Source organism: Amaranthus tricolor, chromosome 14 (assembly GCF_026212465.1).
Source record: "Amaranthus tricolor cultivar Red isolate AtriRed21 chromosome 14, ASM2621246v1, whole genome shotgun sequence".
Classification (NCBI taxonomy): Eukaryota; Viridiplantae; Streptophyta; class Magnoliopsida; order Caryophyllales; family Amaranthaceae; genus Amaranthus; species Amaranthus tricolor.
This window is the reverse complement of record NC_080060.1, coordinates 1,100,459-1,354,129: the sequence shown is the minus strand read 5'-3', so window position 1 is coordinate 1,354,129 and position 253,671 is coordinate 1,100,459. Positions and strand designations below refer to the sequence as shown.

At 31.6% G+C, this 253,671-nt stretch overlaps 20 protein-coding genes, 1 long non-coding RNA gene and 1 other non-coding gene across 34 annotated transcripts; 11 read left to right on the top strand and 11 right to left on the bottom strand.

The window, feature by feature from the left end:
* The first annotated feature begins 4,847 nt into the window (after window positions 1-4,847).
* On the top strand, window positions 4,848-9,575 carry LOC130800249 (2-methyl-6-phytyl-1,4-hydroquinone methyltransferase, chloroplastic). Its single transcript, XM_057663705.1, has 3 exons — window positions 4,848-5,840; window positions 7,754-8,060; window positions 9,112-9,575. The coding sequence occupies exons 1-3, from the start codon at window positions 5,278-5,280 to the stop codon at window positions 9,265-9,267; spliced, it is 1,026 nt and encodes a 341-aa protein (XP_057519688.1). The 5' UTR covers window positions 4,848-5,277; the 3' UTR covers window positions 9,268-9,575.
* A 369-nt stretch (window positions 9,576-9,944) lies between these two features.
* Window positions 9,945-10,676, bottom strand: LOC130800123 (uncharacterized). The gene has a single exon (XM_057663478.1). The coding sequence runs from the start codon at window positions 10,674-10,676 to the stop codon at window positions 9,945-9,947; it is 732 nt and encodes a 243-aa protein (XP_057519461.1).
* A 5,074-nt stretch (window positions 10,677-15,750) lies between these two features.
* Window positions 15,751-19,236, top strand: LOC130800248 (calcium-transporting ATPase 12, plasma membrane-type-like). Its single transcript, XM_057663704.1, has one exon. The coding sequence runs from the start codon at window positions 15,940-15,942 to the stop codon at window positions 18,964-18,966; it is 3,027 nt and encodes a 1,008-aa protein (XP_057519687.1). The 5' UTR covers window positions 15,751-15,939; the 3' UTR covers window positions 18,967-19,236.
* A 29,737-nt stretch (window positions 19,237-48,973) lies between these two features.
* Window positions 48,974-55,081, top strand: LOC130800247 (uncharacterized). Its single transcript, XR_009039390.1, has 3 exons — window positions 48,974-49,134; window positions 49,226-49,303; window positions 54,770-55,081. It is a non-coding gene; the product is annotated as an uncharacterized LOC130800247 (long non-coding RNA).
* LOC130800246 (protein indeterminate-domain 12-like) lies at window positions 50,911-57,973 on the bottom strand. Its single transcript, XM_057663702.1, has 3 exons — window positions 56,392-57,973; window positions 55,339-55,738; window positions 50,911-52,227 (listed from the first exon to the last, which is right to left on the bottom strand). The coding sequence occupies exons 1-3, from the start codon at window positions 56,549-56,551 to the stop codon at window positions 51,297-51,299; spliced, it is 1,491 nt and encodes a 496-aa protein (XP_057519685.1). The 5' UTR covers window positions 56,552-57,973; the 3' UTR covers window positions 50,911-51,296.
* An 18,433-nt stretch (window positions 57,974-76,406) lies between these two features.
* Window positions 76,407-81,252, bottom strand: LOC130800244 (heat stress transcription factor A-2c-like). Of its 2 annotated transcripts, XM_057663701.1 has the most exons (5): window positions 80,075-81,252; window positions 78,232-79,107; window positions 77,797-78,028; window positions 77,531-77,610; window positions 76,407-76,963 (listed from the first exon to the last, which is right to left on the bottom strand). In XM_057663701.1, exons 1-2 carry the CDS (start codon window positions 80,354-80,356, stop codon window positions 78,268-78,270), a joined length of 1,122 nt encoding a protein of 373 aa, XP_057519684.1. In that variant the 5' UTR covers window positions 80,357-81,252; the 3' UTR covers window positions 76,407-76,963; window positions 77,531-77,610; window positions 77,797-78,028; window positions 78,232-78,267. The 2 variants fall into 2 exon arrangements, with proteins under 2 accessions (XP_057519684.1, XP_057519683.1); XM_057663700.1 differs by having other exon boundaries at window positions 76,407-77,610.
* A 3,663-nt stretch (window positions 81,253-84,915) lies between these two features.
* LOC130800121 (protein LIFEGUARD 2) lies at window positions 84,916-85,671 on the top strand. The gene is given in 4 exon segments (XM_057663476.1): window positions 84,916-85,036; window positions 85,151-85,186; window positions 85,189-85,307; window positions 85,394-85,671. Coding segments are annotated over 4 exon segments (483 nt in total). The 3' UTR covers window positions 85,601-85,671.
* A 716-nt stretch (window positions 85,672-86,387) lies between these two features.
* LOC130800243 (VAN3-binding protein-like) lies at window positions 86,388-100,259 on the bottom strand. Of its 5 annotated transcripts, none has more exons than XM_057663697.1 (8): window positions 98,611-100,259; window positions 98,462-98,519; window positions 93,025-93,177; window positions 88,461-88,905; window positions 87,732-87,950; window positions 87,568-87,617; window positions 87,422-87,479; window positions 86,388-87,139 (listed from the first exon to the last, which is right to left on the bottom strand). In XM_057663697.1, exons 3-8 carry the CDS (start codon window positions 93,163-93,165, stop codon window positions 86,898-86,900), a joined length of 1,155 nt encoding a protein of 384 aa, XP_057519680.1. In that variant the 5' UTR covers window positions 93,166-93,177; window positions 98,462-98,519; window positions 98,611-100,259; the 3' UTR covers window positions 86,388-86,897. The 5 variants fall into 5 exon arrangements, with proteins under 5 accessions (XP_057519680.1, XP_057519681.1, XP_057519679.1 ...); XM_057663698.1 differs by having other exon boundaries at window positions 98,462-98,974; window positions 99,817-100,259; XM_057663696.1 differs by having other exon boundaries at window positions 98,462-100,259.
* Window positions 100,260-102,036: 1,777 nt separating this feature from the next.
* Window positions 102,037-108,949, bottom strand: LOC130800242 (serine/threonine-protein kinase Nek2-like). Of its 2 annotated transcripts, none has more exons than XM_057663693.1 (15): window positions 108,688-108,949; window positions 106,856-106,992; window positions 106,672-106,738; window positions 106,304-106,369; window positions 105,862-105,908; window positions 105,714-105,759; window positions 105,529-105,609; window positions 105,295-105,337; window positions 105,158-105,207; window positions 104,982-105,063; window positions 104,833-104,882; window positions 104,504-104,577; window positions 104,139-104,190; window positions 103,549-104,007; window positions 102,037-102,973 (listed from the first exon to the last, which is right to left on the bottom strand). In XM_057663693.1, exons 2-15 carry the CDS (start codon window positions 106,939-106,941, stop codon window positions 102,359-102,361), a joined length of 1,818 nt encoding a protein of 605 aa, XP_057519676.1. In that variant the 5' UTR covers window positions 106,942-106,992; window positions 108,688-108,949; the 3' UTR covers window positions 102,037-102,358. The 2 variants fall into 2 exon arrangements, with proteins under 2 accessions (XP_057519676.1, XP_057519677.1); XM_057663694.1 differs by having other exon boundaries at window positions 106,856-106,973; window positions 108,688-108,929.
* A 22,052-nt stretch (window positions 108,950-131,001) lies between these two features.
* Window positions 131,002-143,872, top strand: LOC130800241 (sulfate transporter 3.1-like). Its single transcript, XM_057663692.1, has 12 exons — window positions 131,002-131,523; window positions 133,567-133,774; window positions 135,442-135,613; window positions 137,339-137,404; window positions 138,038-138,151; window positions 139,923-140,039; window positions 140,509-140,635; window positions 141,272-141,558; window positions 142,406-142,596; window positions 142,695-142,780; window positions 143,183-143,259; window positions 143,440-143,872. The coding sequence occupies exons 1-12, from the start codon at window positions 131,175-131,177 to the stop codon at window positions 143,623-143,625; spliced, it is 1,980 nt and encodes a 659-aa protein (XP_057519675.1). The 5' UTR covers window positions 131,002-131,174; the 3' UTR covers window positions 143,626-143,872.
* A 2,151-nt stretch (window positions 143,873-146,023) lies between these two features.
* LOC130800240 (protein NETWORKED 1D) lies at window positions 146,024-154,453 on the bottom strand. The gene is made up of 4 exons (XM_057663690.1): window positions 154,238-154,453; window positions 153,576-153,707; window positions 148,183-152,141; window positions 146,024-147,394 (listed from the first exon to the last, which is right to left on the bottom strand). The coding sequence occupies exons 2-4, from the start codon at window positions 153,661-153,663 to the stop codon at window positions 146,171-146,173; spliced, it is 5,271 nt and encodes a 1,756-aa protein (XP_057519673.1). The 5' UTR covers window positions 153,664-153,707; window positions 154,238-154,453; the 3' UTR covers window positions 146,024-146,170.
* Window positions 154,454-160,003: 5,550 nt separating this feature from the next.
* On the top strand, window positions 160,004-169,060 carry LOC130800239 (methylcrotonoyl-CoA carboxylase subunit alpha, mitochondrial). The gene is made up of 16 exons (XM_057663689.1): window positions 160,004-160,599; window positions 162,068-162,189; window positions 162,383-162,530; window positions 163,409-163,546; window positions 163,778-163,873; window positions 163,961-164,020; window positions 164,361-164,453; window positions 164,539-164,650; window positions 165,578-165,682; window positions 165,944-166,080; window positions 166,614-166,848; window positions 166,935-167,104; window positions 167,237-167,353; window positions 167,916-168,161; window positions 168,403-168,498; window positions 168,626-169,060. The coding sequence occupies exons 1-16, from the start codon at window positions 160,249-160,251 to the stop codon at window positions 168,632-168,634; spliced, it is 2,235 nt and encodes a 744-aa protein (XP_057519672.1). The 5' UTR covers window positions 160,004-160,248; the 3' UTR covers window positions 168,635-169,060.
* A 1,977-nt stretch (window positions 169,061-171,037) lies between these two features.
* On the top strand, window positions 171,038-178,597 carry LOC130800237 (FACT complex subunit SSRP1-like). Of its 2 annotated transcripts, XM_057663687.1 has the most exons (16): window positions 171,038-171,311; window positions 172,514-172,699; window positions 175,233-175,338; window positions 175,445-175,581; window positions 175,665-175,748; window positions 175,852-175,940; window positions 176,040-176,148; window positions 176,249-176,335; window positions 176,419-176,511; window positions 176,626-176,823; window positions 176,946-177,091; window positions 177,175-177,316; window positions 177,529-177,627; window positions 177,724-177,900; window positions 177,989-178,067; window positions 178,160-178,595. In XM_057663687.1, exons 1-16 carry the CDS (start codon window positions 171,258-171,260, stop codon window positions 178,285-178,287), a joined length of 1,914 nt encoding a protein of 637 aa, XP_057519670.1. In that variant the 5' UTR covers window positions 171,038-171,257; the 3' UTR covers window positions 178,288-178,595. The 2 variants fall into 2 exon arrangements, with proteins under 2 accessions (XP_057519670.1, XP_057519671.1); XM_057663688.1 differs by lacking the exons at window positions 171,038-171,311; window positions 172,514-172,699 and adding an exon at window positions 172,764-173,001 and having other exon boundaries at window positions 178,160-178,597.
* An 877-nt stretch (window positions 178,598-179,474) lies between these two features.
* On the bottom strand, window positions 179,475-179,590 carry LOC130800552 (U5 spliceosomal RNA). The gene has a single exon (XR_009039433.1). It is a non-coding gene; the product is annotated as a U5 spliceosomal RNA (small nuclear RNA).
* A 1,619-nt stretch (window positions 179,591-181,209) lies between these two features.
* On the bottom strand, window positions 181,210-184,168 carry LOC130800236 (FCS-Like Zinc finger 10-like). Its single transcript, XM_057663686.1, has 2 exons — window positions 183,615-184,168; window positions 181,210-181,808 (listed from the first exon to the last, which is right to left on the bottom strand). The coding sequence occupies exons 1-2, from the start codon at window positions 183,965-183,967 to the stop codon at window positions 181,694-181,696; spliced, it is 468 nt and encodes a 155-aa protein (XP_057519669.1). The 5' UTR covers window positions 183,968-184,168; the 3' UTR covers window positions 181,210-181,693.
* A 1,834-nt stretch (window positions 184,169-186,002) lies between these two features.
* On the top strand, window positions 186,003-187,004 carry LOC130800235 (cysteine-rich repeat secretory protein 38-like). Its single transcript, XM_057663685.1, has one exon. It carries the CDS (start codon window positions 186,003-186,005, stop codon window positions 186,729-186,731), a length of 729 nt encoding a protein of 242 aa, XP_057519668.1. The 3' UTR covers window positions 186,732-187,004.
* LOC130800234 (pentatricopeptide repeat-containing protein At1g03100, mitochondrial) lies at window positions 186,175-196,733 on the bottom strand. 5 transcript variants are annotated; one of them, XM_057663680.1, is made up of 4 exons: window positions 196,171-196,733; window positions 193,236-195,751; window positions 191,867-191,987; window positions 186,175-186,315 (listed from the first exon to the last, which is right to left on the bottom strand). In XM_057663680.1, the coding sequence occupies exon 2, from the start codon at window positions 195,725-195,727 to the stop codon at window positions 193,406-193,408; it is 2,322 nt and encodes a 773-aa protein (XP_057519663.1). In that variant the 5' UTR covers window positions 195,728-195,751; window positions 196,171-196,733; the 3' UTR covers window positions 186,175-186,315; window positions 191,867-191,987; window positions 193,236-193,405. The 5 variants fall into 5 exon arrangements, with proteins under 5 accessions (XP_057519663.1, XP_057519665.1, XP_057519666.1 ...); XM_057663682.1 differs by having other exon boundaries at window positions 186,176-186,315; window positions 191,857-191,987; XM_057663683.1 differs by lacking the exon at window positions 186,175-186,315 and adding an exon at window positions 187,026-187,606 and having other exon boundaries at window positions 191,857-191,987.
* A 2,829-nt stretch (window positions 196,734-199,562) lies between these two features.
* LOC130800233 (uncharacterized) lies at window positions 199,563-201,771 on the bottom strand. The gene is made up of 2 exons (XM_057663679.1): window positions 201,579-201,771; window positions 199,563-199,948 (listed from the first exon to the last, which is right to left on the bottom strand). Exons 1-2 carry the CDS (start codon window positions 201,699-201,701, stop codon window positions 199,727-199,729), a joined length of 345 nt encoding a protein of 114 aa, XP_057519662.1. The 5' UTR covers window positions 201,702-201,771; the 3' UTR covers window positions 199,563-199,726.
* Window positions 201,772-206,577: 4,806 nt separating this feature from the next.
* LOC130800232 (elongation factor Tu, chloroplastic-like) lies at window positions 206,578-208,477 on the top strand. The gene has a single exon (XM_057663677.1). The coding sequence runs from the start codon at window positions 206,701-206,703 to the stop codon at window positions 208,141-208,143; it is 1,443 nt and encodes a 480-aa protein (XP_057519660.1). The 5' UTR covers window positions 206,578-206,700; the 3' UTR covers window positions 208,144-208,477.
* Window positions 208,478-214,067: 5,590 nt separating this feature from the next.
* LOC130800231 (uncharacterized protein C24B11.05-like) lies at window positions 214,068-217,734 on the top strand. Its single transcript, XM_057663676.1, has 9 exons — window positions 214,068-214,218; window positions 214,801-214,865; window positions 214,976-215,041; window positions 215,610-215,707; window positions 215,832-215,869; window positions 216,065-216,152; window positions 216,247-216,567; window positions 216,669-216,734; window positions 217,380-217,734. Exons 2-9 carry the CDS (start codon window positions 214,811-214,813, stop codon window positions 217,527-217,529), a joined length of 882 nt encoding a protein of 293 aa, XP_057519659.1. The 5' UTR covers window positions 214,068-214,218; window positions 214,801-214,810; the 3' UTR covers window positions 217,530-217,734.
* Window positions 217,735-227,194: 9,460 nt separating this feature from the next.
* On the bottom strand, window positions 227,195-232,486 carry LOC130800229 (disease resistance protein RGA2-like). Of its 2 annotated transcripts, none has more exons than XM_057663674.1 (2): window positions 232,204-232,486; window positions 227,195-230,671 (listed from the first exon to the last, which is right to left on the bottom strand). In XM_057663674.1, the coding sequence occupies exons 1-2, from the start codon at window positions 232,265-232,267 to the stop codon at window positions 227,490-227,492; spliced, it is 3,246 nt and encodes a 1,081-aa protein (XP_057519657.1). In that variant the 5' UTR covers window positions 232,268-232,486; the 3' UTR covers window positions 227,195-227,489. The 2 variants fall into 2 exon arrangements, with proteins under 2 accessions (XP_057519657.1, XP_057519658.1); XM_057663675.1 differs by lacking the exon at window positions 232,204-232,486 and adding an exon at window positions 230,961-232,084.
* A 15,285-nt stretch (window positions 232,487-247,771) lies between these two features.
* On the top strand, window positions 247,772-252,932 carry LOC130800228 (vicilin Cor a 11.0101-like). Its single transcript, XM_057663673.1, has 6 exons — window positions 247,772-248,354; window positions 249,057-249,235; window positions 249,525-249,605; window positions 249,987-250,268; window positions 250,916-251,261; window positions 252,517-252,932. The coding sequence occupies exons 1-6, from the start codon at window positions 247,832-247,834 to the stop codon at window positions 252,678-252,680; spliced, it is 1,575 nt and encodes a 524-aa protein (XP_057519656.1). The 5' UTR covers window positions 247,772-247,831; the 3' UTR covers window positions 252,681-252,932.
* Window positions 252,933-253,671: the final 739 nt, after the last annotated feature.

The window sequence follows — 253,671 nt, the reverse complement described above, 5'->3', positions numbered from 1 at the left end:
TAAGGTTAATTATGTTATGTCATCATTCAATCTCTTATAGACTCTAATCATATTTATAATATAAGTTGAAATATATAATTATTAATTACCAGGTATAATGATGTTGAATAAAAATAAAATGCTAGCAAAATTAACCAAAAGAAGAAAAATTAATATATATTATATGTACTAGAAAAATATAATTAATTAAAATCTTATTATATGAATTTTAGCATATAATTTTCAAATATTATTTTTTAAAAATTTTATTATGCATTTCTTAAATTATTAAACACTCAAAGTTTTACATTATTGGATTGCGTGACATCAATAATGATTAGCAATTTAAAAAAAAAGAATATTATATTTATTAAAATAATATTTATAGTACTTTTAAAGTATAAACGGCTAAATAATGCATATAAGTATTCATAAAGGCCCTAGCTAATACTAATACAATAAGCTAATTAAGGTGTAATTATAATGTGTAATTAACCTAGACTAGATATCTATAATTGTTAATTACATGCTTAGACTTAGGATAAAGATTGAGACTCTAATACTCTAATGCATGCAAGAATGCAAGAATATTTGAGTTGTACTAAGAAGATCAAAATAGTGAGCCTAAGGCCTAAATCTATGATTTAATTCCATTATTCCTAAAACCTAGCTTGTTATATATATATATTGAGTTGTACTAAAAAGATCAAAATAGTGAGCCTAAGGCCTAATCTATGATTTAATTCCATTATTCCTACAACCTAGCTTGTTTATATATATATATATATATATATATATATATATATAATATATATATATATATATATATATATATATATATATGACACAAAGATGTCTAATTAATTAAAAATATTAATTACTATTGGTTTTAGTTATAAATCATAGATGGTTATCAAAGTATGTTTTTAATAATTGGCCCCCTATATTATTACTAGATATGTTGTACATTTGTAGGGTTAGTTAACTCATTTGATTAAAAGATGATAGACTATTACATAAAATATTCTATAGGTCAAAAATGTAGTATAATTCGTTTTTGTTATTAATAATTCAAATTTAGATGATTAAGTCTAATTACAATTAAATTATATAATATTATTTTTTTTAAGTAAGGGTTTGAATTCGATTCTCGTTTCTCTTTCTTAGCCCCCGCTTTCCTTAGCTAGCTTTCATGATCCAAATAAAATAAAAAAAAAGTAAAAATATAATTTGTGAACAATATTGATGATAATTATTATAATCCTATTAGCTGTTTTAACAAGCAAATATTTTTACATGTTTTGTAGAGTAATTATTATTCAAGTAAAATTATTAGTAAAATTATTGATACATTCACTATAAAAAGCTCATATAACTACAAAAAAATATCCAATCATCAATATTTTGTTGATAATACCGATTATTTATCACCCAAAAATTTTTCGTATTACTTTATATACTTTATTAGGTGCTATTTGTTTAAACAAAGGGGTATAATCCATGTTAAAGTGCTTTTATTTTCAGGGATAAACCAAAGTTAATTAGCGTGTTAGCATGTAAGTATTTTTTTATACTTATTACCATGTAAGTTTTAATTACTTGATTAATAATAAATAATTGTATGTTAGCAACGAAAATGTTGATTGGATAAAAGTGAATTTGGGAATGGTGCATCAATCATAAACAGAAATAGGATTCTGATTCCTCCCCATTTCTGGATTTTAGCACTTGGACCACCTAGAAGACTGTTTTTTTTGCACAAACTAACAATAAATTACTTCTACTTGCTTGTTAATATTTTGTTGCTCCGAAATAATTTTATATAAAAATTTAAAGATCAATTTGTATTTTTTTTATTAAAAATACAATTATAACAATTAAAAAATGAAAGTAAAAGTTAATTAAGTACATTATATCCTGAATTCACCAATGAAAATATTACTTGGCACAATTTTCCATATTTCAAACAATATTAAAGTCATTATAAGTAAAATTTATATTTTACAAGGTGGTTATTATGAACTTTTAATCATATATATATATATATATATATATATATATATATATATATATATATATATATATATATATATATATATATATATATATATATATATATATATATATATATATATATATATATATATATATATATATATATATATATATATATATATATATATATATATATATATATATATATATATATATATATAACTTTAGTCTATTAGGGATTTTTAAGCTAGTAATAGTATTAAGTTACCAAACCAACTAAAAATAGTTTTCAATAACTTAGCTTAATCGGATAGCTTATTGCAGCAAAATAAGTTGCTAGGACGGAGCAGAGGTTTTGGAGATTCTATTAATTTTTGCGGTGTCTTTTAACATGGAGCCCCTTACTACATTAAAAGATAAAAAAATTTCACTTCAAGATAAAAAATAATTCAAGATAAAATGTACTTTTTTAACATTATAGAAGTATTATATAAAAAAGGTTTACAAACAAATCACTTAAAAAATATTGCTTAAACGAGCCTAAATAACACCATTTAATATTTGAGGCTCCTTTATTCTAAGAGCCATAAACAATCGGCTACCTTGGATATATAGCCTAAGAATCGGCCCTGGTCAGCTGATTTGAACAAGTTGGACAATTCATCATGTTGGGTCAAATACAATAACCCAAAAAAATAAAACAGTTATATCAAAAATTTCAATCAACTACTTACTATCAACTATCAGTCATTTTCAAATCCTATATAAATTTCTAATCTCAATCCAACCTACTTAAGTAAATATAGTGAACAGTGGTGTATGATAGATGTTGGCATGTTTGTCCGGTAATGGTGAAGGCATTATCCAGATTTATTAACGTAATTATAAATAAATAATTATAAGAAGATAAGATTAGATTAGTAAACAGCTAATTAATTATTTTGTCAGTTAATCTAGACATAACTAATTACAATCAGCTAATGTTGCAGAACTTTAGCACATGATAGGTTTACTTATTAAGAGACCTCATCACTCCATCCTTCCAAATGATAGGCACAAATTAGAGTTTCATGATCATTTGTCAGAGAATGGAATATTACATTCACGTAAATTCAGCCCATCTCCTGTACACCGTCTTTTTGAGAGACGTCTCTTAAATTTAGTCCATTAAAATTTAATGCCTACTCTTAATCTACATTTTTTTATGGGCTAATCAATAGAGATGGTCTCTCACAAGAATTTATGATGTAAATGTAATTTGTTTTTCACTAATTAAGAGATTCAGATCCATAATGGATCCACTCGTGTGGACAACCCATGGCCATTCGCCCATTTGTGGTCTTGGACGCACAAAACTACATGTAATGAACGCTAACTTACACACTTAATGAGATTCACTTTTTCCAAATCATATGATAGTACTAGTAGAAGGGTTACCCACCAAGCATTATATTCAAATTAATAGCTATTATTTTAGTGATATATGGTATAGTCTTCCTTACATTTGAAGTATTTAATACTCATCCTCACATGTAAGTCACATCATATTCAAGAACTACATTTGGCTCTCAGATACCATGTTTGGCCATGACGATTGGTCACATAGTCACCCCATGGCTCAATTGTGCGTACAACGGGGGCACTTGTGGTCTCGGGCCCATAAACCCACGAACAATAAGAGTTGACTTGCATACACACTCAATGAGATTCACTCTTTTTTAAAATAACGTGGCAGTATAAGAAATACGCACTAAAAATTGTATGCAAATCTATAACCCAGTATTAAAATGTATTATTTATTATAAAAAATCATGATTCATTCTTATTAAGATTCTGATATGATCTTATTGAAACTTGACACAAAATCTTATTGAAGCCTTTCGAGCTAAGCCCACAAGTAAAGACACTCTTTGAGCCAGTAGATTGTAAGTTAAGTCCACAAATGAGGTCATATGTTTTAGAGTGGTGCATAAAAAATGTTAAGCCCACTAGCCAATGAACTCTTTGCTTCAATGGTTTTATTTATGCTTATACTCCACGTGTTCTACAAAAAATTTAAATTTGTTTGAATTTTTTTTATTAAGAATCTCTTAGCATGAGGCGATTTAATATGAACTGATCAAATTCTAATTTATTGAAAAAAAAAACAGCTCAGATTTAGTTTTAAATTAAATTTTTTAAAATATAAATGATTTGAGCTGCTTGTATGAGCCCGTCTCTCTTTGAGACGGTCTCATACAAGACTTACAGTATGAAAATATAATTAAATATCTAATTTTTAAAATGATATTAAATTTTCTATGAGGAGTGGATTGGCTCAATGTTTCATCGAGGGTGGGTTTCGATTTTCGGTTTTGCTTGTATGTTCTTGTGGGCCTTGTGTGTTTTGGGCGCTTTATTATGGGCTTTGGCCTCATTTTGAGTTTGATCTATTTGTGAAGACAAATTCTTTATTAGTATCGTCTTACCGTGAGGCAGTTTAATATAGCTTGACCCAATATTAAATTTCTTAAATTTTAATGAAAAAGGTTGTTTTTATTTAGTGAACTGCAATGTAAGTTTAACTTTGGGCTATTTGCATGGTCCCGTTTCACGATGAGACGGTTTCATACAAGACTTGTTGGTTTGTGAATTATGCACAATCCGTCTTATATAAGATCGTCTTACGGTGGGACAACCTTAAAATAAAAAGTCTATAAGCTCATACTTTTTATTATTTGGCTATTTAAGCCAAATATGAGACATGCTTCACGATGAGACCGTTTCAGACATGAATTTGTGAATTATTACCAAATGAAAAAATATCAAATTTACTCTATTTTAAAATAAAAAAAAAAATTATTTTCCAAAAATCCAATGAAAAAACCACATCTATTGAGCTAGTATCAAATCTCATTTTTAAGTTTATCAATTTCCATTCTAATTTGCCAAACATGAAACAACCCCTAATTTGAATTATACTAGTATTGTCAAAATACAATTTGTTCGAGAGTTATCACATAATCACATTTGACAAATAGGGGGTGGGTACAAAGTGAAGTCTCTCAGCCATGAAGTGATAGAGAGGGCCACTCTGTATCATTTCAGACCATAGAATAGTATCTATGGTGCTTATTTAGACCTTCTATACAACCCCTTTCCTTCCCTCTCTTCCTCTTATTGGTAAAATTTCTGTCTTTTTCTTCTATTTTGAAGAAAAAGGTCAAACCTTTCTTCTCAGAACACTTCAATCCATTAAAATAGCTTCTGGATATTGTTAATTACCCTCAATCTTCATCTGGGTTTTCATCATTAGGTCCATTCATGGCTTGTTCAATGCTAATTAGTGCTGATAAACTTGCCCTAGTAAGCCAAACTACCCCAAATAGATTGGGATTTTCTGGGTCAGATTTCTATGGGAAATACCAATTTCCCTCATTTAATTTGGGTCATAGCTCTAAGAATTTAAGGGCAAAAACCCTAATCACAAAATGTAGTCTTTCAGCTTCAAGGCCTGCATCACAACCCAGATTTATACAACACAAAAAGGAAGCATTTTGGTTTTATAGGTTTTTGTCAATTATTTATGACCATATTATAAATCCTGGGCATTGGACTGAAGAAATGAGAGACGAAGCTTTGGAACCGGCAGATTTGAATGATAGGAATATGTTAGTGGTTGATGTTGGTGGAGGAACTGGGTTTTGTACTTTGGGTATTGTTAAACATGTTGATGCTAAAAATGTTACCATTTTGGATCAATCACCACATCAACTTGCTAAGGCAAAGAAAAAGGAGCCTTTGAAAGAGTGTAGAATTATTGAAGGTGATGCTGAAGATCTTCCTTTTCCTACTGATTATGCTGATAGATATGTGTCTGCTGGAAGGTATTGTGCAAGAAATTTGAGTGTGCGTTAATTTGTGGTTTTCTTATGTATGTTGTGTGAATAACAAATGTATATCCATCCATCCCCTGAATTTGCTACTTTTGTGATTGACAAAAATCTTTAAGAAATTTTGTGTTTAAGGTGAATTTAAGAGAGTGGTAGGGATTATTTTACCCGAATGAAATATACTCTCGTCTGTTCCTTTAAATTTGCTAATTAAGTAGAACTTAATATCCCTCACAAATTGGGATCTGGGGAGTGAGTAAGGTAGGGGACTTGTTTTTTGAGGTCTGGGGAGTGAGTAAGGTAGGGAACATGTACCCCTCTAAGGAGAGGGCAAAGAATAAGTGGAACATATAAACATGTGAATTGTAGCAAACTTAGGGTAGGGAACAACTCAATTTTTGTTAACTTTTTGTATAATTTGAATTAAGATGGGTGCTTTTTGGGTTCTGTTTATTGGTAATTGTGCCTATAATGTGATGTGATTTATATTTAAGGTTGGTAATGTGATATGTCCTCCTTGTATTGGTGTGCATAGGATTTTGAGTGCTTGCTGATTGAGGTATTGTTTATATGGAGCCGAAAGATTTTTTCGCTATATTCTTCTTTTTGGATATGAGTTTGTTGCCTTTCTTCTCTTTATAGACCCTAATCATAATTTCTTATGGGCTAGATACACTGTCTATAATGATAATGATGTTGATTGATGTATTGTTTATCATCTTTGCAAATAACATGCTAATTTTACTGTTAACCTGTAAAAGTTAGGATTGCACACACCAACAATTGTAGAAAATTAATCCTAATTTATGGTATCCGCCACATTTAATTATGTATGAGAGATTATCTGTTACAAAGGTTATACTTTATTCGGCACAATCTAATACTGATAGTCGGGAAAATCAATTTCAACGATTATCTCTGTGTATTCTATTGTTATATACGTAATGCACTTGCATATCTCAATTTTTCTCGTCATTTTTCACTCGTGTTATCTCTATTCCTCTTCTAGGCTTTTAGAGTTTCAGCCTTATACTTTAGTAGGTGTATTTCGGTCTTCATTGCACACGACTAGACGATCTCTACTACTCATTCTAATATTTAACGACCATGGATAGCCCACATTCTGTTCCTAAGTAAATGATTGCTGAATGAAATATAAGTTGGCTTCGCAATTCAAATAAAACATTGGGATGTATGGCATTGATATACTCCTACAATATTTGGGAAGCATTTCAAATTCTCATTAGATTTGTGTATTTGCTTTCCAAAACCATTTTTCCTTGTTATAACAATGAATATGGAAGTATAAATTACCAAGATTCAAGAGTCAAGGCTTACTGAAATTATTAACTTTTAGGGGGCTTAGAAAGTTGAGGGATTGTATACATGTATTCTAAATGAATTTACCATTGTAATATATCTTTAAAGTGAGTGTTTTTATATGCGTTGTAGCAAATTTAATAGCACAGAGAGAGTACATCACAAGCTTAAGAATTGCCTCTCCCCATTTTCAACCTTGAGGTCTTAAGGATGTACAAGTATTAGGGGTGTTTGACAAATAGCTTATTGGGTAATTTTAGCTTATTTAACACAAATAGAGGGTTGGTTGATCAAATTATCCAATGCTAATGTTTGGTAAATTAGCTGATTCAAACATCTTATTGTTATAAATAAACTGTTTTTGAACAAGTTACTCATAACAACGAACTCAAAATCAGCTGGTCATATCAGTTAATAAAATCAACTAGTCAAATCAGCCAATGAAATCAGTTATCTATCAGCTACCAGCTAATTAGCCGTTTGTTAAACACCCATACTTTAGTTTGAAAATTTTCTTGATTTTTTTTTTCCGGTCGTGGCAATTGGAAAGCATGATTTAATTTGTTGTGTTGCACGATTGATCTCAGTATTGAGTACTGGCCTGATCCACAAAGAGGCATAAAGGAAGCATACAGGGTGCTAAAATTGGGAGGGAAAGCTTGTTTGATTGGCCCGGTTTATCCAACCTTTTGGCTGTCTCGCTTCTTTGCTGATGTCTGGATGCTCTTTCCAAAAGAGGAAGAGTATATTGAATGGTTTACAAAAGCAGGTTTTAAGGACGTTCAAATAAAAAGGATTGGCCCTAAGTGGTACCGTGGAGTTCGTCGTCATGGACTCATCATGGGATGCTCTGTAACCGGTGTTAAACCGGCCTCCGGAGATTCTCCCTTGCAGGTAAAATTTTTTCTATTCCAGTACTTCTTTATGTATAGGAGTCCATTGAATTAGAATAGAGGCTTGCTTTTCACTTTGTAGTTTATTTGAGATTGATCGTCTCATTGGAAATCTAGGCAAGGGTCTGCCTAGGCCATAACCCGGGACCCGCATATTAATATTGAATCACGCGACATATAACAAGTGGAAAGATGATTGTTCGGCCCGCCCTATATTAGTATCTTGAATTCACTTTCGAGTCGAAGAGTTATCCGCGATTAGTTTCCCGGTATTGTTGTGTTATAGGCATAAACAAGTAGTCTATAGAGTGTTCTTGGCCGAGTAACTAGTGCAGATGTGCAGAATTTGTAAGAGGATTACCTATTGGTATTCAATTTCCCATGTATTTTGTACTCCAATGCATATCCTTTTAGGAATCTTCACATATGTACTTTTCTAGTGATATACTCCCTCTATCCTTTCGAGATTGCCCCCGGCCACAAAAAACTTTTAATGGGAAAATCTTAAAGGGAGGAAGGAGGAGTAATTACATGTGTTACTCGGACACATACTACTTTTAGTGATTTCTGTTAACAAAACTTTCTACTTCCAAAGAACCTCAACTTGTGCCTAGGAACATAGGAATCAGGGGTGTATCTAGACTGGGCTGGCATGGCCATGGCTCGGGTCATGAAAATTAAAGTATTATGTTAAACTGATATTTAGTGTTCGAACCCACGACTTTCTATGTGCTTTGACAAAACTGTTTCTAGCTAATTATACCAGAGCAATGAGCAGTCATATAATATTGTTCTAGGTAATAAATTTTTTCTGGGTTCGCCCCTAATAGGAGTCATGGCCGAATCCTAAATAACTGTATAGTGTGGTTCAAAACACTCATCTTTACACGTGTACCAATTCAACTAGACTTTCATTTTTATGTGTTAGATGTTACACAATTCATTATTAATAGGATTTTTAGTCAAATGATCCCGGACATGCCTAGGCAGGCTCAGGTCTAGATTGCAAAGTTTCAATGTCTTGATCCTCGTTTGTAATCTATGTAACGCAGCTCGGTCCTAAAGCTGAGGATGTAGCGAAACCAGTACACCCACTTGTGTTTCTCTATCGGTTCATCCTCGGAGGGCTGGCATCAACATACTACGTACTGGTTCCTATTTACATGTGGATCAAAGACAAAATCGTTCCGGAGGGAATGCCATTATAAGGTACTCATAGTTCACAGCCAAGGATGTTGCAAGGTCGAATATATATGAGTTATTCCACGACGAGATTAATTTCACATTTGAAGCTTTTTACGAGTACGTAGTTCTTTTCGGTACTCATGTAGTTAGAGTTCCTGAAATCGTTCGAGGCTTCGAGCAACTCGCTGCGTTTTGATAGTTAGCTTGGATAAACTTGATACAAACTTTAGTATTGTTTTAAGTGCTTCTGTTAAATAGGAGGGCAACATAAACCTCTGAATGTTGTGTTTACCATTATGGCTTGGCAATGTAAAGTTCTTTCGTTTTCTAAGCTCCTCAACGGAAAATATTAACTTGTTTACTAGCTATAAGTCAGCTGTCACAAAAATACAGAAAATTGAGATATAAAGTGGATCAAAAAGATAAACCAAATAAAAAGAGTAGTTTTTCGTTTTGACTTTAAAATAAGGCAATTAGTGATTGGCTTAAAAGTTATTTGTCAAACACTTTTTTTATAAAAATCAATCTGTGGAATGCACCCTATATCTTATGCCAATATCTATCCACATTTTAATAATTGAGTTTTCCAATGTTACAAATAGAAGCTACTTAGAATAGCTTATGTTTTCTTACTATTATACAACTTTTTTTTTTTTTTTTTGTAAAGGAACCTAATAGTAGTAAGATATTGAAATACAACTTATTCATGACGGCATCCTTTGTTACCTCCACCAAATTTGGGGCACATTTCATCCTCCCAAACATAATAAGAAAGGTTCAAATACCTTTGTTGATCACCTTTATTTGTCCATGGTGACCTACATGTCACACACTTTGTTAATCCTTTCTTTTTTGTCTTCTCCCAAGTCATCAAACACTCCTCATGGACAGGAATCTTACATGTACCACAAGCCACCGCCCTATCCCCCGACTTCCCCATCTCGTCGAGGCATATTGGGCACATGGCACCCTCCTCGACTTCCACACAAGGCATTAAGCTAGCCGCATTGATACCCAACTCCTTATTCAGGAAGAATACTTGGTGGAACCTCTCGCGTAGAGTTTGCCTTGCAAAAGAGACTATGAAGCTAGGTGTGGCTAGAAGCCTATCCAGGTGATTGGGTTTCAGGGTTTTCCTTCTTAGGTGGGGATCATCGAGTGAGACCCCTAGGACCCTGATCAGCACAAAGAAGATGTGCTTGCATGGGTTGGTGCGATCAGGGCACGTGCATGAAGGGTTAGTCGATAAGTTAACAATGTACACATTTCCCGTAGTTCCTAGAACGTAGAAGTTTGGGTCTGATCTATAAAGGAGGCGTAGCTTATGGAGTAATGCGTGTGAGACACGTTTTGCAAAGGGTGTCAAGGAGAGCTTAGACCGGATGCTTGGCTTTCGGTCATGGGCTTGGTGATGTTGATCAAATTGAACCATAAAGAGGTTAATTTATCAAGAATAGGTCGATAATTAGTCTAATTAATTGTTTGAGAAGATAAAAAGGTTTAAATTTCCTTCCAATTATTATTTATAAGAAATCAAGGAAAAGGAACAAGTATAAACAACTATGAGTTGTCTTGTGATTAGCTATAACTTGTAAAAATATGATCATATTTCTAGTTGTTATTTTTCTCATTATAGATTGCTCTACTAAATTTAGAATTGGCTTTACTTTTAATAACTTTTATATTTTCTATTTTTATCGAGATTTATGTTTGGACATTGTTGTTAACTTTGAAATTTAACTTAAATAATATACATAAGTTTGTATATATGAAAAATAAAATTTGTAAAGAAAAATAATATTTTCTTGAGTCCATAAAAGTCATTTTTTAATTAGTTCCTATCAAAATGGACTGCCCTTGATTTAATCTACTTCTATTTCATTTTGATATTTTATGTCTTTTTTGGTTTATCCATAGTTGACTTTTAACTTTGATTGAGTATTGTTTAATGAATTAATAATTTTAATTATTTGTATATTATGAGTAATTTTGATGGGTTTGTTTCAAAGTTTGATTTTATAAAATGAAATATGTGAAAGGTGATGATATATTAAGAAATTTAATCAGGCAAATAGTGTTTTTGGAGATTAAAAAAGAAGTGTGAAATGTATCAATTTATAGCAACAAAAGCTCATTTTATTGAGTAATTAAACTGCCGAATTAACCTTTTAATGTGGGAACTAGAAAACGTATCAACTATGACACAGGTTTGAATTGAAAAATTCTCCCATTCTTACCTTTTCTTGATATTCCATCTACATTATTTTTTTTCAGTTTTACAAGCTACTCGTATGTTATGTGCATAGTTTTTATGTTCCAAATAGACACATAAAGTACTTTTTTCGTTTCAAATTAATTGTAATATTAGAAATATTGCACTATTTGTTTGTCACTCTTAAATTGTGATTGATTTTTAATTTATAAGTCAAAACATAGGCAAGTGAAATCTTGTTTTATTTGTCTCATTGCAAAGATTATTATATTAAATTTTTATAAATTTTTATACATACTTAAATATATTATGAGTTATATTATTGTATTGAACTGCGTAAAAAAATAAATATTGCAAGTATTTTGAAATTGGGGAAGTAATATTTTGATTGATGGATTTGGTTGAGAATTGTTCCTATATTGGTGGATGAAGTGAATTGACCTTTAGGACTGATTCATAGATCTTCACCCATACTTTCCTCCATCTCGATTTTTTATTTTAGTTCGTTTCATTTAATTTGCATCATTTTTATATTTGGATAATGATCTATTATTTTCTTTTAATCTCATTTATACATTTTAACTCTTTTAATTTTATCCACATAATTTATGTTTCTTATTTATTAATTAGCACTTTCTTAAAAGTTACTTTCTCTTTAATGCAAATTTAATGGGACATATAAATAGATTTTTGGTTGTGAAAACCAAAGAGAATAATGACTTTAGGTTATAGCAAGTCTGAAACGAAGTGGAGTCTTAAATTAAATCACATTAAAGCTGCTTTACTATCGTTGAATACTGCTTAGTTTTTTAGCTAATGCGAAACTTCAAGGTAGTTTCTTGCTAATGAATATTCAAAAATTAATTGCTGTGAAATCATTAATATCATACGAGTAGGGAGTCAATGCAAAGTTGCAAGAAATAATAATGGCATATGGGCCGGGCATGAAATAATTGGAAATTATTTCCATTATCGTTTTGAACATATCTAAGAAGTTAAAAATAGAAATATTTGCCGATTATATATATATATATATATATATATATATATATATATATATATATATATAATTAGAAATGGTAAGTTTGTTATTTTAATGGACTAAAGTCTATATAGTTCACTCTGTTGTGGAGTTTTTAGTAGAACAATGAGCCTATTCGGTACAAGTTGCTACTTTTTACCATCTGGATACCTACTCACTTCCTAGTTAGACTGTTAGGACCGGCCCTAAAATTTCAGAAGCTGAAGGTAAAAGTTAAATTATGGACCCTGATTATAAAATACATATTTATAATTATAAAATTTATAATATCAATAAAAGTTACAAATCAATAATAGAGGTCGATGTTATCTGCTTTTTGTTTAATAATCGTGCATTTATAATTCAATAATTAGTGAATAAGATAACAATTATTACTAAATCATTTTGGTTTGGTGGTTAAATGTATGATTTAATCACACAAAATTTCAAATTCAATATATATGAGGTAAAATTTATTTATTTTTTCGTAAGTCCTGAACACATACCCTTCTTATCCTTGTCTACGGCTGGCTTTGTAGACTGTTAAAAATTGTCCAAGTACAAACATCCGCTAGCAAAACCCTACGTACCTGAAATGCTAATTTAATTCACACCTCAACAACCTTCTTGCTACCAAGGTTGGTACCGAAAGACGCTGGAAATTTTGAAAATTTCTGTGGTAACCATATTTCATGTGTCGTGTTCTCATAGGCGGTAACCCTATTCCACGTGTAGTGTTCTCATAGGCGACGAAGCTAGAGTGGCCGGGTCAGGCCGGTCGGATAAGATCTTCCTCACGGCCTTTTGAAAATTCCTTTTTTACAATATAATAACTTCTATGAATTTTGGCCTCACGAATATACTATAGTCTAATCTTTTTAGTTTATACCCACCGTACCCTCATCTTAAGTGTTGCGTTCACCACTAAATATTCCGCGTTATGTGTATTTCAATATAGGACATGAGCTAGCTTGTAGTGGTTTAACTTGAGTTAAACCGCTATCATGAATAGTAATATTCCACGTGCATTGTTCTATTTAGTATACTAAAAGATAATACGTATTATATTTTAAGTAGTATCAATTTTATAAAATCCTACTATAACTTATGTACCTTTCAAAAGCGTATATTAATATTCTTTAACATTTAAATATCATCGAATACTCTTTTTCAAATAAGAACCTGCACGAATTTCACCTCTCTAAAAACCTAACCAGGAATAGAGACAGTTGGTGGCGCCTTATCCAGATCTTAGATTACTAAACTGTTCCTCTTACCCACCGTTTGTTACTGTTCTTTGACTTCACTTATTGCTCTTTACCACCTTTCTTACTTTTATCTTTATTTTTAGTTATTTGTACGTATTCTATTTATTGTGTATATTTAGTTATTTGTTTACTATTCATGGTCAACGTGGGTTGTAAGTTGTAGGCTTCCGAGTACTTGCAAGTTTCACTTTTCATTGAAGACCCTTCTTGAGCCGAGAGACTCTTTGACCGCACTCTCCTCTATGGGTATGAGCTGCCGTCTTTCTTCCCTCATCCTCAAACCCTGATTATAGTTTTCTATGAATGGGATACAAGATATGATGATTCTTTCTCAAATAATGATTTACCTCTAATAATTACTTATAATACATACTACAATTTTTTTACATTTTACTAAAGATGGTGATTTTATTAACCTTCAACCACGTTATGCGGGGACAAGTGATTAATAAAAACCAATGGTTAATAACTTTAATTTATTTTTTTGAGAAATTAAACAATGGTGCATGATATAATTAAAATATTTTTTTGATTTATTTTTACTTTTTTGAGAATGGGGAAATTGGCCAAAAAGGAGTAGTACTCACGTTAAAAAGCTAACAAATTGAGGTAATCACGTTATAGTAGTTAAAGAAATTTTGATGGAAAGTGATAAGCTAATTTAGATAAGCTAATTTATGTGTTAGATGATCGTGCTAACAACAAATATGCTCTTGTCGGCAAAAACTTACACTATCCATACTCAAACCGTGTTTAGGTGTTTGCATCAAAAAGCACATTTAAAGGCAGGGATAATCTAGCTCTAAATCTGTCTAAATTACAAGTCGAGTCATTTGATCAAAAATGCTAATAATATCAAACTATATAACATAAAGTACACAAAAAATAGTTAAGTTGGTTCATTACACGTGCATATGAATAGTATTCGACTTACAATATACTAGTATTATGGATTCACGAAAGACTATTTGTTAGTATTACCTAATTTTTTATGTTTGTCAAATGTTGATAACTTGTGTATAACTACCAATGTATCCCAATATTTGAGAATTTTCTCTATGTTTACATGTTTGGTTGCACACATCATGCATATGTCATTTTTCTGTAAAAATTGTAAAAAAAATATGGGGCGGTCGCACTGTCTGATACACTTCATAGACGTGTTAAACAACCCACCAATGGAAATTCTGAAAATATTAATTTCTGTTTTGAGATCGTCTTACTGAGATACGTATCTTAAAAAATAGCTGAAGCTGTAAATTTGTAATGAAAATATTTTTTTGCACTAATTAATTCAAATCAGTTCTTACGTGATTTTGTCAATGATAAAAATTTAATTAGATAAATCAGGAGTATATCATATGCTTAATATAAATAGTTGTGTTGAGTCAAGTTTATAAATTATAAATCAAAATATTTTATTGAAGTAACGATCCGTGTTCGATTTATTAAATGGATATGAAAACTCAAAGCTATATTTATTTATGGGAAATTTCACATGGTAGCATTGAACTTTCATGAAACGCTAATGGTAGCACTTTTGTTAGATTATTCCACGTGGTAGCATCCAATTTATGCCTTATCTAACTGTCGTAACATTTTGCGTTAAATTCTTGTCAATTTCCGTTTAATTCACCATTTTGACGTTTCTACCCTTATTAAGTGTTGGTTGTTGTCTTTATAATTTGCCCTAAACATTTGAGAGAGTTGATGAATTAAACGGTGACTTAAACGTCAAAATGGTGAATTAAATATTTGAGAGCATAAAAATAGTTTAGACAAATTATATATTCTATAAAAATTATCAAAGTTTCGTCAATCTAAAATATGTTATATATTCTATAAAAAAAAAAAGACACAAGTCCTTGTCGTACCATTTCTGATCACCTCTAAAAATAGTCCTCGTCCCTAAACATATACTCCTATTTAACATAAATCAATCGCACAAGAATCTTCAATTTGATTTTCGAAAAACATTTAGCTATATAATCAAACATGAAAAATGATATCTTTTTCTTACTTAAATATATATTCAAGCTGTACGATACATGCCTGCAAGACGAAATTGTTATGTAAGTTCCTTGGCCTAATGGGGTTATAATAATAATCCATAAACCCTTATACATTCAACATTTCATACAAGAAACTTTAACCCAAAACACGTAAAACCTCTTTTCACATTCCTAACAAAAAAATGGATGGAAGATCATATGATCTTCTTAGCAAAATGAGCGCGAGGAAAAGATGGCAATACGCTTGTGCAGCCATCTATTCGATTCGTGCATTTCTATCACTCGTCAAAAACACTAGCATACGTATTGATTGCCATCATCAACACCCGTATGCACCCCTTGATGCTGAGCCCAACAGTCCACAAACTCTGCCTATCGATGCATTAAAGGTTGATGAAATCGTTAAGGATAAGAACATCGATGCTCTTCAAGCAATGGGTGGTGTTCGAAACATTGCAATTTATTTGCAATCGAATGAAACGAGTGGGATTTCGAGTAGTGAACATGATATTAAGTGGAGAAAAGAGAAATTTGGGTGTAATACTTATAATAGGCCTCCTTCTAAGAGATTCGTTTTCTTTGTTTGGAATGCGTTTAAGGATCTTACCCTTATCATACTTCTTGTATGTGCAGCTATTTCTCTAGTGTTTGGTGTTAAGTTACATGGTATTAAACAAGGGTGGTATGAAGGAGGAAGTATTTTTGTCGCGGTGTTTCTTGTTGTTGTTATTACCGCTGTTAGTAACTTCAAACAAGACCGACAATTTAATAAGCTGTCGACCATTAGCGACAATATTATGATCCGTGTTGTGAGGGATAGTAGACCGCAACACGTTTCTATTTTTGATATTGTCGTTGGGGATGTTGTCGTGTTGAAGATTGGGGATCAGATCCCGGCAGACGGACTGTTTATTGATGGGCAGTCGTTTCTGATCGATGAGTCGAGTATGACAGGGGAAAGCGATCATATTGAAGTCGATTGTATGATCAACCCATTTGTGTATTCGGGCTGTAAAGTTGGTGATGGGTATGGTCGGATGTTGGTGACGTCTGTTGGGAGGAATACTTCTTGGGGGGCGATGATGAGCTCGATTAGTCGAGATGTAACCGAGCAAACTCCACTTCAAGTAAGGCTCGATGGGTTGACATCGGCCATAGGGAAAGTCGGTTTGCTCGTTGCATTTCTCGTTCTTGTAGTGTTGTTTGTAAGGTACTTCACAGGGAACACGAATGAAGAGGACGGAAATAAGGATATTAACACGATACTTAGTTCTGTGGTTCGGATAATCTCTGCTGCAGTCACGATTGTGGTTGTGGCAATCCCTGAGGGAATGCCGTTGGCTGTGACTCTCACACTTGCATACTCGATGAAACGAATGATGGCAGATCAGGCGATGGTGAGGAAACTCTCGGCTTGCGAGACAATGGGGTCTGCCACGGTCATTTGTACTGATAAAACCGGGACTCTAACATTGAATCAAATGCAAGTCACAAAGGCTTGGATTGGTGAACAAGAAGGCTTTCGAGAAACCGTTCCAATGGTTCATGACTTGTTTCGACAAGGAGTTGCTTTGAACACGACTGGTGCGGTATACATACCCTACAATGGAGGGGTGCCCGAGATTTCAGGAAGTCCTACCGAGAAAGCAATCCTTTCGTGGGCAATCAAGGAACTCGGTATGGATATGGAAATGATAAAGAAAAGTTGCTCGATTCTTCAAGTCGAGAGCTTCAACTCGACCAAGAAACGAAGTGGGGTGATGATCAAGAGGGAATTCGAGAGCACTATCCAAGTGCATTGGAAAGGAGCAGCCGAAATCATTCTAGCAATGTGCTCATACTATTATACTTCTGTTGGAATAAAATCCGACATGGATGAAGACACGAGAAGGAGACTCGGGCTAATAATCGAAGGCATGGCAGCGAGCAGCCTACGATGCATTGCATTTGCTCATACAGAAATGTCGGAAACAGAATTGGGCTATGCAGAGGAAAATCCCAAGCCAAAGCTTAAAGATAAAGACTTGACCCTGTTGGGGATTATAGGTCTAAAGGATCCATGTCGTCCAGAGGTTAAGCACGCAGTAGACGTGTGCAAACGAGCAGGCGTAAAACTCAAAATGATCACAGGCGACAATATTTTCACAGCACAAGCCATAGCCGCGGAATGTGGCATACTTGGATCACAACAATCAGAAGGCGAAGTTGTCGAGGGAACAACTTTTCGTAACTACACACACGAAGAACGAATGCAAAAAGTCGACACAATACGTGTAATGGCAAGATCATCTCCGATTGATAAACTCCTGATGGTTCAATGTTTGAAACAAAAGGGTGAAGTTGTCGCAGTCACAGGAGACGGAACCAATGATGCACCGGCCTTAAAAGAAGCAGATATCGGACTTTCGATGGGCATCCAAGGCACCGAGGTAGCAAAAGAGAGTTCCGACATTATAATTCTCGATGATAATATCAGCACAGTCGCAAGCGTTCTAAGCTGGGGACGGTGCGTTTACAACAACATACAAAAATTCATCCAATTCCAACTAACAGTAAATGTGGCAGCCCTAGCGATCAACTTCGTAGCAGCAATATCAGCCGGGGAAGTGCCCTTAACCGCAGTGCAATTACTGTGGGTGAATCTCATAATGGACACACTCGGGGCACTTGCACTTGCGACTGAGCGCCCGACTAATGGGCTTCTCGATAAGTCCCCGGTTGGAAGAACAGAACCGCTTATAACCAACATAATGTGGCGGAATGTTCTGTCACAAGCCCTATATCAGATTACCGTGCTGCTAGTTCTACAATTTAAAGGTAAGTCGATATTTAACGTGCATACGAAGCAAAAGAATATTCTTATATTCAACACTTTCGTTTTGTGTCAAGTTTTCAATGAATTCAACTCGAGAAGGATGGAGAAGAAAAATATATTCGAGCGTATACACAAAACTCCTATTTTTATCGGGATCATTGCAATAACAATCATATTACAGATAGTAATGGTCGAGTTTTTGAAAGATTTTGCTAATACAGTAAGTTTGGATTGGACACAATGGGCTGCTTGTATAGTCATTGCATTCATTACATGGCCTATTGGTTTTGTAGTTAAATTTATACCTGTTTCTGAACAGCCCCTTTTCAGTTCTTTAGCAATATTAGTAGCTAAAGCTAGAAAGTTGATTCGCGGGAAGAAAAGTCTTGTATGAGACGTACGCACAATAATCATCGAGGCTCGAGTATAACACAACAGGAGCACAGCACATAGACCTCAGAACAGATTCATCAACCTTATTTTTCCACATCTTGACTGGCTAGGATAAGATTGTACAATCTTGATTTCCTTATACAAATAGAACACATTCAACATTGGTATATGTTATATTTTCTTTATATGTATGCTTGGTAGACTGTAATAAACTATATGAATCCTATATGATAGGTATTATTTTTCTTGTGTTATGTATGGATATGTTTGGAAAACCGCTGATAGCTGATAATTGATAATCAATAGTTGATAGCTGATTAAACTGACTAATTTATCAATTGATTTTACTAATTGGTTTCTGATTTGACCAACTGATTTTAAACACGTCGGTGAGAGTTACTTGTCGTAAAATTAGTTTATTCATAACATGTAGTTTCAACTAGTTAATTTAGTAAATTATAGAATTAGAAAGGTTTTACCACTCAACCATCTATTTGTACTTAAATAAGCTAAAATTATCCAACAAGCTATTTTGCCAAATACCCTTTTAGTTATACTTAAATAATTTAAAATTTTTCAATAAGCTATTTTACAAACACTTCCGTAGTTTTTGGTTCAAAATATAAGTTTTAAAAATTAAATACCGTGTTTATTTAGGACGTACTTACCCTTCGTACAAGCGAGTTTTAAAAATTTGGTCATTTTTGGTTCGGTAACTTTTAGATCGAGTTATTTTCGATTCGATAGGTCTAGTTTGGATCAACCCAACAAGTCAAAGAATTTTGTTTTCCAAAATTGACCCACTAATTCTTATATAAGCTACTGATGGTGGGTTAACAAGGTATGCAATGTTCTAGTGCTCAACAACTAGATTTTATTTCCTTTTATGAATATCATGGGCAGCAACGTCCGAAAATTTGAAATGTATAAGACAATTTATCAAATAAATAAACAAAATAGTATAAATTTCAATTTTATTTCAAAAGTAAGCGTAAAATTTTCAAATCTGAGGTTTGGGGCTGTTCGTAGTTAAGTGCGAACAGGTCAAAAAAGACAAAATAGCTGTTCGCAGTTACTAACTGCGAACAGCTATTTGACCTGTTTTTGAGGAGCATGCTGTTCGTAATTACTAACTGCGAACAGGTCAAAACAGGTCAAATAACTGTTCGCAATTAATAACTGCGAACAACTATTTTGTCTTTTTTGACATGTTCGCAGTTAGTAACTGCGAACAGCCTCAACCCTCAGGTTTGGGAATTTCACGCTTACTTTTGGAATAAAGTTGAAACTTATACTATTTTGTTCATTTTTTTTATAAATTGTCTTACACATTTCAAATTTTCGCAACAACGTATAGCAAAAGGCCCATTGAAAAAATACATGAATGCAAATGCAGCCCATTGTTTTGGACCGTGGTAATTAGTAGGATAGGTATAACATTCATTCACTCACAAAACACAAATAGTTGTATGAGTATTTCACCGTGAGATGTGTTTAATATATAGATTAATAGCTCAATTAAGACAAAATATGATAATATGAGCTATTGGAGTTTGTTTATGTTTTTGGCATGACTTTCAGTTATGTTATTTTCAAGTTTAAGTTATCTTTAGGTTAAAATATATTGGAGTTTAATGTGTATTTTTCTTTAATACTTTCTATATGGATTTATAGTTGAACTATTCATAGTCTTTCACTTAATAATTATAGATTTTGTTGCTAATTATTATTCCAAGATCACTTATGGAAATTGAAAATTGTCTCTTTGTCTCCTTAGTTAGCTAAATATGTTATTTATAATTTTTCCACTGGTTATGTCATATTTTCTTTTATAGATATAGATTTACATTATCTCTTCAATTCAATTTACAAATTAATCCCTTTTTTTCTTCTCATCCGCAAATTTATTTCAACCACTTTTATATTTGTCATATTCTTCTCCTCCTTTCTTAAACTTTTGAGCATGACTAACGTCTTAAAAGAAGCTGTATAATTTTTTTAAAAATTGAATTTAGATTTCTCATGAAAAAATAATATATATTCCAATTGAAATAAAACATAATTTTGGCTGGAACATGTTACAAAACATTACTAAAGATTTACAACACAAACACTAACACCCTTAAAGAAGCAAATTATTAGGACTAAGAAACTCTCTTCTAGATGGAAACTTTGCAAATATAAAACAAATGAAAGTTGAAATTTTTTTTTAGGTTGCCATCCCAAGGATTACAAAAAACAAATTTATTATTGTTTCTTTTATCACTATCATCTGAAAATTGCATGCACAACATACAAAAGCATTAGCTCTAGCTAATTGGCTTCAAGGACCACTCTACTTCACACCTTGTTGAGCTAACATCATGAGTAACTATTGTTCACTACTTGCTTTTGGGTCCAAAGACAACTATTGCTATTTTTGTCTTTTCTTTGTCAATATTTAATACCTATTAACTATACAGATTATGACCTATTTGTTTGCTTCACCTTTGATAATTAAATACACGTAAACTTTTTTATATGAAATATGTACAATATAATTTTTATTCATATTATAGATATTTACTTTCGCTTACCTTATTAACCTTGGACATTTTATTAATTATCTAATGGTTATATAATCCGGTGTTTAAACCTTGCTAGTTGGCTTAATAATGCTGTCGCCGTCTTATAACTGAATCGGCCAATAACTAACGATCAATTACAAAACAACGCAGTAATAATGTACGTCAAATGGCTATCTACGTACTTTGGTGTTTAAACCTCGCTAGCTGGCTTGACGATGCTGTAGCCACCCTACACTTTGACCTAAACACCAAACGCATAGACAAGCTATGCTCTCGTCTTAACCTACCGAAGTTAAAGTGCCTTGTGTTTTTAAGTGTAATACTGATTGCACAATAGTACTACATTAAAGACTAATAAAACCTTTTCAACTATAGTCCTATACCTACACTTATTACCATAATAAATCTCTAGTTTCCCTTGTCAGCTATACTCTTCGGTCTCTTTGATTTTGCTACTAAAAAAATTATGTGAGAATTGAATCTAATAACTTACCTAAAAAATAATATTTAATTTTTTAATTCAGATAAGACTCAATTTTTAGCAAGATTTCTTCTTAGTCCTTTATAAATGAATGTTGTTATCATGTTATGTACCAAAACCCCTTCAAACTTATTTATAATTTCTCATTTTTATTTCCTCAAATTAACCATATTTTTATAATTTTGATGATAAATATTCCAAATAATTTATCTTTAAATTGATTTTGAATCAGATTTTTTTGGCTTCTTCTACATGGGTTTTCATTGTTATGATTTGAACTAGGCTTTTTCTTTTGCCGTTTGAAATAAAGTTAATGTTTTCTCTTAGAATGCACCATAACGTATGTCTTCTTTTTCTTTTGTTTGTTGTTTGTGTTTGTTTTTTCATTCTAGCTAAACCTACTCAAGTCATTCTAAGGGCATATTTAGATTACGTGTAAATATTTATGGGGTGAAAAAAGTCAAAGTAATAAAATGAAGTTGATAATTGAGAAATTAGTGAAATTTTATTGTTGTAGAGGTGAAAGAATAGTTGCAAAGTGATGAAAAATGAAGAGAACTCTCAATTTTCTGAGGCAAATATTTATCCTGGGGGAGGTGGAGGATTGTATTACCTCCATAATAGAGGAAATCATCTTCTTTTTTCTTCATTATTTTTATTTCATGCTTATTTTACCTTCTTCACAACTATCTCAACTACTTTAATGCATCTCTATTTGTTTTCATTTCATCAATTTGACTTTATTTCCCCCTTAAATATTTACACCCAATCCAAACATGCCCTAAGTAAAAAAAGTCAAAATATTTCATATATATTACTTATAATATTATTTCCATCCTCTCTCTCTATATATTTATAGGAAGAAGTTAAAGTGAAAACCATTCTTATATGAGAACCATGAGAACCATAAAAAGGTGTTACTTTTTATATAAAAAGGTGTTACTTTTCCAGAAAAATGTGTTACTTTGCATTTTTTTTTGAAAGTTACACTTTTTTTGTAAAAAGTACCAGATTTTTTTGAAAAACAAAAGTAACACATTTTTTGTGCAAATGTAACAATTTTTCTGTAAAAAGGTAACACATTTTTTGGTTCTTACGGTTCTCATATATGTTTGATTTTCACTAGAACATGACCCTATATATATATATATATATATATATATATATATATATATATATATATATATATATATATATATATATATATATATATATATATATATATATATATATATATATATATATATATATATATATATATATATATATATATATATATATATACATATATATATATATATATATATATATATATATACATATATATATACATATATATATACATATATATATATATATATATATATATATATATATATATTTATTGATTTGATTAAAATAATACTCATATCATTGAAAAGGTAAAAAAATATATCTTCGAAGATGTATATTTAATCAAATAATTTTTAAAATTTAAATGTTATAATTTTAAATATTTTTATAATTAGAGGGGGAATCCTTAAGGCAAGAGTGAAGGAGAGATAAATCCTTGTTATTGACGATAGAATATGAGAATCAAATCTTTGTTATAAAAGTACAAAGAAAAGTCTTCGACTATTAGGTTAACTTATTATTTTCATAATTTTTAATATTTTTTGATATTGTGTTCTAGTGAATGTGTTTATTCGAGTCATCGGGTCGGTTTTAAGTTAAGTAATTTGGTCGGTTCAAATTCATATCTTGTGTCTATGTTGATTTTTACATGATTGTATATTTATTTTTAAAGTTGGGACAAATAATAACCGATTACAAAGTCAAATAAATATCAGATCATCGAATATGTTTTAAACGCGGCCTCTATCAAGTATCACCCACCAAAATCTTGTACTTTGCAGATGAAAATAAGCTCAAAAGATTGCTCAAGAAGGGAAAAAGTCAAGCTGCCAGCATGATCTATCTGTGGCTAGTTAGCTTGAACCATTTGAATAAGTAAATACACCATGATTGCTAGCTGTGGCTAGGTCATGCTGTCACAGCCTCACTCCTTCCTTGTTTTTGGGTGTAGATAAGCTGGAACATGCTGTTGTGGCTACTTCTTGTTCTTTATCATATCATCACAAGAATATTTCCATCACATGTTACTTATTATGTAAGTACTTCCCTTTGTTCCATTTGATCTTTTCATTTGTTTTTGTACCATTTTTTAAAGTATGTATTTAAGGCTATTTTAGAAAAATTATAAAAAAAAATACATGATAAAGTATTATAAACCACTCTCCTTAATAGAAATTTCCATACTTGTTTTGTTTTGTTTATAACATATTTTGTCTCATTTTAATTGTAATATTTCTGGTAAAATTTTTGTTACGAAAAGAAAAAATAACATTTTAATTGAAATAATATATATATATATATATATATATATATATATATATATATATTTATATATATATATATATATATATATATATATATATATATATTAAATTGTTAGGTAATTATATTTTGTCTAAGATATTCCGTCCGTACACCTTATCAGATTGTTACATTTTATTAAAAAACATCCATTTAAAAATTATAATTCAAGTAAAATATATTTTTAAGAATAGAATATATATAATATATACCTTTATTTATACTTCTAACATAATACGTAACATTATTATCTTTATTTGATTTGGAAGAAATTAAAGAGAATTAAAAAAAGGTAAGGGCATCTCTTGATAACTTTTAAGTAATTTTGCTTTTTGTTTGTCTTTATTTTAATTAAATATGTTTTATTGTTGTTTGCTGTGTAGGTGTTCTAGATGATTAGTGGGCAATAATACATGGAGTTGCCTCCTAACAAATTTTTAGTTTGCTAAACTAGGAGAATAGGGAAGATTTAATTGGGTAAAATATGAAATTGTTTGTACGGATAGAGGCAGTTACTTCCTAATGATGAGCCTAATTACTCCTTAATTATATTAATAATTTTGATAATTATTGTATAATGTGTTTCCTATATATGTCAAATGTCACGTGAAGAGCACTCATCAAATAGAAAAGGGAGCAAGAGCAAGTTCTCGATCATGGGATCATAGCTTTTTGCATAATAAATGGAAATCATAAAAGTTGCATTGTATGTTTAAATATTGTAATGTTTAATTATAGTCTTTTCATAATGACATTCTAAAGCCTAAATCCAAAAAATATAGGATTGATTTTTCATAATTACAACATTTTATATGGATGATATGTATTATGCCAAAATTTGTAATGGAAAGCTTAAAGATTAAAATTTGTAATGGAAAGTTTTTTCAAGGACGTAAGGTAAACTGATAGAAAGAGAAAGATTAGCGAAAATTTAAATCAGATTATTACTCTCGGAAAAAGTGAAACATTCTAATAAAACATGTTGTATGATATTAGTTATTAAAGTGAAGAAAAAACTTTTTAAGGTATCTATCCTCTAATCCACAATCATAACTCAATATTATCACATTAATCCTCCACCAATTAGCTTACAACAACAAGAACACCTAATCCAAAAGTAAAAATAGATGCTAAACAAAGGATCTAATGATAAAAAGAGAGTTAATGTAGATTAAAAGCTTGGGTGACAAGTTAATTAATGCTCTTATATCTATCGGTTTTTTTTATGTTATTCTCGTTTACTATTTTCACAGTTGTAAAACTTAAATCTCTAAATACGTATTATAGAAAATTATAAAAAATACATGATAAAAAATTATACATCGAGGTGAATTTAACGACATCTCACATGAATATGTTTTATCTTCTATATATCTTACAAAAATCTTAGTTAAAATTTCTTTTTCTTTAATGTAGAATATTCCAAATGAGAAAAACATTAAAGAACCGATAGAATAGTAAATAGTGATGAAGAAATGAAAGGGTTTGGAATAAGGAAAGATGCTTGCATTGTTTGGAATTTGGATGCACTCAAAGCCAAAGGTGAATCAATTTTATGATGTGTGCATCCTCCATTTGAAGCTAATAACTTGGAGAACCTTTTTCTTGTCCTAACTCATTATTTTTCTACTTTTTTGATACTTTGATTTTGTGGGGAGAGCTTATGACTATGCATGCATCTATTGGTTCCATCTGCCCAAAACACACCAAAGGGATCAAAACAAAAGGTGAATAAAGTTAAGTGTAGATAAAGCATAAAATTAACTTAACTTTATCACAACTCCCAAACTTATTTATTTATTTAACTGTTTATTTTTTTTATTTTACTATTTAATATGGTATTTATTTATTCAAAAAAGAGAATCAAAATAAACATATGTATTGTAACAATTAAATTGAACTGAATTAATTTGAATTTGCTACATATGCTTAAAAAACTATTGAAAATGTGAGGATATAAGTGATACCTTTATACATAACTTAATAGATGAAGATTTGTTTTTGATATCTTGCATAGTTATATGAAATATTTCTATTTGTATTATTTGGAGGATCAATCATTATAAACAAAAAAGTTTGTTTAGAAAAAAATTATTATCATATCTAATGAATCTAATGAATACTATGTTCGTCCTTTAATTTGCTATAGTATCTATTAATAGTAGTTCTAATGGTTTTGTCATAATTCAATTTATGAGAAAAAAAACTCATACTTTATATCTTAGTTTCTACATAAAATCGATCTCTCTTCTCCACTTATTTTCGAAGTTTTCTCCTACAAAAAATTTATCATCTAGAAAACAACAATCTAACAAATTAAATAACGGTATTTCTAATTTATTTTTAGACAATAAAATTGATAACTAATTAAAATTATATTACAATTAACTTTAAAATATTATTACATTTATCTATTTTAGAAATATATTCTATTAAATTTAAAATAATTACTAAATATATGCAATAGATCGATCCATAGAATAGAAAATCGATTAAATTAAGGGAATAACCTAGCTAATTAGGGTTGTCTAGTGCCCCCACTCCAAGTGTCACTTAACCCATTGTTATTGTTTACTTAATTAAACACCTGCCTTTTTTATGTAAATCTATGCTAACCAATTAGATGCAAAAGAAAGCATGCTTCCGACAATTGGCATTGCATGCTAATAAAGAAAAAAAGACTACAACAACTAGCTCTCATCTAAGACAAAATTTAAATTATAAATATTTTTTGAAAGAGGGAAAGGGAATTTAAAAAAGAAAAAAACAACTAAAAATAAAAAGAAAGAAAAAGAAAGCAACTCTTGCATAGAGATGGATGGAGATCACATGATCATGTTGTTATGTTGAGATACCTTACCCTACTTCAACAACTAACAAAAATTATGTGCAAATATGGTCCCCTAGCTAATAATCAAATTATATTTATTGTTTTCTTTTATAATATGCTTGAAATTTATGGTGATAATGTCTATATTTGTACTCCATGTAGGTGGAATTGAAAGTGATTTTAGTGTTAATATTTGTATGAAATGATGTTGATGATGATGACTTTGAGTAATTATTTTAATTAATTTTTGAGTATGAAGAGACTTATGTTGTATTAATGTCTAAACTTGTCTAAATTATTAATTAGATTAATGGATGTGTCAATGATTGCTATATAATGACTTTGAAATTTTGTAAAATTATAAAATAGTTTTATTAATTTTAAGGTTTAAATTGTTAGGTTTAACTAAATCTTTGTCTAAATTTGAATATAATTTTGATTTACGATGTTCTATTTTCTTTCAGTGATCGATATAATATTATTTAAATACTTCTACTTGATATGACTTGTTTTATAATACATATTATCATTTACACTAGTATAAATTATTAGAACTATATTGAATCTCGAACTTGAACTACTAAAACAAATAATAAAACCAAAAATAAAGGCAAAGAAAAAGGCATTAGCCTTCTTGAGATTGTAAAGAAAGAAGAGGGAATATGCTAAATAAAAGTATAAAGTTGACAAAGCCCTAGATATCTTATAAGTACATGATATGTGCAATTATCAAAAAATATAAATAATTAACTAACTATAATTTTTTTCGTAAAAAGACAATAATTAGTAGCTATACTTGTCTTCGTATAACATAGATGTGGGTTGGGTGTGATTATATTCAATGTGTCTCACTTTAGGCCACATCCATGTGTAATAACATATGGAAATCAATTAATCCCAAGTCTTCTAAACTTAATGCTGAATTCAGAATGTATAGCTAAACACATTAAATATAAATTCGTATAATTTGCTTGTGTGTTGATTTATTTTGATTATCATTTTTCTATTTAATTTTTTTTAATTAAATGAGGCCTACTCTAGACTATCTCAACCTAGATTCCCTTCTACTCCTAATACAATTTATTTAGGTATCAGTTGGATTGTCCAATTGTCTAATCTAAACTAATTAGTAATTAGTCTATCACTGCTTTTTATATATATATATATATATATATATATATATATATATATATATATATATATACACTTTGAGAACCACCTTTTATTTTTTTTATACTACTTATTTTGCAGATTTTTTCTTTTTGTAAAAGGTCTCACTCTTTTTTTTAATTTGATTCACAAATTTATTATCTTTCTTCATCTTCTTAACCACTTATTTTTATCGTCTACTTATTTTTTTGTTTTATTCACCAACACAATTATTCTTTATATTAAAATTCATCCAAAATTTTTCAACGCAATATAAGAGAGACTAAAAAAAATAATTTAATATTTAAAATATAATCAAATGATACCAATTAGGCAAATTATGACCAAGAGAGGTGGGACCTAGATTCCCCTCTCCTTCTAATCATAAGAAATGTGAGATAATTAGTTATAGTACTATGACATTTCCCAATAAATAACCTCTCTTAGGTTGGTCCCTCTATAAATACCATCATACTACTTCACTTCTTTCTAGCTCAACCAGTATCCTTCAATAGTACTATTCCTTAGCTTCTCTCTCTTATTTTTCTCTCTACTGGTTTCTAATCCTGTAGATTGACGTGCACCACTAGCTGATGAAGCTGCCAGCATGATCTCAACTTGCCTTATGATCAATCATTAATCATGATCATCAACTATCTTTAAGGAAAGATCAGATCATGTTGCTAGTTTCATCTGTTGATGGGATCACGATATCAAGATGAGATCAAATCATTCAAATTTTTCCCCATTTTTAAGGTATGTGCGTGAGTTATTATTTATTCGATCTTTTACTACCATTTAAAATATGTTTCAGTTTGATTCGAATTATGAATAAAAGTGTGAAATATATATATATATTTTTGCAATGAAAGGGTATAAGTTTTATCATATGAATAAATTAAATGCATATAATATAATTCTACGCTATTATAATTAATTAATTTGAATGAGTAAAATTTATGAGTTAGATTCTCACACAGTTTTTTTCTTTCCTCAGTCTATAATGTAATTAAGAAAATGAAATATAAATGTTGTTTTGGAGAATTTAATGACTTCTTAGTTACGTCTTAAAAATTTTTTTAATTTAAATTTGTGTAATTGTACATATTTTTTGATAATGTGTAATAGTACATTTATTTTTCAACAAAAATCTTCAAATCTACTATATTTATTTCTTTAAATTTATTAGAATACATATAAAAGGTATTTAATTACATTGATTTTTGAGAGATAGTGAATTCAAATGGAGAAATGAAGTATATTGGGACATTTGTATGCCTTAGTTTGATACGTTCGTTCTTTCACAATTTCATTTTCATCTATAAAATTTGATATTTAATTTAAGCTAGAAATTAGTGAAAGAAATCCACATTTTAATGTATTTTTTGCTTCTTTTTATTTTCTATCATTGTCTCTTATGCTAATTTTATGTTGATTTATGTAATTAATTTTATAACATAAAATTCGGATTTTGATATTATTGTAACTTTCCATAGAATGTATCCGCAATTATATATTCAAAATCCTTGAACATTTAGAAAATGTTCATTGCAGTTTCAATTGTGACTAACTTCCTAATTCCAAGATTCATCAATAATAATTTTCGTTTTTTTTATGACTGAAGAATTTTTATAGTACTAAATTTTGAAAATTTTCTAATTTTGAAGCATTTTTGGGAGGAATTTTGAAAGCTCATTATGATTATTTATGAGCTACTCTGGTAAGAAATCATCTTTTGATAAGAATTTATTATCTTATTATATTTTTGAGTAGCTACATTAATTCAATGTATACTTTTGTAATCAATTATTCTCATAGGAATCTAATTTTCTATGCAATTGAAAAGAAAAACAATAATAAATTTTTAATTTTAAAAGATTCATAACATCTAATACATAAACTAATTAATCATTTTCTGTAGTCATCCACGTAAATTTTTATTATCCACGCTTTTGTATTTTAATTTCTACCATCAAACTTGCAACTAAATCTCATCATGTCCAATTTCACTCCTGCTCTTTAAGTTATTTTCTGTCATTTTTGTTCTTTTTTTAAGTCTCTCGAATTATAATGTTCTATCTTTTTAAATAATACACTAATTCTCTATCTTTACGTATGCCCGAATAATTTTAAATGTATCTCTCTAATGTCTCCTTAATATTTACGACTCCTAAACTCTATCTTTTATTTTATCCCTACATTAGGAATTAAATTTACTTTATTTGTTATATATATATATATATATATAAGTATAAATTAATAACAGAAAAGTAGAAAATAATATTTATTGGCTGCGCAAAAGTGAGTATAAACTTTGTTTGTTGAAGATGGAATCTCGAGTATCTTAATCATATTTGTTTTTATTTTACTAAATATTTTTGGTCAATATCTCAGCTAGAGAATAAAATAAAAGAACAGAAAAAAGTGCAAAAGGAAAAGTGGAATAAGTATAAGCCTTGAATCTTTTTATGTGGACAATTAATATTTAGGAGTAATTATAAATGAGTAATTAATAAATTATAAATTTTATAAAAATAAAAAGATATGCTTGTTTATTTTTACATAGAGAATCATGCAAATGTCGCCTAGTGAGAGACGGATCATGTCTCAGATCACTATGTATATAAATAATTTGCAAATTTAAGATTATATTAGTGAGTATTTAAAGCTAGTACCCATATATAGTCCTATACTACTCGTTTGGAAGTAGGTATTTAATGGTTGGAAAATTAGTGTAATTTAGCATGAAAATCTAATTGACCATGTTATGTGTGTTTTTCTTCAATTATCTCATTTTTTTACCAAAATTCATTTAAATGCATTATTATATTTAAATATGATATTAGATGGTAATAAAAAATTGAAAACAAAAAATCTTTTTTATGATCAAAGTTTCATTACCATGTGAATAACATGATACATTTCATAAAAATTCACATTACAAATTATTCCATTTCACAAAAATTCACATTACAAATTATTCTTATTACCATTATTTAGTGGTTAATACCAACAATCAAACAAGCTGATTGTACTTTCAATTGGAGAGCAACTACCTACGCCACTTTTCAAAAAGGCCTTAATTTCAATTTTCACCTAACTTTTCGACCACTTTTTTTTTTTTTTTTTTTGCCTACTTGTAATTAAAAAAGCTTGTAGCTATAGAAGACACCAACATTTTATTTTATAGTTTTTTTTTTAAAAATTTTTTTTTTTATATGTTTGTTATAGGCCAAGTAATAAAATTTACTTTCTATTATTATGTTATTTTATTGTATATGATTTGAATTTTATTAAAAAATTATTCACTGGTGAAAATTTTCGTGATGTCTCGAAAGCAGCGATTATGTATTTACCGTAATTTTTTTCAGATTCAATTTAAGTTGAAAATCACATTAAAAAAATGTATTATACAACGATATGAAAGGTATGTTGAAGTGTCAAATTTGATCAAATTCACATCAAGGCATTATCTTCTATGATGGGATAAGAAAAAACAAATAGGAATATTTAAAGAATAGAACAACCATAGAATGGATATGTTATTTTGTACAAATTGCATTTTAAGTTTGTTTTAAGACTATTTATTTTTTAGGGCAAGGGATCTAAATAGCGTAGAAATATAATTAAACCTTTTAATAAGATTCCTGTGAATTAATTATCATTGATTTTATTTAGTGACATTTTGTGTATTTTTTATTCCTTGATTTTTCAAATAAATGAGTTTGATTCTCATCTAATCATTTTCTTACCTTAGTCTATCCTGTACACAAAAAGTAGCATAACGTTTAATTAGACATATATTTATGACGTAATATAATGTGATTTTAAGATTACTTATAACAATTGTTAATACTTTGGTTATACAAATCTAATAATTGTTCGATTTTAATTTAGCCTATTTCTTACAATGTTTGATGTTACAATGTTTAGAGGAGATTTTAATTTAGCCTATTTTTTTATTTATATCGAATTTGATGTTACAATGTTTAGAGGAGATTAAAAAGAAAAGAGTCACTAGTAAGAACATAATATGATAAATAATGAAATTACAATGCATTCTAAATTGAAAATATTCATTTCGGAATAATTCTTCTTATAATAATAATATAATCTATAACATAAAAGCTTAATAAGAAAACAGTATTAAAACTCAACTCATAAAGTAATAATATTCCCAAATTAGACATTGTTGAGTCAAGATCCAGTTTTCATGAGGCCAGTGATGGGTTCGATCACTTGATCATGCATGCTCTATCTTGCACTCTTGAGAGTGAAGATAAGAGTGTTATGGGTTATGGACACATATGTTTTGGGTCACTAAATGAAGTGATAAACGATGTTGATTTGGTGTGCCTTGGTGAAGACAAGGCACAAGTGATGAATGCAAGTCAGCAGTAGCAAGTTAGCAGCCCTGGTGGCTCGCTCGACTGGTCGAGCAGCTGCCAGCTCATGAAACAGAACGTAATTAGTTTTATTGGGCTTTTGTGGGTTTGTCCTAAGGCTTCCAACTATGACATGGGGCTATATAAGGGGTCTTAGGAGTTTATTAGGGTTTAAGAGATAGCCTAATACTAAGAGTTAACTAGGGTTTTCGCCAAGAGAGTTCACTCCACATGTATTAGGGTATTTGAGAGAGATTGATATCAAAGGTTCAATTTTTGCTTTGAGAGGTTGTTCTTCAAACTTGTAAGGTGAGTTATTAATGTATTGTTGAGTATATTAATGATACTTGTTTTGAGGGAGAGGTATCCTTAGATACCTCATATTTCTCGTGTTTTTTCTTCTCCATTGTTGTGCTCCGTTTTGGTGTTTTGTTATTGTTTTTTCACCATTGCAATAGTCCATTCATAACATACATAATATATAGAAAATAATGATAGATATTGATAAGGTTTTAGTGTTATTTTAACTTAAAAAATTAAATTTACATATATAATTAAAGTATAAGGTTAAATATGAGTCAAAATATTTGAACTCAAAGCCAAACTAGACCTAAACCCTATTTTTACTATTTAGATCAAATTCTAAACCCTTAGTGGATTCAAATTATACACAAACCTTTAAGTTAAGGTTGAAATCAAATACAAAAATCATGAATTGGTATAGTAATTGAAAGTTTTCTCTTCTACACTCTTGTTAGATTAGTTTAATTCTCACCACTTAAAAAAAAAATTAATTTTTTCTTCCTTTTGCCCGTATAGAATTACCTTTACCATGCCATTCAAGGCTGTATGGCTAGACGAGTTTGTCAAGTAGTAGCATTATGTAGATGATGAAAAATGAACCACTTTTACAAATGTAAAAGAGCAAAAACATTCAACCTGTTGGTCAATCTATATTTCTGATGGTTATTACTTATTTGTGCAATCGTGCCCATCTTTTTCCGGGTCATATAACCCTATTGTGAGGATCTTTTGGGTATGAATAGCTCTGCTATTGGCTGGCTATGGATAGCTTTGATAATTTATAGCAAATTAACCAAACATAATTAGGCAGCATTTTTGGCAAAGAATCATCCTATTCTTTAGCTTTTTGCACCCAAATTAGGGCAGGAATAATTGTGTTCACTTTAATGTTTGATGATTGTATTTTAGTTTCTATGCTTTTTTCGTACTTTTCTGTTTAGTCTGTTTATTTTATTTTGTTATAATTTATAAAAATATTTTTATAACTTTTTCTATTTTTATCGATACATTTCAACTCTTGTTAATATCACTAAAATTTAAATGATCCCATTATTTTTAATTTTTATGCAAAATTTATTTGTTGCCATTTAAAAGGAAGTGAGAGACTAGTGTATTTTCTAGGATTCCATTTGTTCTCAGCACAATGACAACTGATAAATGCTTTGCAAACAGCTGTTTAGGAGATGGTCTCATTAGTATTCTCATTAACTAGGTTTTATTGGTAGATGTTTGTTTGTTTGAAGTGACATGTCCTTGTTTTTCTCTTTTTAGGTAGCCAATTGTCCAACAATCTACAAGAGGATTATTGATACGGGCTCTTTGCCATTTAGTTTTTTACCGACTTTTTTGGTTAAGTTTTGATATCTTACTTTTTAATTGGTTAAGTTGTAAAGAAAATTGTTTATTAAATGACTTTTTAAGTTAGATGAAAAGTTGGTTTTAAAGTAAAAATCATAATATTTTTTCACAAATTCTTGTGAGAGACGGTCTTTTTGAGAGATCATTTCTAATTGGGCCGGTCCAATATATATTTTTCAAAATATTGTAAGTAGACATTAAGAATGATGTAAGTAGACATTTAAAATATCAAAACTAAGAATTAAGGATACGGTAAGTAAGTATTAAGGATAATGTAAGTAAACATTAAGAATACATTAAATAGGTATTAATCTTTAATGAACTAGGCTTGAGATACGTGTCTTAAAGAGATAAGCTGATAGTTTTTTTATTAGCTTTTAGCTTTCTGCATACTTTTCTCTAATAAACAACCAGTAACTCAATAAATAATTTTTACCAAACATCTTCATAATAGTTGGCTTAAACAACAAGCTTTTCAACCAATATCTCCCACTAGTGAAATTAGTTAGCCAATAGCTTTAGCTAACAGTCATATATCAAACATGTTCTTAAACTTTTTCTATTAATTTAGGTTTCACGCACCAAATCAGATATTGTAAGAACAAAAAGGAAAACTCTTATTCCAAAAAAACTAATGTCAAATTCTAATTTTCACAAAAATTTTATAGTGATTCCCATATATTTTGAGAACATGGTTTTATAATTGTTTTTTTAACTTGAAAGATGGTTAATGTTCTTTTTCTCAAACGTGGTTGAATATATATTCACTTGCTTTTGAATAAATATATTATTCACTTGCTTAGAAGTTAAAATTTATTCCACCATAGTTTTAATGAGGGAGAGAAAAAAAAAGTGTGTCATGCTTTTTTTAACACTTGATTTTGCTTTAGTAATTTTTTCTCTAATTTTTGTTGGGTCAAAGAAGACAAACAGATACATTGATAGAGTTTGGAAGAGTGTGTGGATGCTATGAAGGAAAATCGCAATTTTGTGGATGGATGAGATAAAAAAGTGTAAATTTATAAGTGAAATAAATAAACATTTATTAAGCTTATATTTCTATGAGAACTTATAGCTAAGTGCAAATTCAATACATTCACTTAAAATGATTTCAATATTGATCCACTAATGTGGGAAAAAATGTCTCACTTTTTCTATAACTAGTCATTAGTATGACACAAGCCCAAAGATAGTAACGTAACGACATTTTCTCTCCTCATTTCATTCGCAAACTCAGAGTGATTTAGAACTATAATTGCATAAGAAGCTTTCTCGATTCCAAATCTATACATCAATTGAAATGTAAAAATAAAGAAAGATCCACAATCATGCTAATCTTCCTATCATCAAACACATGAATCATGATAAATGATCCACCTTCACACCCATCCTAACCTTCAAAAACAAGGAAGAACGGGAATCGTAAATTCTATACAATTGATTACTCACACAACCCCTAATTCATATATTTACACCCTAACATTTAGTATATTAACAACAGTATAATCCCATATGTTGTGCGACAGCGGAAGCGAAGATCGAAAAACAATAATGAAACAATAAAGATTCAAACAAACAATAAAGAAAATCACACCGAGAAATTAACGTGGTTCACTATCAACGTGATAGCTACATCCACCGGCACCGAGAATAAACTTTTCACTATAAACAGGGAGATTACAAGATGAGCACGAGAAACCACAACAATGGCTCTCCAAGCTTTTTCTCTCTTAGTTTTCTTCACTTTTTGTTTTGCGTTGCATCTCCACTCTAATTCTAATTACATGGGGCCTTTATATATTATACCTCACAATAAAAGAAATTAGGGTTAAGAAAAAACAAGAGAAACCGTCAAAAACTAAGAATAACCGGCCAAAAACGTGCCAAGAAACCGTCATTACGCGAACTGTGAAAAAGGGCAGAGCCAACTACGTGCCCCGCGGAGTTCTACGCGTCCCGCGGAGTCCATTCTGCATCAACTCCGCGCCCTGCGGTCTTCTACGCGGCCCGCGGACCTTCCTTTGCTTGCCAACTGCATTCTTCCTGTTCGAGTCACATTTTTCCAACAATCTCCACCTTGACGAGAACACGTAGTCAACCACTACCTCATCAAACCATAGTGAAACAAAACTATTCTAAAGCCAAACCCGATGCAAAGCTCAAGCATAAGCCATACATCCCGACAAGTCTCCAACCAAGACCCATCCCGATAAGTCTTCAACTAAGACCCATCACATACTCGTTTCCAAGTATAACAACTCATAACGCTCAACTAGCATCACAAGTTCACTCATAATGCTCCACCTGCATCACGAGTACACGAGGCAAGCTCCACCTTGAGGTTGTGCACACCTCCACCTGTGAGCTCCCTCACACCGCCCCTAGGGGCCTATGCTAATGAATCCAGCATAGTAAAGAATCTACTAGGACTGTCAGACCATCCTACCTTCTTTACCTCTATCTTCATGTACGTGCATTCCGAATGAAATCTGACCACACTGTGCTTCTCCCGAACATCAAGTACCTGATCACTAAACACACAATCGTAGTACACAAAATCCAATCAAGGTTGATCACAAAGAACCATCACCGAGATCAAGACATAATCAAACTCAGCGAACACAACCCAAGCTTCAACCGATGTAACAAAGCACTTAATATCATTCCCGTACATAAGAAACACAACAGCTGATCCAAGCAAACCGTAGAGAGAACAAATCTCTAACTGCCAGTGCCCCCACCCAGGTTGAGTCACAAACCTGCAAATGACACTTCTGGCATGCGCAAAACAAGTACACATCACAGCATACTTCAAACACCGAACCATTACTCTAGACATGTAGACCGACTTAGTCTCAAAATGAGGTGATATAATTGAGCTAAGTAACACTACCAGTCCATACAACAGTTCCCACACTCTGCTCATACGTAAAGTCATAGCAAGCCACTGCGCCCGCTCACTATACTCTACAATGTGCTCATAAGTTGGAGGTCCAAGTGACTCCACAAAAATGGCTACCAACCTTGCAAATCCCAAAAGGTTCAATCCATAACCTTCCACACTTATAGCAACCAAAACAACACTCCCTACAGCCAACCTATTAGACTTCTCGATAACACATATAGTCTTTTCTTGAAACCCTTTAGATCGGCGGAATGTTCCCTGTACTGACTCCTTTAAACTATCCACAGAGATAAAGATAGCACCAGAAATCACAGTCAGAGAGATACCTGGGGTAGCATCAACATCATCAATCTGGGGTCGAACAGAGATGGATGAGGAGTTAACCTCATACTCCACCTCAAACTCGGTACCACTATCACCATAACCAGCTGCTGCAAAATACACAACAACACACCAAAGCCCTAACAAGACTCCAAATATGAGATAGCACGATACCCTACTGAGCCACACCACACACATACTGGGCACCTCTAATCCCGTGTGTAAACCTCGATCGAACAAACTAATCCAGTATCTACTCAACAACCAAGTATCAGAGAGCATGCATAAGACTCCCCCTAACAAGGTCCAATTTGCTATTCCTGTAACATCGTTCTTCAATGGTGTTATCCCATAGGTATGATGCCACAAAATACCTAAAACACAGAACATAACAAATCCACAAAACGAACTATCCAAGTGTAGCCAACTAACCATCTTACCATACAAGTGATCATGAGCTTCAATGCTAAGCTCAAACCCGTGTTTAAACCCAAACACACAATGCTTGTCTTCCTCAAGGTAGGCATCCTTGACACATGTAAGACGATTTTCAATGGACAATTCCAGCCCTCTACTTTCACCCATATGACCATGCCTATCATAAATTGTCATCTCCTGGTGACAAGTAGCATCACTAACAGCAGAACTAAGCAGCGTAACACCCTGAAAGACATACAGGGATTTCACCTTGACACCCTTAAGTATCAAATCCGAACCCTTAAAGAAACTCACTTCCCCATTGCTAAACTCACCCTTGAGCCCCAAATCATCTAAGGTCCCAAGTGATATCAAGTTCTTCTCCAATGCAGGAACATGTCTCACCTTAGTCAAAGTAACCCTTCTCCCATCACTAGTCCGAAGTCTCATGGAACCAATACCTACTACTTCACATGGAGTACCGTTAGCAATCGTGACTGAAGCCCCAAAACAAGACTCATAAGTATCAAACCAATCCCGACGATGACTCATATGGAACGAACTACCAGAATCAAGAATCCAGCTATCAACCAAATCACTAAACTCAACACAACTAATCAATGCTAAATCTTCCTCCGAATCATAGCTCTTGTTCTGTTTACTTTCGACTACTGTGGCCTGAGATTTATTCTTTAATTCTGGACATTTAGACCTAAAATGTCCTGGTTCCTGACAGTGATAACATATTATGGTCTTAGTGTTGCTAGACCCATCTCTACTATTACAAGTATCCGACCTAGCACCGTTACTATTGTTAGATCCCTTATCCTTTCTAGAATTTCTACCCGACCTAACAACTAACCCACTGCCATAATTCTCATTATCACCTGTCGCCTTTTGACGCAACTCCCTAGTATAAAGTGCTGCCTTCACTTCTTCTAGGGTCAACGAGTCTTTGCCAACCACAAAAGACTCCACAAAGTTCTCATAACTATTCGGTAGAGAAACAAGCAATATTAAAGCTGCATCCTCATCATCTATCTTAACTTCTAAATTACTCAAATCTAGTAAAATAGAATTAAGATTTTCTAGATGATCCCTTAATGGCGTACCTGACTGCATCCTAAGGCTAAACAACCGCTATTTCAGTAGTAATTTGTTGGTTAAAGATTTTGTCATGTATAGTGACTCCAATTTTAACCATAATTCTGCGGCCGTCTCCTGATCAGCAACCTCCGTGATGATATGATCATCAAGACTTAGTAAGATGGTAGAATGAGCCTTCTCTTCCATCACTACTAATTGTTCATCAGTCCATCCGCTTCCAGATCCCGACGTAGACGCCGCACTCTTTGGGATCAACGGACGCCAAATCTGCAACTGCTTTAATAACGCCTTCATCTTAATCTGCCATAGCCCAAAGCTATTCTTCCCATTAAATTTCTCAATCCTTATTGTAGAATCTCCTACCATTGTTTCCCTCAAAAACTCTTCCCAGGATTAAACCTGAGCTTTGATACCAATTGTTGTGCGACAGCGGAAGCGAAGATCGAAAAACAATAATGAAACAATAAAGATTCAAACAAACAATAAAGAAAATCACACCGAGAAATTAACGTGGTTCACTATCAACGTGATAGCTACATCCACCGGCACCGAGAATAAACTTTTCACTATAAACAGGGAGATTACAAGATGAGCACGAGAAGCCACAACAATGGCTCTCCAAACTTTTTTTTTCTTAGTTTTCTTCACTTTGTGTTTTGCGTTGCATCTCCACTCTAATTCTAATTACATGGGGCCTTTATATATTATACCTCACAATAAAAGAAATTAGGGTTAAGAAAAAACAAGAGAAACCGTCAAAAACTAAGAATAACCGGCCAAAAACGTGCCAAGAAACCGTCATTACGCGAACTGTGAAAAAGGGCAGAGCCAACTCCGCGCCCCGCGGAGTCCATTCTGCATCAACTCCGCGCCCCGTGGTCTTCTACGCGGCCCGCAGACCTTCCTCTGCTTGCCAACTGCATTCTTCCTGTTCGAGTCACATTTTTCCAACACCATAAAACCCGAAAACACCAACATCCACCATGTGATTCGAATCACGTTCACAACCCACGAGAGCCCTGCTGTAATGCTTCTAGGCTCCACTAAACTCTGGCAAAGTTTTGTTGGTGAACCAATCGTAGCCTCAAAACCTATCTAAAGGCCTACAAAACGAATCAAATAAACAAGTTTTCTAAAATTACGCATCATCAACCGAGACTAGATGAACTCCTTTAAGCTCTCTCCTTGCAATGTCCATGATAACAGATGTCCAGCGGAGTCACCACTCAATAATTGCTTCAGATCAGGTGTCAAATGAAGTGCAGTAACTGTAATTGTTGTTAAATTGTGACTCAAACTTGCTAGCACCATTGGAAGAAGAAGAATACGAGTCGAAGAAGACCTCCGTGGGGCGCGTAAAAGTCCGCGGGGCGTGAGTTCACACTGACCAACTACGCGGGGCGCGGAGCTGCTTCTGCCTCCATTTTGCGGCTCGCGTAGTTTTACACGGGTCGCGCAATTGAAGTTTCTTTTCACGGGAAACGTCTTTTGGGATTTGACCTTTTCCTGAATTCCTCTTCACCTTCAAGCGTTTGACAGCCCATTGGTTTGTCAAGTTTGCAAAATGTCTTTTGATTTGACAAATCTAGATCTTCACTCTCATAATCAGCAAAAACCCATGGAAAGACAGGATACTGTGTGAGATCACTGTATCCACGGCCAGCCAAAGTGTTCAGGTGCATGAGATATTGAAAATTGCTAATCTCCCCATTTTGCCTCCTCCTGGAAAAAGATTTAGCCATAAGCTTGAAAAGGCGGCCACCCTCATTGCTTTCTTGTTTTGATACCCCTGAAATGGTTGTATGCAACCTGTTGCAAAATTACTGATGTCTATCAAATATCTAAAATACAAAAGGGACAAAGAACTAATATTGTAATTGCAAAAATCACATAAACGTATAATGAATACAGGGCTATAAGACATTCTGAAAACTAACAGAACTACAATGAAAATAATGAAATAAAAATAAAGAACACAAGATTTTCAGACTATCCTATCAGAAACAAAACTATAAAACTAGAGTTTGAATTCACCATACATGCTGTTTCTTGGTAGATTCATGGCAAAAAGATTTTTGAAAACCTCTTCTCTCTCTATCTTATGGAAAACAAGGAGGTTGTTACATCCATCCATGCAAAAAATCTCAACGGCAACCGGGCGCAGCTGGTAATCACGCTTCAAAAGTTCATGTACACTATTAAGTTTCCACATACGCCATGTATGTGGCAAATTACCACCAGCACAGACTTTCTCCTTTCCCCAGGCGCCTCCGTTGTTAGCCCAAGCCCGCCCCAGCATATGTTTTGACGGTGGCAGCCCATGAAGATGTTGATTTGGACTGAAAATCTATGAACATTGCATCCTTCTTAACTCCTAATGCCTGATCAATAATGGACAGTTCATCTTCAGATTCCTTCTCACAAATACACCCAGAAATGTCAATATCGAAGTTCTCAATGACATACAAGCAGAGTTCTCCAATCAAAAAGATACCATCGTGCTTGTCAAGTACCTGAACCGTATCTTCTCAAGCGGCTATAAGTAAGGTCTAATTATATTCACCATTGACAAGTACCTCTCTCTCTGATTTATCTTCACTCACCCTAACATCCTCAGTTCTCATCAAGGAAGACATTGCTGGAGATTCCAATTCAGATCTTCCATGTATGCTATCAGAAACAGGCCCTGAAGATAATACACTAGATCGTGCACCAAAATCAATAGCAGAATGAAGACTTGCGTCATTGAGGCTACTGGCACGATCATCAGTTGGTGCTGCTCTAGCAGAAGATACTTCTCTAACATCATCCGAATCTTTGACAGAGAACTTATCATACAGCTCACCCTTTAAATTCAATTGCTGGGAACCATCAACTAAAAGTTGAGAGAAAGAACCTGAACCAGAATCAGAAGCATCAAGACCATTCTAATTTTTCTTGTTAAAGCAAGTGCCAATAATCTTAATAATGACGTTAACTTTAAACATTTAATCGAACATGCTTTGTCTTGTACTTTAGAGGGGGTCGATAAAGATGTGTCGAATATGGATGGTTTAAGGTTTGGAACGGTTGATGAGAGTTGTTTGACCAAAGCAACAAGAAGATCAACAGACTACTTTGGATTCTGTTTTGGTCAGAATATGAAGTGACTATGCAATTATGTGGTGCATTACTCTATTGTTTATTGTAATGTTTATTGTCATAGTTAATTAGGATGTTAATTGAGTTGTTAAATGTGAGTTTATGGTGATTTATGAGGGAATACTAAGAGTGATGAATACTTTGCCTATAAATAGGATTCATTACTCATAGTATCAAAACACCACAAACACACATATTGTTGAGAGGGCTATTGCATTGTTAGAAACTTGAGAGTGTTCTTACTTTGCTTTAGTATTTGTGATCTTGAGAGATTGTTCTCAAGATAAGGGAGGTTTATTATATTTATAATTGTTGAATTCATTATAATAAACTATATTTGAGGGGGAGGTATTCAAGATACCTCATAAACACTTGTGTTCATTTTGCATTATATTTTTCATTTGTTTTTCTTTTTTAAACCTCTTTGAGGCTTGCGCTTTCATTTCTCTTTAGAAAACTCGGCCTGACTCACATCAAACTGCCAATCTAACACATTTTGAATGGTATCAACTTTTAGTTTGCAACACTCAAGCTTTTTTCGCATTCTGTATGGACCTTCAATGGGGCAGAGTTGTCATTCAGGTTCTTCGGTCTCAGAAATCTTGCGCAGGGGAAATATGCCTCGCTCATGTACAAGCTGCTGGAGATGTGTCTGCCATTCACTCTTCTCAGCATGAAGAACCCATCCATACTTATCTTGACGCACGACGCGCAATTCTGTTGACATTGCATCTCGAACCAGGTCAAGTGCATAACTGTGTTCCGTTATCTGCTCCCAATGCTTTGCATCTAATCTTGCCAACTCTTTTGATTTCTTAACCATTTCGTTTCCACGATGATTCTCCATAAACTTTATTCTTATTCCTGGAAACATGGAAGATCCTGTTATAGATTGCACCCACATAAGGCCAGCACCTTGCTCTAGAACTTTATTGACCACTTGTTCAGAAATCTGGAGCCATTTAAAAAAACTTGACAAGCTTCCAGTCAAAAGTTTGTCAAAACCTCCACGCAACAAATCCAGACGATTCGACTTTGATACAAGTAAATCTTCAAAAGAAGCCCTACGATGAACTAGTAGAAACTTAAGGATGTCAATAGTCATGTTCCTAGCATTAGGTCTTTTATCACGTAATAGTGATATCAGATTAATGCAAAGACACGAATTCAATTCAGCATCTACATTACTTGGGCAGAAAACAAGTTGTATGTGAGCATCCAACAGTTGTAAAACAGTGCAAATATTGATCCCTGTTTCATCTTGCTAAGAGGTCGTTGTTTGTCCTTTCTCATTTGAGCTTGGTAATCCCAAGGACAAAAGAAGATCATCTTCTCCAATGGTACCCAAAAAGGATGGAAGAAAGCAATACAATATCATCCTATTTGTGTTCTTAAGGATTGCACTTATGTATGCATCAAGTTGCCCATTTCCTCTTCCAATAGATAATAAGCCTTTTGTCACCGGATATGCTTCTTCAATTCGACCATCTTTATTAGCCAATTGCAGCATTGACAACAAGAAATCCAATGTTCTTAAAACCCCACTAGGTCTCGGAAAAGCACCCATGTACACACGATCAACTATCATGCCACATAATACATCCAAATTTGATGACCAGAGATTCTTATCCAACTTTTTAGAATTCTCATCATCACGTAGAAGACGCCTTTCCAAGAAGTTCATATCTCTACTTAGGCAAAGACCCTGAAACACTAACATAGCTTTGGTGTCAGCATACAAAGGGACATTCTCCAGAAGACGTTCCACCATTGGCACAGCTTTTATCAGCTCAGTCAGAACATCAGAAAGAACTTCAGCCAAAAAATCTAAAACAGAAGTAGCAGCTGCGGAACATGGTTCTCCACCGTATCCAGAATCACCACTTTCAAGCAAGAGCTGTGAAGTTATTACAAAACAGGGGTTTTCAACAGATGCTTTTCGAGGGCTAGACTACTTAACTGCAAAAGATTCATTTTCACTTATCACGCTCGAAGATGCCAAGGAAGCATTTGTAGTTATATGTGGTCCGTCTGTGAGTGCAGCAATGCCTGGGGACACCCACTTGAAGCCACATCTCTCAGATAGTATGGGGGAATTAGGCATTGCAAAAGACATGGAACTCTGAGAATCTTCAAGGATGTTAGAATCAAGTGTGGTTCTTATTTTTGAGACATTGACGTTGATAACACTGGATGGAATCGTGGCCGTTTTGTCAATGGCTCCCATCTATGTTCTGATTAGCAGGGGGTTCTTGTGTCACAGACACAGTCACTATATTCACTTTGTGCTCTCTACCTGAGACACTCAGATCTTCTCCCTTGGTATTTATGTCATTTATTGGCATATGTATCTCTTCTAAGCTCATACAGGCCTGTTCTTGAGAAAAACTTCCAACACTTAATAGATGCCTTTCCAGAGTGATCTTGATCCTGAGGCAAACTAGAGAATGTATTCTGAGAACAATTGGTATCTTCAAAGTCATTGATACTCTTCTCTGCTTTAACCAAAAGTTCTCTTGCAAGTTTAACAGCATGGGAAGCCCTGTAGATACAAGCCAAATCATCAAAATAGTGATTGCATCTCTAAAGCTTTAAAAAAGTAATGAATAGGTGCAACCAAAAGCCTAAATCAAGAGTTTTCACAAGTCTCTACAGATGCTACTGCACACACTATATCAATGTATGATTCAGCCAGACAAAAGCATACCTCACACATGAAAAATATAGCTCAACATAGTTTTCAAGAAATTCTGCTCGCCTAAAAACACAAGCAAATGGGGGGCACGTTTTAGCCAAATCAACCATAAACCTCAAGACCGAAGTTGCAGCAGCCGGTGCTGATGCTTCCACAACCATCAATCGTGCGGCATGTTTTTTGCATTAGAGCTTCACCCTTAAGTACCCCAATCATATCAAAAATTTTCTTCTGCAAGCTCGGCAACAAGACTTTAATGGGGAGTTTGGTTGTTAGTATTAAAAGTTAGTAATAGAAATGAGTTAAAGGTTTAATTTTTCATAAAATGTGAAGTGCTAGTCTCAACTATCATGGTAATAAAGATCTAATCCTCAAACATGTATTATTCTTTGTATTTTTTTTATTATCGCTTAATACTGCATTTTCAAGTGCCTTTAATTATCGCTCTTTATATTTTTCTTTACTTTTATCTTTATTTTTAGTTATTTGTACGTATTCTATTTATTTTATTTGTAAGTTGTAGATTTCTCTTTTTTTGAAGACCTTTCTCAAGTCGAAAGACTCTTTGACCGTACTCTCCTCTATGGGTATGAGCTGCCGTCTTTCTTCCTCCAGACCCTGACCATAGTTTTCTATGAGCGGGATACACTGGGTATGATGATGATGACGACGATGAATATATGGGTATAAACTTTGTGAACAAAAAAATGTAGCAAGCATGGTTATAAACCTAGCAAGTAGCTCTCCAAACTAAACATTATAATTTCATTACCAGTCATACCATTTAATACCAACAACTAAATGAATGGGCCGTAACTAATTCATCTTATGGTCTTTAACTACACTCAACCTCAAACTCAACTCCGCCAAACAAAATACCATAAACCCACATCATCATTTATCAAACACAACAATACCCACTTTATATAAGTTCACTGAAAACACAACAAATTTTTTTTTTGATGAAGTAATTGCAATGCCCAAATTTATCCTAACTCAATTTCAGCTGCATTCAACCTCAACTTGAATCCCATCAAAAACAATAAAATTAAGCCACAACATCTTTCATAATGCACAACAACTCCTTGAGGGGAATCGAGGTCTGAGCCATAGTCGAGTCATTTAATTAAAACCTATTAATATTGAATTGTTCAACATATTGATATCAGGTGCTCTCTTGAGAGATCGTATTTTGTAAAGACGGCTCTCAAAAGCCCAGCCTAAATCTAATTTATTTTAATTTTAAAAAAAAAAGTTGCTGCTGAAATCAAAAAACAAACGTGCAAGTGGGAAGTGGATTGCGAAAAGTCACACTTTTTAGTGCTTATGGTAGAAGTGCAGTTTCTAGTTTTTTTATGTTATGTGCAATTTTGCTTGCAGTTGGGTAAAGTAGATATGATAATGACTTATATAAAGTTTTTTATATTCATGAGGAGTTTGGTAATTAAGGTATTCCCATATTTGAAAATAATTGTTGGCCTTGAATCACAAACGGAGAGTATGTATTTTGGCTAAAGTTTGTGCATTTTGTTTGATTTGTTGCAGATTTTTGCAGCTGATGTTCATATTATGACCAACAAATCATCTTTTAAGAAGGTCTTGACACTAGAGTAGAAATTACAACATAATGAAAACAATTCTGCTGGCCTTCAACTTTTGACAGACTTTTAACTTTTAAATTTTGCTCTCTTAAACATCGATGAATATATATGTGTATGTGAATATTGATCAAATTAGGCACCAATGTTGCTTGGACTTTTTTGACCAAGCTACAAAAACTTAAGGTCAAAGCTACATCAACGAATGTATGTGCGTATATGAATATCAAATGCTAATACTTTTGTGGATATGATTGATTTGGTATGATATTCGTTAGTAATTATGTATGTTTGATGAATTTAATATAGTATGGAAAATAAATACATTTTCAACGCATGTAAATGTCTAAAGCATATATCTATATATCAAGGGCTTTAAAGGGTTTATTTTCATTTAGACGTATAAAAGTGTCTAAAATATTAAGCACTATCCACTAAAAAAGCGTCTAAAATATTCAGCATTTCCACACAAAAAAGCGTTGAAAATATTCAGCATATTCCACACTTAAATGCGTCTAAAAACGTGAAATTGTAGTATGGATTTAAGGCGGGAAATCTTTTTTCCCACAGTAAAAAGCGTCGGAAAACAGATATAACATCCACTGTAAAAAGCGTCGAAAATATACTTTTTGACGAATAAAACCGTCGAGAAAACCCTAGTTTTTTCGTCGAAAAGCTCCGTGTTTTTTAGTAGTATAACAACATATATTTGTGGTTATAACATAATATATTTGGGGTTATAACATAATATATTTAAAGTTGTAACAATATATATTTGAGATTATAATCTAATATATATGGGGTTATAAAAACATATATTTGGTGTTATAAAAATACTATACCCCAAAACACATACCATTATATACCCAACTACATAATTTTAAAACCTCCAAATACATAGTACTATAACCCAAAACACATAGCATTATATACCCAAATATATAATGTTATAATTCCAAACACAAACCATTATCTACCCAAACATATAATGTTATAATTCCAAACACAAACCAGTAAAAATCAGTATCACTCAATAAAAATAAATTCTAATCAGTTAAATTATTTCTAATTAGTAAAAATTACTTTCACCGTGCAAAAATCAATTCAATATAAAAATCAATTGCACTAACAAAACATTAACCTTTTGATATAAAAGTAATAATTTTGGTATATGTCTTAAACTCTATTTAATTCACCTTAAAAAAAGTAATACATAATAATAGATTTTACTTGGTAAAAATAAGTTTTTAATAGTAAAATTCAGTCATAGTAAGTATAAATAAGTGTTCTTCAGTAAATTTTAAAAAATGTGTTAATGGATAAAAATAATTTACAATCAGTAAAAATCAGGTTAGTAAAAAAGTTTGATAAAATAAGTTTTAATTAGTGAAAATTAATTTTAAGTAAAAACCAGTTATAATCACGTTAATTCTATTAATTATTTATTTATAAATATCTTGACAAATATTATTCATAATAAAAATTTACCAAATTTACCAAGTGTTTATGATACTTTTTAAATTATTTTAAACCAATCTTTGAAAATATTTGGAAATTTATTTTTTATTGATAATGCTTCAAACTTTGATCATAACTTTTTTACACATTTATATTTTAAAATATATTGTCACGTGGGATATTATTATACATATATATGAATATACCCAACAAAAAAGAGAAATAAAATAATGTCTTTCTCTTATCTGATTATACCAAACAACTAGATACAATAATCCTCATTAATACCTTTTACCTTCTTTAACACTAACATTTCCATTCCCTTTTTGCTCTTTATAATAAACACCCCTTAAAATGATTATTTATAACTTTTTTTTTAAACCATAAATTAATAATTTATAATCTTAAAGTGATAAACTAAAAAAATAACCTAATTATATGAGATCTTCTCACAACATCATCAGACTTGCTGATATATATGACCACATGGGTTAACATAGAAGTACAAGCTCAAACAAAGAAAGTCCATATACTAATTATTATATTTTCTCCGTTCCAAATTAGTTACAACATTAAGAAAAATAGCACTATTCATTCATTAAGCTTAATTTATAATTAATTTTTAATCTATAAGTTAAAACATAGTCGAATGAGATCTTGTTTGATTCATTCCATTGCAAAGATTATTAATATCAAATTTTTATAATTTTTATTATACATAATTAGAGATATTATGAATTAAATTAGTGCATTAGATTGTATAAAAAACAAACATTACAAATAAATTGGGAGTAGTAGTTAGATTATTCGGTTCATGTTCAAAGAATATTTAAAAAGCGTATGACGATAGACCGTCTTACTCAGTGTGAAACAATAGTCTAAATGGGTAAGAAAGCCCCAAATATTCTATTGAAACAAGAGTCCAAGAACCCAAAAAACCCACCAGGCCACGATAATCATTAGGATTCGTCCTTCTCTCCCATTGGTTTCATCCATGGGAGAATTCGAGTTTGAAGTTGAACGTCTAACATTCCCGCTGTAAATTTCTTAAAATACTGATAAATTTTCCATAATTTTAGTTAATAATTATGTATTTAGAAAAATTCGTTTGATTTTGATTATTTGTTAGGTTTTCTAAGGATGTGGGAATGACGGGAAAGCCTGCAGGATTTGGAATTTTACAAATGGCGGTTTTGATTATCTGCAGGTTATTGCTTTTAAATTTCATAAGCAATGCGTTTATTTCTTCCATTCATTTGAATCTCTAGCATTTGTGGTTAGCTTTTCGTTGTATTAAGGTTACATAATTGTATTAAGAAAAAAATTACAAGATCTTGATTAGAAAATAGAGGTTTTGTACGATTAATTTCGAAGGACATGTTCTGGATTTGACCTAGAACCGCTAATTTGTTATCTTACCCAAAAATGACCTGACATTGGAACCCGAAAAAGTGGGCCAACCTTTTAAGTTATCCATGTATGATGATGAGTTGGAGCGTTTAATGGGGTAAAACTATGCAAGTAATAGACCTTATACACCAGAGTTTTAAACGAAGAATCGCAGAGAAAGAGCTTAAAAAAGTCTTCTCGACCTAGCAAAGCAGAGATTTCATTGAGCAGAATGGTCAGCAGAAAGTCGGTAGGTTTGGAAGGTTTTCTCGATTGAGTGGGTGGTGATCGAGTGGTTGTGTTAGAGGTCTCGTTTTTGCTGTTTCCATGCGCAAATCTATTGGGAATTTCTACGCACGACTTCGTTGGCCCTATAGCTTATAAAAAGGTTCCCAAGGTGAGAAGCAATCAATGAGGACGATGAAAAATACATTGGTTTGGTGTTGTTTAACCATTGAGAGAGTGCGAGTGAGTGTTTGTATGTGAGGAAACTCATTATGAATTATGATTGCAATCAAACTTTAAAGGTTGAGTTGTCTTAGGGAGTGTTTAATATCACTTTTTAGAAAATTCATCACCTAATGTTTAATTGGTTGTGTGGGTAATATTTTCATTATTTTGTCATGAATAATTCCTTTATGTTGTTACAATAATGACATTAACAAATTAATAAACAAACTTATTGTTTAGTCGTCTATTATCATTCTTATCCTATTCCTCTCTATGCTAAATAATAAATAATAATAATAATAATAATAATAATAATAATAATAGTAATAATAATTAACAATATCTTTACTTTTTTTTAAACATTTCTATTCTATTTCATTTCCCCTTCTCATGACCAACATCTTCATATTATTAAGATTACGAAATCCCTGATTTGGAAGAGATATTTTTAAGTATTATTAATTAAATGAAGGTGTAAATTATAGGCAAGGGCTTATAGATTATGGAGTATTTTCATTAATTTGTTATAGGTAAGCCTGGTAAGGTAAGGGCATATAAATTATGGAGTATTTTCATTGCCCAAAGTCATTAGCCTACTTGCTAGCTTAGAAAATGGAATGAAGGTGTAAATTTTCCTCAATTTGTTATTTTCCACTTTGATAAAAAAAACATTAGATTTTGAAAATAACTAAATTAGGATAACACCAGAATAAGCACAACATGTCCAACATGAAACTGCATTTTTTTAGTGACATAATTCAATATTCTACTCCTACACAAGAGACATACATAAAAGACAACTTGGAAATACCAAAAAAAACTGGTTGCATGCTAAATTGCTAATGCCATTAATCTGTTAAGGTGATCCTTATAACTGAAAATGATTCTTCATTGTAAATTATATTTTTTTATGAAAATGATAGTTTTTATTCAATATGAAGTTTTTTTTAACAATATGTCAAACTCAAAGAAACAAAAAAATATGACTTTGTCGCTAAGCATTGAATTTAATTTCATTTTGAGTTTATGTGAATATCTATTCTACTCCTATTCAAAATCATACAATAGTAAAATTATAATGAAATTACTACAATGCACAATTTTAAGTACTCTCCAAAGAAGAATTCTAAGAAGCTCTAACTGTAACCAAAAAGGGAAACAAAAACTAACTCTATTGGAACGGTATACAAGTACCTCTGTAAATGGCCGTTGGTTCTAGAGGCATGTCCCCGTCCTAATAGGCTACCTTCTCTTAACTTTATCTCCACAACAACTACATTTCATATAATTTTGCATGGTATAAGGGTAAAGAGATAAATTTCACTTAGGAGTGACAAAAAACTCCCATGCCTATACTAAAATTACCCCCACCTAGAGACTGAGGCAGCTGCAGTTGGAGGTTCAGCAGCAATAAAACCAAAACCATCAACTTCTTGATGATCATGATGATGATGAATAAGATCATGTTGTTGCTGTTCAGGCTTCAACAATATTGATGATGATGATGAGTTGTCATGATCATAAGCAGCTGCCATTTGGTACTGTAACCCACCTGTGAACTTTAGCATATTCCTATCCATTTCATCACTTACATTGGTGTCATAATCCCCTGCAGTGAGTCCTAGGAAATCTCTTGTCAATCCATCAGTGTTCTTTCGCCATGTGGCTAGCATGGCGGAGAATTGATCGCTGCTTTGATGATTGGTGATGGTGGTGGTAGTTGCTGTTGTGGTGTTCGCGTTTAATGATGAAGATAACTGTGGTGGTAAAATCTGCGCCATATTTGTGGTGGTTGTAACGGACCCCACTTGGGGCGATAATGTTCCAAGCTCGTCAAATCCACCTACCATTGTTGACATTGCAGAGTTGTTCCCTATGATACTTAAAGTGCCAGCCTTTTGAAGGAGGGCAGTGGCCGAGAGGAAGTTAGCTGATGACATGGTGGTCATGTCGGATGACGTTAAGGACATGCTGGTTAATAAACTCTTAGAGGGATTACTGAAAAGAGGGGGTGGTTGGAAGAAAGGAGCTGGTGAGACATGGGGATTTTCAGTCTTGATTTGGATAAGAGGGTTAGGATTTTGAGGGGGTGGATCCCATGGAGTAGAGGAGAGAGGGTTTGAAGAGGCAGAAGTGAATGAAAAGAGAGAATCATTAGGGTTTTGGGAGGTTGGAAGAGTGGAGAAAGGTGGTGGTGGAAAGAGGGGGTTTGAAAAAGGGTTTGTTGAGAGTCTTGCATTTTCTTCAGCTAATGCATCACAAAATGCTCTATGAGTTATGAAGCTATCCTTCCTGCATGACAAACAATGATGATATAAGCCAAATCAAATTACATATATATATATATATATATATATATATATATATATATATATATATATATATATATATATATATATATAATGTAAAATTTGGCTACAAAAAGACATAGCAACACTAGTAAATCCAGAAAACTAATATTAAGTGGATCAAACACATCATCTTTTTATGTGTGTGGAGTCATTTTGACTTTTTTTGTTGTCTATTGCACAAAATTTGCCATATTTTTCTTTTTAGTTCGTCTCATTAAATTTAACTTAATTTTTGATAATCTACCACACTTTTTTATTTTCTTATCATCCATAGACTTATTTCACTTCCTTGATTTACTTCCAATTTATATTTGGAGCAAATTTGATAAGATTGATAGAGTATAACATCTAATATTGACAGATTTTAATGTATGATGGAGAATTACCCAAGCCTAAATTGTCCATGAAGATCAATGTGTTTAAGATTAGAGCATAGGAGTGGTTAATAGGAGCACTTCTATTACTTCAGCAACTGATCCAAATAGGGATACTAGCATGCAAATCACAGGCACTACAGATTGTAGGGGAACGAAAAAAAAAATGGCAGACCGTATAGATATCCTTGCAGCCTGCAGAATGCAGGTTGTATCAGATTATAGAGGTCTTTTGCTTTTTTCACTAAAAAGAATTAAAGCGAAAATTTTTAAAAAATGAAATGACATTTTCTATAAGTAAAGAATTTGAAAAAAAATCAATAAAAGGACCAAAATTGGGAAAAAAAAATACAATTTACAGGAAAGTTGAATAAATATATAAATGAGAAAAATAATATTAAATATGTAGATGGTAATTTTAAAAAAAAGTATGGCTCATGATAAAAAAAAAAAATAGAAATATAACAAATGTCATTAGAAAGACTAAAATGAAAAATATAACAAACTTTTGACATGAAAAAGGTAAAATTACTAGAATAGAAATAAAGTATTTTCTTTGTTCCATCTAATTAGGCATTTGGTTAAAAACCAATAAAAAAGAGATAAAAACTATTATAATGGGAAATGTACAGATGAATAAAATGTAAGTCATAGTAAAAATTTAAATAAAACAAAACTTTGATAAGTTCGACTAAAAACGAAGTGGGTAGAATTTGTGTGATAAGTCACAGAGGGAGTATTTTCATTTGTTTACATTACTTTTCCCCATAGACACGAGCATAACAGTGGTGAGTAGTGACCTATCATTGTTTAGTTCTAGCCTTTTGGACTGGCTACTGGCTACTGGCTACTGGCTACTGGCTACTGGCTACATTACAAAATGAAAAACCAAAAGCCTGCCTGTTTTGGTGTGGAAACTATCCAATCATCTAAGACACAAAAAATTCATGCATTCACATTTCACAATTCACATTTCAGACTGCATTGTACCGCTGCTACAGTTTAGAGGTGGTAAAAAGAAAGGATCGATTCAAAGTACATGTTTGAAACTTAATGATCTAGCTTTCTGAGATGCTCGCTACATTTCTATTATTGATACTATTCATCGTTCAAGCTTATTTTATATATTGCACCTAATTTTTAAGAAAAAATATAGTCAAGTAGGATCTTGTTTGAATCGTCTAATCGCATAATTTCATAATATTGATTTTGTGTAATTTTTAGACGTGTATAATTCAATATATAAATAATCAAAATAACGCATTAGATTGCGTAAAAAGTCAAATTTAGCAAGTAGAATAAAATGGAGGAAGTATCTATCAATGTAATTTTAAAAAATTATTAAAAATATATAATAAAGTTCTATTCATTGAGATAAATTTAACAAGATTTCACTTAAATATTAAAAGTTGTACATATCCATGAAAATTTTTATATAAGATTCTCTCACCTTAAATTGAATATTCTTTGATGGAATATTAAATGGGAATAGAGGCAATATTACTCTTCCGTACAAGCCATTTTTCCTCTTTTTTTTTGGGCAGGGGAATATCAAATGGTTGTTAGTTAGAGAGTTGAAGTAGTTTGTTGGTTTGACAAGCTGATGTTATTGGTTGATTTGCTACCATATCAAGTATTTAAGTCAACGTTTGCTAAAAATTAGCTCCGGCTATTAGTTGTTTATTTTGATGTGGTGTCTAGTTTGTGAACTGTAAGAATGATTTGCATATTTGGGTGTGAGGAAAAAAATCATAAAGGAAAAAAAGGGTCATGCACTAATGTCTCATGCTCATCAGCTCATGAATGCATTCAGTAGTGAGAAATTGAGGACAAAAATAGACAGCAATTGAATTACTAGTTGAAACTGGAAAAGGCATTAAATAAAACAAAAGACAGCCTGTTTCTGATTGTTTTTGTTGTAATACAAATTTCAATACATAAAATTCTCTTACCAAATGCATTTAATTTTAAGTATCATGAACCTTGTCATTCTTGTTGATGAAAATCTGAACTTTGTCACAGTTATATGACATAATTTTTTATTTTTATGTGGATTATAAATTAATTCATGCAAAACTCACCATTCTTATGTATCAATTTAATCACCAGAAAACAAAAGTCATATCCATAAAGCAGTACCAGTTATGCTCACAGCTGGAGGTGCAGATTCCAGTCATCGCCGTATGATATTGCTGGTTAGTTTAATTTTAAGATCTTGTGTGTTCGTAATATATTGTCAAATTTAATTGTTATAAGTGGTTATTTAAGAGTTAGATCGAGTAGTACTCGATTTCGATTAATCTAATCATATTTAGACATCTCCGCAATCACAACTCATTTTAATTTAAAATTATCAAATAATCAAACAAGACAAGCAAACAGAAACCATACAACAGCAACAAAACAAGAAAATAATAGATTCTACAAAAAATATTATACTCTTACAAGTTTGATTTAGATCATTAGATGTGTCATAGTAATAGTATTGTTTTAATTAATAACACATCCACATTGAGGTACTATAAACCTATAATAATCAAGCTTTGATATGCTGATAATGAATCATCTCGATTAAAAGAAGCTCGTAATTAAAACTAAAACTCCAAATTAATTAAATATGTTATATGATTTATTTCGAATGTAAAATTATGAAAGTAATAGTAAAAAAAGTGGTGTACCTGGAAAAAAGGGTACCACAATCACATTTATACTCTCTAGTGCCACAAGTTTTGGAATGAGCCTTCCAATCTGATTGAACTGCATAAATTTTTGAGCATTTCTCACACTTAAATTTCTTTTCACCATGTTTTCTACAAAAGTGTTTCTTAATTCCAGTAAGATCTCCAAGAGCCCTTGAAGGATGATGATGAACACAACTAGTTATAGGACAAACATAAGCTTTTTTCTTCACAACTTCATTCTTATTTCTTTGCTTAAGCTTCCATGGAAGATTATGCCCTCTTCTGTGTAACTGAAGATTCTGGTCTCTTTGAAACCCTTTGTTGCAGATCTCACAAATAAACCTATTTTTTGCTAATAGTGTTTTTGGTGATAGTGCAATCACCTCTGCATCTGGGTCTGCAAAACCAAATCATATTTCCACCAATAAACATGTAATCTTTTATTGATCATATAATTATATAATCAAATCTAGGGCATACGAAATCATGTTATTCCGACTCTTATTTTAAGAGTATGAGCATAAATATCACATATGACGCATTAACTGCCCCCTCAAACCTCAACCTCACCTAGCCGGAAACCACGTGACATTACAATAGTGAAACAAACCATCTTGTACGAGACCGTCTCACAGTGAAATGATCTCAAAACAAAAAGCCCGTAAGCTAAAAGTTTCTATTAATAGGCTATTTTTAACTCCAAGTGTAAGATATATCTCATGGTGAGAGCGTCTCATACTAGAATTTGTGATAGTGAAATGTTATTGTATTCCTTTTTTATTGGGGCAAGGTAGAAGAATTAGCTACCGTGTTGATAGTGAAAATCGAACATTCACCAAAAGGATGAAAGGAAATCTTGTAATATCCTTATAATACTTGACTTTGATACACAGTTTCAGTGATAAAGGTTGATCTAGAGGTCGAAGATTTTTTGTATTGCCCTAGTGATAAGGGCATAATTCTATGAGATAATACTTACCCTAGCTAGCTAGAATAATACATATTTTGAGTGAAATAAAGTATAAAGTAGAATAAATGATTGATTGATACCTGGGTTTCCTGGGAGACTTCTCTTTTTCTTGACGTTTTTGGGAGGATGTTCTTGTTTTTGTTGTTGTGTGAGGATATTACTAGTGTTTTGTAGTATCAATGGGTTAAAGCTACAAGCTTCCTCAGACAAAGTCGAATTGGACAGAGCTGCTTGGAACATTGTCTTCAAGAAACCTCCAAGTACAAGGTAAAACAAAAAAACACAGATAAAATTAACTAATCACTATATATATGAAGTATATCTTTTTAGCAAAGTTTTGTTTGTTTGATTCTAATCTAATCTTATATATAAGTCAAAAACCACTCTAAAAATCCCATCTTGGAACCAAAAAAATTTTCATATTTCCTCTTTTTTGGTACCTAGTTTGGAATTGATAATAGAATGAATGAGGGGAAGACTAGAGTCTAGAGGTGAATAACCCAGATGTAGAGAGAGAAATAGCAAAGCAAAGATGGGATTTTTCAATAAAAACAAGTCGACATGTGGCGGTGACATTATATACATCCAAAAATATTGATAAATAGTAGTACTAGCTATTGGAAAATTCAAAAAGTTTTAAGATACACAAAATACCCAATAATTTTTAATTTTTTTAAAAAATAAAATATTATAAGAATAGCTCGTGAAGAATTGATGACATCATGCAAATCGAAATAATAGTTATTTACAAGTAATACATATAAGATATAATGTAGCAAAATCAAAAATAAGTATAATAAATAAAAAGAAAATTCAAAAAGTTTTGAGATATGCAGAAATACCCAAGAAAAAACATTTTTAAAATTAAAATCTTATAAGATTGACCCGTGAAGAAGTGATGATGATGATTAGTGGAGAGTTTTGGAGTATTATATGTGTTTTTTTCGTGAACGAAGTCACTTTCAAAGCTTCCATAATTCTGCTGTAGTATTGCTGGCTAGTTGCACAGTTTCAGACTTCAGAATAATTTCTTTTCTTTTCTCTTTTTTTTGCTTTTCCTCTCTATTAAAAGTTAAAACTCATGGAACAAGTAATGCAACCAAACGTGGAAATAGAGCTAGTTTCCTTATTAGATTACCCTCCTTTTATATGTTTAAAGAGAGAAAAAGTGCACACTTTATAGAAAGATCATGATTATAGTTTTTCTTATAAATTTATTTTTCTATGCAAAAGAAATTTAATTATGTGTATTTTTTTATTTTTGTAAATTCATTGATCGTACTATTAAAAATCAATCGAAGACAACGTTTTCATTGTCACTAATAATGATAAGTTCGCATATATCTGACTTTCTAAACTCTATTCGGGTGAAAGTCTTTTTATGTGGTAGGAGAAACTCAATTTGAAATGTGTGAAAAGCTTATTATAAATTGGAAGAAACCCAAAAGAGAAAAAGTGCATAAATCTATAGAAAAAGTTTTAGGACTTTTAGAGCAAAATGATCTAGCTAAGTTAAGAACTCTATGAGCCATAAGGTGTGTATGTGTATGTGTTTGTGTTGGTGGGGCGGGGGTGGTGGGGTTTGAAGCCACAGCAGGAAAAGTCCAGGAAAAATCCTCTCCCTTATCCTTTATATACTCGTCTTTACCAGTAATAAGAAAATAGTGATAATGATAAAATCCAAATTTATAAAATTATATATTTTAATTTTTTTGTTGCTTAAACAATTTTTTCTAAGTATTATGCTCCTCATGTTTTACTCCCATTGTTGATGTTTTTTTCATTTAAAATATTTTATTTTTGAGAAAGAAATTTAATTAAGATTTTCAAGACATATATAGATCATAAAATATGTTCATATGAGATTTTGTTAGATTCGTCTTGAAGTATACTTTTTTGCTATATATTTTTTATAATTTTTTATAATGCGTATTTAGAGATATTAAGACTTAAAGTTTACTTTGAAAATTGTGCAAAAAATAAACGGGAAGAATATTAGGAACGGAGAAAGTACTAATTTAGCTTGATTTTTCTTTTTAGTTTGTCCAACTAAATATATCTCATTTTTATTGTAAGTCATGACCTACATACACAGCTACACTCTCTTATTAATTCTTATTAACATATTTAACTTAGTTTTTTTATTTCTATACGCATTTTCTCACTTCCCTAATAAATACTTTTTTATATTTTTTCTTAGTTTGTTAACCAATTTTATGGGATGGAGGAAATATTATTTCCTGAATTTGATGTGAGGCATTTTCTTGTCTTTTCCATGTTTACTGTTGCGACATGCCCCAACCAAACCCTATGAGAAGTTTAATGATTTTAATGGAATGATATAAGTAAAATTATACTCATAAGAGTACTTCCTCCGTCCAATGTTGCTGCATTTTGCATTTTTGTTCGTACATGTTGTGTTTTTATTTTTAGTCATTTCGTATTTTTGTTTAATTTGTTATTTTTATTTTTCGATTATAGTCTATACTTTTTTTATTTTCAATCATATATTTAACCTTTTTTTTATCACATTTATACATTTCTTCTAGTTCACTTTTTTATCATTATAGCTGGTATGAATGGTGTGACTTGAATGCACATTTGATGTATACATTCATGTGTGTCTTTTGGGATGGAATCCTATGAGTGTGTTAATGTGGGTGTTTAAGTTGGTAACTTAATGATTGTAGTGTTTAAAATGTGATTTAATACATGAAGTAATCGTGGGAATTATGGATTTTGATGATGTTTAATGAAGAAGTGCAAAAGGATCTTTGAAGATGCTTTACTATGTTTAGTCGAGCAGAAACTGACGGAAGGCATACCGAAGGTCGCTCAACTGAACGAGCCTTTGTTCTGGTCGAGCTGTTCTTCTGACGATTTATAAGTTGTTGTCTTTCATCTCTTTAACTTCTTAGAGTTGTTTCAAAGTATTTAATACTCAGAATTAAAGTTGTATTCTCATTGATTGTACTTAGCACTATAAATAGAGAGCTTTCATGCTCATCCAAGATATATAAAATACATCAAACACAACCCCTAAGTCAAACATAGTCTTTTATTTTATCTCTTACTTAATTGTAATACTTCATTTGTAAGAGTGTTTTACTCTATTGAAATAATATAAACAAGAAACTACACACCACGAAAGACGTAGCCATTATTGGGTGAACCTCCTTAAATTATTGTGTCATTTTGCAAATTTTATTTTATCAAATAATTGTTAGTTCATTCAAATTATTATCGTTCATCAGAGTTCTTAACATCGTATCGATCTTGGTAAGTTATTTTCAATAGCAAATGTTGTGGAATAGAGGAAGTATTATTAAGTAATTGGTTATGGTTTGAAAAGATAAAAAAAAATTGGAGTATACAAAAAGAACCTTGTGAGACCACATTGTTACTTTTTAAAGAAATATTGTCATAGTCAAGAAGCATCATGCATGGGAAAATACTCAATTATCAACTCCTTTGATCAAAGTCTACTACTCAACAGTCTCAACTCATTTCCTGCTTTTCTACAGTCAAAAGTCAAAATTAAGCACATCTAAAAGGAGTACATATTTCAGTTTATGGCAAAAGTATGCATGTTAATTCAAGAGTACTACAAAAACTTTACTCCTATTTGCTATTTAAAATTAACCCTTTTATGGGTTATGGATAGAAAAATACTTCATTAAATATTTTAAAATGATACTTAATCCACTTTTAAGAATTTGTAATGGATTAGTTGTAAATAATGAAATTCTTTTATTTTTAGAATTTCTTGTTTCTAGGCATAGTATTTGATAAAACTTAGTACTTTTCCGTAATTAAAGAAGCATATTGATTGTTATATTTGGGCAAAAGACACTTTTTGTTTTGATCAAAATGTAACAAACATTATAAATAAAGAGATTAGTAGTTTGAATATTGTTCATATCAAATAATCACTCGAGTAGTGATATATCTAACATTTTAGATTTCTGGTAATTTAGTATTAGTCCCAAATTAAAGTTTAAGTAGATAGTCAACTATATTTTATGATCTTCTTCCTTCTAGCATAGGAGGAAAGCACCTAAAGTTGAATTAAACCCCACCAAGGTAGATTTTTGAAAAAGTTGTCTTGCCGTGTTACTTCCTTGCTACCCCACGTGAAAACATTGCCAACCTTCCTTAAAGGAATCTAATATTTTTATCACTTAAGTCATGAATATTACTATATTGAGGAAAAGGGATATGCTCAAGGGTCAAGTGGGTAGAGTATGTGAAAATTTGAAAAAAATAAGGTTATTTAACAACTTAATTTTAAAAATAAGCTTTGTGAAAATTTATTTTTCAAAATAAGCTTCCGTACATCCAAGCCTAGCCTCGGGTAAAATTGCTGTTACTAACAGCGAAAGAGGGAAAAAAAAAATTAAAAGGGCAAAGTCGCTGTTACTAACAGCGACTTTGCGCTTTTAATTTTTTTTTATGAACTAAAGTAGCCGTTGTTAACTAGAAAAATAGCCGTTAGGAACTTCAAAATAGCCGTTGTAATAATGCTCTATGTTTATAAATGTTAATACTTTTTTTGAAAGTTCACTTACGTTACTATATTGTATGTACAAATGTTCAATATATACAAACAGTATTCTAATGCTCCTATGATTCGCCTGCATCGTAAGGACACTAGGGTCGAGAGGGCCTGGAGCTGCTGGATCCATCTCTGCTGCAATTCAACAATAACTAAGCGTTATGTATTGTAAAAATAATTAAGAAGTACTCAAATTGTTTACTTATGTTATTTATTTGTTTGATAATCTCTACGTTTACATACTCAAATACAGTTACTGTTTACCTTGACGTGCAAGTTCTAGTGTTGTGACCGTCACTACCACACCGTCGACAAGCATTGCGTCTCCGCGATCCTTCGTCCATTTCGTTCGTGATCCTTCTGAACTTAGGTCTTCCTAATCCACGAATGTGATCTGGATCGTGTAGCACCTCAACACCGGTGTATTGAGGCCATGACCTCTTATCAATTAACGGCAAGAATATGCATTCATATGTGTTAACATAGCTCTGGGTCGTGTAGCAGGAGTCCACAAAACGCTCGTAGGATAAGTCTCGTTTAATACAAACGGCAAGAACATGAGAACAAGGTAAGTGATATATAGAGGGTTTGTTACAAGTGCATTTCATCTCTCTCATATCTACACTTTGTATTTTACCACCTTGGCGGATCCTCTATTACCACGTCCAGTCTTAACTTGGAAAAGGCCTCGTCTGTAGTCAAAATGCGACGATCTCATGGTAGTTTGCCTTCTCGGTGTTACGGGTTATAATTCTAGTGGCGTGTGAAGTGTAATTATTTTCCCCAATTAGCCACGCGTTCGCATTCTCGCCCTAAGCCTCCAACCACACCCTCTCTTACACTTCAAGACCACCACGGTTTGATTTGAAGTCTCAGTTCGGTACTCAACGTTCCTACGAATATGATACAATCTAACAGCGTCCAACAACGCATCCTTGTTATCAAACATCATACCCTTTTGAAACTCTCCTTCGTCGATGAAGCTTGTATCACAATCCCAAGACCTCCAAAAGTTGTCCTTAATGTGTTCATCTAGAGGGGGAACCAGTGCATAGGGTGTAGGCGCAACGATTGTTGGAATGTTTCCTAAGGTCATGTCATTAGCTAGAGCCTCCTCATCAACACCCACATCGTCTTCAGAAGAAGCTTCAACGAATTCATTACTCTCACTATTAACATCATCCCAAGGCTCATTTGTATCTTCTAAGTTAAAAGTATCATCATTTGATACTTAAAATTGAAGTTGATTGGGTTCATTAGAAGGACAAGAGGAAGATGGCATAAAGGGATTTTGAGTTTCTTGGGTAGGAAAGGGCGTATGAGAAGGAGCAGAAGAAGTTATATTCATAAATGCATTTGTTTCCACAACATTAATATCTTCATTTCCTAGGGGCACCTCTTCTACATATAACTCTAAAGAAGGACTAGGGGTAGACCTTGAATACTCCCACATTGCATCTATAGCCTCCTCATCCTCAACCGGAAAAGCTAACAAATCTCCACTCAGATTGTACTTAAAACTTAAATTAACAGTACTTCTTATAGTGTCAATGTCAATCTTAGAGCATATAAAATGTTTAAATTCATTCAAATCCATGTATGAGTTGCATGCCAACAGTTTACGTCTTCCCCCAATGTACTTAACATTGTTACTAGTTGATCGAATTGAACCATTCCAAAAGCATACAACAGTCACACGAAATGAATCCATTTCTACAACAATAAGCTGTAGATGAACAAGAATTAGTAAATTGAAAAAACCTACATTCATGTGAAAGTTCATTAAAATCAAGTAAACCCTAATTCTTCGAATATGGAAAAAAACACAAAAATTAGTACCTTACGTCAATGTAGGAAGATGAAATAACTAATTACTGGTACAAACTTGAAATTTGATGAGTTTAGTTGAAGGATCGAAGTTGATTTTAATGGTGCAAGGAGAAAGAGAGCTCGTAAGTGTCGAAATGGCAAAGAGAAGGCGTGAACTGAAATGAGAAAGAAGCAACCTGGAAAAATAAAAAGGGCAAAGTCGCTGTTACTAACAGCGACTTAAGGAGTTGACCAGTCAACTCCTTGAGTCGCTATTACTATCAGCGACTTTGCCCTTTTAATTTTTATTTTTTTTTTCCTCTTTCGCTGTTAGTAACAACGATTTTACCCGAGGCTAGGTTTGGATGTACGGAAGCTTATTTTGGAAAATAAGTTTTCACAAAGCTTATTTTTGGAATTAAATTGTTAAATAACCTTATTTTTTTCAAATTTTCAGAGTATGTCCCCCTACTCCCAAAGTTAAGGAGTGTCACCGCTTAAGGCCTAAGGCCTAGCACATATAGAGGGCCTACTTTCAGTGTAGACATTTTTAAAAAAAACTATGTTTGATAGAGGATAAAGAAGATAAATCTTGAAAAAAATAATTTATTTTAATATAAAGGAATTCATCACTATTCTTTTTTCAAGTGCTTATTAAAGATCATAGTCGATTTTCTATAGAGAGGGTCTATATTTATTATTTTTCTTAGAACCTACAAAAATTAATTAGGGATATCAGGGCCTAAAGAAGTAACTTCATTAAAGAAAATATGTTTTTTCTCTTTACTAATAATTTAAAGAGATAAAGTAGACACAAAAGAATAATAACTAAGTCTTTCAGTATCTATAGATCAGATTGTTGTGCAGTTTACTTTATAATTTATACTAATATCTTGAATTCGCCAATTCATAATCGTAGAATGTAGATACTACAAAGATGTGAGTTTCAGCTCAACTACAATTAAAAATGCTTCCAAAATTACCAACAAGGAAGTGAGTGAAACTTCTGGGAAATTTTGGTGGATATGAAAGAAAGTACAACTAGTGAGTAATGACAAGTTAGTCAGTGAGACTTTGAGAGTGAAGGTAACATTTTACTTTTTCTTTTGAAGTTTCATAATTATTGCCTTAAAGTAGAGGACATCATTCAACATTTCAATTTATAGATTATGGATTTTTTTTTTCAAAAATAATACCCTAATAAATTTAAACTCACAAAGTAATATGGTAAAAATTTTTATGTTTTCCAAATAGCATCTATATCAAAACAATCATTTATTATATTTAATTTCTTCATATCATATTTTAAAACTATTATATTATTAGAATAAAAAATAGTTGTAGATAAACTCTTAGAATTCAAATCATTTTGACATATTTTAGACCATATGTTTAGGAACTAAAAGCCAATGAATTTTGAATTCTACATGTAAATTAGTCAATAAACTATTTTGATTTTAACTTTATATTTGTATTATTGTTAGATCGAATCGTGACATAAGCAAGTTTGAATCACATCATATCTTATTTTCCACTTCTAGTTGAATATTATATGAAGTTAAAAATTTATTTTAGATTGCATTTTCGCATCATAATAAATATTCTTTAGCTTAACCTTAATGTATGATGCATCGTGAAAATCATTGGCTACAACAAGAAAGAGCCACCAATGGAAATCCGACCAACTCACTCCTACAATGACAAGATCACGGGTTCAACATTTTCTTTCATTTACCTATCATCAACCTGTCTGTCCGACCTTTTTTCTGTCTTTTTAAATTTGATACACTGTTTGTTAAGGGATTATTGTAACAAGCTCAAATTTCTTAATCTTAATCAAACCTTAATCTAAAACATTTCACTTGTATAAACTAGAAGAAAAATTTGATGAATCAAAATCCTTTCTACATCAATCCATGATGTTCATCACTTACACAAGCTATCACCATTTCCTTACACAAGTTAATCTTCTTCTACACTCCAAACTTACACATTCACTTACACAATCTAAATCACTTACACAAGTTAACTTTCTTCTATACTCCTAACACTCTTTTTCATACAATCTTATGAACTAAAAAGTTGCCCAAAACCCGTTATAAATACCCCTTTAGCCATGAGATTACTTGCACCCCTATCATCAAATCTTTCTACTATTCTTTTTATATCTTCACTTCATTAACATCTTACTAACTTTATACTCTTTTTATTAGTTGAAGAATCAAATAAAGATGGAGCTTGATCTTATCACTTCTTAAGCTAATAATCATCAACTTTTGAAAAATTATCTTTTGGAACTTGGATATCATTTTTTTTGGGTAATTAAAGATCTACTTCTTTAAAGCTTGGAGCTTGGAAGACTTTCTCTTTTAGAGCTTATTTCTTTGAATTTTTATTTTTCTATTATTATTCTCTTACTTGGTTTATGTAACCGCCTCGAATTATGAAGGCAAATACTAACTGGAATCTAGTATTAATCAAGCGGACTTAATTTTGCCAACACAATTAAGGGGTCACTTAAAGGTGAAACCAATGCAATATAACAGAAGTCTTAACTGTCCAAAAAATCGAAATAAGTCCAAAGTTCAAATTACATCCTTAAAATAGTCTAAATCTAAACAACTAAACTAATATTCTCTCAAATAAAATAAAGATATCTAAACAAAAGGGGAGTCATACTCCAACTCAAGTTCATCTTCCGCTCGCATATCAATTCTCCATCGAGGTTCCATGGGGGTTGACTTTAAAAACAAAACCATTGGAAAAGCATACAAAGCATAGTATCAGCAAAAAGGCTGAGTATAAACACACTAGTGTCCGTCAAACAAGTAATTAAAATCTTTTTGATTTGAGTAAATTCATTTTGAAATAGGCTTTTTCATTTGATAAATCATATTATCATTCAAACACAGTTTAATGGTTCTATAGTCATTTCGAATTCTCATTTTTCATCATAAATCATAAGATCTCAATTGATCCAAATCAATTTCAAACTCATATCATAATTTTGCATGGGTACTCTGTAAGTCATCCTGTAACTCGTTTGGTAGTCGGTCTACCGTCCGCGACATGTCCGGCAAGTGTAATACAATGGTATTGTGAACAATACGCGCTCAACATTGGTGAGCCGTTTAATCATGCACACAACATTTGTTGTAGCATATGTACCCGCCATTTAGGCTAAAATATTTTTGTATATAATATATATCTTGTAATTCAATAGCATTTGAAAATCAAAAATATCAACTTTTTCCATATAATAAACATCTTTTATTTGCAACATAGTAAAACATACTTTATTTGCGACTTAGCAAAATCAAATCAAATCATAATATTTCCCATATGGGTAAAACATGCTTAACATAATCATATCATCAAAGATAACATTTGTATTATATTAGGGCATCACTAGCATGTATGGAAATGCATCGTAACAAGAAGTGATTAAAGTTCAATACGATTTTTCAAGGAAACCACTAAAATATTTCGTTTCAATCCTTCTTAAAGTAAATATAACTTAGAAGAGTTTTGAAATTCATTCAAAAAAACTAAAATGTAGTTCATAAGTCTATAAAATCATTATAACTGAAGATTTCATAAAACACTATTTTCTTAGATACGAGATAGTTTTGCCGGTAATAAAATCGATAATTGATTTACAAAATACATATTAATTCTCCAACAAGGCCCAAATTAATCAACTCATTATAATACCTTAATTAAAATGAATTTAAGGTTGTCCCATCAAATGATAATTGGTTATGTCAATTTATAACGATTTTACGATTACTTTCGACAATTTAGGTATTTACCGTTATTTAAATGGTGTCTTAAATTCGTAAAATTTATAAACCATATTAGTTAAACTTACTTTATACTATAAGGCAGTAGGTTATTAATATAATTATAAATTTTTGATATAGGTCTATTTTTACTCAAATTTAATTAACAATATTACACCTTTTACTAAATAAACATTTTCTATTAATTTGATAAATTAGTAAATAATTAATAATTAGCTTAATAAAATTATACCAAATTTCAAGAAGTCATATAACATGTTTATTAGGCCATTCAAACTTATAAAAGTCATGTATGATGTTTTATTATTTTGAATAGACATTTTATCGATAAATAGAATAAAATAGGTTTGAGTCCGAATAAAATATTATAAAAATTCTATAATGTTCCAGAAGCTATTAAGGGTATAAAATTTTAAATAACCATTAAAAATCATGTAAGGTATTTTTAATAATTAATATCGTTATTTTACCGATAAATCGAATAAAATTTATTTAAGTCCATATATGGTCACGAAAATCCATATAAATTTTTGAACATGTATCTACTGTTTATATAAGTGTCTCATAAAATTTTCATGTCCAAAAGACGTCATTTAGTATTTATTTTATATTTTACCATTTTCTAACTTACCGATTATCAATAACCGAGTAAAAATTATTAAAGTCCTTAAACGTCAACAAAATCTTTCCAAACTTTTACCAATTTTAGTTACTGTCCATATGAGTACGTGATAAAAATTTCAAATCCATGTCTTTATTTGGTAATTATTTTATATTTTACTATTTTACAATTTACCGATAAACAATTTAACGATTACTCAAAAATTATGAAAAATTCCAAACTAAATATATTTTGGCCAAATTTTGTTGGAGACGTTATAATATGGTTTTATTAATTAGTTTTAATGATCAAGAGTTTATCTAACACTGTGTTTTATAATAAAAGTATTTACACCTTAAAATCCATTAAAATATCAATTTAAGCATAAATTTCAACAAAGAGATTTTCTTAATATATAGCTATTGGAAATTACTTTTAAAATGAATTTCAAATATTTTTCAAGTCCATATGACCATTTTCATCACAATTACTTTCACAAAGTAGTTTTAATCATGCTTTTAAACATACAATAATTCATAAAATCAACATGCATGATGCCCACAATAATAATACATGTAATAAATCATTCCATCCCAAATTATCATTTTGATATCATTTTTCAAGATTTAAGAACTTCCCTTTGGGAATTTTTATTTTTTTTAAAAAAACATGTTTATAAAAAAATTTCCCAACTTGTTCTTAAATTCTTTAAAAATCACCCCTTGTGACATACCTCGACTTCAAGCCTATATAATTATTCCGTAAGAAATAGTTCCAACTTCAGGTCCTTGCCCTTCAAGTCTCAACTCCAACTCTTCAACTAAAACATATTGCATTCATCCAAAAATCAATAATAATTTTGGATTTCTAACATGCACTTTACTTTTCTTAATTAGAGTTGTTAAACTAATACTTGTGATGATTTTAACATATTACGAGTATACTTATTATGTTGAGCAACATAATTAATCAATTCCCATAATTTTACTTAAATTTTTAAAGTAAGAAAATTTATATATTTGTTGAAATACATCTTTTTATTTTCTATAATGGCTGATTTTATAGATTTATAAGTAATGATTTTCTTAGTTTTAGAGATAAAATACCCATTTAATGATGATGTTAGTTTTAGTTATAGAAGGATTCATGTAAAAAATATATTTTACATGAAAAAGTTCTAGCAAAAAGTAATGGAATAAAGAAATGAACATAACTTACTCTATACTTGATTAATTTCTTCAAGTTTGGTGTCTATGGAAAGCTCTTGAAATGAAAATTATTTTTATGGAAGATTTGAGTTTATAAACATAAATTTTCAGAAGTTTTAGATGGATTTTCGAAGAGGATTTGATGAGAAAAGAAGGTGTTAGTAGTTGAGAAGAGGATTTGTTCATGGATGAACTTGGGAGCAATGTGTTGTGGTTTATGGCTGATTCATTATTCAGAAAATAAAGTGTTTTTGCTTCAAATATTTGCCTCTTGCATGCTTGTAATGATGCCCAAGCTTTGGGTAGAACAAAAGAGGTTTTAGGTAGTGTGATTGGTTTGAGTGTGTAAGTGAACAACGAGCTACTAAGGGGATTGGGGACAACCATATTGGCTGCTGTTTTGGGCTAATTTGGGATGCTTTTTGTCCTCAATTTGGTCTATTATGGTGTAAGAATAGTTTATCTGAGATAGTTTAAAGTTTGGGTAAAAATTATTGTACATGTAAGAATTATGTAACTTTTACTTCATGTTTAAAAATCATTTGTATATATGTATGAAATATTTAATTTACTCCCATCATGGTTAAATAACATGCTCAGGTAAAAATTTTCTCAAATTGTTATGGGTAATTGCTCAACTTTAAGTTTTATCTCTAAAGTTTACGTTATTTGTTATAATTCATAATCACGCTACGAATTAACAAGTTTCTAATCATCGTAGAGATTTTTCAAATTACTACCATCACTAATTAAATTATAATTAGTAACGAACAAATATATAAAAAAATTAGGCGCTAAAAACGACTAATGAAATCTCATAATAATGCGACTGTTTCAGTTTAACACCACCTTTGAAAATGGTACACATTTTCTTAACTCTCTCGTTATGTGATATTTATATATGGTTACTTGATAATATAAAAAGCATGATCAACATGATTTTATTTTAATCTCTTAAACTTTACATGGTTATATTAAAGTCATATCCAATTTAGTGATATTTTCGTCAAAAACAATAATACTTTTGGGACACTCTAAAAAAAAGTTATAAATATGAAAATTTTGATTAATATGATAATGTCGATATATATGAATTTTTTTATGTGAAATATTATTATAAGTTTCATGTATGTTCATGAGTTTTTGCATTGAGAAAATACTTAAAAATAATATCTAGTGATGTTTTTGTGATGAAATCTTGGTAGATAAAATTGATTTGAACTAGAAATTTAAAAAAGAGTATTTTATAAGTGTATTATAAAACTTAAAAGTTAGGATATCATTTTAATATGTTCCTTGAGTTTTGCTTCATTAAAATAACGTTTAATTCAATTTTCGTTTAAAAATATTGTTCTAATAGAAAGAGGTGTTGAATACTTTCTTAATTATTAAAGTAGCTAAGAAAATATATTACTTAAGTTTAAAATAAGTTAAAAGTTTATTGATAATTTGAAAATAAAAAAACTAAAATAAAAAAATTAAAATAAGAAATAAATATTAAATGCACTCTTCTTAACTTGTAACTTTTTGGCATATGCCTATAACATGTTGAATCTCATGATGACCCTAGGAAAAATTGTCGTGGACCATATGGACTTTAATTATTTTTTTTTATCTATATAGATTTATGGTTAAAATGATTGTATTAATTATTTAAAATAATAATTATGAATTTATTAGTCAAATAGACGTATCTCTTTAAAACGATTCTATATCATCTTGGTGTTTTGATAAAATTTTTATTTTGGACTCAAGTAATTATAAAGAATTATTAATCGGTTTATCGGTAAAATGGTCAAACTCATTTGTTGGAATGCTTAGCGTTGTTTTTCTTGAAAACTCATTTCATTTAGATTTTGGACCCTTAATAATTTGTCGGATTATTTTTCACACTTATGATAGATCCTTTTTACTATTTTATTTGGTTATTTGATAAAATACGTTATTAAGTACTTAGAAATATTACGCTTGACTTTTGTGATTATTTATGACATAATAATGACTTACTTTAGCCTTAGAAATCTTAGTATAGCTACGAAAATTTATTATTTAATTAATATTAATTTATTAGATACTAGTAATTTGTTTCTATTAAAAGGGTTGAGTTGTCAAAATTTTAACTAGTGGAAGTTTGACTTATAAGAATATAAACTATTTCGGTTTAGAGTCTTGTTTGATATTGCATGATATTTGATTGTATGACTCTGATAGTAAGGTAACGTCGAACCATGGACCGGCATGTAAAATCTCCGCGTCCGTGTTAGCCGGCACGTAAAATGCGGTGTCAGACAGGAGGTCCGAGAAAAACCCATCATGTGGAGTCTCAAGCATAACAATATTGAGAGGAGTGACGACTCCCACCACAATTAGGGTTTAGGACTACGGTCCTCACCTAACCAGACCATTACATATATCAGTTGTCATTATTGTTGTGATCTTGTGATGTGCTATGATGGTAAAGTTATGAGGCTTAATCGAACTTGATTGAATAAGCATTAAGGTTACCAAGTATTTAGTAGCAGTAATGAACTTCTGCAAGTATTGAGAATGTAATTTAATGGCTTAATAAAGATCAATAATGAGTAATAACCTTCTATATTGTGCTTGATGATTATTTTGTAAGCATGATTTAACTATCGCATCATAAGCTTATTGAGGAAATTGTACTCGGCTTTATAGCTGACCGATTCAATCGGTTGTCATCCATATTATGGATGACAGTATTTTGCAGGAAAATTTAACTCAGGTTTCGATCCAGGCTGCAACTTTAATTATTCTATTGAGGACTTAGCTACATTGATTTTACTTGATGACTTTGATGACTATATATTGTAATTATGTTTTTTTTATCGTATTTAAGCAAACCTTATGTTATATTTTTTCTCAGTCGTAAGATTTTTAATCATGAATAGTTAAAACCCTAAAATATACTTAAATACTTCATCACACTTTTAATCATGAATAGCGATTGAAGACCATATTTTGATATTTGAAAGGCTACCATAGTAAGACTTTAGAATAATGCTTGAATAGACCGTTTAGGTATAATTCCATACAATTTTAAATCCATTAATGTTATAATCCAACAAGGGAAACACATGACATTATGCTGTTTGGATTTTTGTGAAAATTTAAAATAAACAAGTAAAAATATATATAAAAAAAATCACATTATATTCAATTTTTGAAACTATTTTTCAGATAAACAATTTTTTTCCAGACGTGAAATTTGAGACTGTTCGCACTTAGTAACAGTGAACAAAAATAGAGAGTTAAAAAAAATAAAGGGTTTGTTCGCTATTATTAACAGTGAACAAAGCTAAAACATGGTCAAACAGGGTCAAAGACTGAAAGAAAGGGGGAATTTGCTAACGGTAACAGCAAACAAAGACTGTAGGTCAAAAATAGTCAAAGTCTTTGTTACTCTTTGACTTTTTTTGACCTCCAGTCTTTGTTCCTTGTTACTAACAGCTCCAAACCACCGCTTTAAGAAAAAAAATACTTATCTTGAAATTATTTTACAAAATTTGTTATTGTATGAAATTTTTATATTTTGTTACTTATTTCAAATTTTCCGAATTTTGAAACTACAAGGCCCAGCTTATATCTTGGATCCCTCTTTCTTTTTTCCCTTCAGTTATTGATTGGGCCATAACAAACTTATTCATAGAATCATGGACCTTATTCTCTTCATTTTAGAATTTATTTTATATTTAATTTATTTTTATTAAACAAAATATGTAGAAGTATTTATATTCAGTGTCATAAAATTAATTTACATTGGAGTTGTTTTTGATTTGAAATTGAATAATAATCAACATAATTTGTCCCAAATTGACTTAAGACCTCAATTGACTTGATTATTATATCAATTACACTTGCAATTGATCATATCATGAACAATATTATAAAGTAGTATATAAATGGCTTCATTTTAAATTTTAGTCAAATACCCTTAAAATATTAAAAGCGACCTGTGACCCTATACAAGAATATAAATATAATTCAACTTAAAATTTCAAAAATATATAAAATAAGCAAGACTTTAATATCATTGTATGTTCCTGCCGTCCTAAGCTTTATAAAAATATAGAGCTAAATTTCTTACACCAACAAATTAGTGAATGAGGGTGACTATTTTTGTGTCATCAATTTCATCGATTACAATAGAGAAATCCTTGGTTCATTAATAATATCAATCCTGACACTCGAAAGGACATTTTTTTTTTTTTTATTTCCATAAGGTCTCTGTTTCTATTTGAAGCAAAACAAGTGCCTATGATTCATAGGTATTCGTGGGCAAATTCCTCAACGTACTTGTTACTAGTTGTTTTCTCATTATGATTTGGTCACTTATATCATACGAAAGGATGAGTTACATTGGTCTATTTAGTAGGAGTTAGCCTAGTTTTTTAGTACCTTATCAAAGAAACTTAGCTTCATTACAAGGGAAAATGGAGAAAGACTCCCAACAAAATAAGTGAGAAGGTTGAGATTGAGACAACTTGAATGGATAGTTGATTGGTATACTAACTTTATGGGCTCCACTTATGAAACTTAAGTTAATACATCCAACCACCTTCTTCATATTTTCCGATCTCAATCCAATTAGCTATGTGAATGAGACAATCAAATGACTCATTAGTCTTTGTTCCCTAAAAAATCTATTAGAAATAAAGGAACTACTCATTTGCTAATTTTAGGGGGGGGGGGGGGGGGGGGGGGGGTGGGGTTTGGCATGAATAAAAGGAATGAAATGAAAAGGTTTAAGTAAAGAAAATGGTATAAATAAGTGTTAAACTTATTGATTGTTTGACATTAATGTGATAGGAAACACTAAAAATTTCTCCTTTTTCTTGTTACTCTTAGAAAATAAGGGAAATTAAAACAAGGGTATAGTTAACCCAATGAAATAGAAGAGTTTAGATATCTATACTAAACAATAACTAATTGAAAGTCTTAACACATTTTATTATCGAAATTCAAAAAATCTACACCAAATGAGTCCTGAATATTAATTTATTGTACCGTTAGAGTATTATTAGGATTTTTATGATAAAATTTATTCTACCATTTTCCTTTTCTTCTTCCCTGAAAAATAGTCAAACGATTTTATTCATTCCTTAATTCCCTCGTTGAAACCTTAGAGTGTAATATTAAGATTGCTACATACTCTTCAAATAAGAAATAGTTCAAAATTAACCTCATGAGTAAGGATGGTCATGGGGTGGGTCTGGCCAGACTCGGACCTAGACCCTTTTATTTTTTTATAGATCTAGACCCGGATCCGGACCCTAAGGGTCCAAAATTTTCAGACCTAGACTCAGACCCGTCGAATCTGACGGGTCTAGGGTCCTTGATGGGTCCTTAATGGTTCTTAAACAAAGTCTCTTTGATTGTCAAAATTGAACCTTTTTCGAGTCTTTTTGTATTTTTGTAAGCAACTTATTATCGTATTACAAACACTTGTTCGAGTTCATGAAATTCAAATACAAAATAATTACTAAAAAGTAAAAAAATATTTAATTGTATAGGGTCCGAGCTCGGATTTGAGGGGCAGGTCTAGGGTCTGGGTCCGAATCCGGGTCTGCACCTTGAGACCCGGATCCGGACCCGTCAAATATTTTCTGAATCCGGATTCGATAGGTCTCAAAAAATAAGACCTAGACCTTTAATAAAGGAGTGGGTCCGGGACGGATCCAACAGAATCCTGGACCCATGACCATCCTTACTCATCGGTCATGCCCTTCTTATAGGCTCTTATCAGTTATCATTGCTCCACTCTATGGGGCAAAGCCTGTTACCAGGTCCAAAATAGCACTGCCAATATAAGTACACCCAAGGAGCATAATTAAGAATGAGACCATACAAAGAAAATAAGAGCAATAAAGACTTTCAACAAGCTCATGTGAAAAGAATTTCTTATCATTTTCAAATTATGCATAACAACCAACATAATGGGAAACCATAAAGTCAAAGACATTGATGTAACTATTTTTCCATCTTGTTTGGTCTGAGAATTATGTATAGTTAAAACTTTCTTTTACATCTTTGTGCTGAGATTCGATTTTCACCATTTGAAATCATTTTTTTAATTGTTCCTTTAATTTTTTACTTTTTATTTTTTTTGTGATTTTATATTTTTTTTCATAATTTTCCGGAGCAGACTAATTTGTTGTCTTCATCTAAATTATTTATTCCCATCTATTTTTTATACTCTTGTTACGAATTGATATTGTATCAAAATCAAAGGGATTTAGGAAGTACGTATTTTATTTAAATAAGTTTATTCCACAACAAGAAAGTTAAATTTGCCGGGTTTGATAAAATTTCATGCCAGTTGATTTATTGGTTTGATTAACTTGTATATTAGTTCATTATTATAACTAATTGTTTATGTTTATGAACTAAGTATATATTTACACTATGCAAGACCTACATAAACTAAATTGTAAGAAAAAATTATGAATATACTTTAACAATATATTATGAATAACTAATAAAAAAAGAAAAAACAATATAGTATAGAGATTGAAACTCATAATTGACTAATCTTAGAATAAGAAATAAATGATTTTAAAATACTGAAAAAAATAATACATAAAATTGTATTTTAGATGGATGCTAGAACACGTGATATTACTTTAAAAGTTAAAGAAAAAATCTTATCATAATAATAAATCAAATTATTTAATAAGTTTCTGAAAATAAATAAAAATAATCTACGCCATAAATTCTTAAAAACATATGTGTGACATTGTGAGCAACAATACATAATAGTATTGTTATTCAGGTCACAAATGAACTTTAGCTCTTTTCTAGTGGGGACCATTAATAAAAATATTAAAATTGATAGTCATTGCAAAATAAAGTATAGAAAAGGAGTTAAAATCACAAATAAAAATTATGTTACACATAATTATAGCTATATTATTTTATCTTTCTATATTATAATTTTTCAAATAGGAAAATATAAATAATATGATAAATAAGATTGTTAAAGAGCTTGACCAGGAACAATATAAAAAGAAATGAATTTTTAAAGGGACCTTGCTTCTCTATTTTTATCTTTCACGATTTAAAAATTGAAGATCCATGCTATCAAATTAAAAGTTTTTAATTTTCACAAAATATATTCTCATTCATTACTGCTTGAAGAAATGATATAAATGAAATATTTTGAAAAAGAAATTCTATAAAAATAGAGCTTCATCCGCTCACAGATAACCTGCCATCTTTCATTACGAATGTTTACCAGGGGAGTCATAAACATCCACATTAGTTATCAAGAAAATTTATATTAATATAGGTAGTACTTAGAGACCAAGTCCAAAGTCCTAATTTTACAATGTTTGAATTTGCATTATTTTTTATTTTGGTTTGTTCCACTTAATTTGCTATTATTTTTATTTTTGAACAATGGTCTACTACTAATTTTTAATCTCATCCATACATTTTAACTCTCTTTTAATTTCATCCACACAATTCATTTGTCCTCCTTATTTATTACCATTCTTAAAAATATACCAATTCCTCTTTGATACGATTCAAAGAGTACGGAGTAGTACAGTCATACTTCAACCCTATACAACAACCTCAAGAAATTCAAACATGCTTTTTGGTGTTCCTCTTTCCTTTTGAGAGCTACTATGATGCCTTGTATATTTGCTTGCACCACATAATTTTTAAAAAAATAAATGTGAGGCTTTTAAAATTTTATTTTATTTAATAAAAAAAAAGTCTTGGATTTTAGATATACATAAACCATTAGAAATGAAATAAAAAAATTCATTTAAACCTTACTTTTGAATTTCTCTATCTTTTAACGTTAGAAGTTTTCTTTTGAATTACAGAGATAGGCTAAGGAAAATAGAGAATTAGGTAAGAATCAAAGTCAAGACTCAAGACCCTTAGTCGAGAAAACTGATACATGTTGTAACTGAGATAAAACTCGATCTTCTCTAAAGTTTAAATGTGAAATTAGATAAGTATTTTTTATCTGAAATTAATATTAATTATGAAATCGCTTGCCAAAACCGTTACGATGTTAAGAACAATACAAACAACAATGAACAAAACAATGTTTGACAATGCAAACAAAGCAAAAGAGACACAAGGATTTAAGGAGGTTCACCCAATGATGGCTACGTACTCTGTGGTGTGTAGTTTCTGTTTATATTATATCAAAAGAGTATAAACAACACTTCTAAATGAAGAATTACAAATGAGTAAGAGATAAAAACAAAATGCTGTGTTTGGCTTAGGGGTTGTGTTTGATGTGTTTGATGTGTGAGTATGAGAGCTCTATATATAGTACTAGGTACACGAATGTCAATAGCTCACTTGAATATAGTATTAATATAGAGTAATGAATAATATGAAATAACTCCAAGAACTTGAAAGGTCGAAAAACAGCATTCCATACACATCAGAGGATCCGCTCGACCGAAACAGAGAGCTCGCTCGGTCGAGCGAGCATCAGCTGCATTCTGGATCATTCTGTCTGACCGCTCGACCGATCAATAAGGCTCGCTCGGTTGAGCGAGTAGTCAAGCGACCATTCTGCTTCTTCTGTCAGAATTCTGATCGAGCTACCAAAAACAAGTCATTTCTTCTTCTTCATTAATCTTCATTAACACCAATAATTCCCATGAATACTCTCCACATAATTACACCCTTTTGGATTCCACAAATCAAGAGTCACACACATGAATACACACTTCAATTGTGCACTCAAGTCACACATACCATTCATAACAAATTATACTACTACTTACAACTAATGTCCTTTTTAACTATAAATAGCCTATAACTTCTAAATTAACATTGCCAAAACTCTTGATCAAATATGTTTTATAAAAAAACACAAAAAAATGTAAATATATTTTGCATAATTAAGAATTATTCATGATAATTACTTGTCAAGAATTCAAGGATAATTGCTTGCCAAGAACTCCGTCCAAAAGCAAAATAAAACTTCAAATTAGAATTTCGATTATCCCTTCGATTCCTTTATTTTGCTACACTTATCATTTTAAGTAATTCTTTTTATATTGTCACAATTCTAATTTAAATAGTGCTCACTATCTTTCATACTAATACGTTTTCTCTCTTAATTTTATTTTAGTTTTTTCATCCTTTGAATTTTTTAATTTTATATTTCAACTCTTTATTAAAAAATTTAATTCAGATCCTTATAGCAAAATAAAAGGGACGAAAATACAATATAGAAAGTCTTCAAACCAATAATTAAACTTCAATGTTCTCAATCTTGATGACATGTAGCAGCAAACGCTTTTCGATTTGAACTTGAATCAACCAATCTACATTGTGATAAACCAAAACCATATTACTTATAAATTTCTTATAGAATATATATACATATAATTATACACTAACACTATTTTATATATATATATATATATATATATATATATATATATATATATATATATATATATATATATATATTTGATTAGTTAAGGAAATTAATTGAAGAAAGTAGAGACCTTTACACAAAATTTGTGCAAAGAAACTTCATTTTAACTTCTTTATTCTGAAATCTGAACAATGCCTGTATTCCTACAATACGTAATAAATATATATGAGAGCAGACATTCCACAACACAAAAAGACTACAACAAATCAATTTTTTTGGAAAAACAAGGAATTGAAAGACTTTGAAAGTAGATTTAAATCTCCCTTTTAAACAAGTAAGGTGGCTCGACTTTCTTCCCTCTCCTGTGCATATAACAACAAACATATTAAACAAATCATTCAAGCTTACACGTGATAGAGTGTATAAGAGTATATAACATATCGCAGAGTCGTAACCATCAGCTTGAACTAATGGTTAAAAACATTATAGTCGATTTGGAGTTAAATAAACCCCAAAATATATTATATATTTTATCGTACTGATCAGGGTAAAGATAACTTTGTACCATAGAGATGAAGTGAATCCAATTAGGGTCTTCTTTCTAATTGGGGCTTGAACCTGAACCCGAACCCGAACCTGAACCTAAGTAACCCAATCTATCTGCTAGAACATTAACATCTTCTACATTTTCGCAGTTGCCATGATCATTTAAGGCCTTAAACCTTTCATTCAACAACTCCTCCCAAAACTCTTCATCAAGTTCTTTATCATCCCCATCAAATTGGTCTAAACTTCCATCTTGGACCTCCCCTTGCTCGTTCCCAACCTTACCGAACCCTTGCATTTCGAGTGCTAATGCCTCGAGCTCAGAAAACCCTCCATGAGTATGATGATGATCATAGCTATAAGAATCCACAAAGTCTATAGGCTCAACCTTAACATGCCCCATTCCTACAACATTCTCATTACTTGATTCCCCTCTTAATAAGTTACTCTTTTGGCCTTGATCAATAGGCCTTCTTCTCTTCTTGGTTAAGGCTTCTTCTAATTCTTTTCTCCTCTCTTTTTGTTGGACTAATTGTTGTAAAAAAGAAGGGTTTTGCATTGCTCTTGCTAAGAAATTCATCATTTGTTGTTGCTTCATCTCTGTTGCTTGTAATCTTTGTTCCATAGCTTGTAAGTAAGCTCTTGTGTTTTGTTGATGTTGTCTTAACTTCACTAATTCCATCATTAATACTTGCTTATCTCTCTTTAATCTATCAACTTCACCATCAAGACCAAATCTTCCTAATTCTACACAAGGCTCTATAACTCCTTGTTGAGAAGAACAAGAATTTGATAAATGCTTCCTTCTCCTTATGCTCTTTAGAAGTTGCTTTTGCCCTTTCATAAACCCTTCATTAGCAAATTCCCATCTATCTGGATCAATCTTTCTAAAACCCTACAAAATAAATAAAAAAAAAAAACATTTGGTTGGTAATAGTATTAGTGATTGCTCTTTATAAAGTCAGAATAGCTCACTAAAATAGTATCTACTAATCCTAACATATTAATAGTCAAATAAAATATAAAGTGATGAGTAAATTAAAAAATAAAAGATAAAAATTTAAAATTATTGAAGTGAATATGAAAATAAAGGGCAATACACTATAAAATTAATAACTTAAATTATTGATATTAAATTTGAATACCAACTCAACATCATTATTAGTGGTATACCAATTCAAATCCAAAATTTCAAACATCATTTTTCATTAAGAAAAGGAAGCAATAGTGTAGTTAAATTATTAGTAACCACTTTTGAGGCAAATTGCAATATTGTAATGAAAATTAAGGACCCACATATGGAATTAATTTATTTTAATTACTCCAAAGTACATTTAGCTAAATTAAACAAGATAATAAGACAAAGCCCAAAAGAATCATTAAGTAAATTTCACATGATCAAGAAAGGAAAGTTGAATTAAATAAATTCGACAACCATTTACTAAAAGTTAATGACAAGTTGCCAACACATCTCACTAAAAAACACTAAACAAATCTTTTTCTAACCAGAAACACACTCCAGCACATAAACCAAATAGCATCAAATCCAAAAGAAGAGAGACAGGTGTCTTCTAGATATAGGTGACTTTGGTAGCAATATAAATTAGAAAATTGTCAATATTTTGTCCTTAATTTTACTTTAATGAATCAAAAATGACCAATTAAAATTAACAAACTTTTGACCTTTCTATTTATGAATAGATTGTGTCCTTAGTTTTGTTAAATTATTCAAAATAATCAATTAAAATCAACCAACTTATGAACTTTCTAATTAAGCTTAGAATATGTAATTAAGTGACTGAATTAGGAAATTTAGTTAATATCTAGAAAAAAATTAGGGAAAAGAAGAATTATGTACTTACATAAGTATTTAGTTGCCTTACAAAGCTAGAGAAATTATTGTGCTTGAAATTCCTTGGAAGTAAAGATGAAGCAAAAGCATGAGGATCCCAAACTACAAAGCTATGACCTCCTCTGTTCCATGAGACTATATTATCAGTACTTGGATCATCAACCATTTCATATGTTTTGGTTAAAAATGGAGGTGGACCCACTTCATGTAATCCTTCTCTTGGCTGAGGTGTAGGAAAATTGATTAAATCTTCACCCGGGTGCTCTTCTTTTACTTGATAAAAAGGGTTCATGATTGAAGAAATTTACTTAAAATTTATAAATTTGTAGTGGTATGTTTAGTTTTTGCTGATTGATCAAAGACACAACTCAATTTGATCAATGATTTAGTGACAATGTAAGTGAAATTGGACTAAACCCAGATGAGAATTTGATGAAAGATGAGAGTTTGATTGATTTTTTCAAATCTTGGATAATGAAAAATAGGGGATGAACAAAAGGTAATAGAAGAAGAAATGAAAGAAAATGGACTAAACCCAGATAAGAATTTGATGAAATTTATTGAAATATAATCAAATTTTACATAAACCCAGTTGAGAATTTGATCAAACTTATTCAATTAAAGAAATTTGGAACAAACTCAGATGAGATTTTGATTGATTTTAATTGAAAAAGTTCAAATTCTGAATTATAGAGAAGGGGGGAAGAAATGAGAGAAGATTAAGAAAAAAGAAAGAAGCTTTGGATTGCATAAATAATTGAAGAGACTAGAAAAAATCTGGAAAAAGTGTTACCAAAAAGGAATACAAGAAATTAAATTAAGACTAATTTACTTAGAGGACAATATGACATGCTCTGTTTTTCTTCTGTTTCAATGTAGTAAGGTAGGTTTTGGCAGTTATGTTGATGTGTTAGGGAAGAATTGGTGACTAATTAGGATGAGGAGGACTGAGGAAGTGACATTTGGACCCTTAAATAGAACTTGTCAATAGAATTAAATATTTTTTGAGTAGAATGTTCTAGATATTAGAAGGGATGAAAGAAGGATCCTTAATGTAATTTTTTATTTATGGATTTGTGTAGGTGTCTTTTTATATAATTTTATTTACTTGGCTAGATGTTGGATGGTGAGCCTTGGAAACTTCTGGAAATTGTGGAGAAAAAAAGGAAGGATATCAAAAAAAATATTGGATGACCATACCAGAGGAGTGGGTTTTGATTATCCAAATATTGGAAAAAGGAAAAAAGAAATGGAAAATCAATTTGAGCATTTTAATTGGTTGAAATTGGAGAATATGTCCCACTTGTAGCTTAGAAGTATGTAGGTCTACGTCTATATATATAATGATTCCAGTGCCGATTTAAAATTGCTTTTGAAGTCAGTTTAAAATTAAGTTTTGCGTTCATATTAGTTGTTATATAAGTTAAATTCATATTAAAATTAGATTTAGTCATAAAATCGGAACATATCTACTAGGTACCCTCTTGCATTACATGACACAAGGGTTATAGTTGTTTGATCTTATTTGGCTCGAATTTGTTAATATTATAACCCGAGTTATTAACACGAAGAGATGATAGTCGTTTTGGTTCAATAAATATTGCAAAAGTAAGTGTTCAATCGACATTATACTAATATCTAAAATTCACCTCTGTTTTAGTTGACTCTAAAATAAATAAAATAAAAAAGTTAACATATTAATTAATTATATTCAAAATTAAACTAAAAACTATCTAGTTTAGGTCTAACTTCAAAGTATTATAATCGAAACTCAACTAAAGACCTTAAAAAAACACTATATACAATAATACAAAGTTCTAGTAATTGCTATTTTTATTGAAAACATAAGTTTTGGTTAGATTACCTCCAATAAAGGGAACTTGAAAAAGAAAAAAAATATAATAAAGAAGAAAAAGAGGAAGAATAAAAAAATATAGAAGTCCACTTGCAATGAGAGACAAATGCTAATGAAAGCTGAGCTTCAAAATTGTCTCCGTTGGATGGTTATGGGTCAATTCACAATTGCATTGATTATTTTTAGTTATGATTTCCTTTAAGCTGAGGAAATACTCTTCAGATTATGATTTTATGCTTATCGAACATTTTATTTTTGTGGTTTATGGATTTCTACTATTAGATTTTGATTGGTTTATCTGATTGTTTTTATTATTCTAGAAAATTTTGTAAGATAACTTTAAGATTTTGACAGAATTTTATATGGTAGTTTATAGCTTTAAGATTTTACATTGGCACATCTATAAAAAACGTAAGAAAACTGAGAAATGTTCGTCGACTATCCGTTAAAGTTGCTTATTTAAAGATCATTGTTGAATTCGTATTTTATAATGACTATTATTATGTTGAATATATATTTGTCGACGAAAACTTTTAAATCTAAATGAAAATAAATATCGCTAAGCCACCTTTTGAGTCTGTATTTTGAGACAACTTGAATTGTTCTTTTTGGTGTTTTTAGGTTGAGCATGACGTTTTATGTCATATCAAATTGGTTTTGGCATTTTTTGATGGTGAATACAATGCATATTTTTTCATTAACATAGTAAAATTTGAATCTAAGTATATGGATACCGAGTGATATCCAATTTACATAATCTTAGAAGGATCATGAGTTAGATGAGTTGGTTTACTTCTCCAGTTTGATTGTGAAGAGTCTTATGTTCGGTCCTTACCACGTGCATCTCACACCCTTTTCCCTCCCTTTCTCCTTCCCCTAACCCTATGACCAAGATGCACGGTGCGATACCTACTAAAAATTTTTTTTTGTGTTAGTATAGAACGTCGGACACTGGCAGTATAAATTTCTTCATAAAAACATTGGCTTCAAAAACAACATAATTTCTCAAATAGGGTAGAAATTAGTTTTGGCCTGATATCATGTTGAGAAAATTGTTTCTCTTGATTTTATTATTGACAATTAGGTTAAATATATACAAGAATAAATTCTATATTATAGGCTAATTATACAATAGCCCAATAATATACCCTAAACATGATATTAATCTCAGCTCACAATTATTTAAATTTGATATAAAACAAATCCACTAATAAAATTAGTCCTATGTCAACTCCACATAAACCTAGATTGAGAAAATGGTCTTTAAAGTTGAGTGAGTCCAATAACCTGAGGAGAGAAAATCTAGAAGTTTTATAGATTATAGATGAAAGAATATAAAAATCATTGTTATAAAATCTATGTTGTACTGTCATGAATATCTGCAGAGTAATCCGACGTGTATATTGTTATTATTGTACAAGTGCTATAAATATTAGTGTTTGCTTTCATAAACTAAGAATAAGAAATAATAAGACTATTTAAATTTATGATTGATATTTTTGAAAATTTGATATATATAAAAGAAAATAATAAGAATATCTTCATAAAAAAGTAAATTGCGGTAAAAGAAAAAGACCGATTAAAAAGAAAAAGAAAAATAAAATAAAATAAGGACAAAGACGTAATAAATCACGTTCATCTTAAAAGTCACAAAACTCCATATTAAAATACTCTAACAGAGGAAACTGAGCAGCATACACGTTGGATATCGCATATTGGTACACGAATCACTTTAAGTTGGATTATATTAAACAAAACTTATCTTGGATGGATAAAACAACGTAAGAAATTTTTTATAACATAGAATGGATTGAGAGGAGGATTAGGATGAGATATAACAAGAATTGAATTTCCATTACAAGTATTTTTGATTTGAATATATATTTTTTTCAATTATACCTCTTTAATTCGAACAATTCAGGTTATAATTGAAGATGAGAATAAGCAAATGCGATAAATATGTAAAAATCGTGATTAAATAATAATTTGAAGGTATGAAAAATGAAATAGACAATTAGTGTTAGTAAAAAAGATAAAATGTAAAGCAATAAGGAAACCAAAACACTAAATTTATAAAGTTTACCAAAGTGTCTCCATTCTCCTTTGGACTATTATATTTATTTGATACGTGTTTGGAGGATATAAAACTATACTAGCTCAATTCATGTACAAAATGAAGATGTTATATAGAAAAATATTTTATGTGTCCCTCTTATTTTACACAAAGTTGTAAAATAGATGAAAATTAGTAGAAAAAAAAAATTGGGTTAAAAAAATAAGTAGGTAATATAATTAGTTAACATAAAAAGAGAGTATATATTTGTGAACTATGAACGAGATTAAAATAAATAATAAGATAATTTCCAAAACGAAAATTATGCAAAATCAATAAAAACAATTAAACTAAAAAATAATACAAAAAAAAAATATAGAGAATGATACAAAAGTACGGAGTTTTAAGAGGATGTTAAAGCTCAAGTATTAGCTTGATCAACGAATTAGGTGAGACTGAGCTGGAAAATGCCAATAATTAAGAGACAGATTAATGAATACCAGAGCCACGAAAGCAGTGATATGCTAAAGCCAGATAAACAGTAGCTTGTTGATTGTAAGTTCTGGTTTTGTAATCTAAAGTGTAGTACTTTTTGGAAGTTAACTTGACGAATAAGATTTCTAATTAAGAAAGAAGTACCGATTGTTGCATGAAAGAAAGTTTGTTGTAAACAAAAAGTTAGACCATAGAAATCACACGCATTGTCGACTGCCTGATATAAAAATAGTGAATGCTGAAGCCAGTAAAGTAGTAGCATAGTAATGAAGATTTTAACTTTGAATCCTAATTATTTTGATGTTAAAATTTTTGAGATTGTATGCAAGCTAGTTTGGTTATAGCAAAGAACAGTTAGTTTTATACTTTTATTGGATCTGGACTACTGTCTATCGTCTTATGACGGATATGAGGTTTTCATGAGATGCAGAGTTAAGTTAAGCATCAAATGGACTTTTTGTTGCTTGTCGGTTTTGTTACTTTTGCAGTTGGTATAAAATATTTTCGCTTCAAGATATCTTGTTTGGTTGTTTATTCTGTGGCAACTTTTGTTGGCTTTAATGTGAGGTGTTTGGATGGACATATTGTGCGGTTGCTGTATGGAAGCTTATATTTGCATGTGATTGCAAGATAAAAGCTGCATTCGAATTGGAAACATATAAAATGTCATTTTTCCGATACAGGTAAAGTTATTTTAGAGGCTGTGATATTGACGGCTGTGTGGTTGTAAGTCTCACTCTCTACACATTCTGGGCTGCAAAGAGAGGTCACGACTTCAATTTCCTTGGACCGTTCTTGTTCGGTGCCTTGTTTGTGCTGATCATCTTCGCTTTGATTCAGGTATGATATCTTTACTAGTTCTGCTGAGCTGAGCTAATCTTTGTTTCCAAAGATATGTTGTTCAATTGTCAATCTTTAACTTGCAGATATTCTTTCCATTGGGCAAAATCGGTGTAATGATCTACGGCTGTATAGGATCCATCATTTTTTGTGGCTACATCGTTTATGACACGGATAACCTGATTAAACGATACACTTACGATCAGTACATCTGGGCTGCTGTGTCATTGTACCTCGACATTATCAACCTCTTTCTTTCTCTGCTAACAGTGTTCAGAGCTGCCGACAGTTAGGCGAATGTACACAAAAACATTCACAATTGTTTCTTTTAGTCAAACCCATAAATTGTAAAGTAATTTGCGAGTATGTAGTTCGATTTGTACTGCTTTTCTACTTTTAGTACGAGTGATAAAAGGCGTTGTGATGAGCAAAATGTAAAAGAAATCTCTCGGATAAACTTGTATATTTTTTTCATCTTATTTGCTCATTTCTTTCATTTACTTGATTTGTCATATTATTCATTTACGAAGCGTTTAAATTTGATGTATTGTATTCCTAAAAGAAAGTTTTGTATATAAATGTGAGGAAGCCATGTTTTAGGTTATGTTTAGGAATGAATTGTAAGGTGACAGTAAGCTGCAGAAAGATATCAAGTTGACCCAATTTTGTTCAACAAAATTTTAGTATAGCTCCTCCATAAAAAGGATAAGTCATTTTCAAAATTTTAGTATAGGCTGGATCTGGATCCAAATCTGGATCCTGAAAAACAGACCTACGGATTCAAATATAGATATGGATCCTCCTTTTAAAAGTGAATCTGGATTCAGGTCCACTTAAACTCTATCTATATTCGACCAATTGTCATCCCTATCTACAAATATATGTATAATTTCTTTGTTTACATTCCTTAAATAGAAATGTTGAAGTTATACAACATATTTTAAAATAGAAAAGTAGATAAAAAATTCAATAGTAATTATGCAATATAGTCAATGAACAATAGTTAAGCGATCGCTTAATACTAAAAACATCTCAAAATTCGATGAACAATGGTTAAGCGATCGCTTAATACTAAAAACGTCTCAAAATTCAATACGTCATTCTTATAATCAAGAAATCTTACAAGTTTATAAACAACTTATCAAAAACTAACATGCCACATACCATCTCTGAATGGAGGAATTTCAAAAGATTCCAAATAGGCGGCAACATTACCCTTACCTTATAATAACAAGGAAATAAGTAAACAACTTATCAAAAGAAACAAAAAACTATCCTTATCAACTCAACTTATGGTTGCAGAAAGACCTTTACAACAACGCAGTGGTGAGTGGTGACATAGTGTTCTTGATGAGCATTCAAGAGTTTGTTTGATGCTAAAGAACAAAGGAAGCTAAAGATGGGTTTGGATGAGGCACGGCAACAAAATGGTGGTATTCGTTTATGCCTCTAAACGGATTCCCTTTCTTCTTCAAATCAAACACACAGTAATGGTGTCGGATAAATGAATCCGTTTCTAAACACTATTTCACACCAACCAACTACACTCTAAATCTGTATTAGCTCTTATTATACTTGAGCTCCAATCTTCTAATTCCAATACACATTAGCTCTTGGAGATGCACTAGGTTTCTTCTTTTCATTGACCGAGGACAAAAGCTTAGAGACACCTTGAGTCCACATTTCATATTCCTTATGTGTCCTGCACTCGAATTCTATTACTCTATTCGTGGCTGTCTTTAGGCCAAAATAACGTCGTTCCTCTCCTCCAACTTCAATAAACCGCCTCTCCGGCCATACGGGCAAGTCTTTGCACACTTCAATCAAGACCTCTGTTACCAAAAAAAAACATATCTCAGTAGGCGCAAATTTATTTTGACTATATATAATTTTTCCGTTATTCTAATGCCATTAAGTAGCTCCTACCTAGGCAGAGTATAGGATTGTTGTGTATATATATAACCTTATACCTTGTAATAACAAAGAGGTCATTCGCAACTACTCATAAATAACAAATGAGTATCAATTTAATGAGTCATTTTACTAAATTTCATTATAATCTGAAACCAAAGACAAATAAGTCTTTGGTTCTATCAAGAGGATATAGATGATACTTTTTTTCTTCTTGGTGATTGTTCCTGCTATATGTCTGCTCTTCATTTTGAGCACCACCTGCATTAAGATGAGATTATGATTAGCAAAAAAGACTTGCAACTGGAGAGGATAGTGAACATGTTGGGGAAATCTGGAAGAACTCAACCTGGCCTATTTTATCGATGTAAACCGAGACAATTTTCCAGTGAAGATCACCTGAATTGATGGGCAAGTCATAAGAATCAATAAGATTAATTATCTGAGAGACTGAATTACTGAAATTTTTTTTTTGATTAAAGCTAGGCAGAGAAAGAAACTGCCGTCAATTACCTGTACGAGTGCGTTTAAGAAGATCAGATCCCCTAGCTAGAAGTTCTTCATTGCATATACCAAGAAAGTTTTGACCATGAAGATTAGTTTCGCCATTGTAGCTACCATTTGGACTGTGTATATTCTCGCCTTTGATAGTTCTTTCCACAGGTTGAACAGCTGCTATATTACATACTTCTTTCATTGTCCTTGCCTTCAGTGTCGCTGCTCCTCTTAAGGCTGCATATGCAGATAGGACTTAGAAGGCAATGATTTGTAAAGAGCTCTCCGATGTAATCTTAAGAACAATGTAAGCTATAAAATATGTTTCTGCGTGACACCTTAGAAACTTGGAGAACAACTGTAATTGGAGGGTTAGTATAAATGCTCTATATGTTTATGCAAATTTTTTTTACTATAAGGCTGTATTGATCTAATTTATGTTACTTGAATTCGAGGACTCATTCCAGAGACATGCTTGAAGTGTTTAGCTTCCCACGTTGGGTTATCATATAGAGGATATAACATGGATACTTGAGGCTGATGATGAAAGAATAGTCCAATTTGTTATTGATATGTTGTACTTCTATAAGCTATAAAAAGAATTCTACCTTGCAAATGCAATATTACAATATCTAACTTAGGTCGGTATGCACATCAGCACATGAATATAAGCTTTCTAAGCTGCTGTTCAATCAAAAGAATGCACTTATATGATTTACATAGACAAGAGAAGAATAATAATCGAACCTGTTGCAGCAGCAGCGGTGACAGTCATAATATCACCATGAGACTGAACATTGACGGCGGAGCTGAGAACCGAGGCCAAGTGTTCTCTTTCGGCTCCCATTGCCTCAGCGGCTTCCACACACTGTGCAGCTACCAAACTGGCAGCTGAAGCCATTGCCAAGTCGGTGTGCACTGCCTGTTCATCCTTTCCAGATGACTTGGATGCAGTAGCAGTGGCAGCAGCTGTTGCTGCCACTGCTGCAGCCACTGCAGCAACAGAGACAGCTGCATGGAGCTGCGCATTGTGCACTCGCAACTCTTCTTTCTTCTTTTCTCGTCTGTCCTTTAGCCACCTTCCTACTGTCTTGCTCCCAACAGAACCACCGACACAGGGTGTTGTTCCACCACTTGTGGGACCGACGCGTATGGGGGGTAGTAAGGGTTGTGCGTTAATGCTGGTTATATACTGCAAATAACGAAAACCACCAACAAGGTTAGCAAAATTTTCAATTTTTTGGGTGATATTTCTCAGAAACAGAAGCCAATAGTATTGACATTTTTAGTTCTAGAAACTAAAATTTCCGAAAAATGATTTGTGTTTGTGTTTACGGTTGTTTGCATGAGCTCTATATCACTATATTTGTTGAAAGATACATGGTAGGATTGACCGATGATTGTTTGCATCAGCTTTAGACAGAAATTTTAAAGTCCGACACACAATTTTTAGCCTATCCTGTTCTTCGACTGGCCTAGAATCCATTTCCAAGGCCACAACATTTGATCACGGCCTACAAGAAAAATAAATTACAGTGAACTTTAAATAAGGGCTGTACGAGATCTAAAACTCTTGCGCATTATCTTAATAGTACTTGTGTAATAAATAGTAACAAATTCTAAGCAAAACACCAACCTAACAAAATCTTAAGCTATATTCTGTCAAATATTTAGTATATCAGGAACTACAGAGTACTAGAGACAGCATAAGGTGTCTAAGGTGAAGATATGTTCCCACATTTGAAATTTCAGGGAGGGAAGAAAGCAGCACATGCTAGACACATTACTAGTTTTTTCTATGGAGTATAGCATACTTTGGAAAAGGAGGTTTGTAAAAGCTCTTTGGACTGATACTCCCTCTCTCACATGGCTTTTACTACAGGTATAAAACTCTGATAAACTAAAAAAAGGAGAAATTGGGTAAAAAAAAAAAAAAAAGGTGTGATTTACGGGTAAAATGCGAGAAATGTGTATATGAGATGAAAAGATAATTAAATGTGTAGATGAGAAATAATGTGGATCATAGCCAAAAATAAAAATATATCAAAACATAGGACATAGTCCATACTAAAAAGAAAAATGTAGTAAAACTCGTGGGACGAAGGGTCTTGAAAGCAAAAGAAAGATGAGTAAAAACTAAAAATACACCATAAAATAAAGGATTATGCTTCTTTATTTTTACTTTGTTTCTTTTCCTCTTTTACTTTGTTTCTTTTCCTCTTATCATCCTTTAGTTTCTTCTCTTTATTCCAAGAAAAGTGGGTTGAATTTCTCCAACATAAAGAAATACTAAAATGTATAGTATGCTACAAGGGTACTAGAGGATAGAGGCTAGAGCTGTAGAGCATCTCTATAGTCATAGTCATCAGTCTAATATTTCCGTACAAAGTCAAGATTCGAAAGAAATAGCGAACAAATCATACTCGTCCTCTCCAAAGAAAGGACAAAGAAGAATGCATAAAGGCAATAATTATAAATTAAGTTTTTGCTTGTACTAACCTAGCCGGGAGCCAATAATTAAATACTCTTTTATCTCTTTATATTTACTACTGAAAATAATATTTTGTGAGGAAAAATCTCACTCTCAATAATAAATTTAAAGAAACATAAGAAATACTCCATATTATATTTATTAAAAAAGATTATATGTTTCTAAACATTATAATCTGCATAAATAATATCCCTAAAATCTGTCAGAACTAATTTTCTAGGTTGTTTTAAAATACGTAAGAAAACTATTTTTCCTCTGTTGTTTTGGACAAATTATTCAAGCGCTCTGTAATCAACGAGAGCGACCATATTGGAATAGGTAAATGACAGTGACGTTACATGTAGCAAGACAGGCAAGTGTATAAGCTTTGAGATTAGTGGATAATCAATATAGACATAATTAGTTTTGGTTCTAATGATGGTTAAAACCATCTTTATTATTAGGTGTTTGGAGATTAGTGTACAAGCTTTCTCCATTTTCAAGAAGAGGGCACTAAATTAATCACCCACCACCAAACAAAAAGCAGCTGATTGGATAAGCTTGAACTTTTAAATCGAAGAAGGCACAGCTTGGTACCATAATTGTCTTATTATTCTTTCTTTTCTTCCTAAAAATTGAAAAGAAACGGATTAGTCAATAAAGGGAGAATTTCTTTTCCCCACAAATAAAACGAGCCAAACAGGGAAAAATAGTTCAATTCTCTCTTGCTTTTCCTTTTTTCCTTCTATGTCTCCTTTCTTTTTTCTTTTTAGACTCCTTTTTCTTACTACTCACTACTCACAGTTTGAATGGAAAAAAAAATTAAGGAACAAACTTGAAAACTTAGCAGTTAAAATTGTCCTAAAAAAACGCTGATTGCATGTCAGCGGTTGAATATTAGAACCATTATCAGTGGTTCTACCGGTTCCGCTTTTCTCAAAAAATACCTAAATTTATCCTCTATGGACGGTAATGTCTATTATTTCGATTGTATTAATGATTTATAGTTTTTTAGTTTTGAATTATAATGCATCATAATAAAATGACTCATTAAATCATGTACATTTCTAAAAGTTTCACTTTTCTCCCCGAATATATGCTACATGGACGGTTATGTAATAAATTAAAATTATAGTTGGGCTAAAGTGCAAATTTAGAGCATTACTTTGAACGAAGAATCAGCTTTGGGAATGGAATTAATGTGTCAAATTGTCTACAATATAGTGGTGGTTGATCAAGCAATGTCCAATGTTCTTAAAACCATATTTTACTTGCTCTAATAAATAACTAACAATTAATAATTAACTTCACTAAACATTTTCGTTAACAACTATATTATACAAAATAGCTTAACAACCAAAAATAATAAATACTATCAGACACCAGCTAATTAAAAAAGTCAATTAATTAACCTAACAATCAAACGGCCAATTAGCTAACACCTTTATGTATATGGAAAATATAGTAGTGAAAGATACAAAAGTGATCTCCCAAAGCTTACTGTTAATAAAGTGTCAAATAGAAGTATATTAACACAATCATAGGCCATTGAATACTTCTACTTACTTCACAAGACAACCTAAAAAGCAATATCATATCTGGTATGCAGGGCAAAGCTGTCCTCTCTGGACTCATCTTAAAGTAGGAGTATATTAATTGTTAAACAAGCCCACTACTCTTATCTATGGTAAAGATCTACCTTTAGACTGCTTTTCTCTAACATTTAGTGAGCTCTATGCACAAGTGAGGAAATGTTGACAAAATGATCCATCCTAAAAGTTATTTTAGCCAAATTATTTTTTTTTAGGGTAATAATTATAACTATTACTCAATTATCGCACTTATTTTGGATCATTTAGGTGAAAAAAATGATGCAAAATGAGTAGGAAAAAATTATACACTAATAGCTATATTTGTTAACTTTTAATTCATTTTGAAAATTCGATAAAAAGTTATGAGTTACAATAAAAACATAGATCCGTGATTCAAAATTAACCCGATTCAACATATAGCCAAAAAAACGAGTTAAAATTTACAACAAGCCATAATTCAACCAAATCATTTTATCCCGATTTTTAAAATTTGCTAAATTATATAGGTCCACATCGTACTTTCAGTCAATTATTATTGTGTGTTAGATCAATAAATTAATCCTCGTTAAAGCCTTAAATTTATACATTGGTTATCTATAAAAATGCAAATTTTTTTATAAGATAAATATTTGTATTATAAATAGATAACATAAGATAAATTGAGTTATGTTAACTATACTTTTTTCAAGTCCAAGACTGAGTATTTAATACTACAAACGTAATGTGTAGTGTATATATAGAAAATTGAAACTTCAATTAAGATCATAAACATAAACACCTAAATGCTACTTGCTACCATAAGAAATTATCACAGTTGTATATGACATAAAGATAAAGAAATAATGAGACTATTTAAATTGTGTGAATAATATAAATAGACAATTGAAATGTCAATGAGAATAAAAGAAAATAATAGGAACATTTTCATAAATGAAAATTGAAGCAAAGTAAAAAAAAAAAAAACAGATTAAAAAGAAAAATATGACAATCTCTTAGTAGATGAGGGAGTACTAGAGTAGTAATTTAGTTTTAGAAGGCCACACAATGTTGCATGGATTTTAGCTTCTACTTAAACAAGTTAATGACATAATTAAGTAATGTGTATTTCAAGGCAAAAAAAAAAAAAAAAAAGAAAGTTCACATCACAATAATGTTGTACAAAAGCAAAGAGTAACTTAAAAGTTAAAACATGACAAAAGAAAAACACAAGTTAAAAAGAATAGTAAGAGCAATAATGAGGAGTAAAAACCTTATCAAAGTCTAGAGGAGGTGAAACAGGATCAGTAGGAGTTGGACCGTCAAACATTTCAGCTGTTAGAGATGAAACAGAGAAGGTTTGGCCTCCAATTCCATTTGGTGGCTCACTACAAGAAGGTCTTCCTGATGTCATTGGTGACACATCCTGCAAATATATACAAAAAAATTATACTCCCTCTATTCCACTTTGATCTTTCTAATCACTAAAACGAGAAGTTCTAAATTCAATTAATTAACTTGATTAAAGATCAAACTAAAACAGAATAATTATTACCGTCACTTAGTTTATTACAAATTCTATGAACTCATTGCAACAGATTGAGTTAAAAAAATTGTTAGTTGATTTATTTTGCAATTGTAGGCCAAAAATGAATTAGACCCATGAAAAAAGAAAATTATGATGATAATCACAAAAAAAATCACTTTTAGCGTAAATTTTATTAAACATTTTAAGATAAAACTATATAATAATGTCAAAAGTCTTAATCCCAAGAGATCGAAATCGGCTAATTCATGATTAATGAATGATACTAAATTCTATCGAGTAGCCTACCGCTCACCCTACTCCTTTATTCGAGTTTGGGATCAACAATAAGTGACACACTCACAAGACAAAGCACTTACAAGCAGAATTTTAAGACAGAACTATGATCAGAAATAAAGTAATGAGAATCCAGAAAGATTTAAGCTATGAATGAAAATTTAACTTGATAAGTATTCCCATGAGAACTTACAGATTGAGACATGATACGCTCAAGAATAAGCTGGGAAGTTGCAGAAGTAGCAAAAGAGAAAGAATTTCCAGAAATGATCTTTTTATGATCATCAGATTCTCCTTCAAGAATAGGGGGAGTAGTGCATGAATGAACAGTTTTGGGAGCTAAAGAAGGGAGAGACTGAGAAAGAGCTTTTGAGAGTTGAAGAGCTGGTAAGCTCCATGATCTTGAGAGAAATTCCATGGGTAATCTGGGACTTTCAGGAAGCTTATTGTTATTACTGATGCTATAATTTGGTTCTTCACTTATTAACATTGGGTTAGTATCCTCCATTTTTTCAGGGGACTTGCTGATCTCACACAGTCTCACTAGTGTTTTCTTGGTGAGTTGAGTACACAAAGGTCTCCTTACCTTTTTATACTCGCACTTAAGAGTGTCACATTTTATATAATGAGAAAAAGTTTGGGTGGGGTTCACTCTAGTCACCAACTAAGGCATGCCTATGGGGTCAGCGAATCATTCAATTAATACGGCCCTCACATTGATACGGAGTATTGAACTCACAGCTTTCTGACGAGGGTTTACTCTGGTCACCTAACAAGGCATGCCTTCGGGGTGACAGATCACTCAATTAAAACTGTTAGAATATATAACATCTTTTGGTACCTAAACTATAATCTTAAGATTTTAGTTTATTTGGTTCCTTGACATGTATTAGTAGTCAAAGTGACAAAAATATCACAAGTTCGAATCTCAATTACCCCTTGATTCAAGTCAAATATTTCGTGCCATATATGAAAAGAGTCTGTGTTTCATCCATAATGTTAACCTAAAAGGCTCTCGTGCGAAAGGGGTATTGGAGTATATGACATATCTTAGAGCCTTAACCATAATTTTAAGTTTTTGGTTGAAATAATTCGTTAAGAAAAACGACCCTCACATAGACACTGAATATTAAACTCACAACTTTCAGACAATGATCATTTCTTACCAAATAAGCCAACTAGCTAAGTAGTGTTGATCACCTTATTATTATTAATTTGTATATTTTCTCTGTTTATTTTGTGTTGAAGAGTTTTTTATTCTTTACTTATATTTACATTTTGACTTTTATAATAAACTAGTGATCATTAATACTGTAAAATTTGTAGTTTTTTACATTATAAAATCATATTTAAATGCTACATAAGATTGAAATAATAATTAAAATCTATATAAGTTATAACAGAATATAGGCGTAATACCAAAAATAAATGAAAAAAATATATATAATCTAGATGTATCAAACATTTTTTAAGTTAATGATTGTACTAAACCAAATGATAATTTTCTTTCTAACAAGTTTCTTAATACAAGTGTGAGATTAGGTTAATTAAGTTCTTTAGCACTTAAGTAACAATTTTCTTTAAGTTGTATTAAATAAGTTAAAGAAAGAGGAGCATGCAAATTGGGCAAATTTATTAGCTACTACAGGTCTACAGCTACATACAAATTAACAAAAATTGAACTCTTCAACTCCTATATCTTCTAAAGAAATCTTCAACTCCTATATCTTATCAATGGTAAATGGATGCTAAAGGTCTAAATATTACTTGCTCCATTTCTCTGTGTCCCATTTATATTCCATTACTTTCTATTTATCTATCTTAATTTGTATTTTATTTTTAAACTATAAGATAAATATAGTCAAGTAGTATGTTTTTTATTCGTCTCAATGCAAATTTTGGTTAAAATTAGCTTTTAATAATTTTTAATTATGAATAATTAGAGTTTAGAGATATTAAAAATTGAATTAGTATATTGGATATTATGCACAATGAAATGAGACATTAATAGGAAAATGGAGGGAGTATTAGTCTTTTTGCTGAATAAGTGGTTATCTAGATAGTCTTATAAATACTCCTTCCTGCTATCATTTTGCCTCATTTGATTTTGACATGGATACTAAGAAGTTGAGTACTTAAGTATAATGAGATAAAGTAATACATCCTACGTTTCTAGAAATGTCCTATTTGCTTTTTGCAAGTTTGCTAAGCACTAATTTAATTTTTAATATCTGTAATTGTACATAATTAAAAATTATAAATATACATATTAATACACCTTATGTTGAGATAAATTAAACAAGATCTCATTAAACTATGTTTAAATTTATAAATTAAAAATAATATACAAATTAAGAGTAATTAATAAATAGTAATAAAAAGGCAAATGAGATGTTAGAAAAGAAACGAAAAAAATAAAGTATTTAAAGATAAAAGTGAGAATATAGAAATAAAAGTGTAAAACGGAAAATTATGAAAATTGAATAACGCATAGGATTATGTTTTTGGTTTAATAAAAAATAATTAGGACCCTAAACCTGAAGTGCAAGAATAACACACAATATCATGATTGTGATTTAGAATATTTTCAGAGGTAAACAAAATTTTGTCTTGATTTTGATGCACTCTAAAATCATTGCACAGCTTAATGGAATTTCATTTTACTTTTACTGTATCTGCTCTTGCTGCTCTAACCAAGGTCGCATTCGCTCAAGGGCCATGGCTATAATTATAACCTCAAAATGTGCATTCTTTCGTCATTTTTTGATTTCATAAATCACAAAAGGAGGATTAGACCCAAATACTGGCAAGAACTTCGAATAACCTTTATAAAGATGCTCTAAAAACTGGAATTAAGAACATACTCCGTCCCACTCCCATTCTTTATATTTAGCATTGTTTTTTATTTTTAATTATTTCTTCTCATTTTGCATTATTTTTATTTTCGGTATAATTTAACTTTTTTTTTTTAATTTTATTTTACATTCTAACTCTTTTTTTTAACTTTTGAACTTTTGAACCGAGTAAAACTTTCTATTCATCTCTTTTTTTAAGAATACAAATGTACAATTTTAAAAATACCTCACTTTCTATTCCTCTCTGTTTTTTTCTTTCAAAAAACTTATCATTATGCAAAATGAGACTTTTATTAGAAAGTTGTGGGAATGTGGTGTTCAATAAAGAGATAAATTGGATAGTGCAAATGATAATCAAAAGAGTTAAGATATGTGGATAAATTTATAAATAAGATAGAGGTATTTTCAAATAAAAAAATGAAATAAACTGAGTGAAACGATCCAAAATAAAAAATAACTAAAATTGAAATGGACAAAGTATAGCAAGTAATACCATTAAGAATCAGCTGAGCTTAATATGGATTTGTAGTTATTTGGCTACTTGAGGGAGATTATCATTACTCTTTCTACTTATTTATTTCGAATGAAAATTTGATATTTTTAAACAAATCATTCTTCATCCACTCAAAATACACAAATTATCAATCAATCAATTAATTTAAAAAACACTCAATTATGAAACTTATAGCCTAAAATATACCGAATTATTCCTCATCCACTCAAAATACACCCTTACTATTAATGTTAAAAGATACCTTTAGCTTACTCGAAATAATAACTATAATAATTAAGTGTAATTTGATGTATTTTGAGTTGATGAAGGATAGTTAAATTTACTAATACTTCTATTAAATTTTCCAATTTCAAATTCATATGACATTTTAATGATTTAATAGTGTGAATGAATTTGTACAAAGTTAAACATAACAATCTACAGATTACAGTCTACACAAAGATAAGCATAAGAATTCTAGTGCTCTAGCCTCTAGTCTATTAACTGCACTTATTTATAATATTTTTGTAAGGCAGAAAGAATTGATGGAGAGTCATTAGAATATAGTACTACACTTTCTCCCTTTTAAAATACTTCCTATACTAAGAGAAATGTAAAAAAAAAAATAAAACAACAAAAAAATTTTATAACAAATCCTCTTTAAATTACTAATATAAGTGATTTTTTTTTTATATTACTTTTAGTAGCAAACAGAATGCTACAAGTACAACAGAGTGAGTACTCCATTCACTCTTTAGTGAGTAGTAAGAATTGATGGGTGTCGGAAATCTCTACAGGTATTGGCAACATCGTAGGTTTTCAAAAAGGAAAGTAGTCACCCTTTTGTAGGTGAGACAGAATGGTTATCAGCAGTTTCCATCTCTAACTAAAAACCAAGATTTCTGCAGTAAAAGAAAAGGCTGTGAACTGAGATGAGCTTCAGCAAGGAAGCGTGCCCTTTTGATGCCTAGTACGTATCTGTAAGACATCATCATCGCCCATTTCATATAATATCCAAAGCTTCACTTGATAGCAACCAAAGTATTTGGCTAAAATTTGATCCAAAAAAGAATACAAAAAGTGTGTTTTCTTCTAGGATGCAGTGACAGTTATGTTAATAGTACTCTACTATGTCTTTAAATCTAATTAAAAGTGACATATAATAAGAGAAAAATATCACTTTAATAAGCAAATTTAAAGGTATATAAAAGAGTATACTGCAGTCACGATAATTTTTAAAAACCTTTAAAATGTTGTTTCTATGTGCGGTCGATATTCTTTAAAAGCCATAGTTTCTAGCTAGTACTTCTGTGTGTGGCAAATCAAAGTTTACAAGGGGTAATCAGCACCCATATACAATGAATGAGTTTAAAATACTTAATAGGAGCAACTAACTTATTTGCAATTATTACTGCTAAAATCCCTCTTGCAGCTTGTTATTATGTTTCAATTAATTTGCATCATTTCGAAATATAAAATGGAAGCTTTTTTACTCAAATGAAGCAAAATTAGTGGCCAAGCAAGTGGTCCTTTTGTTTACCTTGTTAAAATAAACTGCCACTGCTGCAACAAATCAGAGGGAGAAAACCCTTTATTCCCTGTCTAAAATGAGTAAAAGTTAATCTCATCTTTCGTTTTCTAAGATGGGGTTGAACGCTTCAATAAGAAACCATGCAAACTGCAAGTTACTTGCCTATAATTCCTCTACTTTGCCCCTTCCCGCTATTGTTTTTACTCATATACTTTAATAACTTGGTCCAGGGATGATGCCCACCAGTTGTACAGCAAACATAAAAAATAATATTCATAAAATAAAAATAATCCATCCAAATAATCAAATATAAAAAATACTGTAAATAATCCATCGACTTAAAATACCTATCAGAAGCAATATTTTCTTCAACTAAATAGCATTTGTCAATCCCTTCTGAAATCTGAATCCTGTGGCCCAAGTTGATCGAATGTAGATCATTTTAATAGCAAAGCAAATGAAGAGACACACCTATCCAAGTTTTTCAATGAAACATCGTTCTCTAAACCATGAATCATGATCCTGCACCTTACATTCACTTATAAGTCACAACTGCATAACAGGACACAAAAAACAGATAAAATAGAGGAAAACAGTCTAAAAATTTGATGAGGCACTTTTATGTAAAGGTGGTACAAGGCATGATACTAAACCCATCTCCATTTTCATCAGTATCATCCCTCACTCTAAACTTCAAATTCCTTGCTCTATGACATGCATCTATCATCGTTAGATTGCACAAGATAAAAACAAAAGCAATCCAGAAAAAATCTTCTACTCAAAGTACTCATAGAAGTATAGAACTACAATGAATATAGCATTACACTTTTCACAACCTCAAGAAAAGGGAAAATCAACTGCAATAACCCATATAACAAGTTACAATTGTTAGTGTGCAAACTCGCTCCTTCATTTGCGTAACAGGATCCCCAAATATTAAATTACAGTAGTATAGTATATGTCAATTATTTACATATAAAAATTGTTAGAAAAATATCGGATTTTCAAACAATTTGTCAATTTTTTCAAAATTAAAAAATCTCTGTTCCCCACAGCACTATAGCTTTGGCTTTGCTTGACATCAATTAAATTTTCCAGGTCTATATAAAAAAAAATAGAATAATAGAATGTTTGATTATTTAAAGTTGAAGTTTAGTTCACCCTTAGGGCACCAAAACATAGTTTTCTGCCTTTATTTGATTTAACCATATCACTTGGACAAATAACGATTTCATATGTTGAAATGTGAATTCTAGGCATTTCCAGTGGTGATTAATTAATTAGTTACCAAAAATCAAAGACAAATCACCATTATCTAAGCATAAATTATAAGAATTTAGAGCAAGAATATGGAGATCGGGGACCTTAAGAATACGGTTGCGATCGGAGACTTTAAGAATACGGTTGCAATCGGAAACCTTATTGCTTTCGTAACTGATTCCAAATGCTTCATTTCTTTCATTGATAATAATGATGAAGAAAGGGAGAAGATACCAGAGAAGTGGAGTTCGTAGGGTTTTCTGGTATGTTCTTCCATCCTCCATGGAAATTCCATGAGTCTTTCTCTATGCTATCATCTGCCATTGGAATCAAAGTTGTTCCTGTATTGGTTTTGCAGAACAATTCCATGGAAGCTCTTGATTAGTGTTTGATCAAGAAACCTAATTGCTGGTAGAGGCCTTGTTCTTAATGCCTTTGCCAAGTTATTGCAGAATGATCATTCAAGATGATGATTGTTCCTACAAAAAGCAACAATGGGTTAGCGGGGTTCGGAATGTTTTTTCGGGCACCTACTCCGACGCTCAAGTCAATAACAGTACAAGACAAGCTTGCCTAATAGGTCACCCCAGGAGCACTGTGGCTGCAAGGTGGATTACTACTTAGACTTATTTAGATGTGAGGTCTTTTTAATATCTGACTAATGTTCTTTTGAAGATTGATCGGAATAATTGCAATTACTCTTAGATTAGTAATTATGCTATTGATGTCCTTCTAAAAATCAAAATGGGTCATTGAAATTCAGTTGTAATAACTCCTTAGTAATAAATTACTTTTAGTTCTTTTGTATTTTTCTCTTAATGGTGGAGAATTAAATTACCTCATATGTGCTCCTTTCTCCATATTTATAGCTCATCATTGTGCTTGTAAAACATTCCTCTGATTATTTACTAATCCCCATAACTTTTTACATGCCACTGTGTTTACTTTTGACATGTCAATCCTTCCATTATTCTATTATATTACATTCTTTGCTTCTCCTGTGGACATGTGTCCCACAACCTTATAATGTCTTTCTTTAGTTGACAAGTGTTTCTTAATCGCACGTGAGCTTCCCATGCATTAATATTACTATATACACACAATGTCTTTTTTGACCTTCCCAGATGAATGTTGCTTCTCATGTTTTATCTTTTACACACAAAAGTCAAGATCATATAATAATTGTTTGGTGAAGTTTATACAACTAAGAGATCGAAATTAAGATCAAGTTCATACGCATTTAGAAACCCTTCTATGCCTCCGAATGGCGCAAGAGAAAATCGATACTTCCTCTATTTGTCTACCAATATCATGTTTAATTTGTGCTATATGTAATGCACAGATGCACTGAATCAACATATGAAACACTCTAAGAAATTATTGCTAATTTTATTTCTAACTTATAAATTAAAAATAAAATTTAAATTAAAGTTGATAGATTAATAGAAAAAAAAAATCAAATGAAAGAAATCCATGGAGTACAATTATGCTCTAAAGAATCACAACATATAACTTATATCTTATTTTCAAGGGCACTCTACTCTTGTTAAAATAACAATATATTTCTATTTTAATTAGATTTCTCATTTGGTTTGACTCCAATTTAAAAAGAAAGATATTATCAAATGATGGAGTAAGGGACAAAGTTGTATATATGATAATAATTGTCTAAATTTTAAATTATATTATGATCAACTTTTAACTTAAATTTCAACCAATTTAGAAATCCTCAACGAAATCGACAGAAAAAGACTGGAAAAAGATATGAGAGGTTTGGATTGCAACAAGGGAAGATGGAAGTTGTGGGAATATGTCATGCCTTAAAATAATTTGCCAACCTTTTTACCAATCCACTTTAAAACAGATCACCGTAAGAAATGTTTTTACTCTAGTTTGGTTATATGACCTATAAAAGCTCAACCATTACTAATTACTATTGTTTTATTAGTTGGGGTAGGTGGTTTATAGAGAGTAGGAAAGGAGGGGTTTTTTTTAGGGAATGGGATTGTTACAAGAGGTGGTGTTAAAGGTGGGGGAGGGGTGTTAGAGATGGCTAGCAAAGTTTTTAAATTTAAAATTATTTTTTTATTAAATTTTGGAAAGCACAAAAGAAAAAAATAAATTTTAACTTGACAAGTGTTTAATTTTTTTTTACACTTGATAACCTTCTTCAATAGACAGCATGTCATTTGATTTTCAGAAGAAAATCGATGGCAAATATCAATTTTTAAAAAAACTAAACAATAGGTAGAATTTTAAGAAGAAATCATCCAAACGTGAGATGTTAAAGTAAACTTTCAATTAGAAATAGTAAGACATTTAAATGATAAGATAAGACATTTGATTTGAATAGCGGAAAACGCATTATACAAGTGCCTTCCTAGCACCTTATGCTAGCACTTTCAATGGTTATTGGTCAATGGTTAGCACGCGGATTACACAAGTAAAAGCAACAGCAACTCGAAGTCGAAAAGCTGCTTGAAGCATCATCAAACCGAACATTAGACAGAAACACCAAAATCCCTACCAAGAATTTTGATCCTAACATCTACATTAACCGGTTCACGCCTTATACAAACGATCTAACATAACTAGCCGTAGCCAATATACAAGGGCACTAGTAGTGCAAGAAACTTGGTACCACAGCTAGGCACCAGTCTCTTTAATGCTTTTCGCCAACCAAATCGCCGTTTCTCTTGGAGACACCTTTCCAGGGCCGAAAGGCTTCAAAAGCACATTAAGTTCATCGTATCTCTCCTGCTGCAAGAGCCGGGCACTGAACTCGAGCAAACCTTCCAACGCTTCAGCACGTTGTTGATATGAGGTGGTATCAAACCGTCGCTGCCTGGAATCTGATGACGATTTGCTCGATAACCCACTGACTTGATTCTGCTCTGAATGTTCATTGACCAAATTGGGCTTAGTCGAGGCCCTTTCACGTGTCTGCACGGTACACTTGTCCTTCATCAGTGATCGGTCAGCGACATTTGGGGATGTGGAAGAGCACTGAGCAGAGGTTGATGAAGTTCTATTTACAGGGTAATGGGGACTCTCGGAAGATGCTAATGGGAACTCGGTCATTTTGTCAATGTGTGGTGCATTGACAGATACATCGGGAGATTCAACACTGTGAAGGAAACCGAGATTGGATTTATATCGAGTGTTATGATCTGGCGCCTTGTTGCTTGAGATCGACAGAGGAAGGGAAACTCTACGCGCTGATCGCGAATATTTAGTCGTTGGAGTGTGTGTCACGGGAATCTGCAAAATGAGCGATGCAAGCAAAGTGATTAAGAGTTGAGTGGTGCAATATTGAAACTAGCTCCGAAAAGGGGAGTGGTTCGGGGAGTAGAGAAAAAGATAAGCATTGTCAAGCATGAGTAGCAAGAATGCACACAAGTACTAACAAGACCCATTTCTATTTACCACCGGCCACCAGGGAAAATAATATTCCATGTAGAGCTACTCTTGTGAGAGACAACCTCTCGGTGAGACGACTCAAAACCCATATGGGGGGCGTCTCACGGTGAGACTGTCTCATACATGAATTTGTGTTCCATGTAATCAACCAAAGATGAATCTCCTGGACTGGGGCTTTGTTCATTTCTATATAAAAAAACCCATTATTTGAATGAATTGATCATCGTCAAAACTTACTTCGACCAATATCAAATTTGGTGCCCATTACAAGAGCTTATCTAAACTTATCGGATCATATCTAAACTTATCTTAACTTAGTGGTCTAATGTGAAGTTAATCTTTCCGAAACATGCTTTTTGAAGTGAAACAACAAACGCCGAGTTAAATCTAAATAGACATGGGTTAAAAAAACTTACAGAGGTACGATTGGACGTATTAGACGAGATCTTAGAGGGTGCGGACAACCTCCTAAAAGCAGTAGAGCCTTTTACAGGTGTTGATAACCTAGGGGATTTTGCAATAGTCGAAGCCTTGGAAACTACTGGCTTATCAACACCAATTTCCTTGTGGGTGCTACCAATAGACATCTCGGTGAACTTTTGATAAGTAGAAAATTCCCGATGTGGTTTGATAGAATATGGAGAGTCCAATTCAGCCTCGGATATGCTAGGGTTCTGGGTTCGGTCATTACTATATGACGATCTCCGATTCTCTCTGTCAACAATCTTAGGAGTTTCCTCAGCCTCGAGGAATCTAGTTTTCCTTGGGTTATCGTAATAGGATATTGGTAATGTGTTTCTTCTAGGGCTCCCAAACTTCAGATTAATTTTAAAAACGTGTGGTTGAAGATGAGGATGCCTTAGAAGTTCAGCGGCCTGAAACAACAAAGTCAAAAACATTTCACTATTAAGTAATTAGAACAAATCGTTCAAACGGGCAACAGATATTATCACAGAAAAGCGGCATTCTAGAACTAAACAGGTGAAATAAAAGACAGAACGCATACACTCGGCCGGATATCAGGGTTTTTCCGCAGCATGCTCTTAACAAGACCTCTACTGCAGAATAAACATGCGCAATAGAGTGAGAAAATCCATATTGAAGAGCTACAATAGGTCGTAAATAAGCACACTGAAGTCCAAACAAATAATGGGAAGATAAAGTCCTATGTAGTTCAAAACAGGGGCAAATCCAGAATACTAGTATAGAATGAGCCGAACACTCATCTCGATATATGTACATGATCAACTCCGATGTCATTTTCTGTGTTTTATGTTACGCATTTCAATAGTAAATATTAATAGGATTTTGAATCATATTAACCGGGCCTAGAAATAGAGAAAATTATTGATTCAAACATAAAGCACTTACAATCCACCAGTATACATGGTAGGAAGTGGGGAAACAATCGACTTATTTATTTTGTTGATCAGGGATTGCATGTCCTGCACAACAAGAGGAAAAATAGAATCACGACCATAGAACTGATTGCATTGTAACTAGTTGCAAAGTAGGACCATAGTGTTCAGGGCGGAAGTAGCCTTATTCAATGTTGTCAACTGACAGCATATAACAAGTTAAATCTCTAAATATGCTAATAAGTATTCTGATTAAGTTGTATTATGACAGCATTGTCTCGGGTTCAAGCCTTACTATCAACTTGCAAAAGTAATGTTGACAAGTGAATGTAAGCAACTTACAAAAGCCTTAAAGGCGGGTCTCAAAGCAGCCATTTCGTAAATGCAGCAACCTAAAATATTCACAAGTTAGGTAGCAATACCAAACAACTAGACAGCTGAGAGATCCAAAATATAAAAAAAATTCTACCGACATAACAGATATAACAAACCTAATGACCAAATGTCAGACTTTGAGCCATACGGTATATCAGCGAGAAGTTCAGGGCACATGTAACTAGGAGTTCCAACCACCTAAAATACAAGAAGGTGAACCAAGGGCGACTTCAGATGTCATGTAAAATAAGGATCTAGTAAAAGCTTAGCATCACGTCAACAAACCACTTACAGAAGAAGCAAGATCATCTGAAGTTAATAATTTGGCTAGACCAAAATCACCTGCGTTCATCAATTGAAGAGGAAAGAATAAAATATTAACATAAAAATATGCATAATGCAAGAGTTGATGAGATGATGTTAAATTACCAAGACGAATATCTTGATCCTTAGTCAAAAATATATTTGAGCACTGAAACAAGAATAGACCAAGGGCAACAAACAATCAAACTGACGAAAAGAACGGGAAAATATATATATATATATATATATATATATATATATATATATATATATATATATATATATATATATATATATATATATATATATATATGTATGTATAATACAAGGTTTATCAATATTTTTAGTAGTATGAGTGACCTTGACATCTCGATGCAGAATGTGGTTCATATGTAAGTAATCCAGAGCCATTAGAAGCTGAACAAGCCACTTGCAAAGTTTCTACAAAAAGCTCAATTTATTAAAAACATACCAAGCAGTCGTAACAATTTCAACTCTGAAATTTAGAAGTAATATTCCAGCTAAAAATGTAGCTTATTATGTACCTCTTCGTTGAAGTGAATGCAGTTAGCTCTCTTGATGGCATCCGCCCTACAAGCATGACAAGCAAATTAACAAAGACTACAAATATGAGGATCCAGGCTAACTGTGTATGAGCTAAGGCACATAAACAAGACTATTAGGAAAACATACATGTCACCTCCTTCACAGTAACCAATAATGATGCAGACATAGCAACCCTGCAATCCAACAAAACAAAATCAACGGAATGCTAAAACAATATCGACACCACTAACAATAAATATATCACCACTTGGCATCAATTTAGTTACAAATTTCACTTAAGGGTAAAAGACAATCACACAAAAAATTAGAATAAAATGATAGAGTATATAACATACCTTGTAGCTACAACCATCAGCTTAAGCTTTTGGTCGAGTTGGTTCCTTGACATGGTATCAAAATCTAACCAGACAAAAGGTCATGGGTTTTTAAATTAAGCCGATAGTTAATAGTTGTAGTCTCGAGATATATCACATAGAAACATAAAGATTTTGCCAACACGTCAGCCACAAAACGATGAATTTACAAAGAAAGACCTTTTAAAAGCTAGCAAAAAGAAACATCAACTAACCTTCTCAACCCACGAGTCCTTGTACTCTACTATGAAAGGATTCCTTATTTTAGAAATCAGCTCTTTCTGTAAACCATAGAACAAAGAACACATCTATTATTTCCAGTACTCAATCATGACAGAAAGAACTACATGCAGCATTTTGGTTCGGTAAAAATTCAAGAAAAATTAGAAGTAGCCATTTGTTCTCTTCACCGAGTAAAGTCTTCGTCATTGTTTGTGCTCCATGGTCATACATGTTTATGAGAAAAGATTGAACATAGTGAAGTAAGCATCTTTAGCTAGTTTAGTGAACTTAGTGAAGTAAGTAAGAGAGGTGTGATATTTTTATAACATTTGAGATAAAGAAAGTGATAGATTTAACTGACCTCTTGGTGAGCAGATCTGCGTGTTCTGTCGGTCTGACGAGCAAGTCGGATCTTCTTCAGGACATACCTAAAAGATAAGTTGCTATTCGTTAGACTAAGAAAATAGACCAAAGAAGGCCAAACACTTTGCAGCACAATAAACTAAAGCTGAATGCTCAAAGTAGTGTGTATGAGATGCACATACTTCTTTTTTTCGAGTTTGTGTCGTACAAGAAGTGCTGAACCAAACGCACCCTTGCCGATTTGTTCTAGTATCTCATACTGCTCCATTTTTTACTACCAAGGCCTTTCAATCACGGTGCCTAAGGAACAACTTTACTCCTATCAATGACAACGAAATAAACAAGAAATTACATCAACAAAGAAAATAAGCAGGAAGACGGAGAGAAAAGAGGAAGACAACAGGCATGTAATGCTTGAGACTTCCAATCCATATGAGCCTATAAACCCAATTGGCTATAGCAAGTATTACATACATGACAAGGATGACACTATTGTAAAATCAACAACATTTCATTACCATAATGTCATATAGAGGATCCCATGTGGTCAGAGTTTTAGGGGTTGAATGTATGCTACCTTTTTTTTTCTTCTTATAAAGAAGAGGTTGACTTTTCAGCAACTTCATATGAATAAGAAGTGCACGTGATTTAATCATTCATCACTAGACCTATTTTATTTACACATCGTCTATTTATCAATACCCAAATCTATCTCAAACTAAGTGACTGAAATTCGGAATAATGACATCCAACTTCACAAAAAAATGTGAATATGAAACTTGCTTAGTATCCAAAAACTAGCCACATTCCTATCACAAGGGCACTTAATTAGCAAAGTGCTATAGAAAGGTAAGTCAAATCTTATCACTTCACACAAGTGAAGTAAAAGAGAAACAAGACCTAACTTAAACACCTTTTAACTATTTTCCAATTATCCCAAATGTTTGAGAGAACAAAAAATGAAAATGACTTATCTCCTTAAGCTACTACAGGACTACAGGAGTATAAATTGAATACCTAGCTCTTGAATGGTTTGAAGATGTACTAAAATGAGGATTATAAAACCTCAATTAGTCATAAATATAACCCATAAATAAGCCAAAACCCCAACACAAGAATGGTTTAAATGGCCAAAAAACAGTACATTCAAAAAAAAAAAGATCTCTCCAATACATGCCAAGCAAGTATTATTGAGCTACCTACATCCCATAAAAAAGGGAAAAAAAAACAGTCAGACAATTATTTTTCTACCTACCTAAGAACTTTTAAAACCCAATAATTTAGGGTTCTTCTCAGAAAAAGGATACATGTTCACCTCTAAGTACAAAATTTAATTCCTTCTTAAGAAATTGTACACGAACACAAAATTTAAAAAGTACCCATGAAGCTTACAAATGCAACAAGCAAAACCATAAATCAACATCCCAAATCAACTTAAAAATTTCACTAAAACCCCAAAATCAATCAGAAAACTCTTTTTATACCTACCTAGGCTACCAAAGCAACCTTTAAAAACAAAAATTTTGGATTCTTCTGAGAAAAAAGGTTACATTTTCCCTCCTTAAGTACAATTTTGGGTTATTAGCAATAATTGTACTACAAACACAAAATACAAATGTACCCATTAAACTAACAAATGCAACAAGCAAAACCCATAACCCAAATACCAAATAAACTTAAAAATTTCACCAAAAACCCCAAAATCAGTCAGATAACTCTATCTAACCTACCTAAGCAACTTTAAAAAAACAAAATTTTAGGTTCTTCTGAGAAAAAGGATATAATTTTACCATCTTAAGTACATTGGGTTCTGCTTAACAGAAATTGTACATAAACATAATATACAAAAAGCACCCTTTAAACTCAAAAATGCAACAAGCAAAACCCATAACCTAAAATCCCAGATAAACTTCACTAAAACCCTAAAATTCGACCAGAAACCCACCACATTGCAAGTATTTTAAGCAAAAAAAAAAAACCCATCACTAAAACTCATAGATAAACAATATAGTACCTAAAAATGAAGCATATTGAAGTAAAACAGATCTCTTTGTGCTTCTTTTCCCGCTCTTCAACAAGTATCAATGGCAAAGAAAATAGCAGAAATTGGTAAGAATGAATTAAAAAAAAAAAGATAAAGTGAAAGAAAGTCAAGTTTTAAGCAATTCAAAACTTCAAAAAATGAAGAAAAATGCAGTCTTTTAAGAGTCAAAAGAAAGAGTAGAGTAAGAAGAGGAGGATCCTGAAAAAGACAGGATAGTAAAGCAAAGTAGTGTAAGGAAAGATCCTCGTGGTTTGGACTTTAATAAGTGAAGCTATGCCACGTGAGATTGATTAATGTTTCATTAATTTGCGTCTTTATACGTAAAATATCACACTATTTATTTACTTTCTTATTTTGTTTTAAATTTTAATTAATTTTTAATCTATCTATATGTTAAAAATAGTCAAGTCGGATTTTATTTATTCGTCGCAATATAATGATTATTATAATTAAATTTAAAATTTTTTTGTTTTATATAGTTAGAAATATTAAAGATTGAATCAGTGTATTTGACTGCGTGCAATGTCAAACATTGCAAGCATTTTAGAACAGAGGAAGTATAAAAGATTGTTCGAAAAAATTGCGATTTTACCTTATTTATGTTTCAATAGATGATTATATAGTAAAAATATCTAATGTTAGTGTTTGTAGTTGGTTGAAATAATTTGTTAATGTTATTATTTACTTCATATCAAGTTATCACTTAATCAAATCAGTCATATTAATTATCTATCAGCTATTAGTTATCAGTATTTTTGTTACATGTAAAGTACTTACCTACTTAGTTGTCTAAAATACTTCATAATTTGGTTTATGGCAATAAATAATTAATCAATTATTAACCACTTCCAAGAAAGTTAAGGTATATTAATATAAAAATTAAGATGGAAAATTCCATGGTTTTGTCGGCAGATTAGCTTTTGGTTTGGTGGATAATAAAGGGAGATGATAATTTAATTTTTTATGTTAGAAAAGATAATTTTGTGATTAGAAGGTAGGATAACTGGATGAGGGCATCTAATGTTGTGATTTGTGTGTTGTAAAAAGTATTGTAAACACTTGTTGATACTATTTATTAAATTTATATAAGACTTTTTCATATGTCATATGAGTTACGGTATGAGATTAGAGATGTTTGTTTGGGAAAAATTTATAGGCAAAACTAATAGTGTACAAATTAAGGTTATATGGGTTATGATGTGAGATTTAGTCCACGCTATTGTGTCGATTAGATTCCAACTTTTCATGGGCAACAAGCCAACAACAAATTTGTTGCAAATTATAATTTTCACGGGCAATAACTAATGTCGTTACACAGGAGTATTTGTAACTGCTCAAGAGAATATATAGATGCTTACTTATTGCACAAAATTTTCAATTTTGAGCATTAAGTCGTTTAAAAATCTTTGCAAAAGTTACTGAAAAATATTTTTCTTATAATAGCTATATATAATTGTATAATAATTTTTGATTTATTCAGTGTTTTTGTTAAAAAATATGTATAAGAAACATCAAATTAATAAGATTACAAAAATTAATTACTTCAAAAAGTTGATTTAATGCATTAGTATACTTAATCTAGGTCCCAATTAAGCATCGTCCACATTTATTTGATTTACAAAATATATATAAAAAAAGAAAATAGAGTTTCACATTGATTTTGTCAACCTCATACCAAAACTAGGGCAACTTTTAATAGTGTCCTCAATTCCACAAACATTATAAACCCATGAACAGATTAACAAAATCATTGTAATAAATGTGCAACAAATAGATATCATGAATAATTAAATTTGTAAAATGTTTATAGTACGTACCTAAATTTTTTGATCATTTTCATTTGAATAGGTTTTGATATGCTCCTCTTATTCATTATTATTATCCCATTTATACAATTAAAACGACACTAATATATAGGGATGTTTGGCAATCAACTAGAAATATTAATTGTTTTGTTGGCTTTTTAAGCAAGCTAAAAAGCCAGTTGTTTATGAAAATATTTGGTAAATTTAGGTATTGGCTGTTGCTTGTTTATTTAAGATAAAGTGGGTTAATAAGCCAAAAGCCAACTAAAAAACTAATTGTATTAGTTTTTTTTATTTTAGCTTAAAAGTCAGCTTATCGGCTGACTTAAAAGTCATTAATAAACAAATTTTTTAACTATTTAACCAACCAATAAGCCAAAAACCAAAAATCAACTAAAAACTATAAAAAAAGTCACAAACTAAATACCCCATAATCATTATGAGAATTCTCAGTGTTAAAATCTCTTATAATACATTCAAGTAAGGCCCAAATTACAAAACTTTAGACCAATCACATAAAATATTAAAAGAACTTAAGGAAGAGTATGATACTATTAACACTATCTGCCTCTATTATTTTGGGTTGGTAGCACACGGTTGGCTTGGCTAATTATGATTTTTGAAATTTTTTTAGGGGCGACACTTATTATCATATAATATAGTTGGTCAATTGTCATATTGTGAAAGGAATTTCCTATCTTTTATCAATGATTTTTTTATTCTATATTATGAATATGGATATATCACTCTATTATTTTTTTTATTTATGGGATACATTGCAAGAAGAAAAGGGCTAATTAATTTGGACATGAAAAAATACTAAATCATATGGTGTTGATTTTATTTCATATACTCAAAAATTAAATAAATTGTGCGAGATGTGAAGTGGGGGATTTAGAATTTTTAATTAAGCAACAGTTTTGAAATTGTAATTGTAATCAGCTAAAAAAATAGAGGGTCATGCTCATGCTATTTTTACTTAATATATTCAATGTTTTTTTATAATTTTTCTCTAAATTTCTATATAGTTATTATTATTATTATTATTATTATTATTTATGCAGGTCCAAATGCAGATCCGCCATGGATGTGGCCTTCGGATTAACAAAATGGGATATAGATGACATTTCCTCCTTTATATCTATATTCACGTAAATTCACGTAAAATTTTTATATACTTTTGTTATCTATCAAAAAATATATGTCACTAGAATAAAATTAACTTTTCATAACATAGAATTTAGCGGTGAAGAAATTCATAGTGCGGAATTCGATTTGGGTTTGATTTGGTGAATATTAGATTTGTATTAATTATTCAATGCGAGGAGCACCTCTATTTATACATCATTTGACCATCTAATAAAGAATCTAAATATTACGGAATATTAAGATTAAGGAAACTAAATCAGAAAAATATAAAATCTAAAATAAAATGTTCTACTAATATTCTACTTTTCTACACTCCCCCTCAAGTTTGGTCTTGGGATCACTGAGACCGAACTTGCCAAAAATATTCTGCAATGCTTTTGAGCCAATTGCCTTGATCAGAAAATCCTCCAATTGATCTTTTGATTATACATAGGACATTTTGATAATTTTTCCGACAAATTTGTCATAATTGATTTTCAAATTTTTGAGTTTAGATAGGAAAACAGGTATCTGATTTAAAATGTTTGGATGAACAAGATTGGGATTTAAAATGGGTGAAGTAGTTGGCTTGGAAATGGATCCACCCACACGGATCCTTGGGTGACCCAAATGAGGGCACGCGGATTTGGCTTGGGGTAGGGCTAGGGTTTTGTTTTTTGTTATGTCCATATAAAAAGAGGTATTTTTGGTTTGTTTGATGAAATCGAATTTTGGGGTTCTTGGATTTGTAATACTTGTTTGTCGGTTTTCTTGATGAGGAATGACGAATGTAGTCTTGCCATCGTTCCGGTGATTCACCAGAGCTTTGGAGGCGACTTTTCATTTTTGAACTCATCACTTTGCCGGAATGATGAATTCTCTTATTCTAATCGGCTTTCTTCCCTTTTTTCGCTCCCCCTTTCGTCAGTGATGGGCCAAAGAAAGGTGGAAATCCATGTCCATAATTCATGGGCATTAGTAGTATGGTCAATAATAGCATTGCCAATGGTGGTGTCAAGGGTGTAAAGTATCCATGACATCACTTGTGCATCATTTGTTTCCAATGAGGATCTTTATTTTTTGAAGGGGCGGCAATGATATGATTGAGCAGCCACGGATCTGCTATTTTTTGTTTAATTTCATTACACCACTTAGTGTAATTTGAAAAATTCAAATTTTCAGAAACATTTGGGTAAGTATGGATTTTTTGGTTATATGTTTGGATACTTTGGAACATTTGTTCCAAGGAAATCATCTTTTTTCGAGTTTTTTTTTTTGTAATTTGATTTTGTTCTGGTTTTGGTTTGATTTTGATCTGTTTTTTTTTGAGTTTAGTTTGATTTTGATTTTTCTGGTTAATGATGAATGCCGTGGCTGATCGCCGGTCCTCGGAAAACATCATTGGCTCTGATACCATGAAGAAATTCATAGTGTGGGATTCGGTTTGGGTTTAATTTGGTGAATACTAGATTTGTATTAATTATTCAATGCGAGGAACACCTCTATTTATACATCATTTGACCATCTAATAAGGATTCCAAATATTACGAAATATTAAGATTAAAGAAACTAAATCAGAATAATATAAAATATAAAATAAAAAAATTCTACTAATATTCTACTTTCCTATAAGCGACATTAAAAAAATATCACTGATTTATATTTTAATAATTATTTGTTTTTATTTTAAGTTTCACTATAAAGTGATTTAGTGACACTTTATTTGGCCTTTAATGACATATTTAATTGTTAATATAATCTATAGTAACATTTATGAGAAATGTCACTAAATCCTATGTCGCGAAAAACTTTAATATGACTTTTTATAATGTTATTACAGAGTCTAATAAATGTCAATAAATCCACTATATATATCATAATTACCAATAGAAATTTAAAGTAGTGATATTTAAATTAATTATCATTTCATCAGTAAATATATTAAGTATTTTTATAGTGTATAAATAAATGTCTTATACCTAAGACTATATATATTTGTAGTATACCAGATCAACCTCGTTTCATCTCTATTCAATACCTAAGTATATGCCTCATTCACACAATAAACTCGCTTCATCAATTTAAAAATTTTGGTATTTTTACAGGTGTTTAAACAGATCCTATGACTCAATATTTACTCGATTTTGAAATTGAACCCGACTTCAAAATAAATTTAAAATAATGTATAAGTCAATATGAACACAAGATTCGATTTTGAACCACCGAAACACCTAACCCAAAATCAACCCGATAACCCGAATGAACACCTCTAGTCATTTTCATAAGCTTTCTCAAATATTATTTTTAATAAATGTGTAATTGTATATTGGTGAAAAAATTATAATATTTGATAAAATTGTTTTACATATAATTAAAGTCCTTGATTTAAAGGCTTCTAATTATACTTCACAAACGCATTTAATGTTTCATTTCATACTTAATATTCAACAATAATCCTAGAATTTTAATACCAAAACAAATAAAGCTGACTACTCCTTAATTAATTTATATTGATTTTCATAAATCTAGATTTTGTTTTGCCCAAATCTCACGTATGAGTTGATTTTGATATTCTAGCTAAAATGGGGACTCTCTCCGATTAGTGTAGGGTTGGCTAGCTTAATTATGAAATGATGTAATAATTATCTTGTATATTGTATATACAAATTATATTTAGAGTACCCTTAATATTGCCGCCTTGGTACATTAGTTAAGTTCAATTAATCGTTTCATAATGTTAATGATTTTTTAACATAGTTTTTTAAGTATATTTTGAGCTTTAATGTTTATATAAATACAATTTATAAAAATTATAAAAATTACTACAATTTCAAATGTCGAGATGATGAAATTCCACGTTAATATATATTAAATTTTATGTATATTTATGAATAACCTTGTTTAAATTTCTGTCTTTTTATATTGAATACTCCAAGCATAACCTTCTAAATAAAACAAAGGCTCAGATAAATATGTTCTTATTTGTTCAATGTTTATAAAGATTCTTGTCTCATTTTTCAACTTACAAATCATGAAAATTATGAGTTAATTTAATAGTTGAAGTCTTATTCTTTCATCTTTGTGATGAAAGTTTGATTATCACGTCTATAGAAAAGTTTGTTTTTTCCTGCCTTTGCCTATAAGAAATGATCTTACCCCAAATAAACAAAAAACAACATTCAAATCCTCATCAAAATTTTACGAGAACTTATAGAATTAGCATATTTCTTTAATTGATCACTGTAAAATAATAAATGATCCTTTTATATTTCATGAGTGATCACTATAAGGCAGTAAATGTTTATTTGACCAACCCATTTGAATTGGTCTCACAGTAAGACGGTCTCAAGTGAAAAATTTGTATTTTTTTTAAAAAATAGTACTTCTAAGCCATTGAATTACTAGTCCAACAAGGTTCTGGGCCAATATTTAATGGGTCAATGGTCATACGTGATAGGCCCACGAAAGGTATGAGCCAGAAAAAAAACCTATAGTCACCTTCTTGATATATCGCTTGCAACAATTAAGAAAAATATACTATAATGGATATTATGCCATATGGGCATATAACCACGTATATTGATGTTTTCTAATACAACTTGTATGAGTCTGTTTCGTTATGTGACCAGTTATAAAAGCAGTACAATTAACATTACTCAAGTAAAAAATAAAAGAGAGAAAAAATACAGAAAATGTGTAACCAATAGCATGAACCGTGCAAAATAAAGCAAAAAAAAAACCTATAAGTAACTGATAGCAATCAATTATCTATTTTTACGCATGCTGGAAAAATTACCAAGAATAATACAATTTTTTGTTTATTTTTCTACAATAATTCCAATTTTTTATTAACTATAAATAATACTAACTTAAGAGGTGTTTTCCTAGAATATCACTAACATATTAAAAATCAAAACATAGGAGATTATATGACAAAGCAAAAATTGGTAAATTAGATAATAAACTAAAGTTGGTATTATTCTAGAAAACTTCCCCCCAAGTTGGTGTTATTCATGGTTAATCACAAATTGGTATTATTATAGGGAAATTAACTGAAGATTGTATTATTGTACGGTAATTTTTTATTTTTTTTTTCTCTTTTTATCATGAATAGATTGGCTAAATTATGTCTTTTTTCTCTATATTTTTAATCTCTATATTCTCTTTTTTTTATTTCTGAATTCCCTAAAAGAGAATGTACTTGGACCCAACAATGACAAAAGAAGGTGTAAAAGATAGTAAGAAAACAAAGTATAAACAAGAGCGGTAGCTTTAATGAACAAAGCTCACACAACACATATAAATGGCGTCTTGTGCTGGCTATTGCTTCCTCGAAGCCCCACCATCAATGCACTCAACCCCATTGCATTCTCAATAATTAACATGATGTGTTTTAACTTGAGTTATTGAACCATGAGCTACAGATAAAGGTAGTCTATCTTTTACACTAACATACCCTACTACTTTAACATACTGTATCGAATTTTTAAATTTTCGTGACAAAACAAATTAAATAGTATAAAATGGTTGACATGAAAGAGTATTTGTCATTTAATTTACTGTAGTGAGTGCACTTAACTCTTTACGCACAATGAACAGAAGTTGAAGTACAGCATCCCAGGTTGCATATTCTGTTGCGCTGATAAATATCCATATCACAATATACAGTAATGTATGTCTATGTTTTTTAGGTTGACTATTGCAGATTCTACAATTATATGTTTGCTAGTATTGCTTTATATTTTTCTTCTGCAACCTTAATTTTAGCTTTGCCCCTGCATATATGAAAAAGACTTGTATGTCTTTGTCTGAACTATTATAATGTGTATCAACCTTAAAAGGTATTAAAATAATATAAATATTTTAGCTTAACAAGTACAATCAAGTATAATTATTAGAAAATACTTGCTATTATTAAATTGATGAATACTGAAATAATGTAAACTAAATATATGTAAGACTTTTATTGCCTATACATATGATTTGGAATGTGAATATTATGGGCTCTATATAGTAGTCAGTATCTCACACTTCCACTAGGAATACTTGCGCAATATCATCATGTGTTTGCTCCTTTCTGTATACATAGACTTGCAATTTGCATCACCTCAAACAAAAGATCTGCAATTTGCACGTTAATATTATATACTTCAACCGTTGTCAAGTACTCGTTATATTTTAGATAGTGGTACTATTTATATTTCAAACTTATTTTATATGTATAAGAAAAAATATAGTCAAGTAAAATTTTATTCGAATCATCTAATTATATATTTTTATAATATCAAATTTTTATAACTTTTAGTTATATATATTTATATAATATATATATATATATATATATATATATATATATATATATATATATATATATATATATATATATATATATATATTTATTTATGTATTTATTTATTTATATTATAAAAACTCGTGCGATGTGCGATTTTTTTTATATCGATATATATAATCATATGATATTCAAAAAATAAAATCAAAGATATTATGTAGTAGAAATAATTAATTTTGACAATCATGTATAGTCTCTGTAATTTCGGACATTGTCAACAATATATATGTAGTAAATTATTGTTTCCAATTTATTCATATGCTAGTCAAATATACTTTAATGATAAAGATATTGCTCAAATATCAAATGACTAACATTAAATTTCATGTTATTTTTCTTTAATCAATAAATGAGTTCTATGTAGCAAACTTTATTCAGTTGTGACTTGTGACACTTAAAATTTATCAAGCCTTTTAGTAAAATGTATGATAATATATAATGTCATCATTAATATTAATTTTTATAACATATAACACATAAAGAGGTTTTATCCAAACTCAGCACTATACTAATATCTTGAATCTGACACTCAATTTATTATCCTTAGTTGATGAAGTAGCATTTTCATGGAAGTCAACAAGAATATTATTGAAAAGGTACCTGTATAGTCACTATTGATTGCTATAAAATGCGTTGACATTAGGTATGATTGCTTGTTTTTTATATTTCAGTATAGTTTCGCCCTTTATGAATGATGACGTTTCAAGTCACTAATTAATAATCCTTTCATTTTCATTTGTCTTTTATCATATAAATTCTTTGAAATTTAGTGCCAAACTTCGATTCTAGATTTTCATCGATCTAAATAATTAAAAAATATATTATTTAAATGATATGGATAGATTCATTTTAATATATAATTTTTATTTTATAAATTTTTATATTTTTTATAAATATAGAGTTAAGGTTAATTGTGTTTTAAGTTAACATTAAATCTGCAAAAAAGTTAATGGAAAGAGCAAAAAGAAACGTAGTGAGTATTATATTTGAAGTTTATTTTTTATCATAAAATAATAATATTTTATTAAAAATGATTACTTTTAAAATATTTTTTCTTTACATATAAATGTGTTATATATATATATATATATATATATATATATATATATATATATATATATATATATATATATATATATATATATATATATACATATATATATATATATATATATATATATATATATATATATATATATATATATATATATATATATATAAATATATATATATATATATATATATATATATATATATATATATATATATATATATATATATATATATATATATATCTCATTTATTCACACATTTTTTTCCTACTACTCTACAGTATGTATTTTTTTTTTTTCATTTTTTTAGTTTTTTACAAAATATTTATAGGACAAATTTAGTACGATAAATTGAGAATAAAGTTTAAATAGTAAATATATGTATATATACATGTATATATATATATATATATATATATATATATATATATATATATATATATATATATATATATATATATATATATATATATATATATATATATCTCATTTATTCTTTTTTTTTCCATATTTTTAGTTTTTTACAAAATATTTATAGGACAAATTTAGTACGATAAATTGAGAATAAAGTTTAAATAGTAAAATATACATAATTTTCATAATTTTTAAACCTAACCTTCACTTTTCCTTTTATTCATCACGCCAATAATTCACACCATGTGTGATGTTTTAAGTACCTAAGCCAATTGACAATCTAACACCTAACTAACCACAATCTACCACTTTTAGGGATTTCATGATTCATGATTCATGATTCATGATTCATGATTCATGATTCATGATTTTAAATATGAAGGCACCGAGAATGTCCTTATACCGAGAACGTTTCTTAGTGAGACAAATTGGTGGTCAGTTACATCTATCTATCAAATAGTTTATTTACTTAAAATAGTAATTAATGATTAATTAATAAATAATCATGTATATTTTTAATGGGTAGTTGGTGAATAATAATATAATCTTTAAATTTTCAATATTATCTTAACCGGGTAGTTTCTCCCGCCTAGATAGAATCTATCTATCTCAAAAAGGTAATATGAGGATTTATGTAATCATGGCCATGGTCATCAACCCAACATCTCGCACGGAGTCAAGGTTTAGGGGGAAGAGGTAGCGGATAAATCATATCCGTACCCACTCGAGGAAGAGAGCAAGAGAAATGCACTCAGTCAAAAAAACTTCACGTAGATAAAGATTTAGGTAATCAACTTTGCCAAATAAAACCTTAAATTAATGATTGAGACGTTAAAATATATGCTTTGTCCTACAAAAGTTATTTGAGCTAGTGTAACATCTCTAAATTTTCGACCCCTTGTACGAAACCAAAAGCGTAAAGGATGGGAGGAAATTCGGGTGTTATATAAAATAAAATAAATAAAATAATAATAAACTTTTTAAATGTCAGTGAAAATTTTGGCAACATTTGCCCTAAAATTGTGCAATTTTGTAGAAAAACAAAAGTTATTTAGAATCTAATAAAGTAAAGGAATTAACGGCCTATCAAAACTATATCACGGCGGAATGATTCATCGCCAGCTTCCCATGTCAAACATGGATCGTGGTTCCAATGTAAACGCTTGATTTTCAAATGAAAAAACTTTTAAACTAAAACATACAAAGTTATAAACTACGCAGCGGAAAGAAAAATATACAAAGGAGTACACAAGGCCTCATAACAAAACGTATACAACCAAAGTTTACAAAAGATAAACAAGAGCTACAAAATCGAAAGATTACGATGACACGGGTTATGCTTCACCCTCATCACTCTCCCCCAAAGCAATGCAATGCAAAAGAAGCTCCAATACCTGCCACGCCTGTCTATGATCCTCCTGTTGCTCGACATCAGACCAAAGGCCATTGTGTCATAGCAGGACAATCATAGAAAGTCATCAAACAATCAAACATAAACACAAACACAAACACGTACACACTTCAGTAACTAGCATCAAATATAATAAGGCCAACTACTAGGTGACATTATGTTATACAACAACATACACTAGTGGAAAAAAGCTTATTTGCTACAATTTTATCCCCGTTATATGTTGCGGTTTTGACCCGCAGCACTTGTGATAGCAGTATATTGACACAATATTATATGATGCGGTTCAAAACCGCAACATATAAGTGGACTACATGCTGCGGTTCTAGGAGAACCGTAACATATACTCCACTTTCTTTTTTTTAAAAGAATGTGGACTATATGCTGTTGTTTTCCTAGAACCGCAGCATATAATCCATATATTTTTTTTTATTTTTATCATTTTATACTAATTCGCCACTAAATATTAATAACGATATACATAATGATTATTACACTAATAATCATTCAATATTTTCCCAATCATCACCCATCATCATCCAAAATAAACATCATTTAAATATATATATATATATATATATATATATATATATATATATATATATATATATATATATATATATATATATATATATATATACAATCTACTAATACATTACGCAAAAATTCAGTTCAAAAAGGACGATTTAAATTTTCCTTCATTTCATCGATCGATAACTTAATGCATGTCAAGGAACGCAATTCAAACACAAAACACATAACATAAGAAATTTATTGTGCATACCAAACTTAATATTACAACAAAAATAATATGCCTTAAAATTTAAAATTCATACTTATACAACCTAATACAATTTGCAACCAAATGCAACACAATTTCAATATGCCTTAAACTTTAAAATTCATACTTATACATGCACAATAATATAATTCTTACTTATATCATATATCCATCAAATAGTAAAATTACCAACATTCCAAATGAATTATACACAACAATCCAAGTTATACACAATAATTCAAGTTATACACTACATTTTAAATTATACAATGCCTTAAACGTTCAAATTCATACTTTTACTTCTTCATACTTATATACACAAAAAAAAACGTATATACACAGCATTCCAAGTTATAAACTTATACTTTGAAATTCATACTTTTAATATAAAAAAATAAAACTTATATAACATTCCAAGTTATAAACTTATACTTACATAACTTATACACAATGACATTTTAAGTTATAAATGTATACTTAAAATCGTACTTATACACAACATTCCAAATTATACACAACATTCAAGTTATAAACTTATACTTTGAAATTCATACTTACAATACACAAAAACAAATCTGTATACACAACAATTCAAGTTAAAAACTTATATTTGTATAACTTATAAACAATGACATTTTACATAACATTCAAAGTTACAAACTTATACGTTATAATTCATACTAAAATTACACAAGAATAAACTTTTACACAACATTTCAAGTTATACCCAACATTCAAGTTTTAACTTATACTTTAAAATTCATACTTATACACAAAAACAAACTCGCACACAACATATGTTCAAAAGTTGAAGATTGAATAAACCCTAAAATACCATGAAGCTTGAAAAACTAGAAGGTTGAAGAAATTATAACTTATATTGTTTAAAAAGCCCTCACATATTGTATATATATGCTTATAAGAATAGCTTCACATACCAATCTCCAATCACCAATTTTTTCAAAACCTAAGTGAGATTCACATAACTTGCATCAAAAAACGAAGACAGCAATATGTACCTTAAAAAACGAAGATAACAATAAATACCATTACCATCAAAAACCCTAAGTGAGATCATAACTAGCATACAAAAACCAAGCCCTAAAACACCATGAAGCTTGAAAACCTAAAAAAACGAAGAAGAAGAACAACAATTTTCGTGGGTTTTGAAGAAGTTAAAGGTTGAAGAAGAAAAAAGGAAGAACAACAAATTTTCATGGTTTGAAGAAGGTTGAAGAAGATGAAGAGAAATGAGCAAATTATGTCGAAGTAAGGTGGGTTTTGAAAACAAATAATATATTTTCGTGGGTTTTGAATCTGCTGTATGAATGAATGCGGGATTTTATAAAAAGAAAATAGGGTATATGCAGCGGTTCTCAAGGAACCGCATCATATAACACATTATAATACATTATATGATGCGGTTCTTAAAGGAACCGCAGTATATACCGTATTTTTTTTGCCTAATTTTTCTACGACTTTTATGCTGCATTTTTATAAAACCGCAACATATGTTGCGCAGCATATAAAGTTTTTTGTCCACAAATAGTAACCGTTTATTGTCCACCTATACTTCTTAATCTCATGACGTCCTTTCCAACCCGAACCATGTGTTCTTGGGTAGAATACAGGTCTTCACACTCCTCTTCTCAAAACATAAACTCTTGTAGAACACGCGTAGTATCAACTCAACCAAGGCATTAAAAGACTATCTAACACATGACCTTATAGAGCTTGTCTATCTTAAGGTAAGTGTGATCATAGTCTATCTTTGGGGATTGGTAATACCCTTGAGGTAACTTAACTTATGCATATTTCTCACTAGCATAAACTATTCTATCAATGAGTAAATTTTCTATCAATGAGTAAACTATCTATCAATGTGTCAGCTTTCTATCACTGAATGAACCTTCTATCATTAATGAATAAACTTTCTATCAGTGGATCTTTTCTCTACTTCATGCCATAGTGACACGGCCAAGGGCGTTATCGGCCATCCGGCGCCCATGGCAAAGTATGAGCTCATACCCCCTCCAGCTGACCCTCTCGGGTCCTACCTTTAGGAAAAACTAACACACTGGGGTACTAATCCAGTGAAGAGACCACCATATTGGGGTTTGCAAGGCCCGCATGGTAACACCTCGGTTAAGGGGCGATATCGGCCACCCGACGCTCAATGAAAAAAGTATGCTCATACCCCCCATACGGTGATCCCGTCGGTAGGGCTGAACACGATTTGGTCTAAACCGTAAACCAAACCGGACCAAACCGTAAATTTAATATCTGGTCTGGTCTACGGTCTAAATGGTCTGGTCTGGTTTTTTTTAAAAAAAAATGGTTTACGGTCCGGTCCCGGTTTTAAAATTTTCAGATCAAACCGGACCGAAAAACCGTAATAAAATCAAATTTTAGGGGATTAGGGCAACTAGTCGTGAATTCAAAAGCTCTCCCTCTCCAATCCCCTAGAAATTCTCGATCCCTTCTGTTCTCCAGAGTCCAGACTCCAATTCTCCTCAGTTCTCTCAATCTCCCTCCTTCCTTCTCGTTCTCCCTCAATCCCTTCTCCTTCTCCCTCGATTCCTTCCTTCTCCTTCTACCTCGAATCTCGATTCTTTCCTTCTCCTTCTCCCTCGATTTCTCCCTCGATTAATCTCTGAAGATTCTGAAGCTGTGCTGTGCTTCTGTGCTTCTTCGAGGCTTCGAGTGACGCTCCTCCTTCAACACTTCACCACGGAATCAAGTGTAGAATCTCGTAATGTAAGTATATTGGTTGATTTTTTGATTTTTAGGGTTTTTTTTATCAGTTTTTGTTTATATTCGAAGATGAATGGATTGCTTCTGGTGGTTATGGACGAATGGATTGCTTCTGGTTGTTATGTTAAATGTTAATATGAAACCTGAAAATGTTAATATGTTGAATGTCCTCCTTCTGTTGAATCTCCATTTTTTGTGGGTTGATTGAAATCTGAAATCTGAAAATGTTAATATGAAATCTGAAAATGTTATCAGTTTTTGTGGGTTGATTGAAATCTGAAAAAATGGGTTTGTATTTCCATTGGTGTAAATCAGAATGGGTTTGTATTTCCATGTAAATCTGAAAAAATGGGTTTGTCCTCCTTCTGTTGAATCTTTCATAAATTCACCATGTAATATAAAAAAAATAATGATATAGATTTTGATAAAAAGAGTGATTAATAATTTATTCATTTATTCACCTTTGTGATTTATATTCACCATAACCATACAATTGATCAACACAAAGAGATTACTCTTCTGAATGTTTTCTCCTAGATCTGCTGTAAAATTTCGAAGGTGGAGACGGAGAAAACTCGAATGGTAATGTCGGAAGATCAATTTCCCCTCGTAAAATCTTTAGAATGTCGCCAATATCCGGTCTCAATTAAAAAAATACAAAAAAATAAAAAAAACCGTAGACCAGACCAGACCAGACCGTTCTAGAACAGTCCGATCTGGTCCGGTCTGGTGTCTTGACTGGTCTGGTCTGGTCTGAAAAATTTCCAGACCGAAATTTCTGGTCTGGTCTGATTTTTCTGTCAAACCAGACCAGACCGGACCGTGTGCAGCCCTACCCGTCGGGTCTCACCTAGGGGACTATTAAATCAACCGGACATAACCCAGTTGAGTCACGCCAACTAATTATAATCTAATACTTTATAAAATGCGAATAACTCCCACTTTCGGCTATTAATGAGCGCCCTGGGATAGCAAAACGCCAAAACCCACTGAGCCACTCAACAAAATATGAAATTCACCTATAAAGGAGTCATTCTAACTCCAAATAAGGCATAATCCAATTCTTAAATAAATAACGGGGTGGTACCCGCCTTTTACTAACACTCTCATTCTCTAAACTATTCTAAGTGCAAGGATTTCATAGTCGATAGCTCTTTATATAAAGTGTACTCACTAGTACCTCATAATTTCGATACAATGCATATTATCACGAAAAAAATAATGTCTTAAAGCAAATTGCATATAAGGGTTAGTTACTGCGTGTACGTACCTGTAAGCGTCACTGCACGACCAAAAAGTCACAAAAATCACCCAACTAAAGTTCTACCTTCCTCTTATGAAATGGGCACCTATATAAATTAGGAGTAGAACTAATAAGTCCACTAGTCTACTTTGTCATACCAACTAAATGCCAAATCACTATCATCCATTTAAGATAAGTCTCTATTTACTCTAGCACGCACACATCTCATTCAACATAATCATAATCATCAACTTAACAACGACACAAGTCTTTCCATCACTTTAAGGATAGAAGTATTATGTGAATCGTTCCTTTACATCAACTAAACGTGAGTTATATTGATTCACGTTACTTTAAAAATATAAAAAATCACACTTAAATCTTACAATGTTAATATGACACTAGTATGATGATAATGACAAATCTTAAAGTTATCACATCGCGATATTATTCATTACATTCTCCATAGCTAGAAAATCTACAATCAAAACATAACAACAAGTAACTTTAGCAACCATCAACGACAAATTGACGCTATGCTCATAACCACATTCATAACTTCGATTACATCCTAACAAGAGTACTTGGAATTAAAAACAACAAATTTCTTTTTTACTTCAACAGTGTCAATGAATATTATAATGCCTAACAAAACTCCCATGTCAAACACAATTAAAGTTGTTCATGTAGTAAAACACCATCAAAATTAACGCACAACCAAAATCTTCAATCACACTTTGAATCCTAAATCATAAGTATGTTCAATTTATCAATCAAACTCTTACCCACAAAAGATTCAATGAAAATAACACCAAATCAACATCAATCTCATAACATGATAACATTTCAATTAGAAACTAGAAAAAATTTAATTAGGGAGCAAGAAAAGGGGTGGAGGAGTCAAGTGGTTAGTGAGGTGGTGGAGACCCAGGCGGCCGAAAAAAGCTGGTGGGGAAGGTGGAGGCAGCTGCTGTTGGTGGCTGTTTGAATCGTAGCTCAGCTGCTGTTGGTGGGAGAGAAAAAAGCAGCCTGCTGCTGCTATGGGGAACCAACACAGCCTGCGGCTGCCGGTTGTCCGCGAGGAAAGGTGCAGCGGTGGCTGCTGCCTATTCGTGGGTGGCTCAGCACAATGGCTGGTGGTGGTGGAGGCGCTACACAGTGAAGAGGGGAGGAGAGAAGAAAAGAGGACGGAGCCGTGTGAGGTTTTTGAAATGTGAGTAAAGTGTGATCTCCCTAAAAAAAAAAAAACCTAATTCCTCTTATATTAGAGTGAACTTTCTAGCAAGGCCCAACTAATAAACTCCATTTTATTATGCTCAACAATTTATAATAAGTATAATTTTAATTCGAACCTCTTTATTTTAGTAATATCAAATCTATATTCAATATAAATATGTTGGCATTTAAATTCGTATATTAAAGTGATCCATCAAAACTAACTCAAAATAATTCATATAATTATAAAATCTCCAAAAGTTATTATCATCGTGAATGATGACGTCATAAAATGATGGGGTGTTACAGACTACCCCCATTAAAATAAGTTTCTTCCTTGAAACTAGAGTAACATAGATGCTCATCAAGGAAATTTGTATTTCTAATTACTCAAGAAGTATTCTAAAACTTTGAAACACAACGACTTGACTCCAAGTTTGTGATTTTTATTGACACTATTAACAAAACGATATTCAATTTATCAAAATAGTCATACATATTTCAATTCGAGTATTTATAATCACATAAATTTACTCATAACAACTTATCAAAAGCATGTAAATATCACACAATTTAACTTGAACAACCAATCTAAAGCATGTAAATTTGTAATAAGTTGATGTCATGAAGGAGAAAATGTATGAGAATGCGCAAAATGCTATCGCATTCTATCCCCCTTAAAACTTAGTTACGACCCCTTAACTCAACTAACCTCGAAACATAGGCAAGAATAGTGTGGTTAGACCATGGAACTCTAATTATTTAATATCTCTGATCTCGGTACTACACACCTTAGTATCTAGGTCTCAATTCTTAGTAAGACAACTCTCCTCAATGTTTACAAAAGTAAAGGATCTAGCACATGTGGCTTATAAAAAGTGTATCACTTGAGCTCGTAACAACACGAAATTTCCTGTAATGTAATTCTTCAAACAACTTTTCCACTTCTACGTGACCACCTAAGGTCGTACTTTGTGATAATCTTGTAATGTACGAAAGGTTTAACTATTATAATTTAAACCATAAATGGGGCCAAAATATCAAAACAATAAAGTCCTAAAAGTAAAGTGCACGAAGTTGCTCAACACTTAACTCGTATTACGATTAGACACCCTAGACCTAAGGATACATGAATCTTACAAAACTGGTTCGTTATCAACTTCCAAATCGATTCACCGCTAACTTTACTTATCATAACATAATCCTAACCTTTTACTTAACATGAAATGCTTTTTTCATTAATCATATATGATCAAATCATTTTATAACATATTAAATCATACATCATGACTTGATTAGTAGATTAACAACTCAAATTAATAACTCATAACATAATACATGTTTCAAGTATATAATCCAATTATATATACCACATTTTAGCAAGTTACTGTAGTTAATAATTATACGTTCACAGCCACGATACTAATACACATATCGTAATTGTTCAATAATAACATCCTTTATCCATCATAATATCAAATTCTAATTACGACAATATGAGGATGATTTAGAATCATGAAGGGCAGTGTCAAAGGTCACCAACATTTTTCATCTATTCACTTACCATATGATTAGATCTGTTGAAAGTATAGAATTTATATCAATTAAGATCACGAACTCATATATGACTAAAGTAATGCATCATGTACATATATAACGACAATACTAATGGTATTAATAGGTTAATAACAAAAGTGATGATCAACAAAGATGACATTTTATGCATACATAAAAAAATGCAAGATGAAAAATAACTGATGAACACACCTACATCACCACAATTTCCAATATCAATAGCAAAGCAGTCATGTATCATACAGTTTGATAAAGTTGTGATACCAACACTAATTTCACAATATCCAATCTACACCATAACATTTTCATCACAACACTACCTCAAACTAACTATAACACCGTTATCACAACCATATAACTGTTACATTAACAATCCTAACACTATACTAAAGTACAACAACACAAAGCTAACAAAATAATGCAACACTTGAAATTATGCATCACAATTTTTTCTTCGCAAACAAGTGAGATTCAATGACCCTTCGACCTAAGATGCAAAACTTAGAACTAACAACTGTAACATAAATGTTTGTATCAAAACACGTCATAATTTCAAAACTCTTTTCATCAAATGCTTATTACGATCCAATGATTTAGTAACATCAAATTAAAAATCTTCTTAACACAAGTGCTAATATTATTTAACTCTATTTATCGCATAATAATGATTTTATATAATAATCGTTTAAGACATAATCCATTATCTCGATTAATCTCTCAAATTATAACTATTTGCATACTCATTGTCGTTTCTTCAATGTTTAGATTTTAAAACACCTCTTGACTTTTATCACGTATCACATCAATCATTATTAAAACAGTAACCTATGTAAAGTCAGCTTCATTTGGAATCTCATCTAAGTCTTATCATTTCAATACACTGGCAGGACTATTAAATTGGTGATCAATGAGATACTCTAAAATACTTAAAACATTTAACTATATCTTATGTTCACAAAGATGCTCATTTCACCTCATCATCAGATTATTTTATCCTTATGTCTTGTAACTGCACAGAATGCCATGAGAAAACAAATTATAATATCACTGATTCCTTTTTAATTTCAAATATCATTCTATCTAGCTAACACTTTAAAACCGTCACGATTCTTCTTCACATTATCATCCGATTAAAACATTCATCACTCCATATAAGCATTTAATAAGACAAAATTATCAGTTTTAACTCAATAGTGCTCCCTCGAATCAATCCTTAGGCCCTTAACATGCAAATTTGTTTATGATGATTATTCTTTAACAATCCACTAAAATATAAAGTTACCGACTTATGTATGAATGATATATCATGTCTCAACGAAATACAAAACTCAAAGGACTTGCGAATAATAATTTTCTCCTTTGATACTCAAACTCATGTGTCTTTAAGAAGGAAAAAAAAAATTCACCCATATTTTATCCAAAGAACCACTTTAACTATTTTTTTTTTGACAAGCAAATAGTGATTTAAAGGTCGTTATCACTCAAGAAACATGAAATACTATATTCATTATGATGAGAGTTGGATGCTTACGAAAATCAAAATCAATGACAAGGGACCCTTATATAAAGTGATTAACTCAGGCTAATAGGTTGACTATAGCTTTTACTCTCAACTGATTCTTAAGATCTCACTACAAGCATAAGATGTTAGGCTTATAACTAACAAATATATATATATATATATATATATATATATATATATATATATATATATATATATATATATATATATATATATATATATATATATATATATATATATATATATATATATATAATATATATATATATATATATATATATATATATATATATATATATATATATATATATAGCATTATCTTTAAACACTTAGAGACGTTGAAAACAATCTCATAACTTCAACTCATCATTATATAAAGAAAATATCAATAATACTCTTATAGATCATGGCCCGAAATTGGGGGTTGAATTCTCAAACTATAAACTCTTAACGTGCTCTCGAACTTCTCCTTAATATTTAGGTTTTAACGCATCTATACTTAACCTATGACCACATTATTATCATCAACTGGTGATTAAAACTTTATTTACAAGGTATCGAAAACAAGACCTTTTTCTTTCATTTACAATATATCGAATTCTTATTACACTTTAGCTCTTGTCCTTATTCTGGTTCAAACTACTTACACTCTTCCTTGGATGCTTATTAACCATATTAAGAAGCTTTTGATCACAACTTTTTATGCCATGAAGAACTAATAGGCTTGACTAATTGATAATAACTAAACCAAGAAAGACTTGATCATATACTTAATCCATATCAAAATACTTACTGATTAATGCGACATATTGATGCATAAACTAGAATGCGTGACCATACATAGAAGTCTGGATTTCATATTGGCATCAAAATCAAATATGATCATAAAAGATCATTTGGTTCACGTTTTCTATGTCGTCATAAACTAGTAATCTTTCGATTTTGTAGCTCTTGTTTATCTTTTGTAAACTTTGGTTGTATATATTTTTGTATGAGGCCTTGTGTACTCCTTTGTATATTTTTCTTTCCGCTGCGTAGTTTATAACTTTGTATGTTTTAGTTTAAAAGTTTTGTTATTTGAAACTCAAGCGTTTACATTGGAACCACGATCTATGCTTGACATGAGAAGTTAGCGATGAATCATTAAAAGTTTATTATTATTTATTTATTTATTTTATTTTAATGTAACACCCGAATTTTCTCCCGTCCTTTACGGTTTTGGTTTCGTATAAGGGGTCAGAAATTCACGGGTGTTACAGCTAGAGCATATATGTATAGATGTAATACATACCCTCTTCGGTGCGATTTCCGCATGAAAAGAGACTTGGATGAAATTCGAACTCATAATCTGAAATTCTGATACTATACTTGTTTAGAAGTTAGCTCAACCAAAAAGCTACTTTGGAAGACTGCCGGACGAGTTTACAACCTCTTTATATGAGTAAGGATAAAGTGCGTCAAAATATTTATGTTTATTTTGATTGGATAACTCTGTCAATCTGACTTACTTATCACCTAAAAATATCACATTTTATTTGTAAAATTGAAAATAATTTATCACCACACTTAAATGAAAAATATCTTAACAAAACTAGAACTACCACCCTAAAATGAAATAAACAATATTAACACTAACAATTGTCATACATATATTTGCTACACAATCAATTGCTTGTATACAAAAGCTTGAAAATGACGTATTGTATCCAAATCCATGTTTCCACCCTTTACAATAGTGAAAAATAGCATAATTTTTAGTTAAAAAATAAGCTAGTTAATATATAATGTATAATCATAGAGTTAATAATAAAGGCAAAAAGGTAGGCAATTTGCAAAGTTTCTTGACTTTTTCTCTATGCCAACACACAAAATACAATCTTTCCAAGATCATCGGCCACGTGTCCAACTGACAAAGCATCTATAAGTAGGTCCCACAATCCACTCTCCTTAATCCTTGTAGATGTAAGTTGTAATAGCAAGCCTAATCCCAAAAATCTCCCCTATATAAACCTTCCCATTCACTTCATTTTTTCATCTCAACCAAAACTCCTTAAGACAATCATATAACAACTACATCGCCCACATAAATCTGTTCTCACATCACATATCATATAAATTATAATATATTCTTGTATCATATATTTTTAATAATTATTGTTATTTTCTCGTATTTTTTAAACCTGTAACAACACATTAACAGTGTTATTATGGACACTGTGACTGAAAACCAATATGTATATTCTAACATGAATTCAAAACCTTGTAAAAGTCGAGTGTCGGTGCCACCACCCCGGCCCTTCTTAAAAACCATACAAACATCGTTGAAAGAGACATTTTTTCCTGACGATCCGTTGAGGCAGTTCAAGGGGAAGTCTAGGTCAAGGAAATTTATACTTGGAATGCAATATTTCTTTCCAGTTCTTGAGTGGTCAACCAAGTATAGTTTTGATTTCTTAAAGTCGGATCTCATTGCTGGGATCACTATTGCTAGCCTTGCTATTCCTCAAGGAATTAGCTATGCTAAGCTTGCTAATTTGCCCCCAATTCTTGGCCTATGTAAGTATAAGTCTTTCTTTTTTCGATTTTATTTACTTACTATATTTCATCCTATACGCTAATTTATTCTCTTTTGTTCTAATAATATTGTTACATTTAAAATTTTCAATTTTATAAGGCGTGGTGGTAAAAAAGGGTACAAACAAAAAAAAAAATCAAACTGAAAGAATAATTTGCCTTGAAAATTATTTGTTATTCATTCCATATAAAAGGTATACAAGTTACATGAAAGAAAACAAGCATAATACAATATCGCCTAATATATTTACAACATACTAATCTATTATAAAAGGAATATAACCACAAAAGGAATATACTTAGAATAAATAATATTTGGGAAATATTATTATATTCTATCACAAACGTGAAAAAACAAAGATAAAATTTTTAGTGGATATGAAGAGAAAAATGTCAAAAATTACAGATGTCGTATACTATTTTTATTCATAATATCTTTATTTGCGAGAATTGATTTTGTCTCAATTAAAGTATATACAACTTTCTCAAGTAATCTCGGTAACGATTCTCGTTGACCCTCCCTAGTCTTCCTCCTCCCTCGCCCTACTTTATACTAAAAAATATTTAATTGTATATAAAAAAAGTATTATGAAAATATGTATTAAAATGAATCTAAAATCACTTATTGTATATTTGGGAGGGAATAACTTTCGAAATAACATATTTGATACTTCATTATTTTACCTTAGGGTTTAAAAAATAGTTGATGAACAATGTTAAGGAAACGTGATATTTAATATATTCTTAAATATTATGTTGTATCTGACGCTATATATTATACTTTGGTGAATGATATCAAATCCGTGATATTTTGTTATGTTAGCTTTTGATAGCATGTCAAAAAATCAATAAATAAAAAATTAAGCCGGTACTTCAAGCCTGTGATATATCTTAGTTTATATTCTCTAACACTCAGGACTAGCAATATTATGCTAATCAGTGCCTGCATGACTGATTAGCAGTAAACTGGAATGCACTTAATACTTAATTATAGAATTACTTTTATATTATTTTTAGAAGAACGATACAAGAGCAGGTTGCTAAATTGCTAATGATCCAAAGAAAATTCGGACGTTATCACACTTTTTGCACTGACCTTTTTTGGCATCATATCATTTTATTAATATAACTTTTTGTAATAAATTCTTAATGCACATGTCGAGTTAATTCTATAATTGATAACTTCCAAAATAACTGTGATTTTTTTGAGTATGAAAAAAGTATTAAGTTAAATTTTTTACAATAATAGTGGTTATATTTTATGCTGAAAATTATAAAATTCATCATCGTCATATTTGATGTATCTCGCTCAAAAAAATTATGACCAGAATTTAGAAGGGAAGAAAGACGGAAATCCATGCCCATAATTAAGAAGCTCAAAAACAATCCTTTGAAAGAGAGATTTCTATAACAAAATTTATAATAACATTAATGATGAAATCTTTCATAAATGAGATGTTTTTATCCAACTAAATCATCAAAATGAATCATTTGCAATGAATTATAAAAATAACAAAAAATCAATTTTTAAAGATTTATTTTACTCCATATTCTCGTTAAGCTTGATTATGAGAATGGAGTTAATTAATTCTTCTTTGGAGAAAAATAACCGATTTCATATTCAATTAAAATTTTGTGAATACATTTAAAATGATATCACAAACTAAACATACTTTTGAATGGATTGTGCTAGTAGATAGCAAGTCTATCCTCTCACCATGAGACAAAGAGACCAATATAATTTTTTTGTTTTTTTAATTAATTATTTTATATAAATAATTAGTTTATAATTATAAGTAATTATTTTAAAAATATAATGATCACTTTAAAATTATGTTAATAAGAGTATAAAATAATATGAAGCTCTAATATCATATCAAAGTAACTAGTTCAAAAAAATATAACCTGATTATTAAAACTTTATAATATATTACAAATCTTATCTTATAACATAAGATAGGACATTACTTGTAAAACGCAAATTTTATTTAGTGAATATTGCAATTTTGTGGTATAAATATACAGATTCAAGCTTTGTACCACCGTTGGTGTATGCCATGATGGGAAGCTCTAAAGATTTGGCCGTAGGAACAGTCGCAGTGGGCTCCTTATTGACCGGAACAATGCTATGTAGCGTCGTTAATCCCAACGAAAATCCCAAGCTTTTTCTTCACCTTGCTTTTACTGCCACACTTGTTGCTGGACTTTTGGAAGCTACTTTAGGCTTCTTAAGGTACACCTTCTATCCCTAATAAATTATCATACTTTATTTTTTTAGTTTGTCCTTTATATTTTCCTATAATTTTCTTTATAAAATTATCTCATGTATCATATCAATAGTTTTGCTTTCAAGACCTTTTATTTATTAAAAATCGAATTAAATTGAATTAAACTTAATAAATAGATTAATAATTGCTTAAAATATAGTAGCTTTTCAAAAGAAAGGTCATATTCAATACTTTTTTTATTTTTGAATACTCTACAAATTTATTATTATATTTAATTTATTAGACATAATGTCAAAAATAGGCTGAATGGATGAGACAGAGGAGTATGGACATCATATGGATATGGCCATATGGGTAGTTCAATTCCACGTTCCACATGTTTCTTCTGCACTCTTGTTTTATTGTTGTGTACTAATGTACTAGTGTAATAATACTAGTACTCCACGATTAAGGAAGGTGTTTATCATAATCTTTAATTTGAAAATCAATTGCACAACATATGCAAATTAAGTTAATTAAACAGCCTATCTAAATTATTTTTGAAATTAGTTTATCGGATTAATTTACAATAAATGTGTTTAATAAATTATTATGTGCAACTATCATATGAGATTTGATATTAAAAGTTAATTAAACTATTTTTTTTATTGTAAATTTGACTATCCTAATATATATTCTCCCTTTTCAAACCAAGAATATGATTTGAGTAAATATCTTGTTCTATCAAGTTTTGAATTTGATTTTTATATAGCCCTTTCATCAGCCTATACTCTCTAAAGAAAAACAATAAAAATTTGAGTAACAAGTGTCTACTATTATAATCTTTTAGAAGACATGGGGTTGATATTTTTGTGGTTTATTACTTTTTTATTCAATTAAAATTTATTTGTTCCAATTATTTCTCCATAAAAATTTTGAGTAGGATTGATGAGAAAATAGTGAAAAAAAGGTACATCATTATTTGGTGAAGCATATATATATGGTGGACTATTATTGAGCTACCTTATTGAAGATGTGTAGGGCATGCAATAATTAGGGCATATATATAATCATAGAAATACCACTATATATTCATTTTACATAAGGAATAAAAACAATAATGCATTTCCAAATATGACAAAGGATCACATAGCTAGATTCTTTATGTGAATTTCTTGTTGGAATTTTCTATATCTTTTTTTAATTATTTATAAATTTTTTAGAGGGTTATTTTTGGTCATGAGGGTTTTGAGTCTCTTAAGAAAATAATTAATGAGTTAATATTAAAAAAAATTTCAAAAAAAATCGATCTTAATAGTTAAATGTAAGTTAATTAAATAAAAATTTAAGTAAATATTATATAAATATAAATCATACACACAAATTATTTTGTAATTTTTATGAAAGCTGAAAATCGCAATATAATTCAATTGTGATGCAAAAGGCTTAGTTTATATTTGCTACATGACTTATTTACTCTTTTATCTTTGATCATTTTATTTCCGTTTGTGATTTTTAATAGGAATAAAAATTTAAATATGACTTTTAAATTAAAGTCAATCACAAATTTCTTTCGGTTCGATTCACAATAATAGATTAAAATTTTTCTATTTGCCTCACAATAGTTAATGATTAATAATTGAGGATTAGTAATAATAATTGATTATTAATGATATTAATTATAAGTATGCAGGCTAGGGTTCATAGTAGATTTCTTATCACATGCGACAATAGTGGGGTTCATGGGAGGAGCAGCCACAGTTGTGTGTTTGCAACAACTCAAAGGGATACTTGGATTAACTCATTTCACTCAATCCACTGATCTACTTGATGTTATGCATTCTGTCTTTTCCCAAGAACATCAGGTATATTATATTATATTATATTATACTCCCTCCTATTCATCTTAAGTGTCCCATTTACTTTATGCACTCTATCCAATGCACTTATTCAATTCGTAATATATCGAGTTATGTATAATTAAAAATTATAAAAAGTTGATATTAATAATCTTTACATCAAAACGAATCAAATAAGATCCCACATGACTATGTTTTAACTTATAGATTAATAATAAAATGCAATTTAAGAGTGATAAATGAATAGTGTCTCAAAAGTAAATGGGACACCTAAGGTGAATAGAAGGGAGTATTATATTATACACTATACTATTTCAAAAATTGTTGTATACATGACACCGTATTCAAGTGAGACGAGTCTCATACATTTGTTAAATAGTCCAACAAATTTAACACTACAAGGAAATGTTTATATTGCGACAGGCAAAAGTTCGTCGCCATTTTTTAAAATGGTGAACGAATGGCGATGACATAAGTCCTCATCTCCTAAAATTCAAAATAGCACGCACTAGGCAACAAACCCAAGATATAGTCACAATATTTTCTAAAGGGTATTGGTCAAAGTTACTTTCCTATTAAATGAATGTGGCTGAGGTTTGGTGTAAATTTTATTATAGTATATTATATGTTGATGATTGGTGACTCGAATCGAGTCTTGATCATGGTTGAAGATGAAGTTAAGAAGAATAAGTGAAGATGTGGGTCAGGAGCTAGGCGACAACTCGTCGCCTTTGTAGTTGAGAAAGTGACGAATCATGGATTCTTCTCTGAAATCGCATTTTTGGGTCAGAAACTTTGCCACGAGTTGTGGCTTTTTGGAGACAACTTGTCTCTTTTTGCAACGAGTCGTTGCTCATTGGAGACGACTCGTCGCTTTTGATGGTTATGCGTTTTGTCTTATTTTCACGTGGATTTTTGACGGTTATTTGCTTTTCTTGAAGCCCAAGTATCTTTTAGTTAGGTTTTTATTATATATATCTCCTTCTATTAGTGCTAAGGTTTCACGATTCACAAATTGAGAGAGATCACAAAAGAGCAATTATTATTTGTAAGTGTTATTGGTTGTAATTCATCTTATAAATTCTTTGCGATCATAGTCAAATTATTTGATTTCGGTGCCGGTGAACATAGTTATCACATTGATAGTGAACCACGTTAAATCTCTTGTATCATTTTCTCATTGTTTGCATTGAATTTCTTTATTGTTTCATTATTGTTCAACGATCTTGCTTCCGCTGTCGCACAACATTATATATACTCAACTCTACCGAGTATTTCACAAATGTTAGATGGTATTCATGTGAGACTGGAGCCTTATATATAGTCTAAATAGTCTAACAAATTCAAATTTTATTATAATATGACTTTTTATTTTAAGATTATTTCATTAATAAGAAACAATCTCTCACCAGAGTTACTTTCACTATACTTTGTGTTGCTTTACAATTTAATTATGAATTTTTTAAAAAAATTAATTGCAAAACAGTACTACTGAAATTATTTTTTATACTGATTTTGTAGATCAAATGATTCATGATGAGAAATCTATTGTTTGCTTTTAACTCAATAAAAAGATTAGATTAAATCGATTATAAGTAATTTATTTATATATAAAAAAAATGAGAGTAGATTTATAAGGTATAAATATATAACGCTTTTTATTCTTTCAAGTAATTTTCAGTATTTAATATATTTACTTTATTATTTAATAAATCTTTTGTATGTTTACAGTGGAGATGGGAGAGTGCAGTATTGGGGTGTGGTTTCCTCTTCTTCCTCCTACTCACCAAATACTTCGTAAGTAAACTTACATGTTAAAGATAAACTGTTCTTGATAAATAAATCTTTATTAATATCCCGTGATGAGATTTACTTCTACGATATTGAAATAATAATATTTGACGATTACTTATTGTCCGATTCACTTGACTTATTTGACAACTAATAAGTATGTTTTTTTGTTGCTCTCTCCATATAATTTTTGAATTTGTTATACAAAATTCAAAAGACTCTCAATTTTACATAATATAATAAACTAAAAAAAAATATAATAAAGACACCAATTTCTGGAGATGATTGATTAAATTAATTAGTAATTATTTATTAGAAAAAAACAAGTCAAAGGACAATGAATAAAACTATATATAGTAACTTCTTTCGTATTAAAATCATAATTAAATTAGTTTAAAATTCAGATGTTCAATAATTTAAAACTCATTTATTACCAAATAAGTGTGTTGATTGTTTGACTTAATAGATTAAAAGAATATGATCAACACCCATTAAACTCCGGTTATTATATTTTCTCCATTAGAAAGTAAGTATTATTTTTTTTGAGAGAAAAATTAAAATTTCTCTTTCATTCCCTCATGTATTCTGTAAGACTGTAATCACATATAAATAAATGATTTTTATATATTTATTATGTAGAGCAAGAGGAAGCCAATGTTCTTTTGGATATCAGTTATGTCTCCGTTGATTTCAATTATATTGGGAAGTCTTCTTGTTTATCTAACCCATGCTGAAAGACATGGTGTCCAAGTGGTAAGCTTTAGTAACTTATCAATCTCTTTCTTAATAGCTTATACTTATGTTCATTATGCATTTCTCCCTTCTATATTATATGTTGTTATCAATTCCTAATTAGAGCTACTTTTTTAATTATTATTAATAATATTAATATTATTATTATTATTATTATTATTATTCTTATTATTATTATTATTATTATTATTATTATTATTATTATTATTATTATTATTGGGGTAATGATAAAACAAATAGTAGATAGAGTGGTAGTATATATATATATAAGAAGTACAAAGTAATTAAAAAAATCAATTACATTGTTAGTTTTACAATTTAGCTTGAAATTATAATATTTTATGAAAAATAAGTATTAATTAATAACGATTATCGGTATAATTTGCATAGAAATTATAAAATAATTTTATTTTAGATAATGAATTTAATGTTTATTACAGACTTAAAAGTCACATATATCAAACTTTTAATTAATTTGATTTAAAATATCAAAAATCTTGAATATTAGATTTTATCTTAATTGAAAATCAAGCATTTTAAAAAAAATTCTAAATTCTAAAATAAAAAAAATCTAAAAGATTTACAAAATCCATCCACGAAAATTATGGTTTGTTCCATTGAATCTAAGTCACTATTTGCTGACGTAATATAACCGTAGGGCCCTATCCATTACATTCAAATAATCGTCCAGGAATCTTAGTGTTGGACCCTCAAGACTATTTTTCAACGTGAAGTCTTGGGCTGACCCATGATGTCATAGAAGGTGGGACGGTTCCTACTTCCTACAAATGGAAAATAAAAAAAAAATAGACCGTCTCACCATAAGACGTAAGATGGGTCCATATAATAGCTTATTTTTTCAATTGATTATTTAACGGCCCATTTGCTTAGTAGTATTAAATAGCGGCAATGTAAATGATTTATAGTGTAAAATATCATCAAAAATTTCATATCATTCCCATGGTAATGAAACTTTGATCACAAAAAAGTTTTTTTGTTTATAAATTTCCATTATTACCTAATACCACCTCTTCTAATGGTAATGCATTGAAATGAATTTTATGAAGAAAATTACATGATTGAAGTTGGACAAGCACGGTCATCAAGGTAACCAAGAGATTTTTCAACCAAAATTACACTTGTTTTTCATTCCCATTACAACCGTTTATTACCACTTACCAAACGAGCCGTAAGATTATAAGTAATCATTTTACGTTTATAAGTAATAACTCTAAGACTACAAAAAGTAATTTTATTAAAATTATAAGTGATCACTTTAACGTTATAAATGATCGTTTTAAAACAAAAAGTGTATATTGGGTCAGCCCAATATAGATGATCTTACCGTGAGACTGTCTCATTCTAAAATTAGTGAACAAAATAAGTTATTTTTTTCCATATAAATTATAATGAGTTTCGGAAAAATATCTCTCGCTCTTACTAACAACGGACAATTACTAAAATTGAGTTAAAAAAATAATTTCCTTCCACCTTGTACTAGATGTTCCATCTTCCCTACCTACAACATGATCAATTTCTCCTCCCTTCTTACCCGAAGGAAAATAAATTAAACAAAATTACACTAACAAGAACCAAAGGCCTATACAACAACTAATTAAATTAAAGAGATACAATAATTGAAATAATGTATTGAATTAGAAATTGTAACTGATATTTATTATCAACGGTCAAAATAACTTTTTGTAAATGCTATTATTGTGTCCTAATTATTTTTATTGATAAATAAATTCCATTGTTGATGCATTTTCAGATAGGGGCCTTAAAGAAGGGCATTAATCCACTCTCTTGTGGTGATTTTGTATTGAACTCTCCTTACTTTCCTGTGGCTCTCAAAACTGGCATTATTACTGGTGTCATTGCTATGGCTGTAAGCTTCTACATGTCTACCTTTTATTTCTTTTTTTTAATCAAAATACAACAACAAATTAAAAAAAAATCAATTTCGCAAATTAAAATAAGACGAGTTCATATAATTACCTTACTTTCTAATTGATCACTTTAAAAGTGTAAGTGATCATTTTAACACACTATATATACATGGGCCAACCTAATAGAGATGGTTTCACCATAAGACGGTTTCAGCCTGACAACCTCGTCTTGTATATAAAATTATCCATCATGAGACGGACCCATATAATTAGTCAATTTTTCTAATTGATGGCTTTAAAATCATAAAAGATCACATACTAAGAGTTAGCCCAATAAAAATAATATCACCATGATACTGTCTTATAATAAGAACAATCAAAAATTTTGATATCATCATATTGTATCACAAATTAAATTAACCCAACATATAAAATTATCGACCTAATTAATTGGATAATAAAATCCAGGAAGGAATTGCAGTGGCAAGAAGCTTTGCTATGTTCAAGAACTACAATATTGATGGTAACAAAGAAATGATTGCTTTTGGAATGATGAACATTATTGGCTCATGCACCTCTTGCTATCTTACTTCAGGTAAATTTTATTTAATGTATTATAATTATATATTACTAATTAGCAGAATATAAAAATTCATTGTTTAAAATCTCAACTATAAAATTAAACTTTTTGACTGATAGAGTTTGTGCAAACTTTAAATGATATATATATTTGCATCAGAAGGACTAAAAATCTAGTCTCACGATATAAAAAAACATCTCAACCAAAAGTTTAAATTGAAGTCTCAAATAATTTAATATTTATCATTAATTTACAAGATAAAATTACAGTAATACAACATAAATAAACAGATTGTTTACGATTAACCTTTAATAGAAGACATTATTTAGCATAGCTAATTTTTAGTGGTATGTTGAAAATACGTTGATTCAAACTTCTAACCTCTTCTTTACAAATTATACTTTTAATCATTAAACCATCTCTTTTAATTGAACAAATCAAATAATATTTTTAGTTTTATAAACGACCCATCAATTCTCAATGAGGCCAATCCCTTGTAGGCCTAAAAAAAATTCTCTAACATCACTAAATTATGATTTTAAATAAATAAGAATTACATATCATTTATTTAATAAATTATATTTTAATTTAAAATTATGTACACGATTTTAATATATGAATTACAATTCTAAATGAAAAATTTGTTGGTAGGTCCATTTTCAAGATCAGCAGTGAACTACAATGCAGGATGCAAAACAGCATTTTCTAACATAGTAATGTCAATTGCTGTGATGATAACACTTATATTTCTTACACCATTATTTTACTACACTCCTCTTGTTGTCCTTTCTTCAATTATACTCTCAGCCATGCTTGGGCTCATAGACTATGAGGGTGCAATTCATCTGTGGAAAACTGACAAGTTTGATTTTATTATCTGCATAAGTGCATACATTGGTGTTGTGTTTGGGAATATCGAAATCGGCCTGATGATCGCGGTGAGTATTCGATAAATATCTTGCACTCAGATGTACTTAAAAGTCGGTTTTTCAGCTGATCACTAAAAAGTTAATTTTTTAGTTAACTAATAAAAAATCATTTATAATTTATCAAAAAATTATTTTTTTTATTTGATTAAGCAAAAAGTTAAAAGTAAAAAATAAAAAATAAAAAATAAAAACTAAAATACGCTTTAATACACCTATGTTTTAGGTGCACGTGAGTATTAGAATATATAATGAGGATGTTTGGCAAACGGCTGGTAGCTGATAGCTGATTACAGTGGCTGATTTGACCAGCTGATTTTATTAACTGGCTTGACCACTGCTATAAGCAGCTTGTTCAAAAACAGCTTATTCATAACAATAAGTTGTTTGAACCCGCTAATTAATTTACCAAACATCAACATTAGCTGATTTGATCATCCAACCCTCTAATTGTATCAAAATAAGCTAAAATGGCTCAATAAGCTATTTTGTCAAACACTCCCAATATATTATGGGGCCTCAACCATCAGCGTAAGTTTATGGTTGAGTTGGTTCCTTAACATGGTATCAGAAGCCAGCGTGATAAAAGGTCACGAGTTCGAATCTCCCTCATTTAAAGTGGAAGATTTAGTGCTAGGTATGTATGAAGAGAGCATGTGCTATATCCACACTTCTAGCTCAAAAGGCTTTTATATGAGGGACATATTAAAGTATATAACATGAGACTTCAACCATCAACCTAAATTTTTAGTTGAGTTGGTTCCTTGACAGAGTACGTATATCAACATACGACATATACAAATTTATGAATTTGTTAATCCCTTATTCTATTTTTTTTTGTTTGTTTTTTAAAATGCAGATCATTTTGTCAGTGCTAAGAGTATTATTATTTGTGGCTAGACCAAGAACTAGTGTTCTAGGTAATGTGCCCAATTCTATTTGCTATAGAAGTATTGATCATTATCCAGAAGCTCAAACTGTTCCTGGAATTCTCATTCTTGAGATTGGTGCTCCTATTTATTTTGCTAATGCTACTTACTTAAGAGAAAGGTAACATTAATTTAAAAATAATTAAAATTTAATTAGAATTTATGATGTTTGAATGTATTAATTAATTACTAAGTGTTTTGTTGCTTATTTATTTATAGGATCTTGAGGTGGATTGATGATGAAGAAGACAAATTGAAAACAAATGGAGAGATTGATTTGCATCATGTAATTTTGGACATGAGAGGTGAGCTTTTGAGTTTTTTTTTTATTGTTTCACGAAACTTTTAAACAATATGGTCACATAATTAATATATAGCAAAATAAAATATATTATGGGGAACTTGAGAATATGGATAACATATTTCAATGAGTAAATTAGAAAATAATGTAAATGATAAAGATAAATAGAAACTTACCGTATCATTCTTATTTCTACTTACAATATTTTAAAAATATATGAAGGGTTGGTCCAAATAAGAGATGATCTTTCAAAGAGACCGTCTATCACAAGAATTTGTGAAATGTTTTTTAATCTACTATTTGAAATTGATTTATATAACTAAAGAGAATCCTTATAATTGTAATTTACATGGGAATTTTGAGATAGTATAGTTCCAATGAAGGACTAAAATTGGGTATATTGCAGCTGTTGTATGCATTGACACCAGTGGGATAAATATGTTGGAAGAATTGAAGAAGATCCTTGACAGAAGAGACCTCAAGGTAACCAGTATCATAATATTATATAATATATATTGTGATTTTTCAATTATAAACTTAAATTTTTAGTTAATTAAATATTTTAATAGATAAAATTTTTTAGATTTCTCACCCAATTATGTGAAATTAAAATCAAATAACATAATTTTAAGCTTATTAATTTCCTTAGTTTGATAAATGCAGCTTGTAATAGCAAGCCCCGGAGGAGAAGTGATGAAGAAATTAGACAAGATCAAATTTATTGAGAAGTTAGGACAAGATTGCGTACATCTAACGGTAGGAGAGGCAGTAGGAGCATGCAGATTTATGCTTCACACGTGTAAGTCAAAGTCGACGGGTGAATCAGACACGTGGAGCAATAATGTTTGATTAGATATAGCCTATAAGTATTGCATGTAGTATATGATTGTCCACCTAAATCCATCAATCCAACCCTAATTTGCTATATTCTTTGGCAAAACATATGTTGTGATTGTGGGCTACATTGTATGCTTTCCAAACAATGAACACGTACAACTATTTTGTTCATATAAAGAATTTTGTTTAATGATCTTGATTGATGTGTGTGACATGTTACGTACTCGAACATATTCGATTTAATTGAATCTTTAGGGATAACAAACAATATTACCTCTGAAAAGTGTAATGTATGGTTATCATAATTTTGATTTTTGATATACAATTCAATGATTCTACGATTTGAGACGAGCGATCCAGATCTTAAGTTGGATCTTAATAATTAATGTGGAATCGTACAATACTACCAAGGTCAAGATATAGATGATAGAATGATAACACAATTCTACAATCCAACAATCTGATCTTACAAGGGTAGTCTCAATCATTAAAGAATTCTCATATTCTAGCTTATATATATATATATTCACTATTACAATTATAAAAAGTATTGTACTCACTGATTCGTAGTTCATAGATAAATATTAGATGTATTCTTTTTAATTAATCAAATTAAAAATAAAGTCAAAAAAAATTACTTTGTAACTCAAAACATTAAAAATGAACTAATATGAATATATATATATAACTGATTAATCAATTATTCTATAGCATATCAAAACATATTTGTAGAATCTTATAATTCTACATTTTAATTCTATTAATTTTAATCCTACTCCCTAATTGATCTTAGGTAGGATCCCAATTCTAACAATTTAGGTGTGATATACTAGTAAAGACATGAAATTCATGCATTGTCAATATATATTTTGCACTATGTCTCGTATCCCTCGATTCCTCATTCACCGCGCACAATTACTGGTAAATGTTTTTCTTCAACCCAATTCTTAAAGTTCGCCGCCCTTTTTATTTTGTCATCGCTTTTTTTTATTGTAATTATTAAAATGCCCCTAAATTTATTTTTAATTATAAAATCAACTATTATTATTACTAAACTAAATTTTAGTATAATAATTAAATTAAAATAAAAAATATTAATTTAAAAAAGAAAACAATTTTTTTAAATCGGAAAATAAATCTAATCACACGTTTTGTGTTGAAATTTGATACATTATCACTCTTTTGGCCAAAACTTTTGATAGGACAATCACATTACTGCAATGTTTGCGGCATTAGAACCTAGACTTCAAGATCTTTCCAATGATATATTATTTACCCAATTCCAATAACCGAGCAAAAATGATGATCGTTTAAAATTTACTTGTGCTGAAATTTGATATATGTTCAATATTTTGGGTATAACTTCTTATAGAAAATTCGTGTTAATGCAAGGCTTGAAGCATTAGAATCTAGACTTCAGTAGCTTTCCAACAACATATAATATACCAAATTCTGACAATCGATAGAGAAATGACGACCATTTAAAGTTTGCAGTGATGTCTAACATCCAGTCACACGCGACCGGACCGCGGTGGAGTCGCGCGTTTTGCGCGACCATACCACGGTTCGGTAGTGTGCGACTAGATGTTAAAAATCCCTGCAAACTTTAAATGGTTGTTATTTCTTACTCAATTGTCGGAATTGAGCATATAATATGTCATTGGAAAGCTCTTGAAGTCTAGTTTTTAATGACGTAAACTTTGCATTAATACGATTTTTCTATAAAAAGTTATGTTCAAAAGATTTAACATGTATCAAATTCAGCACAAACAAACTTTTAACGATCGTCATTTCTCACTCGGTTATCGGAATTGGGCATATAATTTATCATTAGAAAGATCTTGAAGTCTAGATTCTAATGCCGTAAACATTACAATTATGTGATTCTTCTATTAAAAGTTATATCAAAAAAAGTGAACATGTATCAAATTTCAATACACTTTTTTTTAAAAAAATTAACGATCGTTATTGATGCTTACAGAATCATTTTGGTGATCATTTTCATTTGCCACTGTTATTTGATTTTTAGTTTTAGCTTGTTTTAGTTCAATGAGTATTCAGAGAGAATTTTTAGAGAGATATTAGAAATTGAAGGTTTGAAAAATATCCAGGGGTAATGTTGGAAATTCAATATATAAGAGGTGGCGACAAAATGAAAAGGGCTGCGAAGTATAGTAATGGCCTTCTTCAATGAATTGTACACTTAAAAGCTTTGAACATGTTGAAAGATGAAGCTTTAGAAAAGCTTACAATGTAAGCATATTCGTCGATGGACTCATTGACCGCGCTTCTTTGTGGGTATAAGTTGTCGCCTTTCTTTCCTCCCAAGAACTTGATCATAATGTTTCCATGGGCGGAATAAACTGGGTATGATGATGATGAATGTAAGCATATTGTACACCAAACTCTCTTTCCCACAAAAATTGAGAATACTAGTAAATATGTTTATCGACAAGTTCTAAAAAAGTTGGGGAAAAAGATCATTACATTACAAATATCAGCTAAAACTGATCAAAGTCCCAAAACTTAAAACAGATTTGACATGACATTACCAACCTCAGTCTCCTCTAGTGTGAGGCTGAACACATCCACAGAAATGACTCTTTTTCCGTCTGCGAGGAGTCCGTGATCCACTCGATAGAAAGTCTCGTAAGAGGACTCGTGTACTACTTACTCGAGTCCCGACTTTGCTTACTTTGCTATTATCGAGTTTCATAAGCGAAAACTGTAATTTCTGCACTTCAAGTTGTAATCTTCCAATCTTCTCCGATATTCTTCGTGCTTGCTCCAAGCATCGCCTCCTCTTGACACTCCCCCCTTCGGATGAATCAGCCGTAACTGACCCATCAAATGATGATGCCGTTGAAGAATTCTCGATGTTCTTCATCAATTTTGCACTGTACTCGAACAATTTTAGAATTGTATTCTCGCTCTCCAAAATCTGATCCTCGACTCCATCACATTCGATACCCTTTCCCTTGTTCAAAAAGCTCTCAGTTTTTAATTTTTCCTTCAAATCTTGCACAGTTATTTGTAGGTTTGTTAGCTTCTGAACGTCTGAAGCGAGCCTTTCGAGAGTCTTTCTTTTGTTATCCTCCAACTCGGGATTCTGAAATCTCTTCGACATTAATTCTTGATCGTCCCTCTCTAGGGTTTTTTTCTTCGTACCCTCAAACTCGGAATTCAAAAATCTCTTGGAATGTAACTGTTGATCATCCACTCTCAATTCCTTCTCAACCATTGATTCTATTGAAGGACGGCCGCTCCTGTTCTCTCTAACGGACTCAAGTTGAGAATACTTGCTCGGAACAATTGGCGGTTGGGTGTTAGACTTCCCGACTGTAAGGTCAATGTTGCCCGCTTGGTCCATGGTTTCCCATAACTCGAGGATCTGATCATCGGACCCTATAATTTTCCTGTTTTTGCCGTAAGATGAACAGTCAGAAACCTGATCAAGCATAATGTCTTTCATCAGAAGCTCCTGTTCGGGTTGTGAACCATCAGGAGTACTTGTTTTCCTAGCCTTGTTTTCCTCTGAATTTGACGAAGCACGCCTACTTGATCTTCCACTCCCACGACGCGAGCTGCTATGAGATTTCAACGCCTCGATTTGTTGTAATGCTAAGTCTAGTTCAGAGCGGACACCCAAATTTTCCTCCTCTGCTTGTTGCTTTAGCTCTATAACTGCTTTTTCCACATCTTGGATCTTGGTCTGGATTTCGGACAAGTTGATGAACACAAGTGGCTGCTCTTCACTCAACTTTTGGTCGTCTTTAATATCCTGAGACATTTCCGAAAAATGTCAATTCAAAAACATAAATCATAGTATATTTCTCGATCATTCCAAAACCGTTCTTAGGTTGGGGGGTTGCGGGTTGGATACACGCTACCTTACCCTTGTAAGAGCAAAGGTTGTTTCTGATTAGTCCTTAATAATAGACATCATCTTCAACTTCAAACAAAACAAGGGGTGCGCATATGATTTAACGAGCTATTTGTACTATAGTTTGTTGTAATAAAAACACAAAGAGCTATAAATCTATGGTTTCATTGAGATTGCTAAATTCCCAAAATAATGAAGATCATTTCGTCATGTTACAATCACCAAAGAACTTTTCTCTTAAAGTGCAAACCAATAGTCCGTTTGGTAATCGGTACTAAATAGTGAGAATGGGAATGATTTATAGTGTGATTTTGATGATATATATCATGTCATTCCCATAGTAATGAAAGTTAAATCATACAAAAGCTTTTTTCTTCATAATTTTCCATTACCATCTATTACCACATGATCAAATGGTAATGCATTGAATGAATTTCGCAAAGAAAATGAGATTGTTGAAGGAATATAATCATGACCATCAAACTTGTCTTGAGATATTTCTACCAAAATTATACTAACTTTTCATCACCATTCCCACCATTTAGTACCGATTACCAAACGGGGAGTAACAAGAATTGGTATACACCAAGTCCAAGCAAAATGCTTAAAGCAACAATATGTGCAAGTTTGAAGTCTATTACTCTAATAAGCAATCAAACAATTACAACACGAGACAGACGTGATACCTCTTTCCCCTCGTTGTCAGTCACGTGAATCTTATTCTTCCAACTTGCATGCTTCTCGAGAGACGCCAAGGAAATCTTTAGACCCATAATAGCCAAGAGATCTGCAGCCAATCGAGCCTTTATTTTGGAATTTTCGCCTTCTAGGGTCCCTACCCGTTCTTTCAACTGAACAATATCCGCACATTTGGAATGACTTTCTTCTTCTAGGATCTCATAAGCTTTCATAAGCTCGGAAAACTTTTCTTTAATCAACGCTTCACGTACACTAGAGCTCTGTAGCTCGGTGAAGAAAGCTCCTGCCACAGTTTCCCATAATCTGATCTCGTCTTTTCCCTTCTGCAGTTCTGAAGTCAGCACTCGTATTCTCGCTTCACTTTCTTCATGTTCCCGCTGCGTTATGAATATCTGTGAATCAAGATTCTGAATAAGGGCATGAAGTTCTTCACATTCTTTCCGTTGCGCTGCATAATTTTCGGATAATTCAAGTACTCGGACCTCTCGATTCTCCTTCATCGACTCCGCTTCTAGAAGCGCCTTCTCTTTCAAGCAAAGACGATAGTTTCCATCAACTATCTCGTCCTTCAACTTACTATTTGCAACTCTCGCTTCGTGCAGTTCATCCTCCGACTTCTTTAACGAGAGCTCAAAATCAATATTTTTACTCCGAGCATCTTCGAGTTTGCACTCTATGATTCTCAATTTCTCGTCAAGGATATTGTTTTCAGTGCAAAGCTTATCTAAATTCCAAGTCAACTCTACGACTTTCTTTGATTTCTCCGAGATGACTTTCTTGAATACAAATGAAAGATTTTCGAGTGCAACAACTTCGTCAACCATACACGAGCACTCACCTTCTAGAATGTGCTTCTCCTCTTCTAAATCTTCAACCGCCTTCATCAACGATCCTTTTTCCTCGACAACCTTACAATTCTCTTTTTGTAGACCCTCAAAAGCCCCTTGCAGATCAAACAGCTCTTTCCGGAGGCCTTCCATTTCATCAAGGAGATCAACTTCTTTTCGGCCTCCTTCTCGGACTTTGAGAATCAACTCTTCGTTACTCTCGAGAAGCTTGTGTGTCTCCTTCTGGAATACGACTACTTCTTCATTCCTACTCTTGACCTGCTGCCTAAGGGTGTCAATAACAGAATTCAAATCGGTAACATCTTGTTTAAGCTCACAAATCATTGCAAGAAAAACCGACTTTTCGATAACAAGCTCGTGATTATCATCCCATGCTCTATACAAGGATGCTTTAATATCATCAACTTTTCCAAGTGTCAGATCGACAACGCTCGAGTCGTTTTGATCTTCACATACTGAACTTGCATCAGCTTCAAGCGCATCTAATAACCGAAACATCCCCATTCTCAACCCTTGTACTTGACTAGACAACACCCTAGCTTCATCCTGCTTATCAAGACACTGCTGCTCCAGTTCCGATACAAGTTTATCCGACAACCTGGACGCCTCCATAAGTTTCTCGGAGTATGCCAGCAAAAAAGCGTTGTTATCTTCCAAATCTTGTATACACGACTTCCTCAAGATAAAGATCTCGAACTGAGCGTTAACAGCTTTATCTAGTATTTCATCGAGCTCGTCTTGCAAGTGATTACCCGTCTCTTGTAGACGATAAATCTGGTTTTCCAAATCAGCCACTCGGGTTTGACTCAATCGATTGGAGTTAGCATGCTCTTGTTTTTCAGTGTCTAAGCATACCCGCAATTCTTGTACCATCTGGAGTGCGAATTTTCTCTCTTCCTCCACGCCCGCAAACCGCTTCTCTAAGTCCATATGTTGTTGCCCCAATTCTTTCAACTTAAGATGCGTTGTTTCCAACTCGGATTCTAGTGTCAGCTTTTCTGCCATAAGGGCGGAATTCTGATCATCAAGCACGGTGCACGAATCTTCAAGGTCCTTAGACTTCACCCTCAACGCTTCAAGCTCAGAACTGGCATCGAAAAGAGAGTTCTCCATTAAAGTGTTATGTTCCGAGAGTTTCTCTAAATTTTCGGTTGCTATCTGCAACTGAGAAATCAGAAAACCCTTCTCGGCAACTAGAGTCGACTTTTCTCCTAGGAGCAACTGGAAGGAACTTTCCAACTCTTTCACCCGCTTTCTTGCAGCTTCTAACTCAGCCGTAAAATTCGACAAATAATTCTCTAGGAGCTCGTTCTTTTCAACAAGTTTTTCCATTAATTTCAGCTTCTCCTTTACAGTCATTAACTCGATCTCGCTGCTCCGGCAACTTTCTTTGAGTTTAGAGTTCTCGTCTCTCAACACTTTCACAGAATGACCGAAAGATTCTGAATCAAACCCGACCGACTCCACCTGCCTCAACACATCTTGGTGTCTCAGGTTCAGACCATCTATTTCCTCCTTCAAACAGTAAATTTCCTGTTGAAGAGCGTTCCGCTGATCAAGTCGCAGCTCCAGCTCTTGCTCGAGCTTACCTTTTCCCTCCTTCAACTCGATGATTTGTTCCTTCATACTTCGGATTGAACCCGCTGAGGCCGAATTAAGGACATTAAGGTTCTTGTTCTCGTCTTCTAAAACAAGCTTCGTATTTTCAAGATCCTTCAAATGTTGAACATTCTTGTGAAGCTCAGCAGCAACAGACATAAGTTCCTCTTTCACTTTCGAGTGCGTATTCTGGAGCGACTGAAAAGTAGCCTCGGCCTCCACAAAACGTATGCGCTCTTCTTGCACACATGTCCAAAGTCTACCCAATTCCTTCTGCTTTTCGGATAGCTCCTGGTTCTGATTACCCACTTTCTGACTTAACATTTCAACGTCAAACTGCAAAGACTTATTCGACCTATCCAACAAACGACACTGTTCTTCACTACCCTTTAGCTTACTATAATTTGCTTCAACCTCGGTTTTAAGTCTTTCAGCCTCGTCCTGGACGAGAATAATTTCGCGTTCCAAAGTCGCAATCTTTGCAAAACACCGCTTGTGTTCAAGAACGGCTGATTCCTTCTCTTCCGTTAATCGGGTCATAGTTTCCCTCAGAGCTTCAACTTCCTTTTCGGCTCTATCAGCTCGCTCGCATGTCTTGCTAGCATAATCCTCCGCTAGCAACAATTTATTCTCCAAACTCGCTATCTTTTCCAAAGCTTCCATGTACTTCAAAAGAAGAGCTTCTTTTTCAGCTTTTACTCGACAAAGCTCTTCGTTTAAACCCTCCGCCTCACTTTCAGCTTTGCATGCTCGTTCATTATGATCCCGAGCATCTGCTTCTCCACGAGATATTCTCTCGAGGCATTGCTGATACTGAAGCAGGCTAGCCTCCTTTTCAGCTTCTACCTTTTCTAGAGCATCCATCAAGATTTGCACTTCAGCTTCAGCATCACTTGCTCGTTCGCTGACTACCCGGTAATCATCCTTGGCTTGTAAGACTTCCGATTCCAATTCCGACAATCTTTCTACAGTCTGCTGATACCGAAGTAAACCCGCTTCCCTCTCAGCTTCTAATTTGGCAATGGCTTCTTTCAAAGCTATAATATCAGTCCCTGATCTTCCTACACTCTCGGATTCAGACAAAGCTCGAGTCTCACCAAGATTTTTCACGGTTTCTTCCTCCTCGACTTCATGAAAATTCAAGCATTTTCTTGCCTTCCCTTTCCCATTCAGCTGCTCGAATAGACCCACTGCTCGAATGGGAATCTGTGTTTCGGGTGTCTGTGGATCAGAATCTTGGGTACCGTTTACAGTCGCATCATCGGTCATAAGGGAAGGCACTTGGTTCGGAAATGCTTCGGCCATTGTTTTATGAGCCTGGCGTATCACCCCCGTAGCATGATCATATCTTTCAGCTAAAGCACGGTAAGCACGATAGAATTCCTCAACTAACTTCATAAGCTCGGGTCGTTTCTTATAATACATTTCTGCTCGTCTTGCAAAAGAATCTTCATCTACTTCAATGAGCTTAATCATAGTTTTCACTTTACTATCCATGTCTGCATGAGAGAAATTAAAGAGATATATATTAATTCAAACATGAAGTCCAAATCTTTCCAAATAAGGAAATTTAGACCAACCATAATGAATATATAACATATACATAAATCTATAGAGGATATTACAATGCTTCCAAGAATAATCAATAAAACAACAATATAACCATTTACACCGCCCACCAAACCTTTGAAGGTGCCTTATATACACGATACAAGCGCTTCAGCTAATAGTCCAAAAACAAGGCCACATTGTATCTTATCGGCTAAATCGAAAAGGTTTGCAAATCTACAAAACCAATACAACCCATATATGCTCATACACAACAAAAAACGCATGAAGATGTTACAAGGGGAAAATCTAGGATACTAGTATAGGGTAAGCCAAACACTACCTCAACAAGTGATAATTCAACATTAATCGTCTTTTTCTATCAAATGACTCGAGGCATGGCTTAAGCAGACCCAAACTTAGATTCCTCTTGCATGATACTAAATTGACCGTTACCACAATCACCACTGAAACCGTAACTTTCCACTATGTTTTACCTTCATAAGCATAATTAATCACTAACTTAATCATGATTCAATAGTTCAACTCATAGTCCAATAACAAGGTCACATCATATCTTATCAGCTGAGTCGTAAAGTTTTCAAATCTACCAAACCAATAATACCCCACATTTGGCAATTGGTGGTAAACAATCGTAAGACATGTTACCACATTAACCGTTACCATTTACCACAATCACAACCTAAATCGTATTTTTTTCTATGCTTCAACATCATAAGCATTATCAATCACTAACATAACTATGCTTCAACTCAAAGTCCAAAAACAAGACCACATCATATCTTATCAACCGAGTCGTAAAAGTTTTCAAATCTACCATACCAATACTACTTGATATTTGGTCACTGACAGTAAACAACCGTATGACAATGATACCACATTAACCATTACCACAATCGCAACATAAATTGTACATCTACTACTATGCTTTAGTTTCATAAGCAATATTAATCACTAACATAACTATGCTTCAATTCAAAGTCCAAAAACAAGGCCACATCATATCTTATCAGCTAAGTCCTAAAAGTTTCCAAATCTCCCAAACCAATACTACCCGTCCCCGATATTTGGCCATTGGCACCAAACAACCATAAGATCATGTTACCACATCAAACGTTACCACAATCGCAATCGTAGTTTTTTTTCAACTTTGTGAACCTTTATTTATCACTAAATCAACAATTTCACATCACCATCATCGTACTCGGTGTATTCCGCCCATAGAAAACTAGGATCAGAGTCTGGGGAGGGAAAGAACACGGCAACCCATACCCATAAAAGAGGATCCGGCCAAAGAGTCCACCAGCTCTAAATCAACAATTCCACATTCTACAAAAACTCACACTGAGGAAAAAACATGTTACCTGTAAGATTTTCTTGCAGCCATTTAGAATTCTTAGGGCTAATGTGACTAACCCACCACCAAGAATACATGTCTTTATTCTTAGCCATTTTGCCCCACCAAAATTATCTCAATTTTACAATTTCATGTATACCTGTAAACCAAAAACAGTAATTATCACATTAATAGCTTAAAATTATCATCAAATCATGTTAATTACACCATAATTCCAACTAAAATTATCTGATAATCTAACAACATATCCAAAATCTCAATTTTTCATAAGAGATCAAATTATCACAAATAGTGAAGAACTCCTAGATCAAAGCATACCAGATAACTAAAGTTTGAAACTTTATTACCTCTAAATTTCACTATGATAAAGAAATTTTCAATCATGTATAAAAAAGAGTAAATTTTTCCGCAATAAATTGCAAAAATACCCAATTTCTTGTCAAAAAATAAACACAAATTTAACTAAAACCCACATTTATTTCGTTAAAAAAAATATTTTGAAGGTTGAATTCCAAGAAAAAAGGACTGAAAAATAAATCCCAAAATTGATGCACATAAACTTCAATGTTAGCTACTTAAACATTTTACAATAAGAAATGATTAACAAAAACTAATATCACAAACAAATTAATATTTATATTTATATTTATAAATAAAAAATGCACTAACCAGAAATTAAATTTTTCTGCAAAATACCCAATTGGATTCTTCAACCCATTACCGTTTGATCTCTCTATCTAACACTTCGATCTTAATTTTTGTTATTCTCTCTCCTCTGCAGTATTTACTTTGTTTTTATTCATTGTTTTTCAGTTTTCTACTATTTAGTGTTTGCAGTAAGCCTTTGGAGGGTTGTCAGTTGTCACGCTAAAAAAGAAACAATAATTGGTGATATTTTTTTTTTTTTTCGCAAATATTGGGATTGTTTTGTAAATTTATTTTGTTGCTCTTAAAAATTGGTTTATTAATTGGTTAAAAATTTTCAATTGAAAAATTAGCACGTAAAGACAAAATGAATAGGTTAATTACGTTAGCTTTTGATAATGATTTGGCTTGTTTATCTATTTTTTTCTAATAATTTTTTTATAACCAATATATAATTTTACTAAATATTTTTTTTGTTGGCGACTTATTAAGTTAATTTAACTGACAGTATTATTAACGATCAAACATGTTAAGGCTAACAATCTCACAATGACCAACAATCAACAGTCATTTCTCAAACACCCCATTACCTTATGTTCGTGCCTAATATTATAATTTGTCGACGGTTGAATATTAATCAAATAAGACTTCATACCCCCACTTACCCTATACTCATAACAGGTAATAGTTTTCATATTCATATTTATCGACTACCTATTAAATTTAAATTTGTATTTTACCCAATTAAATAAATGCGATATAAAATCGGCATAAAAAACTCATTTATCATCCCTACTTTCTTTGGTTTCCACTCTGCAAAAGTTGACATCATTATTATGATGATCAACATTAATTATGAAAGATTGTGCATGTCTCATGAGTCATGAGTTATTATGTATAATAATATATATTTTTATGCACCAGTCCACGCAAATCCAGCCTATGACTATTTGACTAATTAGATTCTTGTAATCAACGAAGATTTTAGTCAATGGTATCAGTGTATCACAAATAATACTTCTATATCGTATCTTTTAATTTGATGTATTCTTAAGTTAGTGATTGTAGTATTAAAATATGCTATACCATTACATGACACCTCTTTGGATTGTAATTTTAAAATATGTTATCCAATATATATTTTATTACGTTCCGTCACATAAAATAAACAATATAAGTTAAAATTATGAATGCAACATATATACATAGATAATTCCACTTAAGAGAAGAGATGAATGAGATTTCTAACTCTTGAGATCTTGACTTACTTTCATGCTGGATTTTAATATCATATCAAGAAATCAATTAAATCAAAAATTTAAGCTAATAATTTTAGCTTTAAAACATATTATATACTAAATCACGTCTTTTATCACACAAGAGCCCTTTTAGTTGTGGTTTTATTGTGTGATACGAATGTATACTCTATTGTGTTCCATCTAAAAAAATAACTATGTAGCAAATTTATAACAAGAAACTTAGATTATAAAATTTGTATAAAAGTAAAAAATCATACTAGCACATCTAAAAAGCTTTCACTATAATTTGCATTATGTAGTAAATTTATAACAACAAACTTATATCATAAGAGTTTAAGAAGACATCAAATGGCAACATGAAAATAATTGAGTATATATCATATCCCGTGGCTACAGTCATAAGCTTAAATTTTTAATAAAGTTGGTTCTTTGATATGGTATCAGAAGTCAACGTAATGGTAGGTCATGGGTTTGAGTTCCAACTACATCTCATTATTTCAAATGAAATATTTAGCATCATGTATGAAAAAGACATTAACATAGAGGTGCAACACATGACCTCCCAATACATATATGATGCGAAGTATGTCCTTGAAATGATCGAGATAAATGAAATTTAAACTTATGATATCTTGTCACTTAGACTTTTAATATATATAATATTGAAAGATCAATTTAACCAAAAAATTAAGCTAAGATAAATCCAAATTATTTATAAGAGAGGTTGGTTGAGCGACTCCAACGATTGTTGCTTGGTAGGGTCACTTGATTAGGAAGCTCGAAGTTTTGGGTGTATCTATTTTTTTTTTCTTACTCGTGATAGAATGATTATGTTATGTGTAATGTTCCTAACTTTTGGTTGTTTTATCTTGTTTTAACGTTTTGGTAAAAACTAAAAAGTCACATTCTTTATATTTGTTTTTTTTATCATTTGCTATATTCGCTTTACTCTTTTTCTCTTTAAGTTATTATTAAAATTAATACTTTAAAGAGAAATATCACTTTTAATAGTAAATTTAAATGGATAAAGAGAATATATTTTATTTTTTAATAAAACCACTCTTATTGGCTTTCATTTATCAATATTAAGACATAAAATTGAAAATTTGATCAGGTCCAAAAGTGCAAATAATACTCTTGATAAATGATTAATTACTACTAATTATGCATTATCACAAATGATTTGTCATTTTTATTTAGCTTTATTATAAGTATTATTTTTGATTTTTAATATTGTGCATTGATATGACACTTGCTAAACTGAAATCATAAATCTTCTAAAAATAGTCAAATATTCTATGATATCTAACACAAAAACCCATTAAACAAATATAGAAAATATATTAAGCGTAAATGATTTAAGCCCTTACTCATGAGTGGTTCTGAGCATGTTCAATATGCTCGACCGCATAAGGTCGCAAATAATTAGGGGCCTCAATTTTAAATTATTTTGTATATGTTAGGTGTTTAAAGATACAAAATTGTTAGAAAAATATCGGCCCTCATAGAATTTGTTAATTTTTGCTCCGCCCCTAGCTGTACATAAAAAAAAACAAATTCTATCTATTATCAATAATATTGGCTTTTCAAGAGAATCTAGTATAAAAATTAAGAATAATAAATATTTTTCTGTAGTTATTTAAAATTTTTTTAAAAAATTAATATTAAAATAATAAAACTAATATTTATCATATAAAAATACAAAATTTTTTCATATATAAACCTTAGAAATGTATATATTATTTTCTATGTATTAATGGTACATTCATAATCATTTAAAGTGCCCTATTCACTTAACTTACCTTGCCTTCTTTAGTTGTTTTATTTCCATTAAGGAACACAAGTAACCATAGAACACCATCTTTTTAGGAAATTTCTCTTTCCATTTTTGTTACGGGACGTAGTGTCACCATTATATACTCCATCCAAACAACAATTAAGACAAAACAAATCCACACCTAGTATTTAGCAATAGTGCATGTCAATATGACATCAACACTTTAGAATTGGACCCATATATCCTTTATGGAAAAAAGACGGGGAATATACTCTTACATATTCATTGACCCTTTTTTCATGTAACTTTGAAGTATATTTTTTTAAAAATAAATAGTCTAACTAATATAAATTAAAAAAAAGATAATATGAGCTCTTTATTTTGAAGATGTTTTACTAAAAGATGAGAGATGAACTCTTATAAGAATAACTACTTTTAAAAATTAAGGCAAGAAATAAATAATTTTATTGGTAATGAAAATTAAAACCTGCTCAAGTAGATAAAAGTCAAAAGCTATGGAACTTTTATTGAGCAAGGACTGAAATTAATATCACAAAAATACGTTTAGTGGGTAAAAGAGGTAAGTGTTTATTGGGATTTTACACATAAATTTGTATAATTTTTAAGCAACATTTCTCATATATAGTACATTGTTACTGTTTATTGAGATTGTGTTGTGACCAATTTTCGCCCATAAATAACTTTGTCATAAAAAAATTCCCACTCCTACCCTAAAATTTATTATTATATTCTTTCATGTCACTATTAATCATGAAAACTAATGCAAATTATAATTTTGGTTTGTTATATGGAAATTAGAAAGTGAAAGAACAAATATCAAAGAAATGATAGGTCGTGAAAAAAAGCTCATTGTCATGTAAAATTTGCCATTATTCTGCTTGCTTCGTTAAAAGTAGTAGCAAACAATTTTGGGCCCACCTCCAACAACTTAATAATAGCCCTTTGGCCCAGCTTTGGCATCGTCGTTTGAGTATGATGAACTATGACTTTTGTTTAACCTAGTTATTTACACTCAAGAAAGATGGATTCATGACTACAGTCTAGTTTAGTTTTGTTGGAGAAAGAATTATTTTTTACTGGCTTGTATTCAGATCCGTTAATTTATATGCATCAAAATTCAATTCAGATCCGATATGTCCAAAAAATAAGATAGATCCTTCAAAATGATTCTAGGTTCATGGTTCTAGGCCAGGTTCAAGATATGTTATCATCCCCATGTATAGAGCGCATCTCACCGAGATCATCGCATACAATAATTTGGGTTTTTTCAAACACAACTTCTTGTATGAGACGGCATCATCGTAAGATGGAATTCATATATGGATTAAATAGTCTTATAATACCAATTATTAGCATATTGACTTTTTGTTTTGAGATCATATCAACTAGGAACGATCTCTCCCATGTGTAACACTTTTTAAAATCCACACCTAATTCTCCAATCTCCATATTTGAAACTGGGCCGTGTGGAAGCCCAATTAAAACCAAGATCAAATACTGTAGATAGAAACGGACAACATAAGAAATGAAATAGTAGTAGCTTTTATTACAACTACAATAGATAATAGAAAATTTTAATTGAATTATTTAGATCACCTTAAAATTATCTCACAATAAAAGTGTTGTAAATAAAAATTAGTGTATTATCAATACAAGATTGTGTATTTTTCAAACAAGGTGTACAAGCTCTCAAAATTAATTCTCATACTCTTCTCAAAGTAAGGGAGTATAATCGTGCCTTATTTTGATTTTTGATAGGCCAACGATTTATCTCTTTAGATTTTGTAGACTCATTAAATCATGTGCGTTTTTATCAATGCAAAGTTATAAATGATGGTTGCTATCTAGGTCAATTAGAAACAATCTCTTGTTTTGTCACAAACAAGAATATATCCGAGATAAAGACGTGTATCATCATCATTATCATTCCCAGTATATCCCGCTCATAGAAAACAATGGTCAAGGTTTGGGGAGGGAAGAACGACGGCAACTCATAACCATAAAGGAGAGTGCGGTCAAAGAGTTCCTCAGCTCGAGAAAGGTCTTCAAAGAGAGAGAAATCTGCAATTTACAAATAGAATAAATAGAATACGTACAAATAACTAAAAATAAAGATAAAAGTAAAGGAGATAAAGAGCGATAATTAAAAGATAATATATATATATATATATATATATATATATATATATATATATATATATATATATATATATATATAATTTCACTTTAGATGTAAATCACTTAATAATACTAAGATGATGTATATATATATAATTTCACTTTAGATGTAAACCACTTAATAATACTAAGATGATCCAATGTTATTGGGATCACATTAAGCTAAGTTGCATATAATCCAAATTTTCACTTTAAATGTAAACTACTTAATATTGATTTTATCTTAAGATGATGCAGTGTTATTGGGATCAGATAAAGCTAAACTGCAAATGATAGTATTGAAAAAAAACACTTTATCTTAGAGAATTAGAATCTTTATACTTAACAAAAAAAAACCTTTTTACTATTGATTTTTAATACTAAAATATAACTAAAATTAGTAATCATAATTCACCATAATTTCAATTGAAAAATAGTTCAAATCAATCAAAACCTCATCCTTTTTAATATTTTTCTTCAAACTCTATATTTTTTCAATTTAACTATTTTTTTCCATAAATATTTATTCTAAATACAATCATATGGTTATTATAGGAGTGTATTTCGCTAATAAAGTACCAAGTGTGGCATTCTTAAATTAAAATCATAAAAAAATAAAGAAAGGGCAGCAAAGTGTTGAAGAACCAGTGATCGATGAGTCATAGTCTAGTCAAAATGCCAGCACTTCATCATCATCCATCAACATGATTCAATGATTCATCAGTTCTATCCATTCCATTACGCGACTAATTTAATCTCCCCCGGATAAAATTTCAGCAATTAATTTCTGAAACTTCATTTTTTTGCGGGCTTTAACAACAATGGTAGCTTTAACTTTTCTCTTCCGCCGCAAAATCCACCAGCAAAACCGTCATGTACTGGCGCGATTCTCACTTTTTCGACGTTTTTCGTCGTCGGAAGGTTCAGGCGAAGGTAAGAAGGAGATGATTGAGAAGATTTTAGTAGCAAATCGAGGAGAAATTGCGTGTAGAATTATGAGAACAGCAAAGAAATTAGGGATAAGAACTGTTGCTGTTTATAGTGACGCTGATCGAGATAGTCTTCATGTTAAGTACGCTGATGAAGCTGTTCGTATTGGTCCTCCGCCGGCGAAATTGAGTTATTTACAAGGAAATTCTATTATTGATGCTGCTAAGATGACTGGTGCTCAGGTAATATTTTATTTTATTGTATGATTTGCATGCATTGCTTTGCAGGTATAGTATACGGTCGCGGTCGGCAAAACGGATGCCGATGGTTTTTCGGTTGTCTTTGCCTTTATTTAGGCTGCGGTAGTTTTGCAAGAAGGTTGCGATTGCTAATGTGACCTTATTTTTTTCACTATGGTTTAAAGTAAAACATTGACATTTGTGATCTTATGCTGAGTATTTAGGTTGTGAGAAAGATGCTATATTATTGGAATTGTTCATGTGAAGATTCTGCAACCTGCTGTGAGTGCTAGAGAGAGGAAGAATATTTGTTGATAACTGTTATTGGTTTGCAAAGCAATATTCTCAAATGAAAACTCTAATTGTGTGGTTGTCCTTGAGGCTTGGTTGAGCAATTAATGCTTCTTCTTGATTGAGCAATTTATCTAATTGTTCATGTGGAAAATCCAATCTTGGACTTGCATATTGCTTCTTCTTGATTGAGCAATCATCATTGCGTCATTTATATCACTAGTGAAAACGATCATTTGCTTCAGCAATTAACTGTTTGAATTAACATTTTCACTATTCATCACATTGTTTGTTGCAGTTTAATATTCATATGATTAAAAAATGGAGTATTAGTGATGACTTGGGTTTTATAGTTGTTCATGAATTGGATTTATAGACTATAGAGTATTTCAAAGAGTTATGAGAGTCAAATTAGATGTACCAAAAAGTTAAGGACTAAGAAGTTTCTTGGGCGATGGGAACCTCCTTAGGAGGAGCGCGCATATCAATTGGCAGTCCATCTGTCTTTTATTTTCCTAATGCCAGGGTTGATGTGCATAATAACATTTTACAGTTGTATAATAGGTGGATCAAAAAACGGAAGTGAATAGCTAGAGAAGGATTAAAGGATAGGTATGCTGGAATTAAGAGATAGAGTTTTTAAGTTGAAAAAAGAATTGTTTATATCATAATACAAGTTCTATTGTTCGACTTGAGGTGTTTGGACTTACCTGGAATTTTTAATAACTATGGTTGGGAATTCTCCCTCTGTCCTTGAAACAAGTTGGCATCTAACTTTTGAGTTTTGAAAATATATTGAATATCATAAAAAAGCAGGGTGAAGATATTGGATGTGGGTGGGTAACATTGGGGAAAAAATTAAGGAAAATTATATTGAGAAGTGAACGCAGACTGTTAAATTTTTTGGGGGCTTGTGTTGGACATCCTAAAATGGCAGTTAGAAGCAGAATTCAATTGAAGAGCTTTCCGAGAGAAGAGTGGGGAGGGGGGAAAACCTTTTTTGTGGTTAATGTGTGTGTGTGTGTTTCTGGTAGGGACACTTCAGTAAAATGTTGTTTTGAAGAGATGGCTATGTACATGATGGCGGCAGCTTTCTGGTGCAAGCGCCATTTAGAATTTTCAGTGTTCTGTTTTAGATGCTTTGATACCGATGCATTCTTGTTGTCTATGTGGCATGCAGGCCATTCATCCAGGATATGGATTTTTGTCCGAAAATGCTGAGTTTGCTCAGCAGTGCAAAGACAAGGGTCTGTCTTTTATAGGACCTCCTGCATCTGCAATACGAGATATGGGTGACAAAAGGTACGAACAAGACAAAGGTCTCTCTGTATCTCTTTTTGTGTGTAGTAAAATTAACATAGTTCACATTTCTTTTGATTTTTTTGGCCCCAATGATTTCAAAATTATCAATTTTGTACTGTTTGCCGTGGTTTGCTCTGCTCATGTTAATGGAAGACTAGTAAATCTGATAATTGACCTTAAATCTGGTTTATAGTGCATCAAAGAGGATAATGGGTAAAGCTGGTGTTCCTCTTGTGCCTGGATATCATGGGAATGATCAAGATATTGACCTAATGATATTAGAAGCTGAAAAAATTGGTTATCCCATTCTAATAAAGCCAACTCATGGAGGTGGAGGAAAGGTGTGCCATTTTTGTATTTATTATTCATTTGATATGGTCAATACTTGTTTGCATGCTACCAAGGGCGAATCCGTGGCCGTCAGGCATCGTTCAACTTATGTATAAAATATACTTATACATGCTAGTGTATGTGCCGGTTAGGTTGATAGGAGCTCTGCTATGTGACAATATTGATCCAGGTTCAAACCTCATCAAGCATATTTTTTTTGAAAATATTATCAGTATCATTTGATTATATTCTAGATAGCTTCTACCAGGGACTTATATTGAGAATGTAAGAACAATGTCTTATTTAGTACCAGTTTACCCTCAATGTGCTGATACTTAATACTTACACCTTGGATCCTTCTCTTCAAAACACAGCCATATTAAACATATTACTGGAGGGTAGGGTTTATTTTCTATGCTGCTACAGATCAGTTAGTGACTTTATGAAAAAATGCCAAATATGGGTGTAGGAAAAATTTTAAACTGTTATTATTTGTAGTTGCCTTATCGAATTTTAATCTAAACATTAGTACATTAATTAGAACCGGCTATTTTCTTTTGCCATTGTACTTGGACTTGTCTTAATGGCAATGGAAGTCTTTGGTTTTTAAAGGGACAGTGCACATTTTTTCACAGAAGAGTATAGAAAGTAAAAAACTGGTAACTGGATTGACATTCTTGAAAAAAGAATCCATCTTGCTCAGCAAGTGGATCTGGATCTGGTGAATGGCATAAAATTATCACTGAGTGATGTAGGATTAAACATACATTGTTGTGGGTGTTCCTCTGAAGAAATGCATACTTGATTTGGTTTGTGTAGTGAGAAAATTTTCTCCTATGTTTTGCCTACGCACATCAATTTTCTTATGTCTCATTTTCCCATTTTCTAGGGCATGAGGATTGTGCAAAAGGCAGATGAATTTTTTGAATCATTCTTGGCTGCTAAAAGGGAGGCGGCTGCTTCTTTTGGAGTTGACGCGATCCTGCTTGAGAAATATATCACAAGACCAAGGCATATAGAAGTGCAGGTCTCTCCCTCTCTTTTTCTGACTTTTTTTTAATGCCAGTATTGACTTCTCACTCTTGTTATTATTACGATTGACTTTTCACTATGCTTGAAAAGGAACTCAGTTTTTCTTTGTGGTTTCACATCCATGTAGGACTGCTGTTTTTCTGTGACATGTGTCCTTGTGAATTTATGTATATTATGGAAAAAGTTTTAGTTAGATTTTTAACTTTTTAGTCTATGGACTTTGTAGGTTTTTGGAGACAAACATGGCAATGTTATATATTTATATGAGAGGGATTGCAGTGTACAGAGAAGACACCAGAAAATAATTGAAGAAGCCCCAGCTGTAATAATGCCTTTCTATTTTTGGTTCAGAACTTCAGAATAAGATTACCGATTAACATAGGTTATAACTTAGATTTTGTCATTGCAGCCTAACGTCAGTAGTGATTTTCGTTTGCAAGTGGGTGAAGCTGCTGTTTCTGCAGCCAAGGTATTCTGCATCACTTGCTTGGATGTTGAATTGATTGTATACCTTAGATAGGTTGACGTTTCTCCTTCCACACTTTTTAATTGGTCCAAAGGTCCTTGTTGATGTCTCTACAACTTGAAATCGAAATAGTATTTTCTGGAATCCTTTTAAGTACATACCCCCCTTTCAATGCTACCTAATTCACTAAAAGTGAATTGCGAAGTGAAGCAAGCAGATTATTTTCCATTTTGGGCTGTTTTGGGTCATTTTGGGCTCCTTTTGGGAGAGTTGTGAATATATGGAGAAAATTAGTTGATGCCACTTCTTTGGCCTGCTAATGTAGAATTTTTTATGGTGAAAGGCAGTTGGTTATTATAATGCTGGAACTGTTGAGTTCATTGTGGATACTCTCTCGGGTCAATTTTATTTCATGGAGATGAACACACGATTACAGGTGCTTTGGTTGCTTCTTGTTGTCTAGAATTTTGTAAATTGAACTTCTTTTGTGTGCCAAAGACTAATACCCATGTTTTTTACAGGTTGAGCATCCTGTCACAGAGATGATTGTTGGCCAAGATCTCGTAGAGTGGCAGATTCGAGTAGCTAATGGCGAGCCTCTTCCTCTTACACAAGCAGAGGTGCCTTTATTAGGTAGAACTTCCACAATCTAACAAAAAGTCTTTACCTGAGTAAAAGTGCAGTGCAGAAATTCTGAGCTAAAAGTGTATGCTGCCATGATGCATTTCATAATCCTTGACTTCGCCTAATAGTGAGATTTAGAGGTGTTGCTAAAACATGGAGTACTTGTTTAATGAATCTTAGGAGAATGGTGTTTGTGTTGTTGAGTTGCAACTGTGATGTTTTGAATTTTGAAAAATTGTTGCAATAAATACAAATTCAAGTTGATGTTTGCTTTTATATGAATAATGACGTCTGAGAACATGTATTGGTCAGATTCGAGGCTTTTGTGTAGAAGTTGATGATAATTTAACCCGATTGCCTGAATAAAGGGAGAATCAGCGAAAGTAAACCTTCTTATTTCTATGTTGGTGCTGTAGAAATTTGTGATATCTTCAATTGTGTTTGAGCCTTGACATATTGATTGATGTTGAGCTGCTTGTTTTATTAGTCTTTTTCTTGTTTCATCATTCTTTTTTTACGAAAACTTGAGCGATGAAGGTTGATTGTTCTATTGCTTCTCCTTTTCATTCTAAAAGTTTAAATGTTACCAAATCATTGGTTCATCACTATTTTTTTGACTGGGGTAAGGCTGGATAATCCCATACGGCAAGGGGACGAGGAAATTTATCCTTCCTATAGTTTGTTAGAATCGAATTCTTGTCTTAAGGGTGACCGATCCATGATTCTTGGTTTATCCCTATTAATATGAAGTTGAGGCAGTGCCTGTCTAGATGACAGCAATTCTGGTTGGACTTAAGATTTGACCTTAGTATTGTAGCTTGGCTGTATGATTTTGTTGAGTATTGTCATATTCCAGAATTTGTTTTCTAGTATATTCTAATTTTAACTTACCCTGTTTTGAAATACTATAATTCGTTTTTATCAATTTCGTGACAGGGCATGCATTTGAAGCCCGTATATATGCTGAAAATGTTCCAAAAGGGTTTCTTCCAGCTACGGGGGTCCTTCATCACTATAGACCTGTTCCAGAGTCAGAAACAGGTTGTGGCACCTATTCAGTTTGTAAATACAGCATATTAACAATTCTCCTTTAATCTTTATCTTACATGTAGTGGTTTGCAAGTGATTCAGATGTGTTGCTTGTATATTGCATGTTAATGTTTGCACCGAACTCATCCAACTTCCTCCATTTTTTTGGAAGGCATTCTTGGATGTTTGGGTTGTTTACTTCGCTTGTTTATGTCCATCTTTCTTGTTTCTATCTCATACTTGCATGTCAATTTAATTATTATCTTTGAACAGTTCGCGTTGAGACGGGAGTTGAACAAGGAGATACTGTTAGTATGCATTATGATCCCATGATAGCGAAGCTTGTTGTTTGGGGAGAAAAGCGTGCTGCAGCATTAGTTAAACTGAAGGATTGCTTATTGAAATTTCAGGCATGGTTCTAAACCTTCATTTTTACATCTTAATCAGCTTTTGCTATAGCCTATAGAGAGTTGTTTTCTTTCGGAGATACTTTTGCTATGCGTTTAAGTTTAGGATTATTCAAAACACGGAAACTCGGATTGATGCAAACATTTTTGCTGCTGCCTCCATTTTCATTTAAAACTTAGAAGAAAGACTTTTTCTTTGAATGAGGAAATATGATTTCCATTTTTGTATCTTGCCATGTTCGGTGGTGTATTGGTGGTTTTCATACTCTAGGCTTATTCGCTCTGAAGTTCTTGAGATGTGCTGAACAGCATAGGTGGTTTTTTCTTTTGTCTTAAATCCTAATGTATGTTTGGTCATATTTCCAGTCTCCATGTTTCTAATAGAAGTGCACTAATGTTCACTAAACATTTACATATTCTTTCTGTTTCATAACTGTATCTATTTTCAATGATTGAGTTATTATTTTTTAGTAGCTTGTAGCTTCCATATCTGCATTGGGCACGATTTTGACATCGTTATAGCTCTTTGCTGACAGGTAGCTGGCTTGCCAACTAACATCAATTTCCTTTATAAACTGGTTGACCATTGGGCCTTTGAGAATGGTCAAGTTGAAACTCATTTTATTGAGCACCACCGAGAAGCACTATTTGCTGATTCAAATAATCTGGAGCGGGCAGAGGAGTTATACAAATCTGCTTCACATAGTGCAATGCTTGTTGCTGCTTGTCTCTGTAAGAAGGAAATTAACACGATGAAGGGTATCTGTCAGGGTAAGCATATGGCTGATCTATTTTCATTTATATTCCTAGCTAGGCCATCAAAGCACTCTGAACTTAGTAGTACCAGCAATTGACAGGAGATAGAAACCCACTTTCAATCTGGTATTCTGACCCCCCATTTAGAGTCAACTATTGTGCCAAGCGGGATATTGAACTCGAGTTGGAGGATGATTATGGTAGTGCTAGTGGTCCAGTGCCCTTGAAATTGATCCTTACATACGAGCAAGATGGGAGTTATCTCGTTGAGGTACCTGTTTTTGCTTAATACTCTTTAAGGGTCTTCTTAGCTTGTTGAGCCATTCATGTAAATTTCCAGTATTTGTTTAATGTTTTTTTTATTTATATTATTTAGCTCAATTTAAAGCTTTTAATTTCACAGGATGGAGAATGCAGTTCCCCTGGTATGCAAGTTAAAGTTGAGCAGCTAGGTGATCAAGATTTTAGGGTAGAAGCTCAAGGACTGAGTGTGCACATAACTTTAGCTGTTTATACTAAGGTTTGTTTCTTAGCAAGAAGTATGATGTGCCTCCTTTTAAATTAATATGATTTCTAGCTACGGTTATTACTTAATATGCTTGCTTCAATTGGGGAGTGGAGACGTTTTGGAAATAAGAAGTTTGCCAGTCACATGTCTATTTCTTTGGAGTTTGGATGTGATCAGATTATTAGTTTGCCATTATCTTGGGTAATTTTTAAATGTTATTCCAACTAGGTTTGCTCGACTTGCTTGAACTGTGAATATTACACTCTGGGCCAAGTTGTACTCCATATTCATGTAATCTTATTACACCATGTCTTGTATGAGACCGTCTCATGATGAGATGACCTCAAAATAAGAAGTTGAAGTTTTTATTATTGGGCTATTCAACCCAAGTATGAGGCATGGCTCACGGTGAGATCGAATGCGAAGCAGGAACTAACTGTATTTCTTTGCATTTCAAATTAATCCCTTGTATAGTGAAGACAAATCCAAGTCAATTTTCTAGGTTGGCTGTGCATTTAATGCATGTATTTCACGTCTTTGAGTCATCTTTTGATTCAAACTTGTTTTATGGCAGGATAATTTTAAGCACATATACATTTGGAATGGCTTGCAATGTCATCACTTTAAGCAAAAAATCGGGCTGGAATTGTCTGGGGAAGATGACACTGAACATCAGCCTGATAGCGCACAGATGTCCTCTCACTCTCCAGGTTCCGTATTGGCACCAATGGCCGGTTTAGTGGTCAAGGTTCTCGGGAAGAACGGGGAGAAAGTAGAGGCTGGACAACCAGTTGTAGTCATGGAAGCCATGAAAATGGAGGTCGGTGTTATGTTCTTTATTTTTGAGAACGATGCTGACACAATGTAACATAATTCACGAGCTAATTCTTTTTTAAATTCACGATCAACACAAAATGATAAAAGAAGCTCAAAACCGACGATTGTTATTTGATTCGTAATTTGCAAGGAGATTAACAAATCATTTGACATTGTGCTGACAACCTGAACTGTCAAGAGTTCTCTCCGCTCATTGTTTTGAAAAGCTTCATTTTCTGTTGCAGCATGTTGTAAAGTCTCCTTCCAACGGTTTCATTCACGGACTTCAAGTGGTTCCAGGGCAGCAAGTATCAGATGGTAGCGTTCTATTCACTGTAAAGGTCAGTCATCGTTTTATTGCGGATCATGTCATTGTGACCAAATATAGTTATGTAATTCAGAAAACAACCGAATTACTGATATTGAATATTTATCTATACTGAATACAAGCTCTTCATATTTTTTCAGGAAGACTAAGAGGATCTGGTTCACCGGGCGATCCCGAAGCTAAAAACAAAACTATGTCCTTATAGCATGTAGATGATTTATAATCTAATGCAAGCCTTTTCTGCTGGTAATTAGAAGCCAAGCTCTTCAAGATGTAACACAAATAGCAGACTGTACAAAATAGTACTGGCAATTCTTGTATAGAACAAAGTGAAGTTACCAAATAATATGCCTCTACTTGGAAACATTTGTGAAATGAAACCTCAAAGAGGTTCAACCAAGAAAAACAATATGAGAATTAAAGCAAACTATGAACACAAGTGTTTATGTGGTTATGTGGTATCTTGGATACCTCTCCCTCAAATGTAGTTTTATTAGATTGAAATTCAACAATTACAATATAATAAACCTCTCTTATATCTTGAGAACAATCTCTCAAGATCACAAATACTAAAGCAAAATAAAAACTCTCTCAAGTTTTTAACAATGTAATAGTCCTTTTAGCAATGTGTGTTTGTGGTGGTCTTTGTTCTATGAATGTACTCCCTTTTATAGTGGAAGGTGAGTATTATTTTTACAACCTCTCAATTACTCACCATAAAGCACAATTAACACTCTAATTAAATATGATGATAAACATTACAATAAACAATATAAATTCTGACCAAAACAAAATCCAATGCTGACTGCTTGACTACCACTCGATCAAGTAACTACCTCGCTCGGTCGAGCAAGCCTCTAGTGAAGCTACTGACTTGTTTTGATCATTCTGCTCGACTCACTCACTCTTCGCTCGACCTGGCTATGAACCGCTCGACCGGTCGAGCGAGCTTCAGCACTACTCTCCACTTGTTGCCTCGATCAAGCAACCCTTATCTATCGTTCCAAACTTCAAACCATTCACGTCTATTTGTGTATTTAAAAATTTTATATCAACATTATCGTAAATTTTAAAATTTTAATGAAAATATATGAAAAATATAAAAAAAAATGTAATTGCATTATTATTATTAATTCTTATTTGCTGCAAAGTTTTTTAAAAATTCGTACATTGCACGAATTTCTATACTAATTAAACTAAAATTATCCAACTTAAACCTAATTTAATTCAAAATAATTCAACCGACCGTTTCAAAACATTTAATCCATATTCAGCGTGAATTAAATGTTGAAAAACTTACTCGATTACCCAAATATTCGAACAATTGGTCTTAGACGAGACGACTTTATAATGAGACCGTCAATTTGGGGCGGCCAAATTCGCATGTGTAACAAGTTGAGAATTTTTGAAAATTTGAAGTATATAAGTAAAATAATATTAAAAAATCTCAAAATAAGCAATGGGGAAACTTATTTCTCAAAATATGCACTTTTAGCCAAATGTTGAGGTTTGGTATCTGCTCGCATTTACTAACAACGACCCATTAATAAGTTGAGTCCAAAAATGTCAATTCGGCAATAGGCCGCTCATACTAACAATGACCGATTGCTGATTTGACTTACTTTGACTCAGCTTATTAATGGGCAGCTGTTAGTAATTACGGTCCATTAATAAGTTGAGTCAAAGAAAAGAGTGACCAATTAATAAGCTGAGTCAGAGAAAGTCAGCTCAGCAATTGGTTGCTCTTACTAACAACAGCCGATTACCGAGTTGACTTCCTTTGACTCAATTTAGTAATGGGCCGTTGTTAGTAGGTGCGAACAAATACCAGACTTCAGTATTGGGCTAAAAGTGCTTATATTGGGAAATAAGGTTCTCCATTGTTTATTTTGAGATTTTTTAATAGGAAAAATTACCGTGAATAATACAACCTTTTGTTAATTTCTCTACAATAATACAAACTTTTGATTAACCATGAATAATACAAACTTAGGGGGTTTTTTTCCTAGAATAAAACTAACTTTTGTTTATTAACTAATTTACCAAAATTTGTTGTAATATAATCTCCTATAGTTTGATTTTTAACATGTTAGCCGTTGGGTGTACTCTAGGGAAATACCTCTTTAAGTTGATATTATTCATGGTTAATCGAATGTTGATATTATTGTAAGGAAATAAATAAAAAGTTGTATTATTCCGAGTAATTTTGCCTTTTTAATATTATTTTACTTATTTACTTTAAAATTTTAGCATTTTTTTATTTTCTGGGCATTTTTCAATTTTAATCTTAATAGTATTAGTTTTGACCTTATAGGTTAATTTTCATTCTACAAAAACTTGGACGAGACAGTCTCATCATGAGACCGTCAATTTGGGCCGGCCCAATTTGTGCGTGTATCAACATTTTATTTTTTTGGGCATTTATCAATTTTAATTTTAAAGAAAATGAAAAAAATGTCCAGATTATTATACACGCAAATTAAACCGACCCTAATTAATGATCTCATTATAAGACGTCTCGTCTAAGACAAGGCCATAACCTTCATTTTTGTTATGTACTCACCAAAAAGCCCAACATACGACAGACACAAAAGTCGGCGAAGACTGACCGGAAGACTGAAGATCTTAAGTATCTAACAAATTGGCGCCAATCTTCTTCGTATTCGATACATATACTTCTATTAAACTTTCTAACCCATTTCCTCTCAGAAAATCTCGAGTGTTTTTGCACCCTCTCTTTCTCTCTCCTGAGGCTCCCGTAACAGTGTAACAATGGCGGACGGCCATCTCTTCAACAACATCTCTCTTGGCGGTCGTGGAGGCACTGTTAGTTTCTCTTTCTTCATTTTCTGTCTTGATTTTGCTTTTTTGTAATTTTGTATGTTCCTCGTAACGCTACTCATTTTAATCGCTGGATATGATTTCTGTGTTTTTTGTTTTGAAAAGTTTTGCTTATAGAAGTGCTTATAGCTTCATTTACTTGATTATGACTTTGCGAAAATGAACTCTTTTGAATTATTGGTTTCTTCTATATCATTGACGATTATTTTTGTATAAACTTAGGGTTTGTGTGATTGAAATTTGAAGTTTAATGAGTTTTGAAATGACTTTTAGCATCATTTCCACAAAACTGGTCTCCGCATTTTCAATCCCTAGAGAATAAACCCTAATTTTACGCAATCTAGCTGGCTGAAGTTCTGATTTGTTATCTTTAAATTATGCACTTGATCAATTTATTTTCTTGTGTGTGATAGTTTCATTTTGTTGAACTAAACTTGAATAATAATGAAGATCATCTGATCATGTTCATTGGATGTATAGGGAACCAGCATGTAATTGGTTCAGAGAAGGAAGAGGAAAAAAGAGTTTTTAAAAAATTCTTTCCTTTTAAATTAACGAGATGGTAATTGTTTAATTGTTATAGAAATTGATAAGCAGTTATGCATATTTAAAACTGACAAGTAAAAGACTAATAGTATATCCATGAATTGAGTGGCAACAAACGTTAAGCAACGAGAAAAGGAAATTAAGAGAATAAATTGCAAGAATTGATTGGTTTCAGATCATGTATACATTCTTCGTCATTGTAATTAGAATTAAAAGAACAGGTTAACAGTTTTAAATTTAAAATAAGAGGAATAATTGGTGGTTATACTTTTTTTGAAAAGAAGTAGGAGTAATTATAAAATTTTCCTCTATCTTTTGTGTTTTCTGGATAAACGTGGAAAAATGACTATCACAGGGGGGGAAACTGAAATTTGTATAAAGAGTGACAAATAATATTTTAGAAGAAAGGTGACATGAAAATATAACCTGTTTTTGTCATTAATATTGTTGAAAGTTCCAGGTTTGGAGGGTGCCGGGACCCTGAATGACTCCCTAAATATCAGTCCTTTTTAGTTGTCACCACTTTTCTCGCAACAGTTTTTTGGTGTATATGCAATATGAATGCTGAAATATTAATCTTTTTATTGAATAATTGTGTTTAGTTAACATTATATTTTTTTTGTGTGTTTGTGAGCTTGCAGAAGCAAGGGCAGATGAGAGTTCATTCAGGTGGCGTTCTTTGGAAAAAGCTTGATGGAGGAAAAGCTGTTGAGGTTGATAAGACTAATATCGCTGGATTATTCTGGATGAAAGTGCAAAGATCAAATCAACTTGGAGTTAGAAGTAAAGAAGGGTTGTATTATAAGTTTACAGGTTTTCGGGATCAGGTCTCTCCTGCTCACTTTGTTTGATTTTCTTACATAAATTAATTGAGAGTTATGTCCAGTTTTGATGGAGCCTAAGGTTTATATGGTTTTGGAATTGGGATGGCTTAGAGTAAATTGACTCATTAAATCAGTTGCACTATTTAGTTTTTATTCACTTGAAGTTGCATATGTTATTTTGTGATCATGGTTCAATTTGAATCAGACGCTTTATTTTTATTTGTGCAAGGACAAGGTAAAGTATTTTCGACGTCCTCTTTCCCGCTTAGACGGTATCCACTTTGAAGATATTGCGGTTTTGTAAGGTTGTATTAGTTAAATTTGGGTGTTTTTCTTAAGCTTGTATGTGTTTCTTGCTCTTGCAAGTATTTCCAAACTTTGGAGTCTTGTGTTCCCTTTAATTGTGATACTTAATTGGATAATCACAGCTGTCATGGAAAATTATTGAGGAAAATATTAGATAATAGATAGCTCTGATTGGAATAAATGCATTTACCATTATAATATTGTAGGTCCTTGGACTTTTCTTCATAAGAGACATTTATGCTGTTTGGTAATCTGATCGGCACTTTTTATTGTAGAGATGTTCTTGAATTACTTTTATGTTTCATTTTTACATTCAATGATCTCTTGTGTATTATAAGTGTTGCTATGACAGCTATATAACTTAACATGATTCTTAGGCATTTTAGAAATCTTTTTCTATGCATAGCATTCCCCCTTATAATTCGTGTAGCTTTATCTTTGGGATTAGAAAGGTTTTTTTTTAGTGGATTTCTGATTCTTTTAAACATGGACAATTGCTTGTTTTTTCATACTAAGGGTCCATTACAGGATGTTTGTAGTAATGGAGTGATGGCTAATAGTTATGGATGGAAGTATCTGGCTGTGAAGCAAATTAGGAGTTACTTTCTGTGGGATAAGGAAACTCTCACGTTCAATAACAGGGTGTTAGTAATTGTTACTTGGAACGACATTCGGTTAGGAAGGGGGAATGGGAACGGCAACAAGGAACACAACGTTGATTGACTCAGGAATGATTGGGTACGAGATACATTATGTATAAAAAAAATATTTGAAAACAAAATAAATGAAAATGATTTTTTTTTGCTTCAAGAAATTGTTTTTAAGTCGATTTTTTTGGTTTTCTTGATTTCATCTCGTTTTTCCTCTTCTTTATTCTTTAGTTTGTAAATGAAGGCCAAAATACTTTTTAAAAAGGTCTTTCACACCGGGACGTCACCATGAGTGATTCGGGTCGTGTTTCGTGGTGATTAGGGATGAATGTTCCCGGACCGCGAAATGTGGCTATGTTTCACATTCCATGTAAATATGGTGTTAGTAGTGAGCTGGAATCCTTCTTAAACTGAATACTATATTTGATAGAGATAAAGAGGGGAAAAAGCATCTACCCTGTGGAGGTTACCCAATGCCCATTGGCCACTCGCCCACTCCTCATTAAATGATAGATTTTGCAAATATTTAATATCCTATCTAGATTAGGTTATTTATCCTCTTGGTATTAGTATTAATCTCCTGAGTACCTGCTTACATCCACATGACATGAATTACTCATTTATCTAGGCAGCTACTTCAAAAGTGAATTGGAGAAGTGAATAAACACTCGATAGTTTTGTGCAAAAAGTTGTGATAGAACATAGTAGGGTATTTTTTTAAATGATTGAAAGGAGGTAGGAATGGCAAGCCCAAATGGTACACAAGAAATATGAAGTAAATGGTGGGCTTAAAAAGGAAATGGGTCAAATGAACTCATTATAGACGGAGGGAAATTTTTTTTGTTTGATGTGAGGAAAATGAAAGAAATTGATGGGAGACGGGATGAGGGATTGTATTTTAGTAAAGTGATAATTTTTTTTCCTCTTTTCTTTTTTATATTTTTTTATTACGACAATGAAAATAAAAGCATTAACCAGACAAATAGCACATTTCTTTTATAAAAGACAACGATAATTATTTCTTAAAAAAAAGAAAAAAGAAAACAATAACTTTTCTAAATTGTCAACATGCAACAAGGTTACTAGTACTTAATTTCATACTACCTCCGTTATTTATCAGTAGCTACACTTCATCCTTTTATGTGAGAGCTTTTTGAGTGAAGTGTAGCTATTAATAAACAACGGAGGTAGTATGTTATTTGTGTTTATGATTTCGAGTATTAACCTAGTTGTCACTGCATCTACATCACTTGACTTTTAGTTTCTTTCACTGCTTCTGCTTGGAAATTTAGTCTGATATTTTTTACTTAGTAGTTGTTAGGACTGTTGCATTTTGAAATCTTTGCACCAGTTTGTTGGGTTTCCTGCTCTGCTAGATTGACTCTTTAGCAACAGCATTTCATTACCTCAATGCCATAAAAGGGCTTCGCAAGGTGGGGTTTGGAGGGGTTGACTCTTAGCAAATGCTTGAATCAGATGCATAGTTCATCATGTTCTACTGCTTTTGAATATTCTAAAATTTGAAGTCCATAGAGGGCTTAATTGACGGAAATTTGTTGTCATTTGATTTTTGTTTGTAGGATGTTGCCACATTGACCAGTTTTTTCAAAAGCAGCTATGTAATTACCCCAGGAGAGAAACAACTGTCTGTTAGTGGGCATAATTGGGGAGATGTTGACTTCAATGGTAATGTGGTTTCTACTTAAATCTTTTATTTATTGTGTTGGAGTAGAGGTATGTTTTGACTCTTGAGGCAACTGGAAGGCTTAGTGATTTTATATGCTCCTCTTAGGTAATATGCTGGCTTTTATGGTTGGCTCAAAACAAGCCTTTGAGGTATCTTTAGCTGATGTCTCACAAACTCAGATGCAAGGAAAAAATGATGTTTTATTGGAGTTCCATGTGGATGATACCACTGGTGCCAACGAGGTCACTTTTTATTTACAGCATGAATCACTTTTGTGTTTGATAATATTGTTGAATGGCATAATTCATGTTATGATTTCATGCAGAAAGATTCTCTTATGGAGATCAGTTTTCACATACCAAATTCCAACACCCATTTTGTTGGTGATGAAAATCGTCCTTCTGCTCAAGTGAGTTTTTTTTTTTTTACTATTGCAAACTTGCTGAATACCAAGAATGCTGCTTTCCGTACACCTAAATGTCTTTCTTTTGCTTTGGGGATTGTCGTATAAGGTTTTCCATGACAAGATCATGTCAATGGCTGATGTAGATGCAGAAGAGGCTGTTGTCACATTTGATGGTATTGCTGTCCTTACTCCTAGGTGTGTAAAACATCCAACAAACCTTTTTGATTGTTAGTTTGTCTTATGTTTGGCCTTTACGATAAAGATTAGCTGTTGCTAACTTTTCTTTCATTTCAGGGGTCGGTATAGTATTGAACTTCATCTTACGTTTTTACGTCTCCAAGGACAAGCAAATGATTTTAAAATCCAGTATAGCAGTGTTGTTCGTCTTTTCTGTCTTCCCAAGGTTTGTTTCTTTTCGAACTCGCATTTTTCTTCCTTGGATTGGAAATGTGTTTTAGTGTCATGCGTTTTGTTACTAATGACATTTTCTTTTGTTGTTGCAGTCAAACCAACCACATACATTTGTTGTTATCACTCTAGATCCTCCAATTCGTAAAGGGCAAACGCTGTACCCACATATCGTGATGCAGGTATTAGTAGTTCCATTTTCTGGATGTTTGTAAATTGTATGTTTTCCTGGTTGATATTGGTCTGATTTCTTCTACCTTTTCAGTTTGAGATCGATTATGTGGTTGAAAGCACCCTCTCCATTAGTGACGAACTCTTAAATACCAAGTACAAAGATAAGTTGGAACCTTCGTACAAGGTATTGTTAACAGATTTTGCATCTGAAAGTAGTTGAAATATTTGTGCAATCCTAATTTGGGTTTTTTGGCTTTTCATTTTCAATGATTTTCAATGTTGGTTTTGTATGACACAGGGTCTCATTCATGATGTTTTTACAAACGTATTGCGTGCCCTGTCTAGTGCCAAGGTCACTAGGCCTGGAAAATTCCGCAGTTGCCAAGATGGCTATGCTGTCAAGTCATCACTTAAAGCTGAAGACGGAATTTTGTACCCGCTTGAAAAGAGTTTCTTCTTCTTACCCAAGCCTCCAACCCTTATTCTTCATGAAGAGGTATATTTTTCCATATAATCTAAATTGTGCATTAATATCTTTCAATATCTTGTGGAGTAATAATTAGAGATGGTATTTGCTATCTGTCAACCTAACAAACATCGTGTTACTCCTGTATCCAGATTGATTATCTGGAGTTCCAAAGGCACGTTGTTGCGGGATCAAATATGCATTATTTTGATCTTCTGGTAAAGCTGAAGACAGATCAAGAACATCTCTTTCGGAATATCCAGAGGAGTGAATACCATAATTTGTTTGATTTCATCAGGTTTTTAACACAATCAAAATTTGATTTATACTAAAAGTAGCAAGCTGCTTTTCTTTTGACACTTTTCATATGGTTGCTTGCAGCTCCAAGGGCTTGAAAATTATGAATATAGGAGATGGTGCCAATCAACCTTCAAGCCCCATTGCAGCTCTTAGCAGTGATGATGATAATGTCGATCCTCATTTGAATCGTATCAGGGATGCACAAGACGAGAGTGATGAAGAGGTGTAGAATTATTTCCTGTTTTCTTTAAGCATTATAGATTAGACCAGTTGAAGTTCGTTTCAAGTTTCTTGCTCAAAAACTTTTTTCTTTGGATTTTTTTTTTCATAATTCAAATTTGGGTGGGAGGCTAAGTTTGGCTTTAGACTTCTAGCTTCGATATACCTACGCTTTTCCTTGAGAAATCTGAACATTTAGCTGCTTCTTTTGGACAGGATGAAGATTTTGTTGCCGACAAGGATGATGGTGGGTCTCCTACCGATGACTCTGAAGAAGATCATTCTGATGCTAGTGCTAGTGGTGATGATGAAGAGGTAACTAACTAACCAAGACAATTGCAGTGTTGGAAGAAGTATCGACTTTATTTTGCCATTTAGTATCAATTTAGTAATATCAATTAGTTGATACAGAGGCCTCCCAAGAAAGAAAAGAAAGAGTTGACATCATCAAAAGCTTCTAGCAAGAAGAAATCTAAGGATGGAGATGAAGAAGGCTCAAGGAAGAGAAAACAGAAGAAGAAAAAAGATCCAAATGCACCGAAGAAAGCAATGTCTGGTTTTATGTTTTTCTCGCAAGCTGAGCGAGAGGTGAGGCTTACAGAGAATTATGGCTCTTAAATGTTTTTGCTATTTTGTCGCAACATATCTAATGAACACTTTTTCTTCTATAATCCAGAATACAAAGAAAGAAAACCCAGGTATAATGTTTACAGATATAGCAAAGGTTCTAGGGGAGAAATGGAGAAACATGTCAGGTATGATTACCTAAATAGAAACATATTAATCAGTCTACCAAATTGCTGAAAGAAAATAATCCTTATAATTGATTGGCTTCCGTGATATGCAGCTGAGGAAAAAGAACCCTATGAAGCAAAAGCTCGTGCTGATAAGAAGCGGTACAATAATCAAATTGGTGACTACAAGAATCCACAATCTGCAAATTTGGACTCAGAAAACGAATCCGACAGTAATTAATTTAATCAAATCTTGCGTTGTATGTTGTATCAAGTATGGACAAAATTCGTACAATGACGTTCTGTAGGTAATCTTTTTGTACAAGGCAAGTAACTGTTTGCCAATTACCAACAAATTTTCGATGAGCCTGAGTACTAGCTTGCATAAGACAGGTGTTTTCTGCATTATGGTGCTTTGGATAGGCCTCTACCAGTAGCTTTTATGGTTTCACCTAGCTGAATTGTAATCTGATCAACCCAAAAGCCTGACTCAGAGCCAGAGGCCTACATATTGGGCTTCTAATTTGAAACGTGGAAACAATAATTGAGTTTTTTTTTTAAAAAAAATTCAAAATAAGTTTCAAAAAAATTTAATTTTCAAATAAGTTTTTATGTTCGAGTCTAAGTTTAAAGTTTGTTCGGTGTTATTAACAATAGATAAAAGAAGAATATTTTAAAGGCAAAAAAAATCACCACAAATTTATTCGTTGTTACTAACAACGAACGAAAGATATAATCATAATTTTTGAAAGAAAAAAAACTACAAATGTTGTTTGTTATGATTAGAGGTGTTCATTCGGTTGATCGGGTCGGTTTCGGACGGGTGTTATTCGGTTCGGTTGCATTTCGGATCGGTTATTTTTCGGCTGTGTGTTACAACGGGTCACACTCGGGTCGAGTCGGTTAGTCACGGTTCGGTTAAAGATCGGTTATTCAAGCTATCGGGTTAACATCAGTTCGGTGTCGGTTGAAGTTCGTGTCGAGTGTCAATCGGTCTCGGGTTGTCATCGATTACTAATTGGTTCGGTTTTTTCGGGTATAGATCGGGTTCGAGCTTTATTTTTCGAGTAGTTATCGGTTACGGATAACTATTGATCGGGTCAAAATCGAAATAAGTTAATAGTCAGGTTTTTAATTGATGTATGCTCATTTACTTACAAAAAATAATAACCGATTGTTTTATCAGATATAGCAGATAGGGGTGTCAAACAGGTCGGGTTGGGTCATTTTCAGGTTCGGATCATATATAAATGGATCAATAAACCCTTAACCTGAACCTGACCCATTTAATTAATGCTGGGTCAAAAATTAAAACCCCGACCTGATCTGTAGCAGATCGGATCAACCTGCTAATGACCCATTTAACCTACTTTTTTTTTAGGTCATTAAATTCATACATTTCAGGTCATTTGACCCATTTGACCCATTTAACCTTAATTAAAGGCTTCCTCTAAAAATAAACGTATGCCACTTAATGCAGCGAGCACACGGTATTCTTTAGTAAAAGGCGAAAGAATAGTTCGCTTTGTGCTCACGGCGTGGCTGCGTAAGTTGGTATGAGATCTGTGGAAGTGATTTAAAGGATTTTTCTTTTATTAGTATCTTTCATAGCCGATGTAGGACAACTTCCTTTGTTATTGAAAGACATCTTCAGCTGACAAATCCCTTAGCCGATGTGGGACAACTTTCTTTCTTATTGAAAGTCATCTTCAGCTGACAAATCCCTCAATACATGGTAATTGGTATTATCTTAGTTTTACGAAGTATTTGGCAAATGTTGATCCGTCTTAAATTTAATAAATGGGTTAAACAGGTTTTTTTCGGGTTTAAATATTCAACCTGAACCTAACCTATTTAATAAACAGATCAGGTCGGGTTGACCCATTTAATTAATTGGGTCAAAAATCTAAACCCAAACCCGCTAATTTCGAGTCGGTTTCAAATCAGGTTAGCAGGTCGGGTCAGCTTTTGCCAGCCCTAATAGGCAGATCAATTTATTTCAATTAGTTTATATATATATATATATATATATATATATATATATATATATATATATATATATATATATATATATTCTGTATGCAATCTCTTCTGTATAGAATTTGTGTTCTTCCTTTTTCCGTATTATTAGAAAACTGAAATTGGACTTAATTTGCTAAAATTAAGTGAAAATTTGATTCGGATTTATAACAGTTCGATTTACAATCGGTTCGGGTTTGTATCAGTTCGAGTTAAAAACAGTTCGATTAATAATCGATCGGGTTTGTATCAGTTCGGGTTAAAAACAGTTCAATCTTAATCGGTTTTAGTCAGGTTACATTCGGTTACGTGCATAATTCGGGTCGGATTTGACTCGGGTCGATCACTGTTCAGTTCGGGTAACATCGGTTAAGGTTTATATGTCGGTTATAAAATTCGGTTGCAGTTCGAGTTCGATTTTGCCCTTTTCGGTTATCAAACGGTTCGAGTGAAGTATCGGTTCGGGTAATTGCGGTTCGGTAAACCTAAAAAACTTACATTTTTTCGGGTCGGATAATTTTCGATTCCGGGTCAGATTTTCGGGTCGGGTTTGTTTTGAACAGCTCTAGTTGTGATGAACAATGAACCAACAATTGATTTATTATTTTTCCTTTTAAAAGTTATGACATTGTTTTTTTTTATTCGTTGTTAGTAGCACTAAAAAAGTTCATGATAAATCTCTTTTGACTTTTTAGTTTTAATATGTTCATATCTTGTTTACTATTACTAATAATGAACATGCCCTAATCTTAAGTTTGAATAATTAATTGAGAATTAAAATATTTCAAAGTTTATTTTGAGATTTTTTTAAAAACTCATTTTATCAATTTTTACCTATAAACCCAATAAACATATATTAACCGAGCGACATGTTAACTTTTTATGTATGTATAACAAGATTAAAGCAATATCCACACTTTTTAAGTATAACAAGATTAAAATAGAAATATTAAATATAAATTAAATTGATTGACATAATTTGATGATCAATTTCAGTACTCTTTAATTATAACAAATGATGACAATTAAATAGTTAATGTATGAAAAAAACACATTCTAAGGATCATATGCTCTTACATGCTAATCAAGTACAACATTTCATTATCTTAATATTATTAAATAGCGTCCACATATCTTTCACCAAAGTAAACTTGAGAAAATCTGACATCCACATAAAGTGATTATTTTCATCAAACAATATCAAGATAATGGAACGTTATTTGTTGTATACCGATATTTTCATGGTTCGGCACAACATAGATGAAACTTGGCAACTTTTCAAAGCACAATAACTAACACCCAAGCAATAAATAGAACCATCATAGTTCATAATATATTATATAAGAAAATCATACCAATCATTCTAAAAAAGAAAACGATCAATTATAAAGTCTTAACTAATCTCTATTGTCTCTCAAATCAATAAAGAACTACAAAAGTATTGAAGAGCTGTACAAAACCTCATAATGGCCGAGAGAAATAAGGTTGTCCGAGCAATAAGGATAATTTAAGCATTCAGCAGACACTACAATGGAATGCGCCAGCTAATCGCAAAAACTTGAAAAGCTTGCTACTTCTAGACATGAGGATTCTAAGGTGACACTAGCTATAAAGTATAAACCTATCCGCTAAAACCTACGCTTTCCATACTTCAACTTCCTTTTTGCAGCCAGTTTCTTCAGATCGTCATCCATATTAATCTGTTTTTTGCGACATTCATAGCTGCAAAAGGCTCGCAGGTTGCTGTATTGGACATTATTTAGCTTTTTATCAGAATTTTGAGTATCAACTAATCATAAAGGACAGTTGTGGAATTGGTCACTCAAAGCAAAGAGGAAGGACCAAATGTTCACAAGTAATGCAAGAAACACAAGTGTTTCCTCTGCGCAATCAAAAGATTTTGTGTTTTTTAATGTAATTTCAACAAGTTACAACATAAATCAAATTTTCTGACTTCTAAGTGTTTGCACTCAACACTTAAGCACTACAATGGTGTTTAAAAACGATGCTATATTAGAGATCAAACGACGTGTTTTAATCTCTAATATCACCAAGATCGAATGTATGAAGTCTTGTGACAAACAAATTACGCTATCAATGATATCGATGTTTGTAGAAGATAATAATGCAATAAAACGACACAAAAATTTAACGAGGTTCACCCAATTAAGGCTACGTCCTTCAGTGTGTACTATCTTTTATATTATCAAAGGATTTCAAAGAACTCTCAAATATGGAGAATTGCAATTGAGAATATATTAGGCTAGTGTTTGGCTTGGGGTGTATTTTATGGATGATTTTGATGAGTATACAAGTTCTCTATTTATAGGCACTAAAAACTAAATGCAATACAATTTTTTAGTCAAAGAATTAAAAGAGCATTAACACACAGCTGAAAAGGAAACGGCACAAACAGCATCCAAGACTTAAACAGGCGAATAAAAGTATCCAAAGTTGGCCACTGACCAACTGCTCGTTCGAGCAGCACCATGCTGCTGCCTTCTGACTTGTGTGGCTGCTGTGCTCGTCCGAGCACGCCTTTCCAGGAACTGCTGATTTGTGTGCTCGATCAAGGCGTGGGTCATGTTTCTTAGATGCCCCGTTCAAAGCATCTACAAACTCTTGCATTCCCTTATTAATCATCATTCATCGTGCCATCTTAATTCTCATATTTAAGAGAATTCAAAACCCACATAACTTCAAGCATTGAATCACATTCTTAAACACACACATTAAGTCACCAAATTAATCCTCTCATGGGATTCCATTTCTATGCTCTCATAATGCATAGTCTTTATTTGGTGAACTCAAGTCACCATTAACATTAACAGTGTTTGTTCACATACAAGCGTTCAATCTCTCTTGATTCAACAACCCTAAAAAATCATTGCTAATAAAGATTATATTTTATTCAATCCTATTCCCAAATAAATCACTTAACAATCTCATCCACATAGATTCTCCTCTATATATTCCTACTTATGATCAAGACAAAAGAATGATAGATCAAAATAAGACTATTATGCTCATGAAAGCGATAACAAGAACAAGCAAAATAGACGAGTCTGTTACTTCAACTTAACCTTCACTAAATTGAAATTTAAAAGATTAAGTTTTCATTGCTATCATTAGAAAGATGGCGTGCCCAGAATATCATTATTGTTTTAAAAATTTTATCGTTCATAACCTATATGATAATTTACAAGGTTTCATTACATAAAAAATTTATCGGTCTATATACCTTTACGTCTTTAATGCTGTTTTTAAGAAGCAATGAATCCAAAAATTTTTCATAAATTAGTCAAAATATCCATCAAATTTCAAAAATTAAACAATATCCTTCATTAAATTCATGAAGGTCCGTGATTAAACAAACGAATTAAACAGAGCATTGGCATATGATTGGAAGATTTTCATATTAATTCAGAAAGTGATCGTTATAACAATTATAGACGCCAAGCATAAACAAAATCTGAACGAATCTGCAAAAATACAAAAGAGCCTAGAAATAAACTTCAAAAAGAGATACGAAAAAGAAAGATCGCTAACCTGTACATGAAAACTTCATCATCTTCACTAATTTTCTTTTTACACAAGAAACATTTCTCAAGAAAGCAACCAAATTGAGCTAATTCGTCCCACTTTCGATCAACAAAAACATGATCAGAATTGCCAATTGAGAAAATCGAAGGCCGATGATCAACAGACGATCTTTTCCGAACAATCTGCGGTTGGTTCATTTCCGGATCCATAATCTGAATCGATTGATTCAATTGTGAATTCTTGCGAGAGGAATCCAGAACCGACCAACGGATTTCGGATTCAAAAATAGAACCACCAGAAAGAATGGAGGTGTCACCGGAGGTCGATGATCGAAGGATAGCTGATCTCTTACCCGCCATTAATGAAAGAAATGGAGATAAGAAGTCGATTGAGGTGATAAGGGTTAGGGTTTATGCGAAAGAATCGAAAGGGAAATGGAGATGAAGGAAAATGTAGTGTGTGTGGAGAGTGAGAAAGTCCACAGAGAATAGGGCGGATTTGAGGTTCCTAATATGAAGGCGCAAATTCGGTCAAGATCATGCTATTTATAGGCTTTTGTGGGCCCCTGGAATTATTGAATTTTTTAAGGTCTATTATATTCTTTTGAAATATGACATGTCATTAACAAAAAAAATTAATCATTCAGGAAATCATAGATAGACATCCATAACTCCATATACTAATAATTTATTATTTAACTTGTATATAAAATACGTTTTTTGATGAAATTATTTTATATAAATTTTTTTGTAAAATGTTATAATAAACACACAAATAAAAGTTGTGTTTTCAATTATCGTTCAAGTAAAGGTTTCATTATATTAATATATTCTTCTTAAGATTTATATCAATCATCTTATAGTAGAACATAAAACTCCTTATTAGGCAACCACAAGCCACATGTAATCATAAACAACTACGTCCTAAGACACAAATTGAGGTTATATGTCCAAACTCTGCTTGATTCAAGGAGTTTATTAACCCATATATCCATTTTCAGAACCATAACGTGTGGAAAATTTAAAATGTATAAGATAATTTATCAAAAAAAAAATGAATAAAATAGTATAAGATTCAACTTTATTCTAAAAGTAAGTGTGAAATTTTCAAACATGAGGTCTGGGGCTATTCGCAGTTAGTTAACTGCAAACAGGTCAAAAAAGACAAAATAGCTATTCGCAGTTAGTTAACTACGAACAGGTCAAAAAAGACAAAATAGCTATTCGCAGTTACTAACTGCGAACAACATACTCCACAAAAATAGGCTAACTGCGAAGAGCTATTTTGTTTTTTTTGACGCAGTTAGTAACTGCGAACAACCCCAAACCTCAGGTTTGGAAATTTCACGCTTACTTTTGGAATAAAGTCGAAACTTATACTATTTTGTTCATTTTTTTGATAAATTGTCTTATACATTTCAAATTTTCTAGCGAGTGTGGGTAGAATTTTGAAAAATAGGCTTTATATGAAAATTTGAAAAAAATAAGAGTATTGAACAACTTTATTCCAAAAATAAGCTCCGTGAAAACTTTATTCCCAAAATAAGCGTCCGTACATCCAAACCTAGACTTGGTATAAGTCGCTATTACTAACAGCGAAAATCAAAAAAAAAATTAATTAAATAAAAGCCTAAGTCGCTGTTACTAACAGCGACTTAAGGAGTTGACTAGTCAACTCCTTAATTTCGTAGGTTGGAATGAGGAAGTAACTGAAATAATGAAGAAGATTTAAGTCGCTGTTAGTAACAGCGACTTAATACCAAACCTAGATTTGAATGTACGGACGCTTATTTTGGAAATAAAGTTTTTACGGAGCTTATTTTAGGAATAAAGTTGTACAATGCTCTTATTTTTTCACATTTTCGGCTTTATATAGTTATGTGGGTACTGAAAATTCCTTTGAAAAATTATAATCACATTTTAAAATAAAACTTCACTCACGTTTTATTTTGGATTGGAGAATTCGATACATATAAGAGAGGCTGAATTAATCCTTTCGATAAGTTGGTGAAAATCAAAACCCTTGAGGTAAACGTAAAAACCTTCATCACCCGCTATATCAATCCATCATTCTCTCGATCCTTTTTGAATCTATTAAAAGTCAACAGAACAATCAAAGCACAAACAATCCATTCACTATAAAAAAATCATTGCCTTTTTAGACCAAGTTTATGCTGAATAGGTCTATAATTTGAAAGCAAGAACCCAAATAATTTTACCATTTACTTGAAAAAAATCAAGTTCTTCCATGTATTAGGTAACCAAACATCCCTTCTATGTAGAAAGAGTCCAATTTCATAAACTACATATATATATATATATATATATATATATACACATCAAATTGTTATCATTATATATCAATCATACACAAAGTAAGAACCAATCTTCCAATATGTCTTCATCCATTGTTAGTAAAATCTGTTATTTAGCTCTTATAATCTCCACTTACTTCTTGCAAAAATCATTTGCAGCTGACCCTCTTGGCTACTCCTGCATAAACCCGCAAAATTTCTCATCACATTCTTCTTATGAACTCGACCTCAACAAGCTTACGGGCCTTATCGACTACTTAACCCAACCCACCGGCTATGCACAAGCCTCGGTAGGCCAAGCATACGGGCTCGGGCTTTGTCGAGGAGATGTATCGTCATTTGATTGCTTGGCGTGCATTTCAGAAGCCAGTATCCAAACCCGAAAACTTTGTCCTGCAAATAAAGGAGCTGTTATATGGTATGATTATTGCATGTTCAAGTACCTTGACCAAAATTTTTTGGGTCGAATAGATGAAAGTGTGGTCATTTACCTTTCAAATATTCATAATGTGACTAATAATCAATTGTTTAAGAAGAAAAACAATGAGTTATTAAGTAAATTGTCTAAAGAGGCAGCAATTAGTCCTAAAAGGTATGCAAATGGTGAAATAGTTGTTGATGGGAATACTACAATTTATGGGTTGGCTCAATGTACAAGGGATCTTTCAAGCTATGAGTGTAACAAGTGCCTTAATGATCAAATCACAAAAAGATTACCAAATTGTTGTGAAGGAAAGGAAGGTGGGAGGGTTCTTAGTGGGAGTTGTAATGTGAAGTATGAAATTTATCCTTTTGTAAAAGGAGTTTAGGCCTATTTAAGCAACATGGAAACTCTAGCATTATAGAAAGTTATATGTTCCTTTATTGTTTGTAGATAGTATTGAATAAAGTATAATCTTTGTGAGCGATTATCTCTCACGTTGATTAGTTTAGAAGTTACACATTTGGGTGAGTTTCGGGTATGATATTTCGTGTCGGGTGAATTTAGGGTCTCATTGTATGTACATGGCTACCAATCTGATTTGATTTTATATGCGATTTATTGTCGAGTTGTTGTAACATTTGGGAATTTATATTGAGAATTTAAAATAAATATTGGAACAAGAATTATTTTGGATTGAGTGAAATAAATAATTGTGAGCTAAGATAACAAAATAAATAATTGGACCTATAAGATATACCTCTTTTAAATTTTTTTATTAATTAATAATTAATTCTTTCTTTCTTTTCCAATTATTATTTAATTTCATTTCCTCTATTATCCCTATTTTCTATTTTTTTATGTACTAAAAACTCAAATCAAGTTTTGCCCTAACAATATTATTATTCACCTCCCTTGCCTAAGCCAAATACAGTAAAACAAAAGCCCCCTTCCCTAAACTTTTCCTTCAAAAAGAACCAACAATGGCAGCTACTTCTCAGTACACATCTCTTGCCCTTCTGATTTTCGAACAAACAGATTTCATCATACATTCCTTTGAGTTTTTTTGCAACCTCCTTCTTATTTGTTCTCTGAATTTTCGAAAGATAGCCTAATCACCATTGTTACTTGAAGTTCTGAAATTAAGCAACAATGGCAGCCATCTTTGGTCTCTCCTCTTCCTTCGCTCGATGCAACAACTGAGTACAACAATGGCTTGTCCTCCTTGCCTTTGATTTTCGAAGAAATTGGGTTCTTCTTCCTCTGATTTCGAAAATAACAAACAAAAACCAATCAGGTATATTCTTCCTCCTTTGACGACACAATGTTGGGGTTCGAAAGTTGCAAGCATTCTTGAAAAGTTTTGGTAAACTTCCTTGCTTATTCTATTCGTGTAAATCTTAGTAGTTATACTCATACTCCTTTTTTCCCATTACTTTCGGTTTTATTTCTTTCTTTTCCAATTAAAGAGTCTTTAATCATGAAAATGAATCTATCATTAAAGAATTGTTGAGTATGCTTGTTTAAGTTAAAAATAAAATTGGAAAAATGATGATGAGTATGATTTGGTGGATCTTGAGATGATTAGTTTGGATTAAAGAAATGTTGGGATTATGTATTTGATTCAAGGATAGTTGTAAAGATTATTTGTAGATAATTTAACATTCTTAGATGAAGTAGTAGATTCTTGTGGACTTGTGGATTGTAGATTAGAATACTTATCTTTGTGGTTAAATATGCATATTGGAAAATAAGGGTTGTGGATAAATAATGTTAAATATAGGCCTTGTTGAGAAATATTTGAATGTGATGAAATATTGGATAATCGGGGTTCTTGATTTAATTATATGATTCTTGGAAGTATTGATAATGATGAGTTAAAATGTCTATATTTTTGTAGTAGTTGGAAATACAAAGGAAACTATAGAAGTTATGGAAGTTATTAATCTTCAAGAGAAACTGAACAAGAGCATGGTTATAAAATCTTGGACACATATTAGGGAATTAGATTAAAATATGCAAAATTTGTAATGATTTGAAATGTTAGGATAGAATCTGAGTGAAGCTATGGTCCTAGGAGGAGATGTAATAAGTTATATGTAAGTATAGCAGTATCGAACGCTCTCTAGTGATGTTGTGATCTTGTTATGCTCCATGAGACGATATCATTAAAGAACCCTTCAAGTTGTTAGCTGGATTCGTTACCTTGAAGCAACATTATCGGCGAGTAGTAGCAGTCCCTTAAAGGGTCTAATCAGACTACATTCTTGAAAATAAACTTTTTACTAAAGTTCTTTCGAAATTGAAAATTTTTGAGACAAATGTTGTGACTGCTTATATTGATATTATGATATGGTCAATGGATCGGGCTTGCCAGCTGGTCATTGATGAAGTTGAGGAATATTGTTCCCTACTCCCTGTTTTTGAGGCGAGTTGTCATTCAGATATTGACTAGCTTCACCCGAGAGCGACATAGCCTTAGAGCTATAGGGCACCTCTCAAACTAGACTCCCCGTGCGCACATAAATCTAGGAAACTGATGTTGCTTTTAAGCCTATGATTTAAATTATTGTGTCTTGTTGTTTTGGATTGTTACTTCTCATTCAGTTAAACCTGACCCCCTGTTGTTTCCATCTTTAAGTTTATTGCAAATCGGAACTGGTCGGGAACGATGGGTTAGCAGTGATGATTAGAGTTACAGAGATGTTATATTGAGCTGAGTACGTGAGAAGTGTAGTATTGTATTAGGTTTTTGATAAATGTATATTAGACATGGTTGTGTTGGTTATATTGGACTTATAGAGTGACTTTTATGATTACATTTGTATTTTCGTTAGATGTTTGGTTTGAGACTTAGCTGATTTAGCTATGTTTTAGAACTGGTGACCCCTTTGCTTAAGTTTTGGAATTGAGATTTAAGTTTCTTGGGAAATAGATCCCGTGATGACCTTATTTACTCAATCAACGGTAAGTTGGGTTGTTACAGTTATAATTGGTTTCAATTAATTAAATCAAATTTAAACATCCTTAGTTATGGGTGCAAAATGTGAATAACTTAAACAAAGCAAAAAATAACAATAAAACACATTAAAATTGGTGAGTAAAAACACTAAAACCAAACATATCACGAGGCTTGTTAGACTGTCTTTCGACTTGTAAAATATAAAATTTTATCGTGCCCCGAAATTAAAGTAAATAAATAGACTACAATATGCACTGAATAATATTTGTGAGCTAGTGTTGCTTGCAACGAGCTTTAATGTTGTCAATTTGTTTGTGTCCTTCTCATCCACGGTAGATGACAATTCAGTCTCAATTCAAAATTAGTTCGACTCAATTCAAGAAATATAATCTAAAAATCCGATGTGAGGAAAAAAGCTTGGGATCTGATATGTAATTTAACTCCGTATGGAGTCACGTCGAAGTGATCGACTTCAACCCTCCTTCAACTCCAATTCAACCCAATATTCGACTTCACCTCCAATTTTGTCTAAATATGTAATTTCTAAGATTATTTTTAGTGAATTGGAATGAGTATTTAATAAGTATTATTTACCTCGTACATTCAAGGTAATTAATTAACAAAACTAAATCACAATAAAAATATCCTAAATTCTATTATCCTTAATTATTATAAGAAAATATTATTATTATTTACATATCTCCTACAATTCTATCTAGATTCAACATTTTTATTAAATGAAAATACTCCATATCTTATCCTTGACAAATTACTACTTATGTACTATTATCTAGTTGGCTTTTATTTTGTAGTCTATGAATACTTTTATCTTTTTAGTCACTAACACAATTACTTAAACATACTTAGGTTAACTCCTCTTATAATAATGTCTTCCAAATTATCAGCTAACACGATTGCTCTTCTGTTTTCAATCATCTTCATTAGTTGTTCTAATTCATTAGCTACTAATATTTCTTATGACGGATGTTCTCTTATTATCAATGGAGAGCATAAAATCATATTATTGGGTTCCATCCATTACCCTCGTAGTACTCCAGAGGTGTGTAAACTAACTCGTCAATCAATTTGTTTTTAATTAATACTTGAGTTATTATAAATTTATTTCATTATTATTATCGATTATGTTACTCATATTTTTATTTTTATCGATAATAGATGTGGATGGATTTAATCAAAAAATCGAAAGAGGGAGGGCTCGATGCAATAGAAACAAATGTGTTTTGGAATGCCCACGAACCAATTCGTAGACAATATGATTTTACGGGTAGAAATAATCTTACAAGGTTTATTAAAACCATTCAAGATGCTGGACTTTATTCCATCCTTTGTATTTGTCCATATGCTTACGCTGAATGGAATTATGGGTAACTTCGTGTTGTTCACAATTATTTACTTTATTCCATCCAATGGTTCTTTGCCAATTAACACTAGTATGATACGGTACAAGGTATTAGTTCACACACTTAATTGAAACCGAATTTAGTATAGTTTAGTTTATTTTTCAAAAATTGTCATTTTTTATTTTTTGTTTTAGACAACATTCAAGCCGCCATTGGGAACAGATCCAGTTATCTTAGATCTAACTGGTATGCGCAAGGGGACTGCTTGGGTTAATGAGATGAACAACGGAAGATATTGGCCTAGCATTCTTTCGAATGAAGATGGATGTAGTCTCACTCCTTGTAACTATCGTGGGGCATATAATAACACTAAATGTCTCACTAATTGCGGAAAACCAATTCAAACAGAATAAGATATTACTCCCTTTGTCATCTGTCTCTTTAAGTTTTGCTATAATGCCATTGCGTTATTTGCTACATTTTTATTTCTTATGTATTATCAATGGAAAATTTTCTTCTTGTAATAATAGGTATCATGTGCCACAATCATTCTTAAGAGCTGATGTAAACACGCTTGTTCTGTTTGAGGAGTTCGGAGGAAACCCTTCTCATGTGAACTTCAAAACAGTAGGACTCGGAGGTGCTTGTGCAACTCCTTATGAAGGAAGTAAATTAGAGTTGTCTTGTAATGGAAGGTTGATTTCTGCTAAAAAGTTTGCTAGTTTTGGTAACCCACTAGGATCCTGTGGCTCATTTGTAAAGGGATCATGTGAAGGAACCGAAGACGCTCTTGACATTCTTACTAAGGTATATACAACTACGTTGTCTTTTAATGCCATTTGGTATAAGGGTTTTTAATTCTAATCATGGATTATTGATTGTAGCAGGCTTGTGTTAGTCATGACACTTGTTTGGTAGACATTTCGGCAAAAACCTTTGGTGCAGCTTCAAGTTGTGCATCCCAAGTCAGAAGGCTTGCAGTTGAGATTGTTCGTCAATAAAGATCTCTTATGTTTTATATTTTATGTTTTTCGTTTCTAGTTAAGATCTTTATGTTTTATTTTACCTATTAAGTATTTTGGTTTCATATAATCAATTAAAAAGTTCCGTTTTTTCACATGTTTATCATTGCCAACTTTTATCTAAATGAGATGAATTATCAAGAATTTAAAAAATATGTATAAACTTACAGAAACTTACTGAAGTACTGTACAGGTGGCTGATGGATGCTTTGCCATCCTTCCGAGCCTTGTTATGTCGTTCCGAATGACCTTTGGTATGCACTCCTTCCTTCTCTTGCTTCCAGGAAATATGGTTCAACCTGTTGAGCAGAAAACAAGACAAACTAACAATTATGATACAAATGTTTAGGATTTAATGTATTGCCAATAATATAAGTTGCTTATCAGATGATGCAAGTGGTGGGTTCAGAATTTTTGCATTTAATCATTTCAAATTTTCAAAAAATAGTCAACAACTCGATTTACCACAAAATTTTCAATCACAACAATCTGAAGAACTACGGATCAGTGAACGAGGTTCCAAAATTTAATTTAATCAGCCTTACACAAGAAGGAAGAGTATGCAACATTACATAGCTAAAAGCTCATGGCTGATAACAACTTTTGCTTCGATAACACAACTTCACAGTTACAAGCATAGCTTAAGTTTGAAGGGTAAAATCAAGCCCCAAGTTCAGTAGAGCACTGTAATTAGAGCTGTGCAACGATGGGCCCCCGGATCCAACCCTTTATTTTACGGGCTTTAGACGGGCCTGGTCTTAAATGGGTCAGATTTCAATAGGAGCATACTTTATAGTAAATGGAGCGGGTTGAAAACGGACTTTACACTGGTCCTAGACAGGCCTTCACGTTTTGATTGAGATTTGGTTACAAAGCATAACATTACATTACCTTCAGCAACATATTTTGCTTCACTATCTCAAATTTTCAAAGAGGTATATTACTAACATAACTAACAGTGAATGGCGTTGAACTTTACTGATAATCGAAGTATTTGATTTAAAAAAAAAGAAGTCTTTGATTAAAACTTTACTACTATAAATCACAGGTTAGTGTAGTCCTAAATTTATTTAATTCAGTTAAAAAAAACAATGAATTATATTGGAAAAAGACATTTGCTATCTATTACTTCTATTATCAACACTTCAAAACAGTAAACGATTCACTTCTTTAATTAGATAAACGGGCTGGAGCGAGTCCCGACCCGTGCAAAGCTCATTTTAATTTTGTAAGGCCCGGCCCAATGCACAGGCCTAATTGTAATATTTCCATCACACACATTCCATCTTAAATAACTCCAAAGCCCATTACTCTTTTGCCAACTGCTTTATGGCAGAAATCAATAGTTTTGTGTCCTTCAAGTTTGATAAGTTCGGAAGAACAAAGGATTTTGCAAAAGCAGAAGAATTTTGTGTTTTAATAAGAGTTAAAAGACTTTTCTTAAGCCTCAAGAACATTGACTAATGCAAAATAAGTCCAATTTTAAAGTTAGCATTACTAGTTTGCTGAATATAAAGAAAATTCATAAAGGACATAAGGAAGCTCACATTGAAAACTGGTCGGACCGCCATAGCAGCCTGTTCTGAGAACTATTGAATTTTGTTTGGAAACCCAAGAAAAGCCACCAAGCCTCCACTTTTAAAGGTTCAAACAAATATTCTCAAATAAATCTACATCATTCCGAGTAGTTCAGCTTCAGTCAACTGTTCGTTTTCCTCTAAAATAAGCCAACCCATTTTTTAAAAGCTAAAGCAGCTTCTCTTTTCTTTGATTGGGCTTCCGTCTGATACTTTGGAGTCTTTCCCTTGTACAGCGTCTTATGGTACTTCAAGAAGAGGGTACGATATCTGTACTTGTCGACGAACATTTTCCCTTTCTCCATCATCTCCACAACCTCATTTGCTCGGACGAAGAACCCACCCCTAACAAAAGTGTACAAAAGAGAATCGAGGAGTTCCTGATCAAACTTCATTGATGTGGCAGCAGCAAGACTTTTCAGCTCACCCCACAGCTCTGCCACCTCAATGTATTTTCCTCCAATGGCTGCATATCCAGTAACCATAGAATGGAATGTTTGTGCATTCGGGGTGTGTCCCAAGCTCCTCATCTTCTTCAAAGCCTTCTCTGCATCTTGCATTAATCTCTTTTTACAAAAGAAATGAATCACATTATTCCAATCATGAACTCCACAGTCCACTACTTCCCCCTCCTTGATTTCCTCCAAGAGTTTGGCCATAAAACCTGCCTCACTACTCTTGGCGGAGCTCCCAGCCAGAACTTCAAATCCTCGATGACCAACTCTTGGTAATTTAGCTTCTTTCATCTCTTTGAAGAGATGCAGAGCGCCTTGAGTATCTTTTTGTAGCACTTTTGACTGTATTAATGCTTCATAACAACTTGCTTCCAGCTGAATCCCAGCCCTCCGAACCTCCCGCCAAAGTGACGTAACCTCATTCATCCGTTTTTCCTTGCAGTACGCTTTAAGAAGTGAGGAATACACAGAAGTACTGGCCTTAATACCAGCAAAACGCATTTCATCAAGAAGATCATGCGCTCGATCTAACAAACCAAGCGAAATGCATGAATTAATGACATCGATCAATGCTGAATCTTCAACAGAAGATGGGGAGTCTTCCTTCTCAACCTTGATTAGAAACTCAGCCAACTCCTTAGTTTTACCAGCTTCCAAGAACGCCTTTGCTAGCTTCACATACGCTTTTTCTGTTGCTTGAAGAATACCACGCTCAGTCATGATCAATTCGACTTGCTTTTGCAAGTTCATTGATAGGTACATCAGTATTTTTTTGGCCTCACCCTCCAAACTAATGAAATTCCGATCTCTGCAGAAATCATCAAAAGATATCAAAGAACCTAGCTGATATCCACCTTTATCCTCAGTACCCAACTCCATTGCATCGGAAACTTTTGGAGAATGCGACAAGTTTCCTTCTTTAGCAGGCTCAAACTTAAGAGTGGCCGCAGCTAGAGAATTGCTAGCTTCTTTTGCCTTACGAAGCATTTCTAGAACCATTTGAGAAGCAGAATCCAAATCCCCAAACTTCAAATGGCAGCTAAGCAAGCAATTATAGTACTGCCGAAGCTGAACATCATTCAGGTTGTGAGCTTCATCAAAGTGTCTCTTCAGCTTCTTTAGTTCTTCCTTCCTCCCATTCTTTTCATAAATTTGTGCCATGAGGACTAATAAGTTAGCATCAATTTTCACACCAATCCTAGGCATAATGTCTAGTAGCTGCTCCGCTATCCTAGTCGTCCCAGACATAAGGCACCCAGCTAAAGCAACACCAATGGCAATGGTGTTTGGTTTCATTGCGATCAAAGGCGCATTACTTTTTTTACGAGGGTCTATCCGGTTATCCAGAAACAGATAGCCTGTTTCAAGAATCAGCTCGGCAGAGAGATAGGCTCCAGAAGACGACAGCGACATGTAGGCTAAGATGGCAGACCATGCAGTTACCGGAGGATATTCTTCCATTCTTATTAACTTCCTGAGGATGATAGATGCTGGCACTGGCCGACTGCATCTAGCCAGAGCAAGAGCAAGGTACATAAGAGTCTCTTTCTCAAATAATGTCTGTTTACCTTCCTCAAATGCTCGTTCCACCAACCCAAAAGCCCGTTCCAGCAACTTGGAGTCCGAGGTTTCTGCATAACTTACAAGCAGCTTGTTTACCACAGACTTCCTAGGAAAACCTTCCATCTCCAAGTGCTGGTCGAAAAATCTCCACGCATCTTCATACCGATGCTCATCAACTGCATTTAGTATATCAAAGTTCAGCTTAGCTGGGTCTCGAGCTTGCACCAAAATCGTTCCAGCCATTGTTGAAAAGAAATTTATTTGGTTGAATACATGATCTCGATACATGAAATTGGGAACATGTTTACTTCCATCTATCAATCTAAAGCAGGTTTCCTGAGAGAGTTTCAGTTCTCTATAATTTGGTGTAACTTTTGAAATACCACTAATAGTCCTGCCAATCCATGAAGACAAATTCTGGCATTTCTTCTTGATTCTAAACATTTCTTATGTAAGGTAGATAATGATCTGCAACAATCATCCCTCTTAAAGATGAACACACCCAAGGAAAAGAAAGAACAAAATACGCACAACAATGGAAACGATTGCCAAATTAAAACCAACAGAGTGAAATGAAAACCAAATTAAACCCAAATGAACCCCATTAAAATCAACAGAGTGAAGTGAAACCCAAATAAATCAACGAAACCATGAAATGCAATGGAAACCAGCAGAGTGCTAGCTGCAAAATAGACAATGAAAAAAAAATACCACATTTGGAGCTAACATCAAATTAAAATGAACCCCATTTAGTCATAAGTCACAAAGTTACATAATTAATCCCCTAAATCCTAAACCCTAATTAGAATCGGGTAGTTGGAAATTACTTTCTCAAATACAAAAAAAAGGTGGTTTAATAGTAAATGAATTCAGACAATTGTACTGACCTTTGGAGATGCCCAAATGATGGAATGATTTGCTTGAAGAACCACAGATTATTGGGTTTCTGGAGTTGGGTAAATTGGGTTACTTGACTAAGGTACTAATAAATTCAAGTGTAGATTTCAGAGTTTTTAAGTTGAATCTTCGAGGACAAATGAATTGGAAAATCTTTAGTCGAACTTGAAAGTCGAAGAACTTTTATAGTACTTAACTTTTCAATTGAGATATATCTATTCTCGGCTGAATTCACTTTATTTGAACATCATACGATGGAGCTGGACCAAAATCGGAACACACCAAATTGAAACCAACCGATTCTAATAGAAATAAACAAAAGATAAAAATCTTGAGGTTTTCACACAACATTCACTTTTTCTTGGTAGATAATGAATATGATTATACTGTGATTCGTTTATCACAAAGTTTCATTCACTTATTAATATATATTAGTTGATGGAAATAAATATGCTGATATAAAATGAATTGGGATGGGGATGAGGTGAGTAAATCTGTAAATGGTAAGTGATAAACGGTAAGGATAGAACGGGTATAAGGTGGTATGATCGTGAATTCGTGATGTCATATAACCTAATTGAATTGGAAAAAGTTTAAGTGGACTTATAAGAATGTAAAGGGCTATTAACAAATCGCACCCATCTGACCATTCATTTTATTAATAAAGATGTTATACTAATTTTTTGATAAAAATTATATAAAAAATTTTTTATGATAAAATGATAATGTGGTTATTTTTTAATGGGATTTGGAGGATGGATGGATGGAAAAAGAAGATTCAAATGTTAGATCAGACCAATTAGAATGATTATTAGTATAAAAGAAATTATCTAATGAAATTAACTTCTAAAATACTCCATATTTATCAATTTTTTTCATACTAATGAATTGGCTATTTAGGAGAAATGTTTTTATTTTGTTTTCTTATTTTCACATTTTATCTTGTTTTAATTCGAGTAAGTATTTTTTTTTTATATGAGATCCTAATTTCAATTCTCACGAAACACTCTCTTCTTCAATCTACCGTGTAATCCAAAAAAATATACTATTTTCCTCAATCTACCATATAATCAAAAAATATATATAGTTAATACCTATTTAAAAGTGTTGGAAATACGTCACATGTGAGACAAGATCTCACATCGATAAAATAGTGGGTTGTTGACTTGCATATATAGTGGGTGAGTTAATCTTCCTACTACCAAATGGTTTTGGGAAATAATGAACCTCACCAAGTGTATGTGCAAGTCAACGCTTTTGACTCGTGGATTTGTAGGCTCAAGCCCACGGGTCTCCCGTGTCCACACGAGTGGGCCACGGTGAAAATTATGTGACGAATTGTCACAGCCTAATATGGTATCAGAGCCGAAGGTGGGGATGAGTTATCCCACATCGATAAATTGAAAATGGTGTGCACGCTTTATAAGCTACTAGAAACCTTCTTCCCATAGCCATATGGTTTTGGGATGGTATATATCTCCTTGGCTTATGAAGTGTGTGCACTTGTGTTCCCCTGTTAATATGCTGGCATTCACAATAAGTCCAGCCTAATTTAACATGGTATCAGAGCCGATGGTTCGATCAATAATTTTAAAAAATGGTAGGTTCGAAAAGAATGGCGTTCCTACCCTAATTGATTACTCCCACATGCAAACTTGACGGGGGTTCGCATGTGAGGGGGGTGTTGGGATGAGTTATCCCACATCGATAAATTAAAAATGGTGTGCATGCTTTATAAGCTATTAGAGACCTTATTCCCTTAGCCATATGGTTTTGGGATGGTATATATCTCCTTGGCTTATGAAGTGTGTGCACTTGTGTCCCCCCATTAATATGTTGGCATTCACAATAAGTCCAGCCTAATCTAACAAAAAGTTGTAAATTATATTCTACTAAAAGTCTATAATATTTCCATAATACTACAATTTTTCTTAAATTTTTTTGTTTATCTAATTTAATAGTATGGCATTTACTAATGATTTGATTAATGTACAATTATAAAGGTTAAACAACAAACTAAACTTTATTATCATGGTAGAATTTAAAAAATAAGTCTAGACAATTCAAACAAAGCGAAGAAGAAATAACCCATTAATATGTCCTTATAAATTTACTAATAAAATTCTCAAGTTTACAAAAACGATATACTCTTTTCTCTTCTGTCAATTAAGAACAAACTCTATGTGAATAACAAGGGGCATTTGAATTGCTGAACTAACTAGTTACCTTATAATTTAGAATCAATTTTATAATGGATAATAACATTGCATAATGCAAAACATATGTTATCCCACCATTTGTAGACCAAAGTCACCAACAAATGTTACCTACCTACTTTACAAATACAAAACATAAGCAACAATTGTGTGGTATGATCTCTCATGTTTAAACTCAACATTTTTCTAATATGTTTTGCTATTAATATAAACAATAATTATTATCAATGTAAAATTTCTTTGATTATACTTGCGGACCATTTGGTAGATGGTAATAAATTGTGGTAATGGGAATAAAAAACTAGTGTATCTTTGGTTGAAAAATCTCTTGATTAACTTGATGGTCATGCTTGTCCAACTTCAATCATTTTATTTTCTTTATAAAATTCATTTCAATGCATTTTCATTGGGAGAGGTAGTATTAGATGGTAATGGATATTTCTAAACAAAATAACTTTTTTTAATCAAAGTTTCATTACCATGAAAATGTTATGGAACTTTTGATAAAATTTTACACTATAAATCATTTACATTACTACTGTTTATAACCACTTCCAAACGGGTCGTTAGTCCATTAACTGAAATTAAGGCCGACGCCAGCTTGAGTTTTCTACAACTAAAATGCAAGCATAAGAAAAAATCTCGAATAAAGTAGTTTAGTATATTTTATAAAAAAATTTATATTTTCTAGTTAATGAAAAACGAAAAATAATTAATTAAATTTAATTAATTCCATTTGGTGAATTTAACTTTTTTTATAAGTGTACATAATTAATGCGAAAAATTAAGATCTACTCCTAAAATTATTGATTGATCGAGTCCACTTGGAATCGATTTTGTCTATATTTTATTCAATTGATTGTATAAATAAATCAAGAAAAAAAAAACCTAAAATTATCAATACCACACTTAAAAAAAATGTTGATATCTCTTGTACAACTATTACTAATATATTAGCTACTAGCTAATATTATCTAGTTGTCACATAATCGAAATAACTTTACAGAATTACAGGCATAGATTATATTATTGTATATATATTGGTTTCAACTCATTATACATCACAATATAAGTCAGAAAAAATTTCTTTAAAAATTTTTTGAAAAATAATTAATTTGCAGGTGTGTCATATGTGTTTTATGAAATAATTACATTAATTACAATAAATATGATAAACATAAATTTGCATACTTCAATGTTCAATATTGATATGATAAATATCATTGTTTTTTTAGTCACAATAAATCATTAACCAAAGAAAATAACAAAGTTTGTAAGCCAAATAATGGAATAATAATAATTGTTTATATATTTGGTAATAAACCTATTATTATTTATTAGGTGGATATTTAAGAGCATTAAGTTGAAGCTTTCTAAGAGCTACTTGTCCAAGTTCAATGTCACAACTATCAGAGAGTTGGATCAAATAGAGAAGAACATCAGAAAGTTCTTCACCAAGATGTACTTTTTCTTCTTCTTTCCAGTTTGGTAGCCCTCTTTCTACCTCTCCTTTCCATTGGAATATCTCTGATAACTCTCCCACTTCTCCAACCTAGAAATTATAATTCATTCATATAATTAACCAAAAATTAATATTAATAATTTAACCTTTCACCTATCTAATTAGGATATAATAATAGCAACATAAGAGTAAACGTTTAATTATTATAAAAAAAATTATGCTGATAGTAAACTAAGGACAAAGGTTGAATTATTAAAAAATAATTCAAAGTTGAAATTATTTACGACCAATAGGTGAAAGGTTAGATTAATAATATCAATATTTCCTATAATTATTTAAGTTATGATAAATTATGTTAGAAAATCAATTCAATCAAAAACTTCAATTGATGGTTACAACAAATGATTTTAAATAGTTTTGTAGATTACATTAAAAGTTCTACAAGAAAAAAATATAATAAAGACTTTAATCTATAGGACTCATGTGTACTGAGGGCATTATTAAATACACAAAAGACTTATGTTTATAATCTAACTTAAATTTTTAGTTGAGTTGATTTTTTGATAAAATAAAAGTATTTTCAATTTGCATAAATCTTTATTTATGAATTTTTATTGAAACAAATTATACCATCAAATTTAAGCATTACATGCGGCCATGCATGGAGATGAATAGGACATAGAATGCTTTATATTTGTATTAACACTAAGAAGTCAAAATATTTGATAGTGTGAGGATCATATTTGATGTTACTTATTTTTGTTTTATGAAAATTTACTATTATTTATTGATTCAAAATACCTCCAATTATTATTTAACTTGGTTAAATATAATGAGATATTTAATTTTCCTTACTTCCAACTATTACTCATTAACTTAAAATACCCCAAAAATAATCGGTTAAATATAATGTGTGTAGTGTTCAAAGATAAGTATACCAATACTTGAGGTATACGGAGTTAAATAATAGTTCAGAGTATTTTGAATTCACGAGCAATAGTTAAGAGTATTATTAAAAATTTTCTTTTATTTTATTAGATTATTTTATTTTGTGCCATAAATTTCAGGGGTCGCATTTATATTTGACAAAATTAATTCAATTAAAATAGCTCAAACCTAAACCTAATTGATACTAGCATCATTGAAACACAATTGACTCAACTTGTCAATAAGAATTTAGAAAAAAAAACTAAAAATTACCAAATTATTAGAAGTTAATCCGGATAATATCACCAAATGCAACACAAAATTCAAATTACTTGTAATGATTCCTAAAAATACAAACAATAATCCAAACTTTGTATGAAATACTAAATATGATTTTATTGAGAGCAATTGGCAAATAAGATCATGCAAAATGCAAAACATCTAACAAATGAGTATTAGCATCAAACAAAACTAAGATGTAAATAACAAAACAATATAATTATTCTTCATCAAAAAAAAACTTTATCAAATGATAAAACATAAAAAAATTGCTAATAAAAAATAAAAAGTGATTTCTACTATATCAAACACCACTAATTCCCAAGGATTCGAATAATTGTACAAAGAATTTTTAAAAAAAAATTAGATAATCGAATTTTGTGTCAAACATTTATAAACAAGTATCACTTTCTCAGATAAAAGTCATAAATTTGATTAAAAAAATAAATTTGTAGTACAGAAAATGAAAAAAAAAATGTTTTCCACACTAAAAAAAAAACAATTAATCAATTACCAGAGCCAAAAGCAGGTTCCTTGGAGTGTGGTAAGATTGCCATCCTCTTTCTTGAGCAAAATCTCTCATTATTTGCTTGAGAAGATCAAGGCTTACATTGTTTTCTTCTGAAATTTGTGCCATTTTTGTCTTTCTAAAATGAAAAGAAGTCTAATAAAACAGGAAAATAAGAATTAAGAAAAATAAATAGTATTTATAACCTGTATTTAACTTAATCTTGTGATCTTATAATTTTATTGTCTATTTTATGGTTTTTGACTTTTAGTAATTAAATTATTGGTAGGTGAGCTCAAGCAACACAACTATCTTATGGTCTTAATCAGTAATTAATAATAGTTATTTATTGAGGCTGTCTTACCGTGAGACGACTTTAATTGAGTTTGTCCAAATTATTGTTTTAAAAAATCAGTTATATTTATTTGTTTGTTTAAAAAAACACTTCCTGAGAGTTCAAATTTTACTTCTTTAATGTTTTTCACTAATAGACTGTTTGTAAGGACCCGTCTCACAGTAAGACAGTATCATACAAGATCGGCTAAATAATTAATGGGGGTTACATTTTTTTATTCAAGCTAGAAAATCCTTACGAGTAAGGAAGAGAGGGAAATTATACTTTTTATAGGTATTACGTATTGAGAATTAAACCTTATGATAGGAAAAAAAGAAAAAAATATTAACCATTAGACTAATTCATGATTTCCGAGTAGACATATTTAAGTTAGTCTTAATTAATAAGAATTTATAGTATTTTAAGATTTGATATTTTCTTTGAAAGTAGATTATAGTAGTAGATTTGCCAATTTAATTGGTTTGATCTTTATCTAATCTCTATGCTTTTGTTCCTAATATGGAGATTTGTTTTAAGGATAATTCCCTTTTATTATTTATAACATAATCTTTTTTTTTTATAAATCCTATCATTTAAGAATATTTCAGATTTTTACCTACTTTAATTTGATTATTCACCATTTAAATATTGATTATGATTGTAATATTTTATTTTTATATATTAATGTGTAATATGCTTTGAGATAGTATGAATTGCGCGTGTTATCTTGTAATCATTTTTTTATTAGGTCATTTTGATTGTAGAAAACTCTTTTTCCGATGATCTTTTTTGAGTCGAGGGATTTTTGGTCGCATTCTCTTATGAATATGAGTTGTCTTTTTTGTTACTCAAACTCAATTATATTTTCCTATAAGCAGGAAACACTGAGTAAGATGATGATGATGATTTGTTCATGATATCAAAGAGTGTCATTCATCATTTTTCAATACTATTAATAGTATTTACTATTGTTAAAAATAAACACATGTAATGGATTAAAAAATGAAAAATCTCTAGACTTCTTGCAAAGGGTCACTTCAACCAATTCTTCAGAAAGGATGTCCTTAACCAACTCTTTAAAAGGGATGTCCCTCAAACTTAGAGGAGGGCCTTACAAGATTAGTTTCTTGTGAATATTGTGATTAATGCAAGACATTCCATAATTGATAGGTTCATTGTACCGCACTCTTATGTTTTAAGGGTAAGTCGGTGGCTCATCACCTTTTAACTCTCCATAAAATACATTCAAATATTTTTTAATTAAAATTGGTTGATATGAGAAAAATAGCTAACTATACAAGACTGATTACTCATTTGATTATTTTGGAGAGTATTCAGGATCCAATATGACATGGATATAACTCAGAATAATTTGATTTAACACCTTATAAATGTTTTATTAAAATTTATAAAATTGTCACATGATACGAAAATGTGTTAAAAATAATTCTAACTATGACTTATTTTTTCAAAATAATCCTCAATACTTCATTAGTTATTTCAAAATAATTCATGCTATTTATAATAATCCAAAGTATGTTAATTACTTAAAATTAGGTGCATTTTGAGTAAATAAATTAAATTTCAAATTTTTTGGAATATTATTCCAATAGTATGAAATAATTTAAATTAATTGATACCAAAGATTATTCACAAATTCTTGTATGGAACGATCTCACTGTGAGACATGCCTTATATTTGGGTTAAATAGCTCAATAATAAAATTTTTTAACATAATAAACTTTTTATATGAATTCGTCTCACAATGAGACGGTCTCATACAAAAAGGGCTAAAGATTATTTTATGTGAATGACTCTTAATTAAGATTATATTTAATAAATAAATGTGTCTTGTATGAGACCTTTTTACGGTGAGACGACCTCAAAACAAGAAGTCGATGCGTTAAAAATTTCTACAATTCAACTATTTAACTTAAGTATCTGACGGTGAGACCGTCTCATATACGACTTTATGTGTTAATAAATTTTTGTAAATGATATGGCCCAATTACATCATTTATTTTAAAGCCCATAACATGCATGCACCAACCAAACAAGTGACCCTTATGATATGGCCTCTCTGCTGAGAGACTGTCTTTTTTAAAGACGTTTCTTAAAAGTCCAGCCTATTATGTTAATTTAAAAAAAAAAATTGATGCGCGCGTGTAAGTATAGTGTGAAAAGTCACATAATATATTTGGAGTTATAACAACATTTATTTGGGGTTATAACATAATATATTTGATGTTATACTAACATATATTGGAGGATTATAACATAATTTATTTGGGTTCTAACATAATATATTTGAAGCTATAGCAATATATATATTTGAGTTTATAACATAATATATATGAGGTTATAGCAACATATTTGTGGTTATAACATATTATATTTGGGGTTATATCATAATATATAGTTCGGTATATAATAGTCTGTGTTTGAGGGTATAGTATTTTTATAACACCAAATATATTATGTTATAACCCCAAATGTATGTTGTTATAACTCCATATATATTATATTATTACTTCAAATATACATTGTTACAACTCTAACTATATCATGTTATAACCCCAAATATATTATGTTATAACCACAAATATATGTTGTTATAACCCCATATATATTATGTTATAACCTCAAATATATATATATTATAACTTCAAATATATTATGTTATAATCCAAAATAAATTATGTTATAAACCTCAAATATATGCTGGTATAACACCAAATATATTCTTTTATAACCCCAAATAAATGTTATTATAACCCCAAATATATTCTGTGACTTTTTACATTACACTTACACGCGCGCGTCAATTTTTTTTTAAAAAAATTAACATAATGGGCTGGGCTTTTGAGAACCGTCTTTAGAAAAGACGGTCTCAAGTAAGAATTGTTGTTATGAGAATCGACACTTCTTACTTGGGGCCGTCTTTTCTAAAGACGGTTCTCAAAAGCCCAGCCCATAATGTTAATTTAAAAAAAAACTGACGTGCGCGTGTAAGTGTAATATTAAAAAAGTTACATATTATATTTGGGGTTATAACAACATTTATTTGGGGTTATAACATAATATATTTGGTATTATACCAGCATATATTTGAGGTTTATAATATAATTTATTTTGAATTATAATATTATATATTTGAAGTTATAACAATATATATATTTGAGGTTATAACATAATATATATGGGGTTATAACAACATACATTTGTGGTTATAACATAATATATTTAGAGTTCTAACAATGTATATTTGAAGTAATAATATAATATATATGGAGTTATAACAACATACATTTGGAGTTATAACATAATATATTTGGTGTTATAAAAATACTATACCCTCAAACACATACCATTATATACCGAACTATATATTATGTTATAACCTCAAATATAATATGTTATATATAATCACAAATATATGTTGTTATAACCTCATATATTTTATGTTATAACCTCAAATATATATATTGTTGTAGCTTCAATTATATCATGTTATAACCCCAAGTAAATTATGTTATAATTCTCAAATATATGTTGGTATAATACCAAATATATTATGTTATAACCCCAAATAAATATTGTTATAACTCTAAATATATTATGCGACTTTTCACATTACAATTATACACGCGCGTCAATTTTTTTTAAATTAACATAATGGGCTGGGCTTTTGCGAACCGTCTTTAGAATAGACGGTCTCTCAAGAGAGAGGACGAGAGCTTGAAGCGTATCAATATATTTACACCACTACACCAGAATGCGACTATTCGTTAAAGTTGTGACAATTCTCACATATCACTTGTAGACTCACTTGTGTGAACACGCTTATGATATATTTATGGGCTTGGCTCTACGAACTTACGAATAATGAGTATTGACTTGCATACACATTTGATAAGATTTACTCTTTTCCAAAATCATATGGTATTAGGAAAATAATCTTTTAAGCATTATATGCAAGTTCACAACTCATTTATTATTTTATTAATTTGAGATCTTTCTCATATGTGAAGTATTTCCAACATGTTTAGTGGACTTATTTTAGATCTCAGCATATAACTAGAGAAAATAAGGGGATGATTTTTAAGAAAAAAGTGAGTAATAGTAATAAATAAAGAGAGATAATGAATTGTGTTAATGAAATTAAAAGCAAGTTAAAATGCATGTATAAAATTAAAAGGAAGGGATGAGACAATAATACATATTAAATAGAACGAACCAAAACGACAAATACTGCAAATTCAGTGGAACGGAGTGAGTAATAGTTAGAGTAGCACACTTAGGCATGGCCACGGTCCGGGTTGGGCCGGTTCCGTTTCATCCGGTTCTGGTTTCATCCGGTTCCGATTCCGGTTCACCCGGACCGCTCCCGGTTCCAACCCGCAGTTCTTAGGTCCGGTTCATGCAGTTTTTTTCAGCGGTTTCACGGTTCCCCGGTTCGGAACCTGGCGCGAACGGTTCCGGTTCCGTATCCGGTTCCAAGCGGTTCGGGACCGGTTCGGTTCCGGGTAACCCGCTCCGTGGCCATCCCTAAGCACACTCATAAGCCATAGCACACTCATAGCCCATAGGGTTAAGTGCAAACCAAAATAGACCCATATCCACAGCACACACAAAAACGGATAAAACCACACCAACAAACAATCGAGAGGTCATCCTTATTTTCTTTTTCAACCCTTAAATCACTTCAATCCTTCCCTATCTACTCTTCTTCACTCTTCATCTTCTTCCTCATCTCCATTTTCACTCCCAATCCAAGCTCAAATTTCACAATCAATGGCGCTCTCAACACCTTCTTCAACACCCACAACTTTATATTACCAATCCCTTCACAACACTCATCACCCTTCACAATCCCTTTCCCTTCTTCCAAATCTCACTTCCCACCCAAAAAAATTCAATCTATCATCTCCATTTACCCCAAATTTCACCCCCAAATCATCATCCTCCATTATCCATACCCCCCAAAACCGTTTCTTTACAGTTCGTGCTGCACGGGGTAAGTTCGAAAGGAAAAAGCCCCATGTAAATATAGGCACAATTGGCCATGTCGACCATGGAAAAACTACTCTTACTGCTGCCCTTACAATGGCGCTTGCTTCAATGGGTAATTCCGCACCAAAGAAGTACGATGAAATTGATGCTGCTCCGGAAGAACGTGCTCGAGGTATCACTATCAATACTGCTACTGTTGAATATGAAACTGAGAATCGACATTATGCTCATGTAGATTGTCCTGGTCACGCTGATTATGTAAAGAATATGATTACTGGTGCTGCACAAATGGATGGTGCTATTCTTGTTGTTAGTGGTGCTGATGGTCCGATGCCACAAACTAAAGAGCATATACTGCTAGCTAAACAAGTGGGTGTTCCTAATATGTGTGTATTTTTGAATAAACAAGATCAAGTTGATGATGAAGAACTTCTTCAATTGGTTGAACTTGAGGTGAGGGAATTACTGTCTAATTATGATTTTCCTGGTGATGATATACCTATAGTTGCTGGTTCTGCATTGTTAGCCCTTGAAGAATTAATGAAGAACCCTAATATTAAAAGAGGGGAAAATGAATGGGTTGATAAAATATACAAACTTATGGATGCTGTTGATGAGTATATTCCAATTCCTACTAGACAAACTGATTTACCCTTCTTATTAGCTGTAGAAGATGTGTTTTCGATTACGGGTCGAGGAACTGTAGCTACTGGGAGGGTTGAAAGAGGGACTGTGAAAGTTGGGGAAACTGTGGATATTGTTGGAATGAGGGAAACTAGGAATACTACTGTTACTGGTGTTGAAATGTTCCAGAAGATTCTAGATGAAGCAATGGCTGGTGATAATGTAGGGATTTTGCTGAGGGGTATTCAGAAAGTTGATATTACAAGGGGTATGGTTCTTGCAAAGCCAGGAACTATTACCCCTCATACCAAGTTTTCAGCCATTGTTTATGTGTTGAAGAAGGAAGAAGGCGGTAGGCATTCGCCTTTTTTTGTGAATTATAGGCCTCAGTTTTATATGAGAACTACTGATGTAACAGGGAAGGTTTCAAAGATTATGAATGATAAGGATGAAGAGTCTAAGATGGTTATGCCCGGTGATCGGGTTAAGATGGAGGTCGAGCTTATTGCTCCGGTTGCTTGTGAGGAAGGAATGAGGTTTGCTATTAGGGAAGGTGGTAAGACTGTTGGTGCTGGTGTTATTCAGAAGATTATTGAGTAGTTGTTGTGTTGATAGTTTTAGTCGGTCTAACATGATTCGCTAGCTGATCCGCAATTTGCTCAAAATGACTTAAAGATTGCCCAAATCCAATCACAATTTGCGATTTGTAAGGAGATCAGCGAATCATGTGAGGCTTGTTTTAGCGAGTCTTGTTTGTATGGTTTTGCTTCATTTGGTTAGGTGCTTTTGGAAGATAATGTGATTGGGGCTAAGCTGTAAATTGTCCCTCTTTTACATGTTTTTTGGAGAGTAGGCTTGAACATTTGAGTATTCTCATATTTGTGCAATTCAGTTTACACCTTTTATGAATTTACCGTATTGCCTTGCTGATTCAGTCTTTGATTAGTGTTTGCTTGAGTGAACTATATGGTTTTATGCTATATTACTTGGACTTGTACCCGTGTCCCATCCTTGATGCTCGGACATTGGTATGGCACCTAGGCACTTCATTTTAGGCGTAAAATTGAATGTTTAGACGTATTTGACACTTGGACGCATAACAATATCCGACATGAGTACCCGAGTCCAAGTAACATACGTTTTATGCTTGTACTTGTGGATTAGCTAAATTTGGGTTGCTTGACTGTCGTATAGTTGTGTTGCTTGATTGATAAGCTCGGAAATGTTGGACTACTTCCTAGTTGTATAGTCGAAGGTTTACTCTTATGCTTGTGCTTGGTGGACGAATGTGTGCAATTGTATTGTTGACTACTATGGGTAAGGTTGCGTGCATTTGAAATCTCTAATTTGGCTTTTGTGGGAGCCACTTAATCGTGTTAGGGTCTTGAAATGAAATGTATGTATTAGCAAATCTTAGCTGTGTAACTTGCATACACTGTTTGCTGTGTCAACCTGTCCATAATATAGCTGAACTTGCACAAAAGTGCCATAACTGATATCAGCAAAGCCCGCCCTCGACCTGTGAGCAGAATGTACTGCTGCTAATGTAAATGAGATCATCCTTGTGGGTTATCCGAGACACAGAAGAATAGTTCCGATTTGGCTATGGTATGTAAATTAGCGTCTGAACTTGATTCGAACACACATCTAGACCTCGTGTAAGTTTCTTCGGGAGGTCGTTTTGTTCTTAGCTATAAGATTTCGATCCAACCTAAGAACCTGCATTTTTTCTTTCGGGTTTGAATGACAGTAAAAAGATAACATTGCATGAAGAACACAAGGAATTAGACTTAGAACCGAGATCTCGTAATCGTCTCAACCGGAATCTGCAAGTCTGTGTTAGCCTATTTTAACATGGTTTCTGCATTCTGTTGGGAAGCTGTATGAGTGCACCTCAATGCATATCAATAAGGCTGCATTATATTGTTTCGGTCAAGTATTCGTAAAGGTTTTCAATTCCAAACTGTTATTACCCATATTGTGAAGGCGTAAAACACCATGTTTAAGGCTGATTTGAGAGGTATCTAATGATTTTGTCCGGCAATATGACAACCGCATCGTTGTGAGTGTTGCTAGTACAACTAACACCTGTGTTTTGCAGTATGATACCAGCTACCTACTGCATAACTGACTATTTTCCTTCAAGATGCAATGCTTCTATTGTAGTTTTCGGTAATACTTGTAATTGATAGTGATATGTTGTGTGGAAAATGTCACTATCAGCTGCAAGTAGAATGAAATCAATGCAATTCCTTGACTTAACGCACTACCAATGGCAACGATGCAAGAGTACTACCTACTAGATCTTTAGGTTCCAAACGAGAGTTCTCGATCCAAAAGTTTGAAACATGAAGTTGATATTGACCTCATAATCATCACCACTAAATCTAAAATTGCTCAAAGTCTCTGTATAGTGTTGTAGTTGTGCTAAGCTTGTGTTCAAAATCCGATACAATGAGACATTTCTGCATTAAATATTCCTCGTGAAATGAGTCTTTAACAGGATATCATGTTAAGAAGCCAACTCAATCAGTTGCATCCTCAGGATATGTTATATATTCATTTATGTTTGTTGTCGAGTCTCTATGGGTAACCCTAGAAACCTAGGTGTTCCAGCCAGGCATAGCTCGTGTACAGAGGCCCAATAGTGATAATTAAAATTACCCAAGGTTATTGCTCTTTGTATGTCCTCAGTTTGACAGTTACTATGATCTTCAGCCCATATGTTGTACTACTAGGATTCTAGGGAAGTATTATTATTATAAATTATATTAGGAGAAGAAATGTCTGGATGAGACAATGAGTTTGTCGAAAATGTTAGGAGAAAAACATCATGGATCGTTACCAAAAAATAGATTATAGCCAAATCAAAGGTACGGCCCAATAAGTGTTGCAAAATTAACATAACAGAAAGAGTTGTTAGAACTTTATTATCACTTCGAATTTTTTATAATTTCGAACCTATATATTCTTTCATACCTCTAAAATGCAACAATTAGCATTTTGGGCAACTCTAATAAATTTGATACACCTCTTGTTTTTAAAATTTGTCTCATTTGTAGTTTGCACATTTTTCAACTCACATATTCAAGGGTCAAAATCAATAAATACATTTCTTTCACAATTATAAAAGGTAATTCATACATTAAATTTTATACGATGAAACAAATTTAAAAAGTTCCAATATAAAAGTTATAAAAAGTAATTCATATATATAATCTTCCCTTTTTATCCACACGTTTAAATTTTTTAAAAATTTCATTTCTACACTTATTCCCTAATTAAAAAACGACAAGTTTATAAATATTGATGATGAAGAGTAAAGAGAAGTACTTTATTAAGGTTTGAATAAGTTATTGGGTGAATAAGTCCAAAAGCATAAGATATATTGATGAGACAAAGAGAGAGAATGAATTTGTAGATGAAAATCAAAGAAATAGTGTATGTTCTAATTACTAGTCTGTCTATCTATTTTCATTACTTTTGCATTTTCTCATTTAATTTCATATGTAAATTTATGATTTATCTTTATTAAATTTTCATATATCTTTCATTCACTTATTTATATTATATTTACACAAAAATTTAAAAAAATAACATTATTTCTTTGTACTAAAATCAAAGGGATAGAGCCATAGAAGCAATAAATGCCAAGAGAAGTGGTGATGCATGAAGAGTGGTTGCTTTTAATCCCAACCTTGAACCCAAAAGAAATCCACCATTAGTGGGCTTTTGGCATGTAAAATTTGGTACATTAAGTTTGGATGGTGGACATTTAATGGAGAATTAATGGCAAAGAATTTATAGGGCACAAGCCACAATCAACTGTTCACTATCCACTGTCCACTATCCACTATCTTATGCTTGGAAAGTTTAGAAACATACTAGTGTATCCATTTAAGGATTACGGTGAGTTTGAGGTATAATATCACAAGTCGGGTTTATTTTAATTTTTTTATGTAAATTTACAAGCTATTTTTAAATTGAATAGTTTCATACTCAATTTCGATTAATTGAGTCAATTTTAGATAACTAGTAAATGTTACTTTGTTTTCTTTACCTTAATTTTAACTTAATTTTTCCTGACGACTTTTTTTTTGAAATTTATTTTTGAAATTGAACCTTTTATTGTTAAACTTCTCGCTTGCTCTCTAGTCGTATCTTTAATCATTCATTATCTTCGACCTCTTCCATCAATCTAAGTTAAACGTCAGATAAATTTCCCACACAATACTCCAATAATCAACATATGTTCGTTTTTTGCACTATCTTCAACCATTCACAAACATATATAACCTTCAAGAATGCATCAAATATTACACATCAAATAATATAATATTTTAAAATACACTTAAATAGATTAAATTCAAGAATTATATATTAGCTTAGTAGTTGAAAGTTATTTCTTCTAGCCTTATAACATTCAAAAAACTTCTTTTCCACAAAATTTTAAAAAGACAAAAAAAATTAGTACTTCTAGATTTCCAGCTTTGCGTGATAAGCCCACCAAATGGAGTATGTCATTATTGTAGTCCTTTATAAGCATTATATTCATTATCCTAATACTACTAAGCAAGTCTGATGAATGAAGTGGCCTTAAAAAGGTTCGGGTTTATGCAATTTTACCCTTATTAATGAAATAATTTACAAATATATTATTTTTTATTGATCTTTAATAGTGTCATGTGCAACTTCATATAAAAAGTATACATAATTTAATAAGTCATTTATTTTAATTTATATAATCCAAAACTAAAGAAATATAGATATTTGGTCTCTGGATAATAAATAAAGGACATGATCCTGTTTTGTTACATAATTGTATAATCTAATGTTTCTTAAAATAAGCTCAACTAGTACCAATAATTTGATGAGTTTAAGATAGAACTGAAGTGCTCCAATTATTAGACACAATATATCAATTATTTTATACTCATTCACTTTGGGTAGCTATGTTTTTGCTTTTACTATGAGCTGTATGCAAACCAAAGTAGCTACACTTTTGATCTTCCATATCCAAATTAAACAACTGAAGTTACCAACCCAACACGTTCTTTTTTTAAAAACAACCGTCCAAATTGCTTTGTCTTCATCTCTTATTTGTACTTGAAACAAGCATCAAACTTTTTATATAAATTTTTTATTGGTTACATGGTAGGCAGAGAAAAGAAGTAAGATTAGCTAGAATCAAATCGATATTACTCCTGGCGAACAATGGTTTATGTTTCAATTAAAACAAGACATGATTCTCAAATCACATCAAACGTATTATCATCGAGCTATTCTTGTGAATGATACAACCTCAAAACAAGGCTATATAATCCATGTATAAGGCATGTATCAGGGTGAGATGAGACCGTCTCATACAAGAATTTGTGATTGATTCTTATTTCTTCAAGGTAATTTAGTCATTTCACATAAGGCAATTGAATGTATGCACAAAATGGCCAATTGTACGACTCTCAAAAATTTAGAAACTCAAATATCACTTGCTTCGTTCTTCTTTGATTTTTCCAATTATTAAAAGTCTAGAACACGCGATTTTAAATGTTCTTTCTGTGTAGAATGTTAATGTCATTTGTACGTTCACTTACGCTGCTTAATACACATACACTCAACAAACTTTTGCAATGTTGTTGATTATTTGTTGATTTTTCTTTACAGATCCGGAACCATAAGGAGCTATAATATCTACAACTGTAAATTCTTCTACTTATACACATCATCATCATCATCCTATCTAGTATATTCCGCTCATAAAAAAACTATGAACAGAGTCTGAAGAGAAAAGGACGGCGGCAACTTATACCCATAAAGGAGAGCGCGGCCAAAGGAATCCCCCGAATAAACTCTTGCTTTACATTTCTTCAACTTATGACCCCTAAATATTTTCTACAATTTTTATTATATTGCTTATCTAATTACTCTTTTCCAATAACTTTATAATTCAAAAAAAATATTGTTATTATCTATCTCATTATTACTCTTACAAAAAATTCTCATTTCTATAATTTATCTAAAGATTTAATATAAAAGATCAAATCAAAAGGAACGTAGAATTAAATTTAGTTTTACTACTTAACTTTTAGGTTCTAAATTTTTAATAAAATTTATAAACTAATCAACACCCTAAAATTTATTATAGAGAATCATGAGTTAACTATGGTTAAATGTTTTTGTAATAAGAATTTAGTTTTCAGCATGTACAGAAAATATTAATTTTTTCTCCTTGCTTATTTGTAGGGATTATTCCCTTAGCCTACTCCAAAAATAAAATAAATTTATTGTTCAAATTTTCTACCTTGGAATATCACATGTAAACGCGTAAGAGTGGTACACGTTGTAAGTCAATTCCCTAATGGTCAGGATTGAACATGTCTTCCAAAAAACATGTCATTTTAGATCAGTCATTTTAAATGATTGCATTAAATAAGTATTTGGACCCATCATAATGTATAAGTAACTTGATCACTCAAGCAATGACATGTAAGATGACCAACCATTTTATACAATTTTTTAATTAAAAAATAGCATTAAATTTTGGGTTATTTTCTCTATAAAAGGGTCATTCCACACCCATTTTTCTTCCCCCTCTCCTCTTCTCTTTCTTGTATACCTAAACATATTTCTCTTCCTTGTTCATCTATCAAGAATAGCCACATCTTTCATCAATTGGTATGTTCTACTCTTCTAATTCTATTCTACAAATTAACTTTCTTTTTTTTAAACTTACTTTTCAATCTAATGCAGGGAGATTCTGAATATATATAACATATTTTATCGTATATGATTCTAATTTTAGAAACCACACAAAGTTTTTAAATGAAATTATGTTAAATAATAAGTAATCACTTAAATAAAAATCTCAAAATATTAGATTTCGACTTTTCGAGTAATCTATAAAACTCAAAATAGCCATATTATATGCATGTTATAATAATGGTTTTAAAAAGGGGAAAATATTATTAGTTGGCTTAATTTTAAAATGAACTTTGGAAAATTTTTAAAAATTAAATGGCAATGTTTTTTTTGGCTTTTTTTTGGGGTTTAATAGTACTTTATTTCCATTGATTTTTTTTGGTGTTATTATTGGCTTAATTTACTCAATATTTACACTCATAAAATTCAATATTTTATCTTTCACCTATATTATATTTTTAGCCCAAAAAAGCAATTTTAATTAACTGACGTGCATAGGAGTATATTTATTTATGTGAATTATTTTTTGCTAATATTATATTCTCTCTCTTTTTTCAGAGCCTAAAAAATGGCATACGAGGATCGATACGTGCAAGCCTCAAAATATGATTGTCTTTTGTTTGGTAATATAAGTTTTCATATTTGTTTAAAATCAATCATAATAATAATTTATATTCATTTTTAATTATTAATATAATATATTATATAATGGAGTATTTGTTTGGCTTGGCAGATCTTGATGATACTTTGTACCCTCTTGGCTCTGGGTTGGCAAAAGAAGTCCTTAAGAACATTCAAGGTAACTGGGTCTCTATCAATTTAATAATAATTTATTTTATTAGTTTCAATAAAGTCAATAATTTATATTTTTTATTTTGACTCATGCACATGTCAAGTAACCAACTCAATTAAAAACTTAATTATAATAGTTTAAACTGTAATATATACTAGATTACGCATTATCTAACCACACGAAAACTCTATTGAGCCAGAATTATGGATACAACACCTGCTTTCCCATTAGCCTAAATATTTCACTTTAAAATGAGGATCTGATGCGATTAAACTCGTGACCTTCATCTCGAAAATAACCTTCATCCAGAATTATAAAATGCAAGATTACAAAAACAAACTAATATTCTAGAAAATGTAAGCTGGATTAATCAAGTCTAATACAACGTATATTATCAACGTATTCATATAAATTTACAGACGAAAATAACCTCTTGTGCATTTTTATAAGGATATATTAACTCGGAGCTACTTAATAGTGTTAGGAGATTGAAATGTAAAAAATTGTGTTAATTTTAAGTTTTATTTAAATATTAATTATGTTAATTCTAAGTTTTATTATTGAAATTCGACAGATTATATGGTTGAAAAGCTTGGTATAGACAAGAGTAAAATCAATGAATTGTCCAATCTTTTGTACAAACACTACGGTACAACAATGGCTGGTCTTCGTGTAAGTTATTTTATTTATTTATTTATTTTTTTAATATCTAATCAAAATTACATAACATAAAACTTTAAGTAAAAAGCTTACCATAGAATATTAACTATTTTTTATTTGTATATCTATCTGGCAGGCAATTGGCTATGATTTTGACTATGACAACTATCATAGGTGCGCAAGTTATTGTTTTTTATAATATTATATTTTCTCCGTTTTTTAATTGCTAATACGTTTCATAAAAATTCACATGAAAAAAATGTTACGCTTTTAAGTAAAGGATTTTTGTATAGCTTATAAAAACGGTATAGTTATTGTAAACTATGCGATTGAAATCGTGTTTTTTTTTTTTTTTTTTTTTTTTTGTAGTTTTGTTCATGGTAGATTACCTTATGAGAATCTTAAATCGGACCCAGTTCTAAGAAATCTTTTATTGAGCCTACCTATTCGAAAAGTGGTAAAATTCTTCTACAACACTTGATTTATAAAAGTTTCTTGAAATTTTGTAATGGATCAAATTTAACTCTTATGTACGTCATCTTAACATGTAGATATTTACAAATGCGGATAATACACATGCCATTAAAGCTCTGGATAGGCTTGGATTGGAGGATTGTTTCGAAGGAATTATTTGTTTTGAAACTCTTAACCCGACCCATAAAAATTTCGCTTCGGATGATGAAGATGATATTGAATTTGTTGGATCAAAAATTAGTTCCAATACGAAAAAGAATGAAATATTTGACATAATTGGTCATTTTGCTAACCAAAATGATGCAACAACATTGCCTAAAACACCCATCATTTGTAAACCATCAGAATATGCAATTGAACAAGCTCTTAAGATTGCCAATTTAAACCCTAATAGAACAGTAAGTATTTTAACTCCATTTTGCAATTTACACTTAAATTGAATTTTTTTTATTTTATGTCTAAGTTGAATCGAAATGATTGTGTTATTGGTCTTTTTCAGATATTCTTTGATGATAGTGTCCGAAATATATTGGCCGGAAAACGAGTGGGTCTGAACACAGTTCTGGTAAGCAATATTATTATAATTCTATGTTGCAACAACAAGAAATCAACAATAATATCAAAATTAAATATGCCTCATAAAATAAAATACGATAATATTTAATGTTTGTTTTAAGGTGTTACAAATCTACAATAAAGACAATAATTTTTAAAGCACTTAATTATCACGCATAGTTTTTTTTTAATATAAAATGCATTTTTTTAAAATGGGGGATTTCTTTGTAATAAGCTTTTTGGAATATTTTATTTCATGAATAGTTGAGGGAGTCATAGAAAATAAGAAAGAAAGTTTTAATTATATACTACTTTCCACATTTTTTAAGTTCATACACATTCAATTTGTCAACTAAAGAATTAAATTGAAAAATTGAAAAGGATTGGTCTCCACTCTCCAAATAGATAATTATGAGATAACCTTGACATATCAATTTTCATTAATAATTATGATAAAAAAATGGGACCTACATTCTTATTTCTTTATCTTGTGGTGAATCCTAATCCTCCTAAAATTTGTGGAGTTGTGTTGCTGAAAATAATTGTTGATGACTATGATTTGTCCATTTTTATAAATAATTTTGCTCAAGTGGGTCCCAAAATTTTGTTGTTTATATAATTTTAATTTTTGGAAAAATATGGTTTATAAACACAGGTGGGTACTTCTCAAAGACCAAAAGGTGCGGATTATGTATTGGAAAGCATTCATAATCTAAGGGAAGCATTGCCACAACTATGGGAAGCTACTGTGAGGCCTGAAATTTACTCTGGCAAAATATCTATTGAGGCTTCTGTAATTGCTTGATTACTCCTATATTTTCAGACTCTTGGGTTTTGATTTATGCACTTCTGAATTATATATTTCCGTATTTAAGATTCAGAAGATCAAAGGAAATCGAACAAAACAAAGAGTCGTCGAATTCACTTTCAGGGTTCCTAAATAATTTCTACATATTGTAAATTTTATGTAAATGAAAAAAATGGGAGAAAATAATTTTAAATTAGAGTTATCTAGTAGGGATATGATATATATAATTTTGATGTACCCATTATCATAAAATCTCCCAAAATTGATTATGATCAACAAAATGATGAGTGATGTAGCGTTTTTCATGCTCTTTCCAATAATTTTGGCATGATGTCAATTCTTTATCAAATGGGTCCCACACTTGTGTTTCTTTCCTTGGCCTTTTCTTCCTATACCACTGGAGTCCATCAACCAGTTGGCAACTTGGCATTTGGCAGTCATTGAATAGAAATGAAGAAGATTGAGATTTAGAAATAAATAAATATATAAATATTAATAATATTTTATATTATAGAATACTAATCATGTATTCACTTACTAATTTCATCATTTGGTTTTTAAATCAATTGATCATATTCATAAAACTTCGAGTTGAGCTATAAAGACAATTAGCGTCCAAGCTACAATTTGGACGAAAGCCGCCCAAAACCCACTGTAAAAATTCAGAAAAAATTATAATAATATAAGATATTTGTGCAACAAAGTAATTAAAGTCTACATTTAAGTCACGTTGTTAATCAATCTCGTGGACCATATGTACTTCCCCTGTTTCCTGTTTTATTATACTTGTAACATTTGACTTTTTACACAATACATTGTGTTATTTTGATTATTTATATATTAAACCATACACATCTAAAAATTACAAAACCTAATATTATTAAAGTATGCGATTAGACGATTCAAACAAGATTCCACTTGACTATATTTTTTCTTACACATTAAACCGCAATATTTAAAATAAGCTTAATCGATGAATACCGTCAAAAACCATAACAATATTACTCTAATGGTCTAAAATCGTTATAATTTGTAATCCCCTCTTTTTATGATGTTAGTGATGATTTTTTGAGTCTCTCAGACGTTCCTACTCAAAGTCACAACTTTGCTTTTGATACCTTGAATATGTACATGATAAATCATTATGGTGAAGCAAATTGAAAAGAACATGTATTTAATGCTCAAGGAAACTTCACGTGAAGTTCTTCGTTTTAAAGTATGATAAATTTGTAATTTTCATAACTTGTAATTTTCATTATGTCATCAAATTATAAATTTATATAAATGTACTTAATTAATTTGAAAGGTTGACCATGAATTTTTGCCTACTATGATTAATTACAAGATCATTGTGGTAATTTTAATATATTTATGGGAAATGACATAAATGCAATTGAATAGAATATGAATTGTTGAGAGTCGAAGAAGTGAGGACTTTAGGTAAAGAAAAACTAAAAGTTTTATGTAAACCACGTTTGTTTTATGATATTTTATAAATATTTTTATTTTATTTTGATTTGTCTCGTTAATTTTATGATATTTTTATTTTGAGTAATATATCTACTACTTTCTCTACTCGTCCACACATTTGTTTTTTTCTTATTTTTTGACTTTTAATCAAATCCACGTAATTTAATTGCTTTTAGAATTATGTATATTTATAAAATTGAGCAGAAAAAGAGAGTATTAAAAATAGAAATGTAATTAAATGAATTAGACAAAATAGTATATTTTTAATAAAAAATTTCGTTGGGCTAAAATGAGTTTATGAGGATCAAAAAGAATATACTAAAACTTTTATTTAAAAAATATACTAAAAGAATCATACTAGTGTTGAAATATAGTGTGAAAGGTAATTAATGAATTTACCCTCATGTAAATGCATTCAATGTAATTATAGGTAGAACTTGCCTATAAATATGAAAGTTCACCGATGTAAAAAACACACCAATGAGTAAAAACATTTTCATCTACTTCCTCCTTATCCCTCTAAGTTTTAACAACTAATACACTTTTTAAGAAAGATTATAAGTTCAATTATTATCTAATCTTTTCTTTTCTCAGCCTACCTTATAATGAAAATAAATTTTAAAATAAATTTTGATACCCCTATTTAATACATATCACATCAACTTAAATAAATAATTCTCTAAAGTCAAAAGACCTCAAATAATTCAACGAAAACCTAATTGCTAACATTCATAAATAAATAATAGATAAGTAATTATAGGGATGAGGATGAGGATGACAATCTAATCACTTACCAATTGCATGCACTGATGCACGTAACAAGAGTTGTCTTCTTCAGGAGTTTACTCACAATTTACTTAATTGTTAGTCAATTTCCCACTTACAGTTTATTGTCAATAATCAATGTATAATTAATGCAAATATTTAATAAACTATAAATGAATAGTAAAAAAAGATTTAAATTAAGAAATATTCTCTTCGTGTCTTTTGATTTTTCACAACTCAAAAACTACAGTGATCATACATGTGTAACATTTGGAAAATATATTTTATTCAAATTTAAATCCATATAAATTATGCACTATATAAATAAATGAAAATATAAGTTGGATGGAATTGTACAATGACCACAAATGTAAAAGAAAGTGTAAAAAGTTGGTATAAACAACGACTGGTGAATGTTTATATTCATCATTCATGACGATCAATGAATCATGAAAAGGAGCATACAAGTTTATAGTAAGAATAATTTATTGGGGTACTTAGTAATTGATTATTAGCTATTAGCTAATTTAACGGGTTGTATTAGTTAACTCTATAGGTCGTCAGTTAATAGACCCGTTTGGTAAAAGTACCTATTAGCTAATTGTTTATTGGAAAAAAAACGCCGATGAAAAAGCTTGATAAAAATAAAAAATTTATTTTGATTTAAAAACTAATTTTTCATCTATCTTAATTAAAAGTCATAAATTAAATACGTATTTTTAACTATTTGACAAACTATCAAATAGTCAATTAACAAGGTGGCCAAAATATCAATCACCAAACAAATGGAAAATTTAAATTATAAGGTCATTTTTGAAGATAAATATATAAATAATCATGAAATTGATATCATGATATTAATATGATACTATTACTTAACAACTGATAATATCACTGCTCTATCAACCTAGCTACATCATACAATGCTCTATTAGCTTTAGATTAACTTAAATAATAATAGTCAATTTCATGTGTGAATGCACGATACTAATAAAATATCATATTATAAATTAGAATGTATATAATAATAATTTTATTAGAATTTATACTAATTTAAAGTACCGTTCTTTTGATGTTTTAGGGGTCTTATACAAAATAACAGATAAAAAACGTATTTTATATTTTATATTTTAATCCTAAGAACAATGATAGTCGGTAGTTACATCAGTCATATAAAAAATTTAATATACCCATGTTTTAAGAATCTTTTTCATTAAATTTTATTTATTAATTAGGAATCATCGCACTTATATATAATTAGGGTCAGGTGTAGAGCGGATAAAATAGAGTTTTGTCTTTCCCTAACTATTTTACCTATCATATTGTAGAAGTATACCATTGTAGAAGTATACATGAAGTATATATGGAAAAGAAAATTGAAGGTAATGAATTACGTTGCAAAATATGTACTTCTCTATTAAATGTAAACATTTAGATGTCTTTGTGATTTGTATTAAAGTTATTAAATTTTTTTGACTTTTGGTAACTTGCAAGAGACTCTAATGCTTAGCGAGTCATACTAGACGATTGTGTCATATGTCATGGTGTGGCATAGACATGTTCAACGGGTTCAATTAGGCCGAATATTGAAGTTTTAGATTTTTTTTTTCTCAAGGCCGTTTTTAGGATAGTTTTGAAGTGTAACCACTTAGGGCCCAGCTTATAAAGAGATTCAAATTGAGTTAATCCTTATTATTAAAATTTAGTTTGTGCATAAGTATCTTATCATTAAGTGATCTTAAATGATGAAGAGTGGTTGAAATTCGAACCCGTAACACGTTGGCTACTTATAACATGTCGAGAAGAGTGGTTGAGATTCGAACCCGTAACACATTAACTGCTAATGGTTGAAATCCTAGTATTTGTATTATACTATATCATAAATTCCTCAATTTTATGAATCAATGATATTAATTTCTTTTATAATTATAAATCATATACAGACAAAAGAAATACTTCATATTATTTTTAACCTTATAAAATGACCACTAAATGCCAAGTTCATGGACTCCAGTGGTATAGGAAGAAGAAGCCAAGGAAAAAAAAAAACTAATGTGGGGACTCAAGTCCCTATGAAAAGGATGTAAATCACTAAAGTTGAGAAAAACAAATATAAAGAGGACAATTTTATTGCTCTTGTTATTATTGAGTTTGAGGTATTCTTGAATCTACAAGCATGCAATACAAAGATAGACACATTTCCACAAAAATTAATATTCCCTCAAAAATTTTATTCCTCACAAAATATGTGACTTATAATTTTCATAAATTCAATAAATTCTACAGAGTAACACATAAATAGTGGTTTTTAAACTAAATAACTCACCCCACCTCATAGAATATGCTATAAAAATTTTAAAAAATTCTCATATAAAAATATAAAATGTTACAAATTCTATGAAGCGGAGGAGTAAAACATATATAATAATAAAATCCCAAATAAAAACACGTCTTTGGTTATAGAGTGAGAAAGTAGTCAGAGAAACTCTAGATTTTGCGATCTCTTCGTCATTCTTGAGTTTTTCGAAACTCAAATGGCAAGCAACTTGTGTAATGTTTGTTGTTGGTTTTAGACCTAGTTTGTCTATGTTCAATACGTTCATTAAGAACAAATGGCCAAATTTAGGTAATTTTACGTCACTTTTGCATGAGGATGGGTACTTCCTGGTTAAGTGTCGTTCTGAATCTGATGTTCTTGAGATCCTTAAAGGAGGTAATACTATGATTGGGAAAAGACCTATTTTGATACGTAAACGGGATGAAAATTTTGATTTCAAGAGAGATGTCCTTGGGGTGTGCCTGTTTGGGTAATATTACTGAACCTGCCTACGAAAATTTGGGGTGCAAAGTCTCTTAGTAGAATTGGCAGCCTCCTTGGTGTACCATTAGCTGCTGATGCATGCACAGCTACTCAGAATAGGGTTAGTTACGCTTGTATTTTAGTGGAGGTGGATGTATCTAAGCCATTGCCTAAGGCTTTATTGGTGGAGGATGAGCAGGGGAAAGTGTATTCATTGAATGGGTGCCTCATTTTTGCCAAAAATGTCAGAAATTAGGCCATATATGTGATACTAGCAAACCTCAAAAGCATAGGAAAGGTGTTGGTCAGGTTGTTTCTATTGCTCAGAAAGCTACTGTTCCTATTCCTATTCCAGCTTCTGATCTTGCTGGTGTGGAGGAAGGGGTGCGGGTCCCAGTTATTCACAAGGAAAAGGGTAAAGTTATTTTGAATAATAATGAGGGTGCTGCTTTGAGTATTAATGCATCTGATTAGGGAGCTGGGGTACCTTCAAACCCCATTCTTCTTGAATGAACTGGGCCACTTGGAATATTAGGGGGCTCAATGAGTCCTCTAAAGCCATGAGTGTTGGGACATGGCTTAAGCTTCATAAAGTTTATTTGATTGGGCTGCTGGAAACTCGTGTAAAAGGGCAACAAATTGATAGAATTGCTGTTGCTATTGACAAAACTTGGAAGTGGGCTAGTAATAAACAATTCTATAATCAAGTCCGTATTCTTTTGGGTTGGTCACCAGCTATTATGGAGGTTCAGGTTGTTCAATTTCACTTACAGTTTATGCATTGTAAGGTGACTATTAGACAGACTAAAGCTTCTTTTTGGCTTACTATTGTTTATGGGTTGAATAGCATTGGTGATAAGAAGGACCTTTGGACTGCGATTGTTGGATTCAGTCAGTCTATGCTGGAGCCTTGGTGCCTTATGGGAGACTTCAATGCTGTTTTTGATGGCTCTCATAGATCCAATTGTAGACAAGTGTCGGCATATGAAATGAGAGACTTTATTCGTTGTATTGAGGAGGCTAAGCTTAGTAGCCCTCCTTTTCTGAGGCACCGGTTCTCGTGGCATAATAAGGTTGTTGGTGGTGATCGTATTTCTTCGCGTATTGATCATGCTTTTGTGAATGACGTTTGGTTGGAGCAAAATGGAAATATTGTTGTTCAATATCTCAATCATGGTAGGTCAGACCACACTCCTCTTTTGTATCAACTAACATCCCATGATTGTGGCACTGGGAGACCGTTTCGGTTCCTGAATTATATGGCTGAGCATAAGGATTTTTTATCAACAATGGAGAGGGCTTGGAGTATTTCTTGTAAGGGCTCCTCTATGGCTAGGTTGTGGCTCAAATGGAAAAGTGTTAAGAGGAGTGTGAAGTGGCTTCATGTGCAGCATTTTTAAGGTGTGTACTTGAATGTGCAGGCTTGGCAGGGGAAACTAAAGGATATTTAGGATCAGTTGCAGGCTGCTCCTCTTGATGGTAGAGTTCATGCTCTTGAAAAGGAAGCTTGTTGTAATCTCAAGAAGTGGTAAGACATCGAGATTTCAGCTATGAGGCAAAAGTCTAAAATATAGTGGCTAAAAGAGGGTGATTCTAATACACGATATTTTCATAGTGTAGTGAAAGAGAAGACTTGTCATAACATGATTGATTATTTGACGGATGGAAATGGTGATCTTGTGATGGACAAAGATTGGGTTGCTTCTATTATCACTGACTTCTACAAAGGGCTGTTGGGCTCTAGTACAGCTAATCTTGTAGGGATTGATCTTAGGGCTATGTGGGATGGTCCTCAGCTGTCTCAGGCTCAAGCTCTAGAGCTTATCAAGCCAATTTCTTCTGATGATGTTGTGGCTGCTCTTCATAGCATTGATGATACTAAAAGCCCCAGATTGGATGGTTTCAACTCTTTGTTTTTCAAGAAGGCTTGGCGCATTGTTGGCCATGACAATGTTACTGCTATTACTCTTGTCCCGAAAGTTGCTAATGCTTCTCATGTCAAAGATTTAGGCCTATCTCCTGTTGTTCAATTGTTTACAAGATTATTGCAAAAATCCTTACTTCCAGGCTTTAAAAGGTGGTGTGTGACATTGTAGATATGTCTCAATCTGGTTTTGTTCCTGAGTGACAAATCATTGATAATGTTCTCATTGATAGTAGGAAGCAGATTGCTGATTGGAATGAGCTTAGGAAATGAGTTGTGAATGGTTATTTCAGTGTGAAGGAGGCTTATCTTCATAGGCTCTGTAATAGTCCTAAACCTCCTTGGAGATCCTTGTGGTGTAATAATAAGGCTTCGCCTGTGGCAGATCCTTCGGAACCGGTTGTCTACAAAAGATAGACTCAATAAGTGGGGGATCAATTGTGATGCACATTGTGTTCTCTGTCAGCATGCTTTGAAGAATAGGGATCATCTTTTCCATGGTCGCAGATTCATTCAGGAGGTTCACCAGTATGTCTCTCACCATATCTCATTTCCTTAGCCTTCTTGTTTTGAGAGTACGGTGCAGTTGATGAGCAAGTTGTGCAAATGCAAATACTCCAAAGCTGGTATTACTGTGATGGTTTGGACGGAGTTATTATATCAGGTTTGGCTCCAAAGGAATGCTAGGATTTTTGGGTAAAAGGATTTAACGCCTCGTCAAGTTGCTAACAAAGTCATTTTCTTTGTTGCTTCGAGACTTAAGGATGATAGGAAAGCTACTCTCCTTGTTTAGTGTGGCTAGTAGTTGCTTTCTTATTTGCTTTGTGTTGGTTGTTTGCTTAGTTGGTCTTTTGTTAGTAGTGTGTTGCTTCCCTTTGTGTTTTGGGAGGTGTTTTTTTTTCTTTTATAGTCTAGATTGTAAAAGGTTTTTTTTGTAAGTTAATATATTCCGCTTAATTGCCAAAAAAAAAACATGAAGTAGAAAGAAATACAATATTTATACTTGGTATAGTCAAACTTTGACTTATAGCCTAGATGAAAGAGTTTTACTTTGTCAAAGGAACTCAAATATTAAATATCTTGCTTTTTTTAGAATTGTATTTTTATTTCGGTTAGAGAGCAGCCCGCTAACGTGCTCTTTTTTCCACAGTAGTTATTTATGCTTCTAATTCAACAATTGTCAAACCATAGGTGACTCAAATATTTATAACAAATTTTCATTTCTAAAAATAGATATAAATGTATTTCATTACACAATTTTTAATTTTTTGATACTCAGTAAATCGAGAAAGAGAAGAAACTAGGTGATAATCAATCCTAAAATGCAAAACCTAATATGAAAAGTAATACTTATACTTCAACTAAGATAAAATCCGATTAAATTTATTTTAAATTAAATGGCTAAATTTAAAAAGAAACATTAATCTTTAATAAGAGCACAACTCTAAGCTTTTCATTTAATATGGCGTAACTAAACCTCTATACCAACAACATTGATGGTTTTGATTAAAACTATGGATTAACAACTAAAAACATACTCCTTGGAGTAATTACAATCTATCCAATTCATGGCTAAACCGTTATGTACAAAAGGAAAATAAAGCAAATACGATGTCGCCTTCTTCTTCATGATTCCATCTATAGGTTGCCACCAATTCTCCATTATCATTAATTCATTATATATTAGTTTCCTATTTATTTTACTCCATGGTTTTTCAAAAATTTTAAGTTTAAAACATAAGTATTTAAATCAAAGAAAAATTGAAATTAGAATTATATTTATATTATATTTACCATATAGGGTTGGTTTATTTATTAGTACTTATTTATTGAAGCGAAGAAAATTGCTAATTAACTATGTTAGCAATTCTCTCTACATAAAGTTGTACGTATGAAAGAGCGTTATTGTTATTAGAACTTCAATATCTATGGAAATGCTAGTAACAATAGCGAATTATGATAGAAAATAATGTTCATATTGGAATATTTTAGGGATTTTAAATTAAATTAACATTATTTTCGAAAAATAATTCACCTAATTATATTTTTTTATCAAACGTAAATTACTAAAGAAAAGGTCGAAGCAAAACTTATGTATAAAGTATAATTTAAAATGCTGCAGGTAAAAAAGAAATAGTATAAGCATTATTTAACTTGTTTTAAACTTTAATGTACATTTTTTTGGGTTGAACTTTGATGTACATTGAATCTTAACTGATTGATGATTAATTAATAAATTAATCAAGATTAAGATGGGGTTTACAAGCGTTTAATTTTTTAAGAAGTTAATTGAGGTACAAATTCATTGGACTATAACAAAGTAGCAAGTTCATTGAACAATTACAAAAGGCATGTTTTAAGCTTTTTAGATGTCTCGATCTCATCAGTCGTGTTTGGGCCCGACCGTTGGCCCATCAAAACACTACTAGCCTCATGTAATTCTTTCAGATAGTTTTGTAGGAGAAATTGCTATAAGACGAGTTCATACGATTAACTCATTTTCAAATTATAAATTACTTTAAGATTATAATTTGTCAATTTAAGCTTATAAATGATCAGTCTAAGGTTATAAATGATTATCTATGGTTATAATTTTTCACTTTAAAGTTATAATTAGTCACTTTTAAGATTGTAAGGGACTGCACATTAAGCTTCTGAGTGTGAGCGCAAGATACCAACTTTATGGTTTATTTGGCAAATGACTTTTTGATTGACTTACGACTTTTGTTTTTTTGACTGGTCAAACAATAAAAAAAGTGTTTAGTAAATGACTTTTAAGCCGGCTGAAAAATTGACTTCTAACACAACCATTGGCTTTTGGCTTTTTAACCCACTTTTGCTTTAATAAGTGTCCACATAACAAATGAACATGTAGCTTAACAACTACCAAAAATTCCATGCTACAAGATAGGCCAACAGCCAACAACCAAATTGCCAAACACCCCATATTCACATGTGTGTGACATCCATTACTTACTGATTAGTAGCTGATGAGGGATTATCCCACATGGATATTAGGGATGTGTTGAATAAGTGTCCGATCATCGCCATCTGGGTACCTACACCTTGTGAGAAGATTGGGACATTGAGAGATCCTTAGTTCATGCAAAGAAGTAATATTACAGAAAGATCGTGGAAGCGCCAACAGCCTAGGACATTCCCGAATTTCAAGCAAGTGAAGCTGGTTGAGGTTCGCGATCCAATCTGATAGGGCTCTTAAGTTGGTGAGACTGACAAGTTTTATTGTCTGGAGTGTGGTGAGGCTACTAATTTCCTCCGGTAGGAGCTCCAAATTTGGGATGTCCGATAATTCCAAGGTACGAAGTCTCTTGAGACCTTTCCAAGTTGTTGATCTATATCCCAAATCCAACTCTTTACAATGCCGAATTTCCAGTTCCTGGAGGAGAGAAAGATGTACTAGTGCACTTGATATGTCTTTCAAACTGCAACATTCATCAATTACAAGTCGATGGAGAATGGTTGGAGATTCAGCAGTCAGGTGGGTCAGCTCTTGACATTCTGAAATTGTTAGAGTTTTTCCAGTAAAAAGATTGATAGAGAAAGAAACTAATTCCTGCACTGAATGAACATGGAGCGACCTCAATGATTCATCTGCCGACAAAAGATCTTTTAGTAGCTTCCCATGAATCTCATTTGCATTCAGGGACTCGAGTTTTGGCACAACGGGAATCGACATCATCTTGGGGCAACCTTCTATCCCAAGTTCAGAAAGGCAAGGGAATACTAGCTTCTGAGATAATAGATGGTGATTGTTATGCTCGTTTCTACGAGTATCAACAGTATCCTCAAATCTTGACCATCCTCTTAATTCAGGCAAATCTAACAACCACAAACTTTCTAAAGAAGGAAAGTATTCACCTGCAGAAGAATTCTCATTATCATCACCACCACTCTCAATGTACTCCAACGAACTAAGTGCCCAAAGACGAAGAAACCTGAGATGAGGAAGTTTACTGAAGCTTGGGAGATGATGACATCTGTGGCAAGATCTGATAGATATAGAAAAAAGGTAAGGAAACTTGTTCATCCCCCATTGTGGAAGTTGCACTCCTTGCCAATTCCAAACTTTCAAACGTTTGAGAGACGAAGGAGGCATCAAATACTTTAAAACCTCTTCCTCCTCACCATCATCAACTTGATCCTCATATGATGATGACCACGTCAAGAATAAGTTTGTTATCTTCTTGTCTTTCAAACTTGCTACTCTAGCTTCTAATACAGCTTTCTCACGATGTTTTACAAACCGGATTTTCAAATCTCCAGCAAGACCATTCAATCTAGCCAGTGCATCAAGTCCGTTACTTTCCCCAACTATAAAAATGTCAAGTGCCCTAAGAGATGTTAATCGACCAAACGCAGGTGGCAAATCAGTCAATCTCTCTCCATTATGCAGGTTCCTGAGTTTGATCAATTTGTTGAAGCTTTTTGGCAATTTCTTCAGCTTGGAACACCTCTGAATATCCAGTGTACACAAGTTCCTGAGCTTTGTGATGCCTTCAGGGAGATTTTCAAGATAGGCACCGAGTCTAATATACCTTAGGTGCTTCAGCTTCTCAATAGAATTTGGAAGGCTCTTGCAGCTCACATTGGACAAGTCCAAGGAGCGTAAACGCTTCATGGTGGAAAAGATTTTATCTATATTTTGTGGCACAGAATCTGAAAGCACCAGAAGAGACCGCATTTTGGCTGGAGTTCCGTTCGATGCTTCTGCAATCAAGCTCAAGTGACAGACACAATCACTAATCCGCTGCTGAGGCCTTTCTACCAAAGCACAATCATCTGATGCCACATTCCGCAGAAAGTCAATCATTAGACTGTGCATCTTGCAGCTGATTATATCATCAAACTCATCTCGTGTAACATCTTGAAAGAAAGATCTTCTTAGCAATTCCATGAAATATGCATGACCAATATCCTCAAGACTTTCATTGCAATTTGAAGACCTAATGAACCCTTGTGCAATCCAAAGGTAAATCAGACATTGCTTATCAATTTCATAATCCTTGGGAAACAAGGAGCAATAAGCTAAGCACTGCTTTAAGTGTGATGGTAGGTGATCATAGCTCAATTTCAATGTTGACATGATACTGCTGTCATTTTGTTCTATCATTCTGAGCTCACTATTCTCGAAATACTTCCATTCCTGCTCGGTATCTTTAGAATATAGAAGACCCGCAACGGTCCTTATGGCAAGGGGAACGTTGGCACACTTCTTTACTATCTCTTGACCGATGCTTATGAGATTCGGGTTCCTTTTTTGTTGTCCCTTCTTAAATGCTAGGCTTTCAAACAAGGCCCACGACTCCTCCTCATGCAAGCCCCCCAGTTTATACGGCTCAACTGTGCCTAGGTTTTGAGCAACCAGACCAGACCTAGAAGTGACAATTATTTTACTTCCTTGCTTACCTCTGACTAAAAGCTGCCTTAAGATAAGCCATCTCTCACGGTCTTCATCCCACATGTCATCCAATACAAGTAAGTATCTCTTATCATTTAAAACATCTCGAAGACATGATTGAATCTGTTCCATGTTGAACTGCTGATAATCATCATTTAAAATATCAGTGAATGCATTAAGAATTTTCCTAGCTAACTCTTCCAACCTACAGATCCCATTAATGCATGCCCAACCAATCAGCTCAAAATGTTGCTGAACACTTTCATCATTATAAGCAAGTTGAGCAAGTGTAGTTTTCCCTAGTCCCCCAATCCCAACAATCGGAATGATAGACACATTTGCTTCAGAATGATCAGAATTCAACAACATCTCTACAATCACATTCTTGTCATTAACCCTACCGATCACCTCTTCTTCCAAGACAAACGAATGTGTTTCCCTCACATTCATAAATTTAAGCACACGTTTTTCTTCAAAGGAAAGCTCCCTAAGATTAAGGCTAAACATATCTGATCTAATACCTTTCAACTCCATCATAATAATCTTGAACTCTTGGGAAATCTTTTTATTAATCTTAACACGAGGTGAAGATGAACATGGCATACATATGTGTTTAGTAAGCATACCTGCAGATATTCGTTCATCCCCTTTGTCAGCCAAGGAAACCTCCTCGAACAAGTCCTCCAATCGTAAGCTTAAGTCTTTCAGTCTTCTCATCCACTCTTTGACCAGAGCTTCATTGTCACCTTCACCTCTTCTCTCTGCATCAAGGAGACGAGCTTGGATTAGCCTCATTGTTCCCTGAAGCTCTTTGAGCTTACGTCTTCCACCCAAGTACGGAGCTACAACATTAACAGCTGATTGACCCATAAACTCCAAAAGTTTCACAATAACATCAGATATAGCATCAGATATAATGGATTCAGCCATTTAATTATACAAATAACTAAAAAATAAAGCTTTGAATCAGGAAAATGGGCTAATTATTGCAGAAGCAATACAATCTTATGATTATCCAGGCAAGCCAAACATATTATTGAGTCTGCTTACCCAGAATATTCCACATCCTCTGAAAAGTCTCAGATGGATGCTCATGCTCTTAGATATGAAATTGAAGAATTACTAGGAAATTCATATGGTTCCTAAATCACAGGCATTTTCAGTGTAACCTTCCTAAGATATAAAATAAGTGAACATGAACTAGTCAATTTGGGCTGCTTGGCTCTTTCGGTAGCATTATTATCTATTCAACAAATACCTGAAATATTATTTTTACTGTAACCTTCCTAAGATACTCTCCTTGATTAACATTTTAGGTTTTTACATGGGAGAGCGGTCAATTATCCAATTGTGACAAGAACTAGTCTTCTCCTTTATTAACATTTTAACACTAGTACATAATGTCATTTTCAATTTTTCATATATGTGAGTTACTTATTATTAAATGTTGGGACAGTTCACCAATAGCAACATCCTCATCATGGTTTAGAGAAATATTTCTATTATAAGATTATGACCATTTCAACCATTTCTACAGCAATTTTTTAGCGTTATAATCCACAATAAGTTCAGCATCAAGACTACTTTCAGATACCTATTTACATTCACCATTTTTTTCTGCAAGTATCCGCCTAATACCCAAATGTCAGCATTCAGTAAAATCACAGTTACACTCATTAGAATCAATCAAATTATGCAAAATTCTCCTAAATAACAATAAAAAACTTCTATTTGAAATTCCTTGACCTATGCTGCAACAGATTTTTCTGTAATTAGCCACCTAATTACACAAACTCGTTCATCAGTTCCTTTCCACATGTTTAATCTACATTCTCATTTCATCTAAACATTTCAAATATTTATCAAAAACACCAAATTATACAAAATATTTCAGTCTGTTTTTTAAACAAAATATGATCAATTATCAAACGTAGTTCATTATTCAATGAAACAGTTTCGCAAATACAATTCCTTTCAGGTATGCCTCTGAGAGAAACTTTGAATCAGAACACTTGTCTGATTGCTTTGATCAGTTAAAACCTCCTAGTCCTAGACAACACTCAAATAAAGCAAAATCGCTTTGCATTGTTGACTAGATTCTTCAGCCTGTATTTCAGCATATACATTTTAACAAAATCAACCAAAACCCTAAATTTCAAAATTTAACACGCTATTCAAAACGAGTTTTTGAGCTTCTTCTGTAGATAATTTTATAAAACTTCGAAAGTTAATTTAGTAAATACATCACAAAATAACAAAAAAGTTTGAATCGAGAGAGATTAGTTGGAAATACCTGAAAAGAAAAGCTTGTAATTAGAATTACTTTCAGCATTTTCTTTCCTAAGCATAACGTACATCACATAATGAGAATTTGTGTAAATAAGATCCTCAAAGAGAACTGAAAACACGGCGACCTTCAAACAAAAGCATTCTTATAATTCATATTAATTGAATTATAAATTTATGTGTGGGCAATGTCAAGTAATGAGAACGTATTATATAAAAATTTGTAAAATCGCAATGTTCTTTAATAGACTCAAACATCAAAACGTCGTCATATCCCATTTGAAAACAATATCAAGTGGAGGAAGATAGCTAAAAGAAAGCCTTGTAAATAGACAGATATAAGCAACACTAAGTCCTCGTATTGTAACAGCAAGTAACACAAATTCTTGTTAGACGGTCTCTTTGTGAGATCATTTCTAATTAGGCAGGCCCATGAAAGAAAATAGCCGATCTTGGCTGAGACGGTCTCAAATTGAGACCAGCCTAAACATTCCAGCCCATCTTCAATAATCAATTAAAAAAAAAAAAAGAAAAACATGAAAATATAAAACCGCCAAATTTAACAACGGTAATTAAGAAACCCATTTTCAAACCACCAAAACACTCACGCGATTAAGGAAACAAATGAAAATGGAATTTTCTCTTCAATTCTTTCGAAAATCTTTGAAATTCTTTCTTTCAATCAAAGAAAATTAACATTATAACTTCAGAAAACATCAAACATGTCTGTAATTGAAGATTTAATGAATGAATTCGACATGGAAATGACATTACAAACATCAAGATGATATGTAGACGAAATTGAAGGTAATATTATAAAAATCGTATGTAAAACGATATTGTGCAAAGATATATAATTGATAATCTGTTCTTTACAAATTTGACGCTTGATAATGAACAAATGATGGTGGTTTATGGTGAAAATGAAGAATATAATGTCGAGATTAATATGATTGATATAGGTATGATCAATTCTGCTATTAAAGTGTTCAATGTTAAGCATAAAGTGTTCAACGAATTTTCTATTGTTTAATATAGATTCATAGATTCCAAATGTCAATTTAAATGTCTTAGTTTAAAAACTAACATATTCAATTGATATTTTATATATATATCAATTGTAGTTCTAAATTATTCAGTTTTAAGCATAAAGTGTTTAATGCATTCTCTGTAATTCAATATAGGTTCATACATTTTAAATGTTTCAGTTTAAAAACTAACATATTAAATTGATATTTTATATATTTCAATTATACTTCTAAATTATTCAGTTTTATATTGATGTTGTGCAATGTCTCCATTCAATGCGAAGATCTATTTTTGTATAGATAATTGAATATTATAAGCAAGCAATTGAGTTACATTACAAAATTGTTTACCGTTTAACAACATCAATATTTACCTAAAATCCATCAATTTCAAATAACCTTTATATTAACGGTAAATACATAAAATTCAATCACTTGCATAATAATAACCACATTAAAAATTAGACATAAAATATCAAATTTAGTAGGTTATATATCAGCTGGAATGCCCCATAATGAGATATAATTGTTCAAAATAAGTCATAGAATGATGCTAAATTATTTACAAACACAAAAGTGGCATCAAAATATAGAATAAGAAAAGTTCAAACCAGCTAATTTGAAAGCAAAATAAATTGTTTGTAGAGCTAACTACTACACCAAATTAAACCACAAACCCATAAAAATCATTCATTGTTTCTTTTTTGTTATCTTCTTCACAGGAACCAATTTGTTCCTGCTCGTCTTCTTTGTTTTGTCTTCCTTGTCTAGCTTCTTCTTAAGCTCATGCAAACGCTTGATATTTTCCTCCTCCTCCTCCTCCTCCTTCTTTTGTTTCTCAACTGCTTTCAACTCCCTTTCGGCTATAATGAGTGGAATTCTGGATTCTTTTTCTTTGTTGAAAGCATCAAGTTTCTTCAGTACTTCTTCCTTATTCTTGTTTACATCAGATAAGACTAATCTGGTACAAATAAATTCCCCATACTTTAGCCTATCCTCAGATGAATGAAGAGGACCAAAGTTGTTATCACCCATAAATTGCTCCATAAAAAACACAACATAAACACCACAGTCATTAGATTCATTTACAGTCCAAGGAAGTTTAACAATGCTAAGATTGTAATTCAGTACTTCATCAGCGCATGAATGCTCAAAATGCATCAAGAAAATCAGAAAAACATCCCACAACAAACTTATGCAGCATTGCAATATGTTTGTAATCCTTCCTCCTCTTTATATTATCTAAATAGTGAACAATTTTGCGTTGAGTATCAACAACAACCAGCACGTGGTGTTGTTGTTCAACAAGAGTCATAGGAACAAAAAACTAGAAAAAAAAAAACAATATTACCCACATCAGTAACACATTTAAATCAATCAATTCTATGAATATCTTATTCTATAAGTATATTGGATTCATTTTCATAAAACTGACTGATACAATATCATTATTGAGGCACATAACATAATAATTGAAAAAAATATATCAATACAATTATTCTTTAATAAGCCTCAATAATCAAGTTATGTATGTCAATGACTCAATTCTAAGAAAAACAATCTAAAATAAAATCAAATATCCTCTTATATCTAACTATTATGCAATTATACAAGTCAATTCAAACAATAACAAATAAAACCAAATGTAACATACCATGTTAATCTTTTTAATGTCAGCATTTGCCTTAATCAAGTTAACATGATTTTCCCAGGCATCAACAACCTCAACCTTCAAATCATTCGCCTTCTCATCGCCCTTCTCAGACATTAACTTTTCCAAAGCACGCTATTACTGTAACAACCCGAGATTTTCTGACGTCATTAATTAATATCTTAATAACTTTTAGGGATTTTATAATTATATTAAATGAATTTAGAAGTAGTTTTAATAAATCCCTTTCATATACGCATTTAAATATTAACATATAATTATATTAAAAATACAATTACGCCTCTAAAATATAGAGGTTGCAATCAAAATTATTATTTTATTAATATGTGTGAGTACAAAAAGGTGAGTCTCTTAGTTGAGCCTCCCAAGAAAATGAATCTAGATTAAATAAATAAATAAATAAAACATAATATAATAATAACCATGATAAAAGGGCATGAAACCCTTGATGCCCCAAAACAAGCCGTCACTCCCTCCTTCTTCCCTCTCTTCTCTTTCTTCCTCTTCTCCCTGTGAAGACTTACAGCTCACTCACGACACACAGCAATCGGCTACGTTTTTCCTTCCCCACGACAGCCACCAGCAGCGTCGGCCCAACTTCTCCCTCCTAGCAGCAGCAACAGCTGCGTTTCCCTTACCCAACAGTAGTAAGCTGCTGTGACGAGGCAGAGCACCACGCGGCCTTTCCTCCGCCATTTTCGTGCTCCACACCACCACAACACCACCTATACCCTCACCCTTTTCTAGTTTTCCCATTGTGAGCCATCTCTTTTCTTTTCTCTAATTAATTTCTAGTTTTATTTGAAGTTTTATGAAGTTTATGAGTGAGGTGTTGATTTTTGTGTTATTTTTCATTGAATCTTTTTGTGGGTAAGAGTTTAATGGCTGAATTGAACATATATATGACTTAGGGTTTGAAGTGTGATTAGAAATTATGAGTTGTGTTGATTATATGTTAGTTTCTTTGAATTTTACTATGAGTAACAATTAAAGGTGTTATCTTTGAAATTAGTAATAGTGTGGGCTTTCATGTACATTATGGTGTTGTATTAGTCTATTGATTCTTGTTATGGATAATGGTTAACAGTATTATTTTTGAACATGAAATGACTAGGGTTTGGATTTAGAAATGAAATTACTAATAATGTGTGTTCTATGCTATATTTTGGTGGTGTGACGATTGATTGGATAACCTTACAAGTTGTTTTTTAAGACTTAGTTTGGTTAAATATTATTGTGATAGATTTAGTTGGTAACAGTTATGATTAGAGTTGAATATAGAAGTGGTGTTGTTGTTAAATTGGGAATAATAGTTGCTAATTGTGTAGTTTGATTGTTGCGAATTACAAGTACTCTTATTTGGTTGTTATTGAAGTCATAATGCATAATTTTAGTAAGCCAAGAGCACAACGACAACTAATCTTCCATGGTTGCTAAAGTTACTTGTCTTGTTGTTTTGATTATAATTCTTTCTAGCTTTGAAGAATGTAACAAATGATATTTTGCAATTCGATAATTCTAAGATTTGCCTTACCGTTATATAAGTGTTATATTAAATTTGTAAGGCTTAGTTGTGATTAGTTATTTTTGGGTAACGCGAACAAATACACTCAAAAATTAGTTAATGAAAAGGAACGATTCACATATGCTTTTACTTTTAAATTGGTGAAAAGACTTATGTTGTGTTGAGTTAATGATTTTAACTTGTACTGAATGAGTTGTGTGCGTGCTAGAACAATCGAAAACTCATGTCGAATGGGTGATAGTGGTTACTTAGGCATTTAGTTGGTATGAGAAAGTAGTTAAGGGAGCTTATTAGTTTTATCCCTAACTTGTATAGGTTCCCAATTCATAAGAGGGATGTTAAACCTCGCTCTGTCTGATTATTGTGACTCTTTTGGTCGTGCGGTGACGCTTACAGGTACGTACACGCAGTAACGAACCCTTATATACAATTTTCTTTAAGACATTATTGTTTATTGTGATAATATGCATTATATCGAAACTATAAGATACTAGTGAATACACTTTATACGAAAAACTATCGACTATGGAATCCTTGCGCTTAGAATAGTTATAAAGAATGAGAGTGTTAGTAGGAGGCGGGGACCACCCTCTTACTTATCTAAGAATTGGATTATGCCTTACTTGAAGTTAGAATGACTCCTTTATAGGTGAATTTCATTTTTTGTTGAGTGGCTCAGTGGGTTTTGGCGTGCTGCTATCCACAAGCGCTCACTAATAGTCGAAAGTGAAAATTATTCTCATCTGATAAAATATTAGATTATGATTAGCTGGTGTGACTCAACTGGATTATGTTCGGTTGATTTAGTAGTCCCCTAGGTGAGGTCCGACGGGACCACTGCAAGGGGGGTATGAGCATGCTTGGGTCATTGGGCGCCGGATGGCCGATACCGCCCCTTGACTGAGGTGTTACCATGCGGGCTTTGCAAACCCTAATATGGTGGTCTCTTCACTGGTTTAGTATCCCAGTGTGTTAGTGTTTTCCGAAGGTATACCCGAGAGGGTCAGCTGGAGGGGGCATGAGCTCATACTTTGCCATGGGCGCCGGATGGCCGATAACGCCCTTGGCCGTGTTACTATGCCAGGATGTAGAGAGAGATCCACTAATAGAAAGTTATTCAGTGATAGAAAGTTTATTCATTGATCGAAAATTATTTAATGATAGAAGGTTCATTCTTTGATAGAAAGCTTACACATTGATAGATAGTTTACTCATTGATAGAATATTTACTTATTGATGGAATATCTACTCATTGGTAGAATAGTTATGCTAGTGAGAAGTGTGCCTAAGTTAAGTTACCTCAAGGGTATTACAGACTATGATTACACTTACCTTAAGATAGACAAGCTCTATAAGGTCATGTGTTAGTTATTCTGTTAATGCCTTGGTTGAGTTGATACTATGCATGCTTTGCAAGAGTTTATGTTTTGGAAAGAGGAGCGTGAAGACCTGCATCCTACCCAAGAACACATGGTTCGGGTTGGAAAGAACGTAACGAGATTAAGAAGTATAAGTGGCCGATAAACGGTTACAATCTGTGCTTGTGTCTTATGAAATCATCTTATGTTGTTTTATAATATAATGTTATCTAGTAGTGGGCTTTATTATATTTGATGCTATTTATTGACGTGTACGTGTTTGTGTTTATGTTTGATTATTGATGACTTTCTATGATTGTCCTACTATGACACATTGGTCTTTGGTCTAATGTCGAGCAGCAGGAGGATCACAGACAGGCGTAGCAGGTATTCGAGCTTCTTTTGCATCGCATCGCATTGGGGGAGAGTGATGAGGGCGAAGCATAACCTGTGTCATACCGTTATCTTTCGATTTTGTAGCTATTGTTATCTTTTGTAACTTTGGTTGTATATGTTTTGTTATGAGGCCTTGTATCCTCCCTTGTATATTTGTATTTTCACTGCGTAGTTTATAACTCTGTATGGTTTTAAGGAGTTAAGTCTTTCTAAAACGCAAACGTCGACATGGAACCACGATCCATGCTTGGCATGCTGATTTGAGAAGTCGGCGGTCAAATCATTCCGCCATGGTGTGAGATTTTAAAGGCAATGATGCCTTAGATTAGTTTAATCTTTTATTGTGCTGATTGCTCTAGCACATGTTCGATTTTTAGAAGAGATGCTGCCGAAATTTCCATTCACCTTTTTAAAGTTAATATTTAATGTTTATCTAAATTCTTTTCCTTTTCTTTTATGTAACACCCGAATTTCCTCCCGTCCTTTACGGTTTTGGTTTCGTTAAGGAGTCGGAAATTCAGGGGTGTTACAATTACATGAAAACAAAAACAATAAAATAAATACTATGTACATTAAAAACAAACAAAGCTGCTAAAAAAGTATCACACACTTAAAACAGTGTTGGGATGTGAATAAAAATGCTTTTAATTCTTTATCAGGCATATTGTTTAAAAAAACAGGAACCTACAAAAAAACCATGAACAAATGGACCCTAATAAACACCAAAAAAAAGATGAGCACGAAGAAAAAAGAAAAAAAAACAAAATCGACATGCAAAAACAAGAACAAAAACGAAATGAACACGAAAATAACAAGATGATGAAAACAACAGATAAAAACTCCACAAAACAACGAAGACGAAAAATATAAAACACAATCTATGCAAAAACATAAAAAAGAAACAAAATCAACCATAATATTACCAGTACACAGCAATGTAGGAAGATCAGCAAATGACAAAAACGAAAATGGAGGAATGAGAGAAAATGAAAAGTGTTTGGTGAGGGAAGTTATGAAAGGAAAGAAATAACTGAAGCAAATAATGATGATAATGAATTGTATCGTCAAATCAATCAAAAATTTGAATTTTGATTAAAAAATAAAAGAAAAAAGAAAACTTGGAGGGAAATGAATAGGTGCCATACACGCGCGTGAAACTGGGCCGACCCACTCTTGGTCTCATTTTGAGACGGTCTCGGCCTAGTTTTGGTGAAAGAAAAATGTAGAGTAAGGGTAAGCAACTAAGCATTAAGTTTTAATGGACTGGGCTTGAGAGAGGTCTCTTAGAAAGACAGTCTCTAAGGAGATCGATTGTGGGAGTAAAACTATCTGCAAATTATAATACATGCTAAATTAAAATTACACAAATTCTTGTGAGAGACGATTTCTTTAAAAGACCATCTCTAATTGGGCCGGCCTATTATATATTTTTTAAAATATTATACGTAGGCATTAAGATAGAAATTTAAAATATTAAAAGTAGGCATTGAAGATACGATAAGTAAGCATAAGGATAATGTAATTGGATATTAAAAATACAGTAAATAGTCATTAATCTTTAATGGGTTGGGCTTGAAATACGTCTTTCAAAGAGTCAAGAGACTAATTGTTAAAACTACAATTCTTACTTGAGACCGTCTTTTCTAAAGACGGTTTTTAAAAGCTCAGCCCATTATATTAATTTTTAAAAAAAACTGATGTGCGCGTATAAGTGTAATGTGAAAAGTCACATAATATATTTGGAGTTATAACAATATTTATTTGGAGTTATAACATAATATATTTAGTGTTATACCAGCATATATTTGAGGTTTATAACATAATTTATTTTGAATTACAACATAAAATATATATTTAAGGTTATAACATAATATATTATGTTATAACCCCTAATAAATGTTGTTATAATCCTTAAATATATGCTGGTATAACACCAAATATATTATGTTATAACCCCAAATAAATGTTGTTATAACTCTAAATATATAATGTGACTTTTCACATTACACTTACACGCACGCCAATTTTTTAAATTAACACAATGGACTGGGTTTTTGAGAACCGTTTTTAAAAAGACAGTCTCTCAAGAGAGGGACCGTTGTTAAAATTAAATCATTAGAATGGTTGCATGAAAAGGGCGTTTTATGCTCTTGGGCCTTGGGCTATTGTCCTTATGACTTACATTTAGGGCTAGGCCTGCGGCTTCGACCTTCCTCGCCATATCTCGTGAGTAAAGATGACAATGGATTTAATATCCGTCGCATATCCGTGGACTAGGATTTGTTTTAACCGATATGGGTCTTATATCTTTTGACCCATAGGATCCGAGTCGGATCCATATCCATATATAGATGAATTCGAATTCGGGTTTAAAAAAATACCTAGATTCGGATCTGTGGATCCAAGAGAATATTTTAAATATGAAAATATTTTATAAAAATATTTTATTTTTAATATAGATATTATTTACAAAAAATTAATGGTCTTGTAATATAGTTTGTTAATTAAGTATAATGAAACTTTTAATCATGAAATTTTTTTTTAGTTTGTATTATATTATTGGATGTATTTTAGATTTTAATTAATAATTTTATGTATTATTATCATCAATTGAAGTCTAAAACTCAATCATCATCGCAATACGAAGCAAAATTCAATCAAATGTACAAAAATAAGCTTGGGCCGTTTTGGACTCGGACTCGATACTGAATTCTTGGGATCCTTGGATTTGGATATGAGTACTAAAAAGTTAGGCCCAAGGCTTCGAATTCAGATCTTCTTTTTAAAAACAGATCTGGATTCGCGTCCACTACCCCTACACGTGAGTTGATAATGTATGAAGTTCAGCTATCCGATATAAACATTCTAGATTTATCACTTAGGGTTTTTTTGATTTGCTTATCTAAAGAACTTTTTTATTAAGATATTGTTTATCAGTGAGACAATCTTAAAAAAACTATATTCTTATAATTTGTATTAGTTACACTATTTAACTTATGTGCGAATTATGTCTCACAACCACCTCATACAACAATTTGTGTCTTTAAAATTAATAATATAATTTTACTCATTCAGATTTTCCGTTTTAATAATTATTAAAATTTTTCATCATAATTAGTTTCCTATAAATTATACGTTCATAATAAAATTGAAACATTTAAGTATGTTATCAAATTCTTTTTGACAAGTTATAATTGGATAAGTTTGTAGCCATCAATGTCTAGGCAAGAGTGCAAAAGAGTACAAAATCCATCTGATGTCTACTGTAATACTTAATAAGAGCTGTAGAGTATAGTGTATTTTGAGCTGTACAAATCTCATAGTTTATGCCTGATTCATGAAAAGTATACATCCAATTTTATTAGCCGCATTCATTCAATTATAATCCCTGCGCATAAAAGATTGCAACAATATAAATATTAATAAAATTAATAAAAATTATTAAATTATTTACATACGTAAATAAAAATTTTAAAAAAAGGTAAAAGAATTATCTAAAATAAAAATATTACAATATTAAAAGAACAATTTAAAATAATAAAATATGACAATTCTTAAAAAATAATTATTAATAATGATTCAAAAAAGAGTTAGTGTTAAGAGGTAGGGAGAATATAAGGAGAAAAGTAGTATAAACTTATATCAGTTTATCTTAGCTTCTATTACCTTGTATCAGCATTCAAGATCTTGCACATATATATAGTGCAAGATGATCAAATGAGACAAATATATTACTATTGCAAGAGATAGAATCCCACAAAACAATGCATTCAGTGTATTGTTCCATCACAATAGTTAGTAATTTGTTTTCTTCTTGGAAAGTTATATACTCCATTTGTTACTCAATACCCATTCTCCTAAACTACTTCGAGTACTCCCTTTTTGTTCCCGTTATTTTTTTTTCAGGGGTTTTAAAGTATTTTTTAATTTTAATATCTCAGAACACATATTATGATTTTTTTTTTAAAAAGTGTAATGAAAAAGAATATATTAAGATGAATATAAGAAGATTTTACATAAATATATATTTTTCTTCTATATAAAGCATGTCTAAAAAAACCAATTAAATTTCTCTCCTTAAAATAGAACATGGAAAGAATATTAAAGAACAAAAGGAGTAATAAATTTACACATTTTGACATTTCTTAATTAGGGTAATAAAACGAAAAATTTTTAATAATCAATTATTATTAAATTATCAATCCAACTAGATTTGTGAGATCGTCTTACCATAAAACGAACTTATATTATTAGTCCATTAATTAATCACTTTAATAAGTAAACACTTTAACACCCTAAATAAAAATAGGTTGAACCAATAGATATAATTTCATCATGAGACGATCTCATTTAAAAATTTGATTATGTAATCCATAAAATCGTCTCATTTAAGATTTTAGATTTTAATATTCATTTTAAAAAACAAACTTGAAGGGATTTCAGTAAAAATCCTTCAAACGAGCAAAAATTCCGTACTTGCACCGTGCCACGTGAAACGCAGCATCCAGCAGCAGCAACCTGCCAAATTCCCACATTGAACTCATTCTCAAGGTGAAACATACACAAATCAATGCACAAATTTCAAAGACATCGACTCACGGCAAAAATATTTCTATTAAGCTTATCTTAAAGTGATTAATTAGGATTTAAAGTTATTATTACTTACTAACAATATTAAATTGATAATATTTTATAGTCTTAAAATAATTATTTGAAAACGAAAGTCTCAAAGAGGTTCAACAATGAAAAATATAATGCAAAAGATGAATACAAGTGTTTATGAGGTATCTTGAATACCTCACCATCAAATATAGTTTATTATAATAAATTCAACAATTACAAGTATAATAAACCTCCCTTATCTTGAGAACAATCTCTCAAGACCACAACACTACAAATAAGTATCGAAATAGCGATGAAAAAATAGCGAGGGGGCGGGTTGGTCGCCCTTGGCGACGGCTGGAATCGACGCAAAAAGAAAAAGCAAACTGGCGACGGGAAATGTCGTCGCCCATCCTTCGCCGCGCCTATTTAATTTTTTTATTTTTTTTAAATGTTTACCGACGGGGATGTCGGTCGCCAAGTCGTCGCCAAGAAGCCAGCATTTTAATAAATTTTTTTTAATATATGGCGACGGGTGTTTTGGTCGCTAAGTAGTCGCTAATATGAATTTTTTTTTTAATTCGTTGGCGCTATTTCTTCGCCAATGTTTTATCAATTTGAATTTCAAAATGTGGCGATGGATTTGTGATCCCCGTTTTATCAATTTGAATTTATTTTTTTTATTTAATTAGTACATATTTTATTTTATTTGTTATTTACTTGAGTTTTTTATATTTTTTATTGTTTTATATTTTATTTTTATTGTCATTAATTTTCCTTAATAATTGTTATTAGAATAATTATATTATTATCATATATTGTTATTTTCATGAATTGTTTTATATATTTTTATTTTCATTAACTTACTTTACTAATCAATTGAATAATTATATTATTATATTATATTTAGGTGTTAAAAATGAATTTTAGTGTGTTTCCAGATGGTGCATGATATTTGTGCTATTGTGAACAAAGTGTTACCAGAAAAGAATACGATGGTAAACAGTTTCTACGAAACGAAAAAACAAATAGCTGCCTTTGGATTACCCGTTGGGAAGATTGATTGTTGTCCTAACGGATGTCTGATATATTGGGGGAATAATGCGAATGCAACTTGCTGTTATATTTGTGAAACTTCTAGATGGAGAAGAAACAGTAAGGGTGATAAGGTTTCGCGGAAATCCAAAGTACAACATTGACTTATATCTTCAACCACTAATACAAGAGCTGAATATGTTGTGGAAGGAGGGGATTTGTACATTTGATGTGTCAAGAAAGGAGAATTTTCAACTGCGAGCAGCTTCAATGTGGAAAATCAATGACTTTCCAGCTTATTCGATGTTGTCCGGGTGGAGTACGGCGGCCGATATGCTTGCCCTTACTGCATGGATGATTCACAAGCCTTGTACCTTACTCATAACATGAAGATGTGTTGGTTTGACTGTCATAGAAGGAATGTAGATAGAAGTCGTCCCTATAGGAATGTAGAGATCCACCTATTATTCGGACTGGACATGAATTGCTTGATGAATTAGACCTGTTTGGTTTCTTGAGACTTGAGAGTAATTGAAGAAGATGCATCGGAACATAATAAAGAGGTTAGTAAGTACTCTGCAGAATACCCGGGGATACCTATCAAACGAGTAACGTTCTTCAAATGTCATTGGTATGACCCAACTCGTATCGTTTATATGATTCATTTGTATTGGCAAGTCAAGCACGTCAATTATATTATCTTCCATATCCGAGTACAAGACAAAATTTAAAAGATGTGGATCTTGTACTCTCAGAAAACGAAAAAGCCGTAGAGTAGTTTAATTATTTATATGTAATTATTTAATATTTAATATTTAATACAATTTTATTATATTCCTCCGAATTATTAATATTTTGCAGTAATAACAACAACAACAACAACAACAATAATAACAACAACAACAACAATAATAATAATAACAATACTAATAACACATAAAAATAAGTAGTAATAATAATAATAATAATAATAATAATAATAATAATAATGTAATAATACTATTAATAACAATAATAATAATAATAATAATAATAATAATAATAATAATTAAAAAAAAATACTGCAGCCGATTTTTTCGTTACTGCCTCACGCAATCTTTTTTCATTTCCAAGGTATAGCGACCAACCAGCGACCAGAAGGTCGGTCGCTAGATTCAGAAAGTCAAATACCTGTCATGTCGTTGCAGACAGCGACCACCCAGCGACCAATATGTTGGTCGCTAATTGCTGGGATAAAACCGTGCTATTTTACCCTCATTTCTCATTTCCTACACCTCTATCTTCATTTACCTTATACTTCTTCCCTTATAGGCATCATTATCTTTCCAACTCTAAATTTTTCTTTTCATCCATTAATCTCATTCTCTATTTATTTTATTTTCTTTCTTAATGTCATCTTCATCATCTTGTGGTTATAATTCATTTTCAACTCTAAAATTCTCATCTTGTTACTAAAAGGTTAGTATTTATTATGTATTTTTTTGTATTTTTTCAATGTTATTATTTTGTTTAATGCTATTTTTTTGCCCAGTTTTTGTTTCATGATTTTATTTTATATTCCGAATTATGGTATAATTTGAACATGTTTAATGTTATTTTTTTGCCTAGATATTGTTTTATGTTATTTTCTACATATTTTTATGTTTTTTTTTATATTTTTGAATAATGGCATTTTTGAAACATGTTTAGTGCTAAAATTTTCCAGTTTTTTCTTATGTTCATTATTTAGTTTTAAATCGTTTTTTTAATATTTCAAGAACAATCGAAAGGTCAAAGAGCCACAGCCTACGAAATATTTGCAAGAAGCATGGCAAATGGAGTTCAATAATCAATTATGGAAAGCGGTGCATATGGGAAATGATTAGACTGCCTATGAGACTGAACAAATTCAAAGAGAACGAGATGTATCAACCCCTCCAAATGAATGATTAAATATATGTACTTTTTGTGAATTTGTACATAAACTTTAATTTTATATATATATATATATATATATATATATATATATATATATATATATATATATATATATATATATATATATATATATATATATATATATATATATATATATTTCCAGTTCTTTATTTTTATTTACTTGTTTTATGTGTATATGTATATTTATCTTAATATAACAATAAATATAATATATATATATATATATATACATATATATATATATATATATATATATATATATATATATATATATATATATATATATATATATATATATATATATATATATATATTAAAAAAAGGGGCGACCAAACAGCTATGAAAATATGGTCGCCAAACTGGCGACGCAACAGCTACGAAAAGATGGTCGCCAAACAGCTAGGAGGAGGTGGTCGCCAGCGTGGCGACGGGTACTGGTCGCCAATTGGTCGCCGGTATTTCTGGCGAGGAAAGCGCGTCCACTTTGAGATTAGCGACGAAAGAAATAGCGATCACCTCGATTCCCGTCGCCAGCCCGTCGCTCGGCCTACTTTTTGACCGTTTAGCTATGAAATGGCGACGAAATGCGTTATCGCCAATTCAATGGTTATTTGTAGTGCAAATACTAAAGCAAAGTAAGAACACTCTCAATTTTCTAACAATGCAATAGCCCTCTCAACAATATATGTGTTTTGTGGTGAATGTTACTATGAGTGATGAATCCTATTTATAGGCAAGATATTCATCACTCTTAGTATTCCCTCATAAACTCACATGTAACATCCCAATTACCATCCTAATTAACTATGACAATAAACATTACAATAAACAATAGAGTAATGCACCACATTATTACATAGTCACTACAAATTCTGACCAAAAACAGGATCCAATGTAGTCTACTGGACTTCCGCTCGACCGAGCCACTACCTCGCTCGGTCGAGCAAGCTTCCAGTGAAGCTACTGACCTGTTCTGGACACTTTGCTCGATCGAGCTAACACCGCTCGACCAGTCGAGCTAGACTTTACTCGATCGAGCAGTTGGTCGAACCACTCACAGTCTGCTTCTTTCTTTGTTGCTTTGATCAAGCAACTCTTATCAACCGTTCCAAACCTTAAATCACCCATATCCGACACATTTTTATCGACCCTCTCTAAAGTACAAGACAAAGCATGTTCGATTATATGTTTAAAGTTAACGTCATCATTAAGATTATTGGCACTTGCTTTAACATTACTTATCAGCAAATTTTCTATGAGACGTTTGCATACGTACGATTACTTACAGGTCCAATTTATAATTTTAAAGTTGTCATTTTAAAACTTAATTGAACATTTTGGACCTTAAATTAAACATTTGAAGCTTTGAATTTGACAAACTTTAAACCATTATAATAGACATATATACTAAATCTTGAAATGAATATTTTATAGTTGAGATAGGTAAGTAAAATATAAAATTAAAAGTTTGAGTAGGATTTTAAGTGTTAAAATTGATATCATAAGTGGTGAAATGGGTGTTTTAAGGGTTGAAGTTGATAACTAACAAATTAAATTAAACCTCTCAAGAAAGAAGATTGAAGCTTGGAATAAGGATTTTAAGTGTTAGATTTGACTTCTTAAATCTTGAACTGAGTGTTTTATGACTTGAATTCGACAAATATAAAATTTTTTTAATAGCACAGCGGCTGCATATAAGTTATTGTAATTCAATTTTCATTTTTTTCTAAATTTCTTTTATATGAATTTACCTCATAAAAAAAAAGTCTCATACAAGAGGAGCCCATTCCTTAATCCAACAAAACAAAAGATATGCGCAAACATCAAACAATTCTTCATGATCATCCTGTATAATGCATATCATATACTCCCCAGTATATAAGCGGCGATCACAATCTTTTTACATTTGCCACGTTCATACAAACTCTTTAAACACATGTCCACCATGCATGAAAACCTCAAATTCTCACTACCCCTTTACTCACTTATAAATTCTCAATCTTTTCTTCCTTATCTAATCCATCCCACATAAAAGAAATTAACTAAAAAGTACCCATAAAAGCCCACAAAAAGAACAGAAAATGTTGTTTTTCAAAGGAAAAATCAATATACTTTTACTAATATTCTCATTATTAGTACTGTTTGCAAGTCTTTCTTTAGGAAGATTTGCAGAAGACCAAGAGCTTCAACAATGCCAACATCAATGCAAACAACAAAGACAATTCGATAGCAAAGATAGGCATGAGTGTGAGAGGGCTTGTGAGAGGTATATAAAAGAGAAGGAGAGGAGAGAGAAAGAGCATGATCAAGAGAGAGAAAGGAGATCAAGGGATGAGATTGTAGGAAGGAGGGAAGAGGAAGAGGAAGAGGAGGAGGAACAAGTGGGGGGAGAAAGTGGGGCCCCTTATGTTTTTGATGAACAACATTTTGAAACCAAGTTTAGGGAACAAGAAGGGTATGTAAGAGTTCTAAAGAGGTTTAGTAAAAGATCAAGGCTTTTGGAAGGGATTGAGAATTATAGGGTGTTGATCTTTGCGGCTAATCCTCAAACTTTTGTTGTTCCTAATCATTGGGATGCTGACGTTGTCCTCTTTGTTGCTCAGGGTAAGCTAACCCAAAACAGCAAGTTTTGTATAAGATCCTCGGAGCTCATACAAGTAGCTATTAACAATAAAAAGAACATCAAAAACAAAGAAATATGAATTGTACATAAAGCATTTTTTTTTAAAAAAAAATAGGAGCTTTAGTAATGAATCCAGAAACTCACGTTTTAAGACCATATAGCCCAAACTCAATTTTTTTTAAAATAATTTAATTTCAATTTTAAAGGTAGTACTGATATCTTTAATATCAATTAGTAAACATTAAATTGATTAATTAAAATAAACTTTTAATTTTAGTTTAAAGATTAATTTTGACATTAAAGCTTATAAATTTATATTTTTAAATGAATCAATTATGATATTTTAAATTAATTAATTATAAGTAAATTGATCAAATAAATAATTAATTATAACTTTTAAAACAAATTAACGTTGACCTTAAAAATATCTATTATGATCAATATCCATTATGATCAATATTGATCTAATTGAAGTTCTAAACTCTAGTGAATTTTTCGAATACTTATGTTTACATGTGCATAAGCAAGATCCTAAGCAAGATCTTGATTAGTTCGGTTCTGTTTAGGCTATGGCTTGACTTCTTAGATTAAAATTTTATTAATATTGAAGTTTAAAATTAAGTATAAATTATGAAATTATGGTGGTCGAGGTAATTAAATGTGGGTCCACTTTATATTTTCAGGAGAAGGAACAGTGAGTTTAGTGTACACAGACAGAAGAGAGAGTTTCAATGTTGAGCGTGGGCATGTGATGGTCATACCAGCTGGTGTGACTGCCTACTTGGTCAACAGAGGAAACAATGAAAAACTTGTCATTGTTAAGCTTCTCAATCCGGTTTCTAACCCTACTGGCAAATTTGAGGTTATTTCTTTTTTGTCTTATATCCTTTTATTAATTTGCAAGTCTTTTTCGTAGATAATATTCTGCTTTGGACTAGAAGCATTAATTTTGGATAGAAACTATTGGAATTCGTGATTTTTTGTTACGTTGATTTTTATAATGTATAATTTTGAATTTAATTACGACCCTTTTATATGGATTAAATAGTTTAAAAAATAAAAATTGTTTTATATGAATGTTTTTATTTTTTTTCCTCGTCTCTTACAGGAGTATATGTTTTACTTAATTATGAGTGTTTGTTTGGATATAGACATTCTTTGGAGCAGGAGGTCAAAACCCACAATCATTTTTGAATGCTTTCAGCACTGAAATACTTGAAGCAGCCTATAAGGTATTGATATTTTCTTAGTCTGTTCTTTTTAATGGGTTCTTTTTACTTGGCTGCATTTTTTTTATATAAAAATTTCTCAATATTACACATTTAATGTCGTTTTTTAACATTTTATGAAAGAACTCACTTCTCGGTGAGATGATCCTTAAATAAGGAGCTTATATGTTAAAGTAATTGTATTTATATGTTAGTAATTGTATTAGTCGGGCTAATGGCTTTTTGACCGTCTCTCACACAATCATTTGTTTTTTTAATTTATTCTTATTATGTTTTATTGGAGATGAGGTTACATAACCTATATAACATTCAACAACATCCTCATTTTCAAACTAAGTTTCATTATTGATATAATCGATTTGTGTTTTTGTGAGTGATGAACAGACATCAGGTGACAGGCTAAAGAGAATTTTCTCACAGCAGAGTGAGGGAGCTATAATAAGGGCATCTGAAGAACAAATCAGTGCTTTAACACATGAAAAAAGCAGCCACTGGCCTTTTGGAGGGAAGAGTTTAAGGGATTCAGGTCCTATCCAGCTCTTTAGGAAGGATCCTAAAGAGTCTAATGCTTTTGGAACACTCTTCGAAACCGATTTCGATGACCGTAGACTCGGACAACAGCTCCAAAACCTCGACATTGCGGTCGCCTTTGCCAACATCACACAGGTATATCAACAAGTCGTAATATATCATATGTTATATATTTTATCACTACCCATCATGCGGGTTAAAATGTGTGTATAAGTGTGTAGATATACGTTATATACTTCACCATTAACCTCTCAAATCTTTAAGCCTAAGCCGACGATTGAGGTTTTAGGATATATTACATATTTTAATATGCTCAAGAGAGCCCTTTGGATTGCAATATAGATCTTGTTTATATCTGGCACTAAATTAGGAAATGAGGGGATTACTGAGATGCGAATTCGTCATCTCTGGTTTCTGATATTATGTTAAAGAATTATCTTAACCAAAAGTGAGGTCCTAAAATATGTTAACTCTATAACATATGTTCTTCACACGAGAACCCCTTGGATTAGAAGTGTGGAAGCCATACAGGTTTTTCTCATGGCTGGCGCTATATATTTCTGTAGTTTAAGATGAGATTCGAATTCGTGATCCCGTTATCATATTAACTTTCAACACTTTGTTAAGGAACAGTCTTAACCAAAAATCTAAACTGATGGTTGAGGTTTAGGAATGTTATATACTCTAACAATTATTAGATAGGTTCATGTCTAGATTCGATCCTCTTTATGAATTACAATTTTATGACTGTAGTGATAATCTAGTGAACCTCTTAATACCAGGGATCAATGCACACTCCATATTACAACTCAAGGGCTACAAAGATAGCAGTGGTGACTAGTGGAAGAGGCCGCTTTCAGATGGCTTGTCCACATGTATCAAAGTCCGGTCACAGTCGTCGTCATGAGCAACACCAACACCATCAATACCACGATGGTAAAACATGGAGAGGCGACGAGTCCACAACTCCAGTCCACTATGAAAGGATCACTGCGGAGTTGAGGGAGGGTACAGTGTTTGTTGTTCCTCCTGGCCATCCTTTTGTCACACTAGCTTCCGAAGATCAGAATTTAGAGGTTGTGTGCTTTGAGATCAATGCTGAAAAAAACCATAAATTCGCTCTTGCAGGTAAATAATAATCACATTATTAAGCTCATTGTGCACAATCTTATAAGAGGCATATATTAAGGAGCGAATCTAAGATACTAAATAAGGACTGATGAATACCTTATTTATACATATGCGCCGAACTAAATTGGTCGTCAATCTTGCGTATAAAATATTGATTTTTATTTAAAAATAATGCGAAAATAGCATAAACAGGTGTGAGTTTAAATTTTCTAACATATATCCACGTGAGTCCATAAATGATAAGATTTGCATTATTGGGCCTATTATGTGCCCGCCCATACATGACTAATATGTATGGGTGTATATCTTTATCTATTTAGCCTACTATTAGCACTATATGTAAGCCCCACACATGATAGTAATATGATAAGATGATTATGGGTTTAAATTTTCAGTTTCTTTTGTATGAGATTCTCTTATTATAAGGCAAGTCCATTTAAAAGGTCTATGATTTTAAGAAGTTTTTATTATTAGGTTGTTTAACCTAAAAATAATGTACATACTATGATGAGACTGTCTTATAGCAAGAATTTGTGTTGAATTTTTTATCTATTTATTAGTTTAAAGTCTAAAGAATTCTAGTGTGAGAAGACATTATAAAATATATAATATGTACACTGGGTGTTTTGACTATTATGTTAATTGTTTAGTTGAAATGATCGCTTAAGAGTATAATTAAAGACTGAAGTGATTGTGTGTGTGTGTGTGTGTATGTGTACGTATGTATGTATGTATGTGATTATTGTATGTGTATATGTATATGTATGTATATATATATGTATGTATATGTATGTATGTATGTATATATGTATATATGTATATATGTATATGTATGTATATCTATATATATAGAGTATGTATGTATGTAGTCATATTATTTTTTTGGATTGAGTGAAAATATTTAAGGGGTAAAAATAAAAGTCAGTAGGAAAATAAAGTTAATTAGATTAAATTTAAAGGCATTTGATTGTTAGAAAGGTGGAAGAACTGGTTAGAAGATAATGAAAATGGATAAAACAATAATTATTCTCTCATATTGTTTAAATTTACTCTAGGGAAGGGTGGGGGAATACTTTACTCCAAATGAGGAAAATCATCATTTTTTTTTTTATATTACTCTCATTCTATATCTTTTTCAAGTATTTTAATTACTTCATTTGCACCTACATGTATTTTTATTTTATTAGTTTGATTTTTTTACCCTTTTAAATATTTATACTCAATTCAAGTGACCCTTTAAATGTAAATGCAGGGCAAAGGAATATATTCAAGAACTTCAAAAGAGAAGCAAAGGAATTAGCTTTTGCAAGCTCAGCAGAAGAGGTAGAAAGGGTGTTTGAGAGCCAAGATGAGGAGTTCTTCTTCCCTGGACCGAGGCAGCGCGGTGGTCGTCGAGGTTATTACTCGATCATTTAAAAGGACACTAAGAAGACGATCGATAGCTCGCACGGGCTGATACTACTGTCTAAGACTAACTGTTTGGTTATGTAGTAGTACAAAATGCAATGTTTACTTAATGTGTAGTCTTTTTGTAGTAAAAATGTTGCTCCCAAGTGCAATAGTTTCGAGTACTTGAACAAATTTTGTAATATAAATAAGTAGATATAAGGAGCTGAGTGGGTAATAAAAATGTGTAGTCGTTTTGAATCTGATTTGACTTGTCTTGAATAATTTTTGGCATATTGATTAATGGTTGGTCAAAAAGTAAAAAAATATTCGATAAATGATTTTCAACTAAATAGAAAATTTGCTTTTAAGCTGTAGTCTTTTTGATGTTTTTGGCTTATTAGTCTTATTTTTAATAAACATAAAATCGTTAACGATTACTATTTAATTTTACCTTACACTTCTAATTGCGCAAACAGCTCAACAAAAATGAAGCTGGTAAAATAAATCAATAATTAATAACTAACGATAATTTGTAAATAACAAATCGTATATAAGATAGATCACTTTTTATCATGTAGGTTTCACCTAGGCATGCTTATATTATAGTGAAATATACTCGCTACGCAAATCAAATTCATTAAGGTGCATCTAATCTATATTAAAATGTTATTTTATGATTTAGAAATTATTTAAAACCGCATCAAATAGTTTTAGTTTTTCTAATCATACTTGACCGAATCGTTAGTGATTTGAATTTGCAATTCGCTATTTTTTTAAAATATTTCATCATTTACATATTCTAATCAAAGTACAAAATATAAACAACACACTTATAACTTAACAAAATACCATATTAAGTGTATCCATTTATAGGAATTATGTGCAGGGTCTGGAAAGAAAATAAAGACAGCAACTCATATCTATAAAGGAGGATGTGGTCAAAGAATTAATCGAGTATAAACAACACACTTATAACTTTAAAAACTTAAAATCAAACCATGAATGATTCTAGAACATG

Bases quoted from the DNA above. Each gene is read 5' to 3' on its own strand.
- LOC130800242 (XM_057663693.1), bottom strand. From the start codon at position 106,941: ATGGAGCAGTATGAGATACTAGAACAAATCGGCAAGGGTGCGTTTGGT. The intron at 105,909-106,303 runs GTTAGTTGATGT...GTTGGATTGCAG, and splicing joins AGGACTCGTGGGTTGAGAAG to GGTTGCTATGTCTGCATCAT. The intron at 102,974-103,548 runs GTAAGTTTTTTT...CTCATTTTGCAG, and splicing joins ATACGTCCAATCGTACCTCT to ATTCCCGTGACACACACTCC.
- LOC130800249 (XM_057663705.1), top strand. From the start codon at position 5,278: ATGGCTTGTTCAATGCTAATTAGTGCTGATAAACTTGCCCTAGTAAGC. The intron at 5,841-7,753 runs GTATTGTGCAAG...GATTGATCTCAG, and splicing joins AGATATGTGTCTGCTGGAAG to TATTGAGTACTGGCCTGATC. The intron at 8,061-9,111 runs GTAAAATTTTTT...TATGTAACGCAG, and splicing joins CCGGAGATTCTCCCTTGCAG to CTCGGTCCTAAAGCTGAGGA.
- LOC130800239 (XM_057663689.1), top strand. From the start codon at position 160,249: ATGGTAGCTTTAACTTTTCTCTTCCGCCGCAAAATCCACCAGCAAAAC. The intron at 166,081-166,613 runs GCATGGTTCTAA...CTTTGCTGACAG, and splicing joins ATTGCTTATTGAAATTTCAG to GTAGCTGGCTTGCCAACTAA. The intron at 166,849-166,934 runs GTAAGCATATGG...AGCAATTGACAG, and splicing joins GATGAAGGGTATCTGTCAGG to GAGATAGAAACCCACTTTCA.
- LOC130800234 (XM_057663680.1), bottom strand. From the start codon at position 195,727: ATGTTTAGAATCAAGAAGAAATGCCAGAATTTGTCTTCATGGATTGGC.
- LOC130800246 (XM_057663702.1), bottom strand. From the start codon at position 56,551: ATGTTCCAAGCAGCTCTGTCCAATTCGACTTTGTCTGAGGAAGCTTGT. The intron at 55,739-56,391 runs GTATCAATCAAT...TTGGTTTTGCAG, and splicing joins AAGTCTCCCAGGAAACCCAG to ACCCAGATGCAGAGGTGATT. The intron at 52,228-55,338 runs GTACACCACTTT...TTTGTCATGCAG, and splicing joins TGTGGTACCCTTTTTTCCAG to GAAGGATAGCTTCATAACTC.
- LOC130800243 (XM_057663695.1), bottom strand. From the start codon at position 94,081: ATGGAGGATACTAACCCAATGTTAATAAGTGAAGAACCAAATTATAGC. The intron at 93,178-93,766 runs GTAAGTTCTCAT...ATATATTTGCAG, and splicing joins AGCGTATCATGTCTCAATCT to GATGTGTCACCAATGACATC. The intron at 87,480-87,567 runs GTTGAGTTCTTC...ATCTTAATGCAG, and splicing joins ACATCGATAAAATAGGCCAG to GTGGTGCTCAAAATGAAGAG.
- LOC130800231 (XM_057663676.1), top strand. From the start codon at position 214,811: ATGGCATACGAGGATCGATACGTGCAAGCCTCAAAATATGATTGTCTT. The intron at 215,870-216,064 runs GTGCGCAAGTTA...TTTTTTTTGTAG, and splicing joins GACTATGACAACTATCATAG to TTTTGTTCATGGTAGATTAC. The intron at 216,153-216,246 runs GTAAAATTCTTC...CTTAACATGTAG, and splicing joins GCCTACCTATTCGAAAAGTG to ATATTTACAAATGCGGATAA.
- LOC130800235 (XM_057663685.1), top strand. From the start codon at position 186,003: ATGTCTTCATCCATTGTTAGTAAAATCTGTTATTTAGCTCTTATAATC.
- LOC130800232 (XM_057663677.1), top strand. From the start codon at position 206,701: ATGGCGCTCTCAACACCTTCTTCAACACCCACAACTTTATATTACCAA.
- LOC130800236 (XM_057663686.1), bottom strand. From the start codon at position 183,967: ATGGCGGGTAAGAGATCAGCTATCCTTCGATCATCGACCTCCGGTGAC. The intron at 181,809-183,614 runs GTTAGCGATCTT...TGTCCAATACAG, and splicing joins GATGAAGTTTTCATGTACAG to CAACCTGCGAGCCTTTTGCA.
- LOC130800248 (XM_057663704.1), top strand. From the start codon at position 15,940: ATGGATGGAAGATCATATGATCTTCTTAGCAAAATGAGCGCGAGGAAA.
- LOC130800237 (XM_057663687.1), top strand. From the start codon at position 171,258: ATGGCGGACGGCCATCTCTTCAACAACATCTCTCTTGGCGGTCGTGGA. The intron at 171,312-172,513 runs GTTAGTTTCTCT...GTGAGCTTGCAG, and splicing joins TTGGCGGTCGTGGAGGCACT to AAGCAAGGGCAGATGAGAGT. The intron at 177,092-177,174 runs GTTTTTAACACA...GGTTGCTTGCAG, and splicing joins AATTTGTTTGATTTCATCAG to CTCCAAGGGCTTGAAAATTA.
- LOC130800228 (XM_057663673.1), top strand. From the start codon at position 247,832: ATGTTGTTTTTCAAAGGAAAAATCAATATACTTTTACTAATATTCTCA. The intron at 248,355-249,056 runs GTAAGCTAACCC...TTATATTTTCAG, and splicing joins TGTCCTCTTTGTTGCTCAGG to GAGAAGGAACAGTGAGTTTA. The intron at 251,262-252,516 runs GTAAATAATAAT...ATGTAAATGCAG, and splicing joins CCATAAATTCGCTCTTGCAG to GGCAAAGGAATATATTCAAG.
- LOC130800229 (XM_057663674.1), bottom strand. From the start codon at position 232,267: ATGTACGTTATGCTTAGGAAAGAAAATGCTGAAAGTAATTCTAATTAC. The intron at 230,672-232,203 runs GTATTTCCAACT...TCCTTGATGCAG, and splicing joins TTACAAGCTTTTCTTTTCAG to AGAGAAGAGGTGAAGGTGAC.
- LOC130800233 (XM_057663679.1), bottom strand. From the start codon at position 201,701: ATGGCACAAATTTCAGAAGAAAACAATGTAAGCCTTGATCTTCTCAAG. The intron at 199,949-201,578 runs GTAATTGATTAA...TATAATTTCTAG, and splicing joins GGAACCTGCTTTTGGCTCTG to GTTGGAGAAGTGGGAGAGTT.
- LOC130800241 (XM_057663692.1), top strand. From the start codon at position 131,175: ATGGACACTGTGACTGAAAACCAATATGTATATTCTAACATGAATTCA. The intron at 137,405-138,037 runs GTAAGTAAACTT...TTTATTATGTAG, and splicing joins TCCTACTCACCAAATACTTC to AGCAAGAGGAAGCCAATGTT. The intron at 138,152-139,922 runs GTAAGCTTTAGT...ATGCATTTTCAG, and splicing joins AAAGACATGGTGTCCAAGTG to ATAGGGGCCTTAAAGAAGGG.
- LOC130800240 (XM_057663690.1), bottom strand. From the start codon at position 153,663: ATGGCTAAGAATAAAGACATGTATTCTTGGTGGTGGGTTAGTCACATT. The intron at 152,142-153,575 runs GTAACATGTTTT...TCTCTCATGCAG, and splicing joins GCTGCAAGAAAATCTTACAG to ACATGGATAGTAAAGTGAAA. The intron at 147,395-148,182 runs GTATCACGTCTG...GAAATGTCTCAG, and splicing joins CTGACAACGAGGGGAAAGAG to GATATTAAAGACGACCAAAA.
- LOC130800123 (XM_057663478.1), bottom strand. From the start codon at position 10,676: ATGGTTCAATTTGATCAACATCACCAAGCCCATGACCGAAAGCCAAGC.
- LOC130800244 (XM_057663700.1), bottom strand. From the start codon at position 80,356: ATGAACCCTTTTTATCAAGTAAAAGAAGAGCACCCGGGTGAAGATTTA. The intron at 79,108-80,074 runs GTAAGTACATAA...TTTATTTTGTAG, and splicing joins TAAGGCAACTAAATACTTAT to GGTTTTAGAAAGATTGATCC.